This window comes from Anabrus simplex, chromosome 1 (assembly GCF_040414725.1).
Source record: "Anabrus simplex isolate iqAnaSimp1 chromosome 1, ASM4041472v1, whole genome shotgun sequence".
NCBI classification, from domain to species: domain Eukaryota; kingdom Metazoa; phylum Arthropoda; class Insecta; order Orthoptera; family Tettigoniidae; genus Anabrus; species Anabrus simplex.
Window position 1 is genome coordinate 1,707,081,049 of NC_090265.1, and position 262,526 is coordinate 1,707,343,574.

At 39.5% G+C, this 262,526-nt stretch overlaps 4 protein-coding genes across 6 annotated transcripts; 2 read left to right on the forward strand and 2 right to left on the reverse strand.

Annotated features, from left to right (window-relative positions):
- Nucleotides 1–34,454: 34,454 nt before the first annotated feature.
- LOC136882072 (meiotic nuclear division protein 1 homolog) lies at nt 34,455–112,358 on the forward strand. 3 transcript variants are annotated; one of them, XM_067154581.1, is made up of 5 exons: nt 34,455–34,635; nt 97,003–97,114; nt 104,401–104,537; nt 104,653–104,905; nt 112,056–112,358. In XM_067154581.1, exons 2-5 carry the CDS (start codon nt 97,025–97,027, stop codon nt 112,191–112,193), a joined length of 618 nt encoding a protein of 205 aa, XP_067010682.1. In that variant the 5' UTR covers nt 34,455–34,635; nt 97,003–97,024; the 3' UTR covers nt 112,194–112,358. The 3 variants fall into 3 exon arrangements, with proteins under 3 accessions (XP_067010682.1, XP_067010689.1, XP_067010697.1); XM_067154588.2 differs by lacking the exon at nt 34,455–34,635 and adding an exon at nt 75,317–75,480; XM_067154596.1 differs by lacking the exon at nt 34,455–34,635 and adding an exon at nt 87,644–87,671.
- On the reverse strand, nt 74,463–96,699 carry LOC136882087 (zinc finger HIT domain-containing protein 1). Its single transcript, XM_067154611.2, has 3 exons — nt 96,555–96,699; nt 95,554–95,647; nt 74,463–74,820 (listed from the first exon to the last, which is right to left on the reverse strand). Exons 1-3 carry the CDS (start codon nt 96,697–96,699, stop codon nt 74,592–74,594), a joined length of 468 nt encoding a protein of 155 aa, XP_067010712.1. The 3' UTR covers nt 74,463–74,591.
- Nucleotides 96,767–129,344, reverse strand: Tfb5 (transcription factor B5). The gene is made up of 2 exons (XM_067154621.1): nt 129,058–129,344; nt 96,767–96,953 (listed from the first exon to the last, which is right to left on the reverse strand). Exons 1-2 carry the CDS (start codon nt 129,090–129,092, stop codon nt 96,767–96,769), a joined length of 222 nt encoding a protein of 73 aa, XP_067010722.1. The 5' UTR covers nt 129,093–129,344.
- Nucleotides 129,345–133,465: 4,121 nt separating this feature from the next.
- Nucleotides 133,466–211,996, forward strand: LOC136858701 (hydroxyacyl-coenzyme A dehydrogenase, mitochondrial). The gene is made up of 7 exons (XM_067138439.2): nt 133,466–133,753; nt 151,936–152,052; nt 161,675–161,833; nt 168,380–168,517; nt 187,499–187,661; nt 196,700–196,816; nt 208,326–211,996. Exons 1-7 carry the CDS (start codon nt 133,637–133,639, stop codon nt 208,439–208,441), a joined length of 927 nt encoding a protein of 308 aa, XP_066994540.1. The 5' UTR covers nt 133,466–133,636; the 3' UTR covers nt 208,442–211,996.
- The last annotated feature ends 50,530 nt before the right edge of the window (nt 211,997–262,526 follow it).

Below are 262,526 nucleotides of genomic sequence, written 5' to 3' on the forward strand. Positions count from 1 at the left end.
GGCTCCACCAAGAAATTTGAAAAAGTGGTAGGAGGACTGTAACTGGGTCCACTCAGCCTCGGAAGGTCAACTGAGTAGAGGGGGTTCGATTCCCACCTCAGCCATCCTCGAAGTGGTTTCCGTGGTTTCCCACTTCTCCTCCAGGCAAACGCCGGGTTGGTACCCAAAGGCTACGGCCGCTTCCTTCTCTCTCCCTTGTCTATCCCTTCCAATTTTCCCATCTCTGCCTCCCACAAGGCCCCTGTTCAGCATGGCAGGTGAGGCCGCCTGGGCGAGGTACTGGTCCTCCTCCCCCAATTATATCCCCGACCCAAAGCCTCACGCTCTAGGACTCTGCCCTTCAGGCGGTAGAGGTAGGATCCCTTGCTGGGTCCGAAGTAAAAGCCAACCATGGAGGGTAAACGGATTAAGAAAGAAGGAAAGAAAGAAAGAAATAAATAAAGAAAGAAAGAAAGAAAGAAAGAAAGAAAGACAGACAGACAGAAAGAAAGAAAGAAAGGAAAGAATTTACTTCTGAATATAAAATTGCAATCGTTACATTATATTAATCGATATATATCTCATCGAGAACTTGGTAACTTTGGAGGCTCAGTACTCGCAAGCAGTAGCGGTGATTAGGAGAGGGGGGCGAGGGGCTGCGGTCGCCCCCCCCCCCTCACTTTTTCGAGATAATATCACATTTTTATTCCATTTTAGCCGGGTGAAACTAGGAAGTACACGAATTTATTAAAATAAAGCTATTTGTCCCTGTTGTCTTATGAGCAAATTCTTTTCTTTATTTTCTTTAATCACTACCAAAATCATTAGCGGAAATACAAAATGTCCTTCGTCCCGCCTAACCGGTAAGTATAGCGCCACAGCAAATAATGGAAACTTTGCCTGTGCTATGAGGAAGGGTACTAGGGCTATATCTTTTTGCTAAGGTCATAGACACTGGGGTATGATTCACCACCTTGCCGCGTGCATTCGTCAGTCTGGGAGTTTCTTTAGTGTCTGTCAGTTTTTTAGTGTATAGTCAAATATTAAGTGATTTTAATTGTATAATGACGCCGTATTTCTTTTTAATTGCGGCAAATGTGTAATATTGCTGCTTTCGTGAAAGTTTTATTGTAAAGTATTGAATCCAAATCTCAAAAAACAATTATTACCGCATTTAAGTTGGTAAACTGTCAATCTTTACCTCTCTGTCGAAATTTCGTTTTGTGGCATTTTTTTTAAGTTATGATGTATATACCCCCCTTCTCCCGTTATATCCCACAAACCTGGGTACCGTTTGTTGTCTGTATATTTTTTTTGCCCCCGTACTTTTAATTCCCAATCGCCGCTACTGCTCGCAAGGCGTCGCACCGAGGCATATATAGGCCTACCAGGATACGACGTGCTCGTTCATTTACTCGCAGGTTTTCGTAGTTACTGGCTGAGATTTAGATAATTGCGTAGGCCTACAACGTGGTCGAGATGGTGGTGGTGATGATTACTGTTTTAAGAGGAAGTGCAAATGGACAACCACCGTCTGTTAACACTAACTAGAAGGTCCGACACTTCGAAAAGAGAAGGTTTCGGCGAAAAACGGTAATAAATGAAATGGCGTATGGCTTTTAGTGCTGGGAGATCCCATGACGGGTTCGGCTCGCCAGGTGCAGGTCTTTTGATTTGACTCCCGTAGGCGACCTGCGCGTCGTAATGAGGATGAAATTATGATGAAGACAACACATACACCCACCCCCCGTGCCAGAGAAATTAACCAATGATGGTTAAAATTCCCGACCCTGCCAGGAATCGAACCCGGGATCCCTGTGACCAAACGCCAGCACGCTAACCATTTAGCCATGGAGCCGGACGGCAAAAAACGGTGGGTGGTGGGGGGATGGGGGGGGGGGAGAGAATAGCCACGAGAGGTTGTGAAAATGAAAGATTCCATAGACCTCGAAAACCTAATGTCGTCCAGGTCGGGAAAGAACAATAGTTGACCAAGATAAATCAGATAGGAAAGGTGAAGCCGAGGATACTTACACAAGTTTGTGGAAGCAATGCCAGACTCACCTAACGGAACCGTGGTCGCCAACTCATGCTCCCAAGGTGAGAGTACTTCGTTTACCTTTTAGTAGCCTCTTACGGCAGGCAGGGTATACATGGACGTTATTCTACCGTGCCCACCTACAGGAATTACGTGGATGAGAGTGGTGGTGGTGGTGTTGATTGTTTTCATAGGAGGTACAACTGGGCAACCATCCTCTATATAACACTAATCAGAGAGAAAAAATGGAAGGGATCTGACACTTCGAAAAATGAAGGTATCGTCCAAAGAAAGACCAAGGGCCGCGAAGGACGTGAAAATAAAGACCCCCTAGGCCCCGTTACCTAATATCGTCGGGGTCGGAAAAGAACAAGTGTTGAACTAGGGAGGTCGGATAGGATAGATGAAAGTGAGGAGCCTGGCACAATTAAGTCGAAGCAATGCCAGGACTCAGCTAAGGGCCCAGTGGTCACCAGCCCACGCTTCCAAGTTCAGAGGCCCTGGGCCCCTTTTAGTCGCCTCTTACGACAGGCAGGGGATACCGTAGGTGTTATTCTTGCGCCCCCACCCACAGGAGATAGTTTCGCTAAGTTACGGTTAGGTACTGTAATTATATTGGAGAGTGTTGCTGAAATGAAAGACTACAGGGAAAACTGCGAGTACCCGGAGAAAGACCTGTCGCGCCTCCGCTTTGTCCAGCACCAATCTCACATGGAGTGATCAGGATTTGAACCACGGAATCCAGCAGTGAGAGGCCGGCGGCCCGAGCCACGGAGGCTTCAGATGTAATATACGTTAATTTCAGAGCCTGCTTAGAAAAGGCCTGAAGGTCTTAATCTTGCCAGGTAAAATAAACTATTATTAACTACTAATACTAACTACAAGAGAACATTGCACAATTTATTTCGAACATCACACGGGCTGAGCTTCGCCGAGTTTCTGCAAACCTGTTTATGAGGTGTCAGGCGTGTTTGGCAGGTGGTGGTGGTGATTATTGTTTTAAGAGGAAGTACAACTAGGCAACCATCCTCTATATAACACTAATCAGAGAGAAAAAATGAAAGGGGTCCGACACTTCGAAAAATGAAGGTATCGGCCAAAGAAAGACAAGAGCCACGAATGGCATGAAAATGAAAGACTCCCTAGCCCTCGCAAACCTAATAGCGTCTGGGTCGGAAAAGAACAAGAGTTGACCAAGAGAGGTCGGATAGGATAGATGAAAGTGAGGAGCCTGGCACAAGTAAGTGGAAAAAATACCAGGACTCAGCTGAGGGACAAAGTTTTGAACATCAAATATAATGCACCGGGCGAGTTGGCCGTGCGGTTAGGAGCGCGCGGCTGTGAGCTTGCATCCGGGAGATTGTGGGTTCGAATCACACTGTCAGCAACCCTGAAGATGGTTTTCCATGGTTTCCCATTTTCCCCCCAGGCATATGCTGGGGCTGTACCTTAATTAAGTTCACGGCCGCTTCCTTCCAACTCCTAGGCCTTTCCTCTCCCATCGTCGCCATAAGACCTATATGTGTCGATGCGACGTAAAGCCACTAGCAAATGTAATGCCAGGTAGGATTTAGACTAATAGCATATATTTCTATAAATGCGAATTGCCGCGATGTAGTGGGGAGGAAAGGCAGGCGTTATACCTGTCAGGGTACGTCCAAGATGCGTGCTGGTTGTCTGAGTCAGACAGTCGGCGCTGACTGTCTGACTCCGAGCGGCAGGTGGGATGTGGCCTGTCAGAGTGTAGTAAATAAACAATTAAAATTCGGTACATTGATGGAATCTTATGAGACGGATGTGGTGATAGGAGTGGAATCGTGGTTGAGAGAAGGGGTGGGTAATACAGAAGTATTTCCAGAAGGGTATACAGTCTATCGTAGAGACCGAGGAGATAAAAAAGGAGGAGGGGTATTTATTCTGGTGAAGGAAACTTATTGTTCGCATGAATGGTTTACTGATGAAAGGGATGAAATATTAGGGGTAAAATTAGTTTGTGATAATATGAAGGAGGTGGGAATTATAGGAACATATAGGCCTGGAAGAGAGGAAAGAGATATGGAAATATTTGAGAAAATAATAGATTATACTCATAAAAACAATAATGATACGGTAATAATTGGGGGAGATCTAAACTTGCCTGAAGTTGAATGGAATGGAGCTGCAAGTGAAGCCCATGAACAGAAACTGGCAAATAAGTTAATTTGGGAGGGAGGATTTACACAAGTACAAGAACCAACTCGTCTCAATAACTTGCTAGATGTATTCTTGGTTAAACCATGGGAAATTGTTGATAAAAATGAGGTAATTGAAGGAATAGGTGACCATAAGGCTGTAATAATGGATGTAGGACTCGTACCAAAAATGCTTAATAAGAGGGTCACAAAAGACAAGAAATTATACAGAAAAACTAAAGTTGATGAATTTGGGACTTACCTTAAATCACAATTCAGTTGTTGGATAAGTGAAGGGAATAATGTGGATACACTTTGGGCTAAATTTAAAGGAATAATTTGGGAAGGAGAGAAGAGATTTGTACCTGTTAAGAAGGGTAAAATGACCTCAGACCCTGTTTATTACACAAGGGAAATAAGAAAATTAAAAAGAAAATGTAGAATAGTAAACAGGAAAATCAAAGAAGGTAGGGAGAATAGAGAAACTAGAAAACAACTAATGAGGGAACTGAATAGAGTGAAAAAGGAAGCAAAAGAGAATTATATGAATGGCATTCTTCAAGAGGGTAATGACCACAAAGGGAAATGGAAAAAGCTGTATTCATATATTAGGAATCAAAAAGGAAAAGGAATCCAAATTCCTACAATGGTGGGAGAAGGGGGTGAACACTATTTAACAGATACTGAGAAAGCAAACCTCTTTAGTAGGGAATTCCGAGATTCAGTAGAAGATTGTCAGGACTTGGAAACCGTAACAGAAGATAGAGAGGGAGAGACACAGAGGGAAACAAGAAGCTTCTCATTCACAAATGGAGATATTTTCAGAGAAATCCAACTGCTTCAGCAAGGAAAAGCAGCAGGAAGTGATCAAATTACTGGGGAGGTATTAAAGACAATGGGGTGGTATATAGTGCCTTATTTAAAATTTCTCTTTGACTATGTCATAAATAATAGTGTGATACCAAAGGAATGGAAGGAATCTATAATAATACCAATTTATAAAGGAAAGGGTGATAAAAGGAAACCAGAGAACTACAGACCAATCAGCCTGACCAGTATAGTTTGTAAAATACTGGAGAGGTTAATAGCAAAGTACATCAGAGGGATATGTGATGATAAAAATTGGTTCATGAGGAGCCAGTACGGATTTAGAAAGAAATTTTCTTGCGAAGCACAACTGGTGGGATTTCAGCAGGACATATCAGATCAGTTAGATTCAGGAGGCCACTTAGATTGCATAGCCATAGATCTTTCCAAAGCCTTTGATAGAGTGGAACATGGAATATTATTAAAGAAATTGGAGGGAATAGGATTGGACGTAAGGGTTATACGTTGGATAAGAACATTTCTAAATTCAAGGGTTCAGAAAGTCAAAGTAGGAAATAATATATCACAGGAAGAGAAAGTCTGGAAGGGAATTGCACAGGGTAGTATAATCGGTCCGTTACTTTTCTTAATATACGCAAATGACTTAGGGAACAATATAACATCGAAAATAAGATTGTATGCAGATGACATAATTGTTTATAGGGAAATAAATAACATTGAGGATTGTTCAGAATTACAAAGGGACTTTGACAGTATCCAGGAATGGGTTGAAAAAAATAATATGAAGATTAATGGAGGCAAATCAACTGTTACAACATTTACAAACAGGAGCTTTAAAACTGAATTTGAATATACTTTGGATGAGGTAGTTATCCCAAAAGATGGCAAGTGCAAATACTTAGGTGTGAGATTTGAAAGTAATTTGCACTGGAAGGGTCATGTTGATGACGTTGTTGGGAAAGCATACAGATCGTTACATGTCATAATGAGGCTACTTAAAGGATGCAACAAAGAATTAAAAGAAAAAAGTTACTTAAGTATGGTTCGTCCATTATTGGAATATGCAAACAGTGTTTGGGATCCTCACCAAGAATACCTAATAAAAGAACTAGATGGTGTGCAGAGGAAAGCAGCAAGGTTTGTAACAGGGGATTTCAGGAGAAAGAGTAGTGTATCAGAAATGTTAAAGGAACTTGGGTGGGAAACCTTAAGTAAGAGAAGGGAGAAAAGTAGACTTATAGGATTATATAGAGCCTATACAGGAGAAGAAGCATGGGGAGATATCCGTGAGAGGCTTCGGTTGGAAAATAATTATATTGGTAGAACTGACCACAAGTACAAAATTAGAAGGAATTTTAGCAGAAGCGATTGGGGTAAATTTTCTTTCATTGGGAAGGGCGTGAAGGAGTGGAACAGTTTACCAGGGGTAGTGTTTGATCCTTTTCCAAAATCTGTACAGATATTCAAGAAGAGAATAAACAACAACAGAGATAATAAATTAAATGTTAGAGGGCATTCGACCAGTGCAGGATATTGTAAATAATAAATGTGTGTGATTAAATTAATTCCATCCCCTGGTCTAAGGTGTTTGGACAGCCCAAGTAGGGGACTGCCTGTAGGGGTGAAGTACAGTGGGGACTTCAAGGGCCCTGGGACCGCTACGGTAGCTGTGAAGGCCCTTCAGGAACTCTGAAAAGTGGTGGCAAAAGGGGCTCTGGTTAAGACGCAGCAGGTCGTTATGCTACTTAGGTTCCAAAATGGGTAAAATATAAATATGTAAATAAATTCAATGTTAATTTTAATCTTATACCAGTTGTATAGTATTATTAGAAGTAATTTCACATACCGTACTGTATATGAGTTGACTATGTTTGTAAGATATTATAAGTAGAATTTTGTAAACAATATAAATTTATTAAGGATGATGTGTGTGTTTAATAGAAAAAATTATTAGCGTAAATTGTATAACATTGTATTCTAGGAAAATTTTCTTCGTCTCCTGTTAATTTAAAATTTAGTGCTTGACAATAATGTATTTTAGTGTACCATTTGCCACCGAGGTAGACACCTCATTTGCAAATAAAGAGATTTTGATTTGATTTGATTTGATTTTTTGATTATGAAAGCTGGTTGTCAGCACAGACAGAGCTGCCACAAAAGAAAAGATATGAGATACAACTGATATATGCAGCATGGAAATAACAAGAGAACAGGCTGCAGCTCTATTGCTGCTAAGTGACCAAGTTAAAACGAATGAGAAGTGATATACATCCAATTAATTAATTAATTAATTAATTAAGATCTATTTACGGGGAGTACAAACACCTTTTTACACAATTACTTGCCGACGAAAACAGATTTCTCGAATATTTCAGAATGAGTTCGGATACGTTTTATTTCATTTTGTTAAAAATTGAACACAGGCGATGTTCCTATTGGAATGATCTTTAATTCCCTTATCTCATATCGGAGAATTAAGCTGAACTTTTGAAATCAAATCCTCGATATCCGTCGTTAACAAAATGTCAAACACACTCAACACGAAAATCAACAGCCTGCGCGGCAGGTTGTCTGAAACATCTGAGTCAGACTACCAGTGCGCAGGCTTTCTGCGCGCAGGTGCATTATGGCCAGTCCCGCTTAGCAACAAAGGATATACTTTATGCCGACTCGGCGCCGACTGTCTGACTCAGAAAACCAGCGTGCATCTTGGATGTACCCTTAGAGAGCGAGTGTCATTGCGCCAGCCGTGCCGTGCTCTGAATGGTGCTGCGACCAAACTAAAACAAAGACGTATATATAAAGGACATGTGTAAAGATCTGGAATCACAGATAAGAATATTTGCGGATGATGTTATACTGTGTAGAGCAGTAAATGAGTTGCAGGATTGTGAGCGACTGCAGGGGGACCCAATGTAGTGCGATGGACAGCAGACAATGGTATGAATGTAAATGGGATCAAAAGTCAAGTTGTAAGTTTCACCAAGAGGAAATGTCCTCTCAGTTTTAATTATTGCGTTGATGGGGTGATAATACCTCATGAAGAACACTGTAAGTACCTAGGTGTTAGTACGTAGGTCGAGTCATAAGTCATGGCAACATTTTTCCTTTTCGCAAACAGGAGACAACACGGAAAATCTAAGATATGAATTTGGAAACATACGGTATGTACTTGCGTATGATGCCACTAGATGGTGTATGTAAACAACAGTGTGGGTCTAAGATGCACGCAAGTTCAGTGTGTGAGTGAGAGCGTCACGAAATGGAAGTCAACAAGCAGGAGCAACGATCATATATTAACATAGCAGTTCCCCGCGGTAGAAATGCGCGCCAATGCCATGCAGAGCTTCGGGAAGCATTAGGTGTGCATGCCATGCCCTATAGAACCGTGGCGAAGTGGGTGGAGACGTTCCTACATACGATATTCAAGGTGTTCTAGTGTGTCATCCAGTGCGTGAGAGGCACACTGTCAATGCAGTTTATTACAATTCCTTTTTGTTGTACCAATTGCGACGTGTAGTGCGAACCAAACGTCCAGATCTTTTGGACAACGCCATAAGCTACACGATAACGCGACAGCTCATACAGCAAACATCGTTCAGCGTCGCTTACAACGGTGAGAATGGGAGGTTCTTCCACACCCGCCTTATTCACCTGCTCTGAGCCCATGTGACTATGATCTAATTCCCAAAGTCAAGAAGCTATTACGTGGACAACGGTTTGATAACGAAGAGGACATCGTAACCGCATTTCGGAGAGAGGTGTCTACACATTAGCGATACACGTGCAGCGAATGGTATTCAGCGCCTGCCCCACCGCTGGCAACGCACAGTGAAAACCTTGCGTGATTATTTCGAAGGTCTGTAACCAGTGGAGACCTGTCCTTTGTACGTAGACTTCTGTATTTGCTGTCTATACCATAATAAAACAATGTTTTCCATTGGCCTGTGTTCTGTCACTTTCCTATGAGAATTTCCTGAAGTCAGAATTTGTCTTCAGGCACTATGCATAAGTACATGCCCTATATTTCCAAATGCATATCTTAGATTTTCCGTGTTGTCTCCTGTTCGCGAGAAAAAAATTAGTTGCCATGATTTATGACTCGACCCTCGTATAAGGAATAATCTTCATTGGAATAATCATATTAACGAGGTTGGTAAGAAAGGTTACGGATCTCTTCACATGGTTATGAGAATATTTTGTGGATGTAGGAAGGATGCAAAGGAGAGGGTGTATAAGTTTCAGGTAAGACCGCAGTTAGAGTTTGGCTCCAGTGTATGTGATCCTCACCAGGACTATTTGACACAAGAACTGAAAAAAATTAAATGGAAAGCAACACGATTTGTTCTGGGCGATTTCTGACAAAGGAGTAATGTTACAAAAATATTGCAAACTTTGGGCTGGAAAGACTTGGGAGTAAGGAGACGAGATGCTTGACAATGTGGTATGCTTCTAGGTGTCAATGGAGAGTTGGTGTGGAATGTCAATGGAGAGTTGGTGTGGAATGCCATAAGTAGAAGTACAAGCTTGAGTGGAGCTTTTACAAGCAAGAAAGATCTATATATATAAAATAAGAGTTTTGTCTGTACATTGCTCAGAATTTGAAAATAATGGTATTTCTGTATCGGTCATGTCCATAGTAACAAGAAAATGCACTTTTTACTTTTCCGTAATTTCTGTCTGTCTGTCTGTCTGTCTGTCTGTCTGTCTGTCTGTCTGTCTGTCTGTCTGTCTGTCTGTCTGTCTGTATGTACACGCATCACGAGAAAACGGTTGAAGAGAATTTAATGAAAATCGGTATGTGAAGTCGGGGTATGAGCCTCTACAGTCTAGGCTATAAATCATTTTACTCGCGCTGAGTGAAATGGTAGTTTAGGGGAAGGCCTAAAATTGAATTCTCAACTATTTATGTTATTAGTGGTCTAATGAAAATCGGTATGTGAAGTCGGGGGATGAGCCTCTACAATCTAGGCTATAAAACATTTTACTCACGCTGACTTTCTCAAATTTTGTTGTTATTAGTAGTCCTATCGTGATGAAAATCGGTATGCAAAGTCAGGAAATAAGTCGCTATAGTCTAGGCTGTAAATTATTTTATTCACGCTGAGTGAAATGGTAGTTTAGGGGAAGGACTAAAATGTAATTCTAAAATATTTCTTATTAGATGTGTAATCGATAAATGCTACATAACTAAGGTTATACAGTATTAAATTTCCTATTATTCATGTCTTATACATTGTTACCTCACTGGCTATGATCACAAAGATTTTCATGAATTTGGAGTTTTGTTACTACAGTAAGTCCATATCAGCGCCGAGTAACGAGAAAATGGGTAAGAAGTATTTAATGAAAATCGGTATGTAAAGTCGGAGAATAAGAATCAATCAATACTGATCTGCATTTAGGGCAGTCGCCCAGGTGGCAGATTCCCTATCTGTTGTTTCCCTAGCCTTTTCCTAAATGATTTCAAAGAAATTGGAAATTTATTGAACATCTCCCTTGGTAAGTTATTCCAATCCCTAACTCCCCTTCCTATAAATGAATATTTGCCCCAGTTTGTCCTCTTGAATTCCAACTTTATCTTCATATTGTGATCTTTCCTACTTTTATAGACGCCATTCAAACCTATTCGTCTACTAATGTCATTCCACGCCATCTCTCCGCTGACAGCTCGGAACCTATCACTTAGTCGAGCAGCTCTTCTTCTTTCTCTCAATTCTTCCCAACCCAAACATTGCAACATTTTTGTAACGCTACTCTTTTGTCGGAAATCACCCAGAACAAATCGAGCTGCTTTTCTTTGGATTTTTTCCAGTTCTTGAATCAGGTAATCCTGGTGAGGGTCCCATACACTGGAACCATACTCTAGTTGGGGTCTTACCAGAGACTTATATGCACTCTCCTTTACATCCTTACTACAACCCCTAAACACCCTCATAACCATGTGCAGAGATCGGTACCCTTTATTTACAATCCCATTTATGTGATTACCCCAGTGAAGATCTTTCCTTATATTAACACCTAGATACTTACAATGATCCCCAAAAGGAACTTTCACCCCATCAACGCAGTAATTAAAACTGAGAGGACTTTTCCTATTTGTAAAACTCACAACCTGACTTTTAGCCCCGTTTATCAACATACCATTGCCTGCTGTCCATCTCACAACATTTTCGAGGTCACGTTGCAGTTGCTCACAATCTTGTAACTTATTTATCACTCTATAGAGAATAACATCATCCGCAAAAAGCCTTACCTCCGATTCCACTCCTTTACTCATATCATTTATATATATAAGAAAACATAAAGGTCCGATAACACTGCCCTGAGGAACTCCCCTCTCAACTATTACAGGGTCAGACAAAGCTTCACCTACTCTAACTCTCTGAGATCTATTTTCTAGAAATATAGCAACCCATTCAGTCACTCTTTTGTCTAGTCCAATTGCACTCATTTTTGCCAGTAGTCTCCCATGATCCACCCTATCAAATATTGTTGTTATTAGTAGTCCTATCGTGATGAAAATCGGTATGCAAAGTCAGGAAATAAGTCGCTATAGTCTAGGCGGTATAAAATATTTTACAAATCACAGAGTCGAAAGAAAACTAAATGTGTAGGCCTACAATATAGAAAGCTCATAACATTGATCAACAATAACATTACACTGACCATTGTTTGTCGTGATGTGCTTTGTGTCTTCTGTTGCCCCGCATCTCCGGTAGATAGGATTACTGCTGCGTACAGAGTATTTTTATTTGGTTTACGTCGCACTGACATAGATAGGTTTTATGGCGACGATGGGATAGGAAAGGGCTAGGAGTGTCTTAGGCCTTAATTAAGGTACGGGCCCAGCATTTGTCTGGTGTGAAAGTGGGAAACCACAGAATACCATCTTCAGCGCTGCCGACAATGGGGTTCGAATGCACTGTCTCTCGGATGCAAACTCACAGCTGAGCACCACTAACCACACGGTCAACTCGCCCAGTCGTACAGAGTGTAACAGCCTGCCTGAATATTGATGGGAAGTAACTGGGGAGTTAGATAACGTTCTTCTTTAGCATGCCATTCCCCTGGTTTATAAATTTTTTGATACTGGTACGTAACACACTGGATCATCATAGCATTTGGGCTATTCAATCCCTACTCTGAGGCATTGATTGGAATGAACAGTGTGCATATTTAGCGGAATAATGGCAGATGAGTGTTCATGGCAATCTGCGACCTGGTCATCCCAGCTCTGGAACTTTGGACTATTAGATTGGTACCGCAATCTAACCGCAACACTGTTCGTTAAAAGTGATAAAACGTGCGGCTTTCCATTTGATCGAGTATTTTATATGATAGCATTGCTTTTAATCGCTACATTCATACTTACGTTTTTGTAATGACCTATGTTGATTTCAGTTAGGAAAACCACAAAGTCAGTCTTTCTGAGAATCCCGTAGCGAAACACGGTACATCAGCTAGTCATAATATAAAGATAAAGCTGGAATTCAGGAGGACATACTGGGGCAAATATTAACTTATAGGGCGAGGTGTAAGGCATTGGAATAAAATATGAAGGGAGATGTTTGATAAATTTCCAAGTTATTTGAAAATGTTTAAGAAAAATCGATGTAAACAATTGATGGTTTATGCTACCTGGGCGACAGCCCTAAATGCAGATGATTGATTGATTGATTGATTGATTGATTGATTGATTGATTGATTGATTGATTGATTGATTGATTGATTGATTGATTGATTGATACTTCTACAATCACCAACCACACAATATTTATTCCACTAACTGGATCACTAACATACAAAATGTATCAGCTCTACTACTTTACAACTAATGCATCATAAAATAAGACAGAGCATCGTCAAAGCTGGTCGTTCCCGAGCACGTCCAACAATAAATGCTTTGTATTGCTTCAAAGGGCAAAACAGCGGGCTTATCAGTCCAGGAGTGGAAGTGGAGGTGATTATTGTTTTAAGGAGAAGTCCAACTAGATACCTATCTCATCTTTAATCGAATCAAAATATAATTGAAAGGACCTCCATTCTTCCGAAGAATGAGCGTCGACTATTGCCTAAACAAATGGAAGGGCCACAAAGGCGCGAAAAGGAAACAACTCCTAAGGTCTTGAACTGATGGGATCGAAAAAGCGCAAAGACAATAAACAGGGTGGTGGTTAGTATTGTTTTTAAGAAGCAACCATCCTCTCTTAATACTAATACAGGTGCGTATGGAAAATGGAATGAGTCCGACCTTTCGGAGAATGAGCGTATCATCATCATCATCATCATCATCATCATCAACAACAACAACAACAACAACAAAAACGCAAATCGCGTGAAAATGAAGGACATCCTAGGTCACGCAAACTTAAATCTGTGGGTAATGAATCGGTTCTAAGAATGAAAAATGAGTTGTGTAAATAAATTATCGGGTGATCTCAATTTCCCAAATGTCAATTGGGAAGGCAATGCGAACGACAGGAAGCATGACCCACAAATGACAAATAAGTTAATATGAGAAGGGCATCTGATCAGAAAGTGATAGAACCAACTAGAGGGAAGAATATTCTGGATGTGCTGCTGGTAAAAGCAGATGAGCTCTATAGAGAAATGGAAGTAATAAGTGGTATTAGTGATCACGAAGCTGTTTTTGTGGTAGTTAAAAATAAATGTGAAAGAAAGGAAGATATTCAAATTAGGACTATTAGGCAGTACCATATGGCTGATCAAACAGGCATGAGGGAGTTTTTAAAAAAAAGGAGATATGATCGCTGGAAAATGGTAAATAAAAATGTAAACAGATATGGTGATCTCAATTTCCCAAATGCCAATTGGGAAGGTAATACGAACGACAGGAAGCATGACCAACAAATGGCAAATAAGTTATTATGGGAAGGGCATCTGATTCAGAAAGTGATGGAACCAACTAGAGGGAAGAATTGATATGGTGGAATTGATAAGATTTCGGGGGGGGGGGAGAATATACTAAAGACAATGGGTGGGGATCTAATACCATATCAGAACGAATGTAACAGACATTCTAGAGAGAGTATCAAGACTAAAATGGCAATGGGTAAGACACGTAGCTCGACAAGACTACAACAGGTGGACCTCTAGGATTGTTCACTGGAGACTATGGGAACACAAGAGAGGCATTAAAAGACCCCAGAAGAGATGGCTCGATGACATAAAGCTGTTGGCTGGAACACGCTGGTTCCAAGTGACTCAAGACCGAAGACGATGGAAGCATATGGAAGAGGCGTATATCCAGCAGTGGATTGAAATAGGCTAGAAAAGAAGAAAGAAGAAAAAGAAAAAGACTCTGGAATGGGTTTAAAGCAATTGTTGAGGAATGTGAAAATAGGTCTGTACCTTTACAGGTGGTAAGGAATAGTAAAGATCCACTATATTATAACAGAGAAGTAAAGAGACTAAGAAGGAGGTGCAGGTCGGAAAGAAATAGAGTTAGAAGTGGCTGTGGAAGTAATTAATAATTGAAGGAACTTACTAGGAAATTGAATCTAGCAAAGGAGTCAGCTAAGGATAACATGATGGCAAGCATGATTGGCGGGTATACAAATTTTGTGAATAATGGACGGGTATGTATAGGTACTTTAAGGCAGAAATAGGTTTCAAGAAGGACATTCCAGAAATCATTAATGAACAAGAGGAGTGTGTACGTGAGGATCTTCAAAAGGCAGAAGTATTCAGTCAGCAGCATGTAAAGATTGTTAGTTACAATAATAATGTCCAGATAGAGGAGGTGACTAATACTAAAGAAGTATTAAAATTTACCTATGACAACAATGACATTTACAGTAAGATACAAAAGTTGAAAACTAGAAAAGGAGCTGGAATTGATAAGGTTTCGGGGGATATACTAAAGACAAATGGTGGGGATATAATACCATATATGAAGTACGGTACTTATTTAATTATTATTTGCATGAAGGAGCTGTACCAAATGAATGGAGAGTTGCTATAGTAGCCCCTGTGTGTAAAGAAAAGGGTGACATACATAAAGCTGAAAATTACAGGCCAGTCAGTTTGACATACATTGCTTGTAAGCTTTGGGAAAGCATTCTTTCTAATTATATAAGAAATGCTTGCGAAATTAAAAAAAACCTGGTTTGACAGAAGGCAGTTTGGGTTTAGGAAAGGTTATTCCACTGAAGCTCAACTTGTAAGATTCCAGCAAGACATAGCAGATATCCTGGATTCAGGAGGTCAATTGGACTGTATTGCGATTGACATATCTAAGGCATTTAATATGGTAGATCATGGGAGACTACTGGAGAAAATGAGTGCAAATGGACTTGACAAAAGAGTGACTGAATGGGTGGCTATGTGTCTAGGAAACAGAACTCAGATAATTAGAGTAGGTGAAGCTTTATCTGTCCCTGTAATAATTAAGAGTGGAATTCCTCAAGGCAGTATTATTGATTGAGTGATATCTTCATCGATTATAGCCATATGGTTCCACAAGACATAAGACATATATTCTTGGAGAATGAAGACGAGACCACTCGGGGATTGACAAATGCGACTCTTGGGCAAAGGCTCAAACGCAGTAAATATTTAGACAAGTTTCAGCATATATTGTAGAAATATATTAAGATATATAATGCTTTAACACATTCCCTTGAAGTAAGAAATTAATTTTTGGGCAAGTAATCTCTGGCAGTAAGGACACAATAAGTAAAAATGTATTTGGTTCACAAATTAACCTCAATATATATGTCTTATGGGCATATATGCCTATATGTTTACGTTAAGAATGCTGTTCAATCATAATGATGCTTTATAGAAAAACGAGGAAATCCTACAACTACACATGATAACCACTGTATGACGAAATGTCTAATATGAAGGAGAGTATTTTAGATAATAGTGTTGTTTGCAAGCAGAACAAAATAAACATAAATATTGTATGTATCGGTACTCCATCGATGATCAGTAACAAACTTACTTGCTGGATAAGATGGAAAGAGGAAGAGAAGGTACAATGCGATAGTTCCTGATGTCATTATTACTATAATTTACATGGATATTTGGTCGAGTTTTATTACTGTACAGTGATGTATTCAGTAGTATACTTCGGTGATCATTTTACGCTGTGAGTGTGGACACACGATTTCTTCCCGTGCCATTACACTGATATATTGGAAGTAGACTACGATAGGGAGCAAGCTAGCGCCTTTTCATTCTACATATTATTTAAAGGTAAGGCAATTTCATTTAAATCTACTTTACACATACTCTTAAAATGTCTAAATAGAAACGTGGTAAAAGCACCATTATACAAAGATCTTATATAACACTTTAAGACTCAAATCAGTCCAAGTTTTACGTCTTTTACTCACTTGAGGCGCCAATGGTCATGGGCAGCGATTATGAATAGTTTTTATACTTTTCGGGCAAGGTGGTCACTAATGCGTTCCGATTTTGTGTATATATAATTTGAAGTTGTTGTCCTAAGCATATTATAGAGGAAATTACATTAATTGTTTATTTAACGTAATAAAGGAAACAAAGTCGTGGTAGCTTCTCTAAAAACATTACATTATCATTGTCAGTTCAGTGAGACCAAGGATCTAGCGCCATTACAAGGGTTTTGGAATCTACCAGCAGAAAGTTTCATTAGCACTGAGGGGTACTGAAGGACAGAAAACTACAATTTTGAACCAGATGAAGACTCGGATCGTGTCTCTCTACTGTGCTCTTAACTGACAAATAAACGGCTAATGTTCAGGTGAGAAATTTATACAGAAAATTTGTTTGAGGGGCCAAGATCATCTACAATGAAACCAGACTACAACTAACCACAACACAAATAAAACGTGGCGAATGTCACTGACCAATGCAATATGTTAGCTCTCATCTAAAAGAACACATATGTAAATGCAACACATCGGAAGAATCTTCAGTCTAATAAGATTCATGCCGCGGTAAGTGTCGCGCAGCTGTGAGCACGCATTCGGGAAATAGTGGGTTTGAACCCCACAGTCGGCAGCCCTGAAGATGGTTTTCCGTGGTTTTCCATTTTCACCAGAAAAAGGCTGGGGCTGTACCTTCATTAACGCCACGACCACTTCCTTCCCATTTCTAGCCTTTTCCTATCCTATCGTCGCCATAAGACTTATCTGTGTCGGTGCGGCGTAAAACCAATTGTAAAAAAAAAAAAAAAAGATTCGTGCTTGCAGACGTGTTTTTACATCCCTGTACAGTCGTTATCAAAATATTGAAGTTAATTGTATTATCATAACATCTGATAATGTAATATATGATTTATATTTGGAGAGTAAATAAAGTTTACTTAGTAAACTAGTAGTACAATATTATAGAATACTAGTACGTAAGCCTGCCTTCGACAGTCAAAATTACTATCTATAAAGTAATTGGGAATTCTAAATGCACGAATAAGAACCATATTGTTACGATTAAAATTCCATCTGCTTCATTACTCTAATTTATTTCAGGACACACACACACAATTATAATCAGCTATGAATGGCCGCACTTATTAATTACTGTCTATTTACAAGTCCCTCTTCCTTACGGCACAGAAGGCGATCCAGCCCGTTGCTATTCCTGAGGATGGTTAATAATTGCTTTCACTTCCCCAAGTGTCTGGCTCTATGAATTAATTGTTAGCGTGCTGGCCTTTGGTCACAGGGGTCACAGGGTCGGGAATTAAAACCATACTTGGTTAATTCTCCTGGCACGGGGACTGGGTGTATATGCCGTCTTCATAATAATTTCATCCTCATCATGACGCGCAGGTCGCCTATGGTTGTCAAATCAGAAGACCTGCACCAGGCCTCTCCGGAGGCCTCACACCATTATTATTATTATTATTATTATTATTATTATTATTATTATTATTATTATTATTATTATTATTATTATTATTACTTCCCCAAGTCCAGTCTCCCCATGCAGCAGCTGTGTGCAGGCCGCTGGATCTGAACACAGTGCTACGGGCCACTCGACACACGATGACTGTTCGTTGGTTCGACTCCACAGACAGCCCAGTGATTCACATAGTCAAATGCAGTGAACAACTAAACAGCTCAACAGTATTGAACAGCAGAACGATGCAGACAACAGCGAACATTAACACAGGTCCACTTAACTTCACACTCTCCATAGCAGCTTCCCTCGCTGAATTACGCCGAGCCTCAGTCCACAGAAATAGATGAACACACAATACAGTCTTCCGTTCCATCTTCTTCAGCCCACCCACTCACTGGTCTCTCCGACACCACAACAAGAGCTCCTGGTTCAGACCTCGGTGGGACACTAGTGACAACCAATACCTCTGTCATCCTCAGCCCAGCCACCGAAGCATAGCACACTGAGTCCCTCACTGACTCCACCACAGAGTCCAACACTGACCCCGAGTCTAGCACCAACGCTCACTATAGCTCCATGATGGGGCCGAACTCTGACCGACTGTCCATGGCTGCCTCCCTTTTTATTGCTTGAGTGATTTGAGCCAGAATTTTCGCGAGGTGGCTAGAGGCACAACATTACCGTTGAATCTCCAAGAAACTCACAGGCAAGCCAGGCCACGAGAACAATACACGGGAAGGCCGGGCCCACTCCACAAGCCGGCTGGGAGATCCCAGGTCGTGTGAGACACTAGCCCCTTCCTGGAAGTACCGAAAGGGTCTACTACGGGGTTGGCACGTAACAAATTGTAGCTTGGAGTTGTTATTCGTACTGCGTAATCTTGAGAAATCAATCAATCAATCAATCAATCAATCAATCAATCAATCAATCAATCAATCAATCAATCAATCAATCAATCAATCAATACTGATCTGCATTTAGGGCAGTCGACCAGGTGGCAGATTCCCTAACTGTTGTTTTCCTAGCCTTTTCTTAAATGATCGCAAAGAAATTGGAAAATTATTGAACATCTCCCTTGGTAAGTTATTCCAATCCCTAACTCCCCTTCCTATAAACGAATATTTGCCCCAATTTGTCCTTCTGAATTCCAACTTTATCTTCATATTGTGATCTTTCCTACTTTTAAAGACACAACTCAGACTTATTCGTCTACTGATGTCCTCCCACGCCATCTCTCCTCTGACAGCTCGGAACATACCACTTAATCGAGCAGCTCGTCTCCTTTCTCCCAAATTTCCCCAGCCCAAACTTTGCAACATTTTTGTAACGCTACTCTTTTGTCGGAAATCACCCAGAACAAATCGAGCTGCTTTTCTTTGGATTTTTTCCAGTTCTTGAATCACGTAATGCTGGTGGGGGTCCCATACACTGGAACCATACTCTAGTTGGGGTCTTACCAGAGACTTATATGCCCTCTCCTTTACATCCTTACTACAACCCCTAAACACCCTCACAACCATGTGCAGAGATCTGTACTCTTTATTTACAATCCCATTTATGTGATTACCCCAATGAAGATCTTTCCGTATATTAACACCCAGATACCTACAGTGATCCCCAAAAGGAACTTTCACCCCATCAACGCAGTAATTAAAACTGAGAGGACTTTTCCTATTTGTGAAACTCACAACTAGACTTTTAACCCCTTTTATCAACATACCATATCCTGCTGTCCATCTCACAACATTATGGAGGTCACGTTACAGTTGCTCACAATCTTGTAACTTATTTATTACTCTGTACAGAATAACATCATCTGCAAAACGCCTTACCTCTGATTCCACTTGTTTACTCATACTATTTATATATATAAGAAAACATAAAGGTCCAATAATAATGCCTTGAGGAATTCCCCTCTTAATTATTACAGGGTCAGATAAAGCTTCGCCTACTCTAATTATCTCAGATCTATTTTCTAGAAATATAGGAACCCTTTCAGTCACTCTTTTGTCTAGTCCATTTGCACTCATTTTTGCCAGTACTCTCACATGATTCACCCTATCAAATGCTTTACACAGGTCAAACGCGGTACAGTCCATTTGACCTCCGGAATTCAAGATATCTGCTATATCTTGCTGGAACCTTTAAAGGTGAGCTTCAGTGGAATAACCTTTCCTAAACCCAAACTGCCTTCTGTCAAACCAGTTATTAATTTCGCAAACATGTCTAATATAATCAGAATGAATGCTTTCCCATAGCTTACATACAATGCATGTCAAACTGACTGGCCTGTAATTTTCAGCTTTATGTCTATCACCGTTTCCTTTGTACACAAGGGTTACTATAGCAACTCTCCATTGATTTGGTATAGCCAGCTCCTTCAACCAAACAATAATCAAATAAGTATTTCTGATATGGTACTATAACCCAACCCATTGTCTTTAGTATATCCCCAGAAATCTTATCAAATCCAGCTGCTTTTCTAGTTTTAACTTTTGTATCTTACTGTAAATGTCATTGTTATCATAGGTAGATTTTAATACTTCTTTAATGTTACTCATCTTCCCTATCTGGACATTATCCTGGTAACCAACAATCTTTACATACTGCTGACTGAATACTTCTGCCTTTTGAAGATCCTCGCATACACACTCCCCTGGTTCATTAATAATTCCGGGAATGTCCTTCTTTGAACCTGTTTCTGCCTTAAAGTACCCATGCATACTCTTCCATTTTTCACTAAAATTTGTATGACCACCAATTATGCTTGCCATCATGTCATTCTTAGCTGACTTCTTTGCTAGATTCAATTTCCTAGTAAGTTCCTTCAATAGGTTGGGATATAGTGCCATATCTGAAGTACCGGTACTTTATTGATTATTGTTTGCTTGAAGGAGCTATACCAAATGAATGGCGAGTTGTTATAGTAGTCCTTGTGTATAAAGGAAACGGTGATAGACATAAAGCTGAAAATTACAGGCCAGTCAGTTTGACATGCCTTACATGTACGCTTTGGGAAGGCATGCTTTCTGATTATATTAGACATGTTTGCGAAATTGATAACTGGATCGATAGAAGGCATTTCGGATTTAGGAAAGGTTATTCCACTGAAGCTCACCTTTAAAGGTTCCAGAAAGATATAGCAGAGATATCTTGAATTCCGGAGGTCAAATGGACTGAACCGCGTTTGACTTGTGTAAAGCATTTGATAGGGTGAATCATGGGAGAGTACTGGCAAAAATGAGTGCAATTGGACTAGACAAAAGAGTGACTGAATGAGTTGCTATATTTCTAGAAAATAGATCTCAGAGAATTAGAGTAGGTGAAGCTTTATCTGACCCTGTAATAATTGAGAGGGAAATTCCTCAAGGCAGTATTATCGGACCTTTATGTTTTCTTATATATATAAATGATATGAGTAAAGGAGTGGAATCGGAGGTAAGGCTTTTTGCGGATGATGTTATTCTCTATAGAGTGATAAATAAGTTACAAGATTGTGAGCAACTGCAACGTGACCTCGAAAATGTTGTGAGATGGACAGCAGGCAATGGTATGTTGATAAACGTGGTTAAAAGTCAGGTTGTGAGTTTCACAAATAGGAAAAGTCCTCTCAGTTTTAATTACTGCGTTGATGGGGTGAAAGTTCCTTTTGGGGATCATTGTAAGTATCTAGGTGTTAATATAAGGAAAGATCTTCATTGGGGTAATCACATAAGTGGGATTGTAAATAAAGTGTACATATCTCTGCGCATGGTTATGAGGGTGTTTAGGGGTTGTAGTAAAGAAGTAAAGGAGAGGGCATATGAGTCTTTGGTAAGATCCCCAACTAGAGTATGGTTCCAGTGAATGGGACCCGCACCAGGATTACCTGATTCAAGAACTGGAATAATCCAAAGAAAAACAGCTCGATTTGTACTGGGTGATTTCCGACAAAAGAGTAGCGTTACAAAAATGTTGCAAAGTTTTTGGCTGGGAAGAATTGGGAGATAGAAGACGAGCTGCTCGACTAAGTGGTATGTTCCGAGTCGTCAGCGGAGAGATGGCGTGGAATGACAGTAGACGAATAAATTAGAGTGGCACTTTAAAAATAGGAAAGATCACAATATGAAGATAAAAGTTGGAATTCAAGAGGACAATTTGGGGCAAATATTCATTTATAGGAATGTAGTTAGGGATTGGAATAACTTACCAAGGGAGCTGTTCAATAAATTACCAATTTCTTTGAAATCATTTAAGAAATTGCTAGGAAAACAACAGATAGGGAATCTGACACCTGGTCGACTGCCCTAAATGCAGATCAATATTGATTGATTGATTGATTGATTGATTGATTGATTGGTTGATTGATTGATCGATCTTGGGAAACACAGATGCAAAGAAATTTCGCATTTTTTTATGAGCGCTAGAAAGAAAGCACGTGTTGTATCTTCAATTTTTTTGTTATCGGCTAAGCAAACAAATTTAATTTCACAATCGCGAAATCTCTCGTCAATTTCCATCAAAATGCTATACAAAATTTCAAAATATAAAACTCGATACATCTGAACACATTCGTTCTGAGTAAGGGTGCTATACTCTCGGGTTTGGCGCATAACCGTCATTTTGCTGAACTTTTCAAATATAATTGGAAAATGTTCATCGGTCCTCTTGATTCTTAGAAGATCACATGTTGTTCTTATTTATGATATACAATAGTTCACATCCAATCACTTCTTTAGCTAACATCATTAAGAATATCAGTTAAACAAACTATGTCATGAAGCCCTACTGCCAGAAAAGTGAATTCAAAACTGTTCACGTAGTGAAGAAAGCCTCTGGCAAGTAGAATACATTTGTCACCGGATTCTTCAGTGGTAACTATATTTAGGGAAACTTCTTTCAGCTTCTCCCAGTCATCCACAATTACACTCAATAATTTTGAGTTCGAGCTCCAGCGGACAAGAGTCATGTTTGGAATGCGTTGGCCCGATACAGCAGAAATGGCGTAAGTTCTCTTCGCCGAGTGATGGAAAAAAGATGGTATTCCAAAAATTGAAGAACAAAATATACGGCACTTTCGTATTGTTTTACAACTCTGTTGTAAGACCAAATTTAATCGGTGCGCCAAAGAGAGTACAAATACTGCAAGAGGAGCTTTCTCTTTCATCTTTCTATGGAGTCCATTTAAATGGCCAGACCTCACGCTAGCACCATCGTAACAATGTCCTACTAATTTGTGCTCGTAATCGAATGTTCCAAAATTTTGTCCAGTAAAGCATTTAAAGCATCTGAGGATCTGTCAGCACTTACATCATGGAAACCTAAGAAAGGTTTCACTATAGCCCCGTCAGCATAAAAACCTCACAATTACAGAACATTGAGACACCTGTGTGATATCTGTCGTATCGTCCACCTGAATAGAAAATAAATCACCACTCGTCAATTCTGTTTTTACGAAATCATCGATATATTCTGAAATGTACTCGATTAACTCATTTTGAATACTCTTTGATTCGCCACTAAACACACTTTTTATCTTAGAATACTGGTTTTGTATTTCTGAAGGGCTCCTGGATACCAGCAATGTTAACCATTCCTTAAAATTACCACGATTTATTGAATTTAATGTTTCGTCATGACCACTTAAGTAGAGTACTGCATCAATTATCAACTGAAGGAAAAGCCTATTTAAACGCACATTTTCATTAAACTGTACAATGTACAGTCTAGCATTATCCTTCAGGGCATCAGAGATCGTATTTTGGTTTCTTTCCAAAGTCTTCAAATCTAGCGGTCATTTTTATATGTTCTGCAGAGTCTGAGTGCTTATGTATGTTCAAAAGGGCTGAAAATCCTTCTTTATTCAAACGTTATTTTTATTGCTAAAAAGCAAGCAGGGCCACCAACAAAACAACTTCTGCAGAGATAGAAAGGAGCACAACCATGGAAATTACTTAAACCACGATCGTTTGAAACTAAGATTGTAAGATTTACCGGAATATTTCACTTCTTTTGTAGCACAAATTTGCAGTGATTCAGTACGGCGACCAGGACGTAGAACTTCATTCTGATCTTCGTTTCTCCAACGTGAAAATTGTGTTTCTAATAAAATACACACTATATCATAAACAGGATACGTGTTTAAATAAAACAGCACAACACTACGAATGAACCACTATGCGTAAGTACTCGTACTTCACACAGGTATGACCAGTGGCGGCTCGTGAAAAACTCGTCCTACGTGTTACAAAAAACGCTAAATACGCTGTTTTCAATCTGCATATTGCCATGATGAACAACTCATAAGTTGCTTCAAACTTGTTAATAATAATAATAATAATAATAATAATAATAATAATAATAATAATAATAATAATAATAATAATAATAATAATAATAATAATAATAATAACAGCTTTCCTCACAATTTATAACACAGAACAAAAAACACTAATTTGGAAGCAGATTAATACTTCGACAGTTGTCTACGAGATAAATATTTATTTCGAGAAAGATTGATTTTACTCACCTAATGGCGAAATACGAAGTCCATACGGCGATCTTCCTTGCTGCAAAACTTGTCGGTCACCTTTTGGTTCAAGTTCTTTATTTCTGAGATAAGCTTTTCCTCGATTGATAGCATCGCTAATGCATTCGACCGTTCCTGGCACATAATATTTCGAAGGAACGTTTTAATCCTTTTAAGACTCAAAAAAACATCTTTCCGGTTCTGAAGTAGTCATTGGAATCGTAATCAAAATCCTGAGCAATTCTGTTATCTGGGCGAAGGTATCTTGTAGTTTGTTCTTCAGGATCAGTTGAAGGAAAGGAACTGCACCGCCAATTTCTCTGAAATCAGTTCTTTCATATAGAACGATTTGCTCAGTCATTAGTCTATTCTTGTCTGGGAGTCTGTATACGTCACACATAGTGTTAACTCCTTTTACAGGGAACTGTTTTGAATATTCGCTAAAATTCATCGAATCTAAGAAATTTGCAACCTATAAATAAGAAACAGACTCAAATCTACGATCTAACTCTTCAGTGATTCGATCACAAACATCCTTAGCATCAGCCGTCCTGTAGGATTCCGTTCTGCGTTTTTTGCTTTGTGGTATTTCTGAAGAAACTTCATTTGCTATTCTATCGACAGAATCCCTGACTGAAGCAACAGTCTTCTTAAAAATGCCAACAGCATTTCCTATTTTTATTGCATCTGTCGATCTTGCCTGTAGCTGGGAGTACAAAATATCCACACGAGGCATTATTCTGTGAAAGAAGGACAGCCAAAATAAGAACTCCTCGGCCTCCAAATTGTGTCTGAGTCCACGTGCTTCTTGAACTGTTCTTACAGATTTCGACTTTTCCAGGTCCAGGAAACATTGCAACAAAGCATCTTTGTTTTCATGCACGACATTGACGGTTCTAGACTTGAAGTTCCACCTTGTTGATGAACACCTTGGAATTCTTCGTGCTACCACTTTCTCCGAAGTTGCCAGACGTTGAAGAGATTTGGAAAAGAATGCAGGAAATGCAGATATGCTGCAGAAAAATACGCGCGCAGCTTGATTTTGAGAGGCCGCGTGTTCTAATACGAGGTTGAGCTGGTGGGCGTAGCAGTGAATGTAATTAGCTAAAGGATAGTGAGCTTTGATTTTCCCTTGAACTCCACCTCTTTCACCACTCATCGCAGATGCTCCATCGTAAGTTTGGGCGATAATTTTCTCTGGATTAACCCGAAAAATGCTATTGACCTGCTGCAGTATGCACTCAGATATTGCATCTGCAGTTTGTCCATCTGGATTAAAGAATCCCCAAAATCTTTCAAGTGGTTGTCCATTTAACAAGTATCTGAACACAATTGCCAACTGTAGCTCTTCAAAAACGTCAGTAGTTTCATCTGCCATGATAGCAGTGTACTTAGAGTTATGTACTTCCTCCAGTATCTTTTCACGGCAGACTTCCAGCATACAGTCTAGCAACTCATTCTGGATGGTTTTTGATGTGCCCTTAAATACCTTATTGGATTTCATGTGTTCCTTAATGGCACTGTCTAGACTGCTCATGAAATCAACTAATCCCAAGAACACTCCTGGATTTTCAGACACGGAGACTCATCATGACCACGTAAAGCTAGTTTGAATGCCCCACAACATTTTATACAATCAATGATTTTAGACAAAATATACCTATTCTTCCCTATTTCTGCATTATGTCTCTGCAAATTGTCGTGATATGCCCTACTAAGTTGTGTTGCAATATTCACATTTCTTAGAGCCCTTAGATCCACTACATTATTGATGTGTTTTCTGTTCGACGAATGCTTCTTCATATACTCGTTTAAATGCCCCAGACCCTTCACACCTTTCGTACTCCAGATATCGTTATTTCCAAATAAGACGCAAGGAAAACAAAACAAAGCATTTCTTATATCACAGCCACATATCCAACTGCTATTGTCGTAAACTTTACAGTTGAAATGCCTGATATAACTGGAATTTTGCCCTCTCGAACCCTTCTGAGTTAAATTTAAGATTGGAGTTGGACGACCTATAATTTTTATGTTTACTTTTTCTTCTAATGTTCTCCTAGAAAATGGTTCTTTCATCAAACATTCCACGGTATTCATGCTGTATACTCACTTCCCAAATAGGAACATGGAAATATAAATTCTCACTAAGGACACTAGTTTAATTTCACTTGATATACACTGTAGTGGATAAATAATTGGATAAATCTCCGTATGAACATTAGCACTAACACAGAGATAGAAAAACACGCACCAACAATATAACTGAGATATCAAACACCGCACAAAGCAACTGAATGTGTTGCCAACTGAATCATTGAGACCTTTTATATTATAAGCATAAATTACATTCTAATGCGGGATAACATTTAGGGTCAGTCCAAGATTCTTCGACTCACGTGCGAATTCCTTATTTTTGACACAAAAGGAAGATGGATATTTGAATAAGCATTGGTTGGTTACCTTAATAACAATAAAGCTGAAAATTACAGGCCAGTAAGTTTGACATGCATTGTATGTAAGCTTTGGGAAGGCATTCTTTCCGATTATATAAGACATGTTTGTGAAATTAATAACTGCTTCGATAGAAGGCAATTCGGTTTTAGGAAAGGTTATTCCACTGAAGCTCAACTTGTAGGATTCCAGCAAGATATAGCAGATGTCTTGGATTCTGGAGGTCAAATGGACTGTGTCGCGATTGACCTGTCTAAGGCATTTGATAGGGTGGATCATGGGAGACTACTGGCAAAAATGAGTGCAATTGGACTAGACAAAAGAGTGACTGAATGGGTTGCTATATTTCTAGAAAATAGATCTCAGAGAATTAGAGTAGGTGAAGCTTTATCTGACCCTGTAATAATTAAGAGGGGAATTCCTCAAGGCAGTATTATCGGACCTTTATGTTTTCTTATATATATATAAATGATATGAGTAAAGGAGTGGAATCGGAGGTAAGGCTTTTTGCGGATGATGTTATTCTCTAAATAAGTTACAAGATTGTGAGCAACTGCAACGTGATCTCGAAAATGTTGTGAGATGGACAGCAGGCAATGGTATGTTGATAAACGGGGTTAAAAGTCAGGTTGTGAGTTTTACAAGTAGGAAAAGTCCTCTCAGTTTTAATTACTGCGTTGATGGGGTGAAAGTTCCTTTTGGGGATCATTGTATCTAGGTGTTAATATAAGGAAAGATCTTCATTGGGGTAATCACATAAATGGGATTGTAAATAAAGGGTACAGATCTCTGCACATGGTTATGAGGGTGTTTAGGGGTTGTAGTAAGGATGTAAAGGAGAGGGCATATAAGTCTCTGGTAAGACCCCAACTAGAGTATGGTTCCAGTGTATGGGACCCTGACCAGGATTACCTGATTCAAGAACTGGAAAAAATCCAAAGAAAAGCAGCTCGATTTGTTCTGGGCGATTTCCGACAAAAGAGTAGCGTTACAAAAATGTTGCAATGTTTGGGTTGGGAAGAATTGAGAGAAAGAAGAAGAGCTGCTCGACTAAGTGGTATGTTCCGGGCTGTCAGCGGAGAGATGGCGTGGAATGACATTAGTAGACGAATAAGTTTGAATGGCGTTTATAAAAGTAGGAAAGATCACATTATGAAGATAAAGTTGGAATTCAAGAGGACAAACTGGGGCAAATATTCATTTATAGGAAGGGGAGTTAGGGATTGGAATAACTTACCAAGAGAGATGTTCAATAAATTTCCAATTTCTTTGAAATCATTTAGGAAAAGGCTAGAAAAACAACAAATAGGGAATCTGCCACCTGGGCGACTGCCCTAAATGCAGATCAGTATTGATTGATTGATTGATTGATTGATTGATTGATTGATTGATTGATTGAACGTTGTGTTTACGATAGATAGCTCCCAGTTACGCTTTACCTTTGAGTTCAGACGATGCTAATCTCTAGTGGCAGAATCGCTTATCACGTTCAACATCAGGGTAGTAAGAGGAGAGGCATCGAGCACTTCTACACCCTTGCGGGAGAAAAAGTAACTATAGTCGGGATCAGTGAAAGTTGATTCCGGTTGACGGTATACTCCACCGGCTACGGGGAGTGTTGCAAGCTTGGCTGCGCCTGCGTACTGCTTCCTTCAGGCTGCAGGGCAGAGCTCATCTCACGTGAGCACAAGCCAGGTTCCCCGGGAGAACGACGCTAGGTGTTCGACAGATCCCGCCCTGATTTTCACATAACACGAATTCATACCGTACTCAAAACAAAGAAAAGGCACCAGGATAATTGTTCTGAATATAATTAATTACTTACAGTTCCAAGCTACGTGCTGGAGCCTGGTAGCACGTATTGACCGGCTGCCACTGAGGATGACGCAGGGAAGACGAAATATTCCGATCTTCCTGCAACTTCACTTGCACATTTCGCTATGAGAAAAGTATGCAGATGACGTCACGGTTGTGATGGCAACCTCCAAGGCCAAGCGGTACGAGGAAGCACCTTTGAGGTTGAGCCAGCGGCGGAATCTCTCGTCTTCACTCAATCTCACACGCCGTACTGTGGCCGACAGCCGGCGCTTTCGTGAGTTCCCCTGGTTCTCATCAAGTGATGTGACCTCTTGGTGCTCCAAACGCCGTACAAAAAACATTTTCTTTCCGTAAAACCAACAAATGTCATAAGAAAAATAAATTTAAATCATTCTGGTAAAAATAAACGGTGAAGTAGCACTTCACCTACTTCACCTGAAAAGCCGTCCTGGTACACAATTAGAGGTAAACTACGGCACATAAAAAATCTCAGCATTGAAGTGTAAGACAAACTGGGCGAGAAAATAGACAAATAATGTGTATGGGCTTGAGGGGTGAGGGATGTATTTAATTGCATTTAATAAATTCCTCCAGGAAATAAAGGCTAGCAAACCGACGGAACAAATACACACTGTAGATGACTCCACAAACGATCACAGTATTAATGTTAAATGCCTTTGCTGGCGGGACCTAGTGTTTACAGTGCACTATGTCTTCTGGTTAGGCTAGAGCAATTTTGTTACTTTCATTGACCTGTCTCAGCTTTATCCTTGGCTTTGACAAAATGAAAGTGACTGAGGTATGAGTGATGCTAGTAATGCCATTCCTTCTGCAGCCAGTCCCTGCTATGAATGGTGTGAAAATATTGCTCATAGGGTCGGTTGGTGCATGCATTTCAGTGGACTTGGCAGACTGATATGTAATAGCAACTTCTGGCTCGGTGAGGAAAGCAACGGGAAACTAACTTACTCCTCATTTCCCTAGTACGCCTAGGACATCTATGACAGCTGATGGTGGAGCTGTTGAGGATCCAAACAACCTTTGGGCTGAGGACTAAACATACATTAATGTTAAAAAAGAAATCGCATACGTAGACTTATCGCATAACTTTTATTCAGCACAAGACAGTTACGCACTTATTTAAAGCCTAAAAACACACACGTAACAAATAAATACTGTAGATGACTTCACTACAGAACTGAGCTGCGGGCGGTTCACAGAGTGCGGGACTACACGAGGGTTGTACCAGAGCAACGCACAAAAAGAAAAAAAATGAAATGGCGTATGGCTTTTAGTGCCGGGAGATCCTAGGACGGTTTCGGCCCGCCAGGTGCAGGTCTTTTGATTTGATTCCCGTAGGTGACCTGCGCATCGTTGTGGTGGTGGTGGTGGTGATGATGAAATGATGATGTAGACAACACATACACACAGCCTTCGTGCCAAGGAAGTTAACCAATGATGGTTAAAATTCCCGACCCTGCCTGGAATCGAACCCGGGACCCCTGTGACCAAAGGCCAGCACGCTAACCATTAAGCCATGGAGCCGGACAAGAAGGAAAATGAAGGAAGGCAACGAAGCGATGGCTGTTACCTCCATTGTGCTTCCTCCCTTCAAATGTATTTATGAAAAAAATGTTTTGTAATTATTTTAATAACTCAGGCGTAAAATGCACATCCTTTTTGCCTATCTTTCATATTACATTACAAAGCACATTATAATATCCCTCAATCACGATTAATTATTAGTGTCTTGGAGGGAGTGTGTTCACTCCTTGTAGGACCGTAAGAGAAATACTGTTTTCTTAATGTGGAATGCACTTTAGACATTACGAAACAATTTAGAGTGAAAGGTGGAGAAATATCTCCTTTCCTATTTCGCAGCCCCCTTGTGCGTGTGAGTCATTCGTCTTTCATAGAGTCCCATTATGAACGAATGACCTGTTGTATTCAAACTGTTTGGGAAAACAGTTGTGTTTAACCATTGCCTACGAGATGCACAAAGCCGGGAAATACAGCACACTAGACTCGTCCTCGAGATACTTCCGGCAATTGCCGCTAGAGTTCTCTTTACTGACCTGTCTCGCCCGCTCATTGCAACACGTTCGAATATGAAAAACTATAAAAATTCGTTAAAACATTTCAGAAGGCAGCAAACAGATATTAGATCAAGTATAGACCAAGAGCAATTGTTTGACTTATTTTCTACAACGTATTTCTTACAATATGCTTAAAGGAAATAAGTAATTCACGAAAGAAGCAGAGAAATCTGATAGCGAGTTTACCGATTCCTTTAATTGTGCCTCAGAGTATCCGATAAGCGGATCGAGATTTCGGTCATAAATAACTTTGGGTTTAATAGCCCTTTCACGAATTATCAGCGATCCAATCTTTTCCTCCGCACATCTGATATTTTGACATTCGTACTGAAGCCGCTGTTTGGTGAGCGATGCTATGCCCGTTACGCAAATATTTAGCGGCGTTACACCGTATTTCTCTTTTTCTTCCCGTAAAATTAAATTTGTGTTCGCCTCTGTGGTGTAGTGGTTAGCGTGATTATCTGTCACTCCCGGAGGTCCGGGTTCGATTCCCGGCCCTGCCACGAAATTTGAAAAGTGGTACGAGGGCTGGAACGGGGTCCACTCAGCCTCGGGAGGTCAACTGAGTAGAGGTGGGCTCGAGTCCCAGTTCAGCCATCCTGGAAGTGTTTTACCGTGGTTTCCCACTTCTCCTCCAGGCAAATGCCAGGATAGTACCTAACTTAAGGCCACGGCCGCTTCCTTCCCTCTTCCCTGCCTGTCCTTTCCAATCTTCCCATCCCTCCACAAGGCCTCTGTTCAGCATAGCAGGTGAGGCTGCCTGGGCGAGGTACTGGTCATCCTCCCCCGCTGTATCCCCCGACCCAAAATCTGGTGCTCCAGAACACTACCCTTGAGGCGGTAGAGTTGGGGTCTTTCGCTGAGTCCGAGGGAAAAACCGACCGTGGAGGGTAAACGGATGAAGAAAGAAGAAGAAAATTAAATTCCTTCTAACAGGGATAAACCTCTTAAATTACCAATTTTAGCATGCTTTTCAATTTGGTTTGCTTTTTTTTTTTTTTGGTCAAGTTCAGATACCGTAAAACTTTTTTTTCTGATTTCATTACCCGTATCTTACTTTTCAATTTACAGATTGCTTTTCTGTAATCTGGTATTTAATTTTCTCATTCGTATATATTTTAAAAAGATTTAACAGAGATACTCGTAGACTTTCCTTGATATAGAAACGATACTTGTGCTCCTTTTTCGTTTGTGGCTGACGTATGAAAATATGATATGTTCATCGTTATCTGAATCGGAACTTCTACTAAATTTTGAAGGACTGGGCGAGTTGACCGTGCGGTTAGGGGCGCGCGGCTGTGAGCTTGCATCCGGGAGATAGTGGGTTCGAATCCCACTGTCGGCAGCCCTGAAGATGGTTTTCCGTGGTTTCCCATTTTCACACCAGGCAAATGCTGGGGCTGTACCTTAATTAAGGCCACGGCCGCTTCCTTCCCACTCCTAGGCTTTTGGTACCCCATTATAGCCATAAGACCTATCTGTGTCCGTGCGACGTAAAGCCACTAGCAAAAACAAAAAAAATTGATGGCAATACATCATTTTTGGGAGCTGGACGCTTCCTGCGTTTGACATTTTCCTGTTTGTGAACAGGATACACCATGAAAACAAAAGGAAGTTTGATTGATGTGCAAAATCAATCAATCAAAGGGGTTATTTCATTTCCTCCCCTCAAACGAGGAGAGGGCGGGCCGACAGCTAAACTGGTAGCTCTTTGGCCATAGAGAGAGGAGGATATTTTAAGAAAACCGAAGAAACAGAGGAGGTATGTCTTGTACATACCATGAGAGGACACAAAAGTGTTGATTGGCCAGGGGCACCGCGACAACAAGCCAGACCCCAGGGAGGAACCGCAAAGCACCCCGCATGAGCGGACCCCAACAAATAGCAGAGGAAAGGGACGAAACTTTATTAATGTATCTCGGGCGCGCAAATCAGAGAAGATAGAGGATCACAAGTATTGGCATAGTTACAGAGTTTGCGCAATGACAGGTTGAGAGATCGGAAGGAAGTGATAAGGAGGAGGACAAGGGTAATATTGTAGGAGTAGATAATAGAGGTTGGTTGTGAGATTGGTGACGGATGTGGCAAGTAGACGAAGAAGTTCCAGAATAGAAAGAGGCGGTGGGCTGAAAGGAGTTTGTGGAACAGGGGGGTAGATGGCTTGCGGCGGTGGGGTGGGTGGCGGTGCTGGTCAAGAACGAGGCGGGGGGTGGGGTGGTGGGAAGGAGAGCGCACGGCGCGAGGTGGGGAGCGAGAAGGCTCCACACGATAAGTTCGCTGGTGAAGATGGACGCCGTTGTTGAGCAAGCGATTGACGTCGTCAGTGGTGGGAAGCTGAAGGCGAACCATGTACGTCGGACCCTGGGCGTTGTAGATGCGGAAGACTCGCCGTGCCGGGACTCCTGCCAGGTGGAGATCGTTCAAGAGGTCTCGGTCAGTGATGGCAGGGTCAACGCCACGAAGAACACAGCTTGAAGATGAAGGCGGATGATGAGCCGTGGTAGCGCCAGACTCTCTGACGGAGGCTGGCTGACCAGTGGTGGCAGTGTCTACGGAGTCGGCAGGAGGCAACTGAGGACTCGTGAGAGTCATAGATGAGGAGGTGGTGGGTGTAGACATTAACGGAGAGGGATGACTGGACGTAAGAGTGGAGACGGAAGAAAATGGGGAAAGATCAACGGAAGTGGTAACCGTGGTGGTAGTAGTAGTGGTAGACGAGGAATGATGGACAGAAGCAGGAATAGTAGTAGGAAACTGGACTTTGAAAGGGAAGTCGGGATCGGTGGCCAGTTGTTGTAGAATGTGGGCAGGAGGAGGGAGAGCTATATGCTCGGCATGAAGGAGGCATATGGTGCCTTTAGTGGTGTAGTGGTGCTATCGATGAATAGTGAAAAAAGACCACAATGTCTGGAGAGGGGTGGCCAGATGAGGCATCTTGGAGGCGAAGAACCACATCAACTAAGGAGTTGCCGAAGTTGTTGAACCAGGTGCGAATCTCAGATGGGGAATGAGCGGTGTCCACATTCTTGACGAGGCAGGAGGACATGGTGAAGCAGGAAGGCGACAGCCAACGAGGCGTCTGCCCGTTTGATTGTTCTTAGGCCGACTGAGTAGCTGTTGAGAGGATGGCCACCCAGCCGAAAAAGTGTGGACTGGCGAAGTGTGGAGAGATGAGATTAGCTATCCTTGCCCTGGAAGTAGCTATGTGTGCGTGAATGATGTGCTTACACTGAAACATGTTTTATGAGAATTGCTAGGTACCTAAAGAGTCTCCCTGAAACCGCACTCGGAAGGGAAACTATTGAACGTCAATTTTCATGCTTTTTTAGTGTCATCTGAAATACAGAGAGGTACACAACAGTGCACCTTCTTCTCAACCTCACAGACACTCACCGACAGAAACAATATTCACAATAAATTGCACAAAATCAACACAGCACCACAATTACTCCGCATATCACAACGTTAAAGTCCGCCAAGAAGATAACGGAAACCTGACATCTAGCGGCCAAACCGTGAACACGGTCAGGCCGCTTTTTCAGCGACAAATTAGTAGCTATGTCCCGGCCTTGTATATTTTGTAGGCAACGGTTTAACAAACAGTTCGTTGCCTTTTTTTCCTAAAACAGCAGAAATGACCGCCACTAATTAAATGTAGAATGTTTATTCTTTGATATATAATTTTTTCTTTAAATTTTGGCAAATATAATTTCCTGTAATTTCATGTCTTCGTTCATAACAATCTATGGTATGGTATCAGCTGTTCTACTCAGTACTGGCGGTAAAATTCGTGTTTGATTGTGTAAATGACAGCACGTTAGAAGTGTCTTCTTTGTAATTTTAAAAGGAAGAATTCTCTCCGGTATTTATCAGAAGCTGTACAAGGCAAGTATATAATACGTTCGCATTTTCTTGGCTATGAAATACTTTATATATACTTCAAATAGCTTATTATGTTCAATTTCGATAATGGGCTTTAAAGAGAGTACGTTGAAAATAACCTTATATTAAATTAATTAATGATTTACAGTGACATAATGGATTGTCATTTAATAATGAGTAACAAGTAAGTTCATCGTGGTTAAAACTCTCGAGGGAATAACCGTATTGTCTTGTTCTTTCCCACATTCTTCCTGTATGAAATGACTAGTAGGAAAAGGAAAGCAACAGATAGGGAATCTGCCACCTGGGCGACTGCCCTAAATACAGATCAATATTGATTGATTGATTGATTGATTGATTGATTGAAAATTAATGTGTAATTATTAAAAGTTGTAATGATGTTTGAGTTTCTTGCTCTCTTATTTCATTGATACATTATCTTTATTTTAAAATGAAATCGATGAAAACATCCACCATATCTTTTGTTCAAAAAAAAAAAAACCCTCAATGTGTTATTTGTCGTATCTCTTCACTTGGTTCATCAAAATATCTTTAGACTCTCAAATGTAATGTTGATGATTATCGTCATCATTCCCACTTTGGACTGGTCATCCAGTAGTCCAGACTGCAACCATGTTGAGCACATGTGGGACATGACAGATCGCTGCCTTTGGCATCGAGTTTTCAACATTCTGATTGAACTAAAGATGAAGGTACAAGAAGAATGGAAGAACGTGTATGCCACAAGAGGACATTCAGGGCTTGATCAGGAGGATGCCCAGAAGACTCGTGGTGGATTCACAGCCAGGGGTCTCAATACCTCCTATTGATCTCATAATCGCCCCCTCTAGGGATAACATAACCTTGATGTTGGTGTGGGAGCTTGCGTGCTTGTTGATCCCGAGGGTTGGGCCAGCTCGGGATTACCCATGCCGGATTGGCCTCATTGTAGAGCCAGACTAACAAGGCGTCCTCCGAGTTGCCCGAGAGGTATCTGTGTTCCTTTTCCTTCATTTCTGTTTTATTCCTTCTAACCTAAGCAACTTATTCTCTTATTGTCTAGCCAGCCTCTCTGCCTTGAGAAGTTCCCCTGTGGGTGGGGGCGGTGAAGTGGCACCCGCAGTATCGCCTGCCTGTCGTGGGAGGTGAATGATGGGTTGCTCTGACTTGGGAGTGTGGGTTGGCGGCCGTGGAGCCCTTGGCTGGGCTGGGCCCTGGCATTGCTTCCCCTTGCTTGTGTCAGGCTTCCCTCTTTCATCTGTCCTGTCCGGCCTCCCTTGGTCAGCACTTGTTCTTTTCAGCCCCTCAACGTTGTTGGGTTTGAGACGCCTGAGGAGTCTTCTGTTTTCACGCCCTAAGTGGCTTTTGGGTTTCTTTGGTCGGTGCCTTCATTTTTCAAGGTGTTGGATCCTTTCCATTTTTCCCTCTGATTAGTGTTAATAGAGGACGGTTGCCTAATTGTACTTCCTGTTAAAACAATAATCTCGTCGTCGTAAGACCTATCTGTCACAGAGAGTTACAATATTGAAAATCTTCCACCTTTTTGATACTTTTAGCAAATTTTTATTTGTAAACAGTACATGTTTCGTTCTCACTTGGGAACATCTTCAGCTGTTATTAAAGCTTAGGTGAAATGCTAAGTTTTTAAACACGTTATTTGCAAGTACATTGATTTTCTTAAAAACTACTAGAATACCAATTAAATTAAATGATATTAAAACAATGTGGGGTTAATGTGTTAATGAAATGAGACTGGATGATTACATAATTGGTCAGCTTAAAAACTATATCTATTCATTGGAATAGTTGTTGAAAATTTTTCTTTGTTACATTAAAAATGTCTGTTTGTCTTCCGGTTAATAGATTTAAAAAATGATTGACTTCATGACACTGTTCAAATTGTTGTTGAATGTTTTTTCTCTTTCACTCCTTCCAGGTAAGCTGTTATTTATTATGAGCCTGCTTAAAGTGCCCTAAATTAATCATCCTCCCTGGAGGTTACAGTCTATGTCTCGGTGGTATAGGTCGACAATGGCACATATAGGACTTGTAGACGGCGTTCTTACACTTAATTGGAAGATCCTCATTCCATACCAAATCTCATATCCTTTAGTAGAATCCACTAACTTGTTGTATTCTTTTACTTATTTCTGTTATGAAGCATCAAAGAGGATCGGGACATAGGCTAGAATGAACCCCAGAAGCAACGTGCACCTCTTATATCACCGGCAGAGGAGCCCTCACATCAATGGGAAAGATTGAATAATATACTTCTTTCTTCCACACAGTCTAAGTCAAGATATTAACCAAGAGAAATATAGCTTGGCATAAACTATTGCACACAAAATGTTTAATCAAAAAAAACATAATGCTATGAGGAAAAATGGAGAATGATTGACCCAGGGTTTCTCTGCTTGTACTCTTATGATGTGAAACTACTGAAGTATTTCATCTGATGTACATAAAATATGTGATACAAGCATAATTTATCTAGGCAAAGTCAAATGTAAACTCTTATAATTTTTGTTTCTACTACTATTTTCAAAGGCCGAATGATGACTACAGGAACACACTAGACTTTATTAGAGACCAGCAAACGCATTATGTTTCACTAAGATCATCACCTCAGAAGGTTTGGTCAAAGAGCAATCTGACCTAACTCCTGCCTTGCGCACCGAACACAGAGACAGCAGGGGAGAGGAGGAGGGAAAGGTTAGCAGTCTGGCTGTGCAATATGTGCCATACCCTGGCCATCTCTATCTTTATCTGGTTCGATTTTTGGACGAACTGCTTGCCCTCTGTTACTTATGTGTACTCATTGACACTGTTATGATGGCTGACTTAGACTTCAGTAGTACACGCAAACTTAGCCCAAGGAGATCACAGATGTCACCTTTGTCGTCCTGTGATTTTATGATGTTTATTCCTGATCTTGTCTCTCTAGCTTCTCCATGGCTCTTCTAAGCTTTTATCTTCGTGAAGGTTCAATCAATCAGTCACTACTGATCTGCATTTAGGGCAGTCGCCCAGGAGGCAGATTCCCCATCTGTTGTTTTCCTAGCCTTTTCTTAAATGATCGCAAAGAAATCGGAAAATTATTGAACATTACCCTTGGTAAGTTATTCCAATCCCTAACTCCCCTTTCTATAAACGAATATTTGCCCCAATTTGTCTTCTTGAATTCCAACCTTATCTTCATATTGTGATCTTTCCTACTTTTAAAGACACCACTCAAACTTATTTGTCTACTGATGTCCTTCCACGCCATCTCCCCACTGACAGCTCGGAACATACCACTTACAAGTAACTATTCTCATGTTGGTTCCGTATTGAAGTTGACGTATGTCTCAAATATTATTACAATATTTTTAAGTCCACCTGTTCAATACAGTACCATATAATCCACTATTTCATATGGTTAAAATTTTATACATAATACATAAAAGTCAATGGTACATGTTTCACCCTCCTTTACGGGCATCATCAGCCTATATCAATCTATACAACCTATACAATAAAATATTATACAATATTTTACGAAATCATTGTTCAACATTTTACCCTACAATTTATAAGATTAGAAAGACTCCATATGTATTATTTTTAACATACCTGCCAACTTTCCCGATTTAGGCGGGAGACTCCCGATTTTCGACATTGTTTCCCGCCTCCCGATTATTCTACTGTTTCTCCCGATTTTAGCTCATGTTTGGTGAACTTCAAAAATTTGTTTTCAAGTCCCACCATTTCAGCTTTGAACGCAAGTGGCCGGAAGTCCTTCGCTGATTGGCCGCTTTCAAATGAAATATCGACGTTCATTAACGAGAAACATGTGCGAATGTGCGTTGTTTAATGAAACCTGTATATCGGTCTTGATCGGGACGCGTATATCGATTGTCAGTCTCTCGTTCTCGCGTGCTATATGTTCGTTCAAATCAGTCTAGTCGATTCTAGAGACTAGTCGCCAGATTTGGAGTCTTTTTTAGTAATTTCGTGACAGAATGTCAAAGATAGCGACTAGTGACTTTTCTAGAGATTTTAGGAGCCATTTGGAGACATTTCTGGCGAATTTAATTTTATTACTTGACAAAAATAGCATTGCGCTTCGCATAATCGCGCGGCCGCGTGATGCAATATATTAATCTACGAATTAATGGCATCTAATTGCATGACTGATTCACAAGTGTGGAGCATGAGTTCATACTATTTTCAGAAGACTTATCAGAGACCAATCATCTCCCTCACATACTTTCTGTGAGGGAATAGAGTGTGTAATTTTTAGCCTTCTAGCCTTGTATAGCAACAGTCGGGTTTTGAGACAATAAGTGTTATAACCCCTGTATTGCGCAAGACATGGAGAGTAAGCCATTTTTACGAATTGTATCTCCTGATTCCTCCCGATTTTTCCTGATTTTCATATCTAAATCTCCTGATTTTTGGTTTTGTAAAGTTGGCAGGTATGTTTTTAAGATTGATATAGGCTGATGATGCCCGTAAAGGAGGGTGAAACATGTACCATTGACTTTTATGTATTATGTATAAAATTTTAACCATATGAAATAGTGGATTATATTGTATTGTATTGAACAGGTGGACTTAAAAATATTGTAATAATATTTGAGACATACCACTTAATCGAGCAGCTCATCTCCTTTCTCCCAGTTCTTCCCAGCCCAAACTTTGCAACATTTTTGTAACGCTACTCTTTTGTTGGAAATCACCCAGAACAAATCGAGCTGTTTTTCTTTGGATTTTTTCCAGTTCTTGAATCGAGTAATCCTGGTGAGGGCCCCATACACGGGAACCATACTCCAGTTGGGGTCTTACCAGAGACTTATATGCCCTCTCCTTTACATCCTCCTTACATCCTTACTACAACCCCTTAATACCCTCATAACCATGTGCAGAGATCTGTACCCTTTATTAACAATCATATTTATGTGATTTTTATATTTACACCTATGTACTTACAATGATCCCCAAAAGGAACTTTCACCCCATCAAGGCAGTAATTAAAACTGAGAGTACTTTTCCTATATGCGAATCTCACAACCTGACTTTTAACCCCGTTTATCAACATACCACTGCGCACTGTCCATCTCACAACGCTATCGAGGTCACCCTGCAGCCGCTCACAATCTTGTAACTTATTTATTACTCTGTACAGAATAACATCATCTGCAAACAGCCTTATCTCTGATTCCACTTCTTTACACATATCATTGATATATATAAGAAAACATAAATGTTCAATAATACTGCCTTGAGGAATTCCACTTATTACAGGGTCAGATAAAGCTTTGCCTACTCTAATTCTCCGAGTTCTATTTTCTAGAAGTATAGCCACCCATTCAGTCGCTCTTTTTTCTAGTCCAATTTCACTCATTTTTGCCAGTAGTCTTCCATGATCTACCCTATCAAATGCCTTAGATAGGTCAATCGCAATACAGTCCATTTGGCCTCCTGAATCCAGGATATCTGCTATGTCTTGCTGAAAACCTACAAGCTGAGCTTCAGTGGAATAACCTTTCCTCAACCCAAACTGCCTTCTGTCAAACCAGTTATTAATTTTGCAAACCTGTCTAATATAATCAGAAAAAATGCTTTCCCAAAGGTTACATGCAATGCATGTCAAACTGACTGGCCTGTAATTTTCAGCTTTATGTCTATCACCCTTTCCTTTGTACACAGGGGCCACTATAGCAACTCTCCATTCATTTGGTATAGTTCCTTCAACCAAACAATAATCAAATAAGTATTTCAGATATGGTACTATATCCCAACCCATTGCCTTTAGTATATCCCCAGAAATCTTATCAATTCCAGCTGCTTTTCTAGTTTTCAACTTTTGTATCTTACAGTAAATGTCATTGTCATCATAGGTAAATTGTAATACTTCTTTAGTATTACTCATCTCCCCTATCTGGACATTATCCTTATAACCAACAATCTTTACATACTGCTGACTGAATACTTCTGCCTTTTGAAGATCCTCGCATACACACTCCCCTTGTTCATTAATGATTTATGGAATGTCCTTCTTTGAACCTGTTTCTGCCTTAAAGTACCTATAAATACCCTTCCATTTTTCACTAAAATTTGTATGACCCCCAATTATGCTTGCCGTTATGTTATCCTTAGCTGACTTCTTTGCTAGATTCAATTTCCTAGTAAGTTCCCTCAATTTCTCCTTACTTCCACAACCATTTCTAACTCTATTTCATTCCAACCTGCACCTCCTTCTTAATCTCTTTATTTCTCTGTTATAATGTAGTAGATCTTTACCATTCCTTACCACCTTTAAAGGTACAAACCTATTTTCACATTCCTCAACAATTGCTTTAAACCCATCTCAGAGTCTGTTTACATTTTTATTTACCATTTTCCAGCTATCATAGTTACTTTTTAAAAACTCCCTCATGCCTGTTTTGTCAGCCATATGGTACTGCCTAATAGTCCTAATTTTAAGACCTTCCTTTCTTTCACATTTATTTTTAACGACGACAAAAACAGCTTTGTGATCACTAATACCATCTATTACTTCGGTTTCTCTATAGAGCTCATATGGTTTTATCAGCACCACATCCAAAATATTCTTCCCTCTAGTTGGTTCCATCACTTTCTGAATCAGGTGCCCTTCCCATATTAACTAATTTACCATTTGTTGTTCATGCTTCCCGTCGTTCGCATTACCTTCCTAAATGACATTTCATGTTTTTCATCCTTAACTTTTTCGTAGCCTACAAATTCTTCTTTCACCAGAATGAATACTCTCCCTCCTACCATTCCTTTCCTATCTCTACGATGCACACTCCAGTTCCGTGAGAATATTTCTGCATCCATTATATCATTTCTCAGCCATGATTCAACTCCTATTACAATATCTGGTAAGTATGTACCTATTAAATTACTTAATTCTATTTCTTTCTTTACAGTGCTTCTATTGTTGAGCACTAACATTTTTATGTCATCCCTACTTGATTTCCAGTTCCCTGTTCGCTTAACACCGCTCCCTAGGCCAACCCATTTCTCTGAATTTACCTGCCTATAACCCTTGTAGACAAGTTTCCTAACTTATATGTACCACTGCAGTTTAAGTGAAGGCCATCTGAGCGCAGATCCCTGTCTCCTACCCACCCAGTAGGATCTAGAAATCTCACTCCCAGTTTCCCACATACCCACTCCATAGTCTCATTTAAATCCCCAATCACCTTCCAGTCAGTATCCCTCCTACACAGTATTCCACTGATAACAATCTCTGCTTCCTTAAACTTCATCCGTGCTGCATTTACCAGTTCCCACACATCCCCAACTATGTTAGTACTTATACGTGCTTGTCTTACGTTGTTAGTACCAGCATGAAACACTACCACCTTCTCCTTTCCCTCTTCCTTCTCTTCTACTTTCCTCAACATCTGCCTCAACCTAATTCCTGGATAACACTCTACCTTGGTTCCCTTTCCTCCACACACGTTGCCCACATGTCTAACGATGGAATCCCCCATGACCAGAGCCTCAACCCTACCCACCTCATTTGATCCCCTCCCCTCCCCTCCTGGTCAGCCCTATCTTCTCTCACTGCTGCAGAAGCTACTTCCTCCTCCCTTTTCTCCCTCCCATGACCCTGTTCCACCTGTCTTTTCCTTTCCACTACACTACATTTCCCTTTCCTACCTTTTCCCTTCCTCCTACCTCCACACATCTCAGCAACAGTTCCCTGTTCCTCATCTTCCCTCGGTTGTTCTACCTGCAGTGACTCGTACCGATTTCTCAATGACACCTGTCCTGAATTCTGATCCTGAACAGAGCCTTTAGCCTGGAATCTCCTTCCCCTTAATACATTAGACCACCTGTCTTCTACAATTCCCCCATTTCCATCCCATCCCTCCTTTACACCTACTGTATCCTGTACATTATTAGAGGGAGGCCTTATTTCCTTCCTGTCTTCTGAGAGAATCCTAATTATCTTCCTCAAACTCTCCAACTCCTCCCTCATACTCCTTAATGCCTGGCCACATCCACAGTTTCTACACTTGCACTGCGTAGCCATTATTTACGGAATAATGGGAAGAAAAAGGAAAAATAAAATATCTTATTCTGTGCAAATAAAAATGAAAAGAAAGAAATATTGTCCAGGATAGTTCACAAAGATCACACAACGAGGTAATTAATATAAGCTACTACTACACTACAATACTACATAGTTGTATGATTTTATTTCTACAATACCCTAACAGAATGAAAATTGCTGTTAATTACTGAGTGAGTTACGGTGAGTGACACAATATTCCTCGACACTTATTACAAGCACTATTTCTATAGTTTAAGACATGAATGCTATTTGTCTCAGAGGTTTCCAACGTGCTTTATTGCACATGTATGAATGGCCTGATTAAGGTAATGTAACTTCTGTATTTTTGTGTTTGTTTTTATTACCACATGACATTATGGTTGGCCACTATTTCTTTGTTCTCCGTAGGTATTTATTAATTTTGGTGGCCCGTATTTGTTCTTTCGGTTATTGCCCATGTAATGTTATTTATATCAGCTATGTTTTTCTTTGTGTCACAACTCGGTACATTGATTGGTGTCTTACTATCATTGAGTGCCTGTATTGCGTGAATGAGCTCTGTTGCACCTTGGAGGTGTGTCACATCGACTTTATTCCTCGCTTCATGTTGTGGAGGTCTCTGTGTTATTATTCGTGTACCAAATTGCTCTCCGATGTCCCTGCTATGTGGTTATGTATTGGAAGAGCCATGTGCATGGAAGGTTTGTGCTGTTTTGGCATTTGTGTTGCACATGAGATACAGAGTGATGATATGAATTGGGCCTCTGATCTTGTGTGGATTTGGGTTCTCATATCTGCGTGAGATGTTATTTATGAACCGTGCTTCTATATTTTATGGTCCTTTAGACCATTGTTATCTGTTATACGTTCCCTGTTCCTTGGACCCCTTTTAACCTATTGTACGAGTATTCGAATGTGAGTTATGTAGGACACATATCATATTTCCTAGTTGTGTCATTTGTTCTTATCTTTGCTTTCTTTTGGGCATTTCCATTTTTTTTGGTATGTGTATGTTTTCTTAGCAATGTCAAGTTTATCCCTGATCCCGGGCACCATGCTTGCGTGTGCCTCCCTTTCTTTGATATTTTTTATTCTTCTTCTCCTTCTTTTTTTTAAGTTGTTGGAAACCATTGTTGTGTGTGGCGATTGTTGTGTGTGGTAACTCATTTAATGGCCGTGTTTCACGATCTGAAAATACTCGTCCTGTTCATATGGATATAAATTTTTTTTTTTTTCTTTGGGCCGAGGTCTGCATCATGGAATTACACTGTTTTACTCTATTTTGCTCCTAAGGTACTGTAACAATTTCTTTTCTCATGTTCTGAATAATTGTTTTTTATGAATGGTTGAACCTGTTGGCCGGATCGTATTATTGGGTAGACATGATGCTATGAGGATAGTAATTAGGTTATTAGGCCTATGCATTGATTCCACCAGAGCCAGTTTTCTTTCTTATTTTATTTCTCCCTTTTTTTCACATCGCCACTTATTATTTTGATCTAATGTTTATCTAATAAACTCTTTGTTTTCTACTCGGCGTTATTATTGTAGGAGTAGGAGGGGTAGTCTTTTAAATTTTACCCATTTGATTTAACAGGTTCGAGTTCTGTTCATGACTTGTCTCTGGCCATTTTCGACCCGATCCGTGCGAACATGATAAGTATTTATTTATCGTCCCGTTACCTCTGGTTGATTTGATCTTCCACTGATTTTTATTTTTTGTTTATTTTTATTTTTCGTTACCTTTCTGCCTGTGCATGTGTTGTGTTTTCCGGCTATTTATTCCTCGGTGCTCATCTTGGCCAACCTTGCTGTGGGCGTGCGAGAAGAATAACATGGGGCTGGTCTAACACAACCACATATCATATTCATCATCGTAAGATAGGAGGGGCGTAAAAAGCAACACAGTCGTCTTATTAGCCAAATCATTTTCAAAGAGGTTTGAAGAATTAAAAATGTTTGAAATTGACTTAAATTTATTTATCAGACCTTCTTCACTTTTGGCCGAGATTGTTCCTTATTACTTATAGCTTGAGCTGATATATCTGCAGTGGAACACCTAGGTCAAGGATGTACCTTATTTAGGCAGTTGTGGAATATGCAAGATTTTAAGATACTTTCTAAACAGCAATATGCTCAACTGCATAGACAAGCTGCTGAAGATCTTTCAGTGTTTGTTCCATCTGTTCAGGAGAGCATATTTTTCTTTTTTTCTGTTATGAAATTGACAAGTCCTGGCGATGTGTGGGTCTAAACTCCAGGTGGTTGACCGTATTGTGAACTTTTGTTCCAAGCATAGAACAGAACACATTGTACAGTTCAAACTACAGTTGAACCTCGATATCTCAAAGTGACTTAAATTTCCTGGATGTTTGTCCTATTCTTCACGTGTATTTATTTCTCTATTGCTCCAAATTTGGTTACATGAATTTCTTGATTTCTCGAAGCAAACATTTCCTCCCTTGAAGCAAGAAATACTCTGCAACTCAAATTTTGTGCAACATTAACTGTGCAATATGGTATTTGTGGTTTGTGAGGATCAGTTAGCAAGTAAAGAAGGGTTAAAGTTATGCTGGGAGGTAATGTGACGGGAACCGAAAAACTAAAACTTCTAGTGATCGGAAAATCGACGAAGCCTCGCTGTGTAAAGGTTAACAGTAACAAACAGAAGAGACTAGCAGATTTTTTCAAAGGTGTTAACAAAGGCATGTTTCTTGTTTCACTACTGTATGTACTGTATCCTCTCTTCTAAAAAGTTACTATAACAAGGATTATAATTAAAGTGGTGCCATAAAATAGTTTGTTTGCATATTTTTAAATACGGTTAAAAATGTATTCATTATAAGTCCGTAGATACATACGATTCAATTATGTGCATACATGCTCAAAAACTGTATTCTCTATATCCCAAAATTTTGATAACTCGAAATAAAATTTAGTTCCCGAGATGATTCGAGATATCGAGGTTCCATTGTAACACACGTCCCATCTCAGGTCACAGTGTTCTGTTTTGCTGAAAAAAGTGAATACATGTGTGTGTATGCAAGTGTTGTTTCTGTAAAATATGTAATATTATTTTTGTCATCATTATAAGTTTAAATACACAGGCTGTGAATGAAGTTCTTGCTTCATCTGTCTGTTTAAAAAAAATGATCACAACTATCACCTTCTGCTTACTCTTGCCTGCAGTGACTGTCAGCATACAATCATCTCTTTCATACACTTTCACCAAATGTGGCAGTGATGGGGGATAGGTGGTACACTGGCTAGATGTGGTGATGCTCCTGGGGGTGCAAGTCTTGTCTACTGCTACCCTAGAGGGCAGATACAGTTTAAACTGTTGTCTGCTATTTTTTCTCTTGTGGTAGTGGTACAACTTCTAGAAATATATTAACAGCTAGTTCTTAGCAAAGTGCTTTTTAGACATTAGTTGTCCTGCTCCTGATGGATGTAGAAGGAATTGCTTGATTTGTCTGATGTAAAGCTGGTGGGCCCCCTCACTGTTTTTAAAGGTCAAGTGTCTGATGTAAAGCTGGTGGGCCCCCTCACTGTTTTTAAAGGTCAAGCGAAGACTTCTGGAACACACTAAGCTACATCATGTACCAAAAAAAATGTCACATTTCTCAAAAATCATCACACCAGAGGGTAGAAAGCCATCTCGTACATTTCGTCTCTAAATTCACTATTGGAAGTTGCTTGAAAATGAGGATTAATACTTCATCCAACTTTCCTTCTCTTCTTAGCACTATCAAATTCATTTTCTATTTAGTTTCCAGTATAAGCTACTACCAATGTAAATACTTTCAAGTAAGTATATAATAAATTTCCAGTAATACCTGCTCTACAAAACAAAAACATTTCTGTACAACATCCTTTGTTTCTCAGTTGGAGTTTTTCACATCAGTCTTGACGACGTTAATATTCAGTTCTGTCTGTGAGTGGGGGCGGTATAATACTCCCACAGTATCCCCTGCCTGTTGTAAGAGGCAACTAGAAGGGAATCACAGGGGCTGTCATGTTGGGAGTATGGGTTAACCCTGACATTTCACGTCTATAAATATCGCTTTAGTTACACCACACGTTTCGAAGACGTGTCACTCAAAGCCTATTATTTAAAGTTACATTAAAGTTACCAGATGGAATGAACAAGGAATAGAGGTGGTGGAGGGGATAACTCTCCCCTCCTTAAGAGGAATAGATGGCATTCATTCGCACAACACGTCAGAAAAACGTATGGTGTTACTGTCAGGGTTAATGGCCACATGTTCCTAGCTGAGTCTGACATTTCTTCAACTTACTTGTGCCACGGTCCTTGCTCCCATCTTTCCTATTGGATCTCCCTTGGTTAGTGTTTGTTCTCTTCCAAACCTGACAGTATACGGTTTGCTTAACCTACGGAGTTGATCATGTTTGTTTTCGAAGCGCTTGCCTTTCTTTTACAGATACCTTCATTTTTTCTTCAATTAGTGTTGAGAGAGGACAGTTGCCCAGTTGTACTTCCTTTCGAAAAAGTAACACTGCCACCTTTATACTAAATAGCACGTTTCTTTGCACAGAAGCTTGCTTGAAGCCACTTTGGTCTACTCTCCACTAGGTCATCAAGCCATTCTTGGCTCAATTTATCCCATTCCCCTGGTCATTCTACAAAAATCTTATATGGTATGCAGCAAAACAAATTACACTGAAATTATTGCTAGTCTGTTGTCCACATTTCCCTAGCAGCAAAGTATTTATTTATTGTGTATAATAGATTGACATATTGTGAATTTGGTGTTGTGTGTTGATTTCTACAATTATGGTTCTCATAAGAGAGGAGACTGTGTTTATCGTGGAACATTATTTCCGGTCATACGGAGTGAGGCGGCAGAATGGGCTGAGTTTGCTTTGCATTAAAGAACAATATGAGGAGCGATTTAATAAGGAGGCACCAAATAACAGAACAGCATTAGGTATCGTTAAGTTCAGTCATGCGGGATCAGTCTTATATCAACAAAAGGGGACAATAGGGTGCCCAAGAACTGTCGGAGCAAACAAGATTCAGATTCAAGGACAACTTCTCCAATAGGTGTTAAGTGTTGGGTCATGGAATATTGGACCCTTATTTCATCCAGGATGCTGCCTAGCATCCAAAAACAGTGGACCACGTAGTCTCTTGACACCTCATTATTGCCGCACCAGAAACGTTTCCTCTGCAATGACTATGGATGCAAAAAGAGATGGAGCTACAGCTCACACCATAGGAGGAGTCTCTTACCCTTCTGCAACGACTCTTTGGATATTGCCTCATTTCTCATGGAAATCCATTCCTGTACCCTTTCTGCTACCTGGATCTCACGGCATCAAATGCCTTTATGTGGGGCAAGTTAAAATAATTTTTCAAGACAGATGTGACCCTCCTACAAATATTCCCGAGTTACAGGAGAAGGTAACGTCATGTTTTGTGTCCTTACAACAATCTTTGCTCATCAACATGTTCAATAATCTTCAGAAAGTGTGTGGCACTTGATGGTACACATTTTGAACACATACTGTACCAACGTAGTCAAATAACATTTCAGCATCATTTGTTCTGCTGCATATGGTAGGTTAGGATGTCCATAAAAATCCATTTCAATTTATCCCAGACATGATCAGTGGGGTTCACGTCTGCAGAACTTCTGGGCCCTGAACAACCATGAGAGCTGTACGACGACTCCATGAAATGTCATCTCAGAACATCACTGAACCACCACACTGCTGCCCACGGTATCTGGCGTAGTCTTCTTGTCCATATCCATTAATGGATGTTGGTGACCACATGTTCCATTTGGGGAGATAGTGAGTTTGAACCCCACTGTTGGCAGCCCTGAAGATTACTTTCCATGGTTTCCCATTTTCACACTAGGCAAATGCTGGGGCTGTACCTAAATTACGGTCATGTTTGCTTCCTTTTCACTCCTATTCCTTCCCTATCCCATCATTGCCGTAAGACCTGTGTCGCGGTGATGTAAAGCAAATTGTTAAAAAAAAAAAAAAAAACTGCCCAATTAGTTGCTGTAATATTCTCAACGGAATAGCCCTGTCCATTGCTGTATGTACTGTAGCCATGGTATTTTTCTTTGCCCTCTTCCTCTTTTGCCTTCAAACCTTCCCTTCTATAGTATCATCCACTGTAAAAGGTATTCCAAAAGATATGTCCCAGGTGTGCCATCTTTCTAGCTGTAACTAGCAGTTCACGATTTCTATTTATGCATTTCAGGACTTCTTCACTAGTTACTCTCTCTGTCCATGCTTTTTAAGTATCCTGCAGTGTCTACATTTCAAGCCTTAATCTTCATCGTAGGCATTTTTAGAGTCTATTCCTCAACACTGTACAGAACTATAGACCTGATGAAACATTTTACAAATCTTACTGTACGGCTGACACGCAAATATGTACACCTAAAGACTTTCACAAAAGCACTACAGGGATTCTCTATATGGCATTGTATCTCCACGTCTGATGTCCTATCATCACAAAGCCATGTTCCAGGATGTTTAAACAGTGTCTGACCTATGCAGGAATACCTGGTACCTTCTAAATATTTTTCCTACAATTTACTCTTTGGGTCCAGACATACGCAACATTTGTCAGTGAATAGCATCCTACGATAAAACTGGGGAGACCCAGTCAGCATGATCTCTTGTTTATTTGTAACAGGCTGCATGATGCCAAGTTTTAAGGGCTAGATCTTGCCATGGCCTTCATGAAGGCAGATTGCCCTCAAGGAGGCTGTTCCTAACAGTTTGATTGGACACACATCTCAAAATTACCATAAACACTGAACTGAGCCCTACAGTGATTCAGTTACGAAGGAGAAAAAGAAAGATCTACAAGCTGTGCTGAAGAACAAGCACCATAGTTCCTATTTAAACCTAATATAAAAGAAAAACCTAATCAGTGTAGAGAAATCTATATTCATTCAACTTTTTAGAGGTTAAATTTCAAGTAGATTGAAAAATATTTTACTGTTTCCCATGTGTATTAATTTGTGTGTATGAATGAGTGTGCTTAAACATTGTATTTGATTTAGAGAACTGGTGCAACATTCCACGTAACCTCTCTCTGCGAACAACTATTTCCTCTGTTGCTGTTCTAAATATGTACAAAATGTAACATTTGTTGTATGCTTCAATTATTCATCATCATCATCATCATCATTTCCCTTTATCCAGCTGTAGCCGGGTAGGGGCAAATATGGTTCCTCTCCACTTTCTTCGGTCTTTCCACCACTCCTCCTCCAACACTGTGTCCCAGTCCAGGTTTCTTTCTATAATGCTGCATTGGATGGTATCCTTCCATCTCAATTGTGGTCGTCCACGGCCTCTCCTTCCTTGGATTTGCATTTCCATCACCTTTTTTGGCATTCTTTTGCCGCTCATTCGCTTTATGTGCCCAAACCATCTTAGTCGGCTCTTCTCTATTCTATCATTCATTTTTTCCACTCCAATTTCTTCCCGGATTTTCTCATTCCTTATTTTGTCTCTTCTACTCTTCTGTATCATACTCCTCAAGAATTTCATTTCGGCTGCCTGTATTCGACTCTCATCCTTCTTTGTCATTGTCCAAGTTTCTGCTCTGTAAGTTGTTATGGGTACGTAATACATCTTGTACATAGTATCCTTTGCTTCCATTGGCACATCTTTGTCCCATAACATGTTTCTTACACTATGATAGAAACAACTTCCAGCTTGAATCCTTTTACTAATCTCAGCATCCAGTCGAGCATTCTCCATTAATTCACTCCCCAGGTATTTAAACGTTTCCACTACTTCCAGGGGCTTGTCTGCAAGTCTAATCTGACCTTTCCCTTCTTTCTCCCCTCTAGTCATAACAAGAGTTTTACTCTTTTCTACACTTATTTTCAATCCACTTTCTTCAATCTTCCCGTTCACCACATTCAACTGTTCTTGAACCTTCCTGTCGTCTTCTACCCAAATCACAATATCATCTGCAAATAACATCATGTTCATCTCTCTTCCTCCATATGTTGCTTTTGCTGTTCTCGTGATGTCATCCATTACTATTTTAAACAGGATTGGTGACAGAACACTTCCCTGTGTCAGCCCACTAGTTATTTTGAGCCAACTTGTCCTGCCAACTTGTGTTTGCACGCAGCTACAACATTCCTTATACAATGCCATGATCATTTTTATTAATCCCTGTCCAATTCCTTTTTGCACCAGACTGTCCCAAACTTTTGTCCTAGGGACACTGTCATATGCCTTTTCAATATCAATGAATGTCATCACCATATCATTCCCGTACTCCCAATGCTTTTCCATTAGTTGTCTCATAATGAAAATGGGCTCTATTGTTGACCTTCCACTTCTGAAACCAAACTGATTTTCCTGTATCTGATTCTCAACCCTCAACCTTATTCTACTTTCCAGTATCCTTTCCATTATCTTAGCAACATGGGATATTAGAGTAATTCCCCTGTAGTTCTTCAAAACTTTCTTATCACCTTTCTTGAAAATTGGGATGATTATTCCTTTTTGCCAATCCTCAGGGACCTCCTTATTCTCCCAGACATTCCTGAGAACCCGATATGTCCACTGCAGGCCTACAGCTCCAGCTGCCTTTATCATCTCCACTGAAGTTTCATCTATTCCAGCAGTTTTTCCATTCTTCATCTTTCTTACTGCCATTTCAATTTCATTTATTGTAATTTCTTTATCCATTTCTTCATCAACTAATTCCTTTTCCTGGTCGTCCGTTGAATGACTGTCATCCGTTCTTATGTTCAGCAGCTTCTGAAAATACTCTCTCCATCTCTTTCTTATTTCTTCTGGCTTTGTTAAAATTATGCCACATTCATCCTTCACAAATCTGGTGTTTACTTGATCGCTCTTTTTGTTTCTTAAGATACCATACAGTAATTTCTTGCTGCCCTGTGTATCATCTCTCAATTTGTGTGTGAATAAGGCCCAGCTTTTCCTCTTTTCTTCCTCCACTACTTTCTTGGCCAAATTCTTTGCCTCCACATATTTTCTTCTACTTTCTTCAGTCTTAGATGTTTTCCATGCTTTCCATGCCATTTTTTTTCCTTCACTTTAATCTTTACCCTATCATTCCACCAGTGTCTTTCTTTGTCTTTCACATTTCCTGATGTTCTACCACACACCTTTTCTGCACATCCAACCAGTGCTTCCTTAAATCTTTTCCATTCCTCTTCAACATTCCCCACCTCTGTCCTGGGTACCAAGGGTATTATTACCCTTTGAAATTCTTCTTCTTGGCTTTTCTCCTTCAACTTCCATACTTTAATTCTTTTCTCTCTTCTTAATTGGAGTTTTTCAATCTTTCCAACTTTCAATTTTCCTATCACAACTCTATGATCTCCACCAAAGGCTTCTTCAGGCATGGCTGTTACATCTACAAGGTTCTTCCGGTGTTCTTTCTCTATGATTATATAATCAATCATGGTCTTTGTTCGTCTGTCTCCCCAACCATACCTTGTAATCTTCTGACTGTTCTTCTTCCTAAACCAGGTGTTTCCAACAATCATTTGATTCCTCATGCAAAAATCCACCAACAACTCACCTTCTGGATTTACATTTCCATATCCAAAGGGCCCTACAACATCTTCCTTTCCTTGTCTTTCCATTCCAACTTGTGCATTTAGATCTCCCATCAATAGTACTTCCTTATCTTCTATCTGTCTCTCCACTTCCTCTAAGAAGTCCTCTAGATGTTCATCTATGCAACCAGTTGGTGGGGCATACAACTGAAATAGATCTTTCATGCCATTTTCAAACTGGAGTCTCATCATCATCATCCTATCGCTGAGGTACTTTGTATATTCCAGATATTCTTGGATTTCTCTTCTAAGTATGATGGCCACTCCATTTTTTGCTTCAGGTCCTCCGCTGCAATACAGCCTGTATCCTTCTCTCAGAGGGATCTCCCCTGTACCCCTCTTCTTGGTCTCGCACAGTCCAAGTATGGCTATTTTTTTTTTTTTCTATCATGAAGTCAACCAGTTCTTCTGTCTTTCCCGTCAATGTCAGTACATTAACTGTTGCAATTTTGATGTAGTTTGGTGCTGGTTGCCCATTTTTCACAGTTCCCCCAGCACCTGAAGAGCTGCGCGTCGCGTTTAGCAGGGGACGCCCTAACCTTTTCCGAGGCACCATATCTGCTTTGTCCATATAGGCTATTGTTACGATGGGCTCGCCACACCCAAAGGCATTTTATACCTACTGCCAGGTTCAAAATTAGGCCGCCCCTAACATGGAGACAGACGCCTTTCGTAGCCGCTCCTCTGGAGTACAGACGCTATGGGTATGCCCCTTCCGCCATCTCCGCCGTAGATGCCGTTGAGGTCTTCACTCGTAACACTGAGCTGGGACCCATACCAGATGTTACACACCGGGTCAGTGTGCTCTGGGACTCATAGGCAGGGGCGCCACTCCCTGGGTAGGGCTGCCTCCAAAGAGGGTCCCTACCTGCTGTGTGCACAAATTATGTTGTATACTGGTTTTATGGGAAGCAAGGGATGGAGAGGAGTCCTGCTTCAGCATTCATTTTCACAGTTGTGCTAACCAAAGCGAGAGAAACAAATATGGAAAGCAGTAAATCTATCTGTCTGAACAGTATTTACTTCACACATGCAGGTTTACTTTATACATATAAATGAAAAGAAATGGAGGCTAGTGCCTTGCATGCACTTTTAGGTTTGAAGTAACACAACAAAAGTATGTGCTAAAATATTTTATTTCTCGTGTTAAATGTAAAGTCCCTTCAAATATACTAACAAATCAAGATATTAGACATATATAAGGCAAATTTATTATGAGGCACCTTCTGCTGCACGACGGCATATTGGATCCTATGTTTGCAAAAATGAAACTTTTGTACCAACATGATGATCTTATACTTCACTCTGCTATAAAAAAATTTTTTTGAATCTAACAAGCAAGCTGTGTTTGTACCTCTTACTGAATATCTAAGAAGGTGATACAGATGTTGATTCCCATAGGGAACCTGAAACATCAGTCCTGAATGAGTAAATTTATAATACCAATATAAATGGTCCGTTATTGGACATTATAAATTTTCCAGCTAACTCATCTAAGAAGGTGTCGCATCAGCTATAGCGATTATGTAATTCACTTAATTACTGCAAACAAGTTACACAGTTCAAAAAAATAGAGGAACATGTTTTTGAACGTATGCCATGCTCCACAAAACACTACCTCACACCCAGGTATATTACTAACTAAACCTTTATTCTTTACCATTGAAGTATAAAAAGAAAATCGATGGATTTGCGTTCATTTTCAGAACACAAAGGGAAATGTCCAAATACGGGGGAAAACAAAGTGATAACAGTCCTCCAGGGTGATTTTTTATCACAGTTGGAGAGCTTCAGCATGGTTTATCTTCTCCATGAGCATTTATCACTACATGGCATGCTCTGTATAAGTCGACGGAGGTAACATTTCTGTATCAGGTCCCATTCTTCAATGAGAACCTGTTCATGAGGTCTTGGAGAGTCTTTGGTGGAACAGGACGCCCACGAATACTTCTGTCAAGCTTATCCCACACATGCTCGATGGGATTAAGGTCGGGACTCACTGCTGGCCATTCCATCTCTTGAATGTCCATTTCTCACAAGACAGCTCTGGTGATGCGTGCTACATGACACGTACAGACCAGGAAAGGGTAGCGCAGATGCTGATTCAGAATTATTTGATAAGATAATCAGCTATGTGGGGAAACGATAAGGAAAGGAATGGAACGTGGTTGTAGCGGGTGATCCCAATTTACCAAATGTCAATTGGGAAGGTAATGCGAACGACAAGAAGCATGACCAACAAATGGCAAATAAGTTAATATGGGAAGGGCACCTGATTCAGAAAGTGATGGAACCAACTAGAGGGAAGAATATTCTGGATGTGGTGCTGGTAAAACCCGATGAGCTCTATAGAGAAACCGAAGTAATAGATGGTATTAGTGATCACAAAGCTGTTTTTTGTGGTAATTAAAAATAAATATGAAAGAAAGGAAGAGATTAAAATTAGGACTGTTAGGCAGTACCATATAGCTGATAAAACAGGCATGAGGGAGTTTTTAACCCATTAACTACCAAATTTTTAAATCAAATTTTTTGGTATATTCTGGGTACTATGATCAGTTCTAGGATTGAGAAATGAAGAATATATATTTTAAAGTAATTCCATTGGAGTAAGCAATATATTTATGTCGATCCCCAAATGGGGATCATGGTTGATAACACTTAGTTTTACACTTCATGATATTTTGTTTCATGCAGTCCTTCATTACACATGCAACACGCAACATTGTTTATATGAATTTATCTTGCAGACTAGATGCTTTTTGTCTCTTCATGTCCATATGTTTAATCGTATAGCCATTCTCGGAGATCTAGGTTTTGATTGGCAGATGTCTCTGCGTGTTTCACATCTTCAGTTCTTGTGCCAAATAGCAAAGCATACAACGTGCAGTCCCAAATTTCACACACAACACTGCTTCCTTACATTCTTCTTGCACACTCCACATTTTCTTTGCTTGCCCATGTCCGTACATTCGATCATGTGTCCCCTTCCGGAGGTTCTGATGTCTATTGGAACACGTGATGTGGATGGCTTAGGGTATGACGGACGACCAGTCCGCTTCAGATCTGAAATGGCCGATGATTCAGCTAGATATGATCTTGTCACCATCCTTCTGAACTGAAGCAATGAGAAATGCCCATTTGTAAGGCAGAAAATTGTGTGGGCATTGACTAATGCCACATCAATTGCATTAGTTAGTAATGGAAAATACCATTTCTTTCTTCGTATTCTGACCTGGTATTTCTGTACATTCCAATCCAGTTTATCAACGCCCCCCATGTGTTTGTTGTACTTTCCGCCGAGCTTGGGTTGAGGGACTTGTATTTCTTTCTTCTGGCCCTTGCTCCATCTTTTGACAAAGTTTATTGGCTGTATTTTATCATGGTTTGAAAGCATCTTCACGCAGGTGTTATCTTTCCATATCACGGCCAAGATCTCATTGTTGCTATCAAACCTGTAGTCATAGATTCCTCTCTCTTCCTTCATCATGTTCTTCTCACTTTCAATAAGGCATTTGTTAATTCTATTCATTCGTACGGTCCCTGTCGCTCTCACTCCCATTTCTGTTAGTGTTTTCATCAGAGGGAAACTTGTAAAACAGTTGTCAAAATAGACTTTGTGAACTTATGGAGATTGTTTAGTATGGAAATCATTTTCAGTGTCACTGAAGCACCATGTTCTAGAAGTGATACATCATTTGTATCATTCGTTTTTCCTTCGTACACGGACATCTGATAACAGTATCCACTTTGGGAATAGCACATTGCCCATTGCTTGAAACCGAATCGCACTGGCTTCCCACTGATAAATTGCTTCAAGTAGCGATGCCCATAATATTGTATCATTTGCTCATCAAAACTCAGGCATTCAGAGAAAACGCCAAATTTTATGAAATTCTTATTTAGCAAATCTAATAAGGGATGAATCTTCAAAAGTTTATCTCTCTCACATCCCGGGATGCTATCCAGAAGTGAGTTGTCGTTGAAGTGAAGGTCTCATTTTATTTCAAGATATAGGTTGCGACTCATACATTTCCGCACAGTTAATACGTCAAAAATCCTCATCTTCATTCCAATACAGCTGCTCTTGAGAGAGGGCATGATATCCAGTGAATAGCAGAATCCCTATGAACTTTTGGATACATTCTGGTGATAGTTGGAAGCTGTGATTATTGTTCTGGGAGGCATACCGAATGCTTTCACTAACAATCAATCTCAGTACTGTTTCATCAAAGAATTCTTCAAAACATCCAACAGCGGTCTTTTCTGTTGTCAGCTGTTGTCAGACTGACTTTCCACTGCTCAATTTCTCGAGAGTCAGCATATGATTTACTGTATGTTGCGTCTTCCCTAATCCACTTAGAAGTGATATTAGACCTAACTTTTTTTCTTGCGGGGTTTGCATCTTCCAGTTCAGGTTGTAGAGTTCCAATCTTCCCAGTACATCAGTTGGGACTCTATCTTCTAGTTCAGTTTCGTGAATGTCCTCACAGTCAGAAATATTGTCTACGTTATCCGGTGGTAGCTGAACAATATCAGTAGTACCATTCACATCACAGTCATTTTCATGGACGTCACGAACCATAAAGTTTGGATCATTGACAACTTCCTCAATTTCTCTAAGACAAACTGCAGTATAGCGACCCATTACGATCTGAAAAAAATGAAACAAAACTTACATGGTATCTGTCATGAGCCCCAAATGGGAATTAAGCTTTCAGAAGCCTACAGTGCTAAATAAAAATAACCATGAAGGTGAAAAGGTGTTCTGTTTCTTCTGAAAGCATTAGGCATTAAATTTAGTTGATCGGAATTCGGAAATAAAATATTATAACGTGACTTACTGTGATTTGAATATTCGCAAGTGTTGAAACTTCTGAATACCATGCCTCATCATAGAAATCACGCACGACAACCCACAGCCTTCGCAACAATGAACAAACACTTCAATCACAAGCTTCAAAAATGTCTGTAGAACAATGTCAGTATGTAATCATTGTTACCAACCTAAACATAGAAACAGAATCTCCAAGGAAAGAAGAAATCCCCAATTGGGGATCATGGCAGTGAATGGGTTAATAAGTAACTATGATTGGTGGAAAACTGTAAATAAAAATGTAAACAGACTCTGGGTTGGGTTTAAAGCAATTGTTGAGGAATGTGAAAATAGGTTTGTACCTACAAAGGTGGTAAGGAATGGTAAAGATCCACTATATTATAACAGGGAAATAAAGAGACTAAGGAGGAGGTGCAGGTTGGACAGAAATAGAGTTAGAAATGGCTGTGGAAGTAAGGAGAAATTGAAGATACTAGGAAATCAAATCTAGCAAAGAAGTCAGCTAAGGATAACATGATGGCAAGCATAATTGGTGGCCACACTAATTTTAGTGAAAAATGGAAGAGTACGTATAGGTACTTTAAGGCAGAAACAGGTTCCAAGAAGGACTCAATTCAATTCAATGAATACTGATCTGCATTTAGGGCAGTCGTCCAGATGGCAGATTCCCTATCTGTTGCTTTCCTAGCCTTTTCCTAAATGATTTCAAAGAAATTGGAAATTTATTGAACGTCTCCCTTGGTAAGTTATTCCAATCCCTAACTCCCCTTCCTATAAATGAATATTTGCCCCAGTTTGTCCTCTTGAATTCCAACTTTATCTTCATATTGTGATCTTTCATACTTTTATAAACGCCACTCAAACTTATTCGTCTACTAATGTCATTCCACGCCATCTCTCCGCTGACAGCTCGGAATACAAATATTTGTATTGAAAAGGTGGACCCTTTTAAGTTTCCTATCTTCCATTCTCAGTTCAATACGGACAAAAATGAAATTCTTAGATTTAAATGGTAAGTTAGGCTCGTCAGTTGGGACTTAGCACACCACCCAAGATGCAAGGCTAGTTCATACCGTGGAGGCCACTGCATAGGCTATTTGAAGCCACCAGCAGTGCCAATGCACTATGAGAGCTATGTCTTATTTCCAAAAATAGATGCCTGCCTGGCCATCAAATGGTGTAGATGTTGATTCCCATAGGGAACCTAAAATATTTGTCCTGAGTGAGTAAATTTATAATACCAATATAATGGTCTGTTATTGGACATTATAAAATTTCCATCTAACTCATTCTTGGTAACACTGCCTGCGTTTCGCCCTCGTGTGCTAAGTTAGGCTCGTCAGTTGGGACTTAGCACACCACCCAAGGCTTCAAATAGCCTATGCAGTGGCCTCCACAGTATGCACTAGCCTTGCGTCATGGGTGGTGTGCAAAGTCCCAACTGACGAGCCTGACTTAGCACACGAGGGCGAAACGCAGGCAATGTTACCAAGAATGAGTTAGCTGGAAATTTTATGATGTCCAATAACGGACCATTATATTGGTATTTTAAATTTACTCATTCAGGACAAATATTTTAGGTTCCCTACGGGAATCAACATCTACATCATTTGATGGCCAGGCAGGCATCTATTTTTGGAAATGAGACATAGCTCTCATAGTGCATTGGCACTGCTGGTGGCTTCAAATAACCTATGCAGTGGCCTCCACGGTATGCACTAGCCTTGCGTCTTGGGTGGTGTGCTAAGTCCTAACTGACGAGCCTAACTTAGCACATGAGGGTGAAACGCAGGCAATGTTACCAAGAATGAGTTAGCTGGAAATTTTATAATGTCCAATAACGGACCATTATATTGGTATTATAAATTTACTCATTCAGGGCAAATATATTAGGTTCCCTATGGGAATCAACATCTACATCACATAGCTCTTAGTCGAGCAGCTCATCTTCTTTCTCACAATTCTTCCCAACCCAAACTTTGCAACATTTTTGTAACGCTACACTTTTGTCAGAAATCACCCAGAACAAATCGAGCTGCTTTACTTTGGATTTTTTCCAGTTCTTGAATCAGGTAATCCTGGTGAGGGTCCCATACACTGGACCCATACTCTAGTTGGGGTCTTACCAGAGACTTATATGCCCTCTCCTTTACATCCTTACTACAACCCCTAAACACCCTCATAACCATGTGCAGAGATCTGTACCCTTTATTTACAATCCCATTTATGTGATTACCCCAATGAAGATCTTTCCGTATATTAACACCCAGATACCTACAGTAATCCCCAAAAGGAACTTTCACCCCATCAACGCAGTAATTAAAACTGAGAGGACTTTTCCTATTTGTGAAACTCACAACCTGACTTTTAACCACGTTTATCAACATACCATTGCCTGCTGTCCATCTCACAACATTTGAGGTCACGTTGCAGTTGTTCACAATCTTGTAACTTATTTATCACTCTATAGAGAATAACATCATCCGCAAAAAGCCTTACCTCAGATTCCACTCCTTTACATATATCATTTATATATATATATATATATAAGAAAACAAAGGCCCGATAATACTGCCTTGAGAAATTCCCCTCTTAATTATTACAGGGTCAGATAAAGCTTCACCTACTCTAATTCTCTGAGATCTATTTTTTAGAAATATAGCAACCCATTCAGTCACTCTTTTGTCTAGTCCAATTGCACTCATTTTTGCCAGTAGTCTCCCATGATCCACCCTGTCAAATGCTTTAGACAGGTCAATCGCGATACAGTCCATTTGACCTCCAGAATCCAAGATATCTGCTATATCTTGCTGGAATCCTACAAGTGGAGCTTTAGTGACATAACCTTTCCTACAACTGAACTGCCTTCTATTGAACCAGTTATTCATTTCACAAACATGTCTAATATAATCAGAAAGAATGCCTTCCCAATGCTTACATACAATGCATGTCAAACTTACTGGCCTGTAATTTTCAGCTTTATATCTCTCACCCTTTCCTTTATACACAGGGGTTACAATAGCAACTCTCCATTCATCTGGTATAGCTCCTCCGACCAAACAATAATCAAATAAGTACTTCAGATATGGTACTATATCCCAACCCATTGTCTTTAGTATATCCCCAGAAATCTGATCAATTCCAGCCGCTTTTCTAGTTTTCAACTTTTGTATCTTATTGTAAATGTCATTGTTATCATATGTAAATTTTATTACTTATTTGGCCTTAGTCTCCTTTATCTCGACATTATCCTTGTAACCAACAATCTTTACATACTGCTGACTGAATACTTCTGCCTTTTGAAGATCCTCACATACACACTCCCCCTGTTCATTAATTATTCCTGGAATGTCGTTCTTGGAACCTGTTTCTGCCTTAAAATACCTATACATACCCTTCCATTTTTCACTAAAATTTGTATGACTGCCAATTATGCTTGCCATCATGTTATCCTTAGCTGCCTTCTTTGCTAGATTCAATTTTCTAGTAAGTTCCTTCAATTTCTCCTTACTTCCACAGCCATTTCTAACTATTTCTTTCCAGTCTGCATCTCCTTAGACTGTTTATTTCTCTATTATAATAAGGTGGGTCTTTACCATTCCTTACCACCCTTAAAGCTACAAACCTGCTTTCGCATTCCTCAACAATTTCTTTAAACCTATCCCAGAGTCTGTTTACATTTTTATTTACCGTTTTCCACCGATCATAGTTACTTTTTAGAAACTGCCTCATGCCTGCTTTATCAGCCATATGGTACTGCCTAATAGTCCTACTTTTAAGACCTTCCTTTCTATCGCATTTATTTTTAACTACCACAAAAACAGCTTCATGATCACTAATACCATCTATTACTTCAGTTTCCCTATAGAGCTCATCTGGTTTTATCGGCACCACATCCAGGATAATTTTCCCTCTGGTTGGTTCCATCACTTTCTGAATCAGCTGTCCTTCCCATATTTGCCATTTGTTGGTCACGCTTCCTGTTGTTCGCATTTCCTTCCCAATTGACATCTGGCCTAATTCAGATCTCCCGCTACAATCACATTTCTTTCCATGTCGTTTCCCACATAGCTGACTATCCTATCAAATAATTCTGAATCCGCGTCACTGCTACCTTTTTCCGATCTGTACACTCCAAATATATCAAGTTGCCTATTATCTTTAGAAATGAACCTTACACCTAGAATTTCATGTGTCTCATCTTTAACTTTTTCGTAGCTTACAAATTATTCTTACACCAGAATGAACACTCCCCCTCCCACCATTCCTATCCTATCTCTACGATACACACTCCAGTGCGGTGAGAAAATTTCTGCATCCATTATATCATTTCTCAGCCATGATTCAACTCCTATTACAATATCTGGTAAATATATATCTATTAAATTACTTAATTCTATTCCTTTCTTTACAATACTTCTACAGTTCAACACTAACAATTTTATGTCATCCCTACTTGATTTCCAGTTCCCTGTTCCCTTATCACCGCTCCCTAGGCCATCCCGTTTCCCTGAATGTACCTCCCTATTACCCTTCGAAATAAATTTCCTAACTTATACGTACCACTGCGGTTTAAATGAAGGCCATCTGAGCGCAGATCCCTATCTCCTATCCACCCATTAGGATCTAGAAATTTCACTCCCAGTTTCCCACATACCCACTCCATAGTCTCATTTAAATCCCCAATCACCCTCCAGTCAGTATCCCTCCTACACAGTATTCCGCTAATAACAATCTCCACTTTCTTAAACTTCACCCGTGCTGCATTTACCAGATCCCACCCATCTCCAACTATATTGGTACTTATATCAGCTTGCCTTACATTGTTGGTACCAACGTGAAACACTACCACCTTCTCCTTCCCCTCCTCCCTCTTTTCTACTTCCCTCAACATCTGCCTCAACCTAATTCCTGGATAACATTCTACCCTGGTTCCCTTTCCTCCACACACTTTCCCCACGTGTCTAACGATGGAATCCCCCATGACCAGAGCCTCAACCCTACCCACCTCATTTGATCCCCTCCCCTCCTGGTCAGCCCTATCTTTCCTGATAGCTGCAGAAGCTACTTCCTCCTCCCTTTTCTCCTTCCCATGACTCTGTTCCACCTGTCTTTTCCTATCCTCTACTCTACATTTCCCTTCCTCCTACTTCCACACATCTCACCAACAGTTCCCTGTCCCTCATCTTCCCTCTGTTGTTCTACCTGGAGTGACTCGTACCGATTTCGCACAGACACCTGTCCTGAATTCTGATCCTGAATAGAGCCCTTAGCCTGCAATCTCCTTCCCCTTAGAACATTAGACCACCTGTCTTCTACAACTCCCCCCTTTCCTTCTCCTTCCTCTTGTAAACGTACTATAACCTGTACATTGTTTGAGGTAGTCCTATCTTCCTTCTGTGAGAATCCTAATTATCTCCCTCAAACTTTCCAACTCCTCCCTCATACCTCTCAATGCCTCGCCACACCCACAGTTCGTATACTCTTGCTCCTTAGCCACGGAAAAAATGAAATTAAAAATAGAACTACACAATTCCAAACTGCAATTAAGCCTATCCTAATTACAACAACAGTATTTTAGTACGAGTTTCTATGGATACCTCTACTACACCAGTACTACACAAATATTTTACAGTAATAAAATAAGCACACTAAATTCTAATAGGATATTACTCGTATACTACTATACAGTACACTACAGTAATTTTTAAACTACTTTCAGATGTATCCTAATTACAATACCGGTACCGTTTGTCACTACTAAGCACAAACAGAAATTAAATTTGCAAGAACTACTGTACTCAAAGATTACCAACGAAGTTAAATGCTTAGACAAATTATTATTAGTATTACGGTCTAATACACACGAAAGATAACACACGAATATAGCAGGCAAGATACGCCACTATCTAAATGTACTGTATCTATACTACAATGTATCTACACTACCGGTACACTACACTGCGTTTAGTTAAATGCTTAAGTAGCGAAAGGATTGCCGTACACGAAGAGAAACACGAATATAACTGGCAAGATACTATCTAATATATTATACCTTATCTTCACTACAATTCTACTGAAATGTGGTTATGTGATTATTACAGCTGGTGGATTACTATTACTTTCCCTACTCCACGGGACGGAGAATAAAAGTGTCCTTAATTAGGCCTACTGAAAAATACTAGGTTGTCTACAATAATTTCTCAAATATTTCTATCAAAACTACTCCTACTACTTCAGGGACTTGAACTGCAATTACTGGAATATATGAACTTTATTATTATTAGCTGACCGCTCATAAATACTGAAAGATCGAGGGAGCGAAATATAAATTATGGATACTTTAACTACATAACTAAATAATTTACAAGATTGTGAGCAACTGCAAAATGACCTCGATAATGTTGCGAGATGGACCGTAGGCAATGGTATGATGATAAACGGGGATAAAAGTCAGGTTGTGAGTTTCACAAATAGGAAAAATCCTCTCAGTTTTAATTACTGCATTTATGGGGTGAACGTTCCCTTTGAGGATCACTGTAAGTACTTAGGTATTAATATAAGGAAAGATCTTCATTGGGGTAATCACATAAATATGATTGTAAATAAAGGGTACAGATTTCTGCACATGGCTATGAGAGTATTTAGGGGTTGTAGTAAGGATGTAAAGGAGAGAGCATATTTGTCTCTGGTGAGACCCCAACTAGAGTATGGTTCCAGTGTATGGGACCTTTACCAGGATTACTTGATTCAGGATCCAAAGAAAAGCAGCTCGATTTGTTCTCGGCGATTTCCGACAAAAGGGTAGCGTTACAAAAATGTTGCAAAGTTTGGGCTGGGAAGACTTGGGAGAAAGGAGATGAGCTGCTCGACTAAGTGATATGTTGCAGGTTATAAACTTCATTTTCCTTGTCCGTATTGAAGATCTACTTGTGATACAATTCCTTTAGTTTTGTCAATTGCCACCTTTTCAATACAATAAAAATATAGTACAAACTTACATATTTATTATGATGTTTATATGGTACATGTTTCGCTCCTTTTCGTGAGCATCATCAGTCAAACTATCATTAATCTAAGATTGTATAAGATCATAAAACAATTCTTTTGGTTCAAGATTGTTCCTATAAAACTAATTGATAATCTTATAGCATTTTAAAAGTCACATAACAATAAAACTATGTCTTAAGCTAACACTTTTTGTCTAAAATCTTCTTCAGTCTAACATTTTATTGCCGAAACTCATCTGGTGAAACATCTTTTAAAATTGTTTAAAAGATAAGAACTTTTGAGATCTGGCTAGTTGAGTTGATTCCTGTTGCTTCTTTTATAATTGTCATTAAAACTTCATAACTGTATTGAATATTTTCTGCAGTTGATAATTGTCATCATGGTCGATAGACTTGTTCTCGTTGCTGGAGTAACATTTATAAAATGTATTGATATTAATTTATATTATCAATGGGGTAAAATTGTTCGTGAACAAACTTGTTGATGAAACACTTTCTGATGTGATATTGGATTTAAAATGTTCTTGAACGTTCCATAATGGCTCGTTGGTATATCTGTAATGAAAGATAAAAATTATATGTTTATAGTTTGATTGTATTTCTGTATAACATCTTATTGGAAGAATTGTCACTTACTTTCCTTTCTACTGTGTAATTGTTTGGTGTTACTCCTAGCCTCTTGAGAACTACTTGTTGTCCTGTTTGCACTTCTTGTGTTATATGAGTGAGTGTGGATGAGTTTACGTTTTGGCGGGGAGGGGGAAGGGGAAGTTAAGGTAGGCGGCGTATTGATAGCTGCAGTAGACTGTGGAGAGGATAGTGTAGGAGAAGTGAAGGGAGGAGTTGAGTTTGTTTGTGTCAATAAGCCATTAACTTTTATCAGATTAAAATGTTTATAGAATTTATTTATATCTGATTTGAGTATTTGTATTAGTTCCGGTAATTGTAATAAGATGGGATTCTTTATTTCTATTTTGTCATTTAGGTTTTTATTTTTATTGTATTGTTGATCTAAATGAATGTATATGTTTTCCAATTCCGTCATTTCTTTTCCTTTTTCTACTTTTCGTAAGATTTTTAAATCCCTTTCAATAGTTGTAAAACTGTGTCCAGTTTCTTGCATGTGTGTACTCATTACAGAATGTTTCCTGTGTTTGGTTGCATTTACATGTTCGAGATATCTTATTATAAAGCTTCGGCCAGTCTGGCCAACGCATGAAAAATTGCACTCTGCGCACGTGAGCCTATATATTCCATATCCTTGATATTGATTACTATTTATATTAACTTTATTGTGGTTGAAGAAAACATTTCGGTTCGTGTTTTGGGTCTTGAAGGCAATGTTAATATTTAGTTTTTTTGATGGTATTAGTGATTTGGTATATGGCTGGGTTAGTAAATGTGAAAGTTGCAAATTTGGATTTATTATTTTTATCTGGTACAAGATTAGTAGCCAATTTTATTTTCACCTTATTAATGATTTTGTTAATCATTTTTATTTTGTAACTATTATTGAGTGCTAGATCTTTTATAAAATCAAGTTCTTTCTTTAAACTCTTGTTTGTCAGTGGAATTTTTAGGGCTCTGTAAACCAAAATAAAAAATGCTGCCTGTTTGTGAGAGTTGGGGTGGAGTGAGTAATTTTTGATCGTTACTGGAGTAAACGTCTGTTTTCTATAAATCTATAAACAAAATATTAACATTGCCTTCAAGACCCAAAACACGAACCGAAACGTTTTCTTCAAGCACAATAAAGTTAATATAAATAGTAATCAATATCAAGGATATGGAATATATAGGCTCACGTGCGCAGAGTGCAATTTTTCATACGTTGGCCAGACTGGCCGAAGCTTTATAATAAGATATCTCGAACATGTAAATGCAGCCAAACACAGGAAACATTCTGCAATGAGTACACACATGCAAGAAACTGGACACAGTTTTACAACTATTGAAAGTGATTTAAAAATCTTAAGAAAAGTAGAAAAAGGAAAAGAAATGGCAGAATTGGAAAACATATACATTCATTTAGATCAACAATACAATAAAAATAAAAACCTTAATGACAAAATAGAAATAAAGAATCCCATCTTATTACAATTACCGGAACTAATACAAATACTCAAATCAGATATAAATAAATTCTATAAACATTTTAATCCGATAAAAGTTAATGGTTTATTGACACAAACAAACTCAACTCCTCCCTTCACTTCTCCTAGACTATCCCCTCCACAGTCTACTGCAGCTATCAATACGCCGCCAACCTTAACTTCCCCTTCCCCCTCCCCGCCAAAACGTAAACTCATCCACACTCACTCATATAACACAAGAAGTGCAAACAGGACAACAAGTAGTTCTCAAGAGGCTAGGAGTAACACCAAACAATTACGCAGTAGAAAGGAAAGTAAGTGACAATTCTTCCAATAAGATGTTACACAGAAATACAATCAAAACCATAAACATATAATTTTTATCTTTCATTACAGATATACCAATGAGCAATTATGGAACGTTCGAGAACATTTTAAATCCAATATCACATCAGAAAGTGTTTCATCAACAAGTTTGTTCACGAACAATTTTACCCCATTGATAATATAAATTAATACCAATACATTTTATAAATGTTACTCCAGCAACGAGAACAAGTCTATCGATCATAATGACAATTATCAACTGCAGAAAATATTCAATACAGATATGAAGTTTTAATGACAATTATACAAGTTAAGCAACAGGAATCAACTCAACTAGCCAGATCTCAAAAGTTTTTTATTTTATTCTTATTTTTTAAACAATTTTAAAAGATGTTTCACCAGATGAGTTTCGGCAATAAAATGTTAGACTGAAGAAGATTTTAGACAAAAAGTGTTAGCTTAAGACATAGTTTTATTGTTATGTGACTTTTAAAATGTTATAAGATTATCAATTAGTTTTATAGGAACAATCTTGAACCAAAAGAATTGTTTTATGATCTTATACAATGTTAGATTAATGATAGTTTGGCTGATGATGCTCATGAAAAGGAGCGAAACATGTACCATATAAACATCATAATAAATATGTAAGTTCGTACTATATTTTTATTGTATTGAAAAGGTGGCAATTGACAAAACTAAAAGAATTGTATCATAAGTGGTATGTTCCAAGCTGTCAGTGGAGAGATGGCGTGGGAGGACATCAGTAGACGAATAAGTTTGGATGGTGTCTTTAAAAGTAGGAAAGATCACAATATGAAGATAAAGTTGGAATTCAAGAGGACAAATTGACCGGGCGAGTTGGCCATGCGCGTAGAGGCGCGCGGCTGTGAGCTTGCATCCGGGAGATAGTAGGTTCGAATCCCACTATCGGCAGCCCTGAAGATGGTTTTCCGTGGTTTCCCATTTTCACACCAGGCAAATGCTGGGGCTGTACCTTAATTAAGGCCACGGCCGCTTCCTTCCAACTCCTAGGCCTTTCCTATCCCATCGTCGCCATAAGACCTATCTGTGTCGGTGCGACGTAAAGCCCCTAGCAAAAAAAAGGACAAATTGGGGCAAATATTCGTTTATAGAAAGGGGAGTTAGGGATGTTCAATAAATTTCCAATTTCTAATTTAAGAAAAGGCTAGGAAAACAACAGATACGGAATCTGCCACCTGGGCGACTGCCTTAAATGCAGATCAGTAGTGATTGATTGATGACTACGAATTCAGGACCAAAACCTTATGCAGCAACCAACACATGCTGTAGCAGTATCTGCTTGATGTACTCCGCAGCAGTAAGATTACCACGGACGACAAGATCTGTACGGCCATCAATAATGATGCCACTCCACACCATCATAGAACCTTGTCCGAATCGGTCACCTTCTGGCATGTACTGCTCACCACGGCGTCTCCATACACGTTGACGTCCATCACACTTTGTCAGGGGAAATGTGGACTTGTCTGTGAACAACACAGGTCTCCATTGGCGAAGTTGCCAGTTGACGTGGGTACGAGCAAACAGAAGGCGAGCTGCATTAAACAGGGCAGCTTGCAATATTGCAATTAAACAGGTCACGCAAACAGGACGTCTGGGTCACAAGGACACTTCTCTTAATCTGTTCCTTACTGTCTGGTCAGACACCGTGACTCCAGTGACCCACCTGAGGTCTTGTTGCAGTTCTCTGGCAGTTGCTCAACAATGCTGCAACGCACAGATGGTCAGATACCAGTCATCCTGTGGGGTTCTCATGCGTCCACAACCTTGTCCAACCCTCCTTGCGAACTGGCCTGTCTCATTGTAGTGATTCAACAAGCGGTGAATAACTGACTGAGAGACATTGAGATCCACAGCAACACGATGAAAAATCCATCCTTCCTGGATCAAAGTGACTGCCCTTGCGACTTGAACATTGTTAAGATCTCATGGGATGTGCTGGTTTACCTACAACATGCTCAAATGACCGCAGTAGTCTGTGTACCTCACAACGACACACCGCTATTCACTTTGTTTTGAGGGGTCACTTGACAGTTTAATGCATGGCTACACCTACAGATTGAGTATAACTTTGATTTGATATACCCTGAGTAGCCAAGGTCTCAAGGTATGCTGTACGACCATTGGAACCCCATCTACCAAATTAACGTCACATACCAGACGTTACAAAACATGTTCCCCTAATTTTTAGAACTGTGTATTATTGCCTGAATGTTTTGTAGCAAAAACCATGAGACGTTGAGACAGTCGAAGCACATTCCACATTTCAATATTGCTAGCTCCACATACGAAGTTGACCCCAACCTATAATGAACGAGGACTAAGAAACAGCACGCTAGATAACTTATGTACACCTTAGTACAGTAGTCCAGCTTCTTGGTACAGTAAAATGCCATTATAACGAACGCCAGATTAACAAAATCTTCAGAATAGGGAAATTATTTTTAGGCCCCTTCCCTTTTCCCTATTTAATGTGTGTTAAAATATTTCATTGTAACGAATTTCAAACTTTCAGTATAATTAATTAAAACGTAGCCTTCTTGCTTATATTTAACATCTTTTTCCTTCAAAATATAATTGAAATTAATCCTGTTTTTATCGCTGCGTATTTTGCACGTGTGTCTATACAGCTAATACCAGGCAGCACACACTATACAACACACAGGCAAAACTACCCGATTACAAATCAGGGGAAGGTAAGCAAACACATGACAATTCTGACGAGCAGGTTGCCTACCCAACAGCACGTGAAGATTATCTTATTCAGTTTGGTGTACCAGTACTTAAAGTCATTATGTAGGATTAATTTCTTGTACATAAAACGTAAAGTGAAGCCAAATTTTTATTAATAAAAATATCTTCAAGTATTGGGGTGCGCAGATTGGATTACAGCAATTGCGTTTACGGAATACGGTTCAGGTAGTCATTTTCCATACATGTGCGCAATTGGTCGAGCTGGATATCGGTTTCAAAGTAACCAATACATAAGTAATGCTATTGGCTGGGTAGGAACACCACATTAATCACCCAATGAACGTTACTGTTTCACATCTCTACACTTAGGACTGCATTTTGTTTATTCTCATCTCACGACCCATTCATTGTTTATCTTTCGTTCGTGAAGCAATGTGTGTATTAGTGTGCCAGTTAACTCTTTCGCCAAGATGGATCAAAAGAAGCGAAAGCAGTTTTCTTTAAAAGAAAAATGTAAAATACTCGGGGAGTGGAGAAAGGAGGAAAAAAAGGAGAAGTAGCAAAGAGGTATGACATCCAGTCCTTCAAAGTCGTGACATTCCTTACTAATGAAGGCAAAATTAAAATCGCTCAAAGTGGACTGGGCATCTGCATCTTGAAGCATGCAGAGGTCACAAATGTTGGAACTCGCACCTCCGAGTTTCGACTCGATCACATAAGTTGTTCGATTCAAAATGGCAGCCAAAATTATTCCTGCCAGTCTCACATGGTTGAGTGTAACCAGACAATGTTTTATTTTGGAACAGGGGTTTATTAAAGGCTTCTACTAACATTTGTTTTAGAAAGAGTGCGGTCCGCAGTAATACTTTAATATTTTTACTGGCCTCCGTGTCCATGTTTTCATATTTGTTGTTTGGTGTTTTTCACAACTTTCAGTGCACTTGTTATTTTATGAGCCCCAGCAAAAAAGGTTTTCATATTTGTGCTCTTGTGTTTTTCACATGTTTTAGTAATGATATAGTTTACACTGTACCCGCGGATACAGGACTTAAAATGCCCTCATGTCGGAAAGGTCTTTAGTGTTTCTATATCCCTCTGGGATAGTTTTTATTCGAGTACAGTATTCAGTAATACGTTTTCTTGCTTAACATGTTCTTTTTTTGTTGTCCCCGGTATCAAATGTTATAAAAGAATACTAAAACTACACTGTTCATAAAATAAACATGCATAAGTTCAATAGTAAATTTTAGGGCATAAGTTCAATAACTGCAACAATTTTTCAGCGCACACATCTAGGCGCAATTGCACTGTCATTTGTTTGTCTCTCGTTGACTTCTCACGATGGTCGTAATCGTGCGGTGGACAGGGCTGCCAACTGTTGATCTTAGTAACTAGCCATACATTGTTAGGTGCAGCAACGCTACTTTTGAATTTACAAATATCGTACGGTGACAAACCCATTGGTCTAGATTGGTTAGGTCCTGTTAGTGACAAAGCCCTTGTACTATGATCAAGCAAAGGGGGTCTGCGGGCGTAAGCCTCCAGGTTAGGGCCGCAAAGCAGCTGTTAGGTATGGCAATAGTCAGTTGTGCATTTATTGTTCGTGGGTTGGTAACAAAATTTATTTTACTCAATTGCTGGGAATGACGTCATATCCGATTGTGTTTCAGCCAATGGAAATACTGCTGCATAGTTAAGAGATGAACAATGGTGCGGGATAAACTGTATTAGGTTATAAAAGTGCTTATGGGGGATGGCAGGTGGGTCCCTGGCTATCGCAGTGAACACATCTCTCCTCTACAAGGTGTTCCACATAAGAATTGTAACATATCAAATCGTTATGATGCTATGAAACTGATGTGCATATTGAATTTCTACCAATTTTAGAAATAGTCCAACCTATATGATGGCAAAGTTTATACAGAGTTTTTTAAAAGAAACGTTTTTACTTTGACAGCAATAGGGCCTACTCAACAGCATCATTGAATTTTGCAACAGAACCAAGGATTCTGAATTAGAGGAAAGTAACACAAAGAAGTAACATAAGACATGTTATTCTAACATAATATCTATTGTTTTAGAAATCTGTGTAAGTGATAGGAATCTATGTGATGATGAGGAGGAAGAGGAAGATCTGCCTCAAAGTGTTCAGAGTCTGAGTCTTGTGCAGGCAACAAACATAGCACATAGTCTTCAGGATTTTCTTCTGTCATGAAGTGATGTGCCAGAATCTGTGTTAAATTCAAGTGGAGTGGTTGCTGACTGCCTTGAATATTCGTTTGTGTCTGAGTGTTCAGAAGAAAATCAGACTTTTTCAAAATAGAAAGTCAAGGACATAATGTACCGGTGCATGGTAAAATCTGAAATGCTGAAAACTTGTTGCAAGTACCTGTACTTTATATCACTAGTTCATGTACAGGGTCCTTTTTTTTTGGCTCACTCCGCAGCACCACTAAGAGCACGGCATGGCTGGCGCAATGACACTCCGTCGCTAGCTGGTATAATGCACGCTTTTCCTCCCCACTACTCATGGGAATTCATATAGAAATCCATTTCTAGTGAAACTATAAGTTTAAAACCTACCTGGCATTAGATTTGATGTTCAAAATGTTGTCCCTCAGCTGTCAAACACGCCTGACACCTCGTAAATAAGTTTGCAGACACTTGCCGAATCTCAGCCCATGTGATGTTCTAAATAACTTGTGTAATGTTCTCCTGTAGTTCTCTTGTGACGGTTCTTCACATACACTTTTCCCTTCAGCATCCCCCACAGGTAATAATCCCAGGGATTTAAATCAGGAGATCTAGGGGGATAATTAGGCACACGATCTTCAAAATCTTCTTGTATTACCTCCATAGACAAATAAGCAGTGTGTGCCGTCGCATTATATTGCATGAAGTAACCATTGCTCCTTCTTCCATCAGCTCTTGAAAAAATGGTCTGAGAATGAGGTCTATACCGTATATCGATCAGCTTTATTGTTTCACGGAAAAAATATAGGCCCTATAATTCTGCAAGCACTTTTGTTCACCAAACTCCTATCTTTACACCATGAAGTGGATAGCCAGGCAGGTGGTGGGGATTTTCTGCACACCAGTAGCGATTGTTTTGACTATTTACATAGCTACTTAAGTGTAGCCATGCTTCATCACTCTTAAAATAAAGTTCAGGGTCAACATACCCATCATGAACCAACTAAAGCAACCAGTTATAATACCGAACCCTAGCAAAACTGTCAGGTCCTCTTAAATATTGGGCAGGGATGGGTTTGTACGGTTTTGCTTTTAACAGTTTTGTTGCTTTGTGTGCAGAAGATGACACATTAGCTTGTATGGCGAGACGCAACAAGGATTTTGTTGGAGTTCTTTCCAAGAGAGCTCCTATTTCGTCAAGCTTTTCCTCTGTTAAAACGGTTCGTCTCCTGCGTGATTTCTTGTTAAGAATGGACCCAGTGGTGTGAAACTTCTTTACTAATTTACGTACCGTACTCCTATGGGGGAGGGAGGATGCCAGGAAATTTGCGAATGAATCGAAAGCGGCATTCTGTATAAGAAAAACGCATCGCATAACAACACAATGAATACACCCTGTTCTACTGTATACATCACTCAAACACACGATTAGTATTCTTATAGAAACTATGCTGTTTTAAAGCAAACACATTGAACACACTCCCAGTACCACAGATGAACTAAACTACTGCTGTGAAGTAATGGTTACTGCATTAGATCATCTTAGTCAGTCATGAAGCAATATATTTCTCGACAAATGAATCACCCGGCCGCGCTATCGCCTTCCGTGCATGTTCTCCCTGACACACGGAGCCAACCAAAAAAAAAAGACTTTGTATATATATGTACCCTAATTTTCCTTTCACTTAAGTACAGTACTAGAGTTTCTTATGTGTAATGAAATGAAATGGCATATGGTTTTTAGTTCCGGGAGTGTCCGAGGAATTTTTTGTGTAAAGTCATGTTGAAATAACGCAGATTCTTCAACAGGTTTAGCAAGGGGCGAGTTCTTAAGAATAGATTTATTTCAGTATAACAAAATTTCACTATAACAAATTAAATTCTGAGGTCCCCAAAATTTTGTTATACAGTGGAACCTTGGATTGCGAGCATAATTCGTTCTGGCAACATGCTCGTAATCCAAATCGCTCGTATATCAAAGCAAATTTTCCCATAAGAAACTATTGAAACTCGGATGATTCGTCCACAACACAAAAACATTTATTCGCATAACATTTCTAAAACAAAATATAACGTAAAACAATTAAACTGCACTTTACCTTACAATAGAATCATTGTTGGTGTGGGGGATACGAGAGATGACATGAGAAGAGTTACTGTGTAGCACGAATTTCACTAACGGAATCACTGCTATCGGTTGGCTCATTGGAAGTGTTTTCTTTTCGTGCAACTTTAACGAGGAACCTGTCCAATGACTGTTGCTTTTGCCTCTTTTTGAGGATTTCACGAAAATGTGACATTGCATTGTCACTGAACAGATTCATCCACTGTAATCATCTCCTTCTTCCTTTTTAGCCTTCTTTTCGTTCACAGAGCCCATCGTTGCAGAACAGATATCACAAATGATGGAAACAAAACATGTACACTCGTACGGTGTTGACTATGCAAGCGAGGCATGCCAACTGAAGTTCAGCGCGGGAAATGATTACACACATTTTCCCAGGAAAGAGAGTGGCAGGGGGAGAGGAAAAACAAAGGCACAGGGGAGGTGGAAACGTACGTACACGTGACGCTCGTATTGCAAAACCTCACTCGCTTATCAAGTCACAATTTAAATATTTGCTCATCTTGCAAAACACTCGTAAACCAAGTTACTCGCAATCCGAGGTTCCACTGTACTGGTATTTTACCGTATCGGGTTGGGGCTAAGACTAATTTATATGGTTTTTTTACGGCTGGATGCCCTTCCTGACACCAACCTCAGTTGAGGAGCAAATGAAGATGAATAGGAACTGCCCCAGCATTTGCCTGGAAGTGAAAAATGGGAAACAACAAAAAACTTTTCTCAGGACAGCAGACAGTGAGGTTCTAACGCAGAGAGTGACTCCAGGGTCATAGCACATTAACATGCTCGGCCACTCCACTCTGTGTATATGTGTATAAGTTAAAGAAAGAAAAGAAATGGACACAAATAATTCTTGCTTTCCACAGGATGCATATATTAAGTACTTACACAAAGGCTTGACAATTAAAAATTACACTTCTAAACTATTTCACACGGCACATTAAAGTTTTTCCACACTATTTTCAGGCAGTCCACTTCAGACATCTAGTGTCCAGATGAGTTCCCAGACATCTAATACTACAGTAACGAGCTCCACATGGAATGCAAGTATAATTACTAGGAAAGCCACAGACTGCACAGAAATGACGTTCTGGTAGTTTTGATGGCATAGCTTGTGCCGACATATAATTTGGTGGATCTGGATTATAGTTCCTATCTTCCTCCACCAGTTGAGCAAACGTCTTACGAAACCTTCAAAGAAAACAAAAGAAACATTTGTTACAACTCTGTTCAAAAGTGCACTAAAGTCCAAGGAAAGGTCATGGGTGGAATTATTTCTCTTGGACACTATGTGAATAGAATAGAATTTTCTGCATTAAAGCAGTAACTCTCTTGATTACCCCATGAACAGATATACACAAGAACCTCGTTTATCAGGATCAAAAATAATAAAAATTTCTTTTTACTTGTACAGCATTTCTTTTATGGGGTCGATTCTTCTTGAATGTCTTTTCTGCAAAGGATACTTAAGGACAGGAATTGGAAGTAAGTTGACCGCGGTCTATCAAAGGTACTGTCGCAGCATTCTCCTGTAATTGAGAATGGGGAAACAGTGGACTCTTGAGTTCCTTGACACATTTGCATGCATTCCCGGATGCTCAGACGTAGATGTGAATGACGTAAATGACTGGTTGAAAACAAATGTAATTCAGGCTACGACATAATGACATAAATAAATTATTGCCTCTTGTTCCTCAGCAGATAATGACGAGAGTAATGGTGAATTCGAAAATGAAACCGGCGCTCCATCAGAAGAAACGATTCGTGGAGATGCAACAATGCAGCTGGACAAACTGATGGCCTATTTAGATTTCCAGACTGAAAACACACCGGCAGAACTGATCCTTGAATGTTAGTAAAACATCTTTGTGATTGCTATAGACATGTAAAACAGAAAAAGCTTGCACATTATTTTAGTGCATTAAAAAAGTCGTACCGAGCTCGATAGCTGCAGTCGCTTAGGTGCGCTCAGTATCCAGTATTCGGGAGATAGTAGGTTCGAACCCCACTGTCGGCAGCCCTGAAAATGGTTTTCCGTGGTTTCCCATTTTCACACCAGGCAAATGCTGGGGCTGTACCTTAATTAAGGCCACGGCCGCTTCCCACTCCTAGCCCTTCCCTGTCCCATCGTCGCCATAAGACCTATCTGTGTCGGTGCGACGTTAAGCAAAAAAAGTCGTAAGGAAAGTGTTCTTATATATTTTTGTACAATTGCAAAAGGTATTACTGTACAACTTACGTTAATATATTATATAAGATGTACTGTATTTGTTTAGTTTATCCAGATTTTCGATAATCCAGATCAGTGAGGTTCTTGTGTACATGCTAAGAGACAAACTTTCTTCAATTTACATGCTTCACAGACAGAAATAAATGACATAAGTCTGGCCATGGAGAATTGTGATATACTTAGGGAATTATCATCTAGGCTACACTCCATGTGGTGAGGTTGCTTGGCCACTCAAATAATAGTGTAACCACTTGTGATTATCAATGTAGTTTCCACAAGAAATCTGCAGGGTTCCATAGGAAAATTGATTCTAAAATGAAGTATATATTTCAATAATGAGATTACACAAGAGCTGCAAGTAATCCCTTTTTGCAATATAGATTCCTGCAGAAATTTAACTTTTCAATAGGGTCCAATTCTTTTTATCCACAAGGGTCAGAAATATGAGAGAAAAAGAAACAAGTTCTAATCAGCAACTTCATTTTGGATCTGAAAATAGTTTTCTGAATTTAAAAGAAAAAGTGGTGTGGTCAAGTTTGCTAACCTGCTAAAGGAGAAATGACTTCTCCGTTTAAAAAATGCTCCCCCATTGGAGATACAATATCATTTACTTCCTTTAAGATTTCACTTCCTAATTTAATATTATCTGCATCACCTGCCTTCGTTTTCGTTCGACTGCACTCCATTATTTTTGTTTTGGACTTAGTCATTTTCATCTTTTACTCCTTATCCAAGACTCTGTCCATACCATTCAGCAGCTTCTCAAGATTTTCTGCAGTCTCAGAGAAAATAACTATCATCGGCAAATCTTAAAGTTTTGATTTCCTCTCCTTGGATTGTGATTCCCTTTCCAAATTCCTCTTTGATTTCCTTTACTGCCTGTTCTATGTAAACACTGAAAAGGAGGGGGGACAAACTGCAGCCTTGTCTCACTCCTTTCTGGATTTCTGCTTCTTTTTCAAAGCCCTCGATTCTAATTACTGCAGACTGATTTTTATACAAATTGTAGATAATTCTTCGTTCTCGGTATCTGCTCCACACAGAATCTTAAATAGCTTGGTCCAATCAACATTATCGAATGCCTTTTCTAGATCTACGAATGCCATGTATGTGGGCTTGTCCTTCTTGATTCGATCCTCTAAGATCATGTTAAAAATTAAATAACTGGAAAGGAGGTTCAACCTATTCAATACTCAAAAGAAAGAAACGTAGCAATCACATTTCTATTTAAATGGGACCGGTTTCGACCTTAGTCTAGGTCATCATCAGCCATAAAAAACATGTAAAATGTTTATGAATGTTGGAGGTCAGTTTTTCACTCTGTTAGGCACAAAGACACGACATCACATTCTGTTCTGCACAAAGTCACAACATTAATAATCAACTTGCGAAGATCAAAAAGGCTTGAATTCGCAGACGAACAGATCTGTAGAAGAAAGCCGCCAGCTCCCGGTGACTACGCGGCACACTCAAGGTCACGCGCTGCGGCCAAACACCAAAGTAGAGTGGAGAACGTTTCGAAGGTCCAGAACCTGTCACGGCTGCGGGAAGCCAAGTACGTATATAAAAATATACGATGCCAATTAGTATAACCGAATGAGCACCCGTACTCCAGCTAAGATCTTGGTAAACAGTTGACTTGAAAAAACAATTGTAGAGAGAAGAAAAAAATGTAGTAAAAAGCGCAATATCGGAAAACAAATGAAAACTTATATGCACAGTGCGCTATTTTAAAAAAAAATTTTTAGGTTATGATTGAAGTAGTCGAAGTTGGCGCAAGACAAATTTTTTTTTTTTTGAAAGAGGAGAATAAATTAAACGAGGAAGAGTGATAGTGAAATAAGAGAAAGAATAAAAGAAATTGAAGTTAGATGGTAATGAGGAAAGATAAGAGAGGGAAATGAAGGAGGGGTAGTTTAAGGTGGGTTAGGAGGGTGGGTTATTGGAGGTAGAAAATGTGGGTGGGAACTATGTAAGACATGGAAAATAGAATTGGGGTTTTGGAATTTGGAATTTTTGAGAAGAAGAATTAGGAAATCAAAAAGGATATTGGGTTTTTCAGAAATGTCGTTTAAATTGAAATTAGGGTTGAAGTACTGGTCAAGGTGGATAAAGCAATTTTCAGTAATGTTTAAGAGGGGGCCTTTGTTAATGATTTTAAGTATGTTTATGTCATTGTCAATACTGGTGAAACTATGTTTGGAGTCTTGTATGTGCTGTCCTATGGCAGAGAATCTGTTGTATTTAATGGCGTTGACATGTTCAGAGTACCTGATATTGAAGTTGCGGCCAGTTTGTCCGACGTAGGAGGAACTGCAGTTGTTGCATTTAAATCTGTATACACCAGATTTAGAAAAGGCATTAGACTTATTTAGAGATTTAGAGTTGTGTAAGATATCAAGACTTCTATTGTTAGTTCTAAAAGAAATTTTCATATTATGTTTTTTAAAGATATTAGTTATTTTATAAGCATCCTGAGTAAAAGTGAAGGTGGAAAAAGCAGTTGGTTTTGTTGTGTCTTTAGATAAAGTGGTTTTTGGACGGTGTTTGAATTTGTTGATGATGCGGTTAATGAAGGAGTTGTTAAAGCCATTAAATTTAGCAATGTTGCGGATGGTGTTTAATTCATTATTTAAATCTTTTTTGGACATAGGGGTGTTGAAGGCACGAAAAATTAAGCTGTTATAAGTAGCACGTTTATGAGCTTGGGGGTGCGAAGAATCTTGTCTTATTGTAGTTGCTGTTTGGGTTGGTTTTCTGAAAATTTTGTAAGATAAAGAAGAAGGATGTCTAGTAATAGTTAGGTCTAGAAAATTAAGAGTTTGGTTGTGTTCTGATTCGAGGGTGAATTTAATGTTAGAGTCTAAGTTGTTGAGATGAAGAAGTGTAGAGGCTGCGTTGGTTGATTCCTCATTTAATATTACCAATGTGTCGTCGACATATCTCGCCCAAAAGAGGATGTTGGAGAAATTATTATTATTATTAATTCTTGTGTTTTCTAAGAAGTCGAGGTAAATTTCAGCAAGAATGCCAGAAGCAGGTGAGCCCATAGCCAAGCCATCTTGTTGATAAATGGTGTTGTCAAAGGTAAAATAATTATTGTTGAGAACTAATTTTAAAATAGACATGAAGTCTTGAATTTCAAGTTTACTTAGGTTACTGAATTTGTTTAGGTTGTTGTTTATAATGGGGAATAATTTTGGAATTGGAATACTAGGGTACATGTTGACAATGTCAAAAGAATGGAGAGAAAAATTTGGTTGGATTTCAAAATTTTTTAATTTGTTGATTAGATCAGAAGTGTTTTTGATAGATTTGTTGGATAAAAATCGATAATTTTTTAGTAAAAATGTTTGGATGAATTTAGAAGTGTTGTATAGGGGACTGGGTCTGTAATTGATAATTGGACGGATAGGAATGTTAGTTTTGTGAATTTTAGGGAGGGCTTTGGCAGTGGGTAGTCCAGGGTTCATGTTTATTAGTTTAGTTTTTTCTTGATCTGTGAGGAGAAAGGAAACGTTTTTTAAAGTATGTTTGAGTAGGCGTTGGATTTTTGTGGTTGGGTCTTTTTTTATTATAGAAAAAGAAGGGTCACTGAAAAAGTTTTTGGTTTTATCTAAGTAGTCAGTTTTATCCATTATGACAGTAGTGTTGCCTTTATCAGATTTGGTGATAATGAGATTATTGTCATTGATTTTCTTTTTAAGATCTGAAATGGTTTTATTATCTTTAATTAAATTATTATTATTATTATTATTATTATTATTATTAATAAGAGAAGTGTTTTTGTTATTGTTAATGAAGATTTTTTCAAGTTTCCTTTTTACTTCATATCTGATTTCATCTTGTTCATCTGTTGGCATTTTGTTAATGGCTATTTCAGATTCAATAATTAAATTGGTGGCTACATTGAAAGTGTTAAGATTGGGCCAATTGTGTTTGAAGCCCTTCGAAAGGATTGAGTTTTCATCATCACTCAGAGTTGTTTTAGATAGATTTACGATGGGAGGATGGAATTGTTCAATAGTTTTGGAGGGTGTGTTACGGTTCTTAAACTGGAATTTATGTGAAGAAGAGTTGTTCTTGAGAATTTTGAGTTTTTTCTCAAGGGTTTGTTGTTTGATTGACAGTACATGAAATAATTTATCGTCTACTTGAGTTAGGAAGAGGTTCCATTGTGCACTCGGGAGAAGATTAGCAATTTCTAGATGTGTTTCGTATAATCTGTTGTTTAAAAATGATTTTTTCTTGTATAAGAAACGAATTTCGTTTTTTAGCCAAATTTTGTTGGTTATTTTTTGGTTTTTAACATGTGAGGAGAAGAAATGTTTTTTCTGGTACAACTTTGAAGAAATTTGGGGGTAAGATTGTAGGATATGCATTGTTTCAGGAAGTCGATGTCTTTTCCTAATTTAGCGATCTTGATCTTAAGGCCCATGTAAGAGAAGGCTTTTTGTTTAGCTTGGTTAGCTTGTGCATTTAAAGATAAAAATTTCATTGTTCCGTATTGAAATTATTGATGTTAAAAATTAAATAACTGGAAAAGAGGTTCAACCTATTCAATACTCAAAAGAAAGAAACGTAGCAATCACATTTCTATTTAAATGGGACCGGTTTCGACCTTAGTCTAGGTCATCATCAGCCATAAAAAACATGTAAAATGTTTATGAATGTTGGAGGTCAGTTTTTCACTCTGTTAGGCACAAAGACACGACATCACATTCTGTTCTGCACAAAGTCACAACATTAATAATCAACTTGCGAAGATCAAAAAGGCTTGAATTCGCAGACGAACAGATCTGTAGAAGAAAGCCGCCAGCTCCCGGTGACTACGCGGCACACTCAAGGTCACGCGCTGCGGCCAAACACCAAAGTAGAGTGGAGAACGTTTCGAAGGTCCAGAACCTGTCACGGCTGCGGGAAGCCAAGTACGTATATAAAAATATACGATGCCAATTAGTATAACCGAATGAGCACCCGTACTCCAGCTAAGATCTTGGTAAACAGTTGACTTGAAAAAACAATTGTAGAGAGAAGAAAAAAATGTAGTAAAAAGCGCAATATCGGAAAACAAATGAAAACTTATATGCACAGTGCGCTATTTTAAAAAAAAAATTTTTAGGTTATGATTGAAGTAGTCGAAGTTGGCGCAAGACAAATTTTTTTTTTTTTTTTTGAAAGAGGAGAATAAATTAAACGAGGAAGAGTGATAGTGAAATAAGAGAAAGAATAAAAGAAATTGAAGTTAGATGGTAATGAGGAAAGATAAGATAGGGAAATGAAGGAGGGGTAGTTTAAGGTGGGTTAGGAGGGTGGGTTATTGGAGGTAGAAAATGTGGGTGGGAACTATGTAAGACATGGAAAATAGAATTGGGGTTTTGGAATTTGGAATTTTTGAGAAGAAGAATTAGGAAATCAAAAAGGATATTGGGTTTTTCAGAAATGTCGTTTAAATTGAAATTAGGGTTGAAGTACTGGTCAAGGTGGATAAAGCAATTTTCAGTAATGTTTAAGAGGGGGCCTTTGTTAATGATTTTAAGTATGTTTATGTCATTGTCAATACTGGTGAAACTATGTTTGGAGTCTTGTATGTGCTGTCCTATGGCAGAGAATCTGTTGTATTTAATGGCGTTGACATGTTCAGAGTACCTGATATTGAAGTTGCGGCCAGTTTGTCCGACGTAGGAGGAACTGCAGTTGTTGCATTTAAATCTGTATACACCAGATTTAGAAAAGGCATTAGACTTATTTAGAGATTTAGAGTTGTGTAAGATATCAAGACTTCTATTGTTAGTTCTAAAAGAAATTTTCATATTATGTTTTTTAAAGATATTAGTTATTTTATAAGCATCCTGAGTAAAAGTGAAGGTGGAAAAAGCAGTTGGTTTTGTTGTGTCTTTAGATAAAGTGGTTTTTGGACGGTGTTTGAATTTGTTGATGATGCGGTTAATGAAGGAGTTGTTAAAGCCATTAAATTTAGCAATGTTGCGGATGGTGTTTAATTCATTATTTAAATCTTTTTTGGACATAGGGGTGTTGAAGGCACGAAAAATTAAGCTGTTATAAGTAGCACGTTTATGAGCTTGGGGGTGCGAAGAATCTTGTCTTATTGTAGTTGCTGTTTGGGTTGGTTTTCTGAAAATTTTGTAAGATAAAGAAGAAGGATGTCTAGTAATAGTTAGGTCTAGAAAATTAAGAGTTTGGTTGTGTTCTGATTCGAGGGTGAATTTAATGTTAGAGTCTAAGTTGTTGAGATGAAGAAGTGTAGAGGCTGCGTTGGTTGATTCCTCATTTAATATTACCAATGTGTCGTCGACATATCTCCCCCAAAAGAGGATGTTGGAGAAATTATTATTATTATTAATTCTTGTGTTTTCTAAGAAGTCGAGGTAAATTTCAGCAAGAATGCCAGAAGCAGGTGAGCCCATAGCCAAGCCATCTTGTTGATAAATGGTGTTGTCAAAGGTAAAATAATTATTGTTGAGAACTAATTTTAAAATAGACATGAAGTCTTGAATTTCAAGTTTACTTAGGTTACTGAATTTGTTTAGGTTGTTGTTTATAATGGGGAATAATTTTGGAATTGGAATACTAGGGTACATGTTGACAATGTCAAAAGAATGGAGAGAAAAATTTGGTTGGATTTCAAAATTTTTTGTGCAGAACAGAATGTGATGTCGTGTCTTTGTGCCTAACAGAGTGAAAAACTGACCTCCAACATTCATAAACATTTTACATGTTTTTTATGGCTGATGATGACCTAGACTAAGGTCGAAACCGGTCCCATTTAAATAGAAATGTGATTGCTACGTTTCTTTCTTTTGAGTATTGAATAGGTTGAACCTCCTTTCCAGTTATTTAATTTTTAACATCAATAATTTCAATACGGAACAATGAAATTTTTACCTCTAAGATCAGACGTAAAGTCAGGATTGCTTCACGTGTTCCTACATTTCTTCTGAAGCCAAACTGATCTTCTCCGAACTCAGCTTCAACTTGTTTTCCTATTCTTCTGTGAATAATACATGTTAAAATTTTGCAGGCATGAGATACTAAACTGATGGTACGGTAGTTTTCACACCTGTCAGCACTGGCTGTCTTGGGAATAGGTATAACAAGATTCTGACGAAAATCTGATGGGACTTCTCCTGTCTCCTACATCTTACACACTAAATGGAATTACCTTGTCATGCTGGTTTCTCCTAAGGCAGTCAGTAATTCAGAGGGAATGTCATCAATTCCAGGTGCCTTGTTCCTATTTAGATTGCTCACAGCTCTGTCAAACTCTGACCTCAAAATTGGATCTCCCATTTCATCAGCATCAACAGCCTCTTCTTGTTCCAGAACCAAATTATCTACTTCTTTATCTTGATACAACTGTTGGATATGTTCCTGCCGTCTTTCTGATTTGTCTTCTTTCCCTAGGAGTGGATTTCCACCTGAGCTCTTAATATTCATACACCTAGATTTCCTTTCTCCAAAGGTTTCCTTGATTTTCCTGTATGCAGCATCTACCTTTCCTAGAACCATATAACCTTCGACATCCTTGCACTTTTCCTTCAGCCATTCTTCCTTAGCTACCTTGCACTTTCTATCCACTTGTTTCTTTAATCGCCTGTATGTTTTTCTGCCCTCTTCATTTCTAGCATTTTGTATTTTCATCGTTAATGAGTGAGGTCTAGTATCTCCTGAGTTATCCACTGATTCTTAGTTGATCTTTTCTTCCTTCCTGACATTTCTTCAGCAGCCCTACTGACTTCATTTTTTATGACTATCCACTCTTCCTCTATTGTTTTTCCTTCAGCCTTTACATTTAGTCCTTGTGCAACATGTTCCTTGAAACAATCCCTCACACTCTTTTCTTTCAACTTGTCTAGATCCCATCTTTCTGCATTCTTTCCAATTTCTTCAGCTTCAGATGGCATTTCATGACCAACAACATGTGGTCAGAGTCCACGTCTGCTCCGGGGAAAGTTTTGCAATCTAACACCTGGTTTCTGAATCTCTGCCTAATCATAATGAAGTCTATTTGATACCTTTCAGTGTCTCCAGGTCTCGTCCACCTATACAGCCGTCGTTTGTGGTGTTTGAACCAAGTATTGGCAAGAACTAAATTATGATCAGTGCAGAATTCAACCAGCCGACTTCCTCTTTCGTTCCTTTGTCCCAATCCAAATTCACTTGCTGTATTACCTTCTCTTCCCAGACGTGCCAAGTCTCCCGATTTGAGCGGGAGACTACCAATTTTTCATCATTCCTCCCGATCTCCCGATTTTCAGAGCAATATCCATAATTTTTGTATTATTTCCTCGTTCTATCGATATACGGGTGAGTATGGCTGGTCGACAGTTCTAATAATGATACCAGATGGCAGTACGGGGCACAGTGGCCAGTCATGTGCTGCATTAGAAGAGCTAGGTACCTATTATGAGAAAAACCAACTCAAACCAAATCCAGCTAAGACTCAAATTTGTGCGTTCCACCTGCGGCATGCACAGGCCTCTCAGAAACTCAAAGTACTATAGAAGGGAAACTTACTGGAACACTGCTTTACACTAAAGTACCTGGGAGTTATGCTGGATCGCACATTAACATATAAGAAACATTGCCAAAACCCGAAACAAAAGATAGCTGCCAGAAACAACATTCTACGGAAGTTATCAGGAACAAGTTGGGGAACACAACCACAAACAAGTAGAACATCAGCTCTAGCTCTGCTATTCTGCAGGAGAATATGCCTCCCCGGTTTGGTACAGGTCAGCTCATACGAAGCAGGTCGACATCGCTTTAAACGAAAGCTGCAGGATCATTACTGGATGCTTGAAACCTACACCCATTGAGAAGGTCCAACTTTTAGCTGGTATTGCTCCCGGTGAGATTCGTAGGGAGGTAGCAGTTAACAAAGAAAGGCTCCAGTCATCTTCAGAAGCACATCCTCTCTATGGATACCACCCAGCCACAAAGAGGCTAAAATCTAGAAAAAGTTTTCTCCGCACATCAGTTAACCTTGAGGGGAAAGCAGAGAATGCTAGAGTCACAATGTGGAAAGAAAGAATCCACCACCTTTCCAACTGGATAGAGCCGAAGGAAAGTCTTCTATGTGGACACCAGGAGAAGTGGACAGTATGGAAAGCCCTTAACAGACTCCGTACGGAAGTCGGCAGAACAAAAGTAAATTTGCGGAAGTGGGGCTTTTCCAGTGATTCATCACTTTGTGATTGCGGAGAGCAGCAGATGATCCAACATCTATGTCAGTGTGTTTTATGTCCTTCAATGTGCACTATGAAAGACTTGATTGCAGCCTCCCCCAATGCTATTGATGTCGCCCAATACTGGGCAAGCATCATCTAGCTCTCGAATATTGTTGCTCTATCTGTGATTGTATAATAGACTTGTATATTTGTATAGTAGGAATGTAGATATCTTGTTGCTTTTTGTTAAATATCTGTAAGTAAAGTTGATACTTCTGACACGAATAAAGAAGAAAGATAGTCATTCTCTTTGCAAGCGAGTCAAGCGAGTAACATTCTCTTTGGAGTAACCTAACCTCAGAAACATAGTCGTTCTACCCGGGGCAAGACCTGCAGAAGTGCTCGTGTTGTGCCTTAATATTTCTTTTGGCCAAAATGTCAAAAAAGAAATATGATGCAGTGTTTAAAAGTGCTTATAGGGAAGCGTTTCAGTGTTTGAGTGAATCCAGAAAGGGACCAACGTTCACATTCTGTACTATATGTAGGTGTGATTTTTCACTTGTGCATGGTGGGAAATGCGATATACTCAAGCATATGCAAATGAAAAAACATAAGGAGAGTGTCCAGCGTGTAGAAAGAAACCAGAAACTGAACTTTTCATGTAAAAACCAAGATGTAAATCCTGTGACGAACGCCGAGGCGTTATTTATGTCATTTATAGTACAACATAACCTGCCTGTAAATTGTGCCGATCATGCAGGACCTTTGTTTCGCAAAATGTTTCCTGATTCGGAAATTGCTAAACGATATGCGTGTGCTAGAATGAAACAGCGGCTATCATTACAGAAATGTGCATGGAAGAAAGGGCGAAAATTGTATCACTTTTGCAGGTGAATGCATTTTCTGTTGCTACTGATGGTAGCAATAAAAGCGACTTGAAGATATATCCCATTGTTGTAACATTGTTTAGGCCTGAACTCAATGAAATTCAGAGTTGTCTACTCTCTGTGCCGAATTTAAAAGGGGATGCTACTGGAGCTAACATTGCCAATTTTTTGCTCTCAACTTTTTGGGAATTCTGTATTCCATTAAAAAACTGCCTAGCTCTTGGTGCTGATAATGCTCCAGTAATGGTAGGATTAAATAATGGTGTGGCATGATATTTGAAGCGGGAAAATAGTAACATAATCATCGTAGGCTGCTCTTGTCATCTAATTAATCTTGCTGCCGAGAAGGGTGCGGCGTGCTTGCCCGTAAATGTAGATGAAAGTATAATTGATATATTTTATTATCTGGAAAGAAGTGCAAAGAGGAAAGAAAAGTTCAGAGAATTTCAGACTTTCCACAACACAGAGATCAGGAAAATTCAGAAGCATGTGCCTACTCGATGGTTATCACTAAGGTGTTTAGATAGGATTTTGCTTCAGCGGGACCCTTTGATTACATTATTCAGGAGCGAAATTGTGAGTAAGGATTCTCAGATGGGAACTTTGAAGACTTACAAAATTCCTAAGCACAGTTTAAGTGCAGATGTGTCTTGTTTGTCTGAAAAGGTTAAGGATTGTCGTAACATTTCACCTTACTCCTCAGTTAAAAGGAAAACCCAGTTATCAGTTTCATTAAAAAAATGAAACTACTTATGACACTAAGAGCCATGCACTGTCACGTGAAGAATGACTTTTCATGTTCCTTTCATCAAATGTACACAAATCTTTTTGCCTTTTCCCCTCAAGTTTTATGGATATCTTTGAGAATCCAAACGTAGCTCTTCAGTCAAGTATGCCGCACATCCACTTATTGAGGTCAGTTTTGGAGGAACTATTGAAGAATGTGACGACAAGGTTTGTGAAACCAGATGTTATTAAAAGATCCTTCTCTTTTCTCGATGTAGATTATCATACTCCAGCAAATCAAAAGGATGATTGTGATCTGATGATAGGGAACTCTGCGTTTGTTTTACTGAACACCTTGAAGTCTGAGGAAAAGTGCGTATTATTTAAGTCTGTTAGAAAGTGTTTCTCTTCATCATGTGACTACATGGTACACAAATTTCTATTCAAGGATGAAGTTTTAATTAATTAATGCAGAAGTTGCAAATATTTCTGCTATAAGTAAGGCATCATTTTCTCGCCTTAGATTTTTCATTAACAAGTGTCCAAACATTTTGACTAGTGAAATGGAACAATTGGGTAAAGAAACTGATATTCTGCACTTCCAGTTCTGTAACTTTCAGCTCGAAGAAACAGACCTGGCAAAAGGAAGAATTAATGTTCAATGAGCATTGGTAGGTCAGATGAAATCAGCTGATGGTGTACTTAAATATGACAGACTCTCTAAGGTGATGCTTGCTATTTTATCAATTCCACATAGCAGTGCAGAATGTGAAAGGATTTTTAACAGAGTCGCAAAAACAAAAACACAGTTCCGATCCTTGCTGTCTGAACAAACTTTGGAGAAACTTTTAACCTTGAAATCAGTTCAGCAAGGCAAGTGATTTGAGAAAAAATTTAGTTCCGAGTTTCTGAAGAGGGCTAAGTAAGCTACTGGTGTGTTGAACAACAATTAGTCGTAATGGGATCACCATGTTGAAGGATGAGAAGTCACATGTTCTTACAGTTCAGGTATGTCCAGTATTCAGTATTCAGATGTAAATGATTAACAATTCTATTTGCCCATATATATATTTTTCATGTATTGAATTATAATGAATTTGTACATGTTCTGCCATCAGTGATGTGTCGTAATATGTCGCGATTCGCTGCGAAATTTCTCCTGATTTTTCACTTTTGAAAGTTGGCATGTCTGTCTTCCTTGGCCTACCACTGCATTCCAGTCTCCCATCACAATTAGATTCTCGTCACCTTTTACATATTGTACTAAATCTTCTATCTCTTCATATATTTTTTCGACTTCATCATCATCATCATCCGCTGAGCTAGTAGGCATATAGACCTGCACTACTGTGGTGGGCATTGGTTCGGTGTCTATCTTGACGACAATAATTCTTTCACTATGTTGGTTGTAGTAGCTTACCCGCTGCCCTATTTTCTTATTCATTATTAAACCAACTCCTGCATTTCCCCTGTTTGATTTTATGCTGATAATTCAGTAGTCGCCTGACCAAAAATCCTGTCCTTTCTGCCAATGTACTTCACTTATACCAACTACATCTAACTTTAGTCTATCCATCTCCCTTTTCAGATTCTCTAATCTACCATAACGATTCAAACTTCTAACATTCCACGCTCCGACTCGCAGAATGTCAGTATCCATCTTCCTGATGATCACACCCTCTCGTGTAGTCCCCAGCCGGACATCCGAATGGGGGACTAGTTTACCTCTGGAATATTTTACCCGGATGGAAGCCATCATCAGTACATCATTCATACAGAGAGAGCTGCATGTCCTCAGGAGTTAGTTACGGCTGTAGTTTCCCGTTACTTTCAGCCGTGTAGCAGTATCAACACAGCTAAGCCATCTTGAGTATTATTACAAGGCCATATCAGTCAATCATCTAGACTGCCACCCTTGCAACTTCCGAAAGGCTGCTACCCCCCCCCCCCCCTTTCGATGAACCATTCTTTAGTCTGGTCTCTCAACAGATACCCATCCGATATGGTTGCACCTGCAGCTCAGCTACCTGCATCATTGGGACACGCAAGCCTCCCCACCGCGGCAAGGTCACATGGTTCGCAGGGGAGGATAATAATAATAATAATAATAATAATAATAATACAGCCTTAGTTTCAGTGTTCAGGCATTTTAAAGTGATACTATTTGGCTGCCAGCACCAGCTTGTCAATTTTGATGTTCTGTTTTACTTTAGGTCTGTCTAATGACATTGTAAACCAAATCTTTGTTTAAATGAAATTTGTTGGGTAAACACCAAGTGTGTTACCAGATATCTTTTACACGCCAACATTTGTACTACATGAAGTGTCAAATGGACTTTTTCCGCCCTTCAAAAACCAACTACCTAACCAAGGTTTGAAATCGCAGGTCGACACTACAACTGATCCACAGAGGGAGCTTGTCACAGAAAGCGTAAGAGTCACCAAAGAGGCATTCAAGGGAAAATGACTTGTAAGGCCACGGCCACTTCTTTCATACTCCTAAGCCTTTCCTATCCCATCATTACTATCTGTGCCGATGCAATGTAAAACAAATTGAAGAAAGAAAAAAAAAAAAAAAAAGGAAAGTGACTTGGTTTAAAAAGAAGCAAAAATTTTATATAAACATTTCTTTTTATTATGGAATTATGAACAATTCATTTATATTTAATGAAATTTGAAACAATCAACAGTGAAGTATACTTCAATTAAAGATATTCATTGTATAATTCAAGTCATGAAATTCCTCCTGCAAAAGCTTTCAGTACAAGAACATTTAACTTCAAAGCTTTTCAGTCTGTCAAACACACAAGTTCAATATAAAATATAACACTATAACATACTGTAAAAAAAAAAAAACCTATTAAACAAAGAATGTGTTTTTCTCTACAAGAACATCCTCAGATTCTACCAAATCATTTAAATCATGCATATATATGTCCAGAGACAATGTTTGAAGATAACGAACTATACTCCAGCAGCTTAGACAAGTACAGAAATATTTAAATAAGTTAATATTGTGATGGTTGAATAATAATACAATCATTTGTTAATACTTGTTCATATTATCGCTAAACTCGCAATGATTCACAAGATTATGCAATGTAAACAATATTGAACATACACAGTACTGCCGTAAGTTTTGTAAGTACTTTCAATGCATATAACTGCTAAATAAAACTAAATATACATATATTCGGAATAAAAAACACCCACAAAAAAGCTAGGAATGAACATATTCTTATTCAAATGATCACCACGTGCACCAACACAGCGGTGAAGACATTAAGGCCACTCATAACTAGCTGCACGAATTGCGCCTAGAGGAATATTTTTCGACACCTGACAAGGCTGATATTTTAAACATCTCAATATTGCAGTGCTGTTTTTGACATATGTCATTTCTGCCAATGGATTGAGGTCTGGACTTCCACTAGGCTAGTCAGCAGCAGCAATGAACTGTGGGACACTGGTTGCCAACAACTGCATCGTTTTTGCATTGTGTGCTGCTGAAAATCCACCATTTCCCTTCAAACAGCTTTGAATTGATGCATGGTATCACTATTTCCAAAATAGTCTGTTAGACTGCTGCAGAAGTCAATCTTCGCAAAAAATGCACCTCTGATGCTCTTTGCCAAGAAACCACCTACCATACTATGACAGAAGCAGGGTGATGTCTGCACTGCACATGTAGAACTTCCTCTCTTGCTTCCTTGGAGGAATGGTGGTGGTGGTGGTGATTGTTTTAAGAGGAAGTACAACTCGGCAACCATCCTCTATATAACACTATTCAGAGAGAAAAAATGGAAGGGGTCCGACACTTCGAAAAGTGAAGGTATCAGCCAAAGGAAGACAGGGGCCATGAAGGGCATGAAAATGAGACTCCCCAGGCCTCCATACATAATACCGTCAGGGTGTGAAAAGAACAAGAGTTGACCAAGAGAGGTCGGATAGAATGGATGAAGGTGCAAGTAAGTGGAAGCAATGCCAGGACTCAACTGAGAGCCCCGTGGTCGCCAACCCATGCTCCAAAATTCAGACCCCGAGGACTCTTTTAGCCGCCTCTTACGACAGGCAGGGGATACCGTGGGTGTTACTCTACCGCCCCCACCCACAAGGGGATTCCTTGGAGGACTGTGCATACACACGATTGTTGTGCTTGTTGAAAGACTCTTTCACAGCAAATATTTTTTCATCTGTGAATAGGATGTCGTGATAGTAGCTCTCCCCATACGCAGTTAACAAAGCCTGGTATCAAACCCGGCGTATCTCCTTTAATTTTTCAGTTAGTAAATGCCATGTGTATCTTATGTCCATCAACACGTAAATCATCCTTCAAAATACGCGACATAGTTCGTGGAGATATCACACCTCGGGAAGAAGAGGGCCACAAGTGCAAAATTATACCTCTGAAATAAATGCAATACAAGATTTAAAATGGTCTAGTAAATTCAGTTTTTAATATATTTTTACATATGTTATATTTTTATATTGTTAGCTGCCTCTGTGGATCAGCGGTAGAGTGTCGGCCTCCGGATCCCAAGATAGCGGGTTCAAACCCGGCAGAGGTAGTCGGATTTTTGAAGGGCGGAAAAAAGTCCATTCGACACTCCATGTCGTACGATGTCGGCATGTAAAAGATCTCTGGTGACACATTTGGTGTTTACCCGACAAAATTCATTAAATCTCAGCCATAGACGCCCAAGAGAGTTTCGGTTTACTCGGTCTGCCATCTAGTGGGGGCCTAGAGTAAACCGGGACGTCGAAATTGACGAGCAGACAGCCAGGTGGCATCAAATTGAAATGTCTGCACACGGTAGCTGAGGCCATACGATTATTATTATTATTATTATTATTATTATTATTATTATTGTTAGATTGCAACTATCTCAGAAGTATCATTTTTGCACTTATGGCCCTCTTCTTCCAAGGTGCGATATATTCATTTCAAGAGATATAAATTGTTAATATAAAGGATTGCATCGAATCCTTGCACAAACAGCATTCACAAATTCTTTTCCGCATACACACCTAGAACGGCCCGATCTGACGCAATCAACTGTTGCACCCATTTGTTTAAACAGTGCTATTGCCCGAAACACAAAACATTCATTGATACCGAGAGATACATACATAATCATTATAGACTGTTATGCCTTCCAGCGTTCAGTCTGCAAGCCTCTGTGAATTTACTAAACGTCGCCACAATCCTCGATTTGCAACTAGTGTTGTGGCCTCATTTAGTTTTACACCTTTTATCTTTAAATCGTTAGAAACCGAGTCTAACCATCGTCGTCTTGGTCTACCTCTACTTCTCTTACCCTCCATAGCAGAGTCCATTATTCTCCTCCATTCGCCTCCATGACCCCACCACCGAAGCTGGTTTATGCGTACAGCTTCATCCATAGAGTTCATTCCTAAATTACCCCTTATCGCCTCGCTCCAAGTACCCTCCTGCCATTGTTCCCACCTGTTTGTACCAGCAATCATTCTTGCTACTTTCATGTCTGTTACTTCTAACTTATGAATAAGATATCCTGAGTCCACCCAGCTTTCGCTCCCATAAAGCAAAGTTGGTCTGAAAACAGACCGATGTAAAGATAGTTTTGTCTGGGAGCTGACTTCCTTCTTACAGAATACTGTTGATCGTAACTGCGAGCTCACTGCATTAGCTTTACGACACCTTGATTCAATCTCACTTACTATATTACCATTAAGGGAGAACACACAACTTGAAATCATCTACCTGTTTCAGCTTTGTACCACCAATCTGAAATTCAATTCTCTTGGATTTCTTACCTACTGGCATCAATTTAGTGTTGGAAAAGGATCATTTTTTACCATACTCATTGCACCTATTTTCAAGTTACAAGATATTAGACTGCAGGCTTTCGGCACAATCTGCCATGAAGACCAAGTCGTCAGCATAGGCCAGACTGCTTATTACATTTCCACCTAACTGAATCCCTCCCTGCCATTTTATATCTTTCAGCAGATGATCCATATAAACCACGAACAGCAAAGGTGAAAGATTGCAGCTCTGTCTAACCCCTGTAAGTACCCTGAACCAAGAACTCATTCTACCATTAATTCTCACTGAAGCCCAATTGTCAATATAAACGCCTCTCATGATTTTAATTATCTACCTTTAATTCCATAGTCGTCCAGTATAGCGAACATCTTTTCCCTCGGTACCCTGTCATATGCTTTCTCTAGATCTACGAAACAAACACAACTGCCTATTCCTCTCTTACCATTTTTCAATTACCTGGCGCATACTGAAAATCTGATCCTGACAGCCCCTCTGTGGTCTGAAACTACACTGGTTTTCATCCAACTTCCTCTCAACGACTGATCGCACCCTCCCTTCCAAGATGCCAGTGAATACTTTGCCTGGTATACTAATCAATGAGATACCTCGATAGTTGTTGCACTCCTTTCTGCTCCGTTGCTTATAGATAGGTGCAATTACTGCTTTTGTCCAATCTGAAGGTACCTTACCAATACTCCGTGTTAATTTTACTACTCTACGAAGCCATTTCATCTCTGCATTCCCGCTATACTTCGCCATTTCAGGTCTAATTTCATCTATTACTGCTGCTTTATGACAATGGAGTTTATTTACCATCCTTTCCACTTCCTCAAGCGTAATTTCACCATCATTTTCCTCCTCCCCATGAGCTTGGCTGTTTGCAACACCACTAGGATGATTTCTTTTTACATTGAGAAGATGTTCAAAATATTCCCTCCACCTCTCCAGTGATTCCCTGGGATCTATTATGAGTTCACCTGACTTACTCAAAACACTGTTCATTTCCTTTTTCCCTCCCTTTCTAAGATTCTTTATTACTGTCCAGAAAGGTTTCCCCTGCTGCTTGACCTAGCTTTTCCAGGTTATTACCAAAATCTTCCCACGACTTTTTGGATTCAACAACTATTTGTTTTGCTCCGTTTCTTTCATCTACTTACAAATCTCTGTCTGCCTCGGCTCTTGTTTGGAGCCATTTCTGATAAGCCTTTTTACGTTTACAAGCTGCTCTCACTTCATCATTCCACCAAGATGTTCGCCTTTTCCCATCTTTACACACAGTTGTTCCCAGGCATTCCCATGCTGTTTCTACTACAGCATCCCTGTATGCCACCCATTCACTTTCTATATCCTGAACCTGCTTATTGTCCACTGTTCGAAATTTCTCACTAATCATATCCTTGTACTTCTGTCTAATTTCCTCACCCTGGAGATTTTCTACCCTTATTCGTTTGCAGACAGATTTCACCTTCTCTACCCTAGGCCTAGAGATACTTATTTCGCTACAGATCAGATAGTGGTCTGTATCATAGAAAAATCCCCGGAAAACTCATAAATTCGTAACAGATTTCCTAAATTCGAACTCTGTTAAGATATAGTCTATTATGGATCTGGTACCTCTAGCCTCCCATGTGTAGCGGTGAATAGCCTTAAGCTTGAAGAATGTATTCGTAACTGCTAAACCCATACTAGCACAGAAGTCCAGCAAACGCTTCCCATTCCCTTTAGCTCCCGTATCTTCCCCACATTTACCAATCACCCTTTCGTATCCTTCAATTCTATTCCCAACTCTCGCATTGAAATCGCCCATTAGCACTATTGTATCCTTGCTGTTGACCCTGACAACGATGTCACTCAATGCTTCATCAAACCTGTCAACTTCATCCTCATCTGCACCCTCGCATGGTGAATACACGGAGACAATTCTAGTCCTAATTTCTCCAACTGACAAATCTATCCACATTATTCGCTCATTTACGTGCCTAACAGAAACTAAGTTGCGTGCAATGGTATTCCTGATAAAGAGCCCTTCCCCAGACTCTGCCCTTCCCTTTCTAACACCCGTCAAGTACACTTTATAATCTCCTATCTCTTCCTCGTTATCTCCCCTTACCTGAATATCACTTACTCCTAGCACATCCAGATGCATCCTCTTTGCTGACTCAGCCAGTTCTACTTTCTTCCATAAGCCCCATTAATATTGATAGCTCCCCATCAAATTCCATTTCGTTCGCCAAGCTGTTTCCAAGGAGTCCCTCACCTGTCAAATGGGAGTGGGACTCCGTTACTCCCATAGGTCCGAGGCTTGCTTAATGTGTTCTGAGCTCGGTAAATTCATGAATCAGGATGCTACCCTACTTGCACATAGTCCAAGTGAGGATCTCTGCTCTAACGGGTTATGGACCATCGGTGAATTGTATAGTCCTAACCGCCTGTGCACAAGGAGGGCCATGACTCAGAATATGTCCGAGATGCCCACTCCCATTCCATAGCAACTGGTATCCCGACTCTCAGGACCACTTACTAGGCCACTCAGCCGTTGCCCATGGTTCACGAACTAGAACGTGACTACAGTAACCCGCACCATGAGGTAGTGTAGAAAAAATTTCCTTAGCTTGCTTTCCGCAATAAAATAACGGCAATACAATTCTCATACACTCCCCACTCCATCTTTCACTGCTGCCTGCTGTTGGCATACTGCAAGCCTATTACTGGCAGAGCCGTGAAGGTGACCTTGTAGATGACAACATACAGCATTTTCACACTCTTTCATTCACAATTACCATACTACAGCGTGTTTAGATTTTACTGACAGATTTTATGGCAGTGCTGTGTATATACACATGATTGAAGTGATCTGATAAAATATGAGGATGTTCCTGTAGAATGAAACATTTCATTCTTTTGTTTAATAGGGTGTATTTTTACAGGTATGTTATAGTGTTATATTGAACTTGTGTATTTGACAGACTGAAAAGCTTTTAAGTTAAATTTTAACTGAGTTGACACTGGTAAATATGGCTTCCTTAACATGCAAGAAAATAAAATTGTTTACCATATAATTCTAATAGAGAACTAACATACCTTTGTTTATAATATTCTGCACTTCGAGCCTTCTTTTTCCTTCCTCCTCTGTTATCAAGAGTTTCTTGAAACTTAGGAACTTTCTTGCTCATCACTACAAAATAATAAATTGCACATCCATCATACAATTTAGGTTCAAATAACTGTCAGCATATTACAATATGGTAATAAGATTCATGCAAAACTGAGGAGAATGTCTGAAAGTGTTTAACAGAACAGCAGGGAAGTTTTTAGGACAAGTATCATAATATTTTTCCATGACTGAATGTGGATTCTAGTATTTAAAAAAAAAAAAATAATAAAAAAACTTTTTACCAATTATGTTATCAAAATAAAAAAGTAATGGAAAAGATGAGCCTAATGCTTAAGATAAGATGGATGCTTCTGCAACAGCATGTAAAGATTACGACTATTTTCCTAAAACTAATATTTCATTCAGTTTTGGAGGACATCATTATGTAGGATTAGTTTCTTGAAAATAAAACTTTTTTTAATTCTCTTACATAAATTATGGTGCACAGAGTACTCATGTGTGTATATCAAATCTTATTTGACCACAGCAATTTTATTTTAATAGGCTATTGCAGATTACTTTTCATAACAGAACTGTAGACAAGTATGATGCATTTTGCTTATATTCTTTTATATCCGAGACAGTTGTTTCAGAATATTGTTAGTATTCAGTATTAGTCAAATACATAATTCTTCACAAATTCAGCTAGTATGTTGATATGAAAAAATACAATTTGAAAGTATCCTGGATAGAAAGACAATAAGTAGCCATCCTTACCCAATACATTTTACTAGCAAGAAATCTTCAAAACTAGGGCCGTTCTCTCAAAATGCACTTCCTATGTTTCCATAATTATTTATTTCCCAGTTACCGAACCTCAGAGCATAAATGTTAAATAAAAGGGAACTAATCCAAATTGACTGTACAACATGTCTTGTGCAACAGATTAAAACTGGGATGAAAATACGTTAATACAGTATTTAATTACCTAAATCAGCATGGGGGTCATCGTGGAAATTGTCCTGTTCGAGAGCCTCTAGTGCTTTCCGAGCTCTCCTACGTCTTGAGGCCTCATCCAACACTCTCTTCTGACTAGCATCTTTCAATCTTCCAGATTCTCGGGAATTGGCCATTTTTCAGATCCTTTTTCCTGTTGTTTCTTCAAGGTTCAAATGAAAATTCTGATGCTTAAGTCTAGTATTACAATCCTCTATCAGCCAAAGGAAAGCTGATCTGATCCATTAAGTCATCTACTCTAGCTTGTAAGGTTTCAAGAATGTCTGCAGAAATAAAAACATGTGTAGCATCCAGATCTTGAATAACAAACTTTTTCCCAAGGGCAAGCGTCTCATCAAGATGCAAGAGGAACTGCTTCATAGCCTTGTCACTGAAACATAACCACAATACTTATAATTAATTTTTATTCTGGTTTTCAGGATTAAGAATAAATAAGCAACAATGTCAAAGCGCAAAGGAGTGAGCGCTGAAGAGAAGAGGACCCGCATGCTTCAAATCTTCTACGAAAAGAAAGAATTCTTTCAGCTAAAGGTAAGATTTCAACAAATTGCCAGAAATAAATTTAACAAAATTGTCAACCTATCAGTTGTAAATTATAAATGAAATCTTAATGAAACATGAGTGCATCCCTTTTTATAATGGGCAATATACATTTTATCCTTCAACAACCTTTTTCACTCTAATGAACATGATCTCTTTTGGGTTTCTGCCCAAATAAACCCAAATGATATATGTTCAACTACAGTATGTTGAAAATCTTTATTTTACAGGTTGGGTTTTTTTTTTTTTTTTTTTTTTTTGCCAGTTCAGAAAAAAAGTTTATAGACCATAATTTTTACTCCAGTGCATCTTCCAATGATCTTCAGCTCATATTTGAAGAGCTCGTTTACAAAACTCACTAAGCCAGTTTTGAGCAAAATTGAGAAATCCGTTGGATCTTGTTTGTAATGTGTAGACCTATCTATGTTACTAATATTTTGTTCCAGAACTCACTATATCATAAATTGTAATGTAAGATATTGCATTTTTTCTCTGAAACTGTACTAAGTCAGGCCGTGATGCCTTCCAAACTCTGCTAAGTCTATTGCGCATGCGTACGAGTAAGCTATTTCCCACCAGTAACCTGTTGGCTATTTCATGTGTCATGATGAGCTGTGTTTAAGACCAAGTTTCCACGTAGTGTATTAAGAAAGTGTACAATACGAGTGACTTTGATTTAGAAGGTTTAAAAAGTCCTCTAGAAGATTCTGGTAGAAGCATGAAGAGAAGAAGGGATGCGAACACCTGGGATAAAACAAAACGCAAGCATGCAGTAAACAGTTCAAGTGCTCACTCTGCATCTCATATCGCTTCCAATCATGCTGGAAGACTGAACTATAAATGCAAGGTAGGACTGTTGAGTCACCGAGCTTGATAGCTGCAGTCGTTTAAATGCGGCCAGTACCCAGTATTCGGAAGATAGTGGGTTCGAGCCCCACTGTCTGCAGCCCTGAAAATGGTTTTCCATTTTCACACCAGGCAAATGCTGGGGCTGTACCTTAAGTAAGGCCCAAAAAAAAAAAAAAAATTGACCAAGGAATGTAGACAATCCCCGAGCTAGGTTATTTAAACAATATTTTACACGGAGGAATGCTGGCCACATTGTTCGAGTTTGTGTTCAGTCATTCTCTTCTGTAACAGGAATGAGTAGATTCAGATTGAATCGTTTATCTAAGCACTTCATTGCTACAGGTGAACAATGTAAAGACAACAGGGGTGGTGTAAAGCCAAAGACAGGGACACTGAGGTTTCAATTATAACTTTCATTAAGACATTGAAGTGCAGAGAAAGCCATTATGGGAGGGCAAAGAGCGTACGAGTTTACAAGGACCCAACACTTTCCATCAAGAAGATTTGGTGAATGTGGAGAGAGGCCATGGTAGCTGCTTCAAAACCAGTCGCATCTTATAGCAAATTTCATAGAATTTTCCAAACGCGATTCAATATCAGACTTGGGCACCTGAAAACAGACATGTTCATACTGTGAAGAATTAAAAATCAAAAGACAAAATAATTCTACATCACCAGCTGAAAGGGCAGACTTGATGGGATGTCGTACATAGATTGCACAAATTACATGCTGAATAGTTTTATGAAATTTTGAAGCGAGAGAAAGATAATGTTGTGAAAGTAGCATTTGACATGCAACAAAACCAGCCACTTCCCATGATTAGAATTTCAGAGGCTTTTTATGCTTGACAGCTTTCGTTGTACAACCTAACTTTCATAATTCATGAAAACATCCAAAATGTGGAAAACACATTCATATATTCTTGGGCAAAAGATCAGTCTGGAAGAGGATCACACGAAGTTGCATCAGCCTTGCCTAACTTTCTGCACTTTCTTGAAAAGAGGGTTCGTCAAGAAGCAAAATCAGAAAGCATTAAATCTCAGAAAACTCTGAGACTGTTCTCTGACTGCCACAAGTCAAAACAAGAACTCTAGCATTGACTACATTAACAAAAGTGAAATTTTTAATGAAGTGGCACACATATTTCCTATCACAGGACATAGATTTTTGCCTCCGGACTAAGTATTTGGAAGAATCGAAAAAGTGTACAGAACTCGCGAAAAACTATTAGAGCCACGAGATTATCATGTTATTCTGGAAAAACATGGAGCAGTTAAACTTTTAGGGAGAGATTGGCGGCTACTTAATTTTAAAAGGAGCGCCAATAATATAATGAAAACTAAGCTCCCATTCTTGATGAGGGAACAGTTCTGTACCAGAAAAGGAAAGAAAGAAGTATTTGCCAAGAATACCTACAACGGAAACTTCAATGAATACGTAGTGTTGAAGAAGAAATTAGTCCATTCTTGGAGGAACTCTTACAGATTGGTCAATGTAGTAGAGGAATGTAATAAAATATCTTCAGAGAAGAAGGATGTTGAAGAACTTCTTAAGTTTGTTTCTCTGTCTGAGCAAGCTCATAAGGAGAGATCACAATGTCCGTCTCACCAATTTTGTTCGAACTTTGTAGGTTGGTAGTACTGCATCACAAAAACAAACTGGCAAAGTAGTAGTGCGCAACTCTCACAAATTTCCAAAAAGAGCTATTTTGAAAATGTCGAGAAAAGTTACGAGAGGTTTAGCATGGCAGGTACCATGAAGCGGTAGACCGTGGTGCGATGGTCAAGTGGTTAAGGTTCTCCACTTCAGTTATGAAGATGGAGAGTTCGAGGTCACACTTGTCTCGACTTTTTTTTCTCCCTGACATTTCCTGATCCCCCATTTTCCCCATGTTCTGAATGAGAGCAGCAGTTAGTCACTGTCTAACCACATTGTGTTGTGTAACGGTTGTGTGCGATGAAACCAGACGTGCTCATCATAAGTTCGATTGGGATGGAGATCTCACACGTTGAATTATGTTCGAACGGAAGGGTTTTTGAATGTGAAGCTACGCAAAGTGCAAACGAGTTCCTGGGAGAGCAAACAACAAATAAACAGTTGAAAAGGGCCATGGCTTAGGTCGAGCACCTTCTTTGTATAAATCGCTTACTGGATCTCGGCGACTCTATAGAGATTATAAAAGAGGCCAAATTATTGGGAAAGAAATTTTTAAAATCTATTTTGACAGTAATAGAAGAAAATAAATTTGTAATAGATGAAAAAAGTGGCAAGGGGGGGTGGGGCTTAAAAAGCCGGTAGCAGCGTGCCTCGAACTCGCCATCTTTATAACTGAAGTGGAGAATCATAACCACTTCACCACCGCGTCATAGTCTTTCACTTTATGGTACCTGGCATGTTAACCCGTGAGGACTCTCCGCGCGGTCTTTTCGACCGCACATTCATTTATTTACTTGTAATCTGCAATGAACTTACATCTCGTCTTGCTCTTGCTTCTCTTATCCTTCGCTGGAGAGTTGACAACGCTAGTGCAGTAACAGTTAATCTAAATTTGTTGTCCATTGTTACCGGGAGGACGAAACTCTGACCTCGACGGAAGTTGCGGTCTTTTTCACCGCGCGCGAGGCCTTGCGTTTGGCGTTGTTCTTATGTTTGTGTTCCGTAAAGATACGTTTGTGTAGGATTTTGGGTATTGAAAAAGAGGACCAATGTCACCAAACTGTAAATCAGACATACAATGGTCGCTGTGCTTATTGTGACAGAAAGAAGAATCGGAAAACCAGAACTAAATGCGTTTCATGTTCACGTTTCATATGTAAAGAGCACACATGGCCATCATGTGTCCAGTGCGCGGAGAAAAGTGTTGAAATCGTACAGGAGGAGGGGGATGATGACTAAATTCTTCAGTATTTGTGAGATCTGGCAAGTTCTGAACGGTTTTCCTGTATTGCACTCAGTGTTTAGTTCCGAGATTTGTTTTGAAGCAGCCATAGGTGATGAAAATTACTAATGACTGGTGCATTGGGACTTGAGTGGGTTTTCATTCTTTAATGTTTATTATTGTTTGCATTTTACATTTCCAGAGTCCAATTTTTAAACATCGGTAGCCATAAGTTCTGACGGACAGATGTTCAAAGTAGTCAATTGAAATGAATATGTCTTTATTTTGTGTCTTGTAGAATATTTTCTCAGCTGATTAGACATACATTTGTGTAATAAAGCTATGATATGACGTTTCGGTGTATTGTGTTCGAAAAAATAATTTGTGCATTAAATAATCGCCCTTGGATTCTGTGCGGTCGAAAAGACCGCGCGCGAGTTCTCCTGGGTTAAACCTCTCAACTTTTTCGACATTTTCAAAATCGCTTTTTTTGAAAGTTTTTGAGAGTTGTGCGCTACTACATTACCAGTGTGTTTTTGTGATGTAGTACTACCAACTTACAAAGTTTGAACAAAATTGGTGATACAGACATCATGACCTCCCCTTGTCAGTTATACCCCAATAAAGCTCTGAAGAACTTCAGAGATGATGCAGATCTGGTTGACCACACAGAAATTCACTATGCTGAAGAAGAGCCGTGTGTGTAGTACAATGTTAAGCCTGGGCAAGTGTGTTTGTTCTTGGAATTTGATTACTATATATTTGTATTTTAAAAAGTCTTTTTAATGGCAGGTATTGGACAATTCAATTACCTCAATGATTTTCAAGGGAAGTTTGTGTAATCCAGAATAAATCACTAAAATATCATTGCTTTGAGTGCTTGCTTCCGATCTGCCAAATGTGTAACTTACCATGTGCATGTAAATGTTTTATTACAGAACTCACTAAGTCTAGTTCTTTTCCAGAAGTGACCCAAGTGACCTAGTTTATTTTTGGAAAAAACTTGGCATTTCAGTGTTAACTTCAAAACAGGGTTTTGGTTTGTTATCATTGTTCTTCATATTAATTTGAAAAATGTCTATGTTATAATGAAGTAATATTGCCAAAGTAGGCCATACTTCAAAAAAAGTATTTTATGAAAAATCATCATTTTTTGACTTAGCGAGTTTTGGAAAAGAGCTCTTCATTTCTCGTCAGACCAGCAGTAGTTCACAACATATTTTTGAAACTAAGAATATCAGGTTTCTGATAGTTGTGCAGCCTTTATTACCATTCTAGCCCTGTAATCAGATTGCCTAAAATCACTCTCCAATGGTAGTTATTGTCGTGGTTGTTTTATGGATTTAACAGTGATGTTACAAGCCAATATTCCCTTCTTACTGAAAAAGGCAATGAAGGGATCTAGAATACCCAAAAATGCATTTTTTAAGATTAAAATACTGGGTATAAAATTTGACATGTACAATAAACAAAGGTAGACATTTCTAAATCGTATTTTAACGAGCAGCATTTTAGAGATAGCTGAATACACTTTTTGTGCAGATTCTAAACACTCCACCATTTGCTTTCAAGCTAGTCAAACATAAATTTAACTGGACTCATCCTTAAATTACTTTTTTTTCATCAGGTCATAACACTATATGTAGTGAAGTCTCTTCTTCAAACTTGGTGAGAAATGTGACCTTACCAAAATTCAAAACCAAAACTTTCTTCAGCTTATCGCATGTATATCTGGTTCATTTTTGGTTTTGGCTGAAGTTTTAAATCCAGGCGCCTTTCCAGGTACCATTTGACTTTAGAGAGGAAAATGCTAACCTTGGACTGAGAGAGATTTGAACCATAGTCGTATGGGTGGTAAGTCAGCTGCTAACCCACTGTGTTAACCAAAGCAAAGCTAGGATCAAGTAAGTTTGAAAGAACCCTGAGACCTTTTTCTTCACTGCTCTATACCATGACATTTATAATTTCACTGAATGTTTCTGCTCCCAGTTTTATAGACTAATTATACAACACAGTAACCCTTCTTGACCAGTGGGCGAGGGGCGATATTTCAGGAGGCATGTTTGATAGAAAGTCAACACACATTCCTCAGCTTCCTGGAATTTCAAAAAATGTCCCACCTTTCATCACATTGTCATGTTTTAAGAAGGTACTTTAACTCTTTCGCTACACTATTTTCAAACAGAACACTTACAGAAAAATGTAATTTTTTTTTTGTATTTTCCAAATGAACGGAAACTTTTTTTTTTAAAGGTTAGCGACATTGAACACCATTGCACCATTTTAAATTCGACTTTGGCAAATTAGCAGTGACATTTGACCTTGAAACACACATTACTGTGATACATTTCTAAACATGGAACTGGGCAATTCTTACAAGAAAATACTGTGTTTTCTCTTGCACAGTCCTTTCCTTTCTTTGAACATTTTGCTGGTAATATGGAACAAACAACACAATTAGGTTTGTGACTTGTCCTGCTGTTCCCCAAGAAAGTGCCTCTCTGTCAGGCAAGCTTGAGGTATGTAATCAGAAGGTCTTCCTCGTTTCACCAGCGAACTGCGCCGATACTCTCGTAGAAGTACCATTATAACAGAATTTCAGAAGTCAGGAGCACTAATTGCCCTTTTTTGAAGTTTATTGTACAATTTCTTCCATTCATTAGTACAGTTTCAATGTCATTACTAATATCCCACTAGTCCAATACAAAACCAAGATCTTCCTTGTTGGCCCTTTCTTCCGAACAATCACTATGCACATCACTTGTTTCATTGTCCAAATTTACTGAACAGTCTGAATCAGAATCGGCTACTAAAAGATTGAAGATTTCTTCACTGTCATTACTAATGTTGTTCCGCGTGCTCATAGCTGCTGAGTGAAGCCTGCTATCAGCCAGACAGCTGACAGGAATGTTGGCGGGCGGGCGAAAGATAATCATAGGTCCAGTATTGGTGGCAACGTTTTCAAACAATGCTTATTACATAGACAATACACGACTATAGACGTTTGTATTATTAAATGCGCCTTTATTAAAGAAGCGCGCGGATATTACAGCAGGAAAGTAACAAGTCGACAAAAGTCTATTACCGCAGCGAATGCTATAGGGAAGCAAGTCGATAAAAGTCGACTTCCGCAGCGAAAGAGTTAAAAGAATATTGAGTGTTATTCTTATGCATTTACAAATTTTATTTGCTTCATTATGTCATTTAGCACAGTTGTTTTGTGAGAGAGATTAAGCATAGAATTCAAAGTTTCATCATTATTTAAATGAAATACCTACTTATTAAGATCTGGTTGCAGTTATAGCTATTTCAAAAAATTCCTTTCCCTGGCATATGTTTCCTTTGATCCACTTTAACTCACATAGATTGTTTTGTTTTCAATGCATACTTCTGAAGTTGTCATTTACTTCCCTTAACTCCCAATTTCCTTCACTAGGTATGTGACCTGAATGGAACAGTAATTTGGTAGCATCTTGTAATGACAAATATACAATTCAACTTTTTGAAGATATGCAAAATTACATTCACATTTTATCTTTTTCTATATAGGAATTGGAAAAGATTGCTCCAAAAGAGAAGGGAATCATAGCTCAAGCAGTCAAGGATGTAGTTCAAAGTCTTGTTGATGATGGATTGGTTGACACAGATAAAATAGGAACTTCTGTATACTTTTGGGCCTTCCCAAGGTTTGTATCTTGAGCACAATACAATTAAGGAAAGCTAATATCTACCTTACTGAAAAATACCATTATGAATTATTAACACCTACCAAGTATTTTTTCTGACATCCTGTCTTTTCAGCAAAGCAAAACATACAAGAAAGAGAAAACTTGATGATTTAACAACAAGGATTGATGAATCAAGGAAAAAACTTAAAAAAGTTCAAGCAAGCTTAGAGACTGCAAAAGACGGTAGAGAAGACACTAAAGAACGTAGTGAAGTTCTAGAAAGTATTAGCAAACTGAAGCTAGAAGAAGAAAAGTTGGTGAAAGAAATACAAAAGTATCAAGACTCGGATCCTGAGGTGCTAGAACAAATGCAGAAACAAACTCAGGTATGTATTATGTAAACTTGCACATTATCTCCAGTTACTCAAACACAAAAACAATAAAACAAGACAAAACCATTTATTCTGACATGTAGGCTGAAATAACAGAAATATGATTCAATTCAATTTTTGAACTGCCCAATTTACAGCTGTCAAATATTGTGAAAAAATTTGTTAATGGGTAGATTTCACTTTTGTGGGTAAGGCTTATATTCACCAACCTGAGTAAAAGCTAAGAAATCAGGGATAATACATTTGTATTCACCAACAAAATTATCTCTGTTTAAAATGTTACTGGAGAAACATTGGCCGTTAAAAAGGGAAATATTAGATAATAGCCAATCAATTATCTGTATTTAGGACCATTGCCCAGGTGGCAGGTTCCCTTTCAATGGTTTACCTAGCTTTTCCTTAAACATTTTCAAACAACTTGGAAATTTATTGAACATTTCCCTTGATAATGTATTCCAATCCCATACTACTCATCCTATAAATGAATATTTGCCGCAATTTGTCCTCTTGAATTCCACCTTCATTTTCATATTACGATGTTCCCTACTTTTAAAAGCTCCTCTCAAGGTTATTCATCTACTTATGTTATTCCATGTCAACTCTCCACTGACAGCTCGAAACATACTACATAGTCTAGCATCTCGTCTCCTTACTCCCAAGTCTTCTCAGCCCAAAGTTTGCAACATTTTAGTAACACTACTCCTTTATTGGAAATCACCCAGAACCAATCGTACTGCTTTCCTTTGAATTTTTTCCAGTTCTTGTATCAAGTAGTCCTGGTGAGGGTCCCATATACTCTAACTGCAGTCTTACCAGAAATTTATAAGCCATCTCCTTTACGTCCTTACTTCAGCCTCTAAATACACTAACCTTTCTTAAAAACCTCATTAATATGATTACCCCAATGAAGATCATTCCTTACTAGCGGCTCCGCCCGCAATGCACAAAGTATGGTGTTTGTTACTATCCTCATGGATGTATTTGCAAAGTTTCGAGTTAATGAAATAAAGCACATGATCTGCTGTGGTAATAGAATGTAATATGTCAACAAAACACTTGAAAATACATCCCACAAAGAAATTATATTAAACGTTCCTTGGAACAACACTACGTGCCGAACTGTTAAAAAGTCCTTCAAAGATCTTCATCATGGAGACAAATGTACTCGTAACTTTTCTCAGAATTACCAATTTAAGTAGTTATTACCTCGAAAGAAAGCGCTTGATCCACCGAGTGGTTTGTTTTTTTTTTAGACCAAAACAAACTCAGTACCTCAATTAGAACCAAAGATAGGATTGCTTCAAAGAGACAAAAAAAATTTAAAAATCAAATAATTTGAGGAAGGCGGAAGTTAATGATGACAAATCTGTGCATGAATACCTTTCAGTTAAAAAAATGAAGGAAATCTAACGGATAGAATGACTTTAGTTTTCATTTAAAAAATTTAATATATAGATTTGGCCAGGATTGATATGCCCACTACAGTAAAAAAAAAAAGCAAAGTCATCTCCGTACAGGCCATGAAGGCCCTTGGAGTGGTGGAAGGTAATGGCTTTCACTATTCGTAACCTCGGTACTTGATGGGGTAGAGTAGTTAAATCTAGGCCCAGCCGTCTTTGCTCCCAGGAATGAACCTGGTACTCATTTTTTGTGTAGGCTGAGTGAACCTCAGGACCGTATGCACCTCCGGAAGTGGAAATCTCGTTTCTTAAACCTTTCAACTTCCTGGCGAGGAATCGAGCACACTTTTACTGCCTTGGCTAGGAAGCCCCTATACCCACTAAAGTGTGCATCTCTATTTCATTTATCCAGCACTTTTCTTAAAGATCTGGAAAATATTATAAAAAGTTTGGTTAAAGAAATAATGATGCTACTCGATGATAACAGTAAAAGTAGCCAACCAACATTGGTGAAAATGGGCCTAGGTAGTTGTAATATAGATTGACACCATAGACAGTTTGGTACACCACATCGTTACCGATTTAAGTACTTACAGTGTTCTCGAGATTCAATCAGTACCATTACTAAGTGTTAACCACGTATTCTTTTTTTTTTTTTAGTCCAGTCCACAGACTGGTTTGATGCCACACTAGCCTATGCTAAACTTTTCATTTCTACATCTACTATAATCTTTTTGTCATATTCATACTTCGGTCTACCTGTGCTGTTTTTTCCACATACAGTTCCCTCAAAAACCAACTGAACATGTCCTGGGTGTCTTGAGATGTGTCCTATCATTCTATCTCTTCTTCTGGTCAAATTTTGCCAAATCATATTCATGTTAACATAAAAAAGAATTAGATATGCTATGGTTAATGCTTTCTGCACTGCATGAATAAAATGGTTATGTTTAGTGAAGTTATTAACATTTAGTCATGGAACTGGAAAAAATTGAGGAAACTTAGAGATTCTCTTAAATAATTTCAATATGATAAAAACTTCAAACTTCTGCAGGCATAAAGATAAAAACTCATTGGCAGCTATCACTTGTCCCAAAATCTGAAAGGCTTCCACAATTTTCCTGACTGTGTACAATTATCCTTTCCAAATTCTTATTGCTTTGTATTTGCTGCCTTGGTCTAGGTGTTTAAATATTAGTTTCCCTCCTGGTTCATCTAGGTTTGATTCCTTGCATTGCCTTGAATTCAAGACTAGTTTGAGGACTGGAGTATGTTTCACTCTGCCTCAAATAATATGGGTATGATTGAGAAGAGAGATAAATTAAAAATTCCACTCTCCCAACCCATACTGGTAGTGTTTTCCACTTCATATCCAGGCAAATGCTGACACGGTGCTTAAAATATACGCCATGACCACTTCCATGGGGCTATTGACCAAAAGCCTGAGTGGCATGAAATGAGCTTATTAACACTGCTTCAGTCTGGAGTGTTGATTTTCCTAGACCTAGTTTTCTTTTCAAAATCATGGAAAGAACTTGTGTAGTGGTTAGTCTAATGCTATGGCATGACTTGCAATTTTCCGTCTCATTCTGTGGATAAACACGTCTGCATTCCTGTTATATAAAAAGTAAATCTTCCTCACTGTTCTCTTCTGCCTTTCAGCATCAGGTCTTCCAACCATCTTTGGTACTTGGTTTGCCGGGCTGAGTGGCTCAGACGGTTAAGGCGCTGGCCTTCTAACCCCAGCTTGGCTGGTTCGATCCTGGCTCAGTCCGGTGGTATTTGAAGGTGCTCAAATACGACAGCCCCGTGTCGGTAGATTTACTGGCACGTAAAAACTCCTGCGGGACTAAATTCCAGCACCTCGGCGTCTCCGAAGACCGTAAAAGTAGTTAGTGGGACGTAAAACAAATAGCATTATTATTAGTACTTGGTTTTGTCCCATGTCAGTTGCCTAACTTTATTTCAAACTTTTGCTTAGTACTTTGCAATTCCACCAACTATGTGATCCCACTTCATCCATGATATCACTTTCTTCTGCTTCCTTCACGTCTAGCCTCATAAACACTTTTTTGTTCACCTAAGTAAACTCGTGTCCTCGTCCTGAGGTGATGCAGCTCTTCAGGCACACTCCCAATGGAGCTGAGCTGTAAGTACCATTTGAACCACATACAATCCCTCCTACCGTTCTTAAATTTCTGGCTGTATCGGGAATTGAACCTGGGCCCGCGAGGACAGCAGTTAATAGTGCTGTTACGCTACAGCGGTGGACACTGGATCCATATGAATGCTGAAAGAAAAATTACCAATTGTTAGAATGACCTCTTATCAATGTCATCCACTGTATATGTTACCCAAGCTATTTTCTTACAGCTTTGTTCCATATTCTCTTGCTCCTAGTCTTGTTCACAACTCCACGTAGGCATTTAATTTCTGAGCTTGTCGTGCTTCTTTGCTCTGGTCCAAATCTGAGCCAAACAATTGAGTGGGTAGAAAGTCTTTTAGATCTGAAGCTTGGTGTCCTGTGACACTTCTCCCTTGCTGTCTAAGCTGGTAATAGATTAGGCTTATATTGGTTTTCTGAAATGTTACTGTAATTTCATGTTCAGTGTTAGCATCCTCAGAAATTACTGTGCCCCAGATAGGTGTAAGAACTGACTAAGAACTAATCAAATGTCTTCAATGAACCCCGTAGTAGACATTTGATTATATACACTCATGCAGTATTTCATTATTACTGTGATGATGATGCTTGTTTAAAGGGGCCTAACATCTAGGTCATCGGCCCCTAATGGTACGAAATGTAATGATAATTTAAAAGTTCAAAATCATCCACAGACCAGAAAGGATGGATGGATATGAATTTAAAACAATCAGTGGATCCGACCCAGATACTATCATAAACAATAGTGTTACTGACTAAGGGACTGCTTCTAAAGCACAATCCTGAATCAAGGATACTTCTTGTCTAAAGGGGTAAAAAATCCAGGTCAGCGGCCCCTCATAATAGTACTTGTCGCTAGTAAAGTAGAACCATGGTATTTGTCATGTTGCGGTACTAATCAAAAGTAGCGTAGATTCACTGTGTTCCACACATTATGGTACTACTCACAAGTGTTATACCTCACACAGGTAATGCAGACCTATGGTGTTTCTCACATAGTTGCGTCACTCATAGGCAACACAAACCCATGGTGTTCCTCACCTACGTGTACTAACCACAGGCAACGCAGACCCACAGTGTCGCTGATATAGTGGTACTAATCACAGGCAACGCCCAGACCCGTGTTGTTTCTCACAATGGTACTAATCACGGGTAATGGAAAACCCATACAGACTCTCCTTCTGTTGCTACAAATAAAATAAAATAAAAACCATTTTGTACCTAACATAGTGGTACTACTCACAAGTAAAGGCGAGCCATGGTGTTCCCCGCAGTATGGTACTACTCCCAAGTAGTTTCATGGTTCTCTTGGTTGCCCCTTTCAGTCACCTCTTATGACAGGCAGGGGATACCGTGGGTGCATTCTTCGTCTGTGTCCCCCACCCACAGGGGGTAGACAGAGAGAAAAAGGGAAAAAAAAAGAAGGGATCCGTCACTTTGAAAAATGAAGTAACGGATGAAGAAGGGCAAGGGCCACGAAGGGCGTGAAAATTAAAGACTCCCCAGGCCTCTAATACTTTAATACCGTTGTGGTAGGAAAAGAACAAGAGTTGACCAAGGGAAGTCAGACAGGATAGATGAAAGAGAGGAGCCTAGCACAAGTGGAAACAATGCCAGGACTCAGCTAAGGGCCCCGGGGTCGCCAACCCAGCTCCCAAGTTGAGAGCCCCTGGGACCCTTTTAATCGCCTCTTACAGCAGGCACAGGATACCGTGGATATATTCTTCACATGCGTCCCCCCACCCATAGGGGGTCATTATTACTGTAAGATCAAACTTGTTATTGCTATGAAATGAGGACACATGCAGTGGGGTTAACACCACATGCTGAGAAGTAATCAGTTATCACCTTCCCTTTCTCTTCAATGTACGGTATTGGATTGGTACTAGTCATAACTAGTTTCCGTAACACATTTCACAGATATGAATAACAAATTGCAAGTGACCTGGTTGGTGAAATTGCACACATACAGCTTACTGCAGTGAGATTGCACAACAGTTGTGTGTGTTCTTGATTTGCTCTGTCACATTTCCTTCTATCGTGATATTGAAAGAACAGTCAAGTAAACATACTAGTCTCGTTTCTTTTCTATTTATTATTGTTATCAAAAAATCTAAGATATAACACTTATGACACAATGATATTAAATAAAGATATAAAACATAGCACAGTCCAAAGAATGATCTTGAGTAGTGTCTATCAATTCCCAAAAACACCACCCTAGTCAACCTCTAGGGGGGTGACCAGCTGAATTGGTCGGGCTATTTTATGTCCCTGTGGGGTTCGAAGAATCACAGTCCTTATCTTCTGGTCCCTTCCTTCTAGTAACCTCTCTATTCTTGCCCTTTTCCACAATTGGCGTGGTCGTCCATCTTCTTGAATCAACGCCAGATCTCCGGGTCGAAACTCAATGGATCTCCCAGACACACCTCGAGCTTCATGAAAACTCTTGAGTTCTAAGAGGTACTCCTTGGTCCATCTTCTCCAAAAGTCGTCTGAAAGTTTTTGTCTCAGTCTGAATTCTCTTGTCAAGGCAAGTCTGGTAGTCGGTTCTGGTCCTGTTGGCACGGTCATGAGTCCTTCACCAACAAGAAAGTGTGCCGGCGTCAGGGGTTCAGCGTCATCTCCATGGGAGATCGGTCTTGAATTTACCGCAGCTTCAATATTGACTAGAGTGGTGTTAAGCTGTTCTTCTGTAAGTCTTGATAGTCCCAGCACCTTTCTTAGGCATCGCTTAACTGTGCCTACCATTCTCTCCCACCAAAATTATATCGTGATATTGGAAGAACAGTCAAGTAAACATACTAGTCTCGTTTCTTTTCTATTTATTATTGTTATCAAAAAATCTAAAAATCTAAGATATAACACTTATGACAATGATATTAAATAAAGATATAAAACATAGCACAGTCCAAAGAATGATCTCGAGTAGTGTCTATCAATTCCCAACACCTTCTTTGTGATGATTATATTGAAGGGGAAATACAATATGATGATAATCTCCTCTTTTATATTATCTTGGGAGGAAAAGGTGCATCCAGCCCTTTGAATAACGAAGGAACTGACAAAAGAAAAGGAAGAGCCTAGAAAGACTCATTAGGACAAAGGCTTTTTGACAATGATGGGACTAGAGTGGGAAAGAAGAAACCCTGCCCTTAAGGTACAGTCCCAGCATTTGCCTGGTGTGGAATTACCATAAATTCCATACACATTAAATAAGCCGACTAATTGGTGTGGAAGTGGGAAACCATGGAAAACCACCTTGAGGTCTGCTGACGGTGGGGTTTAAATCCACCGTCCCATGACAAATTGATGTAAATCACTTTCATCATGATACCACGAACCTTTTCTTATTATTTAAGGAATTTCTGTGACTTTTGAGCAAAACTGCAATCTACAGAGAATATGTATGCTATGTTTGATCTTAACTTGTCTTGAAGTTGGTAAAAATTCTGACAGATCCACAGTAGACAAACTATAATGAATTTTATATACATGTAATTAGTACATTGTGATTGATATAATTAATCAGTAGCAAAAAATAGATCACATATGCTTCTAAAAACTTTCTTTGTTTCAGATCGCAAAGGATGCCATAAACAGGTGGACAGATAATATATTTGCCATCAAAAGTTGGTGCAAAAACAAGTTTTTCATTGAAGAAAGTGCTTTGGATAAGCAGTTTGGTATTGATCCTGAAATGGACTATGTGAACTAATAAGCAATGACGAATGACTTGCAAATAATCCTGATAATAGCCTCTTTTATTGTGATAATGAACATGTTCTATTTGTAAGATCTAAAGAATATGACCTATTTTTATATTGATGTATTTACAGTTATCACAAAGATATAGAAATAATTACAGTGAATAAATATTTACTTCCCATTCAAGTGTACGTATGATTTGTGTTTTAGATCTCCAATTGAACTGTTATTTACTTAGTTTTTGCTTTATGCCACACTGGCACAGATATGTCTTATGGTGACTATAGAATAGGAAAGGGCTAGGAGTGGGAAGGAAGCGACCGTGGCCTTAGCTTTCGCCTGCTGTGAAAATGGGAAACCATGGAAAACATCTTCAGAACTCGACCACATGCTGCTTCCGGGCCGGACAACATACCTGCAATTATTTTAGTGCAGTTTGCTGAAGCATTAGCCCCCTCCTTGTGCGCCCTGTTCAACTTATCAATTAATGGCTATGTATCCAGTGAATGGAAGTGTGCAAACGTAGTACCAATTTTCAAAAGTGGAGGAAGACATAACATTGATAATTATAGGCCGGTGGCAATAACATCACGCATTTAAGAGTATGGAGCGATTAGTAGCAAGGAACGTGTTTGAATTCTTACGGGAAGGAAACCTGATCAGCTATAGACTCAGCATGGATTCCTCCCAGGGAGTTCTTGTGCAACCTTCTTAATGGAAGTCGCTGATGACTGGCAGTGTAGCTCGGATCAACCAGATGCGATTCAGGTAGACTGCAGCAAAGCCTTCGACCAAGTGCCGCACGAACGACTTCTGTTAAAGCTACAACAGCTCGGTATACGAGGCAGATTATTGATGTGGGTGAGGTCCTTCCTCGAAGGTCGAACACAGTGTGTGTTATATGGAGGGGCCAGATCACAACCTATCAACGTGACATCAGGAGTAGTTCAAAGTTCTGTGATCAGTCCCCTGCTATATGTCGTGTTTGTGCAACCGCATGCATGGCACATATCCAGATGACAATGTTCTGTATAAAAGTATAACATAGAAGACAGTCAAAAACTACAATCAGACCTACAAAATTTATCTGTATAGTGTTCTGTAAATAGTCTAAATATAAATGTAAATATATTAGCATAAGTAGATCAAGAAACTGCACAGAGCACACACATGAATTAAATAAGAATGTAATACCGCAGTGTGCAAATATCAAACTTTTAGGATTAATTATTTCTAGGGATTTGAAATGGAACCTGCAGGCAGAGGAGGCAAGGCGAAAAGTGATAAGTCATGGGATTTCTTAGCAAGAATCTGAAAGGCTTCAAAAATCAGGGGCCCTACGAACAGCCTACCTCAGCATGGTAAGACCCATGCTAGCCTATGGTTTTCCTGCCTGGAGTACCACCAGTCACAAATCTAAACAAATTCTTAGAAAATACAGAATCAGGCAGAAAGGCTAATAACTTACCACTCCCATCTTCATTCAGCTAACTATTGTCAAAAGAACCGACTTTATCTTCCTTCGAAAATCCCTCACTGGCTCCATTAACCTTGACCAGTTTCACTGCCTTTCCCTATCCTTTCGCTCTCTCTACAGAGGCGTTAATCTTGTCCCTCCATTTGCTCGCACCACCTCCTACCAATCCGGTTCCTACGGCCGCTCCGCAAGTCTCTGGAATGGGCTACCACCTAAAATAAAAGCCTTGCCTCTAACGCAGATTACAAACCATGTAAGATGATGTAAATCTCTGCGAGTACATGGACGGGAGTGAAAGGGAGAGAAAATGTCATTGAGTGAATGACTTACTCTACGAGTGGACTGTAAATATGTGAATAACGTAATTATTATACATATTAGCTTAGTAGGTCTGAAGCAACTAATGTACATGAGGCTTGGGCTTTCCCTTTTTCACTAGACCATCCATATAATCTGTATGATTTGTGGTAAATAAATAATAAGAACTGCCGACAGTGGGGTTTGAACCCACTATGTCCCAAATGCAAGCTGATAGCTACAAAGCTTGCAGTCACTTGTTTGGTAGTAATTCATTTCCACATTCATGAAAAATCTGGCTGAAAGTGACACTCCATTCTTCAAATATACAAACACTAGCAAGATACCCGTGCTTCGCTACGGTATTATACTGAAATTTATAATTGAATGCTTATTGTTTTAGATATATAATCTGACGAAATTAGCGATCTGACTCGTTTTCTGCGAGAATCCACCAAAATTCCCGATCTGACTGGTTTTCTATTATTTTACAGCACGTTTCCTCCCATTTTTTAATCTTCCTTTCCAGCAATCGATTTCGTACTTCCCGGGCTAGGCTCAGGTATTCCTCCCGGTCAGATGGGTCCGTAAATCTTTGCCATCTTTTCCCATAATCATTTTTAACATGGATAAAATCCTTCAGGAGATCCGGCGTGGTGTCATTGGGTGCCTTGGCGGCACTGAACCCGCGGCCGGACTGCATTCTTAGTCATTACCCGTCCAGGAACCGTTTCCAGCGCGGTCCGCACATTTGACGACGGTCCGGAATATTATTATTATTATTATTATTATTATTATGTGTTGCTGGAATGGCTGATGACAGGGAAAACCGGAGTATCCGGAGAAAAACCTGTCCCGCCAACGTTTTGTCCAGCACGAATGTCACATGGAGTGACCGGGATTTGAACCACGGAACCCAGCTCTGAGAGGCCGGCGCGCTGCCGCCTGAGCAACGGAGGATCCTTATAAGTACATTAATGACAGTAAAATCAATTGGTCTCACCTCCTTCTACACCCCACCGCCGTTAAGTTTATCTACCGCCACACCCCCCCCCCCCCCCCAAATTAAAAGAACGCTTGTTTCTTCATGTTTAAGGGAGATTCCAAACACCAATGTTCACGTCTATTACCTTCAGTTTTGAGATATAAGTATCCCAATAAAAATAATTTACTTTCTGCACTTCATATCACAATACTCCCCCCCCCCCCCCCTAAGTGAATTTTCCCGCAAAAAATACTTGTTTCTTTAATAGTAAAGGATCTTCTTAAATACCAATGATCACGACTAACTTCTTCAGTTTTTGATTTATGTGTCCTCATGAAAGGAATTCAACTCCTTTACACTCCCGCCCTCCAAGATGGTTTCCCCACTAAAACGCGCTTTTCTTTGTTTTTAAAGGAGATCCAAATACGAATTTTCACGTCTGTAACAACTTTAGTTTTTATTAAATGTATGTATTCTCATACAATTAAGCCAATTAATTTTTCAATTTCCCCCTCCCCCCTTCATTGGATTTTCCGAGAATACGTGTTTCTTTACTTTTAAAGCAGATTGCAAATATCAAATTTCACATCTGTAACGTCTTCATTTTTGTGATATCAGTAGCCTAATTAAAAGAATTCAACACCATTTTCAGTCACTTTTACCACCCCCTCCACCCAAGTGGTATTTCCGAAAACTAAAAACACACGTTTCTTTATGTTTAATAGAGATAAAAAATACCTTCACTTCTGTGACATGTTAAGTTTTTTTTAGATATACTGTAAAAATTCTCATTTTAAAATTTCAACCCTTTTGAGTTCCCCTTAAGTGGAGTTTCCAAAAACAAATCACCTATGTTTATTTACATTTACAGGAGATTCCAAACACCCACTTTTTACGTCTGTAACATTTTACGTTTCCAAGATATTCTGTAGATATAGTCTTTCAAAAAACTCACCCCAACTTGTCACTCCTGTTTAACCGCCATTAATTGGATTTTCCAAAAACTAAGAATTACGTGTTTCTTTATTTTTAAAGGAGATCCCATATACAAATTTTCAGTTCTGTAATATCTTTCGTTTCTGAGATATATGTATCCCCATTAAAGGCATTCAACCCATTTTTCACCCCTTTTACACCCCTCCTATTAGGATTTACAGGAAACAAAAAAATACTTGTTCCTTTATTTTTAGAGGAGATTCTAACTACCAATTTTTACATCTGTAAATTTTAAAGTTTTAAGATGTAGACGCACTCATTTTAAAAAATTCACCCCCTTTTTCACCCCCCAATATTTGGATTTTCCAAAAACGAAAAAATACGTGTTTCTTTACTTTTAAAGTAGATCCAAAATACCAATTTTCAGGTCTGTAATATCTCCAGGTTCTGAAATATAAATAGCCTCATTAAAGGCATTCAACCCATTTTTCACCCCTTTACACCCTTCCTATTGCGATTTTCCGAAAACAAAAGAATACGTGTTTCTTTATTTTAAAGGAGATTCTAAATACCAATTTTTACATCAGCAAACTTTAAAAGTTTCGAGATATAGATTCACTCATTTTAAAAATTCACCCCCTTTTCACCCTCCCATTAAATGGATTTTCCAAAAACAAAAAAATATGTGTTTCTTTATTTTTAAAAGAGATCAAAAGTACCAATTTTGAGGTCTGTAATATCTTCGGTTTCTGATATATAAGTACCGGTATCCTGATTAAAGGCATTCAACCCATTTCCCCCCCATTTTCACTGTTTTTCACCCCTCCTATTAGGATTTTCTGAAAACAAAAAAATACGCGTTTCCTTATTTTTAAAGAAGATTCTAAATACCAATTTTCACATCTATAAACGTTTAGAGTTTTGAGATATAGATACACTCATTTTAAAATTTCACCCCCTTACCGAAGGAATATCCAAAAATCCTCTCTTAGCGAGCACCTACATCATAATGTGAATATATCCCCAAAATTTCATTTCTTTATGTCCAGTAGTTTTGGCTCGGCGATGATGAATCAGTCAGTCAGTCAGTCAGGACAAGCTATTTTATATATATAGATGAGGTCTCATTAGCACACTACTCCCCCCCCCAAAGAACTTAGTATTGTTTATTATCAGTCAAATGTTTGGTTAGACTACTGTAGATTCACCACACAGAGAAAATAATGCCATATTTACATTGAATATTCTACAATTTTATAACGACACTATCTACTGAATATTCAATAAATTATTAAGAATAAATATTTGATTGCATTGGAGCAAACTATTTTGAAGAGAATACACTGAACCTTTATTTAATTGAATGAGACTTGCATGGTCTGCATAAACCAAGATGTTCACTTTTGGGGTGTACCTAATCTGCAACAGAGCTGCTAGGTAATGTCGAGCCAATTTCTTGATCACACAGATCATTGCAGCTGCAGTGGTTGCAGACCTAACTATATTTTTCTTGGAAGAAGCTATCCCACAGTGATCTTTGCTAGCTGTAAAGAAGGGAAATGTGTGTGTGTGTGTGTGTGTGTGTGTGTGTGTGTGTGTGTGTGTGAGTATTAACCCTTTCGAGTTCCAAACGTACAGAAAATGAAAAAAAATGCTATTTATGTCCTTAAAAGGTTTTAAATACCATTCAAATAAGACACACAAGGAATATTTTCAAAATGCAACAATTCTAAGTAGGCCCTACCCATTTTTTTCATGGTACTCTGAAATACCCTCAGTCCACTAGTGACTGGGAACAGAATCTAGCAGTTGAACTTTTAAGTACCGTCAGTCCTCTAGTCACCCCTTCCATTTAAGTACATCAAAACTGCTGAAGGTCAAACATTTTTGCAAACAATATTATCAAAATGAATGGGAATCAATACTAGTGGTATAAAATTTGCCAACCAGTCATATAAAAATGCCAAATGGGAATGTTCACAGTGTTCTACACATCTGCTTGGTAGTATCCTACAGTTTGGATATATACATTTTTTTCTGACCCATAGTAATTGGATGCAAAATGTAAAGATTTGTTGTCCTGCCACTTGAAGTCCAAACCAGTATTAGAAAATCAGTGATCATATTCTCTTCCTTCAGGCTCTTCTCAGTTTTAGATTTTTTGGACAACCCTGCCTGTCAGATCTTTGTGTCACATGCCAAGGTCTTTTATAGTTTCAGCCTCTCTAAAGTCGAAGAGAAGTAAAATAATTGTTAAAAAAAAAAAAAAAAAAAATTCAATTTTGTTCTTACCCCACAGATGTTTTGTTAGAGACAACCTCACCCTCTCACCTAACCTGTACTCTCCAAACTCTTCTTCAAAATTCTCATTCTTCCCCTGATACTTTTGAAATGTGAGAATGAATCCCTTCTGGTCAGCTGAACACCAGAGTTTGTAACCCCGCATGATGGGCTTGGCAGGATTGTACTGTTTTTAGAGAACTGTGTCCTTTGAATGGCATAAGGCAAGCTGATATAAGTACCAACATAGTTGGGGATGTGTGGGATCTGGTAAATGCAGCACGGGTGAAGTTTAATGAAGCGGAGATTGTTATCAGTGGAATACTTTGTTGGAGGGATACTGACTGGAGGGTGATTGGGGATTCAAATGAGACTATGGAGTGGGTATGTGGGAAACTGGGAGTGAAATTTCTAGATCCTAATGGGTAGGTAGGAGATAGGGATCTGTGCTCAGATGGCCTTCACTTAAACCGCAGTGGTACGTATAAGTTAGGAAATTTGTTTCAAAGGGTAATAGGGAGGTACATTCAGGGAAACGGGGTTGTCTAGGGAGCGGTGATAAGGGTACAGAGATCTGGAAATCAAGTAGGGATGACATAAAAATGTTAGTGTTGAACTGTAGAAGTACTATAAAGAAAGGAATAGAATTAATTTAATAGATATATATTTACCAGATATGATAATAGGAGTTGAATCATGACTGAGAAATGGTATAATGGATGCAGAAATTTTCTCACGGAACTGGAGGTGTATCGTAGAGACAGGATAGGATTGGTGGGAGGGGGAGTATTCATTCTGGTGAAAGAAGAATTTGTAAGCTACGAAAAAGTTAAAGATGAGCAACATGAAATTCTAGGTGTAAGGCTCATTTCTAAAGATAAGCAACTTGATATATTTGGAGTGTACAGACCGGGAAAGGGTAGCACTGACACGGATTCAGAATTATTTGATAAGATAATCAGCTATGTGGGGAAACAATATGGAAAGAAATGTGATTGTAGCGGGAGATCTGAATTTACCAAATGTCAAATGGGAAGGAAATGTGAACGACAGGAAGCATGACCAACAAATGGCAAATAAGCTCATACGGGAAGGACAGCTGATTCAGGAAGTGATGGAACCAACTAGAGAGAAAAATATGCTGGATGTGGTGCTGGTAAAACCAGATGACCTCTATAGAGAAACCGAAGTACCGGGCTGAGTGGCTCAGACGGTTAAGACGCTGGCCTTCTAACCCCAACTTGGCAGGTTCGATCCTGGCTCAGTCCGGTGGTATTTGAAGGTGCTCAAATACGACAGCCCCGTGTCGGTAGATTTACTGGCACGTAAAAGAACTCCTGCGGGACTAAATTCCGGCACCTCGTCGTCTCCGAAGACCTTAAAAAGTAGTTAGTGGGACGTAAAATAAATAACATTATTATTATTATTATTATTATGAAACCAAAGTAATAGATGTCATTAGTGATCATGAAGACGCTTTTGTCGTAGTTAAAAATAAATGTGATAGAAAGGAAGGTCTTAAAAGTAGGACTATTAGGCAGTGCCATGTGGCTCACAAAGCAGGCATGAGGCAGTTTCTAAAAAGTAATTATGTTCGGTGGAAAACGGTAAATAAAAATGTAAACAGACTCTGGGATGGGTTTAAAGCAATTGTTGAGGAATGTGAAAACAGGTTTGTACCTTTAAAGGCGGTAAGGAATGGTAAAGACCCACCTTATTATAACAGAGAAATAAAGAGACTAAGGAGGAGGTGCAGATTGGAAAGAAAGAGTTAGTAATGGCTGTGGAAGTAAGGAGAAATTGAAGGAACTTACTAGAAAATTGAAGCTAGCAAAGAAGGCAGCTAAAGATACCATGATGGCAAGCATAATTGGTGGTCATACAAATTTTAGTGAAAAATGGAAGAGTATGTATAGGTACTTTATAGAGCAGAAACGGGTTCCAAGAAGTACATTCCAGGAATAATTAATGAACAAGGAGAGTGTGTATGTGAGAATCTTCAAAAGGCACAAGTATTCAGTCAGCAGTATGTAAAGATTGTTGGTTATAATGTCCAGATAGAGGAGGAGACTAAGGCTAAAGAAGTATTAAAATTTACATATAACAATGACATTTACAGTAAGATACAAAAGTTAAAAACTAGAAAAGCAGCTGGAATTGATAAGATTTCTGGGGATATACTAAAGACAATGGGCTGGAATATAGTACCATATCTGAAGTACTTATTTGATTATTGTTTAGTTGAAGGAGCTATACCAAATGGAGAGTTGCTATATTAGCCCCTGCGTATAAAGGAAAGTGCGAGACATAAAGCCGAAAATTACAGGCCAGTAAGTTTGACATGCATTGCACGTAAGCTTTGGGAAGGCATTCTTTCTGATTATATTAGACTTGTTTGCAAAATTAATAACTGGTTCGATAGAAGGCAGTTCGGTTATAGGAAAGGTTATTCCATTGAAACTCAACTTGTAGGATTCCAGCAAGATATAGCAGATAGCTTGGATTCAGGTCAAATGGACTGTATCGCGATTGACCTGTCTAAAGCATTTGATAGGGTGGATGATGGGAGACTACTGGCAAAAATGAGTGCAATTGGATTAGACAAAAGAGTGACTGAATGGGTTGCTATATTTCTAGAAAATAGATCTCAGAGAATTACAATAGGCGAAGCTTTATCTGACCCTGTAATAATTAAGAGGGGAATTCCTCAAGGCAGTATTATTGGACCTTTATATTTTCTTATATATAAATGATATGCCAGTGTGGGGATTTACCGGTTACCTCCATCGGGCACGTCCCATTGGAATTGGGGAAGCTTGCTGGCTCTCCCGCAAGCAGAGTCAGAGGGTAGTAGGGAAATAAAATACCACCGTGAAAAAAAAAACTGGGTCCCTTGCCACGGTTACGGCGAAGACTGGTAAATGACCTGAAGCCAGAAAACATCTTGAGGCAACCTCCAGGGCTAACAACCCTAGTTGTAAAAGGATGGGTACCCGTCCAAAGCAAAGTCAAGTCAAAAAGCATGATGGCACAACATTTCAAGAAACATACCCCGGGGGTAAATCTTCGGATAAATCCCTCGTCGTGAACGCCACGGCGCACGAGTCTCGTTCGGATTCTGGGGGAGACTCGACATCATGCAAGAGACGATTCGGAGCGTCTCGGTGTACCCCGAAGAGTCAAAAACTCGGGCCAAAATCTAAAACCTATTTAGCAACTTTCAACATAAATTCACTTACACAAACTGGCAAGCTGAAAACTCTCACCACAGCTCTTCACGAAAACCAGATATCCATAATGGCCCTACAGGAAACAAGGTACCCAGATGAAGAGATTTTTGAATCCGAAGGCTACCAATTTTTCAAGAGCAAAGCGCAAAGAGGAATCCTCAATGGAGCTGTGATGCTTGGAACCGCGTTTGCTGTTAGAACCAAGATCCTTAAATCGGTTGCAAATTTCGAACCTGTGAATGACAGATTGTCTATACTCACAATTAAATGCGCAAACAAAACCTACGCCCTAGTTAACGCACATGCTCCTACAAACGATAACAAGTCTGATCCAGACGAAGTTGATAATTTCTGGGACCTACTGGATGAAAAATTAAACAAAATCCCCAAACACCCTGTCAAGCTTCTTTTGGGTGACTTCAATGCCCAACTAGGTCGTGAACAGAAGTACAAGAAAGTTATAGGAAATTACCCTGCTCACAAAAGAACCAATCCCAACGGCAAAAGACTGGTGTCCATTTAGAAAATCACAACCTGCAGGTCATGTCGACCCACTTTCGCCATCTACCCAGAAAGCAAATGACTTGACGTTCTCCCGTCCAAGCTCTCGGAGAGTTTCAAATTGATCATGTTGCAATCTCCAGGAGAAACAGCCTTGAGATTATGAATGTCAAGGTAAAGAAAGGCATCAATGTGGCTTCAGATCATTATATATTGAACCATACAGTTCATGGACCAATAGTATAGATTTTAGTATTAGATATTGGAATTACCTGAGGCCACCAAGGAAGTCATTGTCTTATAGTTTATTTCATAAAAGATTCCAGAAGAAGCATTCTCGTGGGAAGAGAGCTAGAGCATCATTATGAAAATTTCCAGATACTCATTAAAGGGATTTATGGCCCAAGCCAAGTCTCTTAATGGAGATCGGGGACGCTCCCCGGATCGCGGCAAACTAACCTTCGTAGGGAAGAAGGAATTAATTTAATATCTCTGGTTACGAAAGAGATGCATTGGATCTGATACAAGAATTGCAACCAGCATAATTTATGCTAAATTTTGATATGCAACATGGCTGTAATCATAAATGCATTCGTTAAGTAGGGTATTTGACATGCTTTGTGCGGGAAAACTTCGAGTATTGAAATAATAACATTAAGTTATTTATTAGACCACCTAATCAATACAAAATCGTTAATTTGTATTGATTGTTTATTTTGTATTGATTAGGTGGTCTAATAAATAACTTAATGTTATTATTTCAATCAAATATCACCAATACGGACATAAAACTTCGAGTATCCGACATGCGATCAAGCGGCGTGGCTACCCCAATCTGATTATAAATGCAGGTCCGCCTGGCACATCAGCCTCATTCTCTGACCGTAAGGCTGCTTGAACGAAGTCGTCATGCTGCGAGTCGGCACGGAGAACAACGTTTTATCTTCAAGCTGCACATACAACTAGCACTACTGAATCTGGAAGAAAGTAAGAAATTAACCCGCATATTCAGCTGAGTTCTTGATATTACCAGGCACTGTTTATAGTGTAGCATTTAGGCATATGTCTCTGCAGACGTAGGTTGTGTATTTGAGATCAGGATTTACCCCCGTAACTCACCTAGCTTGTCCGACAGGGTGGGCGTGTCTGTGTATTTGAGAGATTTGGGCATTATGCATGTAGCTGACTGTATGAATTGATATGAGACAGCCCCAATACAGATTAAGAGTGTATTAGATGCATATGAGGTGCCTTATTATAGCTATGGAATCCATCAAAAGAGATCCAACAAGGAAGTCTACAGCAAAATAGAGAAAATTACCGACACAATCAAAAAAAGACGGGCACGATTTTACGGTCATCTGAAAAGAATGGACGGAAGAAAGTTAACTAAAGAAATCTTTCACTTTTTTGATTCAAACCCCAAAACCACAATTCCCTGGTTTAGAAATACCAAAGAAGACCTGCAAATGCTACATATCTCAGCTGAAGACGCCCTTAACAGAGATCTCTTCCGCAGGAAAATATTGACGAACGGGCTAAACCGAGACGAGCAACCGAAGAGAAGACACGGTGCCCCTTGGACAGAGGAGCGTAAGCATGCTCACTCACAAAGAATGAGGGAAATTTGGGCTCTAAAGAAGGCCAAGTTCAGTGTCAAATGCAACAAGACTTAACGTGGTCCTTGATGGCCCCAGCGAATTTATATATATACATACCTGCCAACTTTACAAAACCAAAAATCAGGAGATTTAGATATGAAAATCAGGAAAAATCGGGAGGAATCAGGAGATACAATTCGTAAAAATGGCTTACTCTCCATGTCTTGCGCAATACAGGGGTTATAACACTTATTGTCTCAAAACCCGACTGTTGCTATACAAGGCTAGAAGGCCAAAAATTACACTCTCTATTCCCTCACAGAAAGTATGTGAGGGAGATGATTGGTCTCTGATAAGTCTTCCGAAAATAGTATGAACTCATGCTCCACACTTGTGAATCAGTCATGCAATTAGATGCCATTAATTCGTAGATTAATATATTGCATCACGCGGCCGCGCGATTATGCTAAGCGCAATGCTATTTTTGTCAAGTAATAAAATTAAATTCGCCAGAAATGTCTCCAAATGGCTCCTAAAATCTCTAGAAAAGTCACTAGTCGCTATCTTTGACATTCTGTCACGAAATTACTAAAAAAGACTCCAAATCTGGCGACTAGTCTCTAGAATCGACTAGACTGATTTGAACGAACATGTAGCACGCGAGAACGAGAGACTGACAATCGATATACGCGTCCCGATCAAGACCGATATACAGGTTTCATTAAACAACGCACATTCGCACATGTTTCTCGTTGATGAACGTCGATATTTCATTTGAAAGCGGCCAATCAGCGAAGGACTTCCGGCCACTTGCGTTCAAAGCTGAAATGGTGGGACTTGAAAACAAATTTTTGAAGTTCAAACATGAGCTAAATTCGGGAGAAACAGCAGAATAATCGGGAGGCGGGAAACAATGTCCCGCCTAAATCGGGAAAGTTGGCAGGTATGTATATATATAAATGATATGAGAAATGATACAAGTAAACAAGTTGAATCAGAGGGGTTGTAGTAAGAATGTAAAGGAGAGGGCATATAAGTTATGTTATTCTGTATACAGTAATAAATAAGTTACAAAATTGTGAGCAACTGTAACGTGACCTCGATACTGTTGTGAGATGGACAGCAGGTAATGGTATGTTGATAAACAGGGTTAAAACTCAGGTTGTGAGTTTCACAAATAGGAAAAGTCCTCTCAGTTTTAATTACTGCATTGATGGGGTGAAAGGTCCTTTTGGGGATCCTTGTAAGTACTTAGGTGTTAATATAAGGAAAGATCTTAATTGGGGTAATCACATAAATGGGATTGTAAATAAAGGGTACAGATCTCTGCACATGGTTATGAGGGTGTTTAGGGGTTGTATTAAGGATGTAAAGGAGAGGGCATATAAGGCTCTGGTAAGACCCCAACTAGAGTATGGAAAAATGCAAAGAATAGCAGCTCGATTTGTTCTGGGTGATTTCCGACAACAGAGTAGCGTTGCAAAAATGTTGCGAAGTCTGGGCTGGGAAGAACTGAGAGAAAGAAGACGAGCTGCTCGACTAAGTGGTATGTTGCAAGAGATAAATATAATTATTGATCCGTATTGAAGATACTATATGTAGGATGCTAAAAAGTTTATTATGTCACCTATTCAATACATTATAAATTTTAAACATTTAGGAATTTATTATTGTTTCCATATGAGACATGTTTCGCCCTTCTTTGAGGGAATCATCAGTCATAGTACTACCTCAAGGTATAAATCAGGGATCTGATTTGCAATTAAATTGTAAATACTAAGGTACAAAATTGACATATTACAGTGGGAAAGTCAAGAGAAAAACAATGTTTAGTGATGATATAGATAACAATATATCAGCCATTGGCTGTAAATTATCACTTGTGAAGGACAACAGCGTCAAATTGTTAGGGTATGTCCTACAAAGGATGACTTAACACTAACATGGGGCAGTTTAAGGGAAAGTAAGCGACTTGCACTAATGGTAAGACCATAGGTTATTCGACAGTGTCTAGCAGTGGTCCAAATGAAGTATTGATGTTATATTATCAGAAATGCTGGTAAACGTTACTAAATTTCCATTAAGAAACAGTGTTCATTGAGAAAACAATGTTCATTAATAAATGGAGTTTAAAGGGGTTATATTTACTTATTTATAGACACAGTAGTCAGCACCAATGCGTAAAACCACAGGGTATTTTAGCAGTGTCCAGCAGTGGTGGTCCAAAGAATAATTGACACTACTCTATTAGAAAATCATAGGAAATTATAAAGTTTATATATATATTTATTTACATGGAAGCAGTTTGGGGAGAAAGGGTATAAAGTGTCTGGCACCAATATTCATAACAATAATTATTGCCGTTGGTTGATGATCACAGTTTGACAGGGCAACTACACAGTAATATTTACATTATTCTATTGAACAGCTGGGAAAATTACAAGCTTATAATACATATTTACAAGGGAGCAGTTTGGGGAGAAAGGATACAAAATGTCTGGCACCAATGTGCATCACATTATTTCTGCCGTTGGTTGACGATTGTAGCATTAACAAGGCAACTACACAGTAATATGCAGTGTGGTCTGACCTCAGTTCATAATTACTGGAAAGCTAGGAAAAATATTTCACCTGCGTGTTGTTGAACTGCCCCATGTTAATGTTAAGTCATCCTTTGTAGGACATACCCTAACAATTTGACGCTGTTATCCTTCACAAGTGATAATTTACAGCCAACGGCTGATATATTGTTATCTATATCATCACTGAAGCTTGTTTTTCTCTTGACTTTCTCACTGTAATATGTCAATTTTGTATCTTAGTACCGGTATTTAGAATTTAATTACAAATCAGATCCCTGATTTATACCTTGAGGTAGTACTATGATGATGCCCTCAAAGAAGGGCGAAACATGTCTCATATGGAAACAATAATAAATTCCTAAATGTTCAAAATTTCTAATGTATTGAATAGGTGACATAATAAACTTTTTAGCATCCTACATACGTGGTATGTTCTGAGCTGTCAGCGATGAGATGGCGTGGAATGACATTAGAGACGAATATGTTTGAGCGGAGTCTTTAAAAGTAGGAAGGATCACAATATGAAGATAAAGTTGGAATTCAAGAGGACAAATATTCATTTATAGGAAGGGGAGTTAGGGATTGGAATAACTTAACAAAGGAGATGTTCAATAAATTTCCAATTTCTTTGAAATCATTTAAGAAAAGGCTAGGAAAACAACAGATAGGGAATCTGCCACCTGGGCGACTGCCCTAAATGCAGATCAGTATTGATTGATATTGATAACAGAATTGTCCACACTTACTTCCCGAGTCCCTAGATTGAAATATCTTTACTATGAAAGGTCTTACTTTGTGTAGCCTGCCTGGCTTCTCTATAGACACTGCACAGTTATCATTCACACGAATGATGTGATCTCTTGAAATCTTGCCCTCGTCATTGTATCCGCAACTAAATCCACACCAAGTTGTCTAGCAGTTGACCAACATTTTTTTTTTGCAAGATGGTAATCTGTGGGAACTCATAAAATTAAGACCAATAAACACCAAGAGCTCACTGTCCTCATTTCTTCTGTCTAGATCACGTGTTTTACACACAGTCTTTTCATCACTATTGCAATCACTCACATCAGATAATGTTCCATTATCTGTTATACCAGCCAGTAAATCTTTAATATCATCCACTGATAAGTTCTTATGTTTACTCATGATATCCTTGTGTTTGTGCTGTCCCCAACACCCCTGCAACTCACATAACACTATCCTCCACCACAATAACACGCCTATAGTTCTTTCAGTACTTAAAAGTACCCACTACATTTCCAAGAATACAAGCTTGTTCAAGTGACTCTACAACATGTTGTTTAATTGTATACTTTACAATGTCTCACACAATAATATGAAAAATAATTACACATTCTGGCTTCCAGCAACTAAAAAGGAAGGAAAAATGTCAGTGCTTGGATACCAGATGAAAGTTTGAGTAACCCAAGCTAAATACCCCAAGAAAATATTCTGGACACGGCATAAGCCCAAAAGCCTATACAGTATCATGTCTAAGTACGGGCCGTGAAAGCATTAATGACAACACTGTCCACTGTGTTCTAGTCTTCGTTGGCTGAATGGTCAGCGTACTGCCCTTCGGTTCAGAGGGTCCTGGGTTCGGTTCCCGGCCGAGTCGGGGATTTTAATCTTCATTGGTTAATTCCAATGGCCCGGGGGCTGGGTGTTTGTGCTGTCCCCAACACCCCTGGAACTCACACATAACACTATCCTCCACCACAATAACATGCAGCTACCTACACATGGTAGATGCCGCCCACCCTCATCGGAGGGTCTGCCTTACAAGGGCTGCACTCGGCTAGAAATAGCCACACAAAATTATTATAATGTGAAAGATTTAGCTCAGAGTAGAGAAATGCATTAGTGTTGACAACTTCATCTTCTAAAGTCTAATTTTCATTTATATACACTTAAGTGAAATTTGTGTATGCAACTAATGAAGAACTACTACTGTACTTGCAAGGTAAGAATGTATTGATAGAACACATGAAATCCAAAATAAGAAATACTTTACAGAGAAGGAATCATAACAGTGATTGCAGCTGACCTGTTATGGGTTGGAAAGAGTGAAAAGAGAAGGCAAAATGGAGAGTACTTCCCTCAACCTGAGCTCTGGCTGATGCCCAAATGCAATTCAGTGGTTTTCTGGCAAGCTGTAGTGTTTACAGTGCGCTATGTCTTCTGGTGTGGGCTAGAATAAATGTGTTACTTTCATTGATCTGTCTGTCTCAGTCTCATTCTTGTCTTCCACAATATGGAAGTGACCAAGGTATGAGCGATGCTAGTAATACCATTCCTTATGCAGCCAGACCCTATTATGGTGTGAAAATATCGCTCATAGGGTCAGTTGGTGCATGCATTCCAGTGGGCTTGGCAGACTGATATGTAATAGCAACTTCTGGCTTGGTGGGGAAAGCAATGGGAAACTACCTAACTCATTTCCCTAGCATGCGTCAGTGATGCTTAGGCTATAATTATAGCTGTTGGCAGAGCTAGGAGGATCAAACCAGCCTTTGGGCTGAATATCCAACAACAGGACAACGAGTAAGGGAGTGGAATAAATTATCAAGGGAAATATTAAATAAATTTCCAAGTTCTTTGAAAATGTTTACGAAAAAGGTAGGTAAAAACTGATAGGGAATATGCCACCTAGACGACAGATCTAAATGCAGATCACTGACGATTAGACTACAGCTATGTAGGTTATGCTCAGAACCTTTCTCACTCATTAAAAAAGAAATAAACACCATTCCAAAAACAAGCAAAGAAGCGGTTTTACACGACTTTTGCAGTGACGTTTACACGAAATTTCACCGCAGTAGGTTACACTGACAGATTCAATCACAGCTGTCATAGTAATAAGCAGTGAACATATCGCGCTAATAAGAATGTACAAAAATTTCCAAGATTTTCAATAGGGGAACCGTAGCAGGAAACAGTAAGTACCTCAAACGAGGGTCTTTGGCTAATTTCATATCTTACCATTCGATCAGAATTCCTTTTATCACATTAACCATAATGTGACTTTAATACTCCTCGAAAGTAGCAAATCTTCTGTAGATTTACAAATTCTAACCAAAGAAGATATTTCTCGAACACTTTCTGATATTCCACAATCAAGGCCACAATACTTAGTCAAAGTTGAGGTTACAAGTTACAATTGCTCATAAACCACCAACCAATGCAATCGAATCATCTAGCTCGTTTGAATCGAATATATAGTGACAGCTGAAATGCGATTGAACCATGCCGTCAGCGTCAACACAGTGGACACACTGTATTGTACAAAGAGAATAAGTGAGAATAAGTAGTCGTACCACTTGTTCGGATGAATATTACTGGGTGATGTATCAAAGCCTACTAGATACTATTATAGCGTAGGTTGCGCAAAGACAAAATTCCACAAGCCAACAGATGACTGTGTTTGTACCGTTGCCTACGTTATAATACAAGGCCTGGAAATAGAGCCTGTAAAATGCTATGGAAGTGGTTACACTGAAGTTCAATGCCGGACCGCTAGGATCGCTATCTTGCCCCCTGTCTACCAGGCTCGCGCCTTTAAATGTCTTCATTAACTGAGTTGGTTGTGAATGTATTATGTATTTGTCTGATGTTAAGCATTCGCAGTTCCAGTCATGGTTTATTCACGAGAAATTAAAGGTAGTGGAATTTCGTTTCACAAGTTTCCAGTGAATGTTCAATGTTCGAAACATTATACAGAGGAAGTATTACGCATGAGATACGACTTCAAGCTGATCGAAGTAGGTCTCTGTTCTTAAGTTTTGATCCGAGTTACGTCATAAGAATCGAGCGATCCCAAAATTTGTCACTGGACTTTTTTAAAACTATGCTACCGTGATCGGCAATCATTTGAGAGGTATCTTCAAATTCAGAAATCTTAAATTAGGAAACCAACGAGGAAAATAATTTGCCCAACAAATTTCACGAAAATGAATGTAGCAAGAGCTAAACATATTGCATTTTCCCCAGAAAAAATCTCTGGTTTGAAAAGTATGGAGGTGGTTTTGTCCCGAGGGCATAAAATACAGTTTAAAATAGGCCATTTGTTTTATGGAGCATTTTATTAAATTGTTCAATGCGCATAACGTCTGCAACACCTCACATGGGACATATTCAGGAACGAGAACAAACGAGCATCTTATAATCGGGTGAGTTGGTCGTACGGTTAGGGGCGCGTGGCTGTGAGCTTGCATCCGGGAGATAGTGGGTTCGAATCCCACTGTCGGCAACCCTGAAGATGGTTTTCTGTGGTTTCCCATTTTGACACCAGGCAAATGCTGGGGCTGTACCTTAATTAAGGCCATGGCCGCTTCCTTCCAACTCCTAGGCCTTTCCTATCGCATCGTCACCATAATACCTATCTGTGTCGGTGCGATGTAAAGTCACTAGCAAAAAAAAAGGCATCTTTTAGTACTGAAGATGAACTCTTCAGTTGGTTAATTAATGATTTCCTATCATATATTAATAAACTTAAAATGCATTCAGAGAAAGTAAAAAAGAATCATGAGAGAAATGTATCAGGCATACATCTTGACTACCCAGTCCACTGTGGCCTGCGTAAAATACCTCATAAGTATACATTTGCATTATGCATTGACGAGGAACCTAACGAGCTATGACATTGAGCTCTTCTTCAGCTACCTAAGAAGCCAAGCGAAATAAAATGACATTATGGTTCGTGTGTCAAAAGAAAAAAACAGACTGTAAAGGCTGTTTAGAACATATCTGTTCTCCAGCTACTCAAAGTCCAACATTGTGTCTTATTCGTTTTCAAGATCGAGGAGCCCTCAGATACCGAAAATCGTCGTCTGTGGCACTTCTGCAGTGAACGACGGAATTTATCACTTCCGCTACGCAGTACTTTTCCCAAAGAGAGTTACTAAAAGGTGTACGTTTATTTTTTCGAAAGACATGTTCAACAGTGAAATTAAGTGTGGAAAGTGTAAAGGCGACAAACCACCTCTTTTTCTACTATGAACATTTCTGAGACCTCTGTTAGACAACATTACTTTGAGCTACACAAGTAGAAGAGAGAAAGTTTTGAAACTTGATAAGAAGCCCCTCAGAAGGAAAGTTTTGAAACTTCAATGACATATCCAAGCCAATACAGCACCGCTCTATAAATAAAATACTGTCAATACTCGCAAAAACATTCAGTTCTTTTTATTTAGGATATACTTTACTTATTGACATATACGACCATGCGAATACAAGGGCGCAAGACCGCGATCCTAGCGGCTGAATGGTGAACTAGGAAGCAACCCGTTTCCACGAGTGCAATTCAAGGCCTTGAAATGCACTCGTGGAAACGGGTGACATCCTAGTTCACCATTCAGCCGCTAGGATCGCGTCATTACCCCCTTGTATTCGCATGTCCGTCTATGTCAATAAGTAAATTACATCCTAATTAAAAAGAACTGAATGTTTTTGCAAGTATTAACAGTACTGTATTTATAGAGCGGGGCTGCATTGGCTTAGATATGTCAATGAAGTTTAAAAACTTTCCGTTTGAGGGGCTTCTTATCAAGTTTCAAAACTCTCTCTCTTCTACTTGAGTGGCTCGAAGCAATGTTGTCACATAGAGGTCTCAGAAATTTTCAGAGTAGAAAAAGAGGTGGTTTGTCGTCTTTACACTTCCTACACTTAATTTCACTGTTGAACATGTCTTTCGAAAAGAAAAACCGTACACCTTTTAGTAACTCTCTTCGGGGCACGTACTGCGTAGCGGACGTGACAAATTCCGTCGTTCATTGCAGAAGTGCCACAGACGATGATTTTTTGTATCTGACGGCTCCTCTATCTTGAAAATGAATAAGACACAACGTTGGACTTTGAGTAGCTGGAGAAGAGGTATGTTCTAAGCAGCCTTTACAGTCTGTTTGTTCTTTTGCCACACGAACCATAATGTCATTGTATTCCGCTTGGCATCTTAGGTAGCTGAAGAAGAGCTCGATGTCATCGCTTGTCAGGTTCCTCGTCAATGCATAATGCAAATGTATACCTATGAGGTATTTTACGCAGGCCACAGTGGATTGGGTAGTCAAGATCTATGCCTGATACATTTCCCTCATGAATCTTTTTTATTTCCTCTGAATGCATTGAAATTTTCTTGAAATCATTAACTAACTGAGGCGTTCATCTTCAGTACTAAAAGATGCTCGTTTGTTCTCATTCCTGGAATATGTCCCATGTGAAGTGTTGCAGACGTCATGCGCATCTAACAATTTCATAAAATGCTTCATAAAACAAATGGTTTATTTTAAACTGTATTTAACGTTCTCCGGACAAACCACCTCCACACTTTTCAAACCAGAGATTGTTTCAGGGGAAAATACAATATTTTTAGCTCTTGCTACATTCATTTACTCCAAATTTGTTGGGCAAATTATTTTTCTGGTTGGTATCCTAATTTAAGATTTCTGAGTTTGAAGAAGCCTCTCAAATGATCGCCGGTCACGGTAGCATTGTTTCCAAAAAAGTCCAGTGACAAATTTTGGGATCGCCAGATTCTTATGACGTAACTCGGATCAAAACTTAGGAACAGGGGCCTAATTCAGCTTGAAGTTGTATCTCATGCGTAATACTTCCTCTGTATAATGTTTCGAACTTTGAACATTCACTGGAAACTTGTGAAACGAAATTCCACTACCTTTAATTTCTCGTGAATAAGCCATGACTGGAGCTGCGAATGTTTAACATCAGACGAACATTCACAACCAACTCAGTTAATACACTCTCTTAAGGCGCGAACCTGGTAAACAGGGGGCAAGAAAGCGAACCTAGCGGCCCGGCATTGAACTTCAGTGTGACCACTTCAATAGCGTTTTACGGGCTCTATTTCAGGCCTTGTATTATAACGTAGGCAACGGTTTGTACACTGTGTAAGGAAAAGTGCGACCGCTACCATCTGCTAAAGTGCAAGAACAGAATAAAGACTCTAACAGAATACAGTACAATGTAAATTGGCACAACAAACTCAATACTCATTCGAGTGCTCCTTATCTAATTAATTAATTATAGCGTAGGCAACGGTGGGCTGCGGATGTATATATTCGGAAGATCATGTAAATGACAGTTAAAGAAAGTCCAGGCGAAACCTGTAGAGAATTCCAGAACAGAACGATGTAAGAAAATCTTGATAATATATGCCTGCACATTGATGCCAGAATTACAGTATATTTGCCAATTGGTGAGCCTGAAAACAGCCCATAAATTGAACACAGTGATCTCAAATTTCAATGAATATATATATATATATATGAATATATATATATATATATATATTTGGAACAACCCTTTGGATCCTCGGGTGCTCGGGGTTATTTTGCTGAGTGATGATCAATGCTGCCAACATAATTTTTAAGTTGCATAATCGTTTTATCTTCGTCAGTTAACCTTTGATCGTGTTCACATTTTATCAGCATGAAGCAATCGGAACTTTGAACTTATCTCCGGCTGCATAACATACTTATTCGTCGATCCCGGTACTGGGCAGGGAACTGCTCATATCTTCGTATCTTCATATTTTTACAGCATCAGCATGGCCGTTCCTCTCTTAATAGTTACGAGGGGATTATCAACCTCAGGAGTTATGTCTGCTGCTATTAAACATGTTACTGTGGTAGGTGGTGGATTAATGGGTTCTGGGATCGCACAGGTACGTATTAGTGATTTTTATCACTGTATGTTACACACAGAATGGTGTAGGAACCCAGGGCAGCTAACCGGGGGTTTGTGTGGGTCGGTGGGTGGGTACGATAGAGACCACAGGTTCTCGTGCTGAATCTTGTATCTCACCGTTGTAATATTATGTTCCTTTCACTCTTCACTCCCTCTCAGGCCGTTGTTTGCATTAATATAATAATGTGATTGAAAGAAACTGTTGAAGTAGCAGGCATCCTCAGTGTGGTTATTTTATTTTAGAGTTGGATGGTTTAAAATTATTTCAAGAAGTATTATGTTGTATGCTGAATATTCAGCCAGAAGACTGGTTTGATCATGAAGAGCTCTTTCATCAGCTGTCATAGATGAACTAAGTGTTCTTGAAGAGGTAAACAAGGGGAAATAAGGAGTAAGGTAGTTTCCCATTGCTTTCTTCACCAATCCAGAAGTTGCTATTGTGGTTGTACTTTGGTAAGTGGTTCGCATGTTGGAATCATAGAAAAGTGATGTTTTACAATACCCGAAGTAGCAGGGAGGAGAGATCCTTCCTCGACAATTGCCAGGGCCCACCAGTCTGCCCTGAAAAGTATTTAGTAGAAAAATTATACCAAACAGCCTGACAGTACAAAATGCTACCATTTTCTTTATCGCTATTGGCTAGCTGTGATCAGCTGTCCTGAAAAAAATATTCATATTGTCTCCAATAGAGCTCTCATGACGTGGCCCCATTCAGCGAAAATAAGAAAAGCGCAGAGTTTGAAACAGACATGGTGGCTTCACCAGTTTGTACTTCCAGCTAGCACATTATATCCCCCGTGCTAATAAAAGTAAATGTCAAAGGGCAGAGAAAGTTCCACCTGTTCTTACTGTGCACACGGCAAGAAAAATTGTCGCAGGCCAACCGAGGTCACACTCCCTTTGAGAGACTTTTCTATGTCTGCTGCGCATACTGACCACACGGCAAGAAACAAAGTCTGCTCTAACCTATATATCATGTTTGTCACAGGCCATTCTCCGTCAGGAGAGTGTGATCCCTATGGAGACTCATTCCCTTCGAGAGGATTTTTTTTTTCTTCTAATGGTTGCTGGTGCATACTGTCCGCACTGCAAGAAAGAAGTCGTTTAATAGGTCTCGCCCATCTTTCGTTTCTGTCACACGCCAGTGTATAATGTCCGGACATTGGCACGCCTGTACAGTGTATCGTGAGGTCGTTGGAGTCAGCACCATGTTGGGTCTGTGACCTATGTTTAGCGAACTGGCAACCAAAGTTTTATCGATACCACAGGGTCTGCGAAGCCCACTGAAATGCATGCACCAACCTACCCTATGAGTGAAATTTTCACACCATTTGTAACAGGGACTGGCTGCATAAGGAATGCCATTACTAGCATTGTCATGTTGTCAAAGCCAAGGATAAGACTGAGACAGATCGATGTTCTAGCCCATTCCAGAAAACATAGTGCACTGTAGACTCTAGGTCTTGCCATTAAAGGCATAGTATTAAATAATTTTGTTACCGTGGTTGGTGGATCAGCAGAGGTGAAAGAAGGTGCCGGGGTGAATGGGTCCAACTACTTTGTCAAGAAAGAATTTAAAGTGAAATGGAAGGTTATATTTTCGAAAAGCAACAAGTTAACAAATTCTCACTTTGTGAGATAACAATTACATAGCAAATTAAAAACAAGATTTAAAAAAAAATAAAAATTTTACATCTTTAACACACTTCGGCTACAAGCCCTTAGTTTTACAATTTTTGAGTTCCTAGCTCAAAACCTAAATTTGTTTCAAGGGCAGAAGTCCCTTAATAACATGGAGCATTTGCTCCCACTTTGCCATGTCAAGCCTCCCAGAGGCATCCAAACAACATTAGAAAAGAGCAGACACGCTCTCAGTTTTTCAAGTCTGTTCAAGGCAACACCAAAAATATCTTACACTTTCTGGCCTTTCATGGCCCAGCTTACAAATTGAAACAGGGTTATCTCTCACCCAACCTACAGGGCCTTCGTTTAAAAGAAATGACCGTTAAATAAATGGCCCAAATAATACAAAATGAAAGGAGGCGAATACTTGCCCTCCTCTATTTAGCTTCTTAAAACCTAAAAGGCACTAAGCCAATGAAACAGGGGCTATTCCCAAACTATGGAGGTGACCCATATAAGAAGGAAATTTGAAATCATTAAGGAAGAGAAGAAAATCAGTTACAAAATGTAGTCACCTCAAACCAAATTGAAGGGGAGCTTGAGAGGGTAAATCACTCTCTATCCCCGGATTACAGTTACAGATTTTACAAAGATTTTACATAGACCGGCAGAAAATTACATGTTTGGAAAAGTAGGTTACATTGTAAAGGTTTCGGACCTTTCCCGCGGGTTAAACTGCTGAGCTAGCAAGAAATAAAGATGTTAAATGGCCATTACCTTGCTGAAGACCTGCTGCCTGATGAAAGAGGCGCCTCCCGCCTCCTGCTTCACGTCCACACACTTGGTTAGTTGTTGAACAAGTGGCCAAGAGATGTGAAAATCAGCGGTTTATAAACCCTCGGGGAAGGTTCGAGACCTTTCATGAATAATTAAGCCACACCCTCTTAATTTTATTGGATACCTTACAGTTACACACCAAATTGAAGAAGAAGCCGGTGATTGGCTGAAATTAATTACAGAAATTCTGGATTGGCTAAATTCAAAACTGGCGGAAAGAAAGATAAATATTGCCAACCCACAAATGAATGAACGAAATTTAGTAAAGAACAAACTTATGAGTACAAAATGTCTTCAAATAAAGTTCCTTCACTTCGCACCAGTGTGCATGATCATAGTTTTTCGGCAGTGGCATCTATGAGAGAACGTCCAAACTTTGTGATAAATAGTAAACAAAAACAAGTCTAAATTCACACAGTGACATCTTCAGAGAAAAGGTTTAAGTAGGTCCAGTTTTAGGTTCAGGGTTTCTCCAGTAGAGAAGTTCCAATTGACGTAAGATTTAAACGGTGCGGCGTAGAGGTGTACCTCCCGGTACAAATTTAATCCTAATTAAGTTATACATTCTGTATTTAAAATGTTGGCTGAGTAGAAAGTTTTCCTGCTGTTGGTACTAAACATCTGACTCCTGGGCTGAATGATCAATGTACTGGCCTTCGATTCCTGGCTGGGGTGAGGATTTTAACTGTGCCTGATTAATTCTTCTGGCTCGGAGAGTGGAGGTTTGCGTTCTTAAATCACTTCTCTTCATCTGTACACAACCACCACAGAAAAACACTAGCGTGCAAGTGGCTGCATGGTTTGGGTTATGTAGCTATCAGCTTGCATTCGGGGGGGGGTTATTGGGTTTGAACCCCACTGTCGGCAGCCCTGAAGATGGTTTCTCACCAGGTAAATGCTGGGGCTGTAACTTTATTAAGGCAGCGGCCGTTTGCTTCCCACTCCTGGTCATTTCCTATACCATTGTCACCATAAGACCTGTTTGTGTTGGTGCAATGTAAAAAAAAAGCTCCACAATTTTAGTGAATACATCCCTCCACATATCCACATAGACTTGGCCTCAGTAAGGGTGTCCATTTGTAAAACTGGGTCAAATCCACATCATTTGCTGATCTCAACAAATTGGGAAAAATTCCAGAAAGAAGAATTAGGTACTGTAACTGGACAACACCCAAAATTCAAAACATAGCCATATGTAGGACGTTTGAAATAAAGTCACATCCGCGGGGTTTGGATTCCACGAGAAACTGGACGTCCTGTGATTGTGATCATGATATGGATAATTACGTAAAATTACAGGCAGGTTTCTTTTTATGCAGTGTAATGCTACAACAATAAGCGCTTGAGGAGCATGAAAACATTATTGCCTCACATCCAGTGATGTGTACCTATGACAAGTTGCACGCGAAAAAAAAAGTTAAGGCTAGTGCAATAAATAATCCACACTTAATTGTTTGCTCAAAAAACAAAGCCAACAACCTCCTCCCCACTACTTAAAAAATAGGATTAAGTGCTAAACTTTATTTAAATACATAATTACTAGAGCCCGGATTTCCATGCAAATGCATGTTTTTAATTAATCTGGTTACACTTCTCAGACTTTGCAGATATTCGTTTTATGGCTTAAACATTCCAAATAACCATTCTTTTATCCCTGCATGTTTGCATGTTTTTTTTTTTTTTTTTTGGAAAAAATTCATGCATAATGCATATTTTAAAGATTTTGGATTTAGTAGCAAATATTTGGACATTTAGTATTGCATAAGACTTTTCTTCTGACTTTGGCGCATATATAATGTTAACTAACATGATAGTGCCTTTTATGAATGTTGGTGTGCAGAATTTAGGACCATTTTACCACGTTATACAGTATGTCTATTACTGAGAGATGGAGAGATGATGCTTGTTGTTTTAAGGGGCCTAACATTAAAGGTCATCGGCCCCGAGATGGAGAGAATGTATTCCTGGCATCCTATGTGACAGCAATAGTTAATACATACGGTAGAGGTTCTACAATCCAATTAACCAAGCACTTTCATATCTTTTGCTTGAGTAAACATTGACGTAAGCCGGAAGGCCTCACGTTGATCTCTGTAATTCGTAGGAATAAGGTGTCCCAGTTATACATTGCTATAAATTGAACATTAAATTGTGCATTACTCATTGACGACTTGTTTGTTCGTCTATGTTAGACGAACAAAACAAAACTTGCATCACACTTCTGTGATGCCGCGTTACTGAGATAGCAGCTTACAAACCTTGGCTTTGCACTGAACCGTTATCATCCTGGCTTTTCTTACCCGGAACTCTTACTCGTCACATGTCTGTGTTATCGCAGCAGGCAATCGTTACCGGTTATTAAGGACATTCAAAAGTGTCTACAATCATCGCATGGAGAAGTAGCTGCAGCAGCTGGAGATAGTAGGCCTAACTATTCTCATGTTTAGACCCGCATTGAAACTTTCTGTAATTTGCATATGATTTTTATTTTATTTTAGTTACGGAGTTTCTGTGGAACAGAGAGAGATGAAAAAAAGGTGCTAGTGGGAATGGGTCTATCTACGATATCAAAGATTCATTTAAAACATCAAAATAAAGGTCATATTTCTTTTCAGAAATTAAATGTTAACGAACAGAATTCTTCACTAGTTGAAAATACAAAATATCAGGTACATAGCAATTTTGATGCCAGAATAGAAAAACCCAAGGATTGGTAATTTACAAGTTTTGAGCTTCAAGCTCCTAATTTACAAGTTTACAACGTCGCTAATGTTGCTTTTAGTTAGATAAGGAGAGATATCTCCCAAGATACAATTTTCTAGAGCACTTCGCTCCAACAGTTACAATTTACGGCCTTCCGAAGGTACCACTCAACATTAAGCAAATACCAGAACAGAGCTTACATGCTCTCCGAATTTAACCCAGGAGACCGTGCTCCCAATTCCTTACAGCCTACTCAAGGCAACTTTACACAAAACCTTACAATCTCCAGACTCTCTAGGCACAACCTACCATTTACAATTTAGTTTACACAGGGTTATCTAGTACCCATCCTACTGAGCCTTCGTGAAAAAGAAGAACAGGTTAAATTACTGGCCCAAACCAAGTTTAAAACCCTACTGTATTATTATACAGAGGCTAAGCCCAAACTACTGAGGTGAATAGAAGGACAAGTTAATAAATGATTTGCCGGATGAAAACGGTTACAAAATCATAGTCACCTCAAGATAAATTGAAGGGGAATTCGGGAGGGTAATGCACTCTCTCCCCGATTTACAGTTTAAGTCTTTATGAAATTTTACATGAGAAAGAAGAAAATTTAAACTTTAGAAACAGATGGTTACATAGTTAACCCATTGAGGCCCATGACAAAGTCAGAAAATAAAAATATCTTTTCCTGAAAATCTACTAACGAGGACTAGAAAAACATTAATATCAACAACAATACTTCAAATTTATTGACCATTGTTACAATTTCCACGTGGTTTTAGAATGAAACCACTGGGCATCTATGCATCTGTTACATGATTCATTGTTGCAAGTCTCTTTCAAACCAGTTATTTTTTTCAATGAACAAATTGTCATATCGCATGTGTTAAGCAGACCCTACACGGTCAATAAAACTGTCAGTACCGAAAAATACTGACAGTAATACTGATCGCGTGTGGACTGGAATGATGGAATGAAGGCCAGTACTGAAGCAGATCCGGATTTCCTGATCTGCGAGCGTCAGTACTGTAGAGTGGTGGGGATACTGACAGTTATACTGACCGTGTGAGTGCGCTTGTCATTATTTCTGTCAGTATCAACGGAGCAGCGGTGGACGACAAATGCGTTTCTCAGCAAGGCCAAGTAGAGGTGCTTGTGGAACCGGCAAGTAGGCCTATTGCAAAAGTTTATCGAGCTATATGAAATGCTGTCAGAATAAACGTAACACAATACTTTACATGTTTCCACAACTGCTGTACTGATGGAAATTGGTGACATTATAAGGAAAACTTTAAATCTTCAACATTTATACCAGTTGCAAGATACCTCACTGTCACCGCTAATCTCTCTGCCACCGATAAACAGCACCGCATGTTTGTATTTTACCTTATTACAAAACTCTCTTCCATTCGTAGTAATTTTGCAAAAGTACCCTCACGCATTCGGAGATAGTTCTGATAATCTTCTGCTTCGGTATATTGTGTTTCCCTCAACACTTCATATGAGAATACTCTTCTCTTTTCCTAAGCCAATCTTTAATCCATCGTTTACGTTTAAACTGCGTTTCGTGCAGTACTAATATGATAGCTACAAAATGCCCGTCTTTTATGATCCATTTTGATAGAATACCACAATTGCCTGTTATAAATCTCATTCTGTAGTGACGGTTATTGACTTTATTTGTAAAGTGAGAATACCGCAATGGTAAGCTAGTACACTGGTACTGACCAAAATATTGACAGTAATAATGATCGTGTAAGGTCGCTACAATATCGTTGCGTACTGTCAGTATTACTGATCAATATTACTGACCGTGTAGGGTCTGCTTTACACTTTGAACTACCGTACTTACAATCATGTGTCGAACTATGCAAAGCATTTCTTGGTTTTAAACAGGCAAGGTCCCATGGTGCATGTTTCACACCATGATATCGTGCGGTGAGGTTAATTATCTTCGCTATAACCACTGTTCACACACTTATTGTTATCAGCAAAGTTAGCTTCATTGACATTTCCACTACGTGTCACAGATGAATTTTCATCAACGTCAAACTGATAACAATTTGTGTTTCTAGCAGTAATTCTTCTTCACTCTCACTATCCACGTCTGAAGTTTCTGATTCAGGATCACTGAGTATTTCATCAAGAATCTGCATAATTAACTCATGGTTGAGGTTGTCCCTTCTAAATGAACGTGAACCTTCCATAGTGACATCTTATAAAGAAAAAAAAGTTTTCGAAAATTTTTCTGTAAGTACGCTGCGTCCCAGTGGTTTCAAATTGAAACCACATACATTTATGTACAAAGCGTCTACAGTCAATTTTAAAAATGCTCAAAACTTATTTAATCTAGTCCAAGATATATATAACACAAAATATATTACCTTCTGATCTTCGTACGCACGTTTGATACCTCAGAATAAAAATGTAATTATTTCACGCTTGAACAGAATGCACAGAATGCATCAACTAGGAATAATGGCATGAAGTCCGACACTAACAATCTAACGGTCCTGCTGTTGTGCGCACTCTACGCTAGAGGACTCTAGAGAGTTGTGCGCGCGGCTGGTATCAGTCTGAAACCAGTGGGCCGCGTTAGCAAGGCCAATGAAAATGTGGTTTCAAAGGGTTAAAGGTTAGAACCTTCCCCTCGGATCAGTTTGCGGAGATAGCTACAGAGATAGAAAACTGGTGGCCATTACCTGGGCTGACGTTTTGCCTGCTGAAGAATGAGTAACCCCGCCTCCTTAAAAAAAACACACACACTCTCTCTCTCTCTCTCGCTCTCTCTCTCTCTCTCTCTCTCTCTCATACACACACAAGACAAGTTGACTTGAAAATACCCGAGAGGAGGGTTTGAGAAGGCTGGATAATCAAAAAGTTACAAGAAGCCTATGATTGGTTGAAACCCAATGCTGGCGGAATGAGAAGGAAGTGTTGCAAACCTTGATTTATTAAAATAATAAAAGTCGATTCAGTTGAGAAAACCTATAAACACAAAATTTCTTTAAATCTCTAATTATACCCCTTTGCACCAGAGTGCATGACCTCAGTTTTTTAGTAGAGCTATCTATGGAGAAAAGTGCAAAAATCTTGTGATACACCAAAACAAAACAAGGAAATCCAGTCAGTTTAGATAACTTTCAAATAACATATTATTCTGTCATTTAGTAGTGACATCTTCTGATCAATGTCCCAACTTCATGCACTAGCAGTTTCAAGATTTGTTCAATAGATAGTGTTCCTTAAGGTTCTTCTTTTAAATGTGCGGGATTGAGGTGTACCTCCCGGTACAGAGCTCCCCCCACCAAAAGTCCTTCCCTGGGGCGACACAGTAAAAATTTGAAAACAAAAAATTTCAACGTTGGAATTTTACAGATGAGAAGCTTCTTGCTGAAAGTCCTTTGTAGACACCTCAATTTGAAATTAGTCTTGAAGTCTTCTTTTATTCGTTGAAGACTCGGATTTGCCGATCAAGTTTGACGGCAAGGCCAGCCACTGCTGCCGATACCCAGGTGAGGTCCCCTGGACCTCCCCAAGTACCCTCAGATACGCCTCTCCCGTTACTGTGAGAGGGTTAGTCATGGTGATGGTCGCCGCAGACCAGATGTAGAAGTACAGTTCCCAGATGGGTTGGCGGTAGAGGTACCACACCTCAGCCCTTGCCGGAAAGATGGAGCTCCGGCGCGCCGCTCAGGAGACATGATTATAGTGGAGTGGGCCCAAACCCCACTTCGGTATCGCTTGCCAGATGTAGAGACCCGGCCAGCAACGGCTGAGAGTGCACTGAAACAATAATTATCTTGGTGACAGAGATTGTTTTGATGGAGCTTGAGACTACTATATTTATTTTTGCAGGAGGTAGAGGCAGGCGGCATCGATGGGGAGTGTGTGGTCAGTGATATAATATGGCTCTTGGGAGACGGGGCTAGGTAATGGCCACCAGGCAATGGACAACAGGAAATTTATCACAGGGGAAGGTTTTACAACTCTGATGATAAATCATAGTATACTTTTTAGGATTGGGGCAGATGGCCTCCATATTATCATCTAATTAATTTTAAGATCTACTACCCTTCTTAAAAGAAAAATAACCTTCAACTCCTGCCAAGATTTAGTGGCTAATGTCATACATACATACATACATACATACATACATACATACATACATACATATATTATCATTATAGACTGTTATGCCTTTCAGCGTTCAGTCTGCAAGCCTCTGTGAATTTACTAAACATCGCCACAATCCTCGATTTGCAACTAGTGTTGTGGCCTCATTTAGTTCTATACCTCTTATCTTTAAATCGTTAGAAACCGAGTCTAACCCAAGGATCATATAAGAGAAATAGATCCGTCACTCCTGTATAATAAAGTTGGCTGAGAAAACAGGTCATGGAAGCTACAGTGGCCACTTTCTCTCTGCCAACATAAGGAAATAAATCCCACGATAGTACCTCGTAGTAAACACGATGGTGATAGTTGTTATTTTGTTAAAATTTTTATTGTGATAGAGATAATGATTGTATTTCAGTAGGAAAGTTGTATCTAAAGCTTCTCTCGTGTCTTTTACTTGAAAAGTAAATTGCAATTACTGTATTTGTATGTTGGCAATACTGTTATAACACTAGCTTGTATCGTTGTTTCACCGTTCACATTTTAATGTAAATTTACATCTATTAAGTGATAAATGCAACATTGATTACTGAAAATGTTAATGCAATTCATATAAAACCCCAAAACGCCCATACTTGCCTAAATCACGATCTAACATAACCTCATTCTTTCGTTCGTTCGTTGAACCCTTCCCACGACTTTTATGTATGGGAATGGAAAACACGAGAAGGAAAGGATGAAAGTAAAACACAGCATAATGCACACAGTTTTTATTTTGAATTTATTTACTCCAAACAGCAGGTAAGAAGCACAATCACACAGACGTTTACTCGCAACAGCTAGATAGTTCAATGTGAAGTACGTTCACGATCATAATACTATTTCTTCACACTAAGAACGCGCATAATTATAATTTCCACCATACTCTCAAAAAACTGGATCAAAAATCTCGTTCAGTGCGAAAGAAACTCAACAAATTTTTGTCTAACAAGCACTATTACATACCGTACGACCAAGGTCCCTTCGCGCGCAACGATAACGGTGTTGTGTTTTGAATTTGCTGTACCACGCAACTGAATGTGTAATGCCAACCTCTGCCTTCTAAATTAACCCTCTAAAAGAGAATTTTAGTTTTCATTAGTTGGCGGAGATCGATTGGCCCATCTCGGAACTGCTTCGGACGCTCCCTATGAAGTGTCACCCCCCTGGTCTAACCATCGTCGTCTTGGTCTACCTCTACTTCTCTTACCCTCCATAGCAGAGTCTATTATTCTCCTAAGTAACCTATCCTCCTGCATTCGCCTCACATGACCCCATCACCGAAGCCGGTTTATGCGTACAGCTTCATCCATAGAGTTCATTCCTAAATTAGCCTTTATCTCCTCATTCCGAGTACCATCTTGCCATTGTTCCCACCTGTTTGTACCAGCAATCATTCTTGCTACTTTCATGTTTGTTACTTCTAAGTTATGAATAAGATATCCTGAGTCCACCCAGCTTTCGCTCCCGTAAAGCAAAGTTGGTCTGAAAACAGACTGATGTAAAGATAGTTTCGTCTGGGAGCTGACTTCCTTCTTACAGAATACTGTTGATCGTAACTGCGAGCTCACTGCATTAGCTTTACAACACCTTGATTCAATCTCACTTACTATATTACCATCCTGGGAGAACACACAACCCAAATACTTGAAATTATTGACCTGTTCTAGCTTTGTATCACCAATCTGACATTCAATTCTGTTGAATTTCTTACCTATTGACATCACTTTAGTCTTCGAGAGGCTTTCATACCATACTCATTGCACCCATTTTCAAGTTCCAAGATATTACACTGCAGGCTTTCGGCACAATCTGCCATTATGACCAAGTCGTCAGCATAGGCCAGACTGCTTATTACATTTCCACTTAACTGAATCCCTCCCTGCCATTTTACACCTTTCAGCAGATGATCCATGTAAACTATGAACAGCAAAGGTGAAAGATTACAGCCTTGTCTAACCCCCGTAAGTACCCTGAACCAAGAACTTATTCTACCATCAATTCTCACTGAAGCCCAATTGTCAACATAAATGCCTTTGATTGATTTTAATAATCTACCTTTAATTCCATAGTCCCCCAGTATGGCGGACATCTTTTCCCTCGGTACCCTGTCATATGCTTTCTTTAGATCTACAAAAGATAAACACAACTGCCTATTCCTCTCGTAGCATTTCTCAATTACCTGGCCATACTGAAAATCTGATTCTGACAGCCTCTCTGTGGTCTGAAACCACACTGGGTTTCATCCAACTTCCTCTCAACGACTGATCGCACCCTCCCTTCCAAGATGCCAGTGAATACTTTGCCTAGTATACTAATCAATGAGATACCTTGATAGTTGTTGCAATCGTTCCTGTTCCCTGGCTTATAGATAGGTGCAATCACTGCTTTTGTCCAATCTGAAGGTACCTTACCAACACCCCATGCTAATTTTACTACTCTACCATTTCAGGTCTAATTTCATCTATTCCTGCTGCTTTATGACAATGGAGTTTATTTACCATCCTTTCCACTTCCTCAAGTATAATTTCACCATCATCATTTTCCTCCTCCCCATGAGCTTGGCTGAATTACTCAAAACACTGTTCATTTCCTTTTTTCCCCCTCCCTTCCTAAGATTCTTTATTACTGTCCAGAAAGGTTTCCCTGCTGCTTGACCTAGCCTTTCCAGGTTGTTACCAAAATCTTCCCATGACGTTTTGGATTCAACAACTATGTTTCACTCGTTTCTTTCATCTACGTACAAATCCTTGTCTGCCTCGGCCCTTGTTTGGAGCCATTTCTGATAAGCCTTCTTTTTACGTTTACAAGCTGCTCTCACTTCATCATTCCACCAAGATGTTCGCCTTTTCCCATCTTTACACAGAGTTGTTCGTAGGCATTCCCTTACTGTTTCTACTACAGCATCCCTGTATGCCACCCATTCACTTTCTATATCCTGAACCTGCTTACTGTCTACTGTTTGAAACTTCTCACTAATCATATACATGTACTTCTGTCTAATTTCCTCGTCCTGGATATTTTCTACCCTTGTTCGTTTGCAGACAGATTTCACTTTCTCTACCCTAGGCCTAGAGATACTTAGTTCACTACAGATCAGATAGTGGTCTGTATCATCGAAAAATCCGCGGAAAACTCGTATATTCCTAACAGATTTCCTGAATTCGAAGTCTGTTAAGATATAGTCTATTATGGATTTGGTACCCCTAGCCTCCCATGTGTAGCAGTGAATGCCTTATGCTTGAAGAATGTATTCGTAACAGCTAAACCCATGCTAGCACAGAAGTCCAGCAAACGTTTCCCATTCACATTAGCTTCCATATCTTCCCCACTTTTACCAATCACTCTTTCGTATCCTTCAGTTCTATTCCCAACTCTCGCATTGAAATCGCCCATTAGCACTATTCTATCCTTGCTGTTGACCCTGACCACGATGTTACTCAATGCTTCATAAAACTTGTCAACTTCATCTTCATCTGCACACTCACATGGTGAATACACGGACACAATTCTAGTCCTAATTCCTCCAACTGACAAATTACCCACATCATTCGCTCATTTACGTGCCTAACAGAAAGTATGTTGCGTGCAATTGTATTCCTGATAAAGAGCCCTACGCCAGACTCTACTCTTCCCTTTCTAACACCCGTCAAGTACACTTTATAATCTCCTATCTCTTCCTCGTTATCTCCCCTTACCCGAATATCACGTACTCCTAGCACATCCAAATGCATCCTCTTTGCTGACACAGCCAGTTCTACTTTCTTTCTTCCATAAGCCTCATTAATATTGATAGGTCCCCATCAAATTCCATTTCGTTCGCCACGTATCCAAGGAGTCCCTCGCCTGTCAAATGGGAGTGGGACTCCGTTACTCCCATAGGTTTGAGGCTTGCTTAAAATGTTCTGAGCTCGGTAAATTCATGAATCAGGATGCTACCCTACTTGCACATAGTCCAAGTGAGGATCTCTCCTCTAACGGGTTATGGACCACTGGTGAATTGTATAGTCCTAGCCGCCTGAGCACAAGGAGGGCCTTGATTCAGAATATGTCAGAGATGCCCACTCCCATTCCATAGCAACTGGTATCCCGTCTCTCAGGACCACTTACTAGGCCACTCAGCCGTTGCCCATGGTTCATGAACTGGGACATGACTACAGTAACCCACAAACATAAACATGTAATACACCCATGAATTTATACTGGCTTCACCCAGACCCTCTGTGTCTGGGTTACTGACCAATAATGTAACCGGGGTTGAGAAATCTGCAATTATACAATGCCCATGGAATCTGGGGGCAAGCTTGCCCTCAGGTACAAAATTTTTAACCATGACCTGATCTCCGACTTTTAAATTGGTGGGCCTCAGTCCGTGATCATATCTTTCTCTAACCTTTTTGTGAGAAGCTTTAAGGTTGCTTTTAGTCTTCTTCCATCGATCTCTAAGATTATCAGGATCTATTGTCTCTGGTAATATGTCATTAAGTAACCAAAGATTAGAGAGCGGCGTGTTAGGAACAAACTTGAACCTGAGAGATGCCGGAGTGAACTTGTGAAACTCATAAACGGCCGAATTTAGAGCAAACGTTAACCAATGCAGGGAGGTGTCCCACCTAGAATGATATTCATGATGAAACGCAATTAAAGCAGATAGAAGATTACGATTGACCCGCTTAGCCAGAGATGGTTGAGGGTAATAAGCAGAAGTTGTTACGTGTGAGATAGACATGTCAAAACAGATTTTGAGGAATAAATTAGACATGAATACCTTAGCATTATCAGAAACTATATATTGACAAGGACCAAAAGAAGCAATGATATTATTCAAACAAGAAGTTGTGGACTGTGGGGTGGCCACCTTAGTCGGAAACAACCATGAAAATCTAGTGAAGCCGTCTACACACACCAGTATGAATTTATTTCTATTCTCCTTAGATTGTGGGGAAAGGTTCGACGTAGTCTATATATATAGACGTTCCACGGGGCGAGACCCTTGATGCGATGACAATAGCCCAAACTTAGTGGACAAGGTGGACTTACTAAGCAAGCAAGATTTACAAGCTTTCACCATTTCTCTAATTTCACCGTCCATACCCTTCCAAATAAACATCTCTCGGATCTTTTCCCGGGTTTTGAAGATGCCTAAATGCTCCCCCGATGGGGTCTCATGATAGTATTTGAAGATCATAGGCACAAGCACAGCTGGAACCACAACTTTCATCTTCTGATCGTGTCTCGAAGGGCAACACAAAACCCCGTTCCTCAATACATAAGGGACGACATGTTCCCCATAAGAAAGGGTTTCCATTATGGGAGCCAGCAGGGGATCTTCAGGTTGATATTTCTCAATATCCTGAAATAGCATAGGGGCATCAGTCAGAATAGCATTGACACATGAAGGTATGGGCGTGGGAAGAGAAGAACTATCTTCCTGTTCACTGGTCTCCACTTCATGTGAAAACATGCGGCTTAGTCCATCAGCCACTACATTTTCAGATCCTCTAATGTGCCTTACATCAAATTGAAATGCAGAAATCCTGATAGCCCAGCAGGCGATGCGTCCAGTACGACGTAGCCTAGCTAACACCCAACTTAAGGCTTGGTTATCCATTTCTAAGTCAAATTTGACATGTTCCAGATAAAGGCGGAACTTCTCTAGGGCAAACAAAACTGCCAAACCCTCAAGTTCACAGTTCGAATATTTGGCTTCTTGAGCCGATAAGGTCCTAGAAGCATAGGCGATGGGCCGCCTTCCGAGTTCCGTTTCCTGAAGAAGGACTGCAGCAACAGCAGATGACGAGGCGTCTGTTTGGACAATGAATTTCTTAGAGAAATCAGGCATGGCTAATACAGGAGCGTTACAAAGAGCTAATTTCAGATCTTCAAAAGCGGCTTGTATAGACGGTCCCCATTCAAATTTGATGCCTTTCCTACGCAATAAGTTCAAGAGCGCTGCTCTGTTAGCAAAGTTAGGAATAAACTTTCTGAAGAAATTCACCATGCCTATGAACCTGGCAATGCCTTTGACGTTCTTACGAGGCTTGAAGTTATGAATAGCCTGTGTTCTGGAATGATCAATGGAAACACCATTGGGCGACACAATGTGCCCTAAAAATGACATAGAAGGTTTAGCAAAAGCTACCTTGGATAATGTCACAGTCAACCCAGCCTTACGAAGGGGATTGAGTACTTCCTTTAGATGATCTAGGTGTTCTTCAAAGGTCTCAGAAAACACGACAACATCATCAAGGTAGTGGTACAGATATTCAAATTTGATATCCGTGAAGACCCTATCTAGCAGTCTAGTAAGAACAGCTGCCCCCGTGGGGAGCCCGAAAGGCACGTGGTTGTACTCATACAGGTTCCAATCCGTGGCGAAAGCCGTTAGATGTTTCAATTCTTCTGTTAGAGGTATCTGGTTATCGGCCTGATTAAGAACGAGGATGGTAAAGAACTTGGCTTTTCGAAACCATGAAAAACAAGAATGAAGATCAGGAAGGGGCACAGATTGTAACACCATCTTACAGTTCAAAGCCCTGTAATCAATCACAGGCTTGAAGCCCCGTTGGGGTTTCGGCACAAGAAAAATGGACGATGAATACGCCAACTTAGAAGGTCGAATAATACCATCCTTAACTTACCAAGGGAGATGTTCAATAAATTTCCAATTTCTCTGAAATAATTTAAGAAAAGGCTAGGAAAACAACAGATAGGGAATCTGCCACCTGGGCGACTGCCCTAAATGCAGATCTTGATTGATTGATTGAACACACCTGCGTGCGTGCTTTGCGGGACATGGCTTCCATGGGGGGATATGCCTAACATATCATTACCCTGGGGATGACTCTGTTAAGAACAGTGCTCATGGTCCCATCTCATTGATACTTACAGATTACAAACCCTTAGTGTTTATGTGAAAGACTGGCAAAACAAAACTGAAAAGTAAAACCTGAAGACTTCCCTTGCCTCTAATGAAATATTTTGAAAGTATAATTAGCTATCCAAGTGCATGTCTCTTTTTCTGTATACTTATGTACACATTGTGTTTAATTCTCAATAATAAACAAAACTTTAGCACTACCTCACTCAGGTGCAATGTTATTTTGAATAATATCAAAATATTTTGCTACCTGTAACAAAGTGCCCCAGTTTTTAATTTTGAAAATCTGGGATCCCCTAATAAACTTGCTTATTTTCGTAAACATCCTTATGAGACTTTCTAAATAACCAACAGAGCACATGAGAGACAGGTGGAGTTTAATAAAAGAACTTTAGCCTACGTTTTGTTGTTTGAGAACAAATAAATGTAAATCAATCTGGTCAAAAATCAAGCAGAGGCCTGATCTTGGTTTTTTTTTTTCCTACCTGTCCTATCTTCCAATTTGTTGGGGTTGGTACTTGATATAGATTTGGCCCAGTTTTACAGCCAGGTGTCTTTCCTGACCCCGACCTTATAATTTACAGTTCTTTGTGAATTAATTGGAACACTACAATAACAAACTTTTTTTTGGCACTTATTCACCTAATAGGCTTACATAAGTTTAATCTTTGCTAACAGCTAATATGTCCTCCTTTCTGTTTTATAAGTTTCTTTACACGATTTGGCATATATAACCATGCTGTAACTAGAGGCTGTTGAACAGTCAAGTTTTGTGAGTCTCCTTTTGCTAATACCCAATGTGTTTTCTTTTGTATTACTGTAACATCAGGGGAGTTCCCTGGTATAAAAATATAAATAAATATAAATATTGAGCTCACTGAAGCATTTCTTTACTTTTTTTAGTATGGCAAGGAACCAAATCTTGCTGAAAAGTTCTGGCACCATCTGAAAGTCTCTTCTGCACCTTGCCAACAACTCTTCTTTCCAGTATTTGAATGTACTGGTTAGATTTCATCATTCCATTGGCTGGTACTAAGGGCCCTGGTCCTTTATGCGTGAAACACCTCCAAAACATCATCTTCAGCTGTCTGTTGCAAATGTGCTGCCCCTGCACTTCAAAATAACTCTCTTTCTGTGTTCCATTGTCCAATCTGGATGACTATGTACCACTAGAGACATTTTCTGTACATTCCTCCTGTTATAAGAGAAGGTGTTTCTTTACAGGTTTGCGGGCTTTCCTTCCAGATACCAGAAATCTATGACAAACATTAGAAATAAATATCATTATGGTTTCGTATTGAAGATACTATACTTGTAGGATGCTAATTAAATTATTATTTAACCACCTATTCAATACATTAAAATTTTTATACAATTAGGAATTCTTAAGGTAACAACGATCAATTTCTAATTGTATAAAAATTCTTAAGGTAACACTGATCAATTCCTAATTGTATAAAAATTTCAAGGTATTCAATAGGTGGTTGAATAATAATTTAATTAGCATCCTACAAACATTAGAAATGCGCATATTCGTTCCACTTTCCCCAATTTGCTAGCCAAGTCCACGGCAATGAGCCTGGGGTTTGAATTGCTTCCTCTTCTGAAGAGAAAACATTCATCAGTTATGTTTTCTAAGAGTTGTATCCATTGAGGACACAAGTATTACAAATTGTACAAGGAAACCTCAAAATTCCTCAAAAGTGCCACACATCGAAATAAATTCACTTTTAACCTAAAACAATTGATGTGTAGATTAATTACCAATAAATAACAGCATGAATAATGCATACAGGGCATGGGGTCTAAGAATTAGCAATGGTTGCAAACCATTTGGAAAATCATGAAAAAAATACCCTGTTCTGATTAATTTGCATAGTACTATAGTTTCATAATTTTGAAATGTCTTATTCTCCTTTTTTACTGCAATGTTAACAATGTGCTATTTACAGGTTTCTGCACAGACTGGACATAATGTGACGTTAGTAGAAGTTAATGAAGAAGCAGTAAAGAAAGCTGAGAAGAGTATTCAAGGCAGTTTGCAGCGAGTTGCTAATAAGATGTATAAGGTAAGCTACCTTATTCATTATTCATTGATAGATGACTAAGCCAATTTTTGGGAAAGTGTGTGATATTATAAATAATATTTCCCACAGAAGGGTTCTTCACAGGTATTGCAGAAGAAAACAAAATTTGTCTTGATCTGATCCATAAACATTAAAACAGAAAGCGGAGTTCTGTGGAGAAAATGGTTTTGACGAAACTTCAATATTAATAGCTACAAGAGACATGGTAAAAATATGTTCCTGAGCATAGTAGGCAATAAGGAGGACAGTATTACTATGATGAATTTTATTGAATAGAGTTATATGGCTTTAGTTTTCCTCCAGTAAGTGTGGCATTTTTAGTGAAGGATGGAAAGAAGCTTGTTGAATGTTTCTCTGAAGGATTATCTCCATAAGATCATACGGTAAAAAACTGAACTAAAGGAGGTATGATCCAAGAAGCAGAACTGGGCAGGACATGTAGCGAGACATAATCCCCAGAAATGGGCAAAGGCAGTAATGTACTGGTATCGGAGAAGAGGACATCCATCGTCTAGGTGGTCAGATATAAACTGTGGACCATTGTGAATGAGAACTTTCAAAGGCGAAAGAATCTAGAAGGACATGGGGGAGGCGTTTGCTCCAAATGGGGACTGATCACGGGCTTGGAGGAGGAGGATATAACATCAAACTCGTTCAGTAAGTGCTAAAGAATTTTAAGTGGGGGGGGGGGGGGGTAATATAATAGAGGTGACAGTAATTGCTTACGCAAACTCTGGTGGCCAGTTTTATAATCCTCAATATCTTCTTCTAAAAAGGCAATGAACTTTGTGTTCTTAGCATAATTAATGAATTAATTTCTCTGTTTGATTTCTGGTCAGTGTCTGTCCAAGTAATTATTCATGAGCAGTGGCTGAATGGCCTAGTAAGTGGTCCTGAGGATTGGCTTGCCAGTTGCTGTGGAATGGGAATGGGTATTTTGTGCCTTGTTTTTGGCAACTATAACCACTCAATCCACTGGCCATTCCTGAACTGTTATGATTAAAACATATGTAGAGACATAGGAACAAGAAGGTGCACACAATGATGGGTCATAATGGAAATGGAAACAAGGATAGTCTCCATATCTTCAGATAGAGGTGCTCTCTTTGCATTGATCCCAGGTCTTCTGTTACCATTGGTTTTCGACAAGCTCGTTTGTGCTTCCCTACTTCATCAGGAGGGCATCGAGAGTTGAGAGGCCGTCTAGATCTTGAGTCTTGATGCGGTAAGTGTAGGATAAGAAGAAAACCAGGTAAACACAGGAAAAGGGAAAATACATAGACGGAAAGTGTGTCCATTTATTGGACATTGGTGAACAAACAGATGGAGATTGTCCTTGTCCTTTTTTTTCCCAATGTTTGTCCTCATTCTCTTTTTATTGTACCCTTTTTCGACCCCAATCTATCGTCATCTATCATTGTCTTTATCCTATCCTGTGTTCGTTTTTATGTTGCCGTCTCTCTGTATGGCTTGATTCGACACGTGTTTGTTCCTTTACATTACTTATATTACAGTTTAAAGTTTACAAATAGTTCCTTCTTCATAGACATTTAACCTTAAGTGCACTAAGCTTCAGACCTATTGAAGTCAGTCCCTCTTCCTTCAGGTCAGGTACTCCTCCGAAATTAATCAACCAGATTTCGAAGGCTTCTTAACATCAGTGGGACTTGAGCCAAAGAAAAGAAAAAAAGTGAATTGGTTAGCATGGTGGGATTAAATGATAGGAATTTGTGTTGATATAAGGTGATGGTGTAGTAATAAATTTTAAGTATTCCCACTAGCTGCAGAGGGGATCAAGCAAAGTACAGATACTGAGTGATACAGGGTGGAACAATACAGTATGGCCAGACTTTTAGGGCACATTCCTCACAAATAGAATACTGTATGTTATATGGACATGGGTCCATACTATGTGAAACTCTTTCTTACATGAAATATTGGATATGCCCTCTGTTAGCATTGATACATGTATCAATCTGTCATCACATTGAGGCCCGGTTTCTTCAACTGTATGTTAAATTTTACTTAACAAAACTAATAATTGTTATTTAACACTTTGTTTAAAAGTGCCCTCTTTCACGAACACATTTCCAACATTTGTTACAAAACAGTTGTTAAAGACAAATTAACACATTTCAGTGAGATTTCTGAACGCGTTTGGCAGTGAGCGTCTTTTGTTTCCTTACATAAAGGGCTCCTAGTGGTGTGTCGAAATAGTATTTTGTCACACAGACACATGGTTGACATTATTATAGGTTATGGTTAGCGGAGACCGATGAGACGTAAACATTTAAATTGAAATAATAAATATGGTAGTTCAACCTATTCAATACAAGTAAATAAGAGATGTAGAGATTACATTCTTATTTAATTAAAAGTGGAAATGGTACCGGTTTTGACCCCAATCTGGGTCAACATCAGCAGATTATAACTCGAAAAACAATGCATAAGAAAGAAAGAAGTTAACGTTCAAGTCCACACAATATCAGTTGAAGAGGCGATATGACGGGGGTAGGCACTGTAAAATTCAGACGAAGTGGAATGTAAGTCACTTAAAAGAAGTAATGCGTAATCTTCCGAGCATCAGCACAGCACACGCAATGTTTGGCACTGTCTCACAATGTTCATGAAAAGCAGAGAACAGTTAAATGAGCCAGACTGCATACACCGTCAGGCACAAAGTCACAACACAATCCAAATATGAAGATCTAAAGTCATGAAGAAGCCGAAGACGAGCATCTCAACCGAAGTAACTTGCAAGCTCCAGAAGATCGGCGCGGTGTTTACAACGTCAAGTGCTGTAGTTTCATATGCTGACGGAGATTGAAGGATAGATTAATGATCAAGTATTTGCTTAGTTCATGAAAATGTACCTATATACTTATATACTTATAATACGATTCAATCTAATTGAATACGTAATTATGATCTTGAAGATTTTTAGAACAGTCGACGTGAAAAAACAATAATGAATAGAAAAAATCTTCAAGATCATAATTACATATTCAGTTATATTGAATCGTACTATAAGTATGTATATATATATATATATATATATATATATATATATATATATATATATATATATATATATAGGTACATTTTCGTGAACTAAGCAAATACTTGATCATTAAACTATCCTTCAATCTCCATCAGCGTATGAAACTACAGCACTTGACGTTGTAAACACCGCACCGATCTTCTGGAGCTTGCAAGTTACTTCGGTTGAGCTGCTCGTCTTCGGCTTCTTCATGACTTTAGATCTTCATATTTGGATTGTGTTGTGACTTTGTGCCTGATGGTGTATGCAGTCTGGCTAATCTCTACATCTCTTATTTACTTGTATTGAATAGGTTGAACTACCATATTTATTATTTCAATTTAACTGTGATACTTTTCAATACAAAACAATTAAATTTTTATCTTTAAAGACGTAAACATGTCAGGTAAGAGGCAACAAAAGCGTTGTGATGAATAAGAGTTTTTATTTCATTTAATTTTAATTTAAAATTTTGCGAATGTGCTTAAAAATGAAAGAACGGACTGTTATATCACAGCATTTGATATAGCCTATTCTTATATTCTTATCACCGGGAAAATGTGATAACTGATGTGTTTTGAATGGTTTTCGGGCATTATTTTATTGCGAGGAAAATAATGTAATGCCTTGTTAATGCTGCAGTGGCAGCAGGAATTCTGTGCAGGATTCTACACACTTTTTCTTGCACTTGTGATTCGTGAACATAGTCGCCTACAATTACATGGGTTTAAGTCAACACGATTTCGTTTTCGAAAAAAATGAGGCCAGATGTCATTACACACAATCTGCTTCGGACAAAGTGGAGGTGGTAGAACAGTAAAAGGTGAACAAATTTTACTTAAAACATGTCAGGTCTGCAACATAATAACTTCTGAAGAATTGATGAATCCCCGATTCCAATGCAAGGCGTATATACTAGGGAGTTGCACCACAGCGGAGCGGAGTGGTGACCAAGTGGTCACCGAACTTGTCTGTGAACCTCGTAGATGTGAATTCGAGTCTCGTCGCAGCTATGATTTTTGCACAAAATAAATTAATATGTCTGCCTCTGTGGTGTAGTGGTTAGTGTGATTAGCTGCCACCCCTGGAGGCCCGGGGTCAATTCCCGGCTCTGCCATGAAATTTGAAAAGAAGTACGAGGGCTGGAACGGGGTCCACTCAGTATGGGAGATCAGCTGATTAGATGTGGGTTCGATACCCACCTCATCCATCCTGGAAGTGGTTTTCCGTGGCTTCCCACTTCTAACTTAAGGCCACGGCCGATTTCTTCCCTCTTCCTTGTCTATCCCTTCCAATCTTCCCATCCCCCAGCAAAGCCCGTGTTTAGCAGAGCAGGTGAGACCGCCTGGGCGAGGTACTGGTCATCCTCCCCAGTTGTATCTCCGACCCAGAGTCTGAAGCTCCAGGACACTGCCCTTGAGGCGGTAGAGGTGGTATCTCTCGCTGAGTCCGAGGGAAAACCGACCCTGGAGGCTAAACAGATAAAAAAGAAGACGACGAGTAAATTAATATTTGAGGGAACGTTAAGATAAAAATTGGAAAAAATATATTATGCAAATTGCAGTACAGTTTATTTTTTACCTGAAATTAATATAGGCCTAAACGTTCTCACAGTTACTGCTGGATCTCTTTGATTTGAGGTAGAAAATTAAGTTCCACTGCAATTTGATTATTCATTTTATTCATATTTTACCTTCACATTCCCTGAAACAGTGATTTCATTTCTATTGAAAAAAGTATGTATATAGCGGAACTCGAACTCACGTCGTCGCGGTTCGCAGAAAAGTACGATGACCACTCGACCACTGCTCCACTTGTCCGCGTTGCAACTCTTCAAGTAGCCTGTATAGGTGTTGCATTAGAATCGGGGGATTCGTACATTTTTCAGAAATTATTAGGTTGCAGATCTGACAAGTTTGAATAAAATGTGTTTGCATTATAGTGTTCTGTGACCTTCATGTGGTCCGAAACGGATCCTGCCTCATGATATTTGTCAACACTTTTGGAAACCCTAACCTATTTTCAATATCGTCCAGTATCGTGTTCATTATGGCTTTGGTAATTAGAAATATATCTTCTGACAACTCTAGAAAGTAGTTATTTCTTAGTATAGGTCACCCTTTGCCTTCTTCAGTTTTAAATAGTCTTCATACAACAGTAAAGCTTCAAACTTACGTCTTCTACATGCCTCCATTTTGAAATTGTAGCAGTTGTTAAGAGGTTTAACACAGGGCTGCTGCCAGGTTAATTTAACACAAGTATTAACAATTTGTTAGAGTTAACAATTCTTGATGAGAAAACCATTTTGTTAAATTACGTGTTAAGTCTCCTCAACAGCAGAGTTAATACTTAACATTCGTTGAACAAACCGGGCCTGAATTCCGTTAGAAAGAGTGGTACTACTAATTACTACACTCTGTATAGACAGGGTCAATGATGATAATCTATTATGGATGTTTCCCATCTATTGATGAGAAAGATAGTGGAAGTGCATAAAGAGATTATATATGTTGATTAAACACTACTGAATTTATGTGCTGACTTAGGGGAAAATGATTAACTTTTGACAATTGATTCTTTGATCATGAAGCTGTCACGACTGACTTTCGAAAGTGGGAGTAACTTTAACAATAGGCTATATCATAGCTGGCTTTGAATTCAGGACTCCAAGAAAAATTCATGAGATTTAAACAGTTCTTCATTCTTAAACCTACTTCTGTCTGATTAACAATGATCTGCATACATGTTATATACTGTACATTATATGATGTCTGTCTGCTGACACATAAAGTTGGGGTAGTTTCTGAATAAGGAGTTAGATAAAATACATAGCTATGATCTGTATCAAGTTCAGGTTGTGTTGAGGTTTAATATAGGGAGCTAAATCAATATGAGCTCCATTGATACATAAGTCAGTGATATAGCAAAGTTAATAATTTTAAAAATAGCATCTTGCCTCTCTTTCAACCAGTCTTATGTATGCCACTCACATGCTGCTATCCAGAACTCATGTCAGTCTCCATAACTTCTCACTGGGCATTTAGAGGATGTTGGAAAGGAAAGAAAAAGGGTTGCAAGGTAAAATGACTGTCACGTAACTAGAAAATAATTAAGTTAATTTACATATTTCCTCCTCCTCCTCCTCCTCCTCCTCCTCCTCCTCCTCCTCCTCCTCCTCCTCCTCCTCCTCCCCCCTTGTATGATTCCTGCCTGATTGGGATATTTATGGAACCTTTCCATCTTCCTTTACCCAGCCACCATTGGTCCCCCTTAACTTGTTCCTATCCAGGTTTCATCTAATTATACTATTCTTGATCGTTTTCAACCATCTTAGTCTGGGTCCTCAACACATCCAAACCATCCAAGTTTATCCCCCTCCATTCTCCAACATTTCTACACCAATTTCCTTCCTGACATCTCATTTCTTACTCTGCCCTTTCTTGTTTTTCCTATGATATTTCTTTAAAATTTCATTTCACTCGCCTGGATTTTATTCTCCTGTCTTTTTGTCGTGTCCAGGTCTACACTTTGTATGTCACTATTGGGCAGTAGTACATCTTATACATCACCTCTTTGCACTTCATTGGTACTTCCTTCCTCCACACCAGGTTTTTCACACTCTGGTAGAGTGCTTTTCCCTGTTGAATCCTTTTATGCCGGGCTGAGTGGCTCAGACGGTTGAGGCGCTGGCCTTCTGGCCCCAACTTGGCAGGTTTGTTCCTGGCCCAGTCCAATGGTATTTGAAGGTGCTCAAATACATCAGTCTTGTGTCGGTAGATTTACTGACATGTAAAAGAACTCCTGGGGGACAAAATTCCGGCACCTCGGCGTCTCTGAAAACCGTAAAAGTAGTTAGTGGGATGTAAAGCAAATAGCATTATTATTAATCCTTTTACTGATCTCCATGTCCAGCCCTGCATCCTGCATCAGTTCACTTCCCAAGTACTTGAAGTTCTCCACAATCTAAAGGTTTTTTCCCTTTATTTTTATAATTCCCTTCCCTTTCTCCTAGTCAGCACCATTGTACTGCTCTTTTCCCTACTGATTTTCTTTCCTTAATTTTCGATCTCGCTCAACATGTCAAGTTCTTGTCCTTCCTCTCTGTTTGCTCCCCACACCATAATTTCACTGCAAACAGCATTCTCTTTAGTTCCCTTCCTTGTCATAGTCCAGTTTCATTCCAAACCACTCAGTCCTTCCCAAATGTCTGGACACTGCTGTAACAATTTCTGTACATTGCTTGCACATATTCTAACATTTTTATTCCAAATCCTTTCTGTTGCATTACTTTCCATACCTTTGCTCTGGATACACTATCGTAAGCCTTTCTTAAATCAAGGAATGTCATCACCATATCTCTTCCACATTCCCAATGTTTTTCCACTAACTGTCTCATACGGAAGATTGCGTGTAGTGTTGATCTTCCATTTCAAAAGTCATACTGCTCTTCTAGTGATTGTCCTTCCACCTTTCTTCTCATTCTCTTTTGCTACTGCCCTTTCAAATGTTTTTGCTACCCGAGATGTGAGTGCAATTCCTCGACAATTCACATATTTTCTTGTCCCCCTTCCTAAATAGAGGTATTATCACTCCTTTGCTCTAGTCATGTGGCACCAATTTTTCTTTCCAAATACATCCAAACAAGCCTATACAGCCATTGTAGATGAATAGGTCGTGCTGCTTTTATAATTTGCACACACAATTCATCCAAACCTGCTGCTTTTCCCACTTTCATTCATTTGACAATTCTTTCCACCTCTTCCATTGTGATTGATTTCACTCTCAGATTCTGTCTCCTCACATTCCACCTCTATCATCTCCTTTACACTCCTCACATTCAGGAGGTCATCAAAGGAATCCTACCTTTTTCTTATCTCCTCTGGTTGTGTTATTCTCTCCCCTTTCTCCCCCTTTCATCTGCTTTGTGTAGACACTTTTCTTTTTTCTTACAATTACATATATCATCCTTTTACCGCTATTCCATGTTCCCGCCTTCTTCTATTATGACTTGGTTTGTCACTCATTTCTCCTTTCCTTTACTTACATTGACCTTAGACTCCCTTTATTCCTGTCAGGCTGAATGGCTCAGACAGTTGAGGCGCTGGCCTTCTGCCCCCGAGTTTGGCAGGTTTGATTCTGGCTTAGTATGGTGGTATTCGAAGATTCTCAAATACGTCAGCCTCGTGTCAGTAATTTACTGGCACATACAGGAACTCCTGCAGGACAAAATTCCACCACCTCGGCGTCTCCAAAATCTGAGAAAGTAGCTAGTGGGACGTAAAACCTGTGGCATTATTATTATTATTGTTATTATTATTATTATTATTATTATTATTATTATTATTATTATTATTATTATTATTATTATTATTGTGTTTTTTCTTTTTTCCTTTTTTTTCCCTACTTATCACCTGTATTTGTATTTTTGTTTTTGTCTCTTCCTCTTTCCTGCATTTATTTAGCACTTTTTCTTATACTACACACTTCCCACATCAAGATTTGAAGATCCGTCAAGGCTCCTCAGTGAGTGTTTATGCCCACTGTTCCAGGGAAGCTGGGAAATGAGCTGAGAATAAATTGATATTAAAGAAGTAGGTGGTAACTGAGACAAGAAGGAACTGAGTGTGTCTCCATGTTGGAGGTTTCACCTTTGAAGCAGTGGACAGCATCATATATCTGGCTCGATTGTAACATCATAAAGTGGAGGTAGATAGAACAAATCACATTAAGGCTCCTGTGAAGTAAAAATTTAAACAGGAAATTTAAACTGTCTCTCTAGAAAACAACTGTCAAACCAGTCATAACTTACGGCAGTGAGTCATGGGTACTGGCTGAGGCTATGGAGAAGAAACTGAATGTCTGGAAATGGGAAATGTTGAGGAAGATATTCGGCCCAGTGAAAGGAGAGACATGGAAGAGTAGAACCAACAGAGAAAAAAGAGCCCTGTAGAAAGAGCCTGAGATGGTAGTCTCTGTCAGAATGGGAATAATGAGATAGGTAGCTAAGACATGTGCAACAAATGGAAGGAGAAAGATATCCAGAGAAGGCTCTAACAGGACATTGTAGTGGTAGAAGAATGAGTGGCTGGCCTAATTTGAAATGGCTGGATGATGTGGAGGCAGACTTTACTATTGGAGTGATGAGATGGCGTAGATGTATAGACAATTGAGTCTACTGGAAATCTGTGCTCATGGAGGCAAAGATCCTCTGCAAGCAAGTATTGATTAGGAGAGAGATTAGGAGAGTGCCCATCTGTGTCAAAATAGCAGTATTTGAAAATGTCAAGATTGTCCTCCTTTTGTTTCCATTACTTTCCTTTTCTCCTCTTTCTGTTGCTCCCTTTTCCTGTGCTGACCTGCCATTATGTTTATCCTATCTATTCTATGGTCTCTGCTGGAAAGAACTCCCATGCGGTATTGCTCTTCAATTTTCCATTAATTCGCTTTCTAAGTATATGAAGTTCTCCAGTATTTTGATATCATTTATCTGACATTTATCATACTTTTTCTTACCTTGCTTCTCTTATCACCATTTGTTGATGTTATGACATTTTCTGCTTGCAGGACAAACCTGAAGATGGTGAAAAATTCATTAAGGAGACTATGGGAAGGATTAGCACGTCGACAAACGCTCAGGAAGCAGTGAAAAACACTGATCTTGTCATTGAGGCCATTGTTGAAAACATGGATGCAAAGCACAAGCTTTTTTCAAGTATTGACTCGGTGGGTATGCAGCATACACACATAATGATTCCTTTTTGCTTGTCTGGGCTCAGGTCAGATACTTTCATGTTATATGTCCAAAAACTAACGTGCTTTCTCATAGCTGTGGTATTTGCTTTAAATAAAGAGAATCATATTAGAAAGATACTTGTAATAATCCATATCAACTGCTGACTGCAATAATTTGGGGAAAAGACAAGGAAGAAGAACATGACTTGTAATAATTGCTGTATAGAAGGACAACTTCATGCCAGGAATGAAAAGTAGCTTACTTCCTAATCACCTCCAGAGTAGGTTCTTGTAGTTCTTCAGATTTTACTTGACTTGGTGCCATCCAGTTCACATAGACTCCTGGTGACTGCACGGATGGAGTGTCTCCAGAGGCTTCTGTTTTTTACAAGACCTTTCAGGTCTACTTTCCCTGTCCATAATTTGCTTTGCAGTACACTATGACAATCTTCTCCAAGTTTTCTAATTTAAATCTGTGGCGTTTGCCTGTTAAAACTAGTTTAAATGTGGTGAACGATCTCTACATCTACGGATGTGACAGGATAGTACTTGAATTTGGAAGCGAGTGTAGGTGTTAAAAAGTCTGGTAGATCCACATTATCAACACCAGCTAAATATTTGTTGATAGCTACCGTGATTTTGTAGCCCGAACTTTAAGGACATGTCTGAAGTTTTCTGGTATTCCGGTTTTTCAAAAAAATGTACGGATTTTGAGTGTGTTTTACGGATGAACAGCGCTTGTTTTCGCGTTGTGGGGTCAAATCAGATTTGCAGGGCTAAGTGACTTAGACGGTTTCATGTTATCCATAATGTCCAGTGAATCACCAAGACGCAACCCCCATGTTTCTGACTTCACGATTGATTCTGGTATGATTTGGAAGTGTGTCTTGAAGTGCCAGTTCCCTTTGAATCGTTTCATTGTTGAAAGAGTACATGGCATTAATTACTTTACATTTTCTTGAAGACTGCCTGTAAAACATTCACAGTAAAAGTCAAAAACATGCATAATAAACCCAAAATTTGAAATGTATGCACTAATCTCAAATGTATGCTACTGTGCATTATGCACTATTATACTTAATTAATCCAATTAACCTTGAAACTTGCATCCTTGTCTGATTTGGAGGTCTCCATAGCAAAAAAAAAAAAAAAAAAAAAAAAGTGCTTTTGCATACAAATCCGTTGTCTACTTATCACACTAGTTGGAGCATTTGAAATAGTTACATTAAAATAGACATAAATAATTCCAATGAAAACTGATTATTCAGCTATTCTATCTGAACATATCTACATTATTATTATTATTATTATTATTATTATTATTATTATTATTATTATTATTATTATTATTATTATTATTATTATTATTATTATATCTACATGTAAAATGTGTTTCTGAAGTTAATTATAATTCACAGATCAAAAATATGCCACAAATTGAATTTGGTTATTTTATCAAGCTCGAGAATATTTGTCACTTTAAGCCCAAGCAGGCCTGAGGGCTTGGCCCGAACCCATGCACACCTGTTCATCACATACAATACCACTGGATGGCACACTGTTCATAAGAATGTTCAGTAGTTCATGTGGTAGTCTTTCTGATCTACCACCAATACTGACTTGTATAGTTAGTGTTACTAAAAGCATACCTGCCAAGTATTCCGGTTTTTCTTTAAAATGTACGGATTTTGAATGTGTTTTACGGATGAACAGTGCTTGTTTTCGCGTTATGGGGTCAAATCAGATTTGCAGGGCAAAGTGACTTAGACAGTTTAGGCGCTGGCCTTCTGACCCCACTTGGCAGGTTCGATCCTGGCTCAATCCGTGGTATTTGAAGGTTTTGAAATACGTCAGCCTCGTGTCGGTAGATTTACTGGCAGGTAAAAGAACTCCTGCGGGACTAAATTCCGGCACCTTGGCGTCTCCGAAAACCTCAAGATTAGTTAGTGGGATGTAAAGCAAATAACAATCTTATTTACAAATCAGATTTGTTTGACTTTCGATAGTAGCTGGTAATTGCAAGTGACTAATCTCATGTTTTAATCCATATTGAAATGTGTTATTTGTAATAACAAAGTTTTAATTCTAATCCACCTGTTCAATACATTATAATGTTGTCACATTTAAAATATCTTCATTAATTGACAAGTTATTTGTGGGACATGTTTCGCTCCCTTACAGAGCATCATCAGCCAGGTCTGAATCTCGAAGAATGGTTATGTTCGTAAACAATGACGTCAGAACTATTGAAACATTTTTTCACAAACTTAAATCTACTCTATTAGAATATCATAAAATACATAAACTTTGATTATGCCTTAATAACATGGGCTTAGTAGGAGATATACATTAAAATTGTGGTAGAATGAGTTATTCCAAAATACTTAAAACATCTTTGAAATAAGTGGAATTCAATCTTAAGAACTAAATTTGAAAGTTTCTTTGTAATGAGATTTGGTAAAAAGTTTTATATCCTTTAAGGATAAGAGTCTATAAAGATTCAAAGATCTCGTCGATTTGATAAATGAACTTTTGACAGGATCAACCAAATCTGAATCTCGAAGAATGTGCTACTGTTGAGAGTGAGAATCTGACAGATGACAACAAATGGGCTCGCTTGGTGAACGTTTATGGAGTTGGTGTTCCCAGAATATCTGGCTAATGCTTTGCTCTGACTCTACTGCACAGCAATGTGTTCAGCTTGGTGAAAAAGAACTAAAATTAGTTTAGGTCCTCAATGTCAAATTAAATTTTGGATTCTTATTTCTGTTTTGAAAACCAGAAGTACTGGTCCATGTAGTAGTTTTCCTCCAGAATTTCTGAAAAAAAAGGAAAGAAAGCAACTCATCTCCATCTGTCCTCTCCAACCTGTAATAGATAACAGCCTGCATACTGTGAACTTGACATAATTTTGTAAATAAGATACATGTTTAGTTTAATTTTGACGGTGACATTCATATTGTGAGCCGCAAGTTTAAAGTGCAGAAAAACACTGTGTAGTGTGTGAACTGTTCCCCCAGTGTTAAGTGAAAACAGATGAGCACTCATCAAGATGTAATTTTGTGTAAATATTTAATTTCAAGAGTGATCATAACATGTATTTGACTTGTATTAGTATTGTTTGTAATCCCTCCCGCGATCCTTGTTCACTATGTCTCAAGACTTTGCGATGCATGCACGTGTTGTTAAAATTTTTCTGCTTTAGGATCTTCTGGATTTCTCTTTTTGGATGTTGGCAGGTATGCTAAGTCATTCAACACATTCCTCAGGTATTTACCATGCCTACCCCATAGGGTTGAAATCAAAGTAATGAACTTGGTATTCCAGAAGGTGGATATCTCAGTTTTCTTACTATCAATGTGGATTTTATTTTATAAACAGGACTGCACTGCTAAACAATACATACTGGTGTAGGTTTTTGTTGACACTGTCAATTAACAACCTTTGATCATTTTCCAGGATATTAGGTCATGTTCACATACGGATATTATCTTCCAGGATATTGGGCCATGTTGACTTAGAGATATCCTGGAAGATGATCAAAGCTTGTCAACAGGACGTGCTGGTACAGAATGACTTGATGATTTACTGTGACTGTTAAGCAACTTATTTTGAAGACATGGATACACGTTTACTGTTTTAACATAGAATGCTCTTCTTGATGTGCAATTTATGGACAACATTAAAGCCAAGCCCACCTATTGCCACTTGAAGCTGTTGGCCAAAGGACGGAAACGCTTGGAAGACTTGCATGTTACCCACCAACCATAGGATAGAGAAGAATAAGAAGGTATAAAGACATTATAATCACAAGGAATTTTTTTTTTTTAATGTTCGGGTTTGATTTATACTATGCTACTGAGAGAGTTGGTCTTACGGTTAGTGGCGCACTGCTGCGAGTTTGCATTCAGGAGATAGTGTGTTCGAACCCCATTGTTGGCAGCTCTGAAGATGGTTTTCCATGGTTTCCCATTTTCAGGCAAATGCTGGGGCTAAACCTTAAGACCATGGCTGTTTCCTTCCCACTCCTAGCCCTTTCCTGTCTCATAGTTGCTATACGACAGTCTGAGTCTACCCTTGGTAGGTGTGCTAGGTACCAACTGATGAGCCCAACCTAGCAGACGGGGCTGAAACGCTGTCAACGAGGAATGAGTTAGCTGGAAAATTTATAATGTCCAATAACGGACCATTTATATTGGTATTGTAAAGCCAATTGTAAACAATAAATAAAAATACTGAGCTCGATATTAAGAAACAGAGTTTTATTTTACTACATTTACATATTAAAAAACTGACACGTTACAGGTTTCATGTTACACTGTCCAAATATGTAGAGTTGAAGTATGCAAGGTAGGATTTAAAATTTCTTGGAAGGGAATGACTGAATTTCCACCAACAGAAGTAAAATTGCTGTTATTCCAGTAAAACATATATTTACATACTTCTAGTTTAATGCTTGATTTTGTACAGCTGTTTCACCTTCTCTGTAGGGTTGCAACTTTACGATATAAGAAATAAGGGACATTTACATAAAAATATAGGATTTTTCACAAAAGTAAGGGACAGTTCATAAATACTTGAAAATCAAATGTTAGGTACCAATTTCAATTAGATTATAGTTTCGTTAACAGAATAAGATTATTATTTAAATTCTTAAAGGAAACTAACTTACACCCTCTTAACAGAACATACAGTACAATGTATTCATTAGGTATGACAAAACATGCAGAAAAAACATTATTAGAACTACCTTATTTTCTCCATCTGTACTTCACATTTGACTTAGCCGACTTCAAAAATTGCACTGTCTAACTGTATCATACCATGGAACTCTCTACAAGACATGTTCATGTTTACAGTAATTAGTAGCTCTTTTAATCAAATCTACTGAACACTCAGGAACACTCATTACAAAAAATACAAGATTTTCTAATTCTGTTAGTTTCTGTTGTCCTTTACGACTAGTAAACACTGACAACCACTTATTTGAGGCATCTTCTGTACTCTCCAAAATACTGGCGGGAATGTTCCCAACAAGACAAAAATCTTCATACAGTTCCTCCATATCAGTTATTTCAGTTAATTGGAGGGATTGATAACTTCACAACATTTACGTAGGTTTAGCCTCAAACAGCATAAACAATCACGCTGGAAATTGGAACGGAAGACCTACGGAAGTACACGGCGGAATATGAGGTAAATAACCCAGCATGCTCAGCTTTACCAGCAAATGGCGAGACATTGCGAGATTTCCTTCTTCTGAGGCTCCAAAGAGAGAAAAAATAATGGAGCTACTTTGAACTTCAATGGCACTCAAATCAAATACAGTTTTTAAAATATCTAGAGACAAAAATAGACAAACGCTTGTTTTTACGGGAAAACAGTTCATAATACGGAACTCAAAATTTTCACGTCAAATATGGGACAGGTGGCAACACTACTTCTCTGTTCATTTTTCTGAAAATAGTATTTAAAATTTATCAGATGTCCATTGATGATACCTAGCCTCTAAATAGCAAGTGAATATCATCACTAGTGAAGACAACGCCGGGCTGAGTGGCTCAGACGGTTAAGGCGCTGGCCTTCTAACCCCAGCTTGGCAGGTTTGATCCTGGCTCAGTCCGGTGGTATTTGAAGGTGCTCAAATACGACAGCCTCGTGTCGGTAGATTTACTGGCACGTAAAATAACTACTGCGGGACTAAATTCCGGCACCTTGGCGTATCCGAAGACTGTAAAAGTAGTTAGTGGGACATAAAGCAAATAACATTATTATTATTATTATTATTATTATTATTATTATTATTATTATTATTATTATTATTATTATTAGTGAAGACATAGATATTTGCTATCCATGTAAAACAATATTGTAAATGCAATTAACAATAGATATATTGCAGGTCTTCAAACAAATAATCTAACTGTTCCCAGTAAATATGGTTGGATTGTTGATGAGTTTATCAGATCATTTAAACTCAAGTAACAAGCTACCTACAGCTTATCCGCTGTACTCCTTATCATATTAGGATTTTTTCTAAAGCACTCTCTCTGAAAGTATAGTAGTGAAAATTGTAATTAATTGTGTATTGTACAAAAATATTGTGTAGCACTGGTAAACTCTTTCCCACGTAACCAGAACACGAATAACCAATTTCGTACAACGTAAGTTATATTGAGAATTACCTGGATTTCTGTCCACTGGGGAAAAATCAAACAAAAAACCCATACTATTCCCTTAATACTCAAACATTCACTGTTCATTTACCTTCATGGCATGTAACGTAACCACAATGTTGCTGTCGCTGAAGCACGCACTGATTACTCACCTGCCCACTTATATGCTGTGTCCCTGGGGGACAAAAAGCCCAGCATGGGCACCTGTGTTTTAGAGGGAACAAAATAAACTCTTTTACTTAGAATGTATGTGATTTAAATGTTACAGTTTTTAAATTATAATTATATTTTTTGAATTGTGCTGTGTAGTTTTGAAAATGAAATGGTCTGTTTGTTTATAAAGGTTTATAATTACTTTCAGAGTGCTCCTCAACATGCTATCTTTGCATCTAACACATCGTCTTTGTCCATCGAAGAAATTGCACAGGTGACAAAACGAAAAGACAGATTTGGAGGTCTTCACTTCTTCAACCCAGTTCCTGTGATGAAACTTCTAGAGGTATGTAAATTCACTGGTGTAAAGATAACATCGTTTTCCTAATTTCTTTTTCTTCCTAAGAAAGCCAGAACCTCCAAACCTATATCTTAAAAAACAAACTGAAATTTCATTGTGAGAACCAAGTTGGCTATCATGCTTTGGGTCATGTAACTATCAGCTTGCATTCAGGAGATATTGGGTTTGAACCCCATTGTTGGCAGCCCTGAAGATCCCTTTCTGTGGTTTCCCATTTTCACAGTGGGGAAGGCTGTGGCTTCTTCCTTCGCAGTGCCTTTCACATCATATTTGCATCCGTTATTTCATAGAGGAGCCACTTTCAAAAGGTGGGTGAAAAGATCTAGAAAATGCAGGAGCTGAAGCCCATACTACACAGCCAATAAACGCTAAACAAAGGTTAATGGAAAAGGCTGAGAACGAAATGAAAAAAAGAGGCTGAATCCGCTCAAGCACTCCTAGATAACGACTTACAAAAAACATAGTAGGGCTTAAGGCCCAGTGACAGAGGATAAGCCATGCTACTTGGTGGCTAAGAGGGAAAAGTTTAAGTCCGAAACAGGGCAGAAAAATTTAGAAAATTGGAAACTTAGTCACCGAGAAACAAAGTGAATAAGGGAAAACGAGGGTACACAGGGTGCATCCTTACATTTTACAAGGTTCCCATAAAGGGTTTTCACATTAAGTCAGTAGACTGCCCAGAAAACCTACATTTAAAGTCTTAATAGAAAAGAGAAATCTTACATTGAAATATAGCGTAAACTCAGATCGACCTGTTACGTGCTAAGGGGAATGCTGGAATCCTCTCTTCGTCACACACAGATGAAGTTCATATAGTTAGATAATGGTTCCGTTTTACCTTATGTCAGACCCTAGGCTCCTGAAGGAGACCTCAGTTAATGTAGTACTTCTACAGTCCCAATGAAGATTGAGTCTTTAGATTCAAAACTCTCAGCTCTTTATAGGGAGGGTGGCTGACAGTAATTCCGTCATTGACTGTCCCAAGTCCGTATGAGAAAGGAGGAGGGGGAGGAGTATCACCTCGTGAGGGACCCTTGCCAGAGTTATGGTGAAGACATCAATGGCGTCCAAGGCTGAGATGGAGTCCATTGGTATGGTGGAAGAGGCAACCCAGGATGCAGCGGCGGTTCCAAAATAGGGCAGAAGAGGTTCGTAGACGTGATGAAGTCGGCTCTTTTAGAGGAGACAACCTTGATACCAAATCGGGGGTAGGTCAGGCTCTTTAGCTGTGGTGGAAGCAAATGACCTGGTCCTCCAGGTTGGGGGTTGTGCATAGGGCTAACAACCCCAACCTAGAAAAAATGTGCACAGTTACTGAAACGCATAATAGAGTAAACCGGATGGATACCTTGTTGACGACCTTCGACTTGAAAACAAAGACAAGAGTGGGCTTGTGAAATGTAAGAACGATGTTAGAGTCAGGGAAAATGGAACCAGTCTCTAGGGAGATAGAACGATAAAGGTTGGCGATACTTGGATTGAGTGAAACACGGTAGAATGGCTGCAGAGAATACAGGTTGAGAGATGGCAAGACTCTTTTGTACTCGGGGAATAATAATAATAATAATAATAATAATAATAATAATAATAATAATAATAATAATAACATGAATGTGGAGTGGGTATATTACTGACAAGAGAAGCAAGAAGAAGCCTTTTAGATTGGAAGCCGATCTCAGATCGGATCATTACAGCACGATTCAAGACCCGATTAGGAAATATATATCATGTGCAGTGTTACGCACCTACAGAACAAGCAGATGCCCTAGACAAGGACAGCTTCTATGGACAACTGGGGGAGGTACTAACTAGTATTAAAAAGAGACATAGAAATTGTGATGGGAGACCTTAATGCCAAGATTGGTAGTGTAAACGAAGGGTTAGAGTGAGTAATCGGTAAACATGGGGTTGGGGTCCAAAATGACAATGGTGAACGTTTTATCGAAATGTGCTTAAATAACAGGCTGGTTATTGGAGGATCAGTATTCCCATACAAACTCTGCCATAAAATTATGTAGGTCTCTCCAGATGGCAAGACACAAAATCAAATACCGTATTTACTCGTGTATTAGACCCCCTCGCGTATTAGACCCCCCCCCTGGCTTTTCGAGACGAAGAAAATGAAAAAAAATAAATCTTGCCTATAAGACCCCCAACATAATTCATCAGAGAACGACGATGATTCCCCTTCGAAGCGGGTACAAGTCTTATTGCAGCTCTGATGACATTGCACAAATTTGTGAATAGTTTAGTCCATACGACCTACGCAGTGAAAATGCGTCGAATCCATGTGGTACATCTGTGTTTTGCAGTTAAGAAATGTCCACCTCTGTAGCGTAGGTCTACTGCAGCTCTGAATACGTCGCACAAATAGATGAATAGGCCTAGCTTCGTGTCCAGCCTGCGCAATGCAAGCATGCATCAGTCGTGCTATATGTCTGTGTTTTGTAGTTAATAATGTCGATCAACGTAATGGTTAGCACAATTAGTTGCTGTTTTCGGGGGTCTGACTTCGATTTCTGGTACCGTACTGCCAGATTTACGAATGGCTGGAAGGTTGATAAGCGGTAAAAGCAGTACATGTAACTCCCCTCCACTGGGGGTGTGTCTAAAAAGAGCTGTACCACCTCGGGATGAGGAACCGAGTTTTAGTTCAAAAATATTCGCGGTTGTTGCTATTTATACAGCAGGCGAGATCATTAACAAAGTGGTTGTTTAATATCTCGTAACTCGGGCCAATATAGGTACCGGTATATATACAGTATTTGGAGAGAAATAAGTTTAAAACGTGATAAAAGCTATCCAATTAATTTTACTCGCCAATGTACCTAACAAATAATAATAATAATAATTTTATGTCCCCATGTACTTCAAAAGATTTTCAGAGGCGCCAAACAAAACATACTAGGGTATGCGTTAATAAAAAAAGAGACAACAAACATACGAAATTAAACATTATGATAATAAAACGCATTACCGCTACACCTGTAGATATCCATAAAAGCGGTATATTTTCCTGTTACTTATGTTTATTTTTTCCGTTCAACTTTTGGCACTATCGTCTGTGGCACTATCAGGGCAATAATATACCTAACGTAAACAATGTGGTTTGTCTTATCTCATGGACAGCTGTTTACGCAAATCCTGATGTGATAAATGTAGAGAACAAGCATGAAATGTACTTAAAGGGTCTGCATTCCAACAGCTGCAGTTATCAAAAGAATGTTTCCAGTTACTAAGTATTACATTCAGAAGTACAACTCGTAACATACGCTAGTTATCAGCTGATGACTTGGCATGCCTTCTACAGCACTTCTTTATTTGGAAGGAGTGGCTTCTGCTACATATACACCAATTGGGAATATCAGAGACCATCTGGGAATAGATTTACACTGTTTAGACTCCATAGTCGGGAACAAAATTTTTTTAAAAGGTTCAAAAAGACCGTAGCTCCCGATTGCAGTGCATGGCTCAAAGAGAATGAAGCATGGCTGACGCGACAGGCGAGAGATAGCAGTGAAGATGATGTCTCTTAGAATGCCGACACGCTGGTAGCAAGGCAGGGAAGTTTGCAGCGCAAGGCGATAATTCAAATGAAAGCAGTGATCAGGTTTACTGTGTGCTAGGTCTACTGCTGAACTGACAGAGACAAATGACTGGCCATTAAGTTCTTTCGTATCAATATTTAATTATATGATAACACGATACCCTTATCCCTTTCTTTTATGGGATCGAGTATGAAATGAGACGAATCTTCGTAGCGAGGTTTTACGGCCGTATGCCCTCTCTGACGTCAGCCTCACCAGAGGAATTAATGAGATGTAATGATGTGATATGAGTATCTAAAACAGACTTTTATATGTACCGTAGACCTAAAAGTCATGTTCACCATTTATCGTCTTTTTACGTTTAGAAATACTGCCTTCCGACGAAAGTAGCCAGTATAACTTAAATACATTCTTTGTTAAATAATAGTACATATAGAATGTTCACACGTACAATTTTAGCTCTTTATAACCTAGAAGTCATGTGTTCGCTGTATACAAGCTTGAGGTTATCGCATATTGGACCCCCCTTTACTATTTTTGGCTGTAAAAGTGGGGGGAAAAAAGGGGTCTAATACGCGAGTAAATACGGTAGACCGTTTCGTTAGTCAGATGTGGAGGTGTTCCCTTCTTGATGTCTAGAACAGAAGAGGTGCCGACTGTGAAAGCGATCACCACCTTGTAATAGCTGAAGTATGAGCGAAGATTGCTGCCACAAGCCATCAGGATGCAAAACGCAGTCAGAGAAGATTCGGTATAAGAAAACTGCAAAACAAGGGCATTAGAAAAGAATTTGTGCTGGAGTTGGAAAAACCAGTACAGTCAGTTAGAGATAGATCAAAGAGGAGAAGAGACCATCTGGGAATAGATTTACACTGTTTAGACTCTATAGTCGGGAACAAAATTTTTTTAAAAGGTTCAAAAAGACCATATGCTCCTGATTGCAGTGCATGGCTCAAAGAGAATGAAGCATGGCTGATGCGACTGGCGAGAGATAGCCGTGAAGATGTCGCTTAGAATCCCGACACGTAGAGAAAGGGTGGAAGAAAATCAAGAAAAGGTTCTTAAGTGCCAGTGAGAAAGTATTAGGATTTCAAGATAGTGGTAGATGGATAATACCGTATTTACACAAATAATACCTGCACATTTTTTTAAAAATTTGAGGCACGAAATTGGGATGCGTTTTTTTTTTTGCGTCAATGTTGGCATTTTTTCAAAATAAGCCTACCTGAAGTTAGGGTGCGGGGATTATTCGGTGGCGGGGATTATTTGCGTAAATACGGTATTTATTTTCTTCCAGATCTACAGTACATGACCCTAATGATCTATAACAGAGAAAAATAACAATGTTTAACTTTAACAACTTATGTTCAATCAATTTGCATTTGCTGAAAAATAAACAATCAAACCAAAATAAATCTCCATGAAATCAGTAACAGACACTGTCAAAAGGCCCTTGGTCAACTCCTTATCGGAGATCCGTTATCCGTGGGAATATGACAACTGTGTGAATCGTAGGTTATGATCTTCATTTCCGTGTTGACGTTTAGCTAATAAGATAGCGTTTGAGGGATGTTCCACCATTCAACACATTGTAAAATGTATTTAATTATAAGAAGACCGGTTTCAACTCCCTTGGAATCATCATCAGCTCTTGTTGAAAATCAAATCTAGGGGAATCTGATAACATTCATCATAATAAAAAATTGTGTACCTAAAGGCGATTGCATGGAAACACATCAATAGGTTGCAAGACATTACCTTGAAATGTAACGTACGCATGGCAAGCAGCACTTGGAACTTAAGTTCTTAGTTCTGGCTTAAACTGTCTTGTGTTCATGGAACACGGAACACTAGAAACACATGCACTGGTTGAAAATATATACAAACAACGACACAAACACGTATGATATGAAACCTTGGCTCTCTAAGAGCGTTCTTGGAGTTGGCAGTCCTGTTTCTATCTGGGGGGGGGGGGGGGGGAACGGGGTGAAATACACACACATTGAAACAAAATGTACAAAGACATGGTTCTGGCCTAAACTGTTGCACGTTGATGGACACGGAGCACTGGAAACACATGTACTGGTTGAAAACATATACATGCGATATGTAACAGCTACAACGATATGAAACCATTGGCATTTCAAGATTGTTCGTAGGCTTGACATTCCTGCCTCCATCTGACTAAACTAGATAAAACATATATACATTGAATGTACAAAGACAAACCACTTGGCATTTAAAAGTTCTTGGTTTGGTTTCAAAAAATTGTGTTTGTGGAACACAGAATAGAACTGTAGAATAGAATAGAACACATTTCGATCAGTGCATGTGTTTCCAGTGCTCCGTGTCCATGAACGCACAACAGTTTAGGCCAGAACTATGTCTTTGTACATTTTGTTTCAATGTGTGTGTATTTCATCCAGTTTTTTCAGATAGAAACAGGACTGTCAAATCCAGGAATGCACTTAGAGAGCCAAGATTTCATATCATAAGTGTTTGTGTCGTTGTTTGTATACATTTGCAACCAGTGCATGTGTTTCTAGTGTTCCATGTTCCATGAACACAAGACAGTTTAAGCCAGAACTAAGAACTTTTAAGTTCCAAGTGCTGCTTGTCATGTGTACGTTACATTTCAAGGTAATGTCTTGCAACCCATTGATGTGTTTCCATGCAATCGCCTTTAGGTACATAATTTTTTATTATGATGATTGTTATCAGATTCCCCTTGATTTGATTTTCAACAAGAACTGATGATGACTCCAAGGGAGTCGAAACCGGTCTTCTTATAATTGAATATATTTTACAATGTGAGTGAGGAGATAAAGGCTAATTTAGGAATGAACTTGATGGATAAAGCTGTACACATAAACCGGCTTCGGTGGTGGGGTCATGTGAGGCGAATGGAGGAGGATAGGTTACCTAGGAGAATAATGGACTCTGTTATGGAGGGTAAGAGAAGTAGAGGGAGACCAAGACGACGATGGTTGGACTCAGTTTCTAATGATTTAAAGATAAGAGGTATAGAACTAAATGAGGCCACAACACTAGTTGCAAATCGAGGATTGTGGCGACGTTTAGTAAATTCACAGAGGCTTGCAGACTGAACACGGAAAGGCATAACAGTCTGTAATGATAATGTATGTATGTATGTATGTATGTATGTATGTATGTATGTATGTTACAATGTGTTGAATGGTGGAACATCCCTCAAACTCTATCTTATTAACTGTGTGAATACAAAACAAAATGATACACATAATAAATAAAGTAAACGGCAGAACAGCACATGGCACGTGGCCATCCATATGAAGGGGTAATGTCCTTCCATTCCTCTCCTAACTGACACAGCAAGTCATTAGACATTCCACTCCTAGATGTCAACACGCGACCCATTACAACATGCTGAGCCAGCCCAACGTTGAGACATCTGGTGAGTCAGTGTCGTCTATTTTTCTCACGTATCTACCTAGTACATTGTTCTACTTCCATTACTCACTATGATATCATTATCTAACCACTTGCCATTTAAATAATTACAAGCTAAATCCACCAATACAGTCTAATATTACACTCTTTACCAAGCATTATAATCACCATCACTCTTAATCATACTACATAGGTCGAGCCATAAGTCATGGCAACTATTTTTTTCTCTCGCAAACAGGAGACAGCACGGAAAAACTAAGATATGCATTTAGAAACGTACGGTATGTACTTGCGTATGATGCCACTAGACGGTGTATATAAACAACAGTGTGGGTCTAAACATGCCCCCAAGTGCAGTGTGTTAGTGAGAGCGTTACAGAATGGAAGTCAACAAGCAGGAGCAACTATCGTATATTAAAATAGCAGTTTACCGCAGCAGAAATGCACGCCAATGCCATGCAGAGCCCATGTGACTATGATCTAATCCCCAAAGTCAAGAAGCCATTACATGGACAACGGTTTGCTAATAAAAACACGTTAGCGATACACATGCAGTGAATGATATTCAGCGCCTGCCCCACCGCTGGCAATGCACAGTGGAAACCTTGGGTGATTATTTCAAAGGTCTATAACCAGTGGAGACCTGTCTTTTGTACGTAGTCTTGTGTATTTGCTGTCTATACCATAATAAAACAATGTTTACCAATGGCCTGTGGTCTGTCACTTTCCTATGAGAATCTCCTGAAGTCAGAATTTGTCTTCAGGCACTATGCATAAGTACATGCCCTATATTTCCAAATGCATATTTTAGATGTTCCATGTTGTCTCCTGTTTGTGAGAAAAGAAATAGTTGCCATGACTTATGACTCGACCCTCGTATATCTTCTATTCTAATTGTAAATAAACGAATCAAGCCAGACTCTATATTAAAATATACTCCACTACTTTCATTCCCATCTCGTAACAAGCCAAACTCCACCAAGCCAGTAGCGCTTCATAATTCCCATCCATAAACCACCAGGCACAAATCCCTCCTGTCATCTTATACCACCACTTAACAATTCAATTATCTAACCTGACCACCTTGCGTTATCATCTGCCAGCTTAACTTAATTACGAACACACACTATTAAAATAACAATCCCACAATTCACTCCACTCACCTTCCAACTTAATCCTCCTCTCCTTCGTCAGACCAGACTCCACATATCTACCACGTACAATTCAATTATCAAACCCGACCATCATCCCTTATTTATACTCCCATTAAATTATCCATCCATCTTTGACCATACTCACTCTTAGCAACAATCACTCAAAATACTGACACATATCATCAAATCATCCTCTTATACAATAAAACTATTCCACTCAATCACCTTCCAACTTTAACTTGATTAACAAACGTTCAGTATACTAACTCTCTTAGCAACTATCTCTCAAAATCACACTTTCACGTATAATTCAAATCTAATTAACTATAATCACACCTATCAAAATCACACTTAACCACTAAATTCACTATACATTTCAAATCCCATTAACAAGCGCACTCCACTACATACCAGTTTCTACATACTCTTAACAAACCAGACCATCTTTCCTTATTTACAATCACTCCAAATATCACCCTGCCGACTTCACTCTCCTTCCAGCTGAATCCTTAAATCTACTTAACTATAATCACTCCTAAGAAAATCACACTTAACAACTAAATTGACTGTACATTTCAAATCCAATTCACTCTGCATTTCAAATCCTCACAGCCACTAAAACTTCTTCATTCTTAACCAACCGAACAATCTTTCCTTATATTACCACCATGTCTTCATCCACTATTCCCCTTCCTTCCTTCCTTCCTTCCTTCCTTCCTTCCTTCCTTCCTTCCTTCCTTCCTTCCTTCCTTCCTTCCTTCCTTTTACTATGCCCTCATCATTTTTTTTCATTCCCTACAGATCCCTTAAGCTCCTGCTCCTCCCTTTGTTCATAAACAGTTCTGTTCTCTCCCTGTTCTCCACTGACATTTCCTTTTCACTCTGCACGTCCATTCCTTCACTGTGTTCACCTCTCTGCCTCTCCTCTTCCCTGGCTATGTCCATAGCTGCTTCCCTAAAGTCTGTTGCTCTTTCCTTTTCACTATGCACGACCACTCTTTCACTATGTTCATCTCCCTGCCTTTCCTCACTGAACTTCCTGTTTTCCTTGGTTCTTTCCTTATCACCATGTCCATCTTCTCCGACATTGCTTTCTATAACTTGCCTTTCTTCCACTCTCTTCCCCATCACTTCTTCTTGCTTCAAATTCTCTTCTAATTCCCACAATTTTGTCACTGTCCAAAATCTAGTCCATTGGCTATTGGTTACCACTAATTGCTGACCCCTAATGTGAGCTCTTAATCCTTGAATTCTGGACCTCACTAAATGTTTCTTTAGGTTTTTTGTATTAATCCCTTCTCTTCCCATGTGTCTCTTAATCCAAATTTTTGTACTCTGTAGATTAACCGCGTTTCTTATCACTATTTCCGCCATCAGGGTGGATAACAACTTCACTTTTATCCGCCTGTTACCCTGTGCTTTACCTATCCTTTCCACATCGTCTATATCAACTTCTCTGAATTTAATTTTCATTCTGTTTTGGATGACTTCCACAACTTTGTAAATTGTAATCACTTTGTTCTCTCCTTTTTCTTCCGACAATCCATATATAAATAAGCGTTTCTTCCTGCATTATTAGGGTTTCAAGACATCAGAAGGAAGCCATGGATATCTGACCACACATGGCAGAAGATTGAAGAGAGAAGTGAGGCCTTGATTAACCAATGCAGAGACGCAGAAGAGAAACAATGCCTCAGGGAAAGGTATAACAAAGTTCATCAGCAAGTGAAGAGATGCGCAAGAGCTGATGAAGAAATCAGGTGGAACAGCTTGCAGAAAGGGTTCAAAAGGCAGCGGAAAGGGGTGATTCGAAAGAGCTGTATGGTATCACCAAACAGCTGTCCAGGAAATGTTTTAATGAATGTAAGCCAGTGAAATCGAAATAGGGTTAGCAGTTGATTAACAGTGAGGAACAGTTGAAGCGATGGAGGGAATATTTCAGTGAAGTATTCAACAGGACCTTGGTCCAACAACAGGGACAAGAGCAGGAGAAATTTGACCAACAGGAAATGCCTGCATTGTAAATCAATACTTACCCTCCTAGCAAGAGTGAAATTATCAAGGCTCTTCAGAGTTGTAAGACTAACAAAGCACCTGGTGTGGATAATGTGGTGGTGGAAATGCTCAAGGCAGGCTATGAAGTAACAGCAGAAATGTTACTACCATTGTTCCAAGAAATTTGGAACACAGAAACCATCCCGGAAGGTTGGAGGAAGGGAATCCTTATCAAGTTGCCCAAGAAAGGAGACTTGATGAAATGCAGTTATTGGTATGGCATCACACTTTGGTCAGTACCTAGTAAAGTATTCTCAAGAGTTGTTCTCAACCATCTTAGAGGGCCAGTAGATATTAAGCTCAGGAGGGAACAGGCTGGTTTCAGAGAAAGCAGATCATGCATGGATCAAATCAACACCTTGCAGATTATTATTGAGCAATCCATGGAATACTGGTCTCCATTATATCTGGCTTTTGTCGACTTTGAAAGGGTCTTTGACAGAGTGCAGCGAGAAGCCATCTGGAAAACAATGCAGAGCTGCGTAGAACCTTCAAAGATCATCAGTATTGTGAAGATGATGTACAGAGAATATACTTGCCAAGTGAAACATGATGGGAACCTCTCAGAACCATTTAATATAGATTCTAGAGTAAGGCAGGATGTCTGCTCTGACCAGTGCTGTTCTTGCTGATGCCTGGTGGGGTCATGAGGAAGGTAACTCAACACAAAAGGAGAGGTATACAATGGACTCTGACTGCCTGGGGATTTGGATTTTGCGAATGAAATCTGCCTTCTGACCCACATTTTTAAGGATATGAGTGAGAAGCTTAAGGAATTGGAAACAAAAGTTCAGAGAGTGGGATTAAAAATTAACACAGCCAAGATAAAAGAGCATAGACTGAACAGCAAAAACAAGAATGTATTGGCCATGAAAGAAGAAGAGATTGAGCAGGTGAAAAGTTTTTGTTACCTGGGAAGTATTGTTTTTAAGAATGGAGGGGCAACAGAGGATGTTGTAGAAAAGTTTTTGTTACCTGGGAAGTATTGTTTGTAAGAATGGAGGGGCAACAGAGGATGTTGTAAATAGGATCAAAAAGTCAAAAGGAGATTTTGCGCAGTTGCGACCAATGTGGAGATCGTGTGAAATGTCATTGAAGACAAAGCTTAGGATCTTTGGGTCAGACGTGAAATCAGTTCTATTTTATGGGTGTGGGACGTGGAAGGTGACGGTAGAGATTACAAAATGAGTCCAAACCTTCATCAATAAATGCTTGAGGACTATAGTGGGAGTTCGCTGGCCAGAAGTTATCTCCAATGAAGAACTTTGGTAATGTACCCAAGAATGGAAATCTGAGGTAGTCACAAAAGAAAGGAAATGGAGATGAAAAGAGGCCCACAACATATTACAAAGCCGGTGTTGAAATGGAACCCTCAAGGAGCAAGGTGGAGAGGTAGATTGAGGCCGAACTGGTGCAGGACCATTGAAGCAGAGGTGACAGCGATTGGGTACTCCTGGACTAACATGAAGATCATGGCAATGTACAGGGTCAGATGGAGAGCTCTAACATGTACCCTATGCTCCACACTGGAGTGAAAGGAATTTAGTCAAGTAATTGGCTGACAGTTCTAGAACGAAGGCATGATGTGCAGTCTGATTGGTGGAACCTTACGTCATTAGGCGGAAATCTAATTGGTTGATCAAAGCTTCAGACAGTAGTGACAACTCGGAAATAAGCCAAAAACAATTGAAAGGGCATCAAGTTATCAAACCATAAAACATGAACATTCTCAGTCATGTTAATTCCACCTCAGTGTGCTAGGTGGAATTTAAATGAAGATAATTGGAATTCAAGAGATCAAATTGGGGCAAAATATATGTTTATAGGTTAGGGGTTGGAAAAATTTACCGAGGGTGATCTCCAATAAATTTCCAAATTCTTTGCAATCATTTAAGAAAAGGCTAGGAAAACAACAAATAGTGAATCTGCCACCTGGGCGACTGCTCTAAATGCAGATCAATATTGATTTATTTTGATTTGATTTTTTAAATCAACAATAGTGACATCTTGTGAAAACACACAAATCTTTGTTGAAATGGTGAAGTTCAGGCAGTTACAGTTAGATTCCACTTTTATTACTAGGAACGGTGGAAGTTCAAACTTGGGGATAGGTCTAACTATTGTCACTATTATTATTATTATTATTATTATTATTATTATTATTATTATTATTATTATTATTGTTATTGTTATTATTGTTGTTGTTGTTACCGTGGTTTGGTGGATTAGCAGAGGTGAAAGAAGGTGCCGGGATGAATGGGTCTAACCACAAAGCCGAGATATGGATTAAAATTTTATTAAAGGTTATATTTTCGAAAATGACAAAACTTAACAATTTTCACATGGAATTTCCAAATTTAACAAATAACAAGAAGTCAACAAATATCCGACAATCAGGTACAAGACCAGGAAAAGACAAGATTCAGAACAATTCTGGACCTTACGCCCCTTGCTTTACAATTCCCTTGAGCTCCTAGCTCAAATATACCAAGCACAGTACTTTCAAGGGCAGAAAACCGCTTCATTCAAAGAGTACTTGCTCCAAATTACAATATCAGACCTCCCAGAGGCACTTTTACCACACAAGAAAAGAGCTGACGCGCTCTCAGTTTTTCAAGCCTCTTCAAGGCAATAGCAGACTTTACAATAGCTTGCCAACAAGGCACAACTTACAAAAATGAAACGGGGGTACCTCGTACTAAACCTACTGGGCCTTTATAGAAAATGAACAGGATAAGTAAATGGCCCGAAAAACCAAAAGGAATGGAGGCAAGTATTTTCACTCCTACACATACATTCTTAAAACCTAAAAGGCACTAGGCTATGGAGGTGACCCATAGAAGAAGGAAATTTAAACATTACGGAAGAGAAAAATTCAGTTACCAAAACATAGTCATCTCAAACCAAAATGAAGGGGAGCTTGAGAGGGTAAATCACTCTCCATCCCCGAATTCCAGTTACAAATTTAATTAAGTTTTTACATAAGCCGGCAGAAAATTACATATTTAGGAAATTAGGTTACATCGTAAAGGTTTCGGACCTTTCCCGCGGGATAAACTGCTGAGCTAGCAAGAAATAAAGATGTTAAAAGGCCATTACCTTGCAGAAGACCTGCTGCCAGATGAAAGAGGCACTTCCCGCCTCCTGCTACACGTCCATATACTAGGTTAGATGTTAATCAAGTAGCCACGAGACATGAAAATCAGCAGTTTATAAACCCTCGGGGAAAGTTCGAGACCTTTCATCAATAATAAAGCCACACCCTCTCACTTTTATTGATTAGTTTAAAGTTACACATCCAAACAAAGAAGAAGCCAGTGATTGGTTAGAAATTAATTACAGAAATTCTGGATTGGCTAAGTTCAAAACTGGCGGAAAGAAAGATAAATATTGCCAACCCACAACTGAATGAACGAAATTTAGTAAAGAACAAACTTACGAATACAAAATTTCTTCAAGAAAGTTCTTTCACTTCGCACCAGGATGCATGATCATAGTTTTTAGGCAGTGACATCTATGAGAGAATGTCCAAATTTCTTGATAAGTAGTAAACAAAAACATGTCGAAATTCACACAGTGACATCTTCAGAGGAAAGGTTTAAGTATGTCCAGTTTTAAGTTCACTGTTTCTCCTGTAGAGGAGTACTTTAAGGCAGAAAATTCAATGTGCGGCGTAGATGTGAACCACCCGGTACAATTATTATTATTATTATTATTATTATTATTATTATTATTATTATTATTATTATTATTATTATTGTCATCTTTTTTGACTTGGTGTTTGTACTAGGCTATGTTCTGGAACATAATCATGCCTGGCATCCTTTATAATATCAAAAACAATCCTTACTTATAGCAGAAATAAAAAGAATATCACTGTCATCAGAGTTGGGAAGCCATCATCATCTTCAAATCCTGTTTCCAGCTTTCCGGGTCAGGTTGTGAATCAAGGACCTCCATCGCTGCCTGTCTCCCCACCGCTCTTCTCCTTTTTTTAAGTACATATTCTGGTTTTCCTCCCCTTTTCTCTATGCACTCCCATACAGAATTTCTCCACCTCTTTCGGGTTCTTCCCGATTGGTTACGTTAGTAATTTCACTAAACAAATTATCGGTAAAAAACAATTGAAAAACTCTAATTCAGTCTCTGGTTTCATACGTTGTGGTGGTTTGTAGCCTGAAACCTCTATAAATGGTGATTTCTTGAAATCGGGATATGTTGATTTATAATTGCGCCAGCCGTCAGCATCAGCTACCTGTTGGGTAATGGTACAGAAGTTGATTATCACCATTTCACTTGTAGGCGCCGTCAAATGCTATTAGATATATTCATTAGGGTAAAAAGGAAGGTGTAGAGATGCGAAAATACTGGAGTTTTGTACAATTTCCTGCCATATACAACATTGAACAGTACACTGTATATGACTAAGAGAGCACATGGCGACCATGTTTGTTTACTATTGCTAGAGCCTTCGTGTGCATGAGTAGACTGGACATAGCTAACGGCTACACTGCCATCTAAATAATAGATTTTTGACAGACTGTCAAATAGTATCTGGATTTTACAAAGTTCCACGCTGAACCAAAAGATGGCAGTGCAATATAGCATCGTGTGTTTTGTTGGCTAAGAGATGGCAGACGCGGTGGGCAATGCAATTTCATGTCGGGCCTTGCCTGATGTGCAACCGGAAAGGGAATATCGTAATGTCAAGGGTTTCCCAACAGACGGGGTAAGGTTTAAAGTTTGAATGGTTTTGATAAATCAGGTTTTCAATTGGAACACTTCTGCTGAAAGTAACAGACAAATAATTAGCAGCAGACAAGTACAGAAATATTTCTATACGTTAGTAAGGTGACAGTTGAGGACTACTACAATCATTTTGTCATTACTTGTTCATAAGATCACCAACTCACAATCATTGACAAGTTTATGCAACATAAATAATATTGTACGTACAGTAAAACCTAGTTAATTCAAAGTTGTTGGGACGCAAAATTTGGACTTTGAATTACGTGATTTCGAATTAACCGCGAACTTGTAATTCAGAAATGCCAACCTTGCCCGTGTCCCAAAATATTCTAAGATCCGTTATTCCATACAAGTAACCTTGATTCACAGTTTAAACCTTTCAAATACCATGGAAAAATTTCTTTCCGAAATGTATCCAACTAGTTACATTTACAGTATTCGAATAATGCATTTAGATATGTCACTGACAAACATAACCTCACGCAACAAAAGTAAAACGAAAACATGATTCAAAGATGAGAAATCTATGCTGACTCTCCTGTGCAAGTGCTTTATTCATTGGATTACTCTACTGCATATATTTTAGATGTCCTGTACCTGCACGTAAAGCCTGCCCCGTGGTGTAGGGGTAGCGTGCCTGCCTCTCGCCCGGAGGCCCCGAATTCGATTCCCGGCCAGGTCAGGGATTTTTCTCTCGACCTGAGGGCTGGTTCGAGGTCCACTCAGCCTATGTGACTAGAATTGAGGACATCTGACGGTGAGATGGCGGCCCCGGTCTCGAAAGCCCAGAATAACGACTGAGAGGATGCATTGTGCTGACCACATGGCCCCTCGTAATCTGCAGGCCTTCGGGCTGAGCAGTGGTCGCTGGGCAGGCCAAAGCCCTTTCAAGGGCGTAGTTCCGTGGGGGGTACTTGCACGGAAAGTATCCAATGCCCTTGAAACATCGTGGCTTATCGAACTTTCCTATGACAAGGTGAGAAAGTCTCTCGCTTCCGTGTGCATTGCAACACAGTACAACGACCCCCACCCTTGTACGATTTCCTGGCTGGCACTCCTCTCCTTTACAACCATAAGTCCGTTTGGGCTCGGCATTAGAAAATCAATGCAGTTTCATCGGCATTGACAGTATTGTTCGCTGCATACGAATTGATTATATGAGCCATGCCTTTTCACTGTCGGCATTGCCAGTGTTCACGGATTCTGCTTCTCCGCACACTGCCTGCTACATGATATTGTGGCATTCCTTAAAATGCTGAATATAAAAGATTTCACTCTAACTTAGCAAATATGAAGCACACTGTAGACACACGCAAGTGAGTGAAAGTGCGGAAAGAAGTTCCGAAAGATGCATTCTATCATGATGCGGATAAATTTTGAATATAAATTACTCTGTAAAATACTATTTTTTTTAAAGTGTAAAGTCAGTTTTGAATTAAAAGTCTGAATTTTTGTAATGGGACCAACATTGTTCTTCGAATTACGAATTATCTGTATTTCGAATTAAACAATTTAAATAACATGCAAAACCTTGCCTCATGTTTCTGGAAATGAGAGCTGCTTCAAATTAGGCGGGCTATTGGATTGACCAATATTGAATTATCGAGGTTCTACTCTATATGTGCATGATTTAAAGTGATTTGATACAATCCGAAGATGTTCTTGTAGAATGAAACATGTCGTTCTTTGTTTAATGGTGTGTATTTCTTTTACAGGTATGTTATTGTTACATATGTTATAACTAGCAGAAGTACCCGTTCTTTGTATGGGTTGTCAGAAACTGGCTTTACTCATACTATCGGTGTGACTGACTTCATTAGATATTTATGTCACTGGTGTATTTACTTAAGTACGTAGAAATTATTTGTCATGTTTGGAATTATAGTGTATCTTCTTCTTCTTTTCTTCATGGGGGCCTCTAAATATTAGTTCCTAATTAGCGTCGACCTCTAAGATCTTTTGCTACCATGTTTTTCCTTCAATCCTGCTCCCTTCACAAAGCTGCAGGTTTAGTGTAAGTATACTTCTGCTAGATCGTACCACAAATATAAATATTATTGAATGTATTTGTTTGATCCGACATTTCATAACTATTACAAATGATCAAGGAAATACGTGATGCATAAAAGAAACAACTATAATTATCGAGAATTGTAACTCTCTGGGCTTGTCACTCATGTCGCACATCATATAATGAATCTGAGTATAAATGTTGACAATTGGGTACAGTATATAGGTTGTTTTCATGGTTACGGTGATCGTAAAAGTGGACAAAAATATCGGCACTAATAACATCAGTGATCCTAATACTCCATGATTTGATAGAAAATAGTTTAAACTATAGGTAACAGACTCCACAAAATGCTGAAACCTAAGCCAGTACATAAAAACGGAGGCCCGTCGCAACCGCTGGTCGCTGCTCTACGGAGATCTCCAGGGCTATTATTTTTATACTTCACTCCCTTTCCATCCCCGCCCAAAGGAGTGCTTTGAGTGTCTTACACAGCAGTTTATTTTTTCAAGATAGTAAGTCATATGTGTGTCAATTTTGGTTGGCAGCTATGCCCATATGTACATGCATAATCTAGCTGCTGTAGAATCCTGGAGCTGACGTTGCCATGGTTACGGCCATTCGTTTCTTTATCAGATTCCTAGAGCAGGGGTAGTGTGGTTCCAATAGCTCCATTATGGTTGGTTTTAGGGCCTTAGAGCATGGTTTTCGGGCCCGAAGGGTTTACAGAATTTTGTTCTTTGCGTCAAGGGGCTTAAAATGAGCTTTGTCTCGACCTTGTATGACAAATTTGATTTTGCCTATATTAGCCTATTATTTTAATATTTTATATCACCCCCCGTCGCCCCCCTCCCCCTCGAATTGTTTTGAAAATAAAATACAGCCCATGTTACTCACTGGCAATGTAGTTTTCTATAGGTGAAGTAATTTTTAAAATCGGTTCAGTATTTTTTGAGTCTATCTGTTACAAACAAATATACAAATTTTTCCTCTTTATAATATTAGTATAGAAGTATAGATTACATCTCTACGCATACGGTTGCCGTCAGGAAGGGCATCCAGCCATAAAACAGGGTCAAATCCACATGAACGACACACTTCGCACACGCAAACCCACAGGTGTGGGTAAAGCGATAGAAGAACAAGAAGATACTCATTTTAAAAATTCATCCGTTTTTAAAATTCTTTTCACCCTCTTCAGTGGATTTTCCAAAAAGAGTATTCATTTTTAAAGGAAATTGTAAGTACCAAATTTAAAGTCTGTAACATCTTCATTTTTGAGATATGTATCATCCATCATATAAATAATTCAACTCCTTCCTCACTTCTTTTCACCCCCCCCCCCCCCCCCCCCCCCCCCGCAAGTGGACTTTCTGAAAACGAATATTTCTGCTCTTTTATTTTTAAAGGGGATTCCAAATATCAGTTTTCATGTCTATAACATGTTATGTTTCTGTGATTTATTGTAGATAATTTCGCTGCTCTAGAATCCTGGAGCTGACGTTGCTGTGGTTACGGCAGTTCATTACTTTATCCGATTCCTAGAGCAGGGGTAGTGTGGTGCCAATATCTCTGTAATGGTTGGTTGTAGGGCCTGAAAACCATAAAACTTGGTTTTCAGGCCCATAGGGTTTACAGAGTTTTGTTCTTTGCGTCAAGAGGATTAAATTGGGCTTTGTCTCGTCCTTATACGACAAATTCGATATTTTGCCTATATTAGCCTATTATTTTTATATCTTCCCGCCGTGCTCCGCCTTCGAATTGTTTCGAAAATAAAATACAGCCCATGTTACTCACTGTCAATGTAGCTTTCTATAGGTGAAGTAATTTTTAAAATCAGTTCAGTAGTTTTTGAGCCTATTCATTACAAACAAACAAACAAACAAATTTTTCCTCTTTATAATAGTATAGATTAGTATTCTCAATAGACTGAAGAGCTTTAAAGTTACATTATATTACTTTATTATATTTTAAGAGTGACTCTGTTGTTGCTCAAATTTAGTTTCATTTTTTTTTCTAGGTTGTGCGCACTCCTGAAACATCTGACGAGACGTATGAGAAAATGATGGCCTTGGGCAAGGCTCTTGGAAAGACCCCAATAACGTGTAAAGATACTCCAGGATTTGTTGTCAATCGTTTGCTTGTTCCTTACGTTGCTGAGGCTGTAAGGATGTTGGAGAGAGGTGAGTAACGGCAGCATTTAATTTGTGAATGCAGGCTTCTCTTTTGCCTTTTAATTTATTTCTTAAGTTTGGTAGGTAATACTATAATCATGATGTTCTACATGTATAGGGTTTTTATTTAAGAGTTGTGCAAGGTAGGCGCAATGCTACTCATCTGGTAACATCCTGTACAGTTGCGGTGGAAGAGTGATCTGCAGCTTCAGGCTGGCAGTTGAGCACAGTGATGTAATGTTAATATGTGAGACAAATAAATTAAAACACGTTATTGGTTTTGGCGCAAGTTTATTATCGTTGCAGTTGCTCTTGTGGTAAATTTATTTTGGCAGACTGGGTTCTGTACAAATGTTCTTTAGTACAATGCCTTTTTAAAAGTGTTGTTTGCATTAGAACTTTTGGCAGCAAATGCTCCAGTCAACACAAAAAACATAGAGCAGAAATGGGCTACATTGTGGAAAGTAATCACAGAATCAGCTGAGAAAGCCATTGGTTTTAAGAAAAAGGTAAGACAACACTGGTTTGATGACAACAACAAAGAAATTTTGTGTGTCATCAATGCTAAATGACAAGCCCATCTATCCCTTCTTCAAGATCCATCTTCAAACACAAAGAAAGCGCACTTTTTCAAATTAAAGCGTACATGTCAGGAGCAAATAAGAGAGATAAAAAGAACAACTGGTGGCAGCAGAAAGCTCAGGAACTACAAAGTATGCCTGATGCCCGAGACATGCGTAACTTCTATGCAGGAGTAAAAGAGTTATATGGCCCAATTCATTCCTTCTCCAGGACACTAAAAGCTGCTGATAATGCTATCACTATTACTGATAGTCGAGAAATCCTGGAGCGTTGGAAAGGACATTTCTCCACTCTTCTCAATTGGAGTTCAAATGCAGCTCAAGACTTTCTTGATGATGTGCCTCTACATTCCCAACAACCATGGATGGCTCTCCCACCAACATTCAAGGAATTCAATGCTACTCTCAGTAAACAGAAACCTGGCAAGTGTCCTGGCCCAAATTACATTCCTCTGGAATTGATTCAAAGTGGAGGCCTACCACTAGAGACCAGATTTCATACACTTGTCTTCTTAATAGGGAAACCTGAAAAATATCTGGTAACTTTAAAAATGCTGCTATTTTTCTCTTTTCAAAAAAGGTGATCGTAGTGTTTGTGGTAGCTATCGGGGTATACCATTGCTATCCATAGCAGGTAAAGTTTTTGCTAGAATTTTGCTCAGTCTCGTGCAGATAATTTTAGAGAGGATTCTACCAGAGTCACGGTGTGGTTTTTTAACATCCAGAGGTGTAACAGATAAGATCTTCTGTGCAAGGCAAATCCAGGAAAAATGCAGAGAGCAACAGACTTTTCTATACCTAGTGTTCTATGACCCAAAAAAAGATTTTAGATTCAGTCTCGAGACCAGCTATATTGACAGTACTGTCCACAGCATTTTGTAGATCTGGTCAAGGCTCTTCATGATAACAGGTCTGGGCAAATCATTCATCAAAATATTATGCCTGATCCATTTCCAATCACTCATGGATTGAAACAGGGATGTGTGCTTGCTCAAACACTCTTCTAGCTGCCATATTTTATGGAACATCTACAGGCAACCAAGGTGTAAAGTAAGATATCGCTTCGGTGGGGGACTGTTCAATCTGACTAGACTTTGCTCCCAAAAGCTTACTAAGATTTCCTCCATTATGGAATTGCAATGTGCAGATGATGCTGCCACACCTGCTCACACCTGATGATCTACAACAGTCCGTCAGCTGTTTCAAGAGTGCTTGCAATCATTTTGGTCTCTCCGTTAATGTTCAGAAAACTGAAGGACTCGCACAGCCTGCACCTGGATCAAACATCCCAGGTTTCAATATCACCATTGTGGATACTCCACTGGAGCAGGTCGACCACTTTTTAAATTTAGGAAGTACCCTCTCAACAAATGCTAACTGCTCACAAGATATGGATAGAAGAATTGGTGCTTTCCACTCAGCATTTGGACGTTTACCCCATCATATCTTCATCAATAAGGACCTTACAATGCATACCAAGATCGTGGTTTACCATGCTGTTGTCATGTCAATACTGCTTTATAGTTGTGAAACGTGGACCCTCTACTGTTAGGATATCAAAAAGCTAGAGAGTTTTCATCCTCAAAAACATCTTGAACATCAAATGGGAGGACCAGCCTTGCAGTTCTTGATAAAGCGCATGCTATAAGCATTGAGGCTTCCATCATTGGCCACTGTCGCAGATGGATGGGCACATCCATTGCATGAGTGAATCCAGGGTTCCTCGTCAACTCCAGTATGGTGAATGCTGTTCTGGCACAAGACTTATGACACCCCTTTGAGGCATTTCAAGAATCAGCTAAAGCATACTATGAAAAGCGCTGGAATTAACGTTTAATCCTGGGATACGCTTGCTGAGAATCATACACTTTGGCGCCACACTGTTTCAACGTCAGTTACGGTGTTTGAAGAGAAATGACAACTATGTGAAGAGGGTAAGTGGCAAGCATGGAAGCTCCGTCAAGCTCAGCCCCGCCCTTCTCCAGCCGTTCCATGTGATCTGTGTGGGGCGTATGTTTCATGCCAAGATTGAGCTACTAAGTCATATGAAACATGATACTCTATAGGCTTTTGGGCTTATGCCATGTCAAGAAAATCAGGTGAAATTCTTCACAGGCTTCTTAAACAATAGAAGCCTTTCTCGTGGACAGTCAAGATTTTCTTCTGATGACGCAGAGCACAGTTCTCTGCGAAACATAAATAATTTCACCTTATTTTCTTGACACTGCATAAGCCCAAAAACCTATACAGTGTCATGGCTATAATTATATATTTGCCGTGAAAGCATCAATGGCAACATATGAAACATATTCACAAGCTGGGGCTGTTCCTTAAGGCCGTGGCCACTTCCTTCCCACCCATAGCCCTTTTCTGTCCCAATAAAATGCAAACTAGCATTTTTCAAAATCATTTCTTTGGAATGTAAGTCTTTCCTCAGGTGATTTCAAAGTAACAAACCGCTTGCTCCGTTTTTGTACTCCCATCTGAATGAACTATTAAGAAATTTGATAAATCGCTTTATCAAGCGTTCTAAAATGGCAAATATCATTGGTATTAGGAGTGTGATTTGCTTGATCTACAGGACCCAACAAAATTGAGGTAGGTAAAGTTGATGTTGGATTTAGTATGAAAAAGGTACTTAAATTGTCAGAGAGAGAAATTTTTGGTTTTAAACACTGTCAGAAAATATTGGTGGCAGTTGTGACAAAACTGTTGGATTAGAGTCCTCTAAAGTATAGATTAGTGAAAGGTCTTCTGAGTTTGAACCCAGCAACCAAGTCTTGGTCACACCCGAATAGAATATGTCTTGGAAGTGTTGCAAGAAGCTAACAGAATAACTGATAATGTGGCCGATAGGGCTAAAGCACAATACATTCCTGTATGTTGCGAATCAAAGGAACCTTTGGAAACTAAATTCAAAGAATATACTGTATCTCAATATCTGATGATATTATGGGTTTATCTTATACTGTCTTATGGAAATGCTGCAGCGGAGAGTGACTTTTCAAAGAATAATTCAATGTTGGTAGAAAACATGCATGAGGAGTCTATTATTGCACAAAGACAAGTGTATGATTCCATTTTGTACTGTGAAAGTGTCAGATGCGTACCAATTAATCATAGAATGTTGTTATCGGTGAGATGTGCTCAAAGAAATACCAGGAATGCTTGGAGAAGACACGCCTGAAGGTCAAAGAAGAGGACAGGGCGGGGGAAAAAAAAAAAAGGCTGAGAAACAAAGAATAAGCGATGAAATAAGAAAGTTGGAAGACGAAATAAAGTTAAAAAATGCAGTCACGAGAATGTGAGCCAGAATTAAAGATAAAATAGGCCTACTTGAAACCCGAAAAAAAGTGTTATTTTGTTGTTGTGCTGCATTGTTCTTACATTATCAACATTGTGTATTCATTAGAAATTTTAATAGTAATACTTTAATTATTCATGTATATATAAAATTTCTTAACATTTATTATTATCTGGCAGATCATTATGAATTATTTTTTTTCCCCATGGCACTACAGCCCTTGAACGGCCTTGCCCTATCAAGCGACCGCGGCTCAACCCGAAGGCCTGCAGATTACGAGGTGTTGTGTGGTCAGCACGACGAATCCCCTCGGCCGTTATTCTTGGCTTTCTAGACCGGGGCCGCTATCTCACCGTCAGATAGCTCCTCAATTCTAATCATGTAGGCTGAGTGGACCTCGAACCAGCCCTCAGGTCCAGGTAAAAATCCTTGACCTGGCCGGGAGTCGAACCCGAGGCCTCCGGGTAAGAGGCAAGCATGCTAACCATACACCACGGGGCCAGCATTATGAAATACTGTTCAAAATGTTATATATCCTATTTGAGTAATAAATATTGTGTACAGGTGTGTGTTGGACACCTAATGGGGGTGGAGGAGGCTGTTAAAAATTATGCAAATGCCAAATTTTTGTCAGGGAAATAAAATATTTTGGTCAGGGAAATGCCAGGGAAATTAGTTTGACTTTCTTCAATCAGTCACTAATGGTCTGCATTTAGGGCAGTCGCCTGGGTGGCAGATTCCCTATCTGATGTTTTCCTAGCCTTTCCTTAAGTGATTGCAAAGAAATTGGAAATTTATTGAACATCTCTATTGGGAAGTTATTCCGATCCCTAACTCCTCTTCCTATAAACAAATATTTGCCCCAATTTGTCCTCTTGAATTCCAGCTTTATCTTCATATTGTGATTTTTCCTACTTTTAAAGATACCACTCCAACTTATTCGTATACTAATGTCATTCCATGCCATCTCTCCACTGACAGCTTGGAATATATCACTCATGATAAAGATGCCATGATAAAGATGATAAAGATGTCGAGCAGCTCGTCTCCTTTCTCCTGTCTTCCCAGCCCAAACTTTGCAGCATTTTTGTAACGCTACTCTTTTGTCGGAAATCACCCAGAACAAATCAAGCTGCTTTTCATTGGATGTTTTCCAGTTCTTGAATCGAGTAATCCTGGTGAGGGTTCCATACACTGGAACCATACTCTAGTTGGGGTATTACGTCCTTACTACAACCCCTAAATACCCTCATAACCATGTGCAGAGAACTATATCCTTTATTTACAATCATATTTATGTGATTACCCCAATGAAGATCTTTCCTTATATTAACACGTAGGTACTTACAATGATCCACAAAAGGAACTTTCACCCCATCAACGCAGTAATTAAAACTGAGGGAACTTTTCCTATTTGTGAAACTCACAATCTTGTAATTTATGATCTACCCTATAAAATGCCTTAGGTAGGTTAATCACGGTACAGTCCATTTTACCCCCTGAATCCAGGATATCTGCTATATATACAAGTTGAGCTTCCGTGGAATAACCTTTCTTAAACCCGAACTGCCTTCTGTTGAATGAGTTATTAATTTTGCTAACTTGTCTAATATACTGTAATCAGAAAGAATGCTTTTCAAAGCTTACATGCAAAGTATGTCAAATTGACTGGCCTGTAATTTTCAGCTCGCCGGGCTGAGTGGCTCAGACTGTAGAGGCACTGGCCTTCTGACCCCAACTTGGCAGGTTCGATCCTGGCTCAGTCCGGTGATATTTGGAGTATGTCAGCCTCGTGTCTGTAAATTTAATGGCACATAAAAGAACTCCTCCGGGACTAAATTTCGGCACCTCTGCGTCTCCGAAAAACGTAAAAGCAGTTAGTGGGACGTAAAGCAAGTATTATTATTATTATTATTATTATTATTATTATTATTATTATTATTATTATTATTATTATTAATTTTCAGCTTTATATCTACCACCCTTTCCTTTATACAACTCTCCATTCCTTTGGTGTAGTTCCTTCATGCAAACAATAATCAAGTAAGTACTTCAGATATGGTACTATATCCCAATCTTTAGTATATCCACAGAAATCTTATCAATTCCGGCTGCTGTTTTTCTAGTTTTCAACTTTTCTATGGTTCATGTTTGTGGGTTACTGTAGTCACGTCCTAGTTCGTGAACCATGGGCAACGGCTGAGTGGCCTAGTAAGTGGTCCTGAGAGTCGGGATACCAGTTGCTATGGAATGGGAGTGGGCATCTCGGACATATTCTGAGTCCTGGCCCTCCTTGTGCTCAGGCGGCTAGGACTATACAATTCACCGGTGGTCCATAACCCGTAAGAGAGATCCTCACTTGGACTATGTGCAAGTAGGGTAGCATCCTGCTTCATGAATTTACTGAGCTCAGAACATTTTAAGCAAGCCTCGGACCTAAGGGAGTAATGGAGTCCCGCTCCCATTTGACAGGCGAGGGACTCCTTAGAAACAACTTGGCGAACGAAATGGAATTCGTTGGGGAGCTATCAATATTAATGGGGCTTATGGAAGAAAGAAGGTAGAACTGGCTGAGTCAGCAAAGAGGATGCATCTGGATGTGCTAGGAGTAAGTGATATTCGGGTAAGGGGAGATAACGAGGAAGAGAGGAGATTATAAAGTGTACTTAACAGGTGTTAGAAAGGGAAGGGCAGAGTCTGGGGTAGGGCTCTTTATCAGGAATACCATTGCAAGCAACACAGTTTCTGTTAGGCACGTAAATGAGCGAATGATGTGGGTAGATTTGTCAGTTGGAGGAATTAGGACAAGAATTGTGTCAGTGTATTCACCATGTGAGGGTACAGATGAGGATGAAGTTGACAAGTTTTATGAAGCATTGAGTGACATCGTGGTCAGGGTCAACAGCAAGGATAGAATAGTGCTAATGGGCGATTTTAATGCGAGAGTTGGGAATAGAACTGAAGGATGCGAAAGGGTGATTGGTAAATGTGGGGAAGATATGGAAGCTAATGGGAATGGGAAACGTTTGCTGGTGTGCCGGTATGGATTTAGCTGTTACGAATACATTCTTCAAGCATTCTTCACCGCTACACATGGGAAGCTAGGGGTACCAGATCCATAATAGACTATATCTTAACAGACTTCGAATTCAGGAAATCTGTTAGGAATGTACCAGATTTCTGGGAATTTTTCGATGATACAGACCACTTTAACTACTTTATAACTACGATAATGCAAGGGCACTCTCAACAGCTGACCATTCATAAGCGCATCCGACAGTGGTTTCTGGCAGGGAGCCCTGAAATACATAAATAACATTTCATAAGAGCTTGCATTTTTGTTATTGTTATTACTATTATTATTCAGTTTGCGTGACAGAAGGGGAAGATTGTGTAAACGTGGCCCGCAGGTGGCTGTATCGATAAATAATAATATTTATTATTATTATTCACAGTTATTATTCTTATATCATTTTCATTATTGTTGTTTTGTAATTTCAGTGCACATGTTAGATGATCAATCTATGGTAAATATGATACCATTTCAGAAAACTTCTTATTTAGTAGACCATCAGAATTTTTTATTCACAAAACATGGGATAACATATAAACAATTTTAAAATCTCAAGTGCTATTTGGCGTGAAACATTTTTCATTACTAGATGCTCAAACAAGCACAAAGAAAAAAGGAATCGTGCAAATGTACACGTACATCGAGGTTCCGCATTTGATCGAGAACTTTCTGGCCATATATCTACTTTCTCTTTGCAACATGATCCACTTCTTTGAGTACCTCATAATTGATGGCTTCTTTTTATGAGTTGACATTACAAGCCACCATCAACTTGCTTATGTTACATTATTAACGAAATTCTGTGGAAGGACTTCATACTACGTCTGTTTTTGGATGTCCATGTTTTATTTTCACCCAATGTTTAGCAGCGCTAAGCTTGAGACTTTTTAACCATTCCAAAGTGATCAAGTTTTTAAACACTTGTTAATATCTTCACTTTCATTTTATACTTTGCCCAGTAAGCACATAACTTGTTAATATTCTTGTAAGCATTGTATTTTTACTTCATCCTATTAATGTCACGTAAGTATGTACTACATACTTGTATATCTTTGTTCATACGACCTGTTTTGGCTGATGATGGTGTCCATAGACATGTGCATGTTACAGAGAACGGTGGCAACTTGCCTCGACTTGAGCCTTGTTGCATTTACTTTTGACCGGACAACATAGTTCAACACTAAAAACTTCATCTCTGGTCCGTATTGAAAGGAGATAACATACAATAGAGGAAAATTTGATTGATCCATCTTTTTTCAATACATAATATGTTGTTAATATTATCACAACATTTTTATTCAGTACTGGTTTCGGTGTCTCAGGGTGGAAGTATATAAGACAGTACTGCGTCCTGTGTATCAGAATGTTGTACTTTGATGAGGGAACAGGGCCAAATCATCCACACCCTGGGTATGAATATGCTCCGATGGACCCTGGGCCTAGCACGCTATGACCATGTGACAAATGAAGAGGTGCGGCGAAGGCTAAGCGTGGCCCCGATTGTAGAAAAAGTGAGAGAAGCAAGGTGCTGATAATATGGCAAAATCATGCGTCAAGACAGCAGTTCTGTGGCTAAAGTAGCCCTTAAGTTTGACCCTGGAGGTTGTCATTCATGCAGAAGACCAATGATACGGTGGATGGACTTCATCACAGAAGACATGACTTACAGGATCGAGTAGAAGGGAGAAGGCATAGCAAGACGGCGGACCCTGTGCAGCGGGATATATGCTAGGGAAATACAAGATTGTAACAGGTAATAAGATGAATACAATAACAGTTCAGTATCGGAAGATGGAGTAACAGAAATAACAAAAGCACAAGGACAATCTTGATGTCCTCGTGCATGACTAAAGGACTTGTGCATGCAAGTGCTTATTGTAAATTTTTTAATTATTGGAAATGTTTTCTAATTGATGTATAGTGTATTGACTGTGTGTGTATGTTTATATTTCATTTGTAATATTTTTTCAGGTCCTGGTGATCAGTCTTAAGTGGGCTGGACAACTCGTTTTATTTTATATATAAATCTTTATTTATTTATTTATTTAATAGTTATAAATTACATTGTTACTTTCATCTCATGTTATAGGTGATGCATCTGCCAAAGATATTGATACTGCTATGAAACTTGGAGCTGGCTACCCCATGGGACCACTGGAGCTTGCTGATTATGTTGGCTTGGATACAAACAAGTTTATCCTTGATGGTAAATTTAGATCTGTCCCACTAAAAGTTACTGTATTTACCTGATTGTAAGCCAACCACTGGAAAATCAGAAACGATCCTGAACAGCCTGGAAAGAATGGTAGAGGTCCTTAAGACTGTTTTCCATTCTTAGCTGGGTAATGCGATTCAAATATTAAGACAACCGTTTTATGGTTTCATGCACCATGTTTTACACCTGTATTCTAACAAAATCGCATTGGATCACTGTCAGTAACCACTTGGTTCTACCACTACCTTCTAGGCTCACACCGTTTGTAACTCTTCCGAGGGATCAAACATTTCTGAGGAAAAGTTTGAAGAAACCCAAGAATTTTAATCTCGACAACTTTTTAGTATATAATATATAACAAGTGTTGATAAAACTGGGCTTGAATCTATGGAATATCATGGCAAAACCTTAATTATGGCGATTTCTGGTGTTATTTTTCAGAACTTTCTCTTAATGTGTTGATAAAGGGTGTCATCTACTTTACTGGCCATGTTAACGATACCAATTCTAAGCAGGGGGATATATTTTTTATATAAGAAAATAGTAACAAGTGGTTGCCTACGTCGGGTAAATATGGTATCTTGTCTTTCGATAACTGATCAGTTTAAGTATCTGGTATTAAAATACATTAACTATCAGCAACCCTAGGTGGATCATTAAGTGTAAAGTTACAGCCCAGCAACTTGAACCGAAGACCTGTAAAAGTGGTGGCCTCCCCTTGGTCCTCAGCCGTACACGTTACAAGATCCATTGTTATTTTTTTCCATGATGGGTGAGGTTATTTTCCTTCAGTGCTGCCCGATATTTTGCTTTGCGCATTCTACAACAAGCTATTAACTTAAAATGAATACAAGATTTATTGCTCCACCTTCTCAATACTTAAAATCATTTAACATTTATCAAAACATTACAATAAGATAGTGTCAGGTACTAGTTTCGATCCGTTTTTTGGACCATCATCAGCCTAGCCAAAATTACAAGCAAAAGACACAATCTAAAATGATATGGATGAACAAGAGGATGGATGGTGATGGAATGACATACAAGTAAAACCTTATACATAAATTACACTAAATATAACCAAAACATGTTAAAATTAACAGATGAATAAAATCATTGTGATGTCGCTTAAAATTTCTTGATGCCAAAGTCTTAGGTTGATGGTTGAACTTGTGTTGCACACTTAAATTCGAGTGAAATCTTAAGTTTCTAGAAAGTTCTGAGAGCGAGTTCCACTATGGCGCAGAGGGAATTGTCCAATATGACCAATATAAACTTGACGAATTGAGAAAGCTGGACTTGTTCTATGTAGTATGAACAATTGCTGTGTTTAACACTAGAACGGCCGAACATTCCTCATACCTATAAAGGCCGCAGGCGGTCATTTTGACCGCTGCCGCTTACTGACATATACCTAGGATCCAGGATCTGAGAAACATGCGAATGTTCAATTATTTATTTTAAAACAACATAGTTAACCATTAGGATGTATTGTATACAGGTCAATCCATTGTTAAATATTAATAATTGTTCATATTATCTCACTTCTGATAGGTAACAATGAAATATTTCGGCGGACTTGCTATTGAATGCCTTTGTGAAAAATTATGATAAAAATAACGGTCTCTATTTGTTTACAATCCTATTTAGGCACTTGACAAGCAATTCATGCAAGTTATTACCTTACACGAACATTTTCCACAGACTACTTTGTTGCACGAAGAACATGTGTCAGAGGTTTTGTTCTGTTTACAATTGGAGTTCACTTGACATTGTCGTCGCTTTCGACTGGCATATTGAACCTGAATCTGAGGCTCAGGCTGAAGTGTAGGGAGTTCAATCAACCGGGATCTTGTCTTCACAAAATCAGATCTTAGTTCTTGTATTACTTCAAGAATATAATCATGTCGAGAGATTCTCTGTCCCGTAACTTCCTTGTAGACTATCCATGAATTTATTGCTGCTAGATCAAGTACGTTGTAAAATACATGTACAGGCCACCTTCGGCATCCAGCTCTAGTGGAGTATTTACGCGCCATTTGATCAACTACATCCACACCATACTTAGTTTCGTTATAAAATTCAGTAGTACTAGGGAGCTTCTTGTTATCTTCACTGACTTGAACACTTGGATGTAGAGTGCTTAGCGGAAGCACATTCTTGTTCACTTTTCCTTGATATACTGTGAGAGTGGTGTGATCTTCCTTCTGAAGTACGACAGTCTCGTACAGATTCATACGTAGTGCTTTGATTGACACCGGGATTTCCTTCCTCACTCGATTGATTGTTCCAACAATACTAGTTTTCTTCTCTTTCAGTCTCTCAGCCAACTTTACCGATGTAAAGAAGTTATCAGTGGTCACGTTACGTCCTTTCATGAGGTATGGGTCCATAAGTTTCATGACAACATTTTCAGGCAGTGACTCATTGGCGGGTCGCATTTCGTCTTTCCCAAGATAAGGAAACCCATTGCACACATACTTAGAATCAACGTCTACCAGTAGCCAGAATTTTATGCCAAATTTATCTGGCTTGTTGGCCATATACTGCGTGAACCTGCACCGAGCTTTGCTGGGGAAGAGTTGTTCATCAGCTGTGACATTCGCTCCTGGTTTATAGCACGCATAACAATTCTCAATAAATCTATTCCAAATAGCCGAAGCCAAAGCAAATTTATCTGTCTGCAAACGAGTGGATCTAGTTTTACGGAGATCAAAGCGCAAATACCTTAGAATTTCTTTGAACCTGTTTCTTGCCATAGTGTTAGTGAAAACAGGGGGACCCCATAAAGAAGACCACATATGATCTACAGCTAGACTAGTAAGTTTATAAGCTCCACGGGCGTATAACAAAGCAATAAAAGCATCTAATTCTTCCAAAGAAATAGACCAATTATTATCCGTTGTCTGTCTACGAGCTTCGGTCTCTGTACACATCTTTATATGCTTCAACATGGATGCGTCAATGAATAAACGCCAGGCACTAACCTTGCTGTTAGTCTCTACGTTACGCTTAGCGTGAGAAGTAGGCCCTGCTGCCTATTTCAGTACATTCTGAGCAGCCATCCTTCCAGGGGGGTTCCCACTACTGTCGACAACAGTCCAAATAGTTGTTCCATCATTACCACATAACTGATCCCCTGGTGCAAATGAAGAAGACTTTACCAGTTCATGACCTCTCCCACCTCGTTCCCTTCCTCTTCGAACAGGTTGCCTGCTGCTAAGAGATCGTCCTCTGCTGCAAGATTGATCACGGGTGGTTGAAGGAGTAACTGCGTCTATCGTAGGTGCGAAGTCCACTGTGTGCATATTTTCATCAGGTGAATCACCATCACTGTCCGACATATTATCACACTGTTGAGTTATAAAATCCTCATCGTCACTCATTGCGTCTATATCTGATAATGTATCTTCGTCACCTGATTCGTCTTCTCCTAGCTTTTCAAGTTCTGCTAATAATTGAACAGGAGTAAGTTTTTGCCGCCGAGCCATTATTACGCACTATACGACACAAGGGACAGGCACTAACTCGTCCACTCGCAACCACTGCTAGAGGCATACTATTTAGTTACATCATACGCCCCTATAGCGCCACTTGTAAATATATCACAGGAAGCAATCAGTGAGCAGAATAGAGCTTTCCGTATCAAGGAAGTGAAGCGGTCAAAATGACCGCTTATGGCCTTCCTAGGTATAAGGGACAATATCGGCGTTCCCTTATTATCTACGGATGTAATTTTTGGCGTGAATGTACATAACCCTAAAATATTAAAAGTCACAAAAGAACAACCTCGTGCGTAAAAAATTACGAGCGTGGAAATACCATGAAATTCGCTAACGGTCAAAATGACCGCTCTGGCCGTTCTAGTGTTAAAGGAAGTCTCAATTCAGTCGGAACCCAAAGAACCTGAAGAACAAAATTAGAATTTAACTCGAAAAATCTAATAGAAAAGTAGAAAGGGAGGGAGAAGGTTGAAGTAACGAGTACTCACCTTGCGCCTTTTTTTGGAACAAGCTGCTGGAAGGAATGCAACAGGCTGAGTGAGCGTCACACAGCGTGGATCAGCAAGAGAGGAGAGAGGGATACGGAGGGGAAGGATGACGTAAGTGTGGAAGGAGATGGGAGGGAAGGAAGGGGAAATGGTTCAGGGCAGGTTAGGAGAGAGGGAAGTTAATGGTATTTGTGGGGAAGAGGACCCTTAATTGATTTAAAGAAAGGTTTATGAACAGCTGATTTGTTTTTCTTATAATAGAAAATAAAAAGATTGAATAAAATGTTGGGTTTCTCAGTAATTTTGTTAAGATTGTAGTTGGCATTAAAATATTGATCCAAATGTATGTAACAGCTCTCAGTTATGTTGAGTAGAGGTTATATTCAGTGTAATTTATGTATAAGGTTTTACTTGTATGTCATTCCATCACCATCTATCCTCTTGTTCATCCATATCATTTTAGATTATGTCTTTTGCTTGTAATTTTGGCTAGGCTGATGATGGTCCAAAAAACGGATCGAAACTAGTAATGTTTTGATAAACGTTAAATGATTTTAAGTATTGAGAAGGTGGAGCAATAAATCTAGTATTCATTTTAAGTTAAGTCTTAACTCAACACGGAACCCAACCATGAAGTTTATTACTTTAAACAACAAGCTATCACGGAGGAAAGTTCCACAAGGCGAGCATTGTGGCTCGTCTGCTGTGTGCTCTTGTGTTAAGAATCAGGAGTCGTGACAACACTGAACTGCCCTAGTGTGTGCATGGTTAGTACTGTTGTCTCTCTCTGAAGTTGTAGCGCTCTTTCTCACATGCGGGCGGAGTTGACGCTCACAGCGCCAGTGGTCCAGAGCTTTACTTGTATTTACCAGGCTGTAACTCATATTGATATAATGGAAAGGAAACCAATAAAGTAGAGTGATTTACATCAACAGTAGGCTGGGAAAGAGGAAGGGAGATAAGGTTAAACATGAAAATATAACAGGAATTTGAGCTGGAAGTTATCTATGTATGTTCTGATGTTATTCTGTAACCTTCCTTTTCTTCTTATAATCAGAGCTTAGAGGGGATGTTTATCTCATACTTCCCCTTAAAACAATAGTCACCCCTGCATATACACTACAGAAAATGGATATTGCATCTTGACAAAGGAATGAATCATTCATTTTAATATTGGAGATATGGAATATATTGCTAGCTAGATGTGTAAACAATATTGGTTTCAGCCCAGTGGGTTAGCTTATAAGCCCTGCTCATCTTTTGGATGGTCATGGACGAACCACCTCCTGTATGCAAAACACAGTAGAGCTTGTTGACTTGTACTGCATGAGGTGTAATGACATGAAACATATGCTTGCGAACTATGTCTTGCCGATGGGTATGAGCAGGATGTTTGAATTTTGTCACCGACCAAGAGGGCCTGGATAACACCAGCCTGCGAAAAAGAAAAAAATATTTCTCTCCGGCGAAAGGTTCAAGAGGTGATTTACCCTAATTTAGGTGTGCTGATTTCAAATATGTAAAACAGTTTTTTTGCTATTTGAAATCCAAATTTGACATATTGTTGTAATTTGGATGGAAAACACCATAATAGAGAATATATGTATTTTCAATGGGACAAGATTGAATTGCCAACAAATATACTAAAAAGTAACATGTTCATTGCTAGAATGTATGAATCTCACTACAAGAACACTATTGTTTGTTGCACTTTGATGTGAATGAACGCTGTGTTGATTTGCGTTTGTGTTCCTCAGTAGTGTTATCTCGCACAAGACACCAACAGTAATCTGACATCATGGAGACGTCCCATCGCCGCTGATACTTTCGTTCCATTTCTTTTAGATCCTGATGGAACCACTTGCCATATTCCTCGCTGAATGCTCCTAAATTTGCAGGAAAATAATCCAGATGACTGTGCAGGAAATGTAATTTTAAGCTCATGCGGCATCCCAATTTTTGGAAGTTGTACAGCATGGTTTCCACAGTCTGTTGGTAGTTGACATCTTTAACAATACCCAGGAATTTGCTACAACATCCTTGAGTGGTTCCCATGCCTGGAGCTTTGTTTTGTTCATCGTCGTACTGAATGTTGGATCCTTCATATGCTTCCAAATTTGGGGGCCGTCAAAAACACCTTCCTTAATTTTGGTATCCGACAGTCCTGGAAATTTCTGACAGATGTACCGAAAGCAGGGACTGCCTCCATCCAAACTCTTCACGTACTGCTTCATAATTCCCAATTTAATATGTAAAGGGGGCAATAACACACTTTGAGGATCAATTAATGGACGATTTACAATGTTTTTTCCTCCAGACACGAACTGTTTCCTCTTGGGCGACTCAGGCGCTAACTAGTGACGATCCCTATCCCGAAAGTCCCACTCATACAGAAAACACGGGAACTTTGTATATCCTCCTTGCTGCCCTAACATGATACCACACACTTTTAAATCACAGCACAGTAACCATCTGTGTTCATTGTAGTTCAGTTTCTGCAACACCATAGATAAGGTGTGATAGTTTTCACGAAGATGTTGAATGGACGACTGGCACTAAAGCAAGTTTATTTCCATTGTGCAGAAGAACACCTTTCAGACTTCTTTTACTGGTATCAGTAAATAGACGCCAGTCCTTTGCTTGGTAAATAGTTCCAAGATGACGAATCAAGCCAGGGTTATTGCAGCAAAACACAAGTTAGTCTTCATGAACAAAAATCTGCCGGAATTCTTCTTCCCGAATTTGTCCCAGGAAGTAAAAAATTTATCTCTTTTAATCTTGATTCTAAAAGTTCACTGTTTTCTTTAGTGAGTACTAGGTCATGCACCAAATCATTTAAGTCACACTGATTATAAAGACGTGGAGTTTTATCGTCGACATTCGGTACAAAGGTATCATCATCACCATCCTCTGGACTTGAAGATGACGAAGACACACTCTCTGATAACTGTATTGGTTGTTTTAGGACAGGAATATCGCGTCCATGTGGTGCAAGGGTTATGGCAGACGGAAGGCAGGGATACACAATGTGCTTTTTTTTTTTTTTTTTTTTTTAACCCGGACACTTTACATACACAAAAATAACATTCATCAAAATTATTTCTTTGTTCCTGCCAAGCTGTTGGGATTTCGAATGGCATTGATGGCAACAGCCCATTCTACCATTGCCGCAGGTTTTCTACTCACATTTTACACACAATATGGGGTGCGAAATTCTTGTCCTGATCACCTACCTTAATGTTAAAATATGGCAAGTACAGACTTTTTATAAATGGCGTAATATTTTGCTTCTGGTCTTTAATTGTATGCTGGCCACATATATAACGGAAAGAGTTGGGATTATTCACACATTTTTGCCTCTGAACATCACTGCCACTTGCCATTTTAACACAAAGTAACTCACTTATTCACTCAATCGACTTCAAGTGCATGTTGTAACTTGTAGGAAAAGGCATGACACACATTCTCAAATTCTCCTCTCAGGCTACAGAGAAACATGATCTTGGTGTTTTGACCTTGTCTGACATTGCACATGCGTGAACTGCAACTGTTCTAATTGTTCTTCTGGTGTTCCTGTATGATTACCTACTCCCCTCCAAAACAGAGCACATACAATATTTTCTCATTCCATACAAGCCATCCAAACCTCATTTAAAACAATAAAGCTCCATTAGCATAAACATGAGACAGGCTTGTGACAAATCTGTACGTGATACGAAACAACTGGTATTTTTTTTTACTTAAGAACACTAAATGTAACGTATATCACATACAACTACTTTTGCCGAAAAATCTTTGCAGGCCGGTGTAATTGGTGCGTGAGAGTAGGTTATCTGTGCGGGCTGTTACTGCATGTCTTGGCCAAAATACATCTATGGTACCTTGTGTATGGTAGCAATGGTCAAATGTACAGAGATGCGAGACAGAACCAATCTGTGGACAACATTGCAGTAGGATCACTGCATTGTTCGGATGTCTCAGACAGACCCCTGAGCCACAACTGTGGATATTCAAGCTACTGTGACACCACACATTGCACAACAAGCAATTTGTAATTTGTTTGCGTACAGTTGGCGTACGATTCTGTGTTCCTGCATCTGGTGATCCTCTGAACCCACAGAATTGATGTGTGGGGCCGTGATGTTTAGAATGGTCATGCTAGGCACATGAATGGCATAGTGTCATCTTCAGTGATGAATCGTTCTTCTGTCTTGGCCGCAACTGTCATCAAAATCATGTCCGACATTGTTCTGGGGAGAGGGGCTGCAGATCTTATTGTCCAGAGGTATATGAGCCAACCCCAGACATTACAGTCTAGGGAGCTATTGGCTTTCATGTGAAATTGCCATTGATAGTTGAAGACACAGTGACTGCCGGACAGGGTTGTACTTCTGATGGCAACCATGCAGCATATTGAGGGAAGCTCTCTAAGAACATGCTTTAACAGAAGCCCGCTAAGGCCCCAGACCTAAGAATTATTGAACATGTTTGGAATATAATTGGTAAACTCCTGTAGACAAACTGACCTTCACAGTGCAGCAAGCATAAGTTGCAGTTCCACAGGGCATGATCCAAGGCTTTATGGACTCCATATCACACTGCATTCACTAATGTATTGCAGGTTGATGTGGATACACCCTGTACTGACCTGTGTCCACATGTGGGCAGAGAGGTTGCAGAACGTATTATCAGTGCATCACTGCCTTCCACCCATCCACCATGCACTCTTAGGACATTGTAGACATACACATTTATGGTGTTGCAATTTCCATTTTTCCCCAGGGTGAGTCTGTTTTCTCTGGCCAAAGTAAGGTGGTGATAAGGAATATAATGAAGCCAAGATGGATTGTCCAGTTCACTATTGTTCTTATACTAAAGGGGATGCTGCTAAGACAGCAATTGAGCATAAGCGGGACCTTTTTGTTCTGGAAACTAAGAGCAGACTATTGATGAATTCACTTCGTATAACAGGATCTGTGCGGGGCCACGTGAAAAATACCTTGGGGAAGCAATTCCTAGTATAGCACACCCTCTTTGTCCCACTAGATGCTCAACATTATCTTTTATGGATGCACATTGGCCTTTGTATGGGGAGTTTCTCTCTCTCTCTCTCTCTCTCTCTCTCTCTCTCTCTCTCTCTCTCTCTTGGCTCAGCATTCCTTTCTTTTTCGTAAGTTAGCATAAATACATAATTTCTCATCACCAATCTTGGATATGAATGGTCAGTGTTATTCACGAGCCCATCTATGACGAGCAAGCAAAGGTTCACATATGGCCACCTGCTGATTTTTGTGGTTTTGGCTAAGAACATGCAGTACTCATACACCCAATTTCTGAACCTTGCTCGTTGAATTCAAATGTCGCACATGGTTGAATAGTCACAGCTCATCACCTTTGCCGATTCTTGGGTACATTGACGTGGATTATTGTGAGTTAAGGTGTGTAAATGGTCTTCATCAAACCCCAAAGTTTTTCTGAATGTGGAGTGTCACTCGTGTCAAAGCGACCCTTCATGAAATAAGACCATTTTCTTGCTGTGCTCTCTCTGATGACATGGCACACATGTTTCCAGCTGTCTTTGCTGCGTTCACCCCTCTATTGCCCTCAAGAGAAGAATATATATAACAAATTCCAGCTTGTACATTTGGGAAGTTCCACCTTTCCACGATTTTCTTAGATCACAATAACATTAATTTATTTAATTATTATTGTTGTTAAATTAATGTTGTTGTAATCTAAGAAAATGTGGTAAGACCCAAATTAGAGTATGGTTCCAGTGTATGGGACCCTCACCAGGATTACTTGATTCGAGAATTGGAAAAAATCCAAAGAAAAGCAGCTTGATTTGTTCTGGGGTGATTTCCAACAAATGAGTAGCATTACAAAAATGTTGCAACGTTTGGGCTGGAAAGACTTCTTTCTAGAAGATGAGCTGCTCGACTAAGTGGTATGTACAGATGTTGATTCCCATAGAGAAACCGAAATATTTGTCGTGAATGAGTAAATTTATAATACCAACTATATTGGTATTATAAGTGGTATGTTCCGAGCTGTCAGTGAAGAGATGGCGTGGAAGACGTTAGTAGACAAATAAGTTTGAGTGGTGTCTTTGAAAGTAGGAAAGATCACAATATGAAGATAAAGTTGAATTCAAGAGGACAAATTGGGGCAAATATTTTTTTATAGGAAGGGGAATTAGGGATTGGAATAACTTACCAAGGGAGATGTTCAATAAATTTCCATTTTCTTTGAAATAATTTAACACATTGCTGACCGGATGCTTGAGCTTGTCACATACCTTGTGGACCGGACATTTTTCTACTAAACATATTAGAGTGCACTTGATTATAAAAATGTACAAAAATATTAAACCAGTCAATATTTTATCTTTAAAGTTGGTGTGGGTACTCTCCAATGCCCCTAGTAGTAGTGGATCTGCCTTTACAAAACCATCTTCAGCGTCAATTCCTAACACATCATTAATGTTTACATCGTTATCATCGTCGTCAGAATCACTTGAATAAATAAGTACACTAGGTAAAATATCCACTATCACTCTCACATTCAGTTTCCACTAATTCATTAGACTATTTCCATTTGAACGATCATCGGCATATAATTCTTCTAAAATATCGTCGTCAGCTAACACCGTATATTGACTGAACCGGCAGAAAGAAAGTCGACGTTTCGAAACTAAATCAAGGAATAAAAGAGGCCGTGAATGAAAGAGAAGTGGCAGATATACATCTACGATTTATTCTACTTAATGTGAACGTCCCAAATAGTTCAAGATATGGTCAAGAGATGTCACAGGAAGACCGAAAACAATGTCGTGAATAAAACCGAGAATTCTTGGGGCCCGTCACCTACCGCTGGCGAGCGTACTACGAGATTTCTCGGGGCCCGTCACCCATGTGTTAAGAAAAGGCTAGGAAAACAACAGATAGGGAATCTGCCACTTGGGTGACTGTCCTAAATGCAGATCAGTATTGATTGATTGATTGATTGATTGATTGATTGATTGATTGATTGATTGATTGATTGATTGATTGATTGATTGATTGATTGATTGATTGAAATCGTAAGATTTCAAAGTGGTGGAAAGTTGGAACTTCCCAAATGTACAAGTTGGAATTTTGTTATATCTAATAACTCCACCACGGATCAAGATGAAATTTATTACTTGTAATAGAAAACAATTTATCGGTAATATACCACTTTCTCCATTTGACACTTCCATTTTCTGATGTCGACAGCAACTTTGCAGGCTGCAAAAAAGAAATGTTTGATATGTAATCTGAAGCACAACAATTGCACTTAAAAAAATGATAGCCTATAAATAAACCCATAGCAACCAGAGTACGAACATGCTAAACAAAAACTATCGAGTTATGCACCAACCTGATATTTTACTGAAAATAGTATTTTCTATTTATTAACATTCTAATCATGGATTTTGGAAATCATCATATAACATGTTACTTACAAGTGTTTTTTTCTTTTTTTTAGGTTGGTATAAGAAATACCCTAACGAGCCTCTGTTCAGGCCATCTCCACTCCTCAACAAACTTGTTGCTGAAGGGAAGCTCGGAAGGAAGACTGGTGAAGGATTCTACAAGTACTGAACACTGGTAACCTGTTATTTTAAGACTGTTATAAGCGAATATATCCTTGTTTGTTAATGATATTTTACGTATCTAGCTTGTGGAGTACATGGAACATTTCATAGATCACACGAGAAGTAAAACCATCTGGAAAATACCAAAAATGTATTTTACAGTAAGTCAAATAGTGCTCCCGTTTGTTATAGGGGTCTAACATAGTGTGGATTCAGTGGCTCATGAGGGAGGATGATGATGGTGATGATCGTAGCACTGCATCTTATTTTCAATTTCATGATCATTTCAATTTGCTCAAGAGCACTTTTCTTTGAACTTACTATTTGGCCAGTTACATTAGTTTTAATTATTGCCTAATGCTCAAAACAGGCATATTTCTAGTTTCAAAATCTCTTTAAAGTGTGGGATTTGAACTGTTCTGTTGACTGCAGGACGCAGCTGAACATCATAAACACCTTTGCCTCTTCTTTTTGTAATAAAATAGGTTCAACATGTGACCCTGTTTCATATGCTCTCATTATAGGCTGGAGGATTTAATTTAGTGAGTATGTTTGACAAGACTGAAAATACATGTAAATGAATATGTTTAAATTAAATGCAATTTGCTTCTTAATACAACTTAAAGATGTTAGACCAAATGGGATAAATGCCCTTAAAGATGCTTCTGTTGTTCTCATGGTTATATTGTTTATTGAAAATATTTTGCAGGAAGAAATCTTGTGATATTGTACCTTTTGGTGGTAGATAGTTTGGACTGTGTTGATTTGAGTAGCTGCATTTTTAGGTTGTGTAATTGATAAGTATTTATAATAAACTGTTCTGTCATACTTCTTATTGCACTTATGGTGTTTACTTGATATAATACCTCCTTTTATTTTTCAATTTTTATAACCAAAATTTGGGGAGGGTCTTAAAAAATAAATAAAAGCTCACAATAGGAAATAATCCTGAAACGCATGAAACAGTGCACTGTTCTCATGAATTTATATCTAAACAAGTGCACGCAGATGTGATAAAATGAAAGTGATCGCGTGAAAACGATAAAATTGTGGGGATACCTGCTGATTGGTTAAAGTTCCTAATAACCTTTTACAAGATTGGTCATTGGGGCCATAAGCTAAATTGGCGCTGAACACTGGGTTTGTCTATGTAACACCGTTATACACTGAACAATTGAATTAGAGCTAGCTGCCGTTATTTATTGTAATAGTTTAAAAAAATGCTAAAGTAAAACATATCAACATTTCATGTAACAAATCTACTGTACTTCTGATCTGGGGTAACGGTGTGACATACGGTGATTTGATGTAAAGATTAGTGTCTGGAGTTGGAATTATTTTACATTTTTAAGTTATTATTCCTTATGAAGTAAATAAACTGTATTTACTTGTTACAATTGATTCATCAGTAATTTTCCCTTTTGATTTCACCCGTAGATAATCATATTTAAGTGAACAGCGAATTTACTACTTGTAGCGCGTACACACCACTTCCATCAGCAAATTTCAGAACATCCAAAATTTAAAAATTGCTGTAAAGCTTGTACATCTATGATGGTGCAAAGATTTCATTGGTGGTCACTTAACAAATTTGCACTGCTGAACTACGAATCTGTAATTGCCTTGTATTTACAAAAAACTGCAGTGGAGAGGTTTGAGCCATTCTTGGGAATGTGGCTTATGGGCTTGGAAAAGGTAGTTTCTGTTACATTCCAGTGTTACGTTTCATCAGGTGTAAGGAAAGCATTTTCATATTCTAAAACACTTTTTCACTGGCATTGTGTTAGAAATATTTTTCTTCAAAAAAATAGGGAGAGGTCTTGTATGCAAGTAAATACTGTAATTGAAACAGAACATCTTATTTGTTAGACTGACAAAGTATGGCTGTGCTGTTCTAGTATTGATGAGATATTGATCTTCAGCCACCATAAGTTGCATTGAAATAAGTAGGAGCAAATGTGTTATTACAGAAGGCAAGGTAGGATACCTGTATACTGGCAGGCATCATAACTCAGTAGCATTGTTCCAAATTGAGGCAAAATTTTGTTTATAGGAAGACTAATTAGAGAATGGAATAATTTATCAAGGGAAATGTTCGATAAATTTCCAAGTTCATTGAAGAAAAGACTAGGTAAACAAATGATAAGGAATCTGCCACCTGACCGATAGCCCTAAATGCAGATCAGCGATGATTTGATTAATAATCATATTGGCTTTACGTCTCACAAACTGATTTTACAGTTTTCAGAGGATGATTTGATTGATTGATTGATTGATTGATTGATTGATTGATTGATTGATTGATTGATTGATTGATTGATTGAACTTCTCACCAGGATTACTACCATTCAAATCCCAGTCAATGCATGCAAGATTCTAAAAATGGAATTCATTTCCCTAGATATAGTAGTTCAAGCTTTCATGGCTGGCATTAGGAACAATGTCTGTACTTTCCGGGCTATGGTCCAAGAGCTTTTATGATGGTATATGTATTTCACTGAAGGCTTCATAGCCACTGAAGTTATTCGGAACCCTTGAAAAAGCCGAATGCAATTTTCGGTGAAACGTCGGGACCATCATGTGCTCCTGGACCACGGCCTACAAGCCCGGAAAATACAGACATTGTTCATATCTGTAGGTTTGTATTCCAGTAGCTTACATTCACAAAATTAACAATTGGTAAAAGCTCCAAGCTGCTCCCCTGCATTGATACTAGTGTGGTAGATAAAGTGGCACTTATATGAATGCTTTGCTACCACCTTGTCATATTGTTCTGAGAAAAATTCCAATGCTCTTGTCACTGCCTCGTCATGCTATTTTGCGTATAGTCTATATTGTTTTTCAATACAATTAGTTAATTTTAATATGCAAACTCTGCATTTGTATCAAGGTAGTATTTTGAAGAAATTTCTAGCACCTTTACAGTAACATTGTACACTGAAATTCTTAATGATTGTCATAAGATACTCAAATATTCATTCTACTGTATTTACGGGAAGATACTTCAAGCAGCTTAATAATTATGTTTTTTATATGTAATATAAAAGAAAATGTGTCTATGATAAGGTTTATTAATTTTATGTCATACCCTGGTATTTGTGTTGGTATTATGTTTACAAAGATGGAACAAATTTTGATGGCCCTTGTAGAGTTCAAGGTGATGTGTAAAAATTTATGTATTGCTTTTAATGTTTTTTTTTGTCATTATCAGGTAACTTTGGTGCATGGGTTTCTACCTAAACAGTGGTATCAGCCTGTTTTCTTTGTTGTTTTCCAAGATCATACTTGCTTTTAATTATTAATTTATTGGCAGATTTAAAGACAAAACAGTAATGTTGAATATTTGACTAGTTATTAACATCCCTGTGTAAAGAGGAAAATGTGAGGTAAATAAGTAAAGAAATGAATTGCATAAGTAAGGAGTATAGTTATGGTCAGATTTATATTTTTACCATTGATATGTTTTGAAAAGAGAGTGAATTTTATAGAGTTTTGCTTTTTCTACCTTTGTATTTGAACTTTGTTATGGAGTGAAAAATAAATGATGTTTTTCTCTTGTTTAGTGAATGCATTATTATTATTATTATTATTATTATTATTATTATTAGCATAATGCCCATTGAAAAATCAGTGACTTTATTTATGTCCATTTATTGTGTCGGATTGGCATTCGTTGGATAACGATTGAAAAGGACATAATTTTCACGGCTCTTGGTTTTTAGAAGACTTATATTGACACCCAGGAAAATGAAAATTAAATTATGAGCCGCTTGGTAAAATTACTGAAAGTGAAAACAGAATTTTGGTATCTTTAACGGTTTACGATCCACCTTTGTTGGGAACTTGTTACTACGCAGCACACTCTGCCTCACAATGTAGTGTTCATGAATAAGGTCTGCTGTGTCATTTGATAGTGTGACAGGCCAATTGGATTCTTCACATTGGTGAGTTCATCCCTCTTCAACCAATTGACTCCAAATTCCCATTGCTGTGGCTGCGTTCATCCAACACGAGTAAGGTTACTGTCTATCTGGGATTTACCAAACATGTCCTACTTATCATTTATCTGCACATTTGCCAGGAATTTAAATTAAAATGAAATTGAAATAGTATTACCGTTACTCATGTTTAAAAGTGAAAATGTGACGCTTTGCTTGACTGTCAATTACACTGCTCAGCAGGGGCTCCCACTTTGAGATTAATTATTATCTCTACCTCATGGCTGATGATTAATGTACATCATTATAATAAAGTCTTGATCAACTGAGGTTTCATGTTATCCGAGTCTGATAAAACTATTGTTTCCATCAGTGCCTAAGTGCTCGCTTCTATTCGGTATCAAGAGTGAATGCGCAAAGCAATGACTCCATTGTTTTGCAGCACGTCTTATCACTAACTGCTATCCAGTTTCTATTTTGCAGCTTGATTTGTCAGTACTGTAATCACTATGACTGTTCTCAGTCAAATGAGTGGAGAAAGAAAATGAGAGTTTATATTAACCTGATTTGTCCATTCTATTTATTCCCATGAGCAAAAAGTTTGTTTAATTTCTAATCATAAGTTTTATCCAAGTTCTTGATTATTCAAGGTGGTAGTTATGAAAATTTGGTTAAGTTTATTTGCTCTTGGTCTCAAAAATGGTGGACCCTGGTAGTGATGGGCAACGCTCTCGCTCAAGACTCTCGAGACTGACGTCGCAGATCTCGAGATTCTCGCGAGAGTCTCGAGACCGATCCTCCTGTAGTGCAAGCTGTGCGACATACCAGTAACTAAGACTGTAAACTTGATAATATATCACTGGCAGTAATTGTGTGAAATAACGTTCTCATATGAAAACGTGTGAGCCAATACATTTTGTCAAAAGCCTGGAAAAGTACTGCATGTTCAACTATGAACCCCTTAATACCATTAACGAAAGTGAAAACAGAATGTCAGTATCTTAAACTGTTCACGACGTATTTGGGGTGGACATCTTAGCTGAATAACTGTAGATAGGATGTACACCTACTTGAATACTAGAGGCGTGCATTATTCGAACTTGATACGGGGAAGATGTATTTTGCTACATATGCAACCCCCATTACACATGAGTGGAACGTGTAATCTAAAATGCCCGACTTTGCTCCAATTCTTTCAGCAGGGGTGATGGGCAACGCTCTCGAGACCGATTCTCCTGTGCTCCGAGCTGTACGACGTCCCAGTAACTAAGAGTGTAAGATTGATTGTTATCATCACCAGTTCTCATATGGAAACGTGTGTGACGATAAATTTTGTCAAAAGCCTACATAAGCACTGCATGCATGTTGAACTATGAGCTTCTTAATACCATTAACGAAAGTGAAGGCAGAATGCCAGCATCTTAAACTGTTCTCGAGTTATTTCAGGTGGACTTCTTAGCTGAATAACCCGTATCATTTGTTAATGATTGTTATTAGAATGTAAACCTATCTGGATGCCTCACAATCGTTGTCGGCAAGGTAGCTTCTTGTGATTTAGACCGGGCCGGAGGTGTTCTGTGACGATTCCTCTTCATTTATATAATGCGTTTGTAAGTGCCGGATCATCCCAGAAGTATTTCTGCCGACGAATTTTACTTCTTTTGAACAAGCAACACAGCAGGCTATGCTATGTGACATCTCTTCAAAATAACCGACATCCACGACTTACGTTGCGTTTCGTACATAGTCTTCATGTTGTCGCGTACAACTAGACACAATTTCACATTGCACCGTCATATATCGAAGTGCCTAATTATGACGTGAACACTCTATAACATTGTAAGGAATTATTTCCTTCGTCACCAAAAATGTTGGTAAACACAAGCAGTGGTCATATGTTATTGAATGTGGGGTCTGATAACGATGTACACCTACCTGTCGAAAGAACTGGAGCAAACTGAAGCATTTTAGATTACACATTCTACTCATGCGGAATGGTGGTTGCATATGCAGCAAGGCGCATCTTGCCTCGTCTCGAGTTCGAACAATGCACGCCTCTAGTATCTAGGTACGTGTACCTACAGTAGCCGACAGTTCTTGTACTTAAACCACTCATTCGTGTACCTACCAGTGAATACAGTGCCAGAATGCGTATCCTTTATAATGACGTTATACTGCGTCAAAATAGACCTTGGTAGAAATGAACGCCCTAGTCGCTTGTTGACATGTATTTACGAAATGGAGAAGGCCCGTGGTTGGCTATTCGCATACTCGGCACAAACAACATTCAGCTCCGACTACCTGTAGGCCTACGACACGCTGCTCGCCGCACAATGCGGGGACAACGCTCTCGAGATCTCGAAATTTCTCGCGAGAAATAGTGCCTGCGCAAGTCTCGAGAAATCTCGAGACCTCATCTCAGACTGCCCATCACTAGACACTGGCAGGATATCAATGTTTTACTTGGACTCGGTGGTGTGTGGTGCCTGATGGGACAGTGAAGACGAAAGAGTGATGTGTTATGGCTGTGGCCATGTGTGTGTTTGTTTGTGTCGTGCAATAAATAGTATGTCCTATCTTTGTGGTTAATACGAGTTCGGTGAATTAGTGCCTTAACAAAACAATATAGTGACCCCGGCGTGATAACGCATAAAGTAAAAAAGTTGTGATACAAATATGGTACGTAAGATTTCTTTTGTCAGTGAAAAATACCGGCACACGACCATGGAAAATTTAGTTAAACAACGTAAACCAATTTGGGCGTCGTTTACAAAGGTGTATAACGAACTGATTCAGAGTTTAACCAGTGAAGTAGTTGATCAGGAATCGGCACAGAAGATGCTGATGAAACTGGAGAGTTTAAGTGCTGACCTTTCCTCGCTAGATGAAAAAATATTAGGAATAACATTGGAACAAGAGGACGATGTTTATAACCGTGAGTACGAGGCAATTGAAACAAAGAGACAATTTGGACGAAGTTAAGTTAAAGATGACTAATTTATGTACTGAAAATGTAGGCATAGTTAGAGATCACAAATCGGATATTTCATCTACAGCTAAAAAGAATTTAAAACTACCTAAGTTGAAACTAGCCAAGTTAAGGGGGGGGGGGGGTTCGGAAATAAAAGATGGGCTCGGATTCTGGAGCATGCTTAAAAGAATCCATGGCGATTGTGATATAGAATCTGAAAATAAATTTCAGTATCTTATTCAGTGCATCCAACCTGACAGTGGAGCCCGAGATCTGGTAAATAGTTTCCCTGCCATTGCCAAAAACTATCCAAAGGTCATAGAGTGTATGAAGGAACGGTTTGTACGTGAAGATCTTTTGACTGAGTTTTACGTTAGGGAGCTTATTGGATTAGTCATCCAGAATGTGTCCCATAAGAAAGATAAATGAGGGATAGCCGCTTTGTATGATACACTAGAGAGCAAGTTAAGAGCTTTAGAATCCATAGGTGTAACCTGGGATAAATGTAAGTCAGTGTTGTTCCCCCTCGTAGAATCGTGCTTACCTGAAGATGTTTTAAGGGTATGGCTGAGAAATCAGTCATCAGCGAATGAAGATTTTATGTCCACATAAAGATAAACTAGAGACTCTACTTAATTTCCTCAAACGTGAAGTGGAGGGAGAAGAAAGGATTAACTTTGCGCAGACAGGTTTTGGTTTAGCTGATAGGAAAAAAAATAAGAGAAGGGAAGAGGGAGAATTTCTGAAGACACATCGCTACCAACTGAAAGTTCATTGTTCTCTGTGAAATTTGATGGCAAGAAGCGAAAGTGTGTGTTTTGCAGCAAACCACATGAGAGTAAGTTATGTCACCTTGTTCAACAAATGAGCTTGGAAGAAAAGCGTAACAAGCTATCCAAAGAAAACTATTGTTTTGCATGTCTGTAGGGTACAGAGCCAAGAATTGCAAGGCACACATTCGATGCCCCTTGTGCACTAACCCTCATGTTGTTGTTATGCGCCATAAACTGAATGTGCAAAGGGCTGAAGAGAAACCTGAACCTAAAACTCGGGAAGGTGGGGAAAACCAGAGCAGTATCTCCATAAACATTCCGAGTGCCACAAAAGAGGTGTTTCTTCAAACATTGTGTATCAGTCTGACTCATAAGGGGAAACAGAAGAAGGTCCGAGCATTGATAGACAGTGGATCCCAGAGACCCTATATCTTGAAGAAGACAGCTGAGGAAATGAGTTACAAACCTTTGAAAACGGAGATGATGATTCATAAGTTGTTTGGAGGCGCTGAGACTTGTGAAGAAGACCACCATTTGTACAATGTAGAAGTGAGCAGCTGTGATGGTTCATATAGTACAACGTTGCAGTTAATTGGCCAGAAAGTAATTTGTGGGAAAATTCCAAAGCTGAAGTTTGGGCCCCGGATGAAAGAGATGAGGGAGAGAAAGATATGGCTTCCAGATGTGGGAACTGAACTGGCTGATGTGGAAGTTTTTCTAGGAGCTGATGTTCCTAGAAGTATTTTGATGGAAGAAATGCATAAGCTTGAATCAGGATTGGTAGCCGTTAGGACTGTGCTTGGCTGGACTGTGACAGGCAGACTGAAGGAAGGGGAGAGTGACACTCTAGCTCTATATACAACCTCACTGTTCATTCAATCTGCCTCGATAGCTGACTTATGTAACTTGGATACCATAGGCATATCTGATCCGGTGGAAAACAAATCGAGAGAAGAAATGGAAGAAGCCGCACATAACTACTTTCAACATACAGTAAAAATTAATGGCGGTGGCCGATATAAAGTTGCGTTACCTTGGCTGGAGAGCCGTCAGTATCTACGGAACAACAAGGAGATAGCGGAAAAGAGATTGATCTCTGTTTCGAACAGGCTGATCAAAGAAGGAAAGTTTGAGGAATGCGGAAAGGTGTTTCAGGAGTGGATAAATGAGGACATCAAAGACAACTCTGCCACTAAGGTGAGGCCGGTTTTTGATGGTTCCTGCAAGTCGAAGGGTCCTCCATTGAATGAGTGCCTCAAGAAAGGACCTAATTTACTACTACCAATCCCCATGCTTCTTTTGATGTTTCGGAAGAATAGGATAGGGGTGATCTCGGATATTAGAAAGGCTTTTCTTCAGATATCTGTCCAAGAAACTGACCATGATTGGTTACGCTTCTTATGGTGGAAGGATTTAGAGAGAAGAGAATTAAAGGCATTTCGTCACTGTCGAGTATTTGGACTGAACTGCAGCCCATTTCTGCTAGAAGAAGTATTAGATCTACACTTACACAGTACAGCAGGGCCATCCAAACAGCGCTCCCCGAGCGCTAGCGCTTTTGGGGAAGGTAGTTCCGATAGTGGTGGGAGGAGCTTGGCTGGCTAAGCGAGCGGTCTATATTTATAGAGTCACTGTAGTCTAGTCCAATGACAGCGTGTAACTAAATCAGTTTCGCAGTTGCCATGACTGAACATCATACAAAAAAAAAAAAAAAAAAAAGCAGCAGCCTTTAAAGTAGAATGGGAAATTTCATTTTTCTGTACAGCTTACAAAGGGCATGCCAAATTTTTAGTGCGCCACCGAGATTTAATGTGTTTAAAATAAGCACAATTTGGAACGGCACTACAGCGCCAACCACAGGGATGATTATGGTGATTTGAACAGATGCCAGTCGCCAATCGAAGTTGGAAGAATTGAAAGAAAATTTCAAGCAGCATTGTTCTGTAAGTATTATTGTTTTAATTTTTAAAAGTTTGTTTACAAACGGGAATGAAGAAATAATTATCTGAAGAACACTACCGTACTTTTGTCTGACAAGAGATTGAAAAGAGTGAGGTTAGTGGACTCATTTTACGAACAAGCTACAAATGTTCGCCGCGAATTGCCACGAATGTAATCAAGGAGTGCCTAATGGACGCGGCGGCATGTATTTGTCCTATGGAGCTAGTTGTGGAATTTGACAAAATCTCTCTTTCTCCTCAAACTGTGGCTCGCAGAATAGAGGATATGGCCGTTGATATGGAACAGAAATTAATGGAGAAGGCAGCAAATTTTGTATCCTTTTCCATCGCCCTCGAGGAATTAACCGACATTGCGGACACAGCTCAGCTCGTTATTTTCATTCGAGGGGTGGATAACGATATTCGGGTCACCGAGGATTTCTTAGACTTGGTAGCTCTCAAAGACACACTACTTGTTTCGATATTTTCCCAGCTGAGGAGGGTGTTTTTGAGTCAATGGGATTAAAATGGGAGCGGTTGACGAGTATAACGACGGATGGAGCTCCTGCTTTACGTGGTCTACGCACGGGGTTCCTCAGCTATGTAAAATTAAACATGGCTGAGAGCGGTAGTACCCTAATGGCGGCGATCCAGTGCTTGATACACCAGGAGACAATCTGTGCAAAAGTCGCCAAGCTTAAAGACGTAATGGGAACAGTTGTGCGAATGGTAAATTTTCTTCGCTCCCATGGACTCGCACACCGTCAATTCAAAGAGTACCGGGCGAGTTGGCCGTGCAGTTAGGGGCGCGCAGCTGTGAGCTCGCAATCAGGAGATAGTGGGTTCGGACCCCACTGTTGGCAACCCTGAAGATGGTTTCCCATCTTCACACCAAGCAAATGCTGGGGCTGTACCTTAATACCTTAATTAAGGCCACGGCCGCTTCCTTCCCATTCCTGGGGCTTTCTTGTCCCATCGTCACCATAAGACCTATCTGTGTCGGTGCGACGTAAAGCAAATAGAAAAAATCCAAGAGTTCTTGGATGACATCGAAGCGGAGTATCCGGATATCCTGTACCATGCAGAAGTAAGATGGCTGAGCAAGGCGAAGATGCTTCATCGAGTTTTTTGCTTGCGGAATCCAATAGATACCTTTTATGACACGAAAGGGCGGCCCGAAGTTCTTTTGCGTGATCCTAAGTGGGTGGTGGACTTGGCCTTTTTAAGTGACTTTACTGCCCATCTGAATACCGGTACTTTGAACACTTCGCTTCAGGGCAAAAAGCACAATATCTGCGATTTGATGGAAAACATTCAAGCGTTCAAAAGAAAATTGATTTTGTGGGAAAACCAGTTGCGTGCAAGGGACACAGGAAATTTTCCATTGCTTGAAACAGTGAAATAAGATGTCGACTTAATGAGTCCTTGCAGGTAAATCGCCAATTACAAGAAGAGTTTGAAAAGAGATTTCCAGAATTATCAGAACTCCAAGCGGTGTTAGATGTATTTGTTAGACCATTTTCTCTTAGTGCAGAGAGTGCTCCACAGCTATTTTTCAATTAGAGTTGCTTGAACTACAGTGCAATGTTCGTCTTTAAGACCACTTTCTAATGTCATGAAGTTTAGAAGAATTTTACAGCGGCTTTTCGCGAGAAGAATGCCCCCTTTTGTATAAAAATGCATTTAAAGTTCTGTCAATGTTCGGCTCAACGTACATTTGTGAGCGTTTCTTTTCGGTTCTTAAGCTTACCAAAAGTAAACATCGTGCAACGATGAGCGGTAGAAACTTGCGGGATTGTTTAAGAATATTGGTAAAATATTGGTAAAATTTTGTTGAATTTTCTTCTCAGATATGTTCAAATTTCTGTTTTGAATAAATCACATTACTGTACTCTTTACTTAACACTTGATTTCTTTTCCTGCATATTCCATACATCGGAGTACCTTTCGATTTGTGTATGCGGTATTTGTTATGGCAAAACAGCCCTGTCAATACCAGGGGCGGTGCGTGGTATTGTTGCAGGTTTGCACAACTCCCAATAATTTTACGCTTGATTTGTCGTCTTTTCTTCCTATTTTGCAGTTTAATAAACCTAACATGTACTCTAAAATGTGTTAAAACCAAGCACCTTTTATCGTTCGATGTACTAATACTTCGTAACGAACCATTAAACTCCGCCGTCTTTAAATCAAACTCAGGGGGTTGACTTTCCTACGCCAAACTCCCTAGCGCACAGCGCGCCGCTATTTAGTTTCAGCAGGGTCGAGCCTAAGCCTGTATACGATGTATAGCATCAGGTAGCAAGCCCGCCAGTATCGGTCCTAGGGAGTTGCATGAGACCAGCAAGTCCCCTATCGAAAAACAACTCCAAATGTCCCCGTTAGATTGCACCACTCTGCAGAGATGACTTCATCCCTGCTTTCTCTCCACTCGCAACGGTAATTTCTTTTCCACGCCACTAGGGTAAGGGTAAGCTGCACCGCACCATTCACAATGTTACCAACATTGGTAATTCATGGGCAATCATAACCTTTTATTAAATCCCAAAATTTGTTTTGAGGATATACTTTCGGAGGAAACGTTTTCTCATCAGCATAACTTCATGTTATGCATTTGCCAACCGTAAAACGAGCTTTGTGCCAACATTGTCACATGTTGGTAAACGGCTGGACTATTGCGACATGGAGTTGTTGGTGTTTATGTAGACGTTATGTTTACATTTATCACGTGCAGGCCTTGGTGTGTTTTCAGGTGATTGAGTATTTTGGTTCTAGATAATTTTTCTGTGCGTTATTATTAAAACTGAGGGATTCTAAATTGTGAGTAAGAGTTCGTCACAAAGCTGCCGGTGTTTGTGTAGTTTAGTTTCAACAAATAGTGTATACGGTTTTGGACAAACTGAAACTACGCCATGAACTATCGTCCATCTATTTAGCACAAGAAAGCAAAGCAAAGTCACCTACGTACAGGCCATGAAAGTCCTTGTAGGAGTGGAAGGTAAAGGCTTCCACCATTGTTAACCTCGGCACATGATGGGGTAGAGTGGTTAGCTCTACGCCTGGCCACCTTTGCCCCTAGAAATTAACCTGGTACTCATTTTTGGTGTAGACTGAGTGAACCTCAGGGCCATATGCACGTCCGGAAGTGGAAATCTCGTTTCTTAAAGTTTACTACTTCCTGACGGGGATTCGAACCCACGTCCTTCCGGGCGAACCGAGCACGCCTTTACCGCCTCGGCCAGACAGCCCCTATTTAGCACAAGAATTCAGATCATTGTCGGGTCCTGTTAGTTTAGCAGAGTTTATAATAACCAACAACCTGGAGAGGACGTTCACTGAACTGAGTGCTTGAAACTGCTGAAGTTTAATTTTACAATCCCTATGACGTCTGTCGAAGCAGAAAGATGTTTTTCTACTTTGAATAAAATAAAAACTTCCTTAAGGAACTCTATGACCCAGGAAAGATTGTCGGCCTTGGCGGTGCTTTCTATAGAAAGAGATCTGCTGATGGAAATCGCGGACTTCAATCAACGGGTGACTGACAAGTTTGCATCAATGAAAAACAGGAGGGCGAATTTTCAATTCAAGTGAGATAAGAATAACTGTAGTTATATTCTTATTTCCTGTGTTTTAATTGCTGGATATGTATTTCAATTTTAATATGAATGCAGTTCATTACATACGGATACTAGGGATTCTTGTTATTTCTATTAGATTCTCATTTAAAATTGCAACATTGAACATGTTGGTGCAACACCCAGCCTCAGATACGACCAGCCGCCACTGATCAATACGATGTCAACAAACCCACAAAAGCCATCGGACGCACGACTGTATGTTCGCATCTAGTCAGCGCGGTCCCAACATCGACCGTCTCGGGTCTCCTCGCTGTCACACTGTAGTGGTGGTAGGGGAAGGAGCGCTGTGGTCCCCGAGCGCGGGCGCGCTCTCGGAGCTCAATGGCTGGATGGCCCTGCAGTACAGACTACCGAGAGACAGCTGAAAGGTTGAGAAACTCCTTTTATGTTGATAATTGTATCACTTCTGTGGACAATGAGGGAGAATTATGTATGTTTATAGAAGAATCTACTGCATTGCTGGGCAGAGCACGATTTGATCTTCGTAACAGGGAGTAAGTAGGCCTACACATGGCTAAATTATTCTGAAAGAGATTCATCCGCTTCTGAGGTAACTTCAGTGTTAGGTCTTCGATGGAATAAAGCGAGAGATGTTCTTTCTTGTGAACAAATTGACATATCGAAGATTGGTGAAAAGATCACTAGAAGAAAGGTTTTGGCTGCTGCCCAGAGCATCTTTGACCCTATAGGTTTCACCTGTCCTCTCTCTCTCTAGTACCCAAGTTGCTGTTACAGTAAAGTTGGCGGAAGGAAATGAGCTGGGATGAAGAAATGGAGGCCGAAATGAGGAAAGGGTTTGAAAATTGGCTTCAAGAACTGAACGTTTGTCTGATATTAAAATTTCTAGACAAATAGCACTTGTGAAACACAGGAATCTTGACACACATTTTGTGATGCGAGCGGCGTAGCATATGCCGCAGTTGTATTCCTTCTATCACACGATGGTCAAAACTCAAATGTAACACATTTACAGGCAAAATCTCGTGTAGCACCTCTGAAGAAAACTACTATTTCTCGGTTGGAACTCTTAACTTGTTCAATTGGACCTCGTCTTACTTCCTCCGTAAAGGTTAGTAATTGGAGATCTTTCAACTTATTATTGGACGGATTCGACAACGGTGCTCTGCTGGATAAAGAGGAAAGAAGTCTGGGGAACTTTCGTGGCCAACTGGGTGCAGGAAATTAAACAGTTATCGAGCTCTGATAGTTGGAATCATATGCGTGGAATGAATAATCCGGCTGACCTACCCTCCAGGGGCTGCTACGCTACTAAACTCCTGATGTCGAAATGGTGGGAGGGCCCTCAGTGGGTGAGATGCCCCAGTTCTGAGTGGCCTGTTGACGATGTCATGACTGATGAAGGTCAATGAAGAGAAAAAGGAAGGACTTTCTGTTTTAGTTTCTGCGAAACCAGAAGAAAAATGCTATCTTCAATATTTTTCGAAATATACGAAAGTTGTCAGGATGACAGCTTGGATTTTGCGATTCATCCACAACACGGCAGGAAAGAGAGTACGACACACTGCAAAGGAACTTGAAGTGGAAGAATTGCAAATGGCCGAAAGGAGGCTATGGAAGATTGTGACGCAAGAGATGCTTGGAGAAAAGGGGCAGTCGTCCCTCAAATATCTCAATGTGTTTGAAGATGAAAGTGGGTTACTTCGAGTCAAGACGAGGTTAATAAGGAGAAAGGATGAATAATCATTCCTAACTCCTATTCTGATACCTGCAAATCATAAGCTAGTTCACATGATGATCATGGAGAAACATCTGGAATTGTCTCATGCTGAAGTACAAGTTCTGCTCTCTACTTTGCGAGAGCTGTTTTGGATCGTCAATGGCAGAAGAACCATAAGAAAGGTGATTTCTGGCTGTGTCAAGTGTAGAGGATACCAAGTGAAAGGAATTGCTACAGAGGTCGCACTTTTGCCAGAGGATCGAATTTGAGATGCTTCTGTTTTTGAGATTGTAGGGGTGGATTTGGCTGGCCCATTACATCTCCGAGGGGGAGAAAAGGCTTGGATAGTGATATTCACGTGTGCTGTTTTCAGAGCTGTACACTTTGAGCTCATCAGAACTTTGTCTACTCCAGGGTTCCTTCAAGCGTTACGAAGATTTATTGCTCGGAGAGGGAAACGAAATGTTATTCACAGTGATAATGGAAGGAATTTTGTGGGAGCTGAAAATGCGTTCCGTGATCTTGACTGGACAAAAGTGAGTGTAGAAGCTAATTGTCTGAGAATCCCTTGGAAATTCAATCCTCCCACTGCTGCATGGTGGGAAGGCTTTTGGGAACGTATTGTTCAGATGTTAAAGAAGTTGTTGCGACGAATCTTAGGTCGTTCCTCTTTGGATTACCAGGAACTGTTGACAGTACTAATGGACACTGAAGCAGTTATTAATTCCCGACCATTGAGTTATTTATCTGAAGACGTTGATGATTTACTAGCGTTGACTCCAGCGATGTTTCTTCAGGATATTCCTAGGATGGGAGTGCCCGACATTGATCAGATAAGCCACGGAAAGAGATTCCGATAAGTGCAGCATCTGAGGACAGAATTATGCAAAAGGTTCAGGATAGAGTACTTAGGGCAACTGAAACCTGGGAAAGGTCAGGTGTGGGGAAGTAGTGATCCTTGGAAGTGACGGAGCACATAGAAGGGACTGGCCTTTAGGAAGAGTGATTGCTGTATATCCCGGGAAAGACAATGTCGTCAGAGTGCTCAAGGTGAAGACTGCTGGTGGTGAGTTGGACCGGCCTGTGCAGAACATTTGTCCACTGGAAGCAACTCCCATTACTGAATGGCAGAATGAAGAAGAGGTCCAAGAGAAGATCTCTGCTGTGCCTGACTCTAGCAGAACTGTTCCACGAGTGGTTACTACAAGATGTGGGAGGAAGATACGAATTCCTTCTCGTCTCAATTTGTAGATTTTTCTTTGCTTTTGTTTTGTTTTGGTTGTGAATTTAGTTGTTTTAATCACAATATGATTAAAAGCAGTGGCGGTGGGCCCTTAGGGGCACAGGGGCACGTGCCCTGTCAAGTTTTTGCACTCAGAATTTCAGGAAATAATGTATAATTTAGTTGGGCTACAGCCGAACAACAGAATTATTTCTACAAATATTATCACGACGAAATGTTATATTCTTAACTGGATTACGGATTTTGGTAGGTATTTAAACCCACCATGTCTTTAAGCACGAAGAGAGGATACCTTTTGTATTTAAAGAGACAAGCTGTTGCTGTCAGTGCGACAATAATAACTGCAGGAGTCTTGCGAAGCGAGTGTCAGGCGAAATGTGCAGCTCTGGGCACTAGACCGTCTTGTGCCCAAACGACGCGCCTGCGCATTAGAACACAGTATTTGAAGATGGTGAAAGTCCATGACAGCTGTGGGCTTGTGTGGGTGAGCGGGCGACGGGGAGTACTTCTGGTTGGGCACTCAGATCCTTGAGGCCTTCTGCAGCGCATGCGCATAGAGCAAATAACAGATCACGAGAAATATCCGCGCTTTACAAACATCAGTGTAGCCAATTCACCAATTCTGTAACTAAAGTAAATCCAATAATATTTTAGTCTTGTTTATTTAAAAATGCGTTCATATCGCTCATGCAGGGATTTAGTTGCTTTCAGATGTTTTCTTTATTAAAATAAGTTATCTTAAATGAGGTTGCCGTGTTTCTAATAGACTATTTAGCATCTGCCAACCTTATTCGGGTATCAAGTTTTGGAGAATTTTGTACTCTCTTTCCGGAAAAAATTTCGCGTCAACCGTAAACAAGTACCCGAAAGTGAACAAAGCCAGGCTCAGGACCGAACTTGAAGTGTTATATTCCAGGGTAGACGTGCGTGCGGCAGATGGTGCTGCGGCGTTTTTGCAACTTTTCCTGCGCAACAATATGCAAGACACTTTCAATGAATGCGTTAGGTTACTGAGCATCATTGTTACAAACCCGATGTCGACAGTGGAAAGTAAAAAGTTTTTCTCTACTCTAAATCGAATAAAGACCTTCTTGAGGAATACGATGAGCCAAGACAGACTAACGGCCCTGGCGATGCTTTCAATTGAAAGTAAAATGGTACGTTCGATTCCCGACTTCAACCAGCGAGTTATCGAAGTATTTGCTCAAGCAAAGGATCGAAGAATAGACTTAATCTAAAAATTAGAAGGTTAGTATATTCATTATTACTTGACTTGTAGGGGAACAGGTTATAAACGAAATGTGGATCAGCTTATCCCTTGCCATTTAGCTCAGTGAAATAACACTTGACCGGAAATGGAGAGGTCACGGGTTCGTGTCCCGTTTCCTTTGACCCCACCTTTCACTGTCTTTTTCCTTGGTGTTAATATCTAACTGGCACCAACTGTAAACGGGATAAGCTGATTTACAAGTCAGTTGTTAGTGTATTTATTCACATGCGCATTATTGTTATATTTTGCAACCGATACCTTAAATATCTACTTGACTGTCCATATTATTTTATAAGTTGTGCCCCGCCGGATAATTTGGCCACGGGCCGCCACTGATTAAAAGGTGGGAAGATGTTACGAAAATTTGGTTAAGTTTTTTTGCTCTTGGCCTAAAAAATGGTGGACACTGGCAGGATATCAATGTTTTACTTGGACTCGGTGGTGTGTGATGCCTGATGGGACAGTGAAGACAAAAGAGTGATGTGTAATGGCGGTAGCCATGTGTATGTTTGTTTGTGTCGTGCAATAAATAGTATGTCATACCTTTGTGGTTAATACTATTTCGGTAAATTAGTCCCTTAACAGTAGTTTAGGTCCATATTAACTCTGATAGTTGAGACTCTATTGTATGAACCATTCACAATGGTGAGTTCATCGCTCCTCAGCCAATAGACTCCTAATTGTATATTAGCTCTCGAGCGATTTGTGCGTTCGAATGTAAATACGATAATAACTTCAGTATGTATAAAACTATAAACGGTGAAAGTGAAACTTGGAAAAATAATTAAATTAAATTAAAGCAGATAAATACAGTATCTGCTCCACTTTTTTTTATTTTTAGTGTGACATCATGATTGTTTAGTGGTAATTGAATATAAACATTGCTGACCGGATGCTTGAGCTTGTCACATGCTGTGTGGACTAAGCATACTAAAGTGCACATCATTATAAAAATGTACATAAATACTAAACTAGTCAAAATTTTATCTTTAAAGTTGATGGATCTTTCTTTATAAAACCATCTTCATTGTCAATTCCTAATAAATCCTCAATGTTTACATCGTTGCCGTCATCAGTCACTTGAATAAATGAGCACACTATGTAAATTACGGCGTGTAGGGGCTTGAATATCACTTCCAATCTAACTATCACATTCCGTTTCCACTAATTCACAATCATTATGTCCATTTGAACGATCATCGGCATACAATTCTTCTAAAATATTCTCGTCAGCTAACACTGTATTACGCGAGCGCTCATCTTGTCATAGACTGAACCGGGAAAAATAAAGTCGTCACCGAGCTCGATAGCTGCAGTCGCTTAAGTGCGGTCAGTATCCAGTATTCGGGAGATAGTAGATTCGAACCCCACTGTCGGCAGCCCTGAAGATGGTTTTCCGTGGTTTCCCATTTTCACACCAGGCAAATGCTGGGGCTTACCTTAACGGCCGCTTCCTTCCCACTCCTAGCCCCTTCCTATCCCTATCCCATCGTCGCCATAAGACCTATCTGTGTCGGTGCGACGTAAAGCAACTTGCAAAAAAAAAAAAAAAAAAAAAAGTCGTCCTTCCTTTTGAGACTAAATCAAAGAATAAAAGAAGACCGTGAATAAAAGAAAAGTGGCAGATATACATCTACGATTTATTCTACTCAATCTGCAAGTCAGAAATAGTTCAATACGGTCAAGAGATGTCACAGGGAGACCGAAAACGACGACGTGAATAAAACAGATTTCTCGAGGCCTGTCACCCATGTGTTAAAACATTAAAAAATGTTTAAAAAAAACAGTTTGATTCAGTGCTGTATTGCAAAACATTGCGTTTTTTGCCTGTAAATGATCTTCAACAAGGACAATAGGCAAGCCGAGCTGAGTGGCTCGTACTGTGCGAGGCTCTGTCCTTCTGGCCCTAATTTGGAAGGTTCAGTCCTGGCTCAGTCCAGTCGTATTTGAAGGTGCTCAAATATGTCAGCCTTGTGTTGGTAGATAAGACTTGTCTGAGTCGATGCGATGTAAAACAAATAGCATAATAATAATAATAATAATAATAATAATAATAATAATAATAATAATAATAATAATAATAATAATCCATCCATGGCTTCACCAATTATGTGCCGGCATTTTTTGATTTGACGCTGGCTGCGCATCGGTTTTACTCGTATCAGATGTTAGAGTAAACCAGATCTCTTGACTGATCTGTGGCTGAGCGTTTATTAATTTTGTCAGGTAAACACTAAATGTGTCGCCTGAGAACTTTTACACGCAGACATCGTAGGACAGGTGTCGATTGAACCCTTTTTTTGCCGTTAAAATACCTGACTACATTTGCTGGGTTTAAACCCATGACTTTGGGAGGCCGGCACTGTACCGCTGATGATTTAGTCTGAGACTTAACAGCGGTGTGCCATTATGTGTGTGTACAATATTACATTGTATGGGTTCTCTAGATGGAATGTAAAAGAATAAGATCAGGGAACTTTTGATGAACTGCAAACAGTTTTGAAGAATTTTAGAGTTCTCTCATACTAAATAGTGACCTCACAATCAATACTTTCTTAACATCAGAAGGCAAACACATTAAGGTGGTGGTGGTGATTATTGTTTTAAGAGGAAGTACAACTGAGCAACCATCCTCTATTAACACAAATCAGGGGGAAAAATGGAAGGGGTCACGACACTTAGAATAATAACTGTGTCTGCCAAACAAAGTCAAGGTCCATGAAGGGTGTGAAAATGAGACTCCCTCGCCTTCGAATGCTCTAATACCGTCAGGGTCGGAAAAGAACAAGAATTGACCAAGGTAGGTCGGATAGGATACATGAAAGTGAGCAGCCTAGTAGAAGTAAGGGGAAGCAATGGTAGGACTCGGCTAAGGGCCCCCTGGTCTCCAACCCACGCTCTCAAGTTAAGAGTCCGTGGGTCTGATAGTAGGGAGGAGGAGGAGGGTGAAACCTGGTGCCGGCACATAGCCTGCTCCTGTCGAATGGCACCCAACAGGTCTGCTCAAGGAATAACGCCTCAATCCAACGGACGAATCATCATCAACAGCGTCATTTGTCACCATTTCATATGCTAGTGATTATAAATTGTACGCCACCACGTCTCCTACCCTGCCGGCCAACATTCTTGTGATGAAAATTTTTTCGGCCAGTGGGACTCAAACTGTCTAACCACGGTGTCAGACCGTAGACCGACGCCTTAACGATCCTGGCCTCCGCGTGGGAGACACAAAGAAATGTGCTTGTATTGAAAAGTTTTCTTTTCTTTAGTGATAAACTAAAGTCACATTATATTGTTTACAACAGTAATTTCAGCTGAGGTTTCATCTTCCAAATCAGTTGTATCCAGATCATTCCAGATCTTTTGCATAAAGCAGCAAATAGCTGCCTGCAACCACATTTCCCATCCCCTTGGGGTGGATTAGTGGACAATGGCATTGAGGAAATTTCTCTTTCAGCAAATGGATTCTTCTAGGTGCATTTAGGAAAACTTAATATTCGGTGAGGAAATCAACAGGTGATTCACTCACACCAAGGCAGAAACAGGTTCCAAGAAGGACATTCCAGGAATAATTAATGAACAAGGTGTGTGTGTGTGTGTGTGTGTGTGTGTGTGTGTGTGTGAGGATCTTCAAAAGGCAGAAGTGTTCAGTCAGCAGTATGTAAAGATTGTTGGTTACAAGGGTAATGTCCAGATAGAGGAAGAGACTAAGGCCAAAGAAGTAATAAAATTTACATATGATAACAATGACATTTACAATAAGATACAAAAGTTGAAAACTAGAAAAGCGGCTGGAATTGATCAGATTTCTGGGGATATACTAAAGACAATGGGTTGGGATATAGTACCATATCTGAAGTACTTATTTGATTATTGTTTGGTCGTAGGAGCTATACCAGATTAATGCAGAGTTGCTATAGTAAGCCCTGTGTATAAAGGAAAGGGTGATAGACATAAAGCTGAAAATTACAGGCCAGTAAGTTTGACATGCATTGTATGTAAGCTTTGGGAAGGCATTCTTTCCGATTATATTAGACATGTTTGTGAAATTAATAACTGGTTCGATAGAAGGCAGTTCGGTTTTAGGAGAGGTTATTCCACGGAAGCTCAACTTGTAGGATTCCAGCAATATATAGCAGATATCTTGGATTCTGGAGGTCAAATGGACTGTATCGCGATTGACCTGTCTAAAGCATTTGATAGGGTGGATCATGGGAGACTACTGGCAAAAATGAGTGCAATTGGACTAGACAAAAGAGTGACTGAATGGGTTGCTATATTTCTAGAAAATAGATCTCAGAGAATTAGAGTAGGTGAAGCTTTATCTGACCCTGTAATAATTAAGAGGGAAATTCCTCAAGGCAGTATTATCGGACCTTTATGTTTTCTTATATATATAAATGATATGAGTAAAGGAGTGGAATCGGAGGTAAGGCTTTTTGCGGATGATGTTATTCTCTATAGAGTGATAAATAAGTTACAAGATTGTGAGCAACTGCAACGTGACCTCGAAAATGTGAGATGGACAGCAGTTCTAATTACTGCGTTGATGGGGTGAAAGTTCCTTTTGGGGATCATTGTAAGTATCTAGGTGTTAATATAAGGATAGATCTTCATTGGGGTAATCACATAAATGGGATTGTAAATAAAGGGTACAGATCTCTGCACATGGTTATGAGGGTGTTTATGGGTTGTAGTAAGGATGTAAAGGAGAGTGCATATAAGTCTCTGGTAAGACCCCAAGTAGAGTATGGTTCCAGTGTATGGGACCCTCACCAGGATTGTCTGATTCCAGAACTGGAGGAAATCCAAAGAAAAGCAGCTCGATTTGTTCTGGGTGATTTCCGACAAAAGAGTAGCGTTACAAAAATGTTGCAAAGTTTGGGTTGGGAGGAACTGAGAGAAAGAAGGCGAGCTGCTGGACTAAGTGGTATGTTCCGAGCTGTCAGCGGAGAGATGGCGTGGAATGACATTAGTAGACGAATAAGTAGTAGCTAAAGATAGCAGCATGGTGCTCTGTTGATTAAAGATGGCATCTGGATAGAATTTCAAATTGCCGCCACCACATGTTAAATGTATGTAGCTAAAGATAGTAGCACGGTCTTTGTTAATTAAAGATGGCGGATGACAGCTGTTTAGAATTTTTCAAATTACCCGCTACTACGTGCGTAAGGTAGTAACCGTAAAGATAGCAGCACGGTGCTCTCTTGATTAAAGATTAAAGATGGTGGATGACAGCTGTCAAAAACACGTGGGTTTGTTTGCAAACAAGAGCACTTGGAAATTGCAGGCACCACATTTCGAAGGTAGTGCCGTAAAGAGGGCAGCACTAAGGTTAGCGATGCAAGATGGTGGATGACAGCTGACGGAATTTTTCAAATTACCCGCAGTGCCATAAAGAGGGCAGCACTAAGGTTAGCGATGCAAGATGGTGGGTGACAGCTTTCAAAAAGCACATGTAATTTAAATTACCCACCACCACATTTCAAAAGTATGTAGCTAAAGAGGGCAGCACGGTGCTCTCTTGATTAAAGATAGCGGATGACAGCTGTCAGAAAAGCACGTGGTTTTTAAATTACCCGCAGTACAGTAAAGATAGCAGTACCAAGGTTGTGGAATTTTTCAAATTGTCCGCCACCACATTTCAAAGGTAAGTAGCTAAAGAGCACAGCACTAAGGTTAGCGATGTAAGATGACGGATGATAGCTGTCACGTGGAATTGCCCGCCACCACATTTCAAAGTTATGTAGCTAAAGATAGCAGCACGATGCTCTGTTGATTAAAGATGGCTGCTGTCAAATATAATTTTTCAAATTGCCGCCACCACATTTCAAAGGTAAGTAGCTAAAGAGTGCAGCACTGAGGTTTTCGATACAAGATGGCGGATAACAGCTGTCACGTAGAAATTACCCGTCACCACATTTCAAAGGTAAGTAGCTAAAGAGGGCAGCACTAAGGTTAGCGATGCATGATGGTGGATGACAGCTGTCAAAAAAGCACGTGGATTTTAAATTACCAGCAGTGCCGTAAAGAGGACAGCACTGAGGTTAGCGATGCAAGATGGCGGATGATAGCTGTCAAAAAGCACGTGGCTTTGTTTACCAATTCAAATCTCGCGTTAGTGAGGTTTACTTGGCAGCAATGAGGTTTAGGCCCGTCAAGATTAAGGAGTGATGTTAGCGATGCGTTGTTGTTTAAAGATAGCTGTCAAAAAGCACGTGACTTTGTTTACCAATTCAAATCTCGCACTAGTGAGGTTTAGTTGGCAGCACTGAGGTTTAGGGTCGTCAGGATGGCAGCAGTGAGGTTAGCGATGCGTTGTTGTCGGATGACAGCTGTCAAAAAGCACGTGGCTTTGTTTACAAATCCAAATCTCGCGCCAAAATTCCAATGTCCCGCCAAAATTAAAATTTCCCGCGGGACGAGGAGGCCTCTGAGGCCACATATATACTAACGCACGCTTCTCAAGTTAAGAGCTCCTGGAGCGGTGATCCTGTGGCCCATGTTTCCTCTTTAGAAGTTTACCTTGTTTGTAAATGTTTCGACTTCCTGACGGGGAATGGAACCCACATCCTTCTAGGTGAGCCGGGCACGCTAGGCAGCCCCCCCGCCCTCCTCACTTATACGTTTACTCGAGTATACGTATTGTCACTGGTAAAATATGAAACTGAGTTTTCACTGTATTATCTGTAGTTAGCTCCTTATCTCAACGTATTTTGAGACAGGATAAACAGTGTTCCTAAGTGGTTATCAGTGTTAGATTAGAACAGCCAGTTTAATAATCACAGCAAGTTGGTATGCTTCGATCATTTACAGTGATATGAGCATGTCAAAGTGACCATCAGAAACATTAGTAGAAACTAAACAAGGAGTGTAGCATTATTATGGCCCGGATTTAAAAAATGCTTATGCAAATGCATATTTTGAAGGTTAGATTCTTGGTCTCTTGTGTTTGGTTATGTGTTGCTTTATGGTATTCTTGAAGGCATAATTAGATTTTGCCTACCAAAATTGAGGACCGAAGTATTTATTGCCGGCTGCCACGTCATTAGTTACCACTATTTACCATTTATACACCCACCCTCTGGAAGTGTTATTCTACGTAAGTAACGGTAAGATATATATTACAGTTTCAACTTTGACGCACTACATATTTAATTCCTCATACATAACTTTGAAGAAAAGTAAAGCAAATCCAATTTTATGTATACTGTAACGGTTCAAATCCCGTTACAAGGTGATATCTGTATTATTATTATTATTATTATTATTATTATTATTATTATTATTATTATTATTATTATTATTATTATTATTATTAGTAGTATTTCATCTGTGATATTATTATTATTATTATTATTATTATTATTATTATTATTATTATTATTATTATTATTACCGCGATTTGGTGGATCAGCAGAGGTGAAAGAAAGTGCCGGGATGAATGGGTCTAACTACAGAGTCAAAGTTAATTCAATATTTTAACAAAAGTTATATTTTTTGCGTAAAAATTTCAACAAGTAACAAAATCAGAGGTACTAGTAGCAAAAGCCAAATCTAGTTAAGACAATATAGTTGGTATAAACAGAACTTGTGCTTAAAGTCCTCACTTAACAATTCCTGAGCTTCGACCTTATTTCTACAAAGATCACCATATTATGCAAGGGCAGAACATCCCTCGATACATGGAGCACTAGCTCCGTGAATTACAAAGTCAAGCCTCCTAGAGGCACTTTTACAATACTAGAAAAGAGCAGACCCGCTCTCAGTTTTCCAAGCCTAGTCAAGGCAACATCAAAAATGTCTTACACTTTCTGGCCTTCCATGGCCCAGCTTACAAATTGAAACAGGGGTATCTCGTACCCAACCTACAGGGCCTTGGATTAAAAGAAATAACTGTTAAATAAATGGCCCAAACAAAAGGAAGGAGGCGGATACTTGCACTACTCTATGTAGCTTCTTAAAACCTAACAGGCACAAGGCCGATGAAACAGGGGCTAATCCCAACCTATGGAGGTGACTCGTACAAGAATAATTTACGACATAATGGAAAGGAAGAAAATCAGTTATCAAAACGTCGTCACCTCAAACCAATATGAAGGGGAGATCGAGAAGGTAAAATCACTCTCTATCCCCGAATTGCAGTTACAGATTTTATGAAGTTTTTACATCAAACGGCAGAAAATTACATGTTGGAAATATATGTTACATTGAAAAGGATTCGGACCTTTCCCGCGGGTTAAACTGCTAAGCTAGCAAGAAATAAAGATGTTAAGCGGCCATTACCTTACTGAAGACCTGCTGTCTGATGAAAGAGGCACCTCCCGCCTCCTGCTACACGTCCTTACACTAGGTCAGATGTTAATCAAGTGGCCACGAGACGTGAAAATCAGCAGTTTATAAACCCTCGGGGAAAGTTCGAGACCTTTCATGAATAATCAAGCCACACCCTCTTACTTTATTGGTCAATCTTGAAGGTACACTCCAAGTCGAAGAAGAAATGCATGATTGGTGGGAAATTAACTACAGAAATTCGGGATTGGCTAAATTCAGAACTGGCGGAAAGAAAATATAAATATTGCCAGCCCACAAACGAATGAACGAAATTTAGTAAAAAACTTATGAGTACAAAATTTCTTCAAAAAAGTTCCTTCACTTCGCACCAGTTTTTAGCAGACACATCTATGAGAGAATGTTCACACTTCTTGCGAAACGGGAAACAAAACAAGTAAAAATGTACACAGTTCAGGAAACATCATCAGAACAAAAACATTTAGTGGCGCCATCTTTAGAGAAAATTTATAAGTTAGTCCAGTTTTAAGTTCAGAGTTTCTCCTGTAGAGGAGGTTTTATTGGCGCAAGATTTAAACGTGCGGCGTAGAGGTGTACTTCCTGGTACAATAATTATTATTACTACTATTGTATCATTATTATTATTGCTATTATTATGATTATTATTATTATTATGTCCGTATTATTATTATTTTATCTGTGAGATTACTATTATTGTATTAAAATTATTATTCAATTCAATTCTGCAATGCTTGTCGCTTGTGTGGTTGTAGTTAAATGTATGCATGTATACGTGTGTGTAGATTAACACTAAAAACCTGTACAGTAGGAGTTGCTGTATATCAGATGAGGATATGACGTTGCTACATTGTGCAATACTGCTGGCGTTACTGTCAAGTCATCGCTGCGTCATCGTGCGTATTTAGCGGTGAGCACACTTCGTGGGAGTTACGTAGGGTGCCGCGAGCGATTTCACCATAGGATGTAATATTTGTCGCGAGGTGGGAGTAGATCATAGTTATTTCTGGAGGTTACGTAGGTGCGTCAACCAGCGTCTATAAAAGGTGGCTGCATATTGTAGCGTCAGTCATTATTCAATTGGAAGCAGGGGCCACAGTTGGTCGGAGTGTGAACGAGATGGAGTGGCCTCAGTCTGTCATTATTCAATTGGAAGCAGAGGCTACAGTTGGTCGGAGTGTGAACGAGATGGAGAAGACTTAGTGAGCCATTAGTCATTGGTCATTGAGAGAGTGAGGCTACAGTTGGTCTGTCACTTAGTTGAAGATACGGACGTAAAGGCTTACCATGGAGTCATAGAAGGATACACTTGCAATGAAGTCCTACAATACAGACTTACCAAGAAGTCATATGATATGGAGAAGAAGCAGTCACATGGATACATCACCAAATTAGGCGTGACACATCTACAGTAAACACCAGATCTAAGGAATACGTCGTAATTACACTCAAAGTGTTGAAGGTACAGTCAAGTGAACTAGTGAGGATATATTTCTTATATAATTGTTAAATGTCCGGTCAAGAAGAATTCAAATTCATGCCCAGTTTTTTACAATTGCAGTATCATAATTTCATCTGTTTTATCGCAGAAAGACTTACTATTTTTTCTATACAGTTTAAAGAATATATTTTGTTCGATCAAATGAATTCATAGTATTATTTCAATGACAGAATTAGATAACCTCAAATTAAATGGGCAAACCGAACGCCAATCTCCTTTTCCCAGAACTTATATGGTATGTTGTCGAAAGTAGGCTTATTACCCCACACCCTAGAGATAGTCAAGATTCTCATTCTATTATTGCTGTACTGAGTGGTAGCTGGCGCCCTTCAAATAACGTTTGTGTAAGTAAGCAGGTAAGAACTAAGTGTGAGTACACAAGGTCCGACGATTGTGTATTTTATTTAATGAATATTAATTTTCATATTTTTCAATTTATATGTTTGTATATTCAGTAAACGAGTTAGGAACTTTACAATGTGTCGACGCAACGTGGGACAGGAATAAATTCAGAACTTGTTCTGAATGACAGCATATCATAGGTTCATTTTGTGAAGAGTATGCATTTAAGCCAACGGAAGTATTAACGGTAAATGTCAGGAGTGTAATTTTGTGATGAAATGAAATGTCGTATGGCTTTTAGTGCCGGGATATCCCAGGACGGGTTCGGCTCGCCAGGTGCAGGTCTTTCTATTTGACACCCGTAGGCGAGCTGCGCGTCGTGAATTTTGTGATAATATATTTGTACTTTGGGGGTATGTCAAGGGATTTGAAGAGGGAAATGAATTTGAGATCGCGTATTATTACTAGTGAACCAAAGATGGGCAAGGAAGACAATAGCAAGTCACGTGATGACGAGGCTGTTGCTTCTTAGGATATCCAAGGTGAGGTTGAGAGTAGGGAGCAGGTGAATACGATGGAAGGTTCTGAGGTAATTCCGGAAAGTGCAGAAGTTTGGAAGCACACTGAAACTCAAAAAGAAGTCGTGGGGGGGGGGGGATGAACCAAGATCTTATAGATTTTCTGATGGCCAAATTTACCGAGATCATTAATGAAAAGAAGAAGCTGAGTGAAGAGATGAATAATAGTTTCGAAAAGTGTAAGAAAAAGATTGATAATGATAATAAAGAAATTAAAGGATTTTTTATTGGTTGTAATGAAGGAAGCAATAAACGAATGGAACAAGTGATTGGTAGCTTTAGCAAGATGGAGAAAAAATTGATATTAATAATGAAAATTTTAATAAACAGATTAACTCTCTTATTAGTATTACTAAGATATTACAAGTAACAGAGCAAACATGTTAGAAAGTAAGTCAAATGAAGAGTGTGTTGAAATTGAAGGTGAAATGAGCAATCTTCATATTCAGACCGAGCAAGTCAAGGAAATATGTACAGGGGACAGTAAAAATATCGTACAATATCGTACTGTTAAGTAATCGGGAAGAAATTCATGAGGTAGTCGAGAAAAGATTGGACAAGATTTACACTGCAGTTGGGAAAGATACAAGGGAACAAGTTAGTATAATTGAACAAATTGAAAGCAAGCTTGTGGAGGTCACTGAACTACGAAACGAACAGGAAACGCTATCACAGCAGGTGAGAGAGAAAGAAGAAGAATTGCAGGAAGAAGTGCGAATAGTGGAAGAGAATGCTGAGAGAGTAGCGGAAGAAGAAATTTTGAGTTTCCAGGGAGTGATACGGCGGGAATTTACAGGTAAGACGGCGGGAGAAGTGATAGTGGCGAGTGGTTTGTTCAGTAGGGATCGTGATTTAACTAGGTTTTCTGGAAAACAGTTCATTCCTATAGAATTTGTAAAACTAGCTGAGAAAAGATTTGCAAGGAAGTTGAGGAATAAAATTATTGAATGGGAATATGTGTTGGAGATTCTGTCTAATGTTTTTGTCGGTGAAAGTAAAATATGGTTTCGAGTGTACTGGGATAATATGTCTAATTTAGGAGAGTTTAAAGAGAAGTTCATTGACAGGCTTTGGGACGAATGTATACGAGGGCGCGAGAGAGAACGCATGATATCTGGGGAAAGTAGTATAGTAGAGAGAGGGGGCAAAATGTTAGCCGTATATCAGAGGAGAAGTTGTAATCCTTATGAGCAGAGGATTAAGAGTTATGTCGATGGTGATAGGGGACAGGAGAGTAACCAGAGAGAATCGGAAGATGGGAGGCGTACGGATTTGAGTGATCAGAGACATTATGATAAGCTGAATATGAAGGTTATCAAGGTGTCGTTATCGAGCCGGCGTATTTCAGATTCACAGGGAATCGGGTTAAGTGGACAGGCTGAAGGTAGAAGATGAACAGGTATGTGGTATAAGTAGTTACGTAGTGAAAGTAGATTTAAGAATATAGTGTGATTGTGACCTAAGTAATGTTAAGTGAGATGTTTAAGTAATGACATAGTCGCATATAATGAAGTAATTAGTAGTAGTAAGTTAGACGTAAGACGTGATCTGTTAAGTGATGTAAGTACTTATAATACTGAGAATATGATGTAAGTAGTGAGGTAGTAACTCCGACGATATAAACTATGATATGGAGAAGGTAAGTGAAGATATTAGATATTATCACAGCCGTTGGGTAAGTCATAGTAAATCGATAAAATGATAGCGGTACCAATCATGATGAAGATAGTTATAAGTTTCAGCCATGCCTCTGTGTACCAAAACTTGTGTATTCAGTTATTTTAGGAGTTGACTTGGTTGCAAATCATGGAAGTAGAATAGACTTTGTTTGTTGTGGGATGAAACTGGCAAAGAAGTATGTATTAATTATGATGGTATGAGGTAAGTGTTTGTAACGACTTGTGTTCTATTAATGAGATGAGGGGTAAGTGAAGGTGTTTCTAGTGAGAGGAAATTTTTTTGCTAGAGGCTTTACGTCGCACCGACACAGTTAGGTCTTATGGCGACGATGGGATAGGAAAGGCCTAGGAGTTGGAAGGAAGCGGAATTAATTACCTTAATTAAGGTACAGCCCCAGCATTTGCCTGGTGTGAAAATGGGAAACCACGGAAAACCATTTTCAGGGCTGCCGATAGTGGGATTCGAACCTACTATCTCCCGGATGCAAGCTCACAGCCGCGCGCCTCTACGCGCACGGCCAACTCGCCCGGTAGGAAATGTTTTGATGTGTGTCCTTGTCTATACGACCTGTATCCTAGGAGTAGTCTGTATGAGGCAGTGACGTGAGGTAATTTGAGTGAATTACAGGAGGAGTAATTGTGTTCGATGTTAGGCAAGCATCGAGATGTATTTTGTGGTAAGTGAGGAAGAACACGTAAATGAACATAAATTTGTAGTAAATGACCATTCATCATTTGTGGGAGGTAAGTACCCCATTCAACTTAAATATGCTCGTGACGTCGAAGAACAAATAAACATTATGCTGGATTATGGAATAATTGAACCATCTTGTAGCTATGGTATTGATGCTTGAAATATTGTTGCCAAGTAGAATGATTTATTGAGATATGTAAGTAAATAAGGGCAAAAATTGATTCAGATTGATTGATAATGCGCTACTCAGAGTTCCATTTTCATCATCTGCAGAGGCGGGGAATATGCCTAAATTCTTTATTTTTTTGTATCAGGGGTATTTCACCATTGTGTACCGTATCGGGAAGTGTGCATATTCCTTAAAAGATCACGAAGGGGATATTGTCGGTACTTATAGTATTATCAATGTAAATAAGTACTTCAGGTGGGATTTGTTGAGATAACAATTAGATGATTAATTTTTGTAAGAAATTGGCAAAATAAAACTAACATCTGTGAATTTGCGTGCGAGGCAAGTGTCGTATTGCTGCACTGGAAGAATAAGTGCTACACTGTCATGTATTGTATGAAAAAGCGGAGAACGAGACATTGAACAGTTATCTACGATAACAATATGCAAGAAAAGTTCTCATATAAGTGTTTTTTCATAAAATGTTTTGATATATAAAAAAAGAAGTATGTTGTATAGTCATTTAAAATTATTTGTATTGCACCCATAAGCGAATTTGCGTAATTAATGTATGAATTAAAAGTTGAATAATTCGCATATTGGAATACAACAGTAGGCTGTGAAAGCTGGCAGTCACAAAGCAACATTCTGGCGCCGGTCAGACGGCAAGGAGATCCGCAAAACTTTTCTCATGGCACGAACAGCATATACCTGGCCTAAGTGGTACATCCAATAAAGTTTATGGTGCCGACAAGGAGTGGGAACTTTCTACTCGGTTCTCACGGGAAAATCACGCGTTGGAGCCTGACCTAGTTAGAAGTGCAAGAGAGAAAACGATAATACCCGTCAACCCTTGGCAGAAAATGGAAGCATCCATGCTGCGGAGAGCGCGAACGTCTCAGCCAATCACAAAATTGAAGATACAGTCAAGTGAACAAGTGAGGGATATATTTCTTGTATAATTGTTAAATGTCCGATCAAGAAGAATTCAAATTCATGCCCAGTTTCTTACAATTGCAATGCCATAATTTCATATTCTCATCTGTTTTATCGCAGCAAGACTTACTCTTTCTTCTATACAATTTAAATAATATATTAGGTTCGATCAAACGAATTCATAGTATTATTTCAATGACAGAATTAGATAACCTCAAATTAAATGGGTAAACCGAACGCCAATCTCCTTTTCCCAGAGCTTATATGGTATGTTGTCAAAAGTAGGCTTATTACCCCACACTCTAGCGATAGTCAAGATTCTCATTGTATTATTGCTGCACTGAGTGGTAGCTGGCGCCCTTCACATAACGTATGTGTAAATAAGCAGGTAAGAACTAAGTGTAATTTTCATATTTTTCAATTTAAATGTGGATTTATATGTTTGTAAATTCAGTAAATGAGTTAGGAACTTTACAGTACATTTGAGAGATTAACTGCAAACGCTTGTGAGATGTTTTCGGAAACGTTATAACGCCATGTATATATACACATTGTTTAAAACTATTGGTAATATTTATTCACTCATAAAATAATCTACGACTTCGAATGGAAGATATGGCCCATCTACATCAGTCGACGTGTGCCTGCTAATTTTGTGAATTGTGCAATATGCGGGAACCAGTTTACTAAGAGAGGAAGTAATATCCACATCGTCAGAATTTATGACTGTTCCCAGGAATCTACAGCAGATTATACTAATCATAATTGTCCTTTGTGTGGTTTATGTTTCAATTGTGAACACGATTTAAGTCGGGGAGTCACCGATCGTACGTAAATTTGCACACACTTTAAATGAGCCAAGAATAACGCAATGGCCAAAATGCTTCTTTCGGAAATTACATTAACTCGTGCGACCTGCAGAAAGCCTTAGAGTTCGTATGTTTGAATTCGCGCGCTCCGCAGTGTTCACCGCATGCTGCGTTCACTCATCGATAGACCGCTACTCCATACCGCACCCACAACTCGCACTGTCCAACAGCTGATTTGAGGTCACGTTGACATACGCTTATAGTCGCAAGACAAGTGGTTGTTTGTATAATGGTAATCAACCAGTGGGGGGGGGTAAGGTTAGGGCCTGCGAGGCCTGCAATGCAGGCAGGCCCGGGCCTTCAAAGGACCTCGTAAATTCCTAGCAGGAACGTAAAAAGTATATATCTAGCCTAATATCACTCTACACGGAAACGGTCAGAAGATGGGATCACGACGAAATACCTAGTTTGTTTTCAAAATGTGTACGTAGAGGAATTGTCATTCGGTTGAATCTAGCAGAAGTAATCGTGATAGTAACTCTGCTGAATGTAACACAGCACAGCTGTAAACACCGCAATATGCTCCCTCACAAAAGATCTCACCAAATTATTCAAACATAATTACAGTAATGAAAATTTACACCAAAATATCACTTTTCAGTTATAAAATGATCTTTTTGGAGTGTAGTGCACCTGAGATCGTATTATGCACACAATTTCCTATAATTTAACCTTTTTTGTCACGCATGTATTCGACAATAATGTATAACTTAATGTAGTGAACCCTTATGAAGTGCTCATTTAATGAATCAGTCATCTGTTCGAACGTAGAAAGAAGATTTTATTAAGTACTAGTAACCGGCGGGGAACATCTACATTCAGTAGAACATGTCGCAATTTGTGCAAGGAGCTTGGAGCTCAGGTCTGTTTGCTCGCCATCTAAGTTTAGAAGGAGGGATTTCGACATGACGGACACAAAGCAGAACAAGGAAACAATAGAACTCCAACGGCCAGTCCAACGGACGACATTTCGGAGTCCCAGCGATAGGCTAGATGAGCTGGAGATATACATTTGAGGTAAGCACCACGAGCGCGATGTGTTGGACCGAAGACATGATAGCGTCACCGTCATTTTAGCTAGGCATTGGTCTATGCGAGTGATGGCCCCGATCGAGGATACAACGGCGTGTTAGAGAACGAATTAATAAAAGCGATGAGCGCGTGGGCTAGCTACCCTATTATTCGGCGAGATTCTGTGCAGGTAACATAGAGAGAAGTATTATTTACACGAGTGTGGATCAGAACTTATGTTTCTTGATCGTGTCGGGACTTGAACTTTGGTTTAAGACGCTCAGTCTGCATTTCAATTATTCAAGATGTTGAACTTTGAGAATGGCTTTTGTTTTTCGATTTCCGGAGGGAAGAACAGTTTCTAGATAGTCATTCAATGTTTAGTGGCTTGCCGGTGTAAACCGACTTTACAAGCACAATAAACTCAGTAATTTCCAATCCTGCATTTAAATGGGAAATATTTGACCTAGTTACGGGATTAGATAAGACGTTGAGAACTGGTTTCACGGTCAGTGGAAATTACCCCGGCTGTAGTATTCTAGTAACTGGTGGGTTAATCTTGACCTAGTTTTCTACACCGTGAACGAGGGGATGTATTTAAACAACATCCAGAAGCATCGACGGAGACTACTAGATCACCACTTCAAAGCCAGGAGGATGGAGACCCAAGGGCAGACGCAGTTCTTTAGTGAAGGTACCACTTTGGTTGTGGCTGGCTAAAACGATGGGGTGCCGGCTGTCCGAAAGGCTGGCGGCGATAAGTGAAAGAAATAGATGATTACAGAATTTTCAATGTAATTATGTGAGTGTGAACGTGTTTTAATGTTGCAAAAGGGGATAGGTTAGTTTTGATATTTAATTTCAGTAAAAGTAACTTTTGTTTGGAAGGACTACGTCCTATTGAAAGTAAATGTTAGGAAGCTTGTTAATGTAAATATAATTGTAACGTAAATGTGGACCGATTGCATAAGGTTGCAGCTTGCCTTTCATTTTATTCAAATTATTCTTTTTTTGCTGAATGGTACCGTCATTTATTTTACGAGTCATTTTCTTATTTTAGCCTAATTTATTTTGATTTGTTTTGCTTTGATGTTTGAGAAGCAGTGTAGGTTTCGGGGCTTGAATGTAAATGTAAATAAGAATTTAAGTTAAAGTCAGGAAGGACTAGATTAAAGTCGTACGAAAACATGCCGTTACGTTTTCTGGGATTCATTGCATAATGTGTGAATGAGAATGTGTGAGACGGTGGAGTTTGAATCCAGGAATTTTGATAGCGTTATCTTCACGACTATTTTGAATATCAAGATGAGTGTAAATTAGTAATTGATTCACGAGTTCCTCGAACTCATTTTCGTATTCCATGTTCCGAATAGTTAGAATCAAATTTTCCTGTAACATTTTATTATTATTATCAATGCGAGTTTCTTGAGTTGTGAGATTGAGATATTTCAGTAACTTTCAGATGTTCAGAGATGATCGATTGTCTATGTGGCATTTTCTTAGTTCCAAGTTATGTTATTATTACAGAGCTGGCCACTTTATTATTCATGTTTAACTTTACGAGCGCTAGTGCTTTGATTTGTGACCAGCGCGGTTTTGTTTCCTTTCATGCGAGCGAAGGTTGACGACGTCATTTATATTTATATTTATATCAGTTTTGGGCAACTTTAGGACATGTGATATTTTATTTGTGATTATGAGTAAGAGGACGCGTTCCTCATTTGTGTGATTGTGTGACTTGCCTCGGGAGACTGTTGAGCAGCGTGTGCAAAAGGGTTATACCCTGTGTTTTGATGTTTGCTGCTTTATTTTGGGAGTTTGAATCCCCGCTTATATGTCATTCTGACGTGTGTTGGCGAGGGTGATATGTTTGTGTACCGAGGAGAGTTTTATTTGAGTGGCCTATACTTTGTGATGATTTAATTGTTTTTGTCCATGTCACTACGGTTGTTGCAGTAGACGAGATTTTTATATCGCGGCGTTTAGTTTGGATTTTCTTTTATGATATAACCGCGCTGAGGAACATTTGTGTCATATAATTTATTTCAGGAATCCACGTTAATTTGTGCGTTTCGTTATGAAGTCCACCAGTTGATTGCTTTTGTGTCATGTGATTCATTTCAGGAATCTACGTTGAATAGGATGTGTTCCTTAAAGTGTAAAATTATGTTTCCTTATATTTTCTATTGAGGCTTTGAGTGAATGAAAGTTGCGTGAATGCCGCATGCTTTTTTGGTGTGCCCTGGAAAGTATGACATCATGTTTTTGTGTCTTTGATTGTGTATATTTGCCATTTTTATGATTTTATTTTGTGTGGTTCCGATCCAGGATGTTTGTTGTGGTCATGAGATTGCTCATGATTGGGGTGTATATATTTCAGCGTAGGATGTTTTACCACTCAGCGTGTTATATATTGTAAAGTTAGATTAGTTTTTCGTCTCCCCTTTGCGCATTAAATCACATCTTTTCTTAAGGTTAGGGACCCCCACTGCAATGTCAAGGGTGCAGGAAAGGGGAACGTACTCATCTACAGTTAAAGTGTTAACAAATATAAAGCACGCAAGCCCAAGGTGTAAAATTAATGAAACTTCAAGATTTGATTTAATACGTTAAGTATGTGTGTCGGCATGCAATGTATATTTGTAATATATTTCTTGATTCTCAAGATGGACTTTATCAAAGTGAAAGAAAAATTCTGAGTCATGTAAACATTTGGATCATTTGATACTTTTGCTATTTTTAAAATATATTTTGTGTTTATTTTAATAAACAGATTTTCCTCCAAAACTGATGTCATGCTTCGCTTTACTTTATTTGTAGCTTTTAGTTGACCTCACCATGTCCATATTAGTTATATGCTCCCCTCCAGTATCCAGGATGTATATAATTTTAGGGCAATTTTTTATCATGGTTCGAACTGAGGACCCCTGGGAGCGGCTGACTAGTCAGAGGCAAATTACCTTGATGGTAGAAACGGGGACAGTAGTAAGTGAGTCAACTCAGTTTCGACCGAGCTCTCTTTGAGCAAAGGTAATAAATAACATGGTGAACTTCCACCAGGCTTATCAGTTGTGCGGTTTGATATTTTTCAAACTTTATTTGAACAGTTTTTTCTTAATTGAATTTTGTTCATATATGTTTCTGGGTTGTAATCGATTAAAGTATTACAGCTGTTACTTCAGTTTCGGTTACAGAGTATTGTTCTGTAGTTACTGAAAAATGACACCAATTTTAAGTACGAATGTCTAAGTGATTGCGTTGGTAGTCCAGCAGCTTAGCCCTTAAACCACGGAGGCAGTCAAATACAACCTATTAAAACATTATTTTTGAATAAATTTACAATAATCACTTTGTTCATATAATTTGACAATATATTGCTTTAATTCTTTGAAATAGACAGCGCACTAACACAACCAGCCAGCCCACTGTACGCCATTTGCATCGACTACGCAAAAGCCTTTGACAGCATTGACAGAAAAATACTCATACAAAAACTTGAGAAAGCACTACCCGACTTACATGACGAACGGGAGATAATAAAGGCCATACTTAACGCAAACCAGGTGGAAATCTACGATGGAACCTCCACCACGCCCGGCCTAACTCAGACGAGAGGAGTCCTGCAAAGAGACCCAATGAGCCCTATGCTATTCAACCTGATGACATCCGACATCATTAACGTACTGGGGACCGAAAGGGTCAAACTAATAATGTACGCAGACGACATGGCGCTGATATCCAGGGATCCCACGTATATACAGACTGCATTCAATAACCTCAGAGCATGGGCGGATAAAAACTCGCTAACCATCAACAGTGCTAAGACAAAAGTTATGAAATTTAGAAGGGAGGGAAACTGGCAACATACGACGTTTTCCGAAACGGAAATGAACAACTCGAGATTGTGTCATCATTTAAATACCTGGGTATCACACTGCAGACCACAGGCTCAACCTTCACACTGCACGTAAATGAAAAAGCAGCGGCAGCAACCAAAGCAATGTACGAGATCCCCAAGCCGCAGAACCTCTCAGTGAACACTGCAATGGCACCATTCAAGCTTAAAGTGGCCCCGGTAGTTACGTATGGGATACAATTGATATGGCACAAATTAACTGTTTCAAACATGAAAAGAATTGAAAATATAAAGGCCAGCTACTTGAAACGGATCCTACAGATCTCAAAATCTACAGAGAATCGAATGGCATACATAATGGCAGACGAAACATTCTTTCTGGAAGACATCAAACAAACATTCGGGCTACCAGACACCGCCGCATCGACTGCCGTCCTTGAAGAAAGGAGACAGAAAGCCCAGCAGACACCTGAAGGTTTCTACGAAACGGAAGTAATGAAGAACAGTGAATGCAAGGCGCCAAACTACAAACTACGCCATATATACACACGCTTTGGTGTCCACGGATTCCACGGGAAAATATGCCTAACCACCAGATTTCACGCCAAAATGAAGAATGTATCTGCCGTCTCTGCGGAATGACCTGTCCTAGGTACCACCTGATGAACTGTACTGAACAAACACAACGCATCAGCACACTTGCCAAGGACTGGTTAAAAAAACAAACAAAAACAACAACAACGAGATGATGTACCAAAAGAAAATAATGACAAATTGTAACCTTTAACACATATGTGCACATTGTGTTTAATTTCAATAAATGTAATTCTTTAGTGCTGTAATTACCTTTATGTTATTCATAGGTTTTACATTTCATTTGAGGGGACCCGAACACTTTTCTTGGCAGGCGGGCCCGCATCATATTCGTTACGCCCCTGTGATCGGCATAGGCAAAGTTATTTATTTCGTTGGAAGAAAAACATGGAGTCCGCCTCTTTGGTGTAGTGGTCAGTGTGATTAGCTGCCACCCCCGGAGGCCGGGTTCGATTCCCGGCTCTGCCACGAAATTTGAAAAGTGGTACGAGGGCTGGAACGGGGTCCACTCAGCCTCGTGAGGTCAACTGAGTAGAGGTGGGTTCGATTTCCACCTCAGCCATTCTGGAAGTGGTTTCCCGTGGTTTTCCACTTCTCCTCCAGGCAAATGCCGGGATGGTATCTAACTTAAGGCCACGGCCGCTTCCTTCACTCTTCCTTGTCTATCCCTTCCAATTTCCCCATCCCCCCACAAGACCCCTGTTCAGCATAGCATGTGAGACCGCCTGGGCGAGGTACTGGTCATCCTCCCCAGTTGTATCCCCGACCCAGAGTCTGAAGCTCCAGGACACTACCCTTGAGGCGGTAGAGGTGGGATCTCTCGCTGAGTCCGAGAGAAAAACCAACCCTGGAGGGTAAACAGATTAAGCAGAAGAAGAAGAAGAAAAATAAAACATGGAACTCATTATATTAAGCCTCTCAATGATCAAGAACATGATGCGCTGGTCCTTATCGACGGTATGTTGATGAATCTGTTTCAAAGGTGCCCGGCCTTTGGTCGCAAGGGTCCCGGGTTCGATTCCCGGCAGGGTCGAGAATTTTAACCATCATTGGTTAATTTCTCCGGCACGGAGGCTGGGTGTGTGTGTCGTCTTCATCATCATTTCATCATAACCACGAGGCGCAGGTCGCCTACGGGTGTCAAATCAAAAGACCTGCACGTGGCGAGCCGAACATGTCCTCGGACACTCCCGGCACTAAAAGCCATACGCCATTTCATTTTTCATTTCATAGCAATAATAATAGAGACCTTAATTTTGTCCGCCTCTGTGGTATAGTGGTTAGTGTGATTGGCTGCCACCTCCGGAGGCCCGGGTTCGATTCCCGGCTCTGCCACGAAATATGAAAAGTGGTACGAGGGCTGGAACGGGGTCCACTCAGCCTCCGGAGGTCAACTGAGTAGAAGTGTGTTCGATTCTCACCTCAGCCAACCTGGAAGTGGTTTTCTGTGGTTTCCCACTTCTCCTCCAGGCAAATGCCGGGATGGTACCTAACTTAAGGCTACGGCCGCTTTCTTCCCCCTTCCTTGTCTATCCCTTGCAATATTCCTATTCCCGCACAAGGCCCCTGTTCAGCATAGCAGGCGAGGCCGCCTGAGTGAGGTACTGGTCATCCTGCCCAGTTGTTTCCCCCGACCCAGAGGCTGAAGCTCCAGGACACTGCCCTTGAGGCGGTAGAGGTGGGATCCCTCGCTGAGTCCGAGGGAAATTCCAACCCTGGAGGGTAAACAGCTAAAGAAGAAGAATCCTTAATTTTAAAATACTGTAACGGTTTAAATCCCGTTACAAGATGATATCTGTATTATTATTATTATTATTATTATTATTATTATTATGTCAGTATTATTATTATTTTATCTGTGATATTGTACTATTATTGTAATTATCCGTTTTATTCAATTTTGCAATTGCCTGTTGCTTGCAAGATTGCACTTAGATGTATGCATATATACGTATGTGTAGTATAACACTCAATACCTGTACAGTGAGAATTGTTGTATATATCAGAGATTGGAAGTGACGTTGTTATATTGCTATACCAGTGGCGATTCTGCCAAGTCATCGCCGCGCCTTGGCTATGTCATCGTTTTTATTTAGAATATGCGCGCACGGACTCGTCGCCGCGGGGCTATTTCACCACTGGATGTAATATTTGTCGCGTAGGTGGGAGTATGTCATTGTTATTTCTGGAGATTACGTAGTTGTGTCAACCTACGTCTATATAAGGTAGCTCCATGTTGTAGCGTCAGTCATTACTTATACGGATGCAGTACAGTGAAGTAGTCTACTAGATCAAGAGGCCTTAGGTGGTCAGCCAACCAGTGTGAACGAGAGATGGTGAAGACTCAGTGAGCCATTATTGGTCATTGAGAGAGTGAGACCAAATGGTTGGTCCGTCACTTAGTGGAAGACGCGGACGCAAGGCTTACCAAGGAGTCAGAGAGGGCAACCCTGGACCTACCAAGAGGTCATACCATATTGACTTACAAAGAAGTCAGATGATATGGAGAAGAAGCAGTCGCGAGGATGTATCACCACGTTAGGCGTGACACATCTACAGTAAACACCAGAGCAATGGATTACGTCGTAATTACACTCAAAGTGTTGAAGGTACAGTCTAGTGAATCAGTGAGGGAAATATTTCGTATAAATTGTTAAATGTCCGGTCAAGAAGAATTCAAATTCATGCCTAGTTTCTGTCAGTTGCAATGTCATAATTTCATATTCTCATCTGTTTTATCGCAACAAGACTCACTATTTTTTGATATATTATTTAAAGAATATATATTGTTCTATCAAACGAATTCATAGTTTCATTTCATTGAAAGTAAAATATCTTAACCTCAAAATTAATGGGGAAACCGAACGCCAATCTCCTTTTCCCAGAACTTATATGGTATGTTGTCAAAAGTAAGCTTATTACCCCACACCCTAGAGATGGTCAAGAGTCTCATTCTATTATTGCTGTACTGAGTGACAGCTGGCGCCCTTCAAATAACGTATGTGTAAGTAAGCAGGTAACAAGTAAGTGTGAGTACAGGGTTCGACGAGTGTGTATTTTATTTAATGAATGTTAATTTTAATAATTTCCATTTTAAATGCAGATTTTCAGATTTTTCAATATAAATTCAGATTTCCATATTAAATGTAGTTTTACATATGTGTGTAAATTCAGTCAGACAGTTAGGAAGTTCTCAATACACAAAATAAAGTACCCTTAAATGACGTAACTGAACTAAGCTATCATTCATCTCATTCATTCCTTCATTCCCTCAACAAGTATCCAGTAAGTCAGCGGGATCCACCCAACAAATGCTCGCGGCAAGCCACTTGAAACTTGCGATGAGAAGGATTGTCTCTAATGTTCGCAGGTAGCGATTCCATGACCTGGACACAGAGATTATGAAGGAGCGGTTGTAAACAGCAGTGCGGTTTGCAGGTATGGCAAGAGAGGAGCCAGATCTTGTATTGTGGGCATGATTGGACGAGAGGTAAGAAAAAGATGAAGACAGATAGTTGGGAGTATCAGTGGGAAGTATTTTATGGGGTATAGTGCGCATTGGTATCACCCAAATATCACTATAAAATTTGTCACAAATGGAACATAATAATTGCTTTTACACATAGAAATGAAAAATCCCTGGCAAATTAAGAAATATTTGGTGTTTGGAGAATATTATGTATGTTCCATTTGTGACACATTTTACAGTGATATTTGGGTGATACCAATGCGCATCGTACCCTATTTTATGCAGAAGCGATAACATGTGAAGTTCACGGCGCTGGTGCACTCGAAGCTACGACAACTCCTTATAATAAGGTGATATATGAGCATCATATCGCAGATTAAAGATATATCTAACGCAGCTGTTCAGGCTCCGTTCCATTTTCTTGTTACTGCCGCAGATTATTTCAGTCAACTCAGTATCACAATAGTCAAATGTGCGTAGTATCAGAGAGCGAATTAGTTGTACTTTAAGTCGAACAGAGAATACATTACAGAACCGTTTCCATGGATATAAGCATTTATGTACTTTATTACATGTGCTTATCACCTGAGTCCAATTTAGGGTCTCAGTCATAACAATTCGTAAGTTAGTCACTGAAGTAGAGTACGGTATGATTTTATTGTTTAAAATTATTGGGGAGATATCCTGTTGATTAAGGAAATATAAGTTTTTACTGGTACCGATAATAATAACTTGAGTTTTATTCCGGTTTATTAGTAAAGTGTTCTTATTTGCATAGTCACTAAGATGTTGAAGGTCGGAATTTATTTTAGTAATTGCAGTACAATATCACTCGGTTTTGAATGATAGTAAATCTGTACATCATCCGCGTGCACTTGCAATTTGCAAGTGTCATCAGAAGCTACCTCGAAAATGATGATGCTTGCATAGACAGCATGTCGTGTCTCACTTTTACTTCGAATGACACGTCACGTGATCCTGACACAAATGATTCAGATGACGAATATTTGGGAGAAGGTGATAGCCAACTAGGGAACGCTAAAGACGAACTTATAGATTTTGGCTATAAAAGGAAGGCTATTCTATATTGGAGAAGTGATAAGCGGGGCCCCGCTTCCGTTTTCGTCGGTGAAACAAATGTTCCATCGTGTCAAAAGCAAAAATGATTTGTATTTGTGGGAAAAACATGTAAAGAACAGTGGGACGCGCTGCGAAAAAGTGAGGGCAATAGCACGTACTGTCAGAAAAAAAATAAAAATATTTTGTCCCTCAAATAATGAAATAATTGACAAAGTTGCTCATGAAGAACAATTCGCGGGATTTAAAACATGCCACATGTGGGTACGTAGCTTTAAGGAACGCAATGGTATTGTGTTGCAGAAAATAATATACCGGGTACGTAACGACGAAAAAGGAGACCAACAAAGTAATAGAAACATTGGCAGCAGCAGAAATATTTGTAAAAGTACACTGACTGACAGAGCAAATGCAACACCAAGAAGGAGTGGTCAGAACTTTATGCCAATTGCAGGGTAGACGGACGTCACTGAGGTATGCTCATGATGTGAAATGCGCCGCAGTGCTGCGCACGTAGCGAACGATAAATGGGACACGGCGTTGGCGAATGGCCCACTTCGTACCGTGATTTCTCAGCCGACAGTCATTGTAGAACGCGTTGTCGTGTGCCACAGGACACGTGTATAGCTAAGAATGCCAGGCCGCCGTCAACGGAGGCATTTCCAGCAGACAGACGACTTTACGAGGGGTATGGTGATCGGGCTGAGAAGGGCAGGTTGGTCGCTTCGTCAAATCGCAGCCGATACCCATAGGGATGTGTCCACGGTGCAGCGCCTGTGGCGAAGATGGTTGGCGCGTGGACATGTGGCATGTGCGAGGGGTACAGGCGCAGCCCGAGTGACGTCAGCACGCGAGGATCGGCGCATCCGCCGCCAAGCGGTGGCAGCCCCGCACGCCACGTCAACCGCCATTTTTCAGCATGTGCAAGACACCCTGGCTGTTCCAATATCGACCAGAACAATTTCCCGTCGATTGGTTGAAGGAGGCCTGCACTCCCGACGTCCGCTCAGAAGACTACCATTGACTCCACAGCATAGACGTGCACGCCTGGCATGGTGCCGGGCTAGAGCGACTTGGATGAGGGAATGGCGGAACGTCGTGTTCTCCGATGAGTCACGCTTCTGTTCTGTCAGTGATAGTCACCGCAGACGAGTGTGGCGTCGGCGTGGAGAAAGGTCAAATCCGGCCGTAACTGTGGAGCGCCCTACCGCTAGACAACGCGGCATCATGGTTTGGGGCGCTATTGCGTATGATTCCACGTCACCTCTAGTGCGTATTCAAGGCACGTTAAATGCCCACCGCTACGTGCAGCATGTGCTGCGGCCGGTGGCACTCCCGTACCTTCAGGGGCTACCCAATGCTCTGTTTCAGCAGGATAATGCCCGCCCACACACTGCTCGCATCTCCCAACAGGCTCTACGAGGTGTACAGATGCTTCCGTGGCCAGCGTACTCTCCGGATCTCTCACCAATCGAACACGTGTGGGATCTCATTGGACGCCGTTTGCAAACTCTGCCCCATCCTCGTACAGACGACCAACTGTGGCAAATGGTTGACAGAGAATGGAGAACCATCCCTCAGGACACCATCCGCACTCTTATTGACTCTGTACCTCGACGTGTTTCTGCGTGCATCGCCGCTCGCGGTAGTCCTACATCCTACTGAGTCGATGCCGTGCGCATTGTGTAACCTGCATATCGGTTTGAAATAAACATCAATTATTCTTCCGTGCCGACTCTGTTTTTTCCCCAACTTTCATCCCTTTCGAACCACTCCTCCTTGGTGTTGCATTTGCTCTGTCAGTCAGTGTACATAGTTACATCTCTTATAGAGTCCCACGGCCCCGAAAACGTGTGTTTCAGTGATCAGAGTGGGTTCAGCCTGGATATGTACCCAGGAAAGATCATGGACTTTAAAAGAAAACCAAGTTTCCGCTGCAGTGCAAGCTGTGGTGTGCACAATACACAGTTATACCATAATGCCGATAGTTACCGCAACTAGCGAACTTATGAGGCCTTTATGCGTCACTTTTAGAGAGTCGAAAGGTTACATTTACATCTACAGGGCTGCCGACAGTGGGACTCGAACCCACTATCTCCCGGATGCAAGCTCACAGCCGCGCGCTCCTAACCGCACGGCCAACTCGCCCAGTTCTGGTAGAGTCGAAAGATGCGTTTAGTAAAACGGTGAAAAAGAACATGTTTTCGCATGAATATATTCATGTTGGTTGCACTAAACCCGGAAAAATGGGATCTATACTTGTGAACGAATGGTTTAATGGCGTTTTCAAGCAAAATACACTGTCAGGCAAAGTTGCGCTCATTCTGGATTCCTTTACTGGAACCGGGCGAGTTGGCCGTGCGGTTAGGAGCGCGCAGCTGTGAGCTCGCATCCGGGAGATAGTGGGTTCGAACCATTTTCGCACCAGGCAAATGCTGGGGCTGTACTTTAATTAAGGCTACGGCCGCTTCCTTCCCATTCCACAAGGTCTTTCCTGTCCCCTCGTCGCCATAAGACCTATCTGTGTCGGTGCGACGTAAAGCAACTAGCAAAAACCTTTTCTAGACATAAATTTGTATAAAATGAAGATACCGTACAGCTGATGATGATCCCTTCTGGTGCTACAGCCTACTGTTAACTAGGCTACTAGATGTAGGCCTATACGACTTTAGAGTATGGAATGGCTTGGTACGTAAATTATCTACACCGTTTGATTATTGAATTTGGATATCGTTTTGGTGCAAAGAAACACTTATTCTTATTATTATTTTTCCATCGGACTCAGCGAGGGATCCCACCTCTACCGCCTCAATATAGTGTCCTGGAGCTTCAGACTCTGGGTCTGGGGATACAACAAGGGAGGATGACCAGTACCTCGCCCAGGTGGCCTCACCTGCTATGCTGAACAGGGGCCTTGCGGGGGGATGGGAAGATTGGAAGGGATGGACAAGGAAGAGGGAAGGAAGCCGCCGTGGCCTTAAGTTAGGGACCATCCCGGCATTTGTCTGGAGGAGAAGTGGGAAACCACGGGAAACCACTTCGAGGATGGCTGAGGTGGGAATCGAACCCACCTCTACTCATTTGACCTCCCGAGGCTGAGTGGACCCCGTTTCAGCCCTCGTACCACTTTTCAAATTCCGTGTCAGAGCCGGGAATCGAACCCGGGCCTCCGGGGGTGGCAGCTAATCACACTAACCACTACACCACAGAGGCGGACAAGAAACACCATTTTGAAAATTCAATCTCTGACCCACCACCAACTGTCGTCTCCTCGTTTTCACTCCATGTGGCAATACGCCTTATACCGAAACCAGTATTTGTCCAAGAAACCCGAAAGCTTTTGAGCATTCTTTGCAATGTTGTTTTGACAGAGGTGACTTATAATGTTCCACTTGCCCTTATCCTCACTTCGTTAAGTGTGGTTGGTGCAGAAGCGCTTTGTGCTTTCATTATTTTAACCAGGAGCATCGTTGTTGCAGAAACTGTAAAGAGTAACTTGCTTTCGTGTGTGACGTCCCTTGTTATACTGAGTAACCCTTATTTTCACCATAACAGTCTTATTCTCTTGCCTTTATTGACCAACAGTCAATGTAGGAATTAAATTATTAATGCCACTACATCATTTCCGCGACGTGATACACAATTATCTCTAAGAACCTTGCGCAATTACTAACGAAATAAAAAGAAAGATCAAGTGGCGCGGTCCCTCGACGATTGAACCCAGCCGTTGCCTGCAGTTCTGCTCAGCCAATGATGCATGTTCCCAATTCTAACGTGCAAACTTTAACGCTTTCTGTAGGTCGCATCAGTTAATTTCCGAGAGAAATGATTTGGCCGTTGTGTTATACTTGGCTCATTCAACGTGTGTGCAAAATTTAATTAAGATCCGTGATTGCCCGGTACTCGCCTTTCCCTTGTAAGAGGCATGCTCAGCTGTCAGTTAAAGATAACATTGAATTACGTTTCTGTATGAAGCCAACTTATAATTACGTGGTCCGAAACGCCCTGCCACTCATTACTATCGACTAAGGGAACAACGTAAACAGTCCTCAACTATAAATCACAAGAGCCTGTTGAGTACATTCAGAAGCTGGGAAAGGTCAGAGAACCAAAGAGTATCTAGCAGAGTATTATTTCCATCATCACCGAGATAGTGGGATCGAACCCTACTGTCGGCAGCCCTGAAGATGGTTTTCCGTGGTTTCCCATTACACACCAGGAAAATGCTGGGGCTGTACCTTAATTAAGGCCATGGCCGCTTCCTTCCCATTCCTAGGCCTTTCCTATCCCATCGTCGCCATAAGACATATCTGTCTCGGTGCGACGTAAAGCAAATAGCAAAAGAAAAAAAATCCATCATCAGAGGAAATGTAAATTCTCTGGCTTCACAGGTAGTAATCAAACATGGCTGAATGCAGTGACATTACTAAGGATTATTTATTTATCGTTAGGCAGTAATCAAACATGGCTGAATGCAGTGACATTACTAAGGATTATTTATTTATCGTTAGGCAGTAATCAAACATGGCTGAATGCAGTGACATTACTAAGGATTATTTATTTATCGTTAGGCAGTAATCAAACATGGCTGAATGCAGTGACATTACTAAGGATTATTTATTTATCGTTAGGCAGTAATCAAACATGGCTGAATGCAGTGACATTACTAAGGATTATTTATTTATCGTTAGGCAGTAATCAAACATGGCTGAATGCAGTGACATTACTAAGGATTATTTATTTATCGTTAGGCAGTAATCGAACATGGCTGAATGCAGTGACATTACTAAGGATTATTTATTTATCGTTAGGCAAGTATACAAAAGGAAAAGAAGATTTACAATACATACAAGGACAAGAATGTTGGTAGCGTTCACATTTACAAATCAATGTCCAGTTGCTGTAGCCATTCTAAGAAGGGGGTGTAGCACTGATGACATCTTGGGCTGGTCCATTATACTTCCTCAGAGGGCACTCCTCAATAATGTGCTGTACTGACTGGTAAAGGGGCTCCGCAGTCACAGACAGGGGATTCTCGAAGTCCCCATTTACGTAGCATGGCATTACATCTGGCGTGGCCTGTTCTTAAACGGTTGAGTTTAGACCATTGGTGTCTCTTCAGATGGAATTCTGGGAGTACAGTTGTGGGGTCTTGGGTGCCTTGGTGTTTACCAGCTTTGACGCCATTTTTCCTGGATATTGAAGCCAGTTATGTCATGCCATATTGGGTTCCTTGATTTAAGACAAGAAGGGGTAGGTCAGTAAGGACCTCATGGATTGAGAGATTCTGTGGATGATCAGGATGGTGTAACTTCTTCCACTCCAGTATAGTTGCTTCCTGTCGTCTCAGTTCCGGAGGTGGTACCGGTATGTTACTGATAGTATGTAGCCACGGGATTGGGGTGGATTTTAGTGTGCCTGTTATGGTTCTCATACATTCGTTCAAATGGACGTCGATCTTCCTAGTATGAGCGCTACGTTGCCACACCGGGGCACAATATTCAGCCGCTGGATAAACCCTGGTGAGGGCAGTAGTGTGTAGTGAGGATGCATCAGTTCCTCATGTCGTACCAGCTAGTTTTCTTCATGATGTTCGTTATTGACGAAGGATGAAAGTCACATAATATATCAGAATATTAATGATAGTCACCTAGCAACCTACTAACGTAAGTACAGAATGTATTCCGGGTTAGGGTAAGCCTTCTCCTGCAATTATTGGAGTGTTCACATCATAATTTTATGATTACTCAAAGTTAGCTGAATTTAGAGATCTATCAATGTCTCATGATTCATCGGCAGGTAATTCCGGAGAGAATAAAACAGAAATGAAACAAATAAGTCCAGCAGAATGGATGGACGGATTTGCCAAAGCTGTTTTCAGTAAACTCTTTTTATACACGGTTATTCACCTAAGGTACTACACGGAAATAACGTCTAAGCCATTAAATATATCTGCATTCTGTTTTCATACTCTTAAATGGTACCCAGGGGCTTGTAAGATAATGTGCTACGTATTCTCATGGGGTGATTTACCCTTTGACCGCCAGCCTCGTACGCGGTGTCCATGTCCTACCGCCAAGCCCTAATGAGCACTTTTTACCTTGCAGTAATAACTTCTGTTCAATTTATGTAAATTGGATGGGCATTTTTTTGTTTCGAAGGTAATGCTTCGGACATTTTATTGATGTAAATTAATGCACCTTTATTTAAAAAAATATTTTATGAAGTGATAATTCAAATAAATATTTCATTTCTTTGAAGAAAAAAGTATTTTATGTTCAAAAACCTGTAAGAAAAAGATATGTTTACTATCAAAAGCTGCATTATTCTAGAGAGGTGGTGTTTCCTATGCTATATATAAAAAGATGGAGCCTTATGTACAATATTACAGTTACAATATTATTATTATTATTATTATTATTATTATTATTATTATTATTATTATTATTATTATTATTATTATTATTATTATTATTATTACATTAACGTGACATTTTCTAATCGTACATTATATGCAAATTCTGCAGTTCCTGGTTCGTTTTAAGTAAAAAATACTACCAATGTCTATTTCACACATACTTAACGCTCAAAAATTCACTTTTTGCCTTAACGATACGATACAAGAAATCATTTACTAATATTTACACATGTTTATGACGTGCTCTAGCAAATGTGCTTAGGGAGGCACAAAGGGTGTACACTCTTCTTACACTGTTTACTAATGTATCTGGTCTTTTTTTCCATTTACCACCTTGACTAGTACTACTCTTTCTGAATAAGGAACAGTTGCGTTCGTTTTTTTTTTTTTCGGTAAAATAGTACGGGGTTCGTTACCCGCCCGCGAGAGCTGAATTGCCGCTTGGCCACCAAGCCACTCGGCAGCAAGTTCCTCAACTAAACTTGTTGTATATAGTCTTATTTAATCCAAAACTAGTCCAAAACATGTATTATACATTATTAAAACGAATAAATAACTTGGAAAGTACTTTTTCCGGAACGTCCGATCAATCGGACGTTGGCGTTTTTAGACTGAACCTCGATCGTCCGATCAATCGGACGTTGACTGTTAAAGGGTTAATAACCGAGATATTGATACTAACTCCATATTGTTAAATGAAATGGTACAAATTCATACATCTGGCCTAAAAGATCAACTGCGTACACGTTCAAATATGTAAGTATTTTGAAAATCGGATAGTTACTTTTTGAGATATCAATAAGAACAGCACGCGCGGTTTTGCATGCCGCATTAGACAGCGTGCAGTCGGGCAAGGACATATTGAGGAGCAAGCAGTTTCCTGGGTGTGGTTCCAGCCACAGGCATGTAAGCATATCGTACACATGCGATGGGTTTGCAAAGGCGAACTTATGAGAGAACAGGAAGGGTTGATGTTTTTATAGGAATAAAATAATTACTTTGACTTCAAAGGAACATAACGAAAGCTATAATTGTCACTGTGTTGAGTTTACAGTACATACTACTGTATGAATTGAGAAATAAACATAACACAGGATACAGTACATGCCTGGTATCCGTTCTGTGGCTGGAATCAATGCCACGAAACAGCTTGCTTGCCAATACGTCCTTGGCTGACCTCGCGCTGTCTGATGCGGCACCCTAAAGCCCAAATGCTGTTTTTATAAATACCTCAAAAAGTAACTGTCCGATTTTGAAAATATTTATATATTTGGACTTGTACGCAGTTGAACGTTTAGGCCAGCTGTATGTATTCGTGCCGTTTCATTTTAAAATATGGAGTTAGTAACAATATCTCGGTTAGTAATCATCCCATGAGAATAAGTAGTACGTTATTTTGCAAGCCTCTCGGTATCGTTTACGAATATGAAAACGGAATACAGATATTTTTAATGGTTTAGACGTTATTTCCGTGTAACATCTTAGGTGAATAACCCTGTATATAGATCTATCTGGAGTCCTTTAACAATCTATTCCATAATTAGAAAGATAATTGAACGAGTTTTAGTTCTCGAATTGTCCGACTCGTTGGCTGAAAGGTCAGCGTACTGGCCTTCGGTTCAGAGGGTCCCGGGTTCGATTCCCATTGGTTAATTCCAATGGCCCGGGGACTGGGTGTTTGTGCTGTCCCCAACATTCCTGCAACTCACACACCACACATAACACTATCCTCCACCACAATAACACGCAGTTACCTACACATGGCAGATGCCACCCACCCTCATCGGAGGGTCTGCCTTACAAGGGCTGCACTCGGCTAGAAATAGCCACAAGAAATTATTATTATTATTATTATTATTATTATTATTATTATTATTATTATTATTATTATTATTATTATTATTATTATTATTTTAGTTCTCGATTTGTTTCAAATTTAACAAGTTGCCATATAAATTCAAGACTGATTTCTGTCTGTCTTAAAAATATGAAATCTACTGGTAAAGACTGTATTATGGCATTTGTAGACGTTACACATTAAACACCTTTAAGTAACTAGTAAAATGGCATATGCGCCACAGAAGATGGGTAGACTCAGCTGATAAACTGTAAATGGGAAGCTCCCGTCCATCAACGGCTGCTAATTTCAGATGACAACCAGCCATAAAACATAGCCTGCACAGTTGCTAGGTAACATTGCCCGTACCTTACATCACTGCTTACACGGTTGCTATGGTTACACTTCTGTTACACATTTTGTTGCGTCACGCTACACAAATTTTCGGATGAGCCCCAGCCATAAGACATGTTTTTTGTCAAAAATGAATGACGGACAGTTTCTACCTTACAATACTCGGCCAATACTATTCCCATACATTTTCAGTTACATATTTTCAGAATGTATCTTCTTCTTCTTATTATCCTTTCCTATGCCCTAAGTGTAGCTAGCCGTAGCTACTCCCGTCGGGGTCAGCTGATACGAAGGGTGTATTCATTTCTTTGCTGTACCAAATTCAGAGGTATGTTTCTGTTTCTCAGAAGTTACCAGCTTATATTCATGAGATAGTGGGCTCGAACCCCAATGTCGGCAGCCCAGAAGATGGTTTTCCGTGGTTTCCCATTTGGCCATGGTCGCTTCCTTCCCAATCCTAGGCTTTTCCTGTCCCATTTTCGTCCTAAGACCCACTGTATCTGTGTCGGTGCGACATAAAATATAAAAATAAAAATAAAAAATAAATTATCAGAAGTGTTTTGCGTATCTTTTGGTCTTCCTCTTCTTGCAGATGGTGCTTCGATACTTAGGGCTCTCTGAACAATGCGATTTTCATCTCTGTGTTGGACATGTCCAAACTATTTCAAGTGTTCTTCGTCCATTTTATCAGTTATTGCAGAGACTTCCATCGAGCGAATATTTTCAGAGAGAGTGTTTGTGTATAAATACACTAGTGTCCAAAAGTTAAGCATAAGTTACGAGTAAGCAAGGCAACAGGAAATAGACCGCAAATCGCACGACATATGCACCTACCAATCTTACGTCTTCGCTTTGTATAGGAAAGGAGTGTTCCCTGCTTTGACTAGCGGCGTAACCTCAAGGTAAACACAGCCAGTGCCTGCGCTCCATATTCCCTCAGTCGTGTTTGCCTGTTATAGTGTGCGGAGTGTAGCCCCGTGGTGAACGTGACAACATAATGGCACAACGACGCCATTTGGACCCCGTTTTGCAGGGTAGAATACTCCGCTGCCTGGAAGCAGGCCAGACACAGACCGAAGTCGCCATATCCTTGAATGTGCCACAAAGTGTCATTTCCAGGTTTTGGAGACGATTTCGAGACACAGGAGATTACCAGGTCGACCAAGGGTAACTACCCCACAGCAGGACCGATATCTGGCCTTAACCGCCTGACGAAATCGGAGTGCACCTGCAAGACAATTGTCGGCGGAGCTTGCAGCAGTCTCAGGGGTTGCCGTTTCTCGGCAAACTGTGTACCGGAGGCTCAGAAGAGCAGGGCTGTTTGCCCGACGTCCAGGGGTGAGCGTCCCGCTCACTCCAGCACAGAGACGGGCCCGTTTACTGTGGAGTCGTCAACATCGAAACTGGACCATGAATGAGTGGAGGCATGTGCTCTTCACAGATGAATCCCGCTTCAGTTTGCAGAACGATTCCCGTCGCACATTAATCTGGAGAGAACCGGGTAGCCGATACAATAATAATAATAATAATAATAATAATAATAATAATACTATTTGCTTTACGTCCCACTAACTACTCTTCTACAGACACGAGGCTGACGTATTTGAGCACCTTCAAATACCACCGGACTGAGCCAGGATCGAACCTGCCAAGTTGGGATCAGAAGGCCTGCGCCTCAACCGTCTGAGCCACTCAGCCCGGCGGTAGCCGATGCAACCACAGAGACATCGTGGAACGGGACCAGTATGGTGGTGGTGGCGTCATGCTGTGGGGCGGCATCATGTTGAATGGCCGTACGGACCTGCACATCTTCATGGGTGGTCCGAGGAACACTGTTAACACTCGGAGATATAGGGATGGGGTACTGAGACCACATGTTCGACTCTTCAGAGGTGCGGTTGGTCCGGACTTCCTCTTAATCGACGATAATGCCCGACCGCACCGCGCTGCTCGGGTAGGGATGAATTTCTGGCTGGGGAAGACATTAATCGCATGGACTGACCAACAAGGTCTGCGGATCTGAATCCTATAGAACATGCCTGGGATGCATTGGGGAGGCGAATTACATCCCGTCAGCCAGGACCCTTCAAGACCTTCGCATTGCCTTTTCGGAGGAATGGGATCGAATGCCACAAGAGCTCTTGGACCATCCGATAGAGAGCATGTCACGTCGCTGCGAAGAATGTGTGGCCGTTAGGGGTAACCATACACCCTATTAACAGCATATTGTGTTGTGGAAGACATCGCCAAGTTTTTTAGTTGTTGTCAAAGGCATACCCTAGCTATCAGAACCTTTCTGACACTGTTCTTTTAGACAAGTTGTGTGACATATGGTGTGTGATTCAGCTTCCATTTGTTCAGCAATCGGTCTGACATTCCTATCAGGCGGTATGCTTAACTTTTGGACACTTGTGTACATAGGAATGGGCCTGGTTTTGAGAACAAGGTTCATCAAAACGTAGTGCAATATTATAACTGCCTACTTTAAATATTATTTTGCAATACTTTGACTTATTTGCTGCCAAAGCAGAAAAGCCTGTCGAACATACAGTATGTAAGTTACTGCGAAATATTCGGTGCTTTCTGGCCAAAATTTGGAAATTCCTTGCCAATATTCTTCTAGAACCCCGAAAAAGACAATTCCTTAAATTACGTTTTAATAAAAACCACCAGTGAGGTCCGTGAGATGTTATTGTTCATTTACATTCGGGGATAGTGGCCCTGGAGCATTTTTGAATGGGTTTTAATTCAATTAAAAGAAACAAAACCATATCTTTACTGGCTACGGAGGCCCCTGGTGGAGTACGGCCGCTTTTGCTTCCAGGTATTAATCTGGTACTCACTTTTTTTTTTTTTTTTTTTGCAATTTGCTTTACGTCGCACCGACACAGATGGATCTTATGGCGACGATGAGATAGGAAAGGGAAGGAAGCGACCGTGGCCTTAA

Coding starts and splice junctions, on each gene's coding strand:
- LOC136882072 (XM_067154581.1), top strand. CDS start 97,025: ATGTCAAAGCGCAAAGGAGTGAGCGCTGAAGAGAAGAGGACCCGCATG. Junction 97,115..104,400: donor AAGAATTCTTTCAGCTAAAG/GTAAGATTTCAA, acceptor TTTTCTATATAG/GAATTGGAAAAGATTGCTCC. Junction 104,906..112,055: donor AAATGCAGAAACAAACTCAG/GTATGTATTATG, acceptor TCTTTGTTTCAG/ATCGCAAAGGATGCCATAAA.
- LOC136858701 (XM_067138439.2), top strand. CDS start 133,637: ATGGCCGTTCCTCTCTTAATAGTTACGAGGGGATTATCAACCTCAGGA. Junction 133,754..151,935: donor TGGGTTCTGGGATCGCACAG/GTACGTATTAGT, acceptor TGCTATTTACAG/GTTTCTGCACAGACTGGACA. Junction 152,053..161,674: donor TTGCTAATAAGATGTATAAG/GTAAGCTACCTT, acceptor TTCTGCTTGCAG/GACAAACCTGAAGATGGTGA.
- Tfb5 (XM_067154621.1), bottom strand. CDS start 129,092: ATGGTTAATGTGATAAAAGGAATTCTGATCGAATG. Junction 96,954..129,057: donor AAAGGAATTCTGATCGAATG/GTAAGATATGAA, acceptor GTTATGTTTCAG/TGACAAGGCTATGAAGCAGT.
- LOC136882087 (XM_067154611.2), bottom strand. CDS start 96,699: ATGGCCAATTCCCGAGAATCTGGAAGATTGAAAGATGCTAGTCAGAAG. Junction 95,648..96,554: donor TGACCCCCATGCTGATTTAG/GTAATTAAATAC, acceptor ATTATTTTGTAG/TGATGAGCAAGAAAGTTCCT. Junction 74,821..95,553: donor GCAGAATATTATAAACAAAG/GTATGTTAGTTC, acceptor TTTTCTTTGAAG/GTTTCGTAAGACGTTTGCTC.